This window comes from Marmota flaviventris, chromosome 11 (assembly GCF_047511675.1).
Source record: "Marmota flaviventris isolate mMarFla1 chromosome 11, mMarFla1.hap1, whole genome shotgun sequence".
Taxonomy (NCBI): Eukaryota; Metazoa; Chordata; class Mammalia; order Rodentia; family Sciuridae; genus Marmota; species Marmota flaviventris.
Genome location: NC_092508.1, coordinates 44,912,915 through 45,162,761, shown reverse-complemented (window position 1 = coordinate 45,162,761; position 249,847 = coordinate 44,912,915). Strand labels below are relative to the sequence as shown.

The following is a 249,847-nucleotide window of genomic DNA, read 5'->3' as shown; positions in this document are numbered from 1 at the left end:
AAATACCAGGTGCTTCTGGAGTATTATTTTGAAGTTTCCCTTGAAAACAAGCATTCACTTCATTTCTGTTGATTTTATAATTTTGGATTCTATACCTTTGTTTGAATTGCCCTGAATAAAATGCATTATTGCATTTCAATACAAGTCAGTTAAAGTTGGTTTAGGATGTTTATAGCTAAGAATCAAGACGAGGTCAGCAATTGGTAACTGCAGAGATAGCAGACAGTAGAAATGCAAGAAAATGAAAATATTTCAGGATCGACTATTTGTATTTGTTGGGGTAAAAGTAGAAAAATTTAGCTCATATCCAGGAGAGGGAATTTTGAAGTCCATAGAAAGAGGGCTAATCCTCTATGATCACACAAAGTGTTTTGCACTTTAAAGTCAAGTCTCAAGGAGACAAGGGTCTCCACTACACAATGGTACATTTGATTTTATGAGAAACTGCAGGACTGCATATGAGTATGGCTGTTTTTACTCAGTAATATAAAGACAGAAAATGACAAGTTCAAATCCTTAACTTCTTGGCTTAAGGCACAAAAGGAAATCTGCCCTTTCTCTGTGCTTAAATAGAAACATAAATATTGTTTAAAAGTTTCATCTCTTTGCCCAAGAGTTGCACTAATAAAAAGAAGGCCAAATGTAAATCTTTACTCTGCAGATCACCAGACTTCAACGTAAATCTAAATTTTCTAATTCTCTAGTTGATGATTGTTCCATGTCTGGGAAGTGGCAGGACCCTTGATGTTTGAATAAGGCTTATGGAAGAATTGTTTTGAAACATTTCTGTTTCACATTAAGTATCTTTAACTACAAGACCCCTATAAAATAGGACCTCTATTCCTTGCCTGGTAATATTTCTGCTATTTTTAAAATGCAAGATGTTCATAAGAAAGGATTAATTCTCTTCATGTCTCATTCCCAGCACTGCTTATTGTCTCAAGATTTACAACTAGAGTCAGATTCCAGAATGAACTTTGAATTCCAAAAAGCCAATCTCAGGAGGAGATTTTTATAAGTAAAAAAAAAAAAAAAGGTAGATGAATACTTTAGGCTTTGAAGAGGGAATGTAGGTAGAATACCATACTATCTACTATATGTTATTCCATGTTCAGTACTCTGCCAAACACTAGAGAAAAATATGCCACATAGTCACTTTCCTTTACAAATGTGTTGTCTAGAATAGGTAAGTTGAACCCATATGAAATGGCACAAAAGTATTCACAGTATACAATTAAGTGCTTCATTGTGCTGGGCTAACCATAAGAGATAAAGATGGTGGAACAGAAAAGGGATTATTGCTCAGTAATAATTATATTGTTTGGACAGTTATTTAAGAAGATAAAACTTATGATAAAATAGGAGTATTATTTAGTTAAATGGTAGGAAAAGGAAGGCCATTTCAGAATAAGACACACACAAAAAAAAATGAGGGGAATTAGAAGCAGCCATGATTTCTATGTCCATGGGACAGTGAAGAATTCAGGTTACCCAAATTCATTCAATTCAGCAACGTTATTGAGTAATTACTAAGGGCAAGGTTTATAAAAAATACACAAGAAGATTAAAGGAGAATGTGAAAGTATGAAATACAGCAAAATATGATGACATATACACTGTATGTCACAAGATTCAATATGTGTTATATTAGAAAGATGGAATGGTTTATAAAGGCACAAGGAAGAAACAATCACATCTACTTGGAGGCCCTCAAGAAAAACCCATGCAGTAGATGGTGCGTAAGCCAGACTTTAAGTGATAGAATGCTTTTGTTTAGGGAGGGAAACAAAATACCCCAGAAAATACTCTAGGGAAAGGGGTACAGAGTTGAGAGTTATATTTGGCAATAATCCCAGTTTCAGAGGAAGTATAGGTTTCGTGGGATGGTATCATGAGTGATAAGGCCAGAAATAGAGTATAGACCAGAGAGCCTAAAATGGCAAAGTGATTAAATTTTATTCCATCTGCTTCTCAATGTAGAGTCATGTAAAGATTTTGAATACCAACCAGAAGGCTGTTTGTTGTTTAAGGTGAGCACAAAGTCAAGGAAAATATGGGAGCCATGATCAGATTTACAGGCAATGAAGAGATACTGTCTATGTTTTCTGTTGCTAATAATACAGACTGCGTAGGTTATAAAGAACAGAGGTTTCTTTTCACTCACAGTTCTGATTCAAGGTCAAGGGGATGCATCTGATGGATGCAAAAACACAATGTGACACTGTGTTTTTGACACTGTTAGTGTCACATTGTGTTAGACAAGAACAAGACAGAAACTTAGCCAAACTGGCTTATATAGCAGATCCACTCTCAAAAAACAAAAAAACAACAACAACAACAACAACAAAAAAACACATTAATCTATTAATCACATGGATAGGGGGATAGGGGTAGGTCTTAGACCTTTCCCCTCTTAAAGATCCCACCTGGTCCCACTTCTTAACATCTCCTAATAGGGATTTAACATGAGTTTTGAAGAAGACAAAGCATATTCAAAACATAGCAGATAGTGACTATGGAAGAAAGAAACATGAATCTACATTTTGGAGAAGATGAAACTAAAGAACCTTAATCTTAACAAGTAGTAAATGTTAAAATGTAGTAAAGAACATCTTTTTTAAGGACTCGACTGAAGAGTCACACTGTAGAAAGATGTGCTGGGAAATTAGGTTAAAAAGGGAAAATGGGGACAGCTGAAGAAGGACTTCAAAAGTCATACAAGAGATGTTTCCTTTTAATAAGAACTAAGTGGACAAGTTACACAACTCCAGTATTTCTCACAGCTTCCTACGTGGCAGTTGGACCCGACAGTGATTCATTTGGAAGGATGGCTGAACATGATAAAATATGTGACTGATTAGAGAATACTAGGTCAGGGGCGGCTAAATAGATTTGGAAATCATCCTTCTACAGATGGCCGATGAAATCATCTGGCTCCAAAACGAAATCATTAGGGAGCAAAACTTTCAAAGGAAAGAGGAAAAGGACAGCATGGTGTGTACATGGTGGAAAGGAGGATGTGGTGAAAGCATCATCAAGAGTTTGATTTGAGAGCCTGGAGCGTTGAATGGATTAAGAAAAGGCGGATTTAATTTTCAGAGCCAACAAGGGCTTTGAGGCCAACGAGGAACTGTAGAGGAGGGCATCATTAATGGGATTAATAAAAATGATTTGGGCCTGATTTTCAAATTTTGTCTTGAATTAAACCCTCCTGGAAACTATGCTTGGTGGAGTCAGCAAAAACACAATTTAAAATAGGCAGTCACAGTCTCTAAGAGTCCTCAAAACAGCAATGTGCAAAGAAACATGTCAGATGTCTCAGGGAGGGGCTTGAACGTCAACATCCTCTTGAATCTTTAAGGCTCAACTTCTGACTGCAGATGTTTTCAATTTATGTTGCATTTTTCTCATTAAATTGACTAACGTTTGGGATCATTCTGTATCTCCAGCTGCCTTTCATTATAAGATCTATCTCCTAACAGTTTCAACTGAGGAAGGACTGGGAAAATTCTTCACATTACCATCACAGTTCTACTTCCCTCTATTTATTACCATTTCAATCTCCAGTTTTTATCTTACATTATGTGGATGGAGACCAATTCCTTGCAATATTAATGACATTAAACCATAATTGTTTGTATGCATATGTGTTTGGTATGTACCCCTTAAATTGTGATGAATTGTGTTCTCTGAAAACCATAAATACTATCTTCAGAGTTGTGTAATTTGTAAGAAAATCACATAAAATATTAATGAGAATTAGATATCATTTGAGTTTTGGGGTTATAGCTTCAAAATAAAACCCAGCAGGGATTTGCAAGCATAAATTATGTAGGATTGTGCTAAATTAGCACAATTTCATCTCTGGGATTCCCTATTATAACAGCCTCGTTACTGTTTTTGTCTAGTTCCATTTTCAACCAGAACTTTTATCCTCAACTCTATTTTCTTGAATTTAATCATGAAACTGTGAAAATGAGAATAAAAGATACATTATAGCCTCAGAAGTGACTTCAAACTTTCTTTTTCAAAGTTCCCAGTTACCTTTAACTACCAAGATTCAGGATTCTATGACTAAATGATAATGTTTCATCTCCTTTTACAAACACTATGAGTTTCCCATCCACATAAAAAACCCAACAACTACCCCATGGGATGGCACCCAGGTCTTTAAGTATAACCCTGACCAATCGCTTAGTGGATACTCCAACAAACACGGCATGTACATCCTCCACCTCCTTATCCATTCTCTCTCAGTAAATTCCATCACCTTCCTCCAGCTACCTAAACTAGAAACGTGAATTATTCTAAAATCCCTGCTTCCTTGACTCCTCACTCTTTCATCAGATTTTTTTGATTCTGTTTCTATATATCCCCCGAATGCAGCTCTTTCTCAGTCTGCAGTGACATTGACTTTTCATTCTCTGCTTCTTTTTCTCAAACATTGTTCTAATGAATCTCTTTGCTTTCATTCTCATTCAAATTAAAATTTCTTCCTGAGTATTTCTGTCAAGGTGATCTTTCTAACATACAAATCACAATGTGTCTTACTTGCTTAAAACAATTCAATATCTTTCAGTGAATGTTCTGCTGTTGATTCTTTTTTCTTTCTTTCCTTCCCCACCTCCCCTCCTGCCCCACGTGTGTGTGTGTGTGTGTGTGTGTGTGTGTGTGTGTGTGAGCATTTTGGATTTTGTTTTAAGGTATTGGCCTGCAGGCAACATATTCATCATCCTTGGCCTATCCATGAAATGTGTAAAATATTCCCCAATGACAGTTACAAACACCCTTCTCACCCTTTCTGAGGGCCCTCTACAGGATATGATTATACTCTCAATTGAGAATCCCAGTTTCCTACAACCATCTCCAGAATAATTTCCAGTATGTGCAGCTTTATTCACAAGTTTCTTTATGTTAACTCTCCCATTTTTGTGTCTCCCACCAATCCTTTGCATGCAATCAATTGCCTACCCAGCCCACTAGGGGCCTCCCTTTGCAAGTCAAGACTTTGAAGAACTCCATGCCTTCATTTATTTTTCCTGTCTGGCATACTTTATTTCTGAAGACTCCATCTTTATCCATCAGGATGCATTAAGAAAAAGCATCATTCAAGTAGACTTCTTTGCCTTCTCTCCTCTCCAAATACCAGCCTATTTTGGGTACCCAGGTCCTATGCTTCCCCTGTACATTTCCCATTAATATCAGTTACATCACTTATGTATTCAGATCAGCTGGTATGTTGGAAGATTTAAGCATATTTATCCCATAGCATCAGCTCGGTAATAGTTTCACATTCCATGACAAACACACCAATATCTGTCATGAAATTCACATGGAAAATGTATATCCACAACTTCTTCCCAAGCTGGAGTCTAAATCAATTTTCTGCCATTGTATAATTGCTTTTGTCATGTGAATTTTAAGTTCCACTCTATTTTAAACATTCATGTATATGTACACATAATTTTTACAAGTGATTATTTAAGTTATTTGAAGTTACAGGTAAAATTGATAGTCGTGAGGCCACTATTATCTACTGCTCTTTCTCCTACTCCCTACTGGCTTCCAGCCCCAGGGCCTTCTTACATTTATCAAATCTCTGGAAAAACAATTTGAGAAGATGATTTTATACTTTCCATGATTCAGTGGAAGAAACAGACAAAAATGTTGATGAATGTTTTGCTGCATCTTCTTTTATACCTAATTTTATTAGTCATTTTTGTGTTTATCAAATTCTGAAAATTGAATTTTATATCTTATGGCTTCTCTTGATTTTTTATTTCTCATGATATTGAATACATTTTACAGTTTAATTGACCTTTATATTATGGCTTTTGTGAATCACTTATATAGAACTTATATAGAACTTTTTACATTTTTTTCCTGTTTTCTCTGCAAATAAACTATATTTAGAATTTTCTGTCATCTAAGTTACAAAAAGGTTGCCTATTTCAATATGCTTTATGCATAATTGTTGAGAGTTTTACAACAGATTTAAAGTGTATTTTGGGAGCTGGGTGCAGTGGCATACACCTGTAATCCCAGCTGCTCGGGAGGCTCAGACAGGAGGATCATGAGTTCAAAGCCAGCCTCACCAACGGCGAGGTGCTAAGCAATTCAGTGAGACCCTGTCTCTAAATAAAGTACAAAAATAGGGCTGGGGATGTAGCTCAGTGGTCAAGTGCCCCTGAGTTCAATCCCCAGTACCAAAAAAAAAAAAAAACCACCTGTATTTGGAATCTGGTATTTCTGCATTTCATTTTAATATTAAATATTTGTTGTTATTCCACTCCAAGATTATTAAACTACTTGATAATTTTATACTTATTGTTAGTTAGCATCCACATATTAGAGAGAACGTTCAGCCTTTGGTTTGGGGGGATTGGCTTACTTTACTCCATTTACTGGCAAATACCATAATTTCATTTCTCTTTATGGCTGAGTAGATTTCCATGAATATGTACCCTACTTTCTTTATCCATTCATCTGTTGACAAGTACCTGGGTTGGTTCCATAGTTTAGCTATTGTGAATTGAGCCACTGTAAACATTGATGTGGTTGTGTCACTATAGCATGCTGATTTTAAGTCCTTTGATTATATGCAAAATAGTGAGATAACTGGGTCAAATTGTGGCTATTCCAAGTTTTCTGAGGAATCTCCATACTGCTTTCCAGAGTGGTTGCAACAATTTGCAGTCCCACCAGCAATGTAAGAGTATACCTTTCCCCCGCCACATACTCACCAGCATTTATTGTTACTTGTATTCTTGATAATTATTGCCCTTCTGACTGGAGTGAGATGGAATCTCTGTGTAGTTTCAATTTGCATTTCTCTAATCACTAGAGATCCTGAACATTTTTCCATATATTTGTTGACTATTTGTATCTCTTATTCTGTGAAATGCCTGTTCAGTTCCTTTGCCCATTTATTGATTGGGTTATTTGTTTTTTGGTGTTGTTTTTTGAGTTCTTTATATACCCTGGAGATTAATGCTGTATCTGAGAGGAAGGTGGCCAAGATTTTCTCCCATTCTGTAGGCTCTCTCTCTCTTTATGTTCTTGATTGTTTTCTTTGCTGTAATAAAGTTTTTAAGTTTGATACCATCCCTTTTATTAATTCTTGATTTTACTTCTCATGCATTAGGAGTCTTGTTGAGGAATTCTGTTCCTAAGCCAACATGGTGGAGACTTGGGCCTACTTTTTTTCTAGTAGGCACAAGGTCTGTGGTCTAATGCCTAGTTCTTTGATCCACTCTGATTTGAGTTTTGTGTAGGGTGAGAGAAAGAGGTTTAATTTCATTTTGCTATACATGGATTTCCACTTTTCCCAGCACCATTTGTTGAAGAAGCTATCTTTTCTCCTTTGTTGTTGTTTTGTGTGTTTTTTTTTTTTTTTTTTTTTGGCAATACCATGATGTTTTTGTTACTATAGCTCTGTAGTATAATCTAAGGTTTGATATTGTGATGCCTTCTGCTTCACATTTCTTGATAAAGACTCCTTTGGTTATTATGGGCCTCTTGTTTTTCCAAATGAATTTCATGACTGCTTTTTCTATTTCTATGAACATCATTGGAATTTTACTAGAAATTGCATTAAAAATGTATAGTGCTTTTGGTAATGTGGCCATTTTGACAATATTAATTCTGCCTATCCAAGAACATGGTAGACCTTACCATCTTCTAACATCTTCTTCAATTTCTTTCCTTAGTGTTCTGTACTTTTCTCTGTAGAGGTCTTTCATATCTTTTGTTAGATAAATTCCCAAATATTTTTTTAGGATATTGTGAATTGGATAGTTTTCCTAATTTCTGTTTCAGTTGCTTTAATACTGATATATAGGAACACAATTGATTTATGGGTGTTAATTTTATTTCATGCTACTTTGCTGAATTTATGAGTTCCAGAAGTTTTCTGTTGGAGTTTTTTTGGGTCTTCTAAATGTAGAATCATGTCATCAGCACATAGGGATAGTATGAGTTCTTCTTTTCCTACTTGTATCCCTTTAATTTCTTTCTTCTAATTGCTATGGCTAGAGTTTCAAGAACTATGTTGAATAGAAGTGGTAAAAGAGGGCATCCTTGTCCTGTTCCAGTTTTTAGACAGAATGTTTTCAATTTTTCTCCATTTAGAATGTGGTTGCCATTGAAGCTTTTTAAGATAAGTGTGTATGCTCATGTGTGTGCATTGTGTTGGTGGATGGGGAGAGTAACAAGTCACACATAAAGATTTGTATTTCAAATTGGTCATTCCATCTATCATGGGAAGAGTGGATCAGAAGAGGGCACAAGTGGGTATCTGGAAATCTGTTAGAAAGCTAATAAAAGAGCCCAGGCAAGAGATAGTAAATATGTGGAGTAGGATAGTGGCGATGGAAATGAAGAGAAGGATACGGCATTACAAAACATTTTGGAGTAATATTGAAAATACTTGGTAATACCATGACTATGGCTTGATCAGTGAGAAAGAAAGGCCATAAGGATGACTCACAGGTCCCTAGCCCTCCTAAATGGTGGATGAAGAAGCTGTTGCCTGAGAGAGAAAACACTGAACAAAATACTTCTTTAAGGTAGAAATATCACTAATTTGGTTTTGGATATATACAGATACATACCTCTAAAACCCAAATGAAGATGGTGAGTTCAACATTTAAATGTGCATTCTTAAGCTCCACAGGGATGTTTGTGCTAAATATACACTTTTAGAGCTTTTGACATGTATATATATATATATATATATATATATATATATATATATATATATGGTAATTAAAGTCATAGGCATAGGTAAGCATAGGTGAAAAGAGAATATAGAGTATGAAAATTAAAAAAAAAAGACTGACCTCTAAGGAAATACCAACATTAACATAACTGAATGAAATGATGCATTAACAAAGGCTAAAATAAAAAGTTGCTTTTGAATGAGCTGTCCATTTCAAGGCATGTCCCCTGTGCTATAGGTTTGGGGATTAGTGTTGCTGGATCATTACTTGGTTTGCCACTGTTGGAACTCAGCCCAAAATTAACTTTTAAGGGAGTTATTTTTGGTCTCCCCTGAAATTTTCATAATCTCACATTTAAAAAATAAAAAGTTGTCCTGAGGTGTTCTTATTTGTGGTAGGATAGGGACTCTGAGTGTGATATTTCCAATCATTGTTTTGTTGCCAGACATTTTGCACTTGTTTTTGGACATATAAAAGCATTTTCTTGAGGAGGGATACTTTATAATGCTTCCTTGAATACCTTTTCAATTTGAAACAAATCACCTTAAACCTGTCCAGAATTTATCAAACTTTGTGTTATGAGTTTGAGACTTTTTCAGCATAGTTTGTGTTCATCTTTCCTTTGTGTTTTCTTCCTTTCTGTTAATTTTTATTTGTATTTTAATAAATCAACAAGTAATTAATACCACCTTCTACTCAAATGTAAAGCATTTCACTTTTGATTGTGTAGTGTTTGAGGTGCCTACAGGACATGAAGGAGTTCAATAGTCTAACCGGACCAAGAGATCTACAAAGTAGGCAAGAAATCTGAAGGCTTTAGAATAGTCTGGACAACCTTTTATTTGTAAGATTCCTGGGCTTCAAATAAGAATGGATATTTCTGTAGTTGAGAACTCTTAGTGTTTTACTAAATAGAATCACCACATATTTCTGGCTCACCTATCTGAACTTGTGCAACCTGTAAAGGTTTTACCTACAAGAAATTCAACAAAACTTTCAAATTTTTTCAGCTATATAAATATCCACATTCAAGATACAGAGATCAAATACTAAACAACTTGGAAAAAATTATGTTGTGAAATAAATACTAAAAATAAAACTGAAAACATTTAGGTTAAATTTCTGTATGATACATATCGAGACTTGTTTTATTAGCAGTCCATTCAGCCATGCAAAATCCATTTCTTTCCTTTTTTAATCAATAGTGCTACTGTTACCAATGCCCAAGCAGGTGTCCCCAGGGGATCCTGCTAAATTTAGGTTTTTGTCCTGAACAAAGAATTGAGTGAGACCCAAGAAGTTGGCAAGCAAAACAAAGGTTTATTAAAAGCAAAAGAACACTCTGAGAGAACAGAGTGGGCTGAACTGAGAAGTGTACCTCAAGACCCTGTCTATACAGTGAAGCTGGCTTTTATTGGGCTGTGCTTTTCCCTGGGTGGACCTGGGTTTGATTAGTACCTTGATTGACAGCTGATTTTGACAAAATTTCTTCTCTACTGCCAGTCCATAGTTTCTTTCCCCCACCTACCTGCAAATGCACAGTGGGGGAGCAAGCCACAAAGCTAATGATATGCTAACTAGTACCAACTTAACTTTAGGTCAGTCCCTCCCAAGATAGGGGACTTTCCCTTTTGGGTCTTGAATTCTCCTTGTGGTGGACCAGCTTCCCTTTTTAAGGGAGTGTTAGGTGGGCTGCAGGCATGAGGCATTACCCTAACTTCCACCTTTTCTATCTCTCCTTTCCCCATACCCTGTCTTTTACCTAACACTATCCTGGCATTTTATAAGGACTGAACATTGATGATTAGTGCCCTGTTGCCTTTGTGGATAATGTCACAGATAGATTTTCATTTATAAGCCAGTACATACATGATGGAAGATATTTGTTGTATCTTTCAAACAAACAGAAAATGCAGAATACCACAACACCTTATTATTATTATTATTATTTACTATTGGAAATTATATCAATCTACTGTGTTGAAAGGAATTCCAAAAAACAAAAAAATGACTGACATGATGAAAGCGTGCATTTAATTTGATGCTTTGCAGAGATACATGACCACAGTTGTGTGCATGGCTTATCCTTTGGATGACTCTGGCTATTTATTTTTAAATAATAAAATAAAAATGGAGCCAACAAATGCAATTAAGAAAAAACAAGGGACCTACATGTCCTGATCTAAGAAACATGCAAATGTTACAAAGCATTCCAGATACAGTATGACAGAGGAACAATGAAAAGGCATTAGAACAATGCTCTTTCTTTCAGAAATGGGAAGTCTAACAGATACATTTTCACAAATGGCATTGATGAAACAATGTTGATTTTTAAAGAATTTTATAGAAAGAATTTTAGCACCATCATTAAAAGAAAAAATAATAATAATATTTTGTAGCCCTGCCTATCTCCAGTCTTGGAATAATAACAGAAGCATAGCACCTTTTGGTATCTAAAATATGAACAAGAATACTAAGTCCATCCCAGCTTCTAGAGATGAGGTAGCTCATGCTAAGAAATGTTGGATCTTTTTTCCTATGAAAGTTCAAATTTCAAATAGTTTAATTCCAATCATCACATTTGATTAGAGTCAGCTCCATAACTCTGGGTTTTTATATCTTTTTCTCATTATTTTCTTCAGGAAGATGAAATTATATTTATGTGGAAAAGCCTCAATCGTGGGTCCTGGAAATGTATTTATGAAGTTGTATGTGTAGTTATTTCACATTTAGTGTCTTCTTAAATAAGAAGGAAATGTATTAAGTAGTGTATCTGTGTAATTTCTATCAGTATTGATAAATTGCATCAAAAGGGAAAGGTACTTTTAAAATTGAATGGGAAATGAGTCTACATGTATCATATTTTGCAAAAATTTGAGAAATGGGAGAAATTTATTTTTTTCTCCTAAAATTGCACTGAATATGTTATTTAAAAATTCCATTTAATACAGTGATAAACTTGTATTTTTTTAAGCTTCTCTTTTAACACTAGTAATAGTACATCAAGACACACATGTGGGTTTCAATCAAAGATTTAAACATATTGATTCTTTTTTTCTTGATGATCTGGGAATAAGGGATCCCAAAAGGGAACTAATTTCTTAAAAATTTTTCAAACTGCAGCCAAGCAAAATAAACATGTGTTGTAGTTTTATATACCCCACTCTTTAAGCTACCTGCCAAGAAAAATTTCCTCATAAATACTAAGCAACCTTTTTATTACATTGAAATAAATTGAAGAAAACAGATATTTATTTATTTAATGAGTTTACTTTTTTTAAAAGGTGATCATTGTCATTGGTCATCATAATTCTAAACTTGTATTGAAAATTATTTTAAATCAATTAAAACTTGATGATTGTAAGTAAAATAAATATTCTGAAGGATAAGAAGGCCAGGCACTTAAGACCATATATACAGTGCTGATGCATGATCAGCCATATCTTCAAGAGTCTCAGGATCAACTTCAAACAGTCAAAGTTCTTGTGAATGGGGTAGTGATCATTGATGGTGATGCTCACTGTCACTGTCTGGGCTTGTGTTACATGAAACAGACTGGCCCAATTTCAATGCCAAATTCCTGGTCTGTGCCGCCAACATCCACAGGGGCAAGATCTATGATGGGCAAACGTGCCACATTCTGCGTTCTATATTCAAAGATGGTCTTGCCCACATTTCCATTTCGCTTCTAGAAATAAATGGTGCAGTGGATTAATAGTAGATACAATTTTTTTGAATGTTAGATATAAACCTCCCCAGGCAACTTTTATAACATAAAATCAATCATTTATAGAATACTACTTAAATGTCAGAGCACTGGTAACCTCAAGTGAGGTACCAGCACACCTGGCAAGCACTTCTTTCTAGGTAAATTTCCTTTTATCTTTTGCAGCTTCCCAAATAGCAGCAATATAAATTATAAAAGTAACTGGTTTTGTTTGTCACAAATAAAATTATAATTTATCTTATAATATCTTCCTTATTTTATATCTAGGTATGCCAGAGGGAGACAATCAGTGATTGACTATACATTTTAAAATCAAGGAACTTTACACATGGAACTGAGATTCAGAAAGTTAAATGACTTGCAGAAGAAACAAACAGAATTGAAAAGAATTGGATCCAATGTTAGGGCTCCAGCTCTTTTTTTTTTTTTTTTACTATTTTATATTGACACTTCCATCATGCTTCATGTGTTAATACACATTCAAGTTGATCCTAAAGAGTAACTATATACAAAATGCTGCTGAGCTTATATACAAGGCAAAACTGTCCCCACTTATAGTACTATGATAGTATGTTTTGAAAAAATAAGTTTGATCAGTGTAGATGAAAAGTACTTACAGAGCAAGTATCGTGAAGAACTGTGTATCTGAATCTCACATTCCCTTCTCCTTTGATTTCTAAATCATTTGCCCCTTTAAGAACCACAGCCTTCTTGAGGCTCTTGGCTTGCTCGTCCATGTATCCTATACTGTTTTTACAGAGGTAAGTGATGTTCTGGGAAGCTTCTTTCGATAACAGGCGCAGGAAGGTCATTTGAGTGATGGCTGTATTAGGTGACAGGTGGTCTCCGTATGCAAACTAGAAACAAAGTCTTTTATATTCAATACTGAAGAATTTCTTAATGTGTTACAGATAGATTAATTGATTTTAACAAATCTTTAATTATTATATAATATGGCTCTCTAGCTATACGTATAAAATGACCTGAAATTTCCAACATATTAACAAGTAATAATCTTTGTCCTTACTACCCTGAATGAGAGGTGATGAAACCAATAATAATTATAATTTTCCAGAGAAAGATTAGCTATTTTAAAATCTGCTTTGATCATCTATCAAAAAAACTCATTACTGTCATTATTATTAAATAAGAATTAGAAATTAGCTATTAGAATAAAATCTTTACTACCTAATTATCATAAACTTGAAGGAAATATGAATTTAAAATTTTTCCTCTAGACAAAAAATAATTGACCACAAGCTCTTTTTTATTCATCTTCTACTTTAAGTTTTCTTTTCAGTGCTCCCATTTGAGTTTTTTACATAACGTCATATAAGCTAAATTACATTTCAACTGTTTATATTTAAGTTTTAAAATTTCTTGTTTATTAAATAATGGTAGATTCTAGCATATCCTGCTAGACTCAGGGTTCCTGCATCATGTTGATTCTGAACATGAGTTCTGGGGAAAGGTTAGGAGCAGAAATGGAAGGAAAATTTCAGAGTTTGGCCATCATAAGGAGATCTGGGATGAAATATTAAAATGGAATTATCAAGGCCTGGTGAAAGTTGAATACTAGACCACGAAAGGAGCAGAGGGTAGATTGGAACTCAGGAAAATATTAATCAAATTTATATAATTACACATATGCTTTAAGATTTAATAATACTATAAAATTGACAACATGACTTCATTATTAAAGATTATCTAATATTTATATATCACTTAGTGTATTCTAGACATTATACTAAACACTTATATTCATATGGACACTCTGGGATCTGAATTATTAGCCTCACTATAAGCTGGTAAACCTGAGGTTGCAAAAGTTTTAGTCAGGTCATAAGGACAAACATCAGTAAAAGATCTAGCAAAGAGTTACCCAGGACTCCTCAAGACTGTCATTCAACTGTGGCAAGATCCCTTCAGGTCCATTCCATTGTCACTGTTGCGTCAATTAGAGTAACTAATCCTAGAAACAACTACTTCTCTACATTTCATCAATGGCAAAATTATAATTCAAAATTTACATCAAGCTGACTCATTATAAACTTGGTTTATGCCTTGGTATTGCAACTGTAACTAAGGAAAATATGTCACTTTAAAATAAACCTGGTCAAGAGCGAACAGCATTATTCTAAATAAACACAAAAATGTGATAAAATATATAATCTTGAATAGACTATTTAATTACCTGTGATCCTCTATTCATATCTAGACCATACCAAACAGGTTTATTGTCAGGAGATTTGCTGGCCCACCAGGTTTTACGAGGTATACTGGATGGATTTGCTGAAATGCATGTTTCTCCTGTTTCCATATTGCAGTAAACTTTGATTGCATCTTCAGCTGATCCCTGATTGGGATCAATCCAATATTCACCTGTTTTCCAAATGACAAATATTTGCTAAGTAAAAAATCCTCAAACATGTTTATGAATCTCCAAAATAATTAACACAGAAATTAGAAATATGAAATTATCAATGAAGGTCTCTTTTAACAGAGACTATGCTTTAAAGAAGAAAATAATTGTTATATATATGGGGATTTCCCAAATACTTGTCACTGCTCTAAGGCACTTTGCCCAGCTGTGTACCTAAGGCTCAAAACATACATGTGAAATAAATGTTATCCCATTTTACAGAAGAGAAAATATAGCAAAAAGAGATGATATATTGTAAGTGGCTTTGCCTATATAAGTGTATTCTCGTTAAATTCAAAAAGCCAAAGTCTTAAAGAAAATTATAATTGGAATGTAATGTGTATTATTTAAACTATGAATGAAATAAATAAATGAGTTGAATTATAATAGAATGTTATGAATCATCAGCCATTCTTGAAATCAATCTGCTCATATATAATAGGTTTTTGAAACAGGACATACTAAAGACAGTGCTTTATACTAGACATATGATCAAATAAATTAAAAAATGTGTATTTGTGCATATATGGGTGTGTATGTACATATATTTGCCTGTAAATATATGAAAATCAAGTTTTAAATAGAGTGAAAGGAGAGTGGTAGAATATAAATAATTTGATAATAAAATTGGCTACTCTGGAAAGATGATATTTTTAACACCATTGTCAATGTCATTTCATAGTTAACTGAAACTCTTGAATATTTCTCAGCTTATTCCTATGGTCTAGGATCTCTCTTCCCCGGATCTTATTAGAACAATCAAAATAATAGAATAAGGCAAAGTTTAAGCATAGTTCATAGTTCAAAATTCCAAAAAAGCCTTCCAATCTTACTATAACTTATTCCTGCCTGCAAAAAAATCCCAGAAGTATGACTCATAGAACATTAAACTACATGAAAGGAATTCAATATTCAAGCAAAACTTTAGTTGACTCTCAACAATCCAACAATATATGGTGACATATTAAAACTCTAAGAGGTCATACAGGTAAATAAATGTTTAATTTGGCTTCAGAAAGTATTGTGTTGTGTGTGTAGTTAGATAGATAAAGAGATAGATATATAGATATGAAATGTTTTCTATTCTCTGCAAATTACCACTGTTTAGGACTTCTGGATGGAAATGGAACTATTGTGAAATTAGATCATTTATAGAATATATGCTCTATTATAGTGCATATCATCTTGCCCTATAATTTTTCATGTCATTTACTTTCTCCACAACTAAACTGTAAGAGCTCTGTGGCATGTGTATTTCTTTTTCTCTGTGTCTATCACTAATTAGAAAATTAATAAAATATTTTTAAATGTAGGTGAGAGCAACATCAACAGAAACAACACCCTCTGCTCAAAAGGGCCACTGTCCACTTACCACTTTGTTTTGTGGAATGGCAAAGCTTTAAGTCATCACATGTCCGGGCTGGGTGCTTCTTGGAGCCATCAGGGCTGCGCATGGTTTCAATCTGACTACTGAGTGACTTCAGGGTTGCATGGACCCCTGGGTCAGTTTTGTTTTTGTCATCAGGAGCCGCCTGATCTTCAGTAAACTCAGGAAGTGGATCTGGCATGCTCTCATCATAGTGACCCATGATATCACCCAGGGCAGCTGTAAGGTGGCCAGGGGGACCTGGAGGGCCTGGTGGACCAGGCTCACCAGGAGGACCCTAATTAAAAAGAAATCAGAAAGACATTTAATATAATGCTTTTATTTTTATGTAGATGTGGTACACAGAGATATGATGTGACACTCCAATTTGACAGTTCTGGGAGATCTGTCACTCATGCCCTTTTGTAAGAAGATGGTGCTGGCCTGCTAAGTTATAGCTTTCCAAGGATATGTTTTTCAAGAAACATATCTGCAAGTCAGCATCTGAGATAAATAAAGATTAAAGCACAAAATATTTGCTTTGATGTCTATCTTGAAGATACAATATAATTTATATTGAAAACATGCAAATATGTACATCATTTCAAAATTATTTTGAGCAAGATACAACTCAAATTTTTTCAAAGCATTTATGGATGGAAGATGAAGAAAAGCTGCAGGGGCACAGGGTGCTGGTTCTATAAGGTGCATGTCAATACCAAGGAAATACCCACAAGAAACACCCACAAGAGAATTTCCCCTACATTCTAATCAAAGGGAAGCAAAGGAAATCTTTTTATATGTGTGAATTACCATGCACATAAAAATTCTCTGTACTAATAAAATGGAAGAAAATTCTCACTAGCATTTTTACAGACATAAAGAGCTCTCCTATACTTTTGTCAAATGAGAACTATTGGGTTAAAAGGAAGATAAGCACAAAAATGTGGCAGGGACTACAAAGGTCTTCTGTATTCATTTCCTTCAGCAATTCCCAAGGACAAACTCAACAGCTTGAAAGAAACAGGCAAAAACCTGAAGAGACACGTTCAAACCACACATAGAGCACAGCCCTGGGCATCAGAGGCTGGAGTTCTAACAATGGCTCTGCCACTTGTATTGTGGCATCAGGCAAGATGTGTTAGCCCCAGTGCCAATGCTCTCTCATTCTCAAAAGGGTCTTATAAATACATTTTCTAAGGTCATCATGAGTACATACATTCCTTTATGCTAACCTTGGGGAATAAGATTCGGGTTTTTGGGTTTTTTTTGTTTTTGTTTTTGTTTTTGTCTACCAAAGACCACTGAACCACAAAATAAAGTCAACCAAGAGCTGCATGAATCCAATGCATTCTAATTATATAACTGTTTTCTATTCGCAAAGAAATTAGTAGGAAACATTTTTCTTGACCATAGGAAACATAAGCCTATTTGACCCACACAACAAATAGTAAATATTTGGTTTAATGGCATTACCATTGAGGAGCAAAGACAAAATAAGGAGGAGAAGGTAAATTAGATTAAAGAAACACCCGGAGAGAAGCATAAATTTACATGCACACATGCGCATGTGCACACTAGTACATTTGCACATGGAGACCAAAGATGCTTTCCAAAGGTCTGAGAAGCTAAAGATTAGCTAATGCATTTTATAACTATATATATTCCTCAAGCCAAAACTATAAGAATTTTTAATGAAAGGTTTTAATTAAAATTCTCTCTGAATGTCATTTGCAATGTAGAAAAATCTCAGTCATATACTTCATTTTCCAGCATTTTCATGACATACAAACTATATCCCACAGATACTTAAAATATGTAATCTAAAGCAAAGCAACATAAATATAATCTTAACTTGCTATTTGCTTTCATAGTATCAGATGAAATCAAAGCCTGGTTATCTCTGTCAAAGCCTGGTTATAGTCTAAATGACCTATATTAAAATATTTGAAATAGTTACTTATATAAACAAGCTCTTGTGTGGCTTTGAAATTTTGTTTTCAGGGCCCCCTTAAGTCTCTTGTTCAACAGGCTGCATAGACATTATTTGATGGAATCTAAGCTGTTTTTCTCAACAGCATTTCCTGTGTGTAAACCCCTATGACTTTACCTCTGGTCCTGCTTCTCCTACACTGCCCCGAACACCAGGAGGTCCGATCGGCCCAAGTGGCCCAGGGTTTCCTTCTTTGCCTAAAGGACCAACTGGGCCTGGAGGACCCTGAAAGAAAACAATTACTCTGTTTTAGATTCTGTGGAAAAAAATTTTTTTTTTTTTTTACACTGCCCCTCTCTAATCCAAGAACTACTGTGCTGATGGAGCTATTACAATGATTTCTCAGATGCATTTTCTTAATGACTGATAAATGACCTTCTGGCACTTTTCAGCATTTACAATTTCATCAGACATGAATTTTCCTTCATCCATGCATTGTAAAAGATCAGTGTAAAGACTTTAATAGACTAATCATCTACTTTTATTGGCAACAATTGTTTCATCAAATCTCAAATAAACTTAGTTCGGAATTCAATTAATTCAGAATAAGAAAATGACTAAAGTTGGAGGGTTAGATATAAATTAATCTGGGGTGCTTATCCTGTAGAAACAGAGTAATTTTATACTATTATTTCAATTTTATCCATGATTTATTTACAATGTATTTAGACACAGTAAGATTCATTGTTAATTAATTTTTCTAAATTTTTTTCTAGACTCCTTTTTCTATTCACCTAAATAATTATTGTGTCAATTGTATTATTACATTAATAATTTATTACAGGAAGCATTAATATGAACATAGACTTTCTAAAAGCTTCAAATATTGGTTTCATTTTATGATTTGCTTCCAAATTAGCTGTGCACAAACCATTTCTAAGGAACTATCATAATACTATCATAATTACTTAAAGGACAAAATACATCCAGCTTCAAAATTTGTCTCCACTTCATGAGTAGGTCCAATTATATCACCTCAAAGAGTGCAAGCTTAATGGAAATTTAAATTAACATAAAGCAAGAAAATGAGTCGATGAATATCTACAAATCCTAGGTCAGAGATTCCAAAGTGGGTCCATATTATTAGCGGATATTCCTACTTATATTAATTGCTGGCTGGTTTGTCTCATATAATTGATGCCACCTTCAGAGAACATGAACCAACTCCAGTTTTAATATCGTGAAAATGAAACTGAAACATTTGTGTTATGTCACCAAAGGTGTTATTATTTGTACCTGCAATTTATTTACTTTTGCTACTTACTCTTGGGCCAAATGGACCAGGGATTCCAGCACTGCCTTGTTCACCATTTGGACCCTAAACAGGAATAAAATTGAAAATTTGTTCAAATATTTAGATCTTGCATTATGCCATTGTCAGTTTTAAAATATGTTGTCATTGACTTTAGCAGTATCAACTACTAAGTCATCTATCTCTACAATGTTTCCATGAGATGGTCACTATTAAAGACAACTATCCATAGGAGTAAAGATGCAAGTAACATTTTGTTTTATATCTACCCCACACAATTATAGCTTATATGAGGACAATTATATTGTATAATAGGTAATTTTGAAATTAAAATGAGATTTAAAAAAATTCATCTGTGTTAACAGCAGATAAACATAAATAATAACTTACAGGAGGGCCAGGGAGACCCTGAAGACCAGTAAAGCCTCTGTGGCCCTTCTGACCCCGGTCACCTCGGTCTCCACTATCACCTTTGTCACCACGGGGTCCTTGAGGTCCCTAGAAATACAGTTATGGCATGGATGTTATATCTTGAGACTACAATTTTCTGCAGTTTTACTTTTTTTAAAACATTTATATTTTAGTTGTAGGTTGACACAATACCTTTATTTTATTTTTTTAATGTGGTGCTGAGTACCGAACCCAGTACCTCACACATGCTAAGCAAGTGCCAAAAGCAAGTGCTCTAACTCTGAGCCACAACTCCATCCGGCAATTTTACTTTTGACAACTGCATTTACCATAACTTTTAATACTGTATTTTATATGAATGAACATATTTACTTATCTAAAGAGCCATAGGATTTTTGTCTATTATTTCCAAAGAATTGTAGGTGATCAGTTATGCTTTCCTAAAGATTCAGTTTTTAAATGTTTATCTTTTTTAAGCATAAAAATTAATTTATATTTAAATGAGATATTTTTAACTTTGATCTAACCTATTTGAAAGATTTTCAAAAAAATACATTTCACTTATTTATCAGATATCATAATGCAAAAATATTTCCCTGTAAATAGATTCTTTGAAACAAAAAACCTCAAAGTACTTTTTTTTTAATTTGCCATGCTACCTCTAAGAATGAAATGTTCATTAAATTTGCATACCCAGCCAGGCAATGGTGGCACACACCTGTAATCCCAGAGGCTTGGGAGGCTGAGGCAGGAGGACTGTGAGTTCAAAGCCAGCCTCAGCAAAAGCAAGGCACTAAGCAACTCAGTGAGACCCTGTCTTTAAATAAAAATACAAAATAGGGCTGGGGATGTGGCTCAAAGGTTGAGTGCCCCTGAGTTCAGTCCCTGGCTACCCACCACCCTCCCAAAAAAGAAAAAGAAATTTGCATATGCAAATAAACTAAATGTCAGCTGTGATTATATTGAGAAAGGGGTAAATATTTGAGCAAATAAAATCAAAGTATCATCAATAAACTACCCTTTTCTAAAGAAAATACAAAAAAATAATGTTATTCTCATTTTTAACTGTAATATCTGTACCCAGATCCTGAATTTCTGGTCCTAAAAAACAAAAGAAAAATGAGGAATCTTATTTTGTCATAGGAACTGCAACTGCCGAAGAGGTGAAAATTCTCTCATTGATTTGAGGTAGTCAGTTGTTGTTTTAGGTTCTAAGAAATAAAAACAATTCTAAGGGTTCAACGGTTCACAGTAAAGTGACAAGTGGCATGGTGTTCCCCACTATGAAGTCAGCTTCTGCTGTCTTTAGAGTTCTCCTAAAACAGAACTGGAACCCTGTTAATCTGCCTTTGGAAGATGGATGGAATCATCAAATCCACTGGTTCTCAGGTTAATGTTTTCCCTTATTGGTTTCTTTGGTTTTATTTTGCATTTGGTTGTTAATTTGGAATACCTAGTTGTCAGCCTTTTTATAATAAAATCAAAACAATTTTAATAGCTTTTACATATTTTACATACCAATGTAAAGGTGAACATCAAAATTAGTCTGAATGTTTTTATAATGTTATAAAGGTTCTTTTATTTTGAAGTTGCCCAAAAATTTCATAGTTGAGAATAAACTATAACAGAAAACATCAATTTAAATTAATTAAAATTCATTTTTTCATGAAAAATAAAGCTATAGTGTTTCTGTCACTGGTTAGAAAACCATTTATTTGACAAGTAGTGCTACTATGAAATCTTTTGCCAGTCAAGCTCAAATCAAAGTGGAGAGTCATAATATAAAAAATATGACCATGGTTTTATGGATATAATTGATTTTCATGATTATAGACATTGATGTATGAGTATAAGAAATATAATCTATTAGACCACCATAAGTATAAACATAAAACAATAGAACATCTGTATAATAATAATTAAAAATCAGCCAAAAGCAAACAGCATAAAGATTGGAAACCATCCAAGACAGTAAAGTTGAAAATAAAACATATTTAAATGGTGCTTTTCAAGAATACAAAGAGATTGCAGATTTGCTGTCCTATATGATTTTGAGAACATCTTGGAGAGCAATACACTATTGTACCTATTATTCTGGGAGAAAACTGTGATTCTAGTCTTCATTGATAATTGAAACAATTATTAATGAGGTACTAATGTGATGTTTTGATACATGCACATATGATGTAATGTCTAAATGAGGAAAAATATATCCATCTCCTCAAACACTTATATTTCTTTATGGTAAAAACTTTAAAATCCATTCTTCTATTTTGTGAAATGTGCAGTACATTATTTTAATCTACATTCAGCCCACTGTTCAACAGCACATCAGAACTTCTTGTTTCTTTCCAACTATAACTTAGTACCCATTGAATAGCATTTCTCCATCCCTCCCATTTCTGAATCTTAAATAATACTTCTTCTTTGGAAGCATATTTTGTGTAAGAAAACATGCATTTGTTAAGAGAACAGAGGACTTACATGTAATCCACGTTTTCCAGCTCTACCTGGTGGTCCTATAGGACCCCGAGAACCCTAGAAAAATATCACACAAGTTGGTATTTTAAAACATACATATATAGACACAGGATGTCAAAAAACATGTGTTTACAGTTCAGTGCCTGTATGTGTCTGTATGTACACTCTTATGGCTAATCCATTGAGTCTGGTGAACATCTGCAAGAATGTGCCAACACCAATAGTACTTTTAAAGGCAATTTTATTAACTGACTTCACTAAGTGAAGAATATCTTAGTTGATTACAAAAAGACATTACTTTCATAATCTGATGCATACTTATTTCATTTCCTATAAATCACAGACAGCATTTTCAGATAATTAAAACCAAGGTATTAGGATCTTTGAACCCATATTTGAAATCAAATGATCTTAAGGCTAATATATATATTAATTCATAATTGGCTCCTTATCATTCTTTGTTCAGAGTCCTGAACCAAATGCATACGCATCACTATTTTTGTGCATACATGAAGTTTATAATACAATGCTTAACTGACAGTGAAAAATTGACTGCCTTCTTACCGGATCTCCTCTTTGTCCTGCATCTCCTGGAGCACCAACAGGACCAGGAGTTCCAGGGGCACCCTGAGAGCCTGGAAGACCTGCAGGCCCAGGGTCTCCACGATCACCCTGATAAGAGTAGTCACAGTATTATTCTTTGAACACTTATTCTAAAACAATAGTATTTTATGTGTTTGAGCTCTTCACAATATGAAAATATATATATGCCTCTTAAAACACTTTTACTTATTACTATACTTGTATTTACTAATTAATAAATAAAATTGAAGAGAATACATTTCTTGTTATTTTTACCCACTCTCAGTTTTCATCTCTCCCTTCACCTCCGCCCTATTGCTCCCACAAGAGAAGATTATTGAAGTATAGGAGAGGTCACTTCCAGAATTTAACATCTTTTCTGAACAAGCAGTCTTAAAACTGGAGTGCTAGACACCTGAATACATACTCTTTCCAAAGAATGTGAAAATAGGAAAAATTTTAGGGAAACCACCTTCCATATTTGCAACACCATACTTCTTTCAGAAAATTGAATTTTGAGCATCCTTTCCCACTTCCTCTTTAATAGCCACACTTCTCCCATTTTATGAAAGAAAAGCAAATACCAAACCATCTGCAAACTTATGGTGCAATGTTTCAAAGAGTGAATACTTGGCACCAATCTAACGGATGTTTCCAGAATATACTGTTTATTTGAAAATAAAGCTAAGATGGATTTGGGAAGGAAGAGGCTGCTCCTTACTATACCCAGATGACCCAGTTATGACAAGGAACCCAATAATGCCTCCTAGAAGTCAGAGGTGAGATTATTTGGGTATGAACATATGTGAATATAATTATTTGACTTGAAAAACTGAGCTATACTTTATTTTCTGACAGAAATTAAGTCTTATTTGACTGATTAATTTAGCAACCAAAATAAACTTTGGCAATTAGGTTAAAGAACAGACATATAATGAATAGAAGAGGCTACATTGGAAACTACAAAAATTTCAAAGAAATACATTTAGAGCAAGTTTACATTTATAATTTACCAGAAATTATCTCCACTGAAACTATTTAAACTTGTGATTTAAAAATGGTTGGGGAGGGGGACAGCAACTTAAAATATACATAGGGGCTTATAGATTTTCAAAATTATTTTAATAAGTACAGCAGTAAGATCTTTAAAGGTTACTATACTACATGTATGTACTGACAAAGGGAGAAGCTACCGAAATGAAGAGAATATGCAGTTCTAGAAGTTATGATAGATAAAGGGAGTCTCAGCCCAAGCTTTCCCATAGCTCTATCTTCCCCATTTATTTCAACATGAGGACATTCTTGAGTGCTGATCCTGTGCAAGTTTTTTAAATGTGTTATTTAGCAAAAAAGTACCTAATGGACTAGATATTAATCATATTTAATATGCAGAAATTTTTCTCAAGATCACACAGATAATTACTTTCAGATTCAAGGCTCCATATTAGGTCTGCCTGGGTCCATAGTCCTTTCTGCTAATGAGGAGCCCTTGGGGTGATCATATCACCCCATATCACCTTGTGTTATATCATAACACACTTTGGGGTAAGGAGTGCTTTTTGCCTTCAGTAGCCCAATATTCTAAAACAACTATGCAACTTCCAAAAGGGACTGAGCTTCAGATAAAGTCAAGGAGATTTTCAGTTCAGCCAATGTCTAATTTTAAAATAAATCATGTAATAGATAATGCTTAGAAAGCTTATGTCCTCATAAGTCATTCACTTTAAGGGGTGAGTAGAGAAATCTAAATGTCACACAGCTCTATTTCAGCTTTTATACTTTACTGAATCAGTTTGATATTTAGAATACTCCATATGTCTCCTTGCCCAAAGTCTTTATGTTGCACCAAAGATGATAGTAATTTGTTTTCCTGCTTTGAATTAAATATGCCATGTTAATTTGCCATGCATGTAAGTGTCACTTCACTTACAAGATTTTCCAAAATTATAACCTTATAAAAAGGTTTCTACTATCAGAAAAATCACAGCTGCAATGGAGTTATGAGAATAAAGGGTGGTTTTTTTTTTTTTTTTTTTTTTTTTTAGTGTAATACTAAAATTTAAAGGATTTCAGGTTTATATGAGTCTTGATTGCTTTAATCAATGAATTGTTCTTACACGTTCTCCAACAGCACCATCCCGGCCTGGAGTACCATCATTACCTGCTGGACCCTATGAGCAATCACACACAAAAAACAATTAGCAGTAGTGAAAAAAAATCTCATTCTAATTGTCAGAAAAATGACAGCATGTCTTATACCTCTCTTCTTTAAACTATAAACCAGCATTTATGGAAATCTCAGTAGAAAAAAAAGGCTTCTACCAGTTTTCTCTAATACTTTGAATTGCTTGTAAAATTAACATAGTCTTACTTTATCTAAAATTGTCCATGCCGAGTTCTTATTTTTAAAAAGGAAAAGAAATTCTCAAACACCTTGAAATAAACAAACAATAACATTTTTCCTGTTGTATGTTTATTTGTGTTACCAATGAATGATTTTTCTTGTTACTTTTTGAGTTTATCCAAATAATAGTCTTAAGGTTTTAAAATCAAGTGACTTGTTTAGTTGATGCTACACTGCATTTAAAAACATCTAGTTTATTGTCCCTTATATATTTTGATTTTGTCAGGACCATAGTTTTGTTATTTGATTTTTTAAAATAGCTCAAAAAACTATTGATGATTTCTTTCAAGAAAATGTGACTGGCGAGTCACTCAGTAAAGTACTGAACAGATATTCCAACTTTAACTTCTCAAGTTGCCTGTCTGAAACTTATTTCATCTCAAAAGAGCCTAAGGAACATGACATCAATTGTGTCACTTTATAGTGATATTTAAGTAGAGTGGTCTCTACTTACTTTGCCCTTTTTACATGATGTAGAAGGTATATTAATCTTATCACCATAAAACTTGGCAATCCCATTATACAATGAAATAATAACAAGGGGAAAAATGAATAGCTGTGTCCTTTCACCTTGAAAACAATTTGGCAAAAGCTAAATCAACTAAAACACTCAGCTTCAGACTAGATGAAGGTCAGTACAGACATTGCTTTTGTTCCCTTCTTCTTTATCCAATCATTTAGCCAACTTTGTAGGGAAGTACTTCAAATAACATCACTGACAAGCTTCCTTAAGGTCCTGTGTGCAATCAATATCTAATAAAACAATTGCCCCATCACACCCAGAAAACAAAGGAGAGCTGTGTTCACTGTGACACTTACTTCTGGTCCAGGTTCACCTACGGGACCATTTGAGCCAGGGGGTCCCACAGGTCCAGGTGGACCTTTATCTCCTGTTGCACCAGTTGGTCCTACTTTTCCTGGTGTGCCCTGCAATTGTTGTATAAATATGTCAACCTCTAAAACCAGTGAAGAATTCCAATTCCTATAAAGACCACATTTATTGAAATGGTGCCATAGTCCCTCCTTCTACAGCAATAATTGTCTGTTAACCTATATAACCTGCATCACTATAATGCATGCCTAGATACATACCCACTTCTCACATTCCTCCTGACATACCAAAGGAACCAAAAGGCATTCTTTGCCCACCAGCTTAGGAGTGCATTTTGTGTTTGAATCACATGTAGTTAATTCTGGCTGCCCTTATAGAATCTGCATCACTAGTAACATAAACTCATTCTATTTCACTCCTGCCTTGTCTGCTCAATATAGTACTGTATTCTGGTATTTTAGTCTCACTACCAAGGAATTTTACTTTCAGATCCTTGGTTCAATTCTGGCAACAATAAGATATCCCTTAAATCCTAATTGACTGGTTTGAGATTTCTACCCAGATATGTCACAGTACCAAGATCCTGGGAGTTCACTTCTCTAGCCACATTCCATATAAAAACATTATTAACTTTTTTTCTCAAGTATTGTAAACTTTCAGTGGTGAAATTCACTCTCTTCAAAGCTAATATTGAATCAAATTTTCATCCATATTTCAAATAATATGAGATTCTTAAGCTCCCTCCAGGGAATAGGGGATTGTCTTCAGAGTCCTTCTTGATAATTCACTCACATCCACCTCTAATATTACTTCAGCTCAACTATTTCTTCTCTTTGGTAGTTTACTGTGAAATATGGATGTTTTGTTAAGCATGTTTATTTAAAAAGACGCTACCTACTCACCGGGAGATTATCCCCCTTCTCTAGCTCCATGGATCTCTTTTAATCTTTGAAGAAAGATTTAAGAGTCACCAAAAGTCCAATTCCTTATTGGCTACTTCTCTAGTCCCAGGATTAAACAAATACATTTTCAAAGACTTTGAAAGGTAGTTAAGCATTTGACATTTAAGATCAACTGGTTTTTAAGATAACTCAGAATTTATGTTGATTCAAGACTGTTTAACTCTATTCATTAAGAAAAAAATCAATTTTCTCTGCACAAATTAAATTGCATACATCAGATGAAATACTGTCGATTGCAGCGACTCACCGCTGGGCCGGGCAGGCCGGGCATGCCTCGTTCTCCACGTTGCCCAGGCATGCCGACAATCCCTCTTTGCCCAGTTGTCCCAGCTGGACCAGGAGGACCATCTGGACCCTAATGTTGAGAATAAATTCTAATTAAAAATTCTGCAAAGTAAAATCCATATCCAGGAAATTTACAATAGAGTGATTACAGATTTATAGGACTGGGGTATGAAAAAAGTTCTATCTCACAAAACCAGCCTATATAAGCGCAGTCATAAATTATAATTCACACTGAGCCTCCAACTCTATTTAAAGATGAAAATAGCACATCAATTGAAAGTGACCTTGAAAAATACTGTGAATATTGATTGAAAAAAAGAGAGAACTATTCAAAAAACATTTTTTCTCCTTTTAAAAAGACAAAAATAAATTTAAAAAGTAAAGAAAACACATTCATATTTAGAGCCAGTTGGCTATTAGAGCAATAATATGTGTATATGTATCTGTATTTAATTTAAATTAAAAATAATTTTTGATTTAGTTTTTGAAAACTATGCCCATTACTTTTTTATATTTATGCAGATACTTTCTTTTTGAGAAGAGGATTTTAAATTAAACATCTACAGACCTTAATGTCACTTAAATGTGTTCAGAATAATATTTAAGCAGTTTCTTTGTGACCATGATTATTATGGGTTTCTATTTGCAATATCTCAACAGGAGGGGGTCTGAAACAAAGATGCCAAACTTACAGGCTGCCCATCTTCTCCTGGGTCCCCTTTATCTCCTGGGCCACCGGGGGGGCCAGCTGGTCCTCGATCTCCCACTCGTCCATGAGAGCCAGGATCCCCTCGAAGACCTGGAGGTCCTTCCTTCCCTGGCTCCCCTATGGGCCCTGCAGGTCCTGGAGCTCCCTAGTATAATACAGAAAAGAACACCCAGGAGGGCAGAGGGAAGCCCAGTAAGAGGGATTGGTTCAGTGGGCTCTGCCTCAAATGCAGATGGCTGAGCCTTGTAGATTCATTTTTCCTGTTAATCACTGAGCATATTTAAATAAAACAAAGAAAACATAGCTGTACCTTCATTTCCCATGAGAAAATCTAAATATCATTTGCAGACAAGTCCCTTTGAATCATTATTAAAAGACTGGTAAAAATTTTTTTCCAAACTTAAGTCTCTGTTCTAATTATGAATATTTAATATTTTATTCTGTTTAACCTGATCTTATAGTGACAGAATAACATTTATTACAAAGTTTCATAGATGCTTCTGAACTAAAGAAAATGATGATAAGTACATAATACTATTAGTACTTAGTACTCGAATAATCATGAAACTTTAGGGCTGAAAATGACTCACAAATAAGTCCCTCCAAGAAATATTGTATTATTAAATATGAATTTATTTTGATGAAACACCAGTAGGAATTATTGCAGAAGGAGGCATTAAACTAGCAAACAAGCCAGTAAGGAATTAAATAGAAATAATATCTCAAATATATCAAGTGTCTATATGTAATTACTTAACTACCAATGACTTGAATCACTAAGTTAACTTACAGCAGGGCCTGGAGGTCCAACTCTGCCAGCAGAACCAGGAAATCCTGTAGCACCCTAAGAAATAATATTACATGATCAATTATTAAATAATATTAATTAGTTATATATATTTTCCTGAGATCTGTTTTTCAAGGAAGACTGCAGCCTTTAGATTCCCTTCCATGTTGTAATCATATATTTTTTCTTCTCATGCATTTTACATTTTTGATAAATAGACTAATTGGTAGGTAGGACCCTATTTTTTTCTTTCAACTTTTCATTTATCTTGAACTTACATAGGTAGGGAAACAAACATATAAATATTTTCTATATCAAATTTTATTAAGTGCTTTCACATTATTCATTTATCCCTTTACTTGGGTAATAAATTATTTATGTTTACACATGAAGCAGTTGGGTCTCCAAGATTACAAAATTTATTTTAATCTAGATCTCCATCTTAGTCAAATACCCTTTGCTCTACAAATTAGCTGATACATGAAATAACTTATTACAGTTTTTGATGGAGACTAACTTTTACATGGCCAAGTACTAGATGACTGAACTAGCTGTACATAATTCCTAGAATATCAAAATAACTTACAGGTGGACCCTGAGTTCCTCGTCCACCTTTTAGTCCAGGAACACCACTAGGACCCTAAATTGGAAAGAAAATAAAAAGTACTGCAGTAAAGCACAATTAGTTTAATATACATACCAAACATTGAGAATTGGACTCAAGTTATAAGTTTTTTGTTTGTTTGTTTTGTTTTGTTTTAACTCACATGAGGGCCAGGGGATCCTGCTAGCCCTTGTGGTCCAGGAGATCCAGCATCTCCTTTCTGTCCTGGCTCTCCAGGTTCACCTTTTACTCCAGGCTGCCCATCAGGACCCTATATGCAATTGTACAAAGGAGCAACAGATTTATAAGATTTATGGACAAAATATTTAATATTAATTGCTACTAACATTAGTTATATATTATGAAATAAAGCTTTGGCTACAATATTAAAGTACAGGACAAAAATCAAAACCCTGATGAGATCTTTGAAGACAGTTTTAAAAAAAACTATAAATTATTAAAATTATAGTTACATAAGCAAACTCAGATGTGACAACCTCAATTTTTGTGCCAGCTTATGAAAAGCTATATTGAAAATGGGAATCAATGTTAACAAAACCATATACTTCCCAGAACTTCAATATACTTTCAAAAATATGACAATGACATTTTAACTCATTGCTATAAACAGAGGAGTGTCAACTTATAAATTGAGGATATTTGAAAATTATACCTGGGGTCCAGCAAAACCAACAGCCCCAGTTGGGCCATTTTCACCACGCGAACCCTAAAAGAAGAAAAAGATTACTGAATCTCCACACATATTCTTAAAAAGTACAATATTTTTAAGTAGGGTGTATAAATTCAGTGTACTTTGAAGCATATATATAAAGAAATTATACATATTGCTAGAGGAAGATCCTTAAGGGTAATACAAAGACAGAGGTCATAGAACAAAATTCTGAACATAGAAGTCTCAAAGTTTCTTATTTAGTAAACAAACTGCCTACCTAGACTTACTAGATTGTGTAGCTCATAAATTTTTAAAGTTTAATTAGAAAAGTAAAGGTTGAAAATTAGGAAGTTATAAATAGCTTAAATCAGTAGGCATGGACATCACTATAAGCATATGTAGATGGTAGATGACTGATAGATAGATAGCAATTGATAAGTTGTTTTATTGCTCAATCATACACTAAAAAAAAACACCAAAATATTGTCACTTACAGGATTGCCACGGGAGCCAGGAGGGCCAACTAAACCTCGAGGTCCAGGTTCACCCTAAAAAGCAGATTTTAGACATTTATTGTCCAAAGTAAAACATAATACAATTGTAGAATATTGGGCAACATGAATGGGTAGATAGTGGGTGACAACTATGAGACCTTCTACCTCAAAATTTTATGAAAGAGCCAGCGTTCAGACATTTTAAAAAATTGATGCATAATGATTATTCAGAATAGTGGGCTTCACTGTGGCATATTTTCACATCTATATAACATAACTTGATCAATTTCACTCTTACATACCACCCCTTTCCCTCTCTTCCTCCATTCCTCTATCCTACTGGTTTCCCTTCTATTTACACAACATCCTTATTTCCCCCTTATGCTTTTAAGTGCACAAAATAACAGTTTGTGACTTACCTTTTCTCCAGTAGGACCTGCAGGACCTGGGGGGCCCAAGGGACCTGGAAGACCCTGTCAGTGAATAGAATATAGGCATACTGAGAATAAGAATGCACATAAATCTCCATATTTAAGTAAGGAAACAAAGAAATACTATTTTTATAGCTTGTTTTTTTTTTCAAATTATTATCTACAATACATGACATAATCTGTATATTTTCAAATTTTTTCTGTCTGCTCCATTACCATTTCCACCAGATTTTCCCAACAAAATGTTTCTCTTTCACCCAACTCAACACCTACCCACATAAACTGTCTTTAAACATTAGTTCTAAATTAATGTCATTTTCAATAATGTCTATGTTTCTTAGCCTCTTTCATTTTGCTAATATCTATTTTGAAAGTTGAATATAGATTGAAAAAAAGGCTTTTCTTCTTTTATAACATATTCCTAAATTATAATTATAAAAATGGTAAACATTTAATTTTCTACATGCTTCTGAAATGAAAAAGAGAGTCACCACCCAGCTACACTGAAGCTGATGTGGCATTTTACACTTGGAGTGTGGGAGTTCTTCCTAAAACAATGTCTCTACCAATATTTGTGGATTGTCTCTTCATATGCAGCCCAAATATTCTTTCATTATTTAATTTCTGTAAGTATTGACGAAGAAAGTTAGGTCACAAAAATGACTTTTAATTTCATATTTTGACATGAATATGAGAAAACCATGTTCTTATATTCTCTGTATCAATAATGAAATGATATTTTTCTGTTAATTTACTCAAGGTAATTCTTTAAAAGATCTGATTAAATACAAAGATCACTTTGGTACTTATAGTCACAGATGCTTTTTCCATACAGAGAGCACATACTATTGATTTTTCCTTTATTATATGATTCCAGCAGATGTTCTGTTCTCTCTCTTTCCTAAAACAATGTACTGCCTTCACTACAACTAAAGCAGCCATTGCTTAGTGCCGAGCCTACCACATTGGCAATTCACAGGCACAGTAGACATGTACTTTGTATTTAAACTCTCAATGTAACATTCCTTCAAATAGTCTTGTACTGTTACTATACATTCCATAACACTTTTGATGTAGAACACCAACAATATTCTAAATTTACTTAAATTGCTTTTGAAATATTAAATCAACTTTTAGATTTAACAAAAAGGGAAAAGACAGCAAGTGTTTGTGATGCGCTAAATTTTTTCATAAGGATAAAGGGACAATATCACCTAAGATAAAACTTTTCTCTATTTTACTCAATTTGAAGTACCAGAAAGTGGCTCAAGGTGATCTTTTTTTAATGATGAAATTGCTACTGCCAGGCACAACATGAAAATAACAGCAAACCATGTCTCACTGACACAGGAAAAATTCACAAAATATCGGGAATTGTAACAGAAAATGCCGAGCATTTGAACCACTGTGTTAACCATTCCTCCATGAGGAAATAATTCATGTCTGAAAATATATTTTCCTACTACCCTGATTACCCTTGGACCTGCAAATATATTCTAATTTTGAAGATCTAAAATTTGTTAAATGTCAATTTTTTTGACATGACATTAAACAATGCTTTGGTGTCAATCATTCTTTTTTTATTTTTTATTTTTTTAGTTGCAGATGGACAGGATACCTTTATTTCATTTATTTATTTTTATGTGGTGCTGAAGCTTGAACCCAGTGCCTCATGCATGCTAGGTAAGTGCTGAGCCAGAACCCCAGCCCCTCAACCATTCTTCTTAACATTCCACTTATCCAGACTGTTCATTGATGAAAGCATAAATGATGAGTCACTGTGCAGTAATTTTCTCACCTATAATACTCAGTATATTGAGGAACACTTAACACACTTTGGCTACTATAAAATTCTACTTGCCTGTACTGGAATGAGGTCTAGACTAGCTCTTTAGATCAACATTTCAACAGAAATAAACATTGCACATGAAATAAAAAGATGACAGAGAAAGACAAAGAGGCACCCCACTCCCTTAAACCCCATTCCACAGACATAATACATTTGTGTTTTATTTAATTTTTTCAACAATGACTACTTTTGGGCTTCCAGTAATTTGTGGTATGAAAATAAGTATCCATGACTGATTCACATAACATCTCAAATGCCATCATTCTCAAAATTCTGACTACCAATGAAACGTGATAAACTTTATTTTGAAAAATTAAGATATATTCATATACTACTTATAATGTTGGTTCCTCACCCTGCTACAAAAATATGCTCTCACTTACTCTTGCTCCATCGTTTCCAGCTGTGCCTTCAGCGCCTTTCTCTCCAATGCCGCCCTGGAAGAGCATACAAAATACTTTATCCATTCAATTATTTCTTTCCCACACCTGTGAGAAAGTTTCACGGGTCCAAAGGCTTAATTGACTTCATAGCTGTGTCCCCTTGAGCCTAGACAGTACCTGGCACTGTGCACTTTCTCAATAAATATTTATTAGAAGAATAAATGAATAGGTGATGTGAGACTCAGAATGGTAGAAGGAAAAGCCTACATAAGAAATCATTATTAGTAGAACATCTAAAGAAATTAAGTGGAATAAATAGATAAATAAAGAGACTTACTCGGTCACCCTTGGGGCCAGGAGTGCCAGCAATTCCTCTTTCTCCTGGCATACCCTGAAGACCTGGTGGGCCTGTGTCTCCAACAGTTCCAGTCGGACCTGGACTGCCCTAAAATGGACAAATAATAAGTGACCACGTTAAGACTAAACATGTGAAATTGCTACTTCAGTAGGGCAACGGTAGTTGAATGTCAGCAATTTCACATAGTTTAACCTAATGTTTACATTTTTATTTAGGAATTAAAACAAATTTGATTTTTGACTTTTGATTTATGCTTCCAACTTTTCTCTTTAGAGAAAATTAAATACCAATTAAAATAAAAATAATAGACTTGCCTTTTTCTTTTTTTCCTCTATTGGCAACATCTTAGACTCATAAAGATGAGATTACATTTAGAGGAAAGAAATGTTGATTCCATCCTCTCTTAAGAAAACCTGTGTTATTAAGTTCTTTTTTCAGATAATTAGTGGTTAGATTAAAGTCAATCTTATCCAATCACTCTGTTCCCTGAAGAGGATAAAAGCTGTCATGCTACATGATCATGGAAAATTGTACTTCAATTGTGCATACTGAAGCTGGCTGCATTATTTTCTTCCTACCAATGACACTTAAAAGGGAAGGGTGCTGATTTCTCCTTTATAATGTATTCTATCTTCAGGGTTCAAAAAGTACATATTTTCACATGTGTAGAAAGAATTGTGCAACCAGAGACAAGGAAAATGGAGCACGTGATTAAGAATAGCTTTAGTAAAAAATGTGATTTTCTATTTCTTGCTTCTGCTTACGCATGGAACCTATTAATAAAATGTATCTAAATAAGCATTAAGAATAAGCATGTGTGTGAATCATATCATCATGTCATCATATGCCTTAGGGCATTATCTACCTTGCAGAAAGTCTTCTTTTGAGCTCATTCTTTATTTGCCAGGAAAATGCCTAGTAGGCACTCATTAAATATTTGTTGAAAATTAAATGATAAAGTCAACTCGTCTTGCAAAAAAAAAAAAAAAAAGTGAAACACATTCTAATACCATCTGGAACCTGCTAGGCAGTAATTTTAGAGCTTTTTAAAGTATGGAGATCAATGTGGTACTTACTTTTGGACCATCAGGACCATGTCCTCCAGCCATGCCCTTCTCACCAGGGAGTCCAGTTATTCCGGGTTCTCCTCTCTCACCAGGATTTCCTCTTTCTCCCTATGATAATATTAGAATGTCAAATAATTTCAATACTTCATCTAAAAATGGTTTTAAAATGTTTCTGTAAATGGCATTGCTAGAGAAAAATTTAGAAGCAGCCTCGTTCATGATTCAAGTTTTTTAATTTGGTGCGTAAATCAAAACTCCTTTTAAGATATAAGATGCTGTTTTAAAATTGAAGCCAGTGGGAAGCAAAATTAATCACAAAACAGAAAATACTTACTCTAGGTCCTAATGGGCCAACTGCTCCAGGGTCTCCAGGAACACCCTACAAATAGAATTTTTAAAAACGGAAGAAAAACTTTAAGATAGCTCTAAGGCATTAGTAGAAATCTTTTTAGATCATATATCAAATTTATTTCTGAGTACCATTTGAAGGCTGAATAAGTCCATAATATTAAAGAAGGAAAATTATATATACTTTTAAAATAAAAGAATATCCATATATTGAATAGAAACATTTTTCCAGAAAACTTTAAATTATATCTGAATGTTTAATTTTTTGGCAATGAAAAAATGCAAAATATTCTGGCACAAAATTAGTATGGTATACTTTTTAGTGAAAGAATATATCCCAAAGCCTTTTATATCCCAATAGAACATAGAAAAGTTTACATAAAGAAAAATAATATAAAAAACAGTGAAGAGCTTATCTTCTAAATAGAACCAATTAAGTCCTACTTAATTTAGTAAATATTTTTTTTAGACATATGTTATGGACAAAACACTACGAGGAATTATGGGTTCTTCTGAAACAGCTCGTCCTCATTGCGACATGATATTCCTAAAACCCCAGTTTCATAGTATTATGAAAAGTCCTTCCATTCATTCTGACTATGCCATTGTTCATCCTTCAGATCTCATACAAGATACTACTTTCTCTCAGAAACTTTTCCTAGACCCTTATGTCTATCTGAATTAGGTGCATCTTTCATGTTTTCATACATATGTTATCTCCCCTATTATTGCTTTCAGAACATGCTGTATTATAACTCTCTTCTTATTTTCTCCATCTTCTACCATTCTTAATATGACAGCAATGCCCATATCCATCTGTTCCTCTCAGTAGAGCCAAGTATAAGAAATTTTCAGGAAATACTTGTTTTGAATGGTAAGCAACAAATGAATCACTCAAAGAAAAAATAGATTAACTTATGTTAAAATCATTATATGTGTTTATAACTGTGTATAAATCCTCCAGTGAAACTCTATGGCTATGGTAAGGTATATTTGCTAGTTAAGGGCACAGTCTTGGAAAACAGAAAACCTGGGCTCAAATACTATCAGCCGTGTGACTTTAGGAAAGACATCTAGTATCTCTGTGCCTCACTGTCCTCATCTGTAGAATGCAGATAACAATAATACATAGGATTCTTTTGAAGATTCAAAGAGATATATGGAAAAAAATCAGAACAGATCTTCACTCACAAAAAGTAATATCATGAGCCAGCAATTTTTATGGCGTTGTTATTATTTTAAATCTCACCTGATCACCTGGCTTTCCACCTTCCCCAGGAGGACCTGGAGGCCCAGGAAGCCCCTAAAATGAACATAAGGAAATAAAATTTTGAATCTATGAAAATACATAGACTACCAATGTTAACAATTCATCTCTTATAATTCATAGAACCTCCGTGATTATATACCCAGCAAAAGATATTATGTAGACACATTAAGCAAAACATGTATGTAGATAAATCATGAAAGTTTTTCCAAACAAATTTTAGTGACTATGCCCATAAAAATGATAAGACTTATAGTTTAATAGCCTTGTTCAGTTATCAGGAACATTTTATTATTTTTAATTTGTTGATAGCTTTGTGTTTGATCAGTTTTTCAGGGGAATTCCATTCCTTTGAACAAAAATGCTTGATTTTATCCAAATATCTATCCCATCTACTCAAAGGGGGATGACTTTTTTGAAAATGTGAGAATTTCACATCATTCAACCTTAACTTTTCGTATCTTAAAACCATTCAATGGAAGAACAGAAACCTGAATTAGTGCATACCTGAAAGCCAGTGGGGCCTGGAGGTCCCTGTTCTCCTCTTTCCCCAGCTAGACCCTAAGTCATGAAGGAAAGAAAATCATGAATACAGATAGATTTATGTCTGCTTCTTGTTTATGGAAACAGCTTACTTCCAGTATTTCTTTCAGCATGTTTATCATGTTGGCTAAATAACAGACTAGAATTAAAAAATCTATCAAATGGTATTATTTGAAGTTCCTGCTGGTGAGAAAATATCATCTAAAGCCAGTGAAGAGACTGATGTCATGTATTCCTTTTTTTTTGATCCAAAAAGAAAATGTCTGGAGTCAATTTTCAAATTATAAGAAAGTTGGGCAAATTGAGCACGGAAAAAAATCCATCATTTTCCCATATCTAATCTAAAAGGATGATATTTTCTCTTGTAGTTTATTTCTATGTGCCATAAGAATTATTAATCACAGCTTCAAAACCAGAATAACTAAAGAAAGCAAAGCTGACATTTTAGAAACACAATTAAGCTGTTCCACACCAAAACCAGCAAATATGCCCAAATATTTCTGATAAACAACTTCAAAATCCTAAAACAAAAAACTAATCTCAAAGAATATATATTATTTATTTTTATCTTTTCAAAAAAAGCCATCTTAAGTAAATTTTTATAAGATACATTATTGGAAGAAGATAGGTATAATTAGTATTTAAAATTTTAATAAAATATAAAATATTTGTCAAAGTCAATTGCAACTTATAAAGATAATAAGGTAGTCTTTGTCATCAGATTTTTAAAAATCTTTAAAATGAAAAGGCCAATCATTTTATTGTAAAAGGATGGAAATACCAGATCACAAGGAATCAGGTGATAAAATATAACTAAAATTTTTCTACCCCACACATTTGTATTCACTTCTCCTGAAACTTATTCAATAAGTATTCATAAATCCTGGACAAACATCACCAAGAAATGTGATTTAAAAATATAATCACTAAAAGGTCACATACCGGAGGGCCCACAGGACCGGAAGGACCAACTTCACCATCTTTTCCAGGAGCTCCCTAGTATCACACAGAGAATTCATAAGATGAGACAATGAGAATTTCGACAGTTTCATATTTGTTTTTTTAGCAGAAAATGGATAGTTACCCTTTGCCCAGGAACTCCAGCATTTCCTGCTTCTCCCGGTTTTCCAGGGTCACCCTAAAGAGTAAATTGAAGTAATTCTAAAACTCAAATCAGTTTTCTAAAAAATATACTTTGGTCTTCCAATGCAGATTCTGCTGAGGCGGCATATAGTATACACTGTACTCACACTGCTACCTTTCGGGCCTGGAAGACCCATACTCCCAGGCTGCCCTCTGATGCCTATGGAACCTGGAGGACCTGGTCGGCCATCCTCCCCTGGAGCACCCTATAGGATAGACAGGAAACATGTAAGTTCTCTCTTAATGTTCCATTCTAAATTTGCCATTTTCTTTTGCTTACTATAAAAGTTATATAAATTGTAAATTACCCCATGGCTTTTTTTAGTGACTCAGAAAAGTTGGATGGTTTTTAGAAAATCTCTTAAATATTTGGAGTAATTAGAGAACAGATTTTATTCTTACTGTATGCATAAGCCTTGTCCTCACATTTCCTGACATTCTCATATTGATAGGAAGAATCTTTCCTTCTTCTTTCATTTACTCTAGTTTGTGGTAATGAAAATTCAGGACTTTGTTTTACAATGAAATATAAGGTAAGGGCTCAAAATATATCACCTCTTAAGAGTCCTACCTCCTTATCTTTTAAATATATAAAATTGGAAAAATGAGAACATTGTTAGTAGACAAATTTCACTAATATCAAATAGCATCATTTCAACTCTCTTCAATTTTGGAATTTCAAACTCCAACATTTATTTCAATGAAATTTGATCTAGATTTTGTTCAATTTGAAAATATAAAAGATCTGAAGAATTTACTAGGTGAAGCATGAAAATATAACATCCATACAATTACAATATTAACTTCAAATTAGTGTCATTTAAATTGCATATCTATTTAAAAATATCAAGGTAATAGCTTTTTATTTAAATTACTTACCAAAGGTCCAAGTTTTCCTTCAGGACCTTGGACACCAGGATTGCCTGTCAGACCCTGAAAATGAAAAGCACCTGTCAATTTGTTGCTAAACTGACATTTAAGTAAAGATTCTAAACAGGAAAAATAGTGTTGCATTGTTAAAGATTGAATAGATGGCCAATTCCAGAGTTTAAATAATATTACCAATGATATTTTGTTAAAGTGAAATTTATCAGGAAATCTGTACCAAAGTCCAAACAAGCAGGGTTTTTTTTTTAGCAAGTAATGAAAACAAGATTTTTTTTCTCATGTCAAATGGCAAAGCTACTAGTATATACTTATTTGAGAAACGAAGACTATACGTTAACATGTTGTCTATAAGTGAAAATAATTTAAAAACAATATTTCAAACAATCAGATCAAAATCATAAAAACAAAATGCTCCAAGTTGTATAAACAAGCAAAAGCAAAAAAAAACCTTCAATGGATAAACTAGGATTTCTTTGGGGTTTATATACCAAATAACTCCAGGTTCTTACCCGAGCACCTGGAAGCCCAGGTTCCCCTGGACGTCCTGGGTCCCCTTGGCCTCCCTTAGGTCCTGAAGAACCTACAGGACCCCGTTCTCCTTGAGCACCCTGTTTCAAACCAAGAGATACTAGTTAGAAGAAGAAAGAAAGGAGTACAGGGAAACAAAAGCAGGGAGAGGTTAAATTCTTATTTTACAAATCTGCACTAATATACAACTATTTTGTCAAAGATGTTACAAAGACTTCTTCGAAACAATGTTATTAAACATTTTGTTGTAACTTGAATATCTTGTAAAAGAGTGGTTTTCCCATCATTGATTAATCAAAGTTGTGTTTAGAACCTCACTCCAATAATTCAAATAGAGTCTTGGAAGAGCTAAATTTCTGAGTAAAAGATATATATCAGCTAAAGTAAAAGTCTATTATTTTTTCATCTCTGGAATGTGCCTCAAAAGTCTGAAAACAAGTTCTCATAATATTTAAACCATCATCCTCCTGACTTAGTCCTCTTAAAAGAAAACCAGTTACATAGTTTAGGGACAGGCCTGATGTCTGCGTCCACCTCCTTTCTAGATCTGGATTCATGCCAGATTCATCACCATCCTGTACTTGGCCTCTTTTAAACACCACCCACGTGAGCATCAGCAATGTGGGGTGATCTCACCTTTGGTCCAGGCAAACCATCAGATCCTGGAAAACCACGGTTGCCAGGAGAACCCTACAAAGGATGAAAATATAATCTTTAAATTGCTATTGACAGTTTTGGAATATAGCGATTAATTTTTATTTTAATTATTATAAAGTTTTAGGAGCACTAGTATTGTTTTGTGTGAGAAGCCCTTGACAGCTCTGAGCTCTGTACAAATTTTGGATTATTGTTGCCCCTTTCAGATTTGTTTCTTCATACTGCAGTCACAGCAGCCTCTTCTGACCTTCACAATGACCAAATCCTTTCTGACCTTCTGGCTTAGGAGTTAGTTTTTCCTCTGCTAAGAATGTTCTTTCTTAGGTCTCAGGCAAAATTGTATCTTCTCAAAGGACCCTATTTCCTAAGCACCTAATCTAACATTATATCACTATCATATACTCTAGTTAAGTCTTCACCATGCCAGCCCATTAGATAATAAGTGAATGTGTAAATATGTTTTTATTTACTACTGGCTTCTAATTGTATCTCCCCACCAAAGTAAACTAACGTCCACACAAGGCTCAGACCATAGTAGACAGAAGTCTGCTAATGTATTCCAAGCACCAAAATCTCAAATTGGCATTTGGTAATGATTCAATCAATATGTGTCGCACAAATGAATGAGGAATGATTAGACAGTTGGCTCTTTTTATACACAACAACCATGTTAAACTGTTTTGAGGCCACTACAGTGGATCCCTTAAATGCTTTAGTTTTCCTTATTATCCCCAAACTTACTCACACAATTCCCCCATAACTATAAGAATGTATTTTATTATTCAAATTTACCCTTTCTCCCATTGGGCCTGGTGGTCCAACCGTTCCTGGATCACCTCGAGGGCCTCGTTTGCCTTCTTCACCAGGTGGGCCTATTGGGCCCTGAATACCATGTGGCCCCTGTTAAAAACATAAGGAAGTTACCAGAGGAGCTCTTTGACAAGTGGAATAGTTGGAAGACTCATTTAATGAAGCCAGTCACAAATCCTAAAGTATAATAAACAAAGTATTTTCATCCAAAGCTATTATTAGTCCCATTGTTTTTTAATCTCTTGAGCATTTTGAGATGTACACTTCCAAATGACATTTATGCTCTTCTAGTCTTTAAAAAAAAAATAAAAATAAAAGTGAAGGCTTACAGGTTCCCCTTTTGGGCCAGCTTCTCCTTTAAAACCTGGAACTCCTGGATCACCCTAAAATAAAATGTTAACTGTTATAGAAACCAGGACATTTAGCAAGTCCAATCTGCTCTAATCCATTAGCATGAATAGGCACGAATTTTTTTCAGTGTTTGAATCTATATCGAATTAGTAATGTGATTTTTAAACTTGGCAGATCTTATAGAATGTATGTGAATCTATGTGAACTTCAACAGTTTGATTTTTAATGTCATGTTTTTTCAAACATACTAAAATACTTAAAATTATTCCATTATTATTCAGATTTGATCCTTAAATTAGAATTAACAATGATGACTTCTATAGGTAATTTTACTTAGTGTTTACTTAAGATATAGATTTGTTTACTCAGAATCAAAACCATTTTGTTTCTCTTATTTCTTGAGAATTTTGCAACTCCAAGTAGGATATTTCATTTTTGAAATGCTCTGGGAGTTCTGTATTTGTGTCCTTAAATATTAATTGGTGTTTATATCAAAGGAATCAAATTGCCAAATTGAGAACATAGTAAAGTAAATTGTGACATATCAGCAATATTCATATTTTAATAAATCTATCCTTAGCAATTAAAAATAGTTTATCAACATGACCACATTTTTTTGTAACATAATCTAAAATATTTGTTTAAAGTGGTACTGGGAAAAAATTGTATTTTCCCCATCAAGATAAAAGCTATAAAAGCACAACTTCTCAATGTGTTTATTTCTTATGGACTCATCACAAATATATTTCTTAATAATTTCTGCAAACTATGGAAACTTGTTTAATAGAAACAGTATGTTGGAATCATTCTTCAAGAATAACCCTCAAGAAATATCTGTTCAACCTAATTTTAGCCAAATCATCTCATAAATCCCTATAAAATATTTTTGTAACATTTATTATTTAACTAACCATAAAATTCTATGAGGTGAACTATGAAGTTATCACTATATTAAGTTTTAAAAAACCTAAAATTTAACTTACGGCAATAATGTTCAATTTAGAATTTAAACAACTTGATTGCACATTAACATTTGGCTTTCAGAGATTTCAGATTCCAGACTTCATTTCCCTCACTTGGATAAGTCACATTGTCTGCGTCATTGTTTCATATTACCTGTTACTTCTCTAAGCACTCTTAGTTTGATAATACTACAGGATGATGGATGTTTCAAAAGACAGTACCGGTTGTCCTCGAATTCCCTGAGGTCCAGTGCTACCCTGAGGGCCAGGAGATCCAGGGGGTCCTGTCAAGCCAGGAGGACCTGAGGTACCTGGAGAGCCCTGTCAGGTAGCAAAAGTGGCATGATAAGTAGAGACCTAGGTAGTATTGTAGGGCCAATATCCAAAGGATTGAAACTATTAGAGTTTCACATGGTGTAAATGAAGTTACCTACCGTGGGGCCTTTGGCACCAGGTGTACCATCAGTTCCCATTGCACCCTAAAAGGCACATAAAAAGTTTTAAAATATTAAGCCATATCTGGACACATATGGGTAGCATTCAGAAGTCCAATCATCTTCCCAAAGGAGAGAGAAAAAAATGCAAAAATCACATTATTCACATCATAAGAATACTTTTATGACTGATTACCTTTTCCATAAATTGGGGAAAACACGCAGAGTTGATAAGGGAAATGTTGTTTGTTTTTTTTTTTTTTTCATGAGTTTTAAGCACTCATTCAGAATTCAAAGAGAATATATTAAGACAGGTTGCATTTGTTCTGATATTATAATAAGTGCCCATCTTTCAGAGCTAGTGCTTAGATACACTAGGAACTTACAGGAAGACCTTGAGAACCAATTGGACCTGGTGGTCCAGTTTCACCTCTCTGACCCTGAGGACCTTCAGGGCCTCGAGCTCCAGTAGGACCTGCTTCTCCCTAAAGGAGTGCAAAGGGATATGTTAATTTAAGAAAAATATAACAGTGTCATGGAACAAAGTTGATTACAAGTTTGTAGTTTTTCATTTTAAACCCAAATATTTACAGAGGCCAAGGGCACAAAGAGGTTTATCAAAGACATGGGCCTAACCCAGCTTAAGGAATGGACTTACTACCTTTCTACATGCCTTTTATGCAATTATGCTAGGGACCTCTTTCATGAGAATATTCTCCATATCCCAATTTCCAAATATAGAAATCCTACACATTCATCAGGGTCAACTTAAGTTTCCCTCCTCAGAACCTTCACAAAATTTGGTATTCTTCATACCAAATTATTGGATTTTTTAACTTATTATATTTAACATTTAATACAATCTAGATTCATAATCAAAAATTGGGAAGAATCCTATACAGGTAACACCAAACTCCAAGAATGAGAGTAAATATTCTAATTCCTACACATTTTGCTTTTAATTTGTTCTTAGATAAATATTCATACACTTCAAGTACACTTCTGTGTAAATAGCAGAAGCATATTCAGACTCTAACTCAAATCAAACAAAAAATAGAAAAATTGAACAGATCCATTATGTTTGTAGAAGTTGTTTCTGTTTAATGTAAACATGGACATTTCAAGCCCAACAAGGTACCACACAAGTAAAGTTTGATTGTTATCCAAGAATAAACCAAAGTATCTCTTTATATTTCTAAAACAACCCAAGATCAGCTAAAATGTGCTACAGGACCCAAACAATGGTTCTCCAATTGACTGAAACTCACGGTAAAAATTGAAAAAAAAAAGTCTATATCATCATTAGAGGGCAAAACATTGTTTTCTTGCTATATAAGTAATAAAGAAAAAAACGTGGTTATTAGTATAAATTTTACTCAATTTATAAAAATTCAATGCTATTGACCTTCAAGAAATCATTCATTCAGCAAAATGTAAAATATCAGGGCTACAAATATCTAATGAGCTTGACAACCTTTGGCATCACAAAACAAAACAACACTTATCAAACACACACACATACACACGCACACACACTTCTTTGATATAAATTAGATATTTTTTAAAAACAGCATTAAGAGCAGAACTAAGTGGTCAAGGTAACCTGATAATTACCTTTATTTAAATTCAACATAATGATCCAGATAGCAATAAAACTCAGAAAGCCTAGCTAGTTTTAATTCAGATAAACAAATAACTTTTAGTATAAGTTTTTCCCATGCAATATATGTGCAACATACCTATATTAAAAATTTATACTCTGTATCTGAAATTCAACTTAGTTCCTATATTTTATTATATATCTGTGTGGTCTAATCCTAGATTAGAAAACTGAAATTGTTTACGTGGCTCATCCTTATCAACTAAATACATTAAAACTCTATTACTCTTTATTGAAACGCAAAAAACTGGATGCAGAAAAACAAATACCCAAGAATTTTTATAGTGGCGTGGGTGAGAAGCAAATACAGGGAAATGATTTCTTAGAGAAACAGGTTTGCTAGCTGTTTGAGTTTTATTAAATAGCATTCCAGAGCTGACAACAAGTCTTAAAAAAATTTTTGGAGGACCGGGAAGTATCCAAAGTGATGGCTTATATAAAGTGCAATTGCTAGTGAACTTGAAACTGCTTCCATAGGAGCAAAAATCCCTTTCTACTAATTCATAGACTTTGGCTTTGTGAGTACTCTTTCTTTATTCCCAACCCAGAGCTCAATTTTGGGGTGGAGGGTCTCATATGAAGAATGAAGGAATTTGGGATGTTTTTATAGGGATATAGAGGAGGTGGGGCAAGAGTAAATTGTATTAAGATATAGATTTCAGGGCTGGAAAGAGCTCAGTAGTAGAGCTCATGCTTAGCATGTGTGTTGCCCTGCATATTAGCCCCAGAAACACAAAATGAAAACATTTAGACATCAGGAAGAAAATCAGAGTCACAGGGGCACAAAAAGTTGCCCAAGGAAAGCAGAAATGATAGTGAAATGACTTAGTATAATATCTGAAGGCAGCTCCATCCCGGTGGCACAGAGTTTAGAGAGAGCATTGGAGAGAGCCTGCAGAATCATTTGACCTGATGATTCTGGTATTTCAATTAGTGTTTGAAATTTCAGGTCTTTTTGTTCTAACTTGAAATCCCATTTAAATAGCACTATGCACTATTAATAAGAGACATGACACTATATTGGGGAGGGTCCAATATGGTAAAAATATAGAGATTATCTCAATTCTAGGCAAAATTCCATGAGAAAAGCAAGGCTTAAAGGGGGCTAGTTACCTGCATTTGCCATTGTCGTTTTTGTAAGACTAAATAAATCTTGTAAGTAAATCCATTCTTCAAGATGAAAGTCTTTGCCATGATTTCTTAGGGTGAGGGGCAATCAAATGTGTTGCTTAAAATTTGAAAATACTGTTCTGAATTTATTCACTAACTCAGCTAATATAATCTTAATACCCTCTGCTAGGTCTAACCAAATGGTAACAGGTCTGTGAGTTGAGAAGGATTTCAGAGTCCAAGCACAAAGCAAAGATGATTATTCACTTTCCAAGGCAGGAAAGGGGCCAGACACCACAGGCAGCATCAGCCCCAAGTGGTGAGGACAGGGGGCTTACCAACAGGTCTAACAACAGAACAGAGTCAGTTTGCTTTTATTCGTGTATTTTTCCCCACAGTTTTGGCTCTTGCCTGAGCCAGAAAAGTTCCTGGGGACTTTCTAGGTCCCCAGATAGAGAGAGCACTTGTGACTTTTCTCTGACTAGCTTTCAGGTAACTGAATTGCTGACCTGGAAGATAACACAAAAGGAGAAGGAGCATCACCTTCTACAGACAAGATGGAGTGAGATCCCAAAATGAAGTCACTTATGCCAAGGATCAAGTTTGATTTGAGCTTACACCCTCCTACTGTATTCCTTACATTTCTCCCAAAATACTGCAATTGTGACTCACTATGAATGTAAGTCATCCCAGCAAAATATTTTAATCCATTCCCACACTGAGAGCCAAATATCCTCCCTGCCCACGCCTTCAATGGCTGCAAGTGGGGTGGCAGGGTGATGGCTGGCATCGTGTGAAAGAACAGCCTTTTCTAACAAGGTCTGACTTATTTTAACTTTCTATTGTGCAGAGCATTCTTCTGTTTATGACTCCCTGGCACTCTATCCAAGAACTGAATTCTAATTCAGTTCAAAACTCTTTCTTATTCCTTATACCTGTTATGCTAGATCCCTGAAATGATATTCTTTGATATTGTAATTGTATGGTTATAAGTAATTATTCTTTGTTACATTTTATAGAGTTACTTTCATTTTAAAATTCTCTTTATTTTCCTATCATAATGGACAATTAACATACTACTCTAGGCTCTTCACTTAATTAAGAAGGACTTCCATACTCTTCAGTTAATGCAATATTATTCTTTAATTTGGGACTCAAATAGAGTTAAACATATCAATTATCTTACCTTCATTCCAGGATTTCCTGGAAAACCAGAAGAGCCAGGTATTCCAAGAGGACCCTATTAAAAGAAACCATAAAACTTATCAACTATGTCTCTAATACTGAATTAGGTCATTTTTTTCATTATCTGATAACAATCTTTATTTTAATTTTTAGTATATGTGCTGCCGAAGCGAGCACAACAATCTTTATTTTAACACATAATATAGGAATAATCTGTTTTGTGCTTTCAAACCACAAATATAATAATGTAGTTTTATTATAAGTATCTTCTAACACTGATCAAAAATAATTCTAGGAGACAAACCAAAAGTATTAAATATGATAACTGTATTTCCTTATTGTACCACATAAGTTTAAGTCAGTCTCAGTCACAAATAATTCTGAACAAATGCCTCTTGAGATTCACTTTCTCTGTGTTAGAAACTAAGTAGCAAAAATAGTTTTTAGAAAGTTATAATTTGTACCAAAATCTAGCATGTCACTCTATAAAATTGATGCTTAAAAACAACTTGGATATTTTAGAAGGATTTTTCAGAGCAATAATAAGTGGATATTTATCACTATCCTACATGCATAGAGTTTAAACCATTGATTTAAAAGCTAAATCTAAAGAAAATCAGAAGAATTCTATTCTACATTATCTTGGTTCTTCTTGAGGACTGCATTTTAATTCCATCAATGTTGAATTAATGAAATCCCTTTCAAAGTATACTTACAGAATAGTAGAATTCTGTTGTCCTTTTGGCATATGGAAAAACTAAAAACTTTACAAATTTTCTCTTTGAACATCTTTCAGTATTGGCTCATGTTGAGCAGAAACACCTTCCCCATCTCCATCCCCACCTCAACATACACACACACTTTCTCTCTCTAATTTTCTTTTTATGGAGTTGTATTAGTACAAGTTAACTTGTGGAACTTGACTCAACTTTTGCTGTTTCAAGAAGATAAAATTGTACAATTTGCACCACTATTTTCTAATTTGTTTTGAATAGCTTACATTTTTAAACATTTCTAATTTTTTTTTACTTTGTATTAGTGCATGTTAATTACACAGAATAGTGGATTTCATTATGCCATAGTCATACCTGCATATGACAGATTTTGATCATTTCTACTCCCTATCATCCACCCTTTCTTCCCCTCTCTCCTTCCCCCATCCCCACCACTATTAAAGTTATGTTATTTGGTGGGGAAAATACATGTATGAATCAATTGTTCTATGGTTCAGAAAAGAACTTTATATTTTTAGGCTATCTGAAAATATTAATTTAGTTTGGTTTTTCCTGTAAAATTATAATTTAAATTCCCTTAACAAAATAAAAGGAGAGACTTAGATCCACTACTACTACTACTACAATCTATTATATCCATAAGTCTCTTGAGACCCTTCATGATTCTGGGAACCCCAGCAGATAATGAGTAGCAACTGAGGCTATCTATACATTACAAGTAAGGAAAGGAATATTAAAAATGAGTAATATGCTAGAAATTTGTGAAATTACAAATTTTGCTTTTGTTTATATTTTACTAACCATAGTTAAATAAATGCTCAAATTTTCATCTTTAACTGTGAGTTAAAGGTTCATAATTTCAAAGGGCACCTATGAAATAGTGCAAGACTATCTAAAGCAAAATGCAATAGCATTATCAATACTGAGCATAAAAAACACTCTGTGTGAAATATTAGCATTCCCTGAAATCTTTTCATTTCTCATTCCATGTTATACTTTTACTCTCATGGCTTTACTTATTACCTATATGTTAAAAATTCCCAAATCTATATTTGCAATTCACATCTCTACCCTGAGTTCCACTCTTGCATATCCAATCACAAAATTAAACTAATTTCTTTTCATCCTAAACCAAAACCCACAAGCTGTATCCTGTTGCTCTTCCTGTATTTCAAGTCTCAGATAAATCGTACAAAATTCCTTAAACCAGAAAACCAATAAGCTGTGGCATTTAGATGTTTTAGCTCACAGATATGCAGCCTGCCTCCATTACCACTGTAATAGGTTTAGTCTATATCTTTATCATTTCTCTCTAGGATTGCATTTGTGATATTCAACTCAGACTTTCATCTCAGCCTTCGCCCTGTCATCTCTGACATTACCAGCAGGTGATCTTTCAGGTCATGACACCCCTGTGTTTAAGATTCTGCAATGATCTCTCAGTAACTACTTTAAGACAGACTTCAAAAACTCTTTAATAGAGAAAACGTAGCCTTTCATGATCTAGCTCCTACCTCTCACTCTAATTTTACCCTCTCAGCATTTTCCTGAGCTCACCATGTTTTTTCATCTATCTGTTGTTTGGAATGAACTGTATTCTTGTCTGTTTTATGTACTCATTTTTCAAGACTTTGCTTGAAAACTGCTTTTAAGTCTTCCTTTACTTTCTTCTTTTACTGTATGTTTAGGTAATTCCTCCACTATCTCCTATACTTCATGTGTATTCTTTATTATAAGCAGTTAGCAATAGTATTATGCAATTATATTTATTAATATATCCAGTTTTCAAGAACAAGAATTGTGTGTTTTTCATCTTTTATTCTAAGTATGTGGAATAGTGAATATTCTGTTAATGTTTAAATGTATAAGCAGAATAATTGATAGACAAAGAATGAATGAATGAATATGAAAGTACAACTACTCACCATTGGCCCAGGTTTCCCAGGCATACCATGTGCACCTCGTTGTCCCTAATTAAAATAAAAAGGCAAGGTAAGATTACACTTTTTTTTTACTTATAGTAATTTTTAATTTTTTCCACTTCTCATATAAGGTTACATTTTAAAGTATTTTATCATAATTCATTTGCTTTGTAAACAATTTCAAAATGTTAAAAGTTGAAGAATAAATATTAAAGTTAACAGATAACAACTGTCTCTGGGTGAGTATTAATAAAAATAACCAACTACGAAAAGCTGATAAGGTGGTAATAAAAATACCTATTCTTACAGCAATAAGAAATGAAAATCAAAACTAAGAAACAATGATACTGAATAAAATTTATTCTTTTTACTTTAATATATCCCATTCTATCATATAAACTTAGGAACAATGAGAATTTCAACTTCTATTCTTTTTAACAGACAGATTAACTTAAGGAAGGAATGTCCTCCTTACAAAAACAACAACTTAGAAACAACATGTGTACACACACAAATTAATTTATAATGGAGTCTGGTCTTCACCCAGATCCCCTTCAGGTCTGAAGTACAATTCCATCAGCTAAAAGTATTGAAGGTTGGTTCATGGTTACTCTTCCCAAGAACAGTCCTCAGTAAAGGGAGTCTCTCTCAAAATTTTGCCCTTTCTTTGGTCAATATAAGGGTACAAACAATTGACTTCCATTCAAGACAAGTCTGAAGAGCTCCATAATTCCCCTGAGATTACCAAGGTCTCTGTTGCAATTGCAACACAATTCAATTTCTCCCTCTCACAAACCGTTATTCTTTTATTTAATCATCCACAAGTATTAATTCTAAGAGCAATCCCCAGTGAATTTCCTGTCTACAATTGACTACTTTGAAGCTGCTTCATAGGAAACTTGACCTAACACTCTAAAGCCAGACAGAAGTGGTAAAATAAAGCTGACTCTAAATTAAATTTTTTAAGCTGGATTCCCCAGTGAACAGCTGGTGATAAATAGAGCTGGAATCAATCTTGGCGCACTGTGGGAGCACAGTAGAATATATTTTCTCCAAGAGTGAACTGAAATAGTACTGAAGTGTAAGGGAATAGACTAAAGATGTAATATCTCAGGCACCTGAGAAGGTTTAGAAGAAAAAGCAACCATAAATTTGATGGAATTTCATGGGTGGTGTTGAGCACTTTTATTGGAAAAAGATATTGTAAGGATGATGGTGATTGAACCTTGGTATGGGGTGAACGTTCTATCAGTTTTCTTCACAATTCTTGGAATGTCAGGCTATGGAGACTAATATTCAAACTTGGAGTTTATTCCAAATATTTTTAAAAATTATTCCAAAATAAAAAGAAAGAAAAAAAGCAGATGATCTACTGTGATTTCTCATTTAAAAGACAAATTCAGGGAAGCAAACCCAAAAAAAAGGGTTGAAATGCACATCTCAGCAGTACAGATAAAAGCAGGTATACTTACAGGAGCACCCTGGGGCCCAAGTCTCCCTCTTTCTCCTGGCATTCCTCTTGGACCCTATAGATGAGACAGAGAAAACATCTCTTAAAGAGTCTAAATTGAATTCTAGGCTGATTGAACTACCTATTCCATCCAATTGAGATTTAATATAATTAGTTGCCAAATAGCAATGTTTTCAGGAGTGTGACAACTACCTGTGGAGACACCTACCCCACCACCTCTTATATAAATAGATTTTATTTAACTTAGCTTTAAGAGGCCAAGTACATACTGTTTGGCCAAGTATAGTACTTGGTCAAATACTGATTTGATCAAATACTGATTTGATCATTGTGATTAGAAAAATATAAGGTCATTTAACACTCAAGAAAAAGGTGAAATCAGAAAGGGCCTTTTTTCCTTCCGAAGGGCCCAATTTCTTTTCTTTTTCTTTTTTTTCTTTTTTCTTTTTCTTGCTCGTCTGTCAGCAGTATTTCACTGACTAATGTACATTCTTCATGTGTTTTTATTTTTCTCTTAAACATTTTCTTAATGTAACCTTGAAAAGAAAAAATAACAAAACTGATACATACCAGAGGTCCCATGGCACCCATTGGACCAGTAGGGCCAGCTTCACCCTGAAGCAAAATTGAGATTGCACAATATGAGAAAACTAAGTCAACAATAACATTATGTTAGTCCATATATAAAAATTTTAAAGAGGACATTTATTTTCAGAACATATTTTATAATCTTTCAATGAAGGATCTCAAAAGTTTATATTATTGCTTTTCCATAAAATTAGGTGAAATTTTGATTTCACAGAAGTAAGTCTAAGATAAAATTGGGGATTTAAACAAGAAAGATGGAAACTATCACACCTACTAATAAAGTAACTACATGTCAATCTCTGGTATGTCTCAAGCATAATTTTATAAAATTAACTAATATTCTCTGAAGATGTATTATAGAAAATTTAGAAATATAAACTTTAAACCAGATGCTTTCTCATATATGTATCTCATGATGCCTCACAATAAAAATCCCTCAGTACTTTCTTGATATTTTCCCTCCCTATGGAAATAAATTTTTGGAATAAGCAAGGCTATATGGCCCTAGAATTAAAAGGGTAGTAAACAACAGAACACATGTTATTTACCTAACCATTCATTTATTTATACCCCCTTTTGCTTGAAGAATTAGTTGACGGGGTTCTGAAAAATACATAGGTACTCAAAGTAGGACTGAAGTACTGTAGTCCTGGTAAACTTTGGTTTTGTACAATTACCTTAGCACCAGTTGCTCCAACTTCACCTTTAGGGCCTTCAAGACCTTTGTGTCCCTGAGAATAAAAATATAAATATATATGTATATATATTTATGCTGGGTTTTGTTTTCAATTTTTAATACTTAGAAGAAGCATAAAAAATAAAAAGTGACTTATGAATCCCAGGGGCTCAGGAGGCTGAAGCAGGAGAATTGCAAGTTCAAAGCTAGCCTCAGCAGTTTAGCGGGACTCCATCTCAAAATAAAAAATAAAAACGGCTGAGGATGTGGTTCAGTGGCTAAGTGCCCTTGGGTTCAATCCCTGGTTACCCCCACACACACACACAAAAAGAAACTGCCTAATGAAAACAATTTCAAATTTTAAGTTATTGCTCAAAATATCTTCAAATTCTCAACCTTTTTTGAAAGTTTACTCAGAGAAAATTGAAGTAGGGTTTTATTATTTAAAAAATATTTTCAACATTTAGTGTTATCAATTGCCAAACATTCATGACTTTGTAAAAATTTAATCTATAGCTACAAATAAAAATTTATATGGGCTTAGAGGACACACAGAATTATAGAGTTCATAGTTACAAAATATGAGTTATATTCAGAAGTGATATGCAAAATACAATTGATCTTCTGTATACACGGATTCTACATTCATGGATTCAAACAACCAGGGATCAAAAATTTTCAGCCAGGTGCAGTGGTGCACACCTGTAATCCCATCAGCTCAGGAGACTGAGTCAGGAGGATCCTGAGTTCAAAGCCAGCCCAGCCTCAGCAAAACAGAGGCACTAAGCAACTCAGTGAGACCCTGTCTCTAAACAAAATACAAAATAGGGTTGGGGATGTGGCTCAGTGGTCAACTGCCCCTGAGTTCCTTCCCTGGTACCAAAAATTAAAAAAAAAAAAATAGAATAAAAATTCAAAGGAAAACCAAGTTCTCTTATTAATGACATGTACTCTGCAGTTAGCCCTACAATCAATGGTTGCAAATGTACTAAAAACATATAGATGTTTTCCTTATCATTTTTTCTAACCAATAAAATGCAACAACTATTTACATAGCATTTATATTGCATTGGATTATTTAGGTATTTTAGGTAATCTAGAGGTAAAGTATATGGGAGCACGGTATAGGTTATATGAAAACACTCTGCCACTGTATATAAAGGGTTTGAGCCTCTATGGATTTGGGTATCATGTGTGTGCGTGGGGGGGGGGCGGGGCACAGATGGTAGGGGGTGGCTGGAATTGATCTCCAGGGGATGTAGAGGTACAACTGTGCTTAATAACCAGACCAGCAACATCAAACATTTTAATTAGAAGCTCAGCTACTCAAAACAGAGACTAGTCAGTGTACAGTGATTGAATATTATCTTCCCTTTCAGATAGATAAATAGCTAGATAGATTATATATGTGTATACAACATATAATAGTTACACGTTAATTCTTTTGAGTTATAAAAGAAGCATTCTACTGCCTTCCAAATCTGGGTTGGCTGGCTTCTCTACTTGAATCTTGTCACTTATTCCATTATATAGTAATTGCTTATTTTCTTAACTATACCTCTTATGAGCTAAAGCTGCAAGCCAGAGACTTTTCTCATTTATCACTGTATGCTCTTTGGTATCACAGTACCAGGTACACAGTAAGAACACAAATGACATTTCTTTTTAGAATCAAATGAAATTTGAAGGAAATGTAAAAAAGAATTGTGATTTCAGTAACTGCAGATGAATGCTGCAATCATGGCTAGTTTAAAAAAAATTGACAAAGGGATTTGCACAGATTTAGAAGACAGTGTTCCCCACATCCTACTCATAACCCACAGTTTCAGAGAATTCAGATTGAACTTACTCGGTGACCCTTAAGGCCTGGAAGACCAGGAGCCCCAGGAAAGCCTCGTGCTCCCTGGGGAAAAATAGATAAGGTATTTCAGCATCATTAGTACAAATAGGAAATTGTTTAATATACTTTTTTTCCAGAAAAACAAAAATCTGAATCACAGTTTTCACTGACACACTAAACCAAAAAGAAAAGACCAGTATATTTTATCTGTCAATATATATCTAGGTGATCAAAAATTATCACAGCAAATGCACTGTTAGAAATGGAAACATGGCTTACACAGACATGGAGTAATGCCAAGTATTGATTTGATAACATTTTCAAAGTTTCAAATGATATCACTATATTGCAAGTAGTAGCAAGATAAAAGAACAACAAGAAGAAGAAAATACAAATGAACCAACCTGTTTAATGTCTGAATTGACTAGGCAAAAGAATAAGGAAAAAAATCAGGAGAGAAACTTAAGGGAAAATATGCTTTTCCTTTTTTATGTTGTGTTTTATATGTAATAGATAAACAAATGCATTTATAGTTAGTCAATGTTTTCTTTAAATTTTCTCTGAATTTGTGAACATTGCCAGCAGAATATGATAGGAAATATGGTATTATAGTGTGATTAGGAATTTTTAAGTGAAGTATTCCCTGTAAGCTTTGTGGATTTATGATTGTTTAAAAACTAAACAAGGAAATGAAATATTCAACAAAAAGAAAGATCAGGAAATGTGAGAATGGTTTGGTTTCTTTATGTAATAATTTATAAATTTCTACTAACTCTATGAATACTCAATTAAAGCACATTAAATTTAAAAAACAATAGAAATACAACAGAAAATCAAATCCAATGATAGGACTATTTTGAAATGATGCTTAAAACATTTTCCTCATTCTCTCTTAAAATTGATAATGACCCAGAGACTTTTCAACTTGTTCTTATTGTCTACATTAATTTGGTTTTGCATTGACTTGCCATTACCACTGCCATCAGCACATTTGCATCTTGATTGCATTAATTGATGAGATTAGTTTTAATTTTCTATTATTATTATTATTAATCTTCATATTCCAGCCTCATGCCTGGTTAGTTGGGATAATCATTGAATAAACAACTGGAGAAGTGGTTTAATATTTCAAATTCTCATAGCACTTTACCTAAACCTTTCCTAAGGAATTTCTCGTTTTAGCACAGTTTTCCACATGTAGTAAATCCTTCAGCTCTTTACACCATAGGCTTCCTTCGTTCACTATTATTAAGTGAATAAATAAGCAACTCAATAAATGAAATTCACATGATAAGATCAAAGCAATAATTCCTCTGTGACATCTTTCAGTGAAAATATTTCTTTAGTATTTGGAGGATATCACAGTAAGGGTGCATCAAATCATGCTCTCTGAACAAATGAAGTCTCACTAATTCTTCTGTTTACACAACCCTGCTTAGGAATTCTTTCACATCAAGAACTCCCTTTAAGTTTTTTTTTTTTTTATTAGAATCCTCCCTTTTACCAAGATTTGCCTCCCTTCCATGGGGAACAAGCAACTCAGTGCGCAGCCATTTGAGCCCAGAAGAGAATTACTGAGCAATGTTATTTCAAACAATTAGTTCACTTCAATTTTTATGGTCTGAGGAAAATCCTCATGTGATTACATATCCCAAATATAACAAGAAAGTGGACCAGATGTAGTAAATTCTCATAAAGAATTCTCATTCTGCTGACGCAGGCCTGTCATCACAGCCAGTCACACGTTGTTGCACTGAGCTTGCAGAGTGCATCTGTGGTGTGCTGGCAGGGTACCTTTCTTCCTCACAGAGGGTCCATGCTGTGAGTGTGTGCAAGAGTGCAGCAGGCCACAGGAGGGTCAAGCCTGGGATAGCGGAAAAGGACATCTGTGCTAATGACTAAATCTCATGCCTTTGTCTGCATTTACTTCCTGGGCAGATGGAGGGGCAAAGGAAAAACAACAGGGAGGTGGGGGATTGATTGCATATTTGAAACGAAATAATCCTTAGAGTCCTGTAAATTTCTGTTAAAGATCAGCATTTTTTTAAATAAAATCATAGCATTAAACTTCATCAAGAAAATAAACAGTAACAGAGTAATGCAGCACTGTTAGTTGCACTGAGTGATAGAAACATTAGCAAATTATAGAAAAGATAGTATATAGCTGACAGGATCTGTTTAGGGGATGTTGGGTGGGGAAAACCCACAAGAAGGATGTTCAAGGAGGATTTTTGCTTTCTTATCATTCTGTGATTTTCCTCTTTCCTGTGTAGCTCAGGAGGAGCTAGCAAAGCAATATGAGGGAGGACAGACAAGTGGGTTCAGATAATGTTCTAGTAGCCCATGTCCTGAAATCTGGTGGAGTGAATTGTCATGGACTGGCCACTTAGATGAGTCAAGGGACAAGAAAAGAACTTTGTTAGGAGGTCTGGCAATTGTATATCAACTTGTCATGAGATTTCAGGGTCCAGAATATTAATCAAGAATTTCAGCCAACATTAGGATTTGGGGAGCAGCCAAGGAAATATCCTGTCCATGATTTATTGCCCTAGCCAATTAAAAAAAAAAAAAAAAAAAACAGTCACTAAACTTTTTCAGGCTATTCTTTTAGACATATGGGCTAATATAAAATGAAAAGATTTTAAAAGATAAACAGGATTCAAGTATCATAACTGTAATTAGGTCAAGCCAGATTCCTCTGGGGGGGAAAAAAAAGTTCTCTTTTTCTGAAAATTTGATATTCAGTTTGGAGAGTATCCATGTGAGGTTATGACATAATTTTCTGGCTCCAGGAGAGTTATTCATATGGCTCCCATGCAAAGCTGGGGATTGGAATTAGTTGTAATTCTGGCTAAATGTCCTATGACATTTTACATTTAGACAGAAAAGAACATTGCTAGATTGTCTGCATTTACTTAGGGTCTAATGCATATGCATACAATGAATTGCAAGCCAATGTTCCTTATGTTTTCAAGTTTATCTGTATGTCTCTATATTGATAAGTGTGAACTTACCGGTGATCCTGTAAATCCCACTTCACCAGTATTTCCATTTCTACCAGGTTCACCCTTTATGGATGAAAAAAAAAAAGCAAGATATGGGGGAGTTGTAAAGGGATTAAAATGTTCTCTGAGACTAGATGACAAATTAAATTGCAGATAAAAAGTCTTCTTTAGAAAGTTCATGCTCTCAGCAGGGAAAAAAAAAGGAAATCTAGGCTCTATTTCTGATAGCAAGTCATTCTACAATTGATTTTGTAGAACTTTCATTAATTTACAGAAGAAATGAAGATGAATTATCATAGTCTGTTCTAACTCACAATTTTATGAACATCAGTTACTACATGCATGACCATACCTCACCGAATTAAAGCATTGCTTCTTCAAATACTATTAACCATTTCTTTCATTGTGACAAAAAGGAATTACCAGAGATGTTTTCTTTGTGGCCAAATTCAAGGTAATCTGCTTAAATGGATGTCACAGTTCACAAAGAGAAAATACTATACTTACTTAATTTTGTGTCAAATAGAAATTAATGGCCTGCCCTAATCTTATCCTCATCTTTATTACAACTAAGAAAAGAATCTTGCAAATCAAATTTGTTGTTGCACGATCTTCATTGATCACATACTATTAATGTTACAATTTATAGTTAAATTGCCTTTAATTAAAATTCCAATTCAAGAAATTACTTTTTAAGCTTTTAGGAGCCATATTGGCACTCTACTATTAACATAATTTGAAAATTTCACTTAATTAAGACTTCATAATATCTCATAGACAAATCTAAATGGAAATCCTGAGCAATATAGGAGACAGACAGTACCTAATAATATTATACTATCAAACTTAAAGAACTCTTTTACATTTTTGTAAAAGTTTATTCTGAGTTCTCAAGTTAGATTGAATATAATGGAGGATAAAACTATTGGGAAAATAAAATTAATTATTGCAGAGCACTCTTGTTAACATGCTAGCTCCTTCTTAGTCTCTTTAGAACTTTAAAGCAAAATGAAAAACAAAAGCTTACATCTTCACCAGGCTTGCCAGGAGGGCCTTCTGGTCCCCGAGCACCAATAGGACCCTAATGACAAAGCAAAACAGAAAGGAGGAAAAAAAGAATATTTACCCCTTCCTGCCAATAATATAATCTAAAATTTGTTGAAACAATAAAAATATATCAGAGAAAATAGTTTTATTACAATTTTAGCTTTTATCTTGTATCCTTCAGATCATGTGCTCAAAGGTTTATTGCACAAATACACATATCTCGGTAACTGTCTACTATACATATCCCTTTGAATTTAAATACTCCACCATAAGAAACATATGGTTTATCTACAGTCCATGATAAAGTTCTCTCAAACTAAATTTTCATTTTTTACTACTTTAGAGAGGACCTGGAAAAATAAATAACTACATCATTATCAGGGTGAACCAGCATGTAACTGAGTATACAGGCTTACTTGACATTTACCATTGGTCCAGGTTCACCAGGTTCACCAGGAGGTCCTGTTGGTCCTACACCACCCTAAAATTGAGAGGAAAAAATGATTAAATACAAACCAAAGGAAAATAGAACACCAAATCTCTATGTGGCTGTTCAGATGGCTGGCACTTTTCATTTTCATACTCTTTTGGGCAAGTCACTTATCTATCTATAACTCAATTTCCTAATTTGCAAAATGAGAATAGCAATAGAACCTACTCCATTAGGCTGTTTAGATCATTAATGCAGGTTAATGACCTTGAACAGTGCGAGCATAGGATCAGCTAACCTAGACTGAGCTAAAGATTTTTCCTTTCTTTCTTTTCAGAAATCTTTTCCTGATGGGTACAGTGTCACATGCGTTCAAGGCCAGTCAGGCAACTTAGTCCAACCTTGTCTCAAAATAAAAAGTAAAGCAGACTGGGGATATAGTTCAGTGATAGCCCACCTCTAGGTTCAATCCCATGCTCCCCAAAAAATAAAAGAAAAGAAAACACTTCCTAATTCTTGTTAAATCATTACAACAAATAAAATAGCTCTACATCACAGTTTTACTGCTATTTGCTAGGCATAGAAAGAAAACACATAGTACTATGTTCGTTTTAAATATTCTATAGAATGATCACCCTGACTTTTATTTATAATAATATCACATGGTAATGCCATGATATAATCTGTTTTCACAGACTTGAGATGGTACATAATCAATTATGAAAATTTTCATCACAAACTGAGAAAATGATTTGTTATCTCAGGGGCAAAGACACACAATTTCTGGTATTTGAGGGGAGTCACATAAAGAAATCAGATGATAAAAATTTAGTACAATGAAGAAACTTTGAAAAACTACTGCATATATTTTAAGTGAGTGAAAATTATTTGGTAGATCCCAAAGTGATCATTATAATTATGCAATGTAAAGGCCTGCCCAAAATAGTCATCTCACATAGAGCTTGCTTTCACATATTTCTTTACTGTAGTATACAATTTAATTAGAAAAAGACTTACTTGCTGTCCTTGTAAACCTTGAGGTCCCCTTGGGCCAACAGGACCCTTAAAAACAAATGAGAAGAAAAGTTGTATAGTATTATTCATAATGATTAATATTTTTTAAATGTTGGCTTGGCTTTTAGAATCTGGAAAAGTGAATCTTTGACAGGGGAATGATGACATTATCTATCTGCCCTCATCTGGAAGGCAGACAAATTCAGGGAGATTAAAGCTTGAACAACACTTGGGATGATTTCATATACACCCTCAGTGTCATAAAGAGAAATAAGCATTATGCCTGCACCCAGTGTCTTCAGGACAAGAATGTATAAACCAGAACATCTGAAGAGAAAAAGCTTAGCAGGCAGTTTTCAAACTGCCTGTTTAGTCCTTCAACTTCACAGAAAATAATTCTTATGATGTAAATGAACAAGTCAAATAAAAGTTTATCAGGTCAACAATATTGATAACATTATTTTCAATATCAGTTTAAAATTTTTCAGGGAACTGAGATTTCTGGATTATTTCTTTCCTTCACAACATACATTGAAAGGATCAGTATAGGTTTCTCTCATTTAAAATAAAATTATTACATTGAGGCACAGCAAAGGAAAGGAAAGTACAATTTAAGAAAATTTAAAACTGTATAAGACTATACAATTTTTAAAATGCCAGACTTTATAAAGTCAAATTGATTCAACTAAAATCAAATTTGTTCTTGTGGCCAAAAAACTGAAATTTCACTTTGCATTGATCAAACATTTTAGCTAGTAATAAAATAAAAGCCCCTTTAAAAAATAAACACATATGTAATTTAAACTTCCAAAGATAAAAATTCATACATATTGGGAAAAGAAATGAGGAAGATAATTCCATTCACAATAGCTACAAAAAATTAAAATATTTAAGAATATATCTAACCAAAGAGGTAAAAACCTCTACAAGGAAAATCACAAAATGCTGAAAAAAGAAATTGAAAAGAACACCAGAAGATGGTAAAAAGACACAAAGAAATGGCTCCATGTTCACTGATAGACAGATTTAATGTTAAAATGACTGTATTGCCAAAAGTGATCTACAAGTTCAAAGCAATCTCTATAAGTTACGAGTAGATTCTTCACAGAACAAATAAAAACAATCTTAAAATGCACATGAAAGAACAAATGATTGGGACAGCCAAAGCAATCCTGAGCAAAAAGAACAAATATAGAGGCATCACAATATTTCACATCAAAGTATACCACAGAGCCTTAGAAATAAAAACAGCATGGTACTGGCATAAAAAGACACATAGGCCAATGGAACAGAATAGAAGACAGAGGAACACAGCTATAGTCATTCTTCAAAAAGGTGCCAATAACATGTTCTAAAAAAGAGAACCTCTTTAACAAGTGATGCTGAAAAATCTGGATATCCAAAAGTAGAATAATGGAACTAGATTTCTTTCACACTGTACAAAAGTCAGCTCCAAATGAATCAAAGACCTAACTATAAAACCTGAAACTTTAAAACTGTTAGAAGAAAAAAAGGGGGGAACACTTCAACATACAGGCTCAGGCAAAGACTTCCCAAATAGGAAGGCCCATATAACTTAGGAAATAAGAGAAAGAATTAATAAATGGGACAGCAGGAAGTTTAAAAACCTGTACAACAAAGGAAACAATTACAGAATGAAGAAGCAACTACAGAATGGGAGCAAACCTTTGTTAGCTCATCTTCTCACAGAATATATATTAAAAATACTCAAAAGGTCAACATCAAGAAAACAAATAACCCAATCACTAAATGGACAAATGAACTGAACAGACACTTCTCAAAAGAAAAAAGAAAAATGGCCAACAATTATATGAAAAAAAATGTTCAACATCTTTAGCCACCAGCAGAATGCAAATTAAAACTACATTGAAATTTCATCTCACTTCAGTTAGAATGGCAAAATGGAAAAAAAATCACCAAGAATACAAAGAACAATAAATGCTGGTAAGGATGCAGAAGGGAAAGGCAAGTCTTGTACCACGTTGGTGGGAATGTAAATCAGTTCAGCCACTACGGAAATCTGTAGAAAGGCTCCCCAAAAAGCAAAAAGTAGACCTATTGTATGACCTAGCTCTACCATTTGTCAGTATGATCCCAAAACATTAACCAGCGTAATTTAGATACAAATATTTCCATGTTTAGTAGCAGCAACACAATTCACAATAGCCAGATTATGGAACCAACTAGGTGTCCACCAACAGATGAATGGACAAAGAAAATGTGGTGTATCTACACAATGGAATTCTAATCAACCACAGAGAAGAACAAAATTATGTCACTTGCAAAAAAATGGGTGAAACTGGAGTCTATGATTTTGAGTCAGACTCAGAAAAGTATCATATGTTTTCTCTTATATGTGTAAACTAGAGGGGGAAAACATTAGAAATGAAAAGAAAATGCACAAAAGTAGAGGGACACTATTAGGGTAGAGGAAGGGAATCAGAGGGACGGAGAAGGGGGAAAATGTTGGAGAGTTTAGGGAGTGAAATTAATCAAATTATATTTTTTTATGTATCTATAAATAAATAAATAAACTGCCATCAAAGGCAACATTCTATATAATTAGCATACACCAATAGAAGCAGAAAAAAAAAACCTAAATAACCATTGAATGCCACCATATATACTAGCAATTTAAAAAACATACAAGTAACATGTAAAGTATCTATAATGCTGGCCCTAGCAGTGTGATTATCTGTGAGGTCTGACTTTACACTTTACACTTCTTATTGCCTGAAATTCCACCAGTCTGAATTATGTTGTGATCAAAAAAGTACGGGACATTTGGTTTGAAAAGTGTTAACTCCATTCAATGACATTCCATTCCTTCAAATATCTGTGTTAAAGTACTTGCCCAGAAAACAAGGGAATCCTTTGTGCAGTTGACAAATTCCAAAGATAATAGAGATAATGAGAAAGCCCAGCTGGGGAACCATAGATTATTAGAGCAACCCAGAAAAAAAAAATATCAAAAAAAGTAGGAAATAAAAGAAATGGGAATGGCAAAATATCTCTGATTTCAAAATTGTGCCAAATCCATGTTTCTAACAACATCATAAAACAGTTTTTTTTTTTTGTTTAAATGATAAAGGAACTATTTTGTTGTGTGAGAGTGGTAGTTATATGTCTTAAAATCTGTTTGTTTTCTTCACGCATGAGTTGAAGTGTACAGACAGTTCTTCATTAATTTCCCAAGTGCTTTGCATGTTTATGAATGGAACACCACTGGGCTTTTAGCTGATATTTAGTAGCCTTTGATAAATAATTAAATGGAAAGATGGATGGATGGATGGATGGATGTGTTTCAGAAGACCCATACCACTTCTTGAGTAGTTAACTCAAGCCTCTGTTTTTATTTTTTCTGCAAGTACTTTGACAATCAGTAAAATGTATGCTTACCACAGAGCCAGGCATCAATCCTACTTGACTCCCAAGTCCAGATTTTTCATCCAACCCTGCCATCTGAGCTGAAAAAGGCTATAAAAACAACGTGTTGAAATTATTTCCACAGTAAAACATATACATCGACATTCTTTTTAAATTGAGAAAGGTACTCTCTATAATTCTTACAGAATGACACTTCTAAGAATCATTTTAAACTTTGACTTTACAGCATGGAAAAAGGTTCAGGCTGTTTTCTACTGTATGTGCTTTCATTGTCATTCTTCTCCAGATCATTTCATAGGTGCGTTGCTTCAGAGCAACTCTCACATACGTCAGGACACACGTTCCTTACCTGACAAATCATGGATCATGCTGGTTAGTACTTAGTCTAATTAATTTCAGGTTTAAACCTCTTTATCTGATTTCTTCCTGTGGGTTAGAGAATGCCAAATACCCAAACAAATAATAAAAGAGGACTTGAAAACATTTGTCCTAAAGATGCCAGAATCCACTTTAGACTATTTTATGCAGATGGCATTCTACTTTATTTGTTCATAGAAAGTAAACTTTTAATTGCATTTGTGTTTGAAAAAATATATAATACTTTTAGTGAACCTCAGAATATTCCAAAAACTAGGAACAGTTTTACCTATTGTCTTTCACATTTTAAAAAGCTCTGGCAATCAAATTGACCAAAATTGTTCCTCTATATTCTAGCAGTTATATTAATTCCAAGATTTAGTGGGAAAAAGTTGCATGTACTGTTTAAAAAAATTGGCAATCCCTTCTACAATCAGTTGAGAGCAGATGTATGAATTGTTAAAAAATAAAAATGGTTTTCAGACTCCATATGTTCTCTTGTTACGCTGTGCAGTCTACTGCTCATTCACTATGCTGGCCTCAGAGAATTCAAAGGCAGAGACACACATTTTATTTTACTTCAGGCAAAAAACTAAAATTTGAGAAACAATGAGGCAACAATTTTTAATATTAACTCAACAGCCTTATATAAGTCATCATAGATGGGTCTCCTCTCTTGGTGGAGGATATGGGGCAAATTTTGTCAGCCTTCTAACCTAGAGAATAGCAAGAGGATAAAGATAGAACCCGCCTTTAGTTCATAGGGGAAACAATGCTAGTGGTCCTTTAGAATCAGTGGAAACAACAAAGTTCACAGAGTCCAGAACTTACATTGAGTAAAATAATCTGAAGCAACACTTTAAAAGATGCTACTTTGAGTTTCCCAATTTCATGTTGTTCAGAGCAATGCTATATTCAATTAATAGCTGTCATGGTCCATCATCAATATCTGAACTGACACAATCTAAAATCATAATGATAAATTAGTAATTTAATATATTATCCAAATGTGACATTGACTCACCCTGCTCATGCCATCAGGTCCTGGGTGAGATGGATGTCCAGGGGGTCCCGGAGCACCAGGTTGACCAGGAACACCTGGCTCTCCATCAATTCCCTGAGGACCACGAGGACCCTGGAAACACAAACCAGTGGACATTAAAACCCACTGCCATATATTTACTTAGTATAAAGTTAAAGCCACAAATGCCTTGATGGCAATTATGTCAATTTTTTTTTTTTTAACGAATGGCAACCTAGCCATTTAGAGTAATTTCATCATCTATGTTAACACTGTTGAATTCAGTACTAGTCAGAGTTTCATCCACTGGGACATCGTTTGGGTAAGAATTTTACTTGATGTGTTAAACCCCAAGTAATCAGTCTTCTTGGAATAATCATAAAATTGCTTTCAGTTCAACAGTATTCTAGAATGAGTTTTTTTTTATCTGGTTGAGTTTCATTGCTCAAGGTTATTTAATCACCAATTCCTAAATTCATTCTTCTTAGATTACAGTTAAGTATGTATGTGTCTGCTAGACTTCTTTACTACTCCACCCTTCAAAAATGTAAGGGCCCCTTCATTGGAGTTTGTGGGTTTTTCCATCTAATTGTTTAATGCTTTACATAGTTTCCAGTGTATAGTAGACACTCGATACATGTGAAATACATTTTCATATGTCATTTTTCTTTAGCATTTCCATTCTGGCATATTTTATTTTCCTTCCTACTGCGAGAGGTAGACTAGACCAATGAGAAAACAGAGGCAAAGACACCATGATTGGGTCAAGTCCAGGCCTCAGAGAAGTGAGCAATGATTTCAAGCTGCCAAATTCCACCCTTCTAGCCCACATTCTGAAGGCAGCTTGGGGAACAGCCACGTCCTCAGCTCTGAAAAAGCTCCACCCCTAACCTCAGCAGTCTCAGCAGTCTTGTTAAGTATTTTCTGGTTTGTCATCTTAAGAGTCTTAACAAGCTTTAAAAGGAAAAGAAGGAGCAAAGAAGTTATGACAGTGTGCTTTTTATCATTAAAAGCAGGGGTTGAGAAAAATATGGAAAGCAAGTTAGAATTTAATAGGAAAAGAAGCTTCTCATACTTAACTGAGAGTAGCTACTGGCCCACAGGGAGCAGTTCACATATGAGGTGATAATGCAGTCAGAGGCAGTGCAGGACAAGCTGAGATGGTGGCCAAGGCAGTTCCCATATGATGACTTGGGGGAGGATGGTGTAATAGCTACTCATAAAGTAGTTTAAGCTATTTTAATGTGTCCAAGTATTCATATACACATGTTTATTTCTTGGAATAGTAAGATAAACAAACAAATTTATGTTTTCAAGTAGAAGTTGAAAAATAGTCTGAAAATTTTACGTTTTAAGAAATAATTTCTTGGAAAATTATTCTAATACTTTACAAATAAAATCCTTCTGACTCCTAAGCTGCTGATAATGCACTTCATTTTTTTCTTTACACATAATAGAGGCTGATTTTGATTGCTATCTAGGACTCCTTCACAATATGGATATGGAAACTCTTGAATGTGCATCCTCAACTCTTGAGTGTGACATACTCCTAGAGCCTGGTGTGGAAGACTATTACTGTGCTTTTGCAATATTTACTTGCTAAATGATAAAAAGCTATTAAAATATACAAAAAGTGACCTAAAACATAATCTCTGTTCCCAGTGACATTTCCAAAGGCAAAATGTAAAATTACATTTAGTGTCCATGTGACTATTCAGAAATTTGGGTAATATTAGTACTCAAAAAAAGCTGTGCATTTCTCTAATTTTTAATGATTGATACTGAAAATCTCATCTGAAAACAACCCACATTTTCATTGATGGCCCATCCGTCCTTCATGGAATTCACTTTAAATTGTATACATGTATTATTTGTATACAAACTGAGATAAAAGCTAATAAAAACCTAATGGTGAAATTTATCCAAAGTGAACATAAAGAAGGGCTGGGGATGTGGCTCAAGCAGTAGCGCGCTCGCCTGGCATGCGTGCGGCCTGGGTTTGATCCTCAGCACCACATACAAACAAAGATGTTGTGTCCGCCAAATACTAAAAAAGAAATATTAAAATTCTCTCTCTCCCTCTCTCACTCTCTCTTAAAAAAAAAAAAAAAAACAACAAAGTGAACATAAAAAAGATTGCATGTAAGAATAAGAAAAAAAAAATATTGAGCATTGTTCTGATAAATATTGCAAATAAATCACAAGTTGTGAATCTATTAAAACACATTTTATATTTTAGAATGAACTGAATTACATAATTCTTTTATGAAGGTAAATGTTCTAATTATAATTTTCTCCCATCCCCCAAGAGACTAATATCTCTGGCTGCAATCTGCAATAAAAATACTTGTAGATGGCCACTAGGTGGCGGCCTTTAAACGTTCACAAGGAGAAAAAAATACTAATGACCCAGAATCATCGATTTTATTTGCTGCTGGATAATAGTGCCACACACAGACATATGCATGTGCATGCTCACACATTCTCTCTCTCTCTCTCTCTCTCTCTCTCTCTCTCTCTCTCTCTCTCTCACACACACACACACACACACACACACACACACACACACACGAGAATGTTGATCTGGCAGTTAGTACATTTCCCATTTTACAGATGAGGAAACTGATACCTATGAGGTTAAGTATCTCCTGATAGGTTTGTTACTAGTTTTTCACTGTGAACTGACTTAGACAGTATACTTAAAACTAAGGGCTTGTGATGAGAGACACTCATGATGATGGTTGGTTAGTGCTAAAGGCTTCATCTGAGTGTCTCTATACCAGTAGTTCTCAACCCAGAGCAATTTTGCCTGAATTTGGCAACATCAAGAGACTTTTTATTGTTACATTTTGATGGGATTTGGGGGTTGCTACTGGTATCCAGTGGGTAAAGCTGCAAAATATCCTGCAATGAATAAGGAGTTACCTGGCCCAAAATATAAATAGTGTTGAGGTTGAGAAACTGTGCTGCACATCTTAAGCCTTCAAAACTGTTTGATGATAATGGAAGTAGGAGGAGAAAAATGGAATTCATGATTCTTTTTTTTTCCTTTTAACTAACTATTCTTGTTTATTGGTGCATTATAACTATAAACAATAGTGGAATTCATTGTGTCATATTTGTATGTGCACATAGTTTGATTTCTCTCATTACCTAGTACCTTCCTTTTCTCTCTATTCCTCCCTCCCCCTATTCACTTGCTCAACTCAATTGATCTCTCTTCTGTTATTGTGATTGCCATACTTAGCGCATTATAATTATATGGTTCATCATAGAATAGGCATACATAGACCTAACATAATTTGGTAGATGTCAGTCTCCAGTGCTTCCCCACACCCTCCCCTCCTCCTTCCGTCTACATCCCCTTCCTTAACTCTATTAGTCTCCCCTCGATTTTCATGAGGTTTTCTTCTTTTTTCCCCTCTTTTTCTCTCTAGCTTTTGCATGTGGGAGCAAACATTCAACCCATGATTTTCTGAGTCTGAGTGGTGTTCTCCAGTTCCATCCACTTTCCCACAAATGACATTCCATTCTTTTATGACTGAGTAAAATTACTCCATACTGTATACATACTATACTTTTGCTTATCCATTCATCTGTTGATGGGTGCTTAGGCTGGTTCTATAATTTGGCTATTGTGACTTGCACTGCTATAAACAGTGCAGGTATTGCTATAATATGCTGATTTTAGATCTTTCAGATAAATACCAAGGAGTGGAATAGTTGGGTCATATGGTGGATCCATTCCTAGTCCTTTAAGGAATCACTTTACTGCTTTCCAAAGTGGTTATACTAATTTGCATTCCCACTGACAATGTAAAAGTGTACCTTTTCCCCCAACAACCTCATTAGCAATTAAGGGGCTGGGAATGTAGCTCAGTAGAAGAGTCCTGCTGTATCCCCAATACTATTTTAAAAATTTGGGGTATTATGATGCTAATACCACTCTATTTTGTCACAGTGATAACTTCAGTCCAGTTAATCAGTTCCTAGAAGATTTAAAAACTGAAGCAAAACACTCTGCCTATGGGTATTTTGCGATATTCTGGTAGCTGGAAATCAGAGTAGTAAGAGTATTTATACTGGGGATATCAGCAAAAGTCACAAACAATTTTTTTTTTAAGTTTTAAAGACAACCAATGATTAAACCCTTGCCATCAAAACACTACCTGCTAGAATTAAAAGAGGAAGAAGTGCCCTGCTTGAGTATCTGTCAAGATTATCTTGCTTTCTCCTAAATAACTACTTTCCACTCTTTTCCCACTCACAAACTCATACACAACACACACGTGCGTGCGCACACACACACAAACACACACACACACACACTCATACCCAATTAGCATTGACTGTCTCAGGCCTAATTAAGAAAAGAAATGAACTACATCATATACTAAGGAGGGAAGAGAAGAAAAACAAGAAGGTTTAGGGGTAGACCCATTGGATACTAACAAGGAATTTTGGAAGTATGACCACTGTTCTCAGAGCAACTTCCACCTGCACTTGGACACATGTAGAACCATAAAACAGTAACAATATGAAGCCAGCAGCAAAAGTGCCCAGAGACATGATACAAATTTTGTCCTTATTCATATATTCAAAGTTGTCTGTTGCTTCCTTGCTTATTTCCTCCCATTTAGATACAGGTAAATACATATTTAAATGAATAGAAACACATTGAGATTTAAGTTCTAGTAGAGACCATCAGAGAGAAAATTAAGCAACCTACTTTTTTCTGATGGAAATGTGGGATAATAACAGCAATACATAAATTAATCCAGTTATTCAATTTGTGAAAGACATTATATATTTGGGGTAACATATAAGAAAGAGAAAGAATTGTACTCCTAAGACTTAGAATAATAAATATTCTGTACAGATTGCTAATGAGAGAAAAAAATTAATAATATAAAATACTCTCATGTTTTATCTCACTGGTATAGAAGTAATTATTTTAATTTAAAAGGTATCCCCATTTTCTGGTAATAGAACTGTTGATTTTTAAAATTATTCCTTGATATTCCTGTAGCAGCTACTCAATTAAAAATGCAAAGTGCTACCTGGGAAGCAATGTGCAACCACTTGAAGGTGCATTTTATTCTTTCCTAATTCTCCTCCTCTGTCCAGTTTCATTATTCTTACAGCAGCTATAGATCACAGAATTTGGATGTTTTATCTTGACAGTAAGTTATTAGCATTGTTTGTTCATGACTGACAACTTCTGAAAACAACATGATATGTTTAACGATGTTTCCTTAAATTTTATTTATTTTAATTTGATATCACAAAGGACATAAAAATATCATTCGGATTAATTAATAAGACAAAAAGTAATTAATACATAATAATTTCTTCTGAATTAAGAGAGCTACGCAATCACTTCATGACCTGAGCTTTTTGCAATTTTTAATGTATGTAGCAGAAGAACAGTGCCCTTGCCATCCTCACGGATCATGGCATATAGGGGCCTGCTTAGAACACTTTACGAAAAGGAAGCTCCTTGTCAACTTACAGGTCTTCCTTTGGGGCCTCGCTCTCCTCTTGGACCTTGGGATCCTGGAGGTCCCTGAAACAGAAATGATGATTAGGTATGTAAACATTTATCTTTGAATGTATTTGTTTTAAAGACTTTTTAAATGAGATTGGAAAATGGAAACCTCACATTTTTAACTCAGGGTGGTTGAAGACTGGCGAACAAAGCCATGTACCTATAGAAATTCTGTATACATAGAAAGACTGTTTATCTTAGCTGTGAAGTTGAAGGTCTTTAAAGAATTAATACCATATTATAGCATCAGGGAGCTCAATAAGCTAAATACATTAGCTTGATTGGTAATTACAAATTTTTAAAATTCATTTTTGCTATCATCTACCAGGTAAAGCTTTTGCCATTAAATTCTGGGCACAGAAAGTTACAGTTCAGATTTAGAAAAATTATCAATTATCTAGGTGAGTTTATAAATCCAAAATGGTATATTATACTCAAAATTGTCCATCACTGTTCAAGTTGCTGAAGAAAGCAAAACAAAGAACAGCCAGTTAGCCTGCTACTATTTTATATACATTGACATCATGCTTTCACTTAACTTTAAATATATCATTTCCATTGTTTATTTAAGACCTACTTCTAATTTTCCATATCAAAATTGCTGTCATCTCTCTCTTAAAATAATAAATGACTATTGTATTTCAAAAGTGGTCTTATTGTACTGATATCTTAAAACAGGTGGTTTTTTTTTTTTGGTTGATTGTTTTTGTTTCAGGGAAATGAAATTGCCAAGGGTTTTTATTTCTCTTTGAAGGATAATTTTAATAGATTTATGAAGATTAGATTCCACATTTACCCAGTTCACCAAATGGCATTGTTTGTTCTTGTTTTCATATATATTTATATGTACACACACATATATATGTGTATACACACACACATATATATACATATGTGTATATATAGGCACATATATACATATAATATATATACGTGTCTATATATATATATATATATATATATATATATATATATATATAAAATTTTAAAATTTTTAATTTGTATTTTTATTTTTTTGTGAGAGAGACAGGGTCTTGCTATGATGCCCAGCCTGGTTCCAAATGCCTACATTGAACCATCTATCCTCCTGCCTCAGCCTACAAAGTATCCAAAATTATAAGTGCATGCCACCATGCCCAATTTAACAGTATGTCTAGAAGCAAAAGCTTTTGAAGAATTACAGAGGGTATGTTAAAGTTGTACTAATATTTTACTTAAAATATATGTGGGGGGTTGTTATCCACCTGGTTAACTCTAAACGGAAATAGTCTTGAATGCAAAATAAAAATGTTACTTTGATATATAATTAGTCAAATTCTGCAGCAATATTAATATATGATTTAAGTAGGTAAAAGTAGTCCACTCTGATCATGGTTCAACAATAGACATGTATCATCTGGTTTTGATGAACAAAGTCAATCTAAAATTAATAATGTAATAGTAGATTGTTTTGTCTTTCGCATAACCGATAAGCAACACTAACACATGAGAAGACATCAACTTCAACAATTTTGTAATTAAGTTATATCCTATGTATCATTCCTCACTGAGAAGGAATGCCTAAACTTGAAGATGGCTCAAGGCAAATCATTTCAAGAAACCAAATATCATTTTTTTACACGTGGATATTATATCTGTAAAGATTTCCAGTATCTTGATGAAAAGATACTTTTGATCTTTTCTTGGGCTGGTGCTATATGGTATGATACCCTCTGATGATCCCGGACAGCAACAGTCAGCAACATGATCACAAGAGGAGCATCATATATCCCACTGCCGCAGTCTGGCTGGGCACAAATCACTAGCCACTGAAGCAGGAACAAACTTTATTTTTAAACTGTAGGAAAACACTTCACACAGCTCCCGGGGAATCGTCCTGAACGCCACGAGGCTTGTCCAGGAACCCCCAGCCGGAAATATCTCTCCCAGAAATCCCTCCTCCTGCACTTCCCCAACCAATGGGAACTCTCGGGGAATCCCCGGAAATCCCCACGAGAACTCCAAAATAGTGCGAGAACTCAAAAGTTGCGGCAGAGGCGGATAGTAATGCCTCGCCTGTCAATCAATACTGTTGGCAAAATGCCAGGGGCCATACAGACTCAGCCGTGGCTCTCAGCATCCCACAGCAAACTGCACCAAGCTGAGGTGTTCAGTAGGCCAATGTATTAAGTGCATTTTCAATTTATGATATTTTCTACATATGCATTATGCATTCATTGAGACATAATCCCTTGTACATTGATGAGCATCTGCACGGTAAAGACATTTAATAGTACTGTTGTTCACCAGGATATTGTCATTGTTACATCAAAAGATGATGATTATTTGTAGCTTGATTCCTTCTATATATGATGAGAGCTTGTGGGACACAGAAGCTTAATGATTACTAAAAATACTGTTTGAGGTGATGAGTATAACAAGATCTGTCATATTTACCTTTGAAAAATAATTTGAATGTTGATAAAGATTTTCAGTATCTTGGAAAGCACAATAGTATCATAAATACAGAAGGAAACTACTTACTGCAGGCCCAGGACGACCTCGTATGCCTGTTACCTAAACAATAAACAAGAAAATCTATAAATTTTATACCAAGATTCAGAAAAGTCAATAGTCACAGGAATAACTAAAACAGGGCAAAAGCACCATGAATTCTATTTAAACAACTTGATGCTATCAATTGATGCCATTTCCTCCTAGCTTTATCAGTTGAGATATTATCTCATTTAAATTCCAATATAGGGAGGTAGTACTGCTATAGTGATTAAGAGTTCCAGTGCCAGACCCATTTGCTGCATTCAAATCCTGACACAACTCCTTACCACCTGGTCTGATTTTAAATGATTACTTACCTTCTCAACACTTAAGTTTCCTTAAATGCATCTTTAACAAACATTTGTAGAACATTCAGAACCAAAAACAGTAAATACACATAAGTGCAAAAACGATTTAAATGATTATTTTTAGGCAATCTTTGTGAAGAATTATCAGATCTAAAAGAAAAGCAAAAATGCAAACACTGCCAAATAAATCAATGTGTATAATTTCATGTCCTGACATATTATAACACCTTTAAAATTAGTAAGAATGGTGATTAAAGAACTTTTATCCTACTTGATAATATATGTTTTGATCATCAATAAGTAAAGAAATGGTAAGAATTATTGCATAAAATGTGATTTCAATCAGGATCAAAACATCACATATTTCCCAAAGTGTGGAACTACAGTAATAATAATATTAAACTATTATAGTAATACTAATATTAACTATCAATGTATATCTATCTTCATGCAATATACTGAATTGTACAAAACTATATTTTTGTACCTTTTGTCATAGAATTATAAAAGGTAAATACAGATCATTAAATATTGCATTAATTCATCTCTTTGGGCTTGCTTGTGTAATACTAAAAGTTTAGTTATAAAACAATTTCCTTTTTGAGAGGAATAAATTATATACAACTATATTATAGTTATATTTGAAAACAATGTATATACGTATACTTACAACAGGCACTAATCCTGGTTCTCCTTTTTGACCCTAAGAAGTGGGGAGAAAAATTTCAGTCAGTACACTATAATGTCTTATTGGGTATGAGTATGTAATATCAGAATAAGCCATACGAACATTCTGGATTTCTAAGAAATGTAAAACATGACAAGAGAAAAGAAAATGAACAATCTATATTTTGGATATTTAGTCAGACATTATTCATGAAAATAATTACTACTCATCTGAAGGACATGAAAAAAAATTAATACAACATGTTTGAAAGATATAAAGTTGGTTCCCTTCAGTTTTTACCAGGATCAAATCCAAAGAATCAAAGAGAGCAAGAAATAACTGTGATGAAAAATGTTAAAAAAAAAAAAAAGGACCATTGAACAAACTACTCAAAAATTAAAGATTCACAGGAAAATACAGAAATGTTTGTATACTTGAATTTCACTCTCTTAGTGTATAACATATGTATGGTTTCCAGTAACTTGTGAGATGCTACTCCTGAGCCACTTGCTTTCCTTTTGTAGAACTCATGGAAAAATATTAAAAATAACAAGAGAAAAAGTGTACTAACTTGATAAAAATAAAAGTGCAAAAGTGCAGTTATGAAAACATCAATCAAATAAGAAAATAAAAATAATATGGGACTATCATAACTTGAACTACATAAAGTCAAGTCAGTTTATTTGCTCTCAGAACAAAGGTAGCAAAAATAACAGAGATGGAATTTCTTTTGATTCCTAGAACTTCAGAATTTCAAAATTTGTACACACATTGCATGATATCAGACACACAGGTCGAATAATATTGGATGAGTTATACTTTTATATTCAATTTTATCACATATTAAGTCATATTATTTATTTCAGGAGTTGTCTTCAAAGAGATTTTATAGCTGGGCACAGTGAAGCACACCTATAATCCCAGGGGCTCAGGAGACTGAGGCAGGAGGATCACAAGTTCAAAGTCATCCTCAGCAAAAGCAAGGTACTAAGCAACTCAGTGAGACCCTGTCTCTAAATAAAATACACAATAGGACTGAGGATGTGGCTCAATGGTCGAGTGCCCATGAGTTCAATCTCCCATAACCCACTCCCCACAAAAAAAGAGATTTTATTCTCCTGAAGGCCAGTATTTTGTCTTAGTTTATTCTAAATTTTCAGTCTGGCACATAGAAGTTCTCTATGAAATAATTTCTTTCATCGAACAATTGGGGAGAGTGCATGCATATGAATTAAACAATTACACATCCAAAATGTAGTGAATGAGCTCTAGTGTGTTTAATTTCTTCCTTTCACATGTTATTCTTTTGTCTAATTAAAATTTATATGTGTTCATAAAAGGGAATTTTTGAAAGTAGAGAAAATATATAGTAAAAACTATCCTCCTCAATACCCAGGAGATAACGACTGTTAACATCCTGGCATTCCATATATATAGCAAGAGATTTATTTGAAATGATGAATCATTTTGGTTTGCTTAGAAAGGGTACATATAATTTGTATTCACTGAATGAAGAACTTCATGAGAACAATTTTGAAAAAAAAAATGTTCCTTCTAGAACAAGTCTAGAAAAACAACTACAAAGAGGGGGAGAAAAATGATTTCACCAAAGTGAGAGAAGTGGAATAGCCTGAGAAGATAGTGGTAAAATTTCCATTCTAAGAAACCCAAAAGCAAATTACAGATTTTACTCTTGCTTTGTATTTAGGTTATGAAATTTTCTGATACATGTTTTAAGTAAACAGTAGGCTTTTTGATATATTACATAAGCATTCCATTGTTCCATAATAACATTAAGTTCTCAATTACCAATTTTTGATAATAAACTTCCCAATGATTGCATGAACTTCTTGTTTTGGATATAAGCCACAAGATATAAATATTAATTTTCACTGTTTTTATTAATATGGGTTTTGAATACATTATTTTATTTGAAATGAGGATTTGTCTAAAGTTTTACAGAATTTAATTTTCAGATTCACTGAGAAACAAAAAGTTTACTCAGATTTCAGATGAGAATTATATTTACTGATCAACTAATAACATGGAGATATATTTCATAATTGTCATAGGATGTCTTCACCACAGAGGCAGAAACGGTGTTTTTCTTCCCACTGTTACTTCATCTGTATTATTTGCCTCATAAAAAGACATTTTAAAAGGCTCGGTAATTGGGATTAACTTGAATGAGTGAATAAGAATCATAAGTAAAAAATCAATATGGATATAAACCAAGAACACACTGAATTTTTATAGCATTGCTCAGCTTTGCTGTTTCTGATCACACCTGATAAATGGAATCAGGCAAGCCAAATAGTGGCACATATTGTGAGTACGGTGAATGACAGCTACTTTGAGCATATCCTTCACCCAGCTGTCCCACACTGCTTTTAGAGAAGGGTGTGGATGACATAGCCTACCAGATGTCTCTCAGTAAGTTGGGTAATTTCTAACCAAACAGTTAGTAATTACAGGCAGTTCTTACTTTGTTATTATTTTCTTTTTGCTATTTCATAGATCAATCTATCTACGTGTCATTTATCTTTCCATCTATCTTTCATCTATCTATTTAGTTTGCTTAAATCCCATGTCAATCTTTTAAGTTTCAATTTATTCTAGCTTTCATATATAAAATAGAGTAAGTATAGGTATTCTCTCTTCTATGATAAATATTCAAATAAGTATAACTTAATTGTATTTACTTTACTTGTAATATACTTTTATGGTATTTCTCTCTGAACTAAAAAGTGCCAAGTTGTCTGGCCTATGCCCCAGACAATATCATTCTCATTTATCATGAAGCTATAGCATTACTTTATCTGATTATCTGATAAAGCACTTTAAGTTCCATTCTGTGCAAAAGTAAATAAGATGTAAATCAGCTTGTCATCTGTCTGATATCTGCCATGAAAATTGGAGTCATTGCTCATTTATACATTCTTGATCTCGGGGGCAATCATATTTGGATAAGACTGAAGCAAATACCACAACTTTTTAAGAAAACTAGGGAGCTAAGAGCAGAGACAAGGGAAAAGGAACTTGATGAGATTGTGTCCTGATGACCAGTAACCATGCTGGTCCGCTGTACCAGGGTCATGAGTGTCTCCCACCTTGGTCTTCATGACCATGAAGCTCCTCTCCAGGATTAGAGTTTAACCTCCCTGAAGGCAGCAAAGGCAGAAGAGAGTAAACTATGTATTTTGGTAAATTTTTCATCTTCTTAAACATTTTTTTTTCAACTTCTCAAAATTTTTCAAACTTCTCAAATTTTTCAGCTTCTCAACTTTTCAAACCATGAAAAAGGAGCCACAACTCCACCAAAGTTGAACTAACATTCTTTATTCCTTCCTTTCTCTCGTCCTCCTGTTCTTCCTTCCTCTCTTCCATCAAATGTGTATTGGGCTTCTCATGTGTGTAAAACATACACTAAGAAAAGTGATAAGTACAAGAAGTACAAAGCTTGATAAAACACGTTCTCAGTGCCTGTGGAGTTCACAACTTTCTGGCAGAAACAGATATAAGAACAAAAACTAACTATAACAGAATCATTTGTAGCCTATAAGCATAGTAGCTGGACTGTGCTCATTTATTTTTCACAATGAATTTGCATGGTTCTTTGTACTTTACAAAAGGTTTTCACCCATTTCTGAGCACAGTTCTATGTGGATAGTAGTAGAAAGAATTCTGCTTATAAAAAAGAAACATGCAGAGTAGAACTTACCTTTCTTCCTCTGCCTATAAAAAGAAAAGAATAAACACATTATTTTGTGGAGAAACAATCGTTGAGAACATGCTAAATATTTAATAGGATTTTTGTGCACTCACAATTTAATGTAAACAAATTGTCCTATTACCAGGAAGCAGAACTCAAAAATTGTTATGAATTAGTATTTCCATCAAAAGCAAAATAATGCATCCTCTTTCTGACATGATGTTGATATTCTTCACATCATTTATATGACATTTAAAGTTAATTGCATTAGAAAATTCTTTATAAGGTTATTAGGAATTATTTATAATCAATGTTCTCTATTGTTTTCAGCCTATTTAATGAATAAAGTTTTTCATTCATGTTTTAAACACAAACATGTATTAAAAGTGTCCAGTTACACAATGAAAAACCATCTGTTCCATCATCTCTATTTCTCTTTTGCCCTCCATTAGAAGTCACTTTTTTAGCATATTGTTTTCAAGTTTCTTCTCACATATATAAAAATTTCTTCTTCCTATTTTTCAATACTGTCTTTCACTTGTTTGTATATCTCATAGCTATTTAAATATTAGAGAACTCTGCAGATAAATAAATGGTTTCCTTGTTTTTTATCAAAAATATTTCAGGGTTCCATTGTGTAAACATAATAGAATCTATTAAACTGACATTCCCTTGATATGTCATGTTGGATATGTGTGTTGTTTCTAGTCTTTTGATAATTTATTACTTAACTAGGACAGTTTGAAGTGTGAAGGTGAGAGTTATTATTTACTATTTACTATGCCAGTAATGTTGGTGCAATCTGGGGTTTTCACAGGCAAGCTTGGATAGACAGTCTTTCTATTATAAATAATGCTATAACAAATAATGGTTATATACATGGCTACATGCAAGTATATTTGTAGGATAAACTCCCTAATGCCCTTTTGAGTCCAAGAGTATAAGCCTTTATAATTAGATATATTACCAATATTCCTTTCATAGAGGTTGACCACTTTGTACTCCCACAATGAATGCACATATTTTCCCACAGGCATTATGTAATGTGCAAGCAAACATACTGATTTTGGTTAATCTGATATGTGAAATATGATAACTCAGTACATTTTTAATTTACAATTATTTGATTATAAGAAATTTTGAATGTTGTTATATTGAAGGACCATTGCATAAAATTGTTAGTTATTTTCCTGACCTATGTTTATGGGTTTTTTTTTTCTTTTTTTAATTTGAGTGTTGGGGATCAAACCCAAGGCCTCACATATTCTAAGCAAGTTCTTCCCCAATGCTAAGCTACATCCCCAAGCCCCTCTTGTTCTACTTTTAAAACACCCTGAGGCTGAAGATGTATCCAGGGGAAAATATCATTGATATTTTAATTATTTATATCTAGAATTTCTTTATATGTAAAGTACATTCTTCAGCTTGTCTATGGTATCACATTTACCAGTGTGTTCTTGTTCTCATAGATTTAACTGAACTCAATTTCCTTTTTACTCATAGTTTATTTATATAAAACTGTTTTCAGGAGTTTTTCATCATTTATCTTAGAACTCATTACACTTTTCCAGACCAGTTATTCTTAGGAAGTTGTATCTTTTCTGACTTCTGATGTTTCCCACCATCATCCTCACTAGTAAGAGGGGACTTATCACTTACCCCACAGGTTTACTTCATTTATGGGCTTGTTTGAAGTCTGTATATGCTTCAGGTAGCCCATATATGTCTTTTTTAAAATTCTTCTATGATTTATTTTATCACAGTGCTGAAAACTGAATTTAGGTATTTGTTCGAGGTACATTGTTACTATTGAATGATAACCAAGAGGAGAAGAGATAAATGTAATATCAATCTTACCTAGTTCATGAAAAGACAAATATGAACTTATTTTCCTTATGTGCAAATCTTCTTAACATATGCATTGTTAATCAAATACATACTATCTGCTAGACACATATACTTTTTCTTCAAAAATGTTTTTAAAACCAGCAATTTATATTGTTCTTTTCTTTTAGAAATCCATTCCATTCTCTTGGCAACATAAAAAAAGCAGGTTCATTTATGAGTCAATATAACAGAAGTACTCTGGCAAAAATTCATTATCATACAACAGTAACAATGTACCTTGAACAAACACCTAAATTATATTAGGAATAATTATTCTATGTCCTATAGAAGCACACTGGTACCTAGGAAGATAAATGTGTTTTTTTAGATCTCTTTTTGGGCACTAAAAGATTTTGCAGAAAACCAAACACTTGCCAAGTGCAGTGGCACATGGCTCTTGGTAATCCCAGCCTCTTAGAAGGCTGAGGCAGGAGGATCATGAGTTAAAGCCAGCCTCAGCAATTTAGCAAGGCCCTAAGCAACTTAGCAAGATCCTGTCTCTAAATAAAATATTAAAAAAGGCTTAGTGGTTGAGCACCCTGTGTTCAATTCCCACCTCCAAAAAAAAAAAAAAGAAAGAAAGAAAACACTTTCTTGGAGGCATCCATTGTGGATATAGTAACAAATGTCCATCTTAAGAGGTACAAGGAATTCTTAATTTGGACATAATCACTCAAAATTCAGTAAAAGAATTCGTCTGCATATTTACAAAGACAGGAAATTACTGTCTGCTTCTACATAATATGAAGGTAAGCAGGTAGGCAAGAAAAATCATAAACCCCAGGGTTACTGTATAAATTACTTTATTCTCTTGGATTGTTGAACCCTGAGAGCAAAGAACATTGAAACTAGAAAGATGACTCATGGATCCGATGCTTAGCTGGCCCTGAGAATTCTTACCAATATTGGTGTTTCCACCTCCAGATACCCCTGGACAGATAGGACAGCACTCCCCAGGGGGAGTCACAGCATCAGCACAAGGGAGATCTTCCTCACACTCTATCTTGTCACAGAGAATGGCTCCTCTGTCACAGACACAGATATCACAAGGAGCAGGCTTCCAAATGTCCTTGTTTAAGTATATATGGCCATTTTGATTGCAGGTCTCTTCATAACCACCTTCATCATCTAAAGTAAAAAGAAAAAAAAAAGGAGGTTAGTAATCTGAAATTTGGGAATTTGGGAAATGTTTTTGATTGATGAGTCATTTGGGGAATTCTAAAAAATTCTGAGCTAAGAAGTAACCTCCCAAGGAGAGAAAACTTATTCTACCTAGCAGTTACATCCAATAGTATAATTCATCATCTAATAATGATAATACTTACATCCTCTGATGATAGGGGAAGAAAAAAAATAATCCAAACAAGTTATACTTCTTAACCACATAATGCTTCCTACAAGATTGTATTTTTAATGATTTAAATGATAAATATTAGATTAATGAAGAGAGATAAAAGCAAACCACTTGAAAAGGGAGATAAAAAATAATATTTCAAAAGAGAATATAAAATTTTCTTTTCTGGTGAACTCTATATGATCTTCAACTTACTAGAAATTTTAGATTAGTAAACTCTATATCAAGAGACAGTATGTATGCATGGACCAAGGAGGAAAATTCCAAGAAAGATGTATAGGCTTATTGATATTATTTCAAACATAAAGTGAAAAAAAAGATAATCACTTCCTATTTCATGGACTAGATTTCCATTAATCTGCCTAAACAAAAGGTACTTACTAAATTGTAACAGAAATGCAAAATTTATACAGATAATGAATCAATAATCTTTGCATTGAAATTAACTAAGAAAAGTTATAACCAAAACAACATAGGGTGTTATTACATAATATCTGCCAAATACTTTTCCATATTGAAATAAAAGTTAAAGAAAGATTAGGAAATATATATATATATATATATATATACATGTGCATTCATAGTAGTAATAGTTCTGTTATACATTTAATATCCAGTAAACATATACTTTATATCTTTAACTTTGTGATTTTTAAAAGAAACCAAATAGTAGTATTTTAACACATAAAGTTGATCATATCATCCTTGCTTACATCATTCAGGAGCTTCCCATCTACTTAAATTCAAAAATCTTCTATTAAGGCAAAGGTTTTCCTTTCCTGCCCTTGCACAAATTGATCTGTTGCCTAGTACTATTTATTTCTTTTATCCAAGGCTCTCATGGCCAGCTGTCATGCCTTGCTTATCACCTTTCCCCAAAATACTTCCTGACTACCCAATAAGAATTTCTTTACTGCATCAATATGCTTCCTCCTAACTCTTTAATGCATTCATTCAGCTACTCATTGGTTTCTTACAATTAGAATGATCTAAATTATTTTCACTTTATTTCCTTATGTCCTCCACTAGATAATAAACACCATACAGTTGTGGACCAGGAGTACCTTGTTCCTCATAGCATTTCCAATGCTTAGCACTACATCTTTAGAAGAACCTCCACTCAACATTTCTCAAATGGAAATGGAGGGAGGGAATCTAAATAATGGCTCTATAACTTTTTTATAATCAGGCTTTTGTTTTATTTTTGTGTTTTTTTAACTTATTGGTTCTTTTTAGTTATGTATGACAATAGAATCAATTTTAATATGATTATACAAGTATGGAATATATCTTATCTAGTTAGAATTCCATTCTTATGGATGTACATGATGGTGGGATTCAATGTGTAAGTTTTTATATATGTACATAGGAAAATTGTGGCAGTGGAATGAACCTGACATAATGGTTTGCTAACTTAATCTCACAGTATTAACTTTGGACTGTGAAAAAATAAAATTTAAATGTATATTCATAATTAATTTTTGAAAGGTATCATTTGGAATATAAATATACTCAAATGATAATGCAGAACTAAATGAAAATTACTTAAGGTTAAGATAGCCATGTTAACCCAAGAACATACCTATACAATTTGTATTTATCAATTATATTTATCAACAAAACCAGTAAAACATTTTTCTCAGTGCTTTATGGAATACTTCGCTTCATATATTTGTTCTATCATGAGAGATATTTGGCAAATGAAAATCATTTCAAAGCACTACATATTTACAGTTTGTAAGCTATTTTATAAGAAGGATGTTCTTTCTAATATGTTTCATCATTACCAGAAGACTTTTACCACGTGGTAAACAGTTAAAAAACAAAATATTCACAATGCTATCAGAAGCATCAAAACCAAGAGGAAAAGAGGACTCATGTTTTTATGTGCTTTTCTGTAAGGTTATTGTGAAAATCAGTGAGGAATGTAAATATCAAATAAGTAGCATGATGATTAGATGAATAATCATTTTAAAACAATGTAGCTCTGTGACAAATATTTCCAAAAACTTGACCTGCATTAAAAAAAAAAGCGGGCAGGATGGCAGGGCTACATCCATAGTTCTTTGAACAGTTATAATTAAGCAAATAAGAAATAAATTAAAATAACTTTGCTCATTCAGCTTTATGATTGAGAAAGACATATTGATTTACAAGTGTTAAATACCACAGTCTGAAAAATGTGAAACACTGTAAGCACAGTTAGCTTGTTCCTCCCTTCCACACCCTGGGTGGCAACAGGTGTGGGAAAAGGGAATTAACATTCACACACATTTATGGAAAGATAAGTGGGTAAGTGTCTAGAAGTGAACATGCAAAATATTGAAAGCATATGCATTATGTCCTCAAAAATATGTATTACCATTGTGGAATGTAATGTGTGTAATATATATATAAAATAGTAATATATGCCATGTATAATTTTGTGGAGTGTTACTTTTATTTATGTAATAAATAAAAATAATATAGAAATTATAATCTATTAATATTAATTGAGCAGAATTAACATATTTTTAAAATTATAATATAAAAATTTGTTATTATAATAAAATGTAAGATCATTGGAGACATATGTAGACATATGCTATATCACTGATGAAATACATATTGGGGATAGCGAATATACAAAACAAAAACAATATGGCATGCAATAAGGTTGACAAGTAGATATCATTAAAGTGTGTGAGACACCTTTCAGGGAGTGGCTCAATGCTGTTCTTCTTGGCTCCTTCCAGGTTGAATTAAAAAGATACACTTTCTCAGTCCTGTGCTAACACATAGAAGGGCAGGTTCTTCCGGGAAATTTAGGACAAGGTGACCTCAACCCAAGGGGCAAAGAAATGGGTCACTATATTGCTTTCTTTAAATGGAAATGTTAAAATGTAGTTTTATAGTCTGATTCATCTCTTGTCTCTCTCCCCTGAGAATTTATAATTAAATTTAAGATAATGTGGAAATTTAGTTGGAATGCTTTTAAATGGCAAGGAGATGAAAAACCACATTCACTGCCTTCTCTTGACCCACACAAGAATCCACACACATCACAGAGGGCTTGAAAACTCATTGAACTCTCACTGTTCATGTCTGAATGAAAGACACATGCAGAGAAACAGTGGGTAGAAAATATAGGGTGTCCAGCAGTTTTCACAATTCCACATGGTAGTTTGTACCATATGATTAGATCATCCCCCTTTTGTTTTGTACATAGATGTTTATTTAAATGAAAAGTAAAATAGAAAACAAAATTGTAGCCAATTTGTTGAAAAAAATTGCAGTGAAGTTGTAGTGACATAATAATTCACATATTACTATTTCACAGTAAAATAAAAATAACTAAGAAAATTTTCACATAATTTTCTAAGAAATTCTGTCTTCTTGAGTCCTCTAACCAAATCATAAAATTAACCCAAGCTGACATCTGAAGCCTTGATCTGAGGCTGAAGTAAAAAATACACATGTATTTACTTAAAGTATTTGTGTAAACAAGTATTTCATACAGTATGAAAAAGAGCTCCAACATTGCAGTTTTTTCCTATTTGTATTTTTTGCTATTTCTGGCTAACTTTTTCAAAATTTAGAAGGATAGGTAGAAATCTGATAGTAGTTTCTCTATTTTGTAGATTCTAGGTTTGTGTACTTGCAAATTTTATCTTTCAAGCTACAAGATTCTTTCCCCCTAACTGAACATTTCAACAAATTGAATCTATGATGACTTCATCTCTATGAAAGTCCTGGCACTGATACCCTAGAAGAGATATATTTCATCTGACTTCATTTTATTTGAAATCAACCCAATTGTCCTGTATGTTTCATATTCTCATAGATTTATCTTTCGTAAATCTTATGTGCTTTTAAATTTAATTAAAATTCAGTTCTTAATCACTAGATGGCAGACCAAATCCACCACCTTATTATAATAGACAATTGGAAAGTTCTCCAAATGGCTGTTTGCCAGCTATAGGCTACACCCTGCCTCTCCATGCCTTCCTATACAGTACTTTTTTGTGTGCAGAAAAGCCTGTATAGACATGGCCACATTGAAACCTTTGGACTGACCCAGAGATAGGCAATTCTAAATCACATGGCTAAAGTTCTCACTTGCAGAAACTAAAGAAAATATTTGTACAGCTCTGATCATAGCACAATTATGCATTATGACTAAAACATGGAAGCATCCCAAGTGCTATTAGCTTTTAAAAGTTAACTAAAATTCTTCCTTGCACACGTAACGTAAAGGGCTTGTGTGTTACAAGAATGTTAAATCTCTTACACATATGAGTGTGTATCCAAATTGTTTGCCCCTACTGGACTGTGAATTGCTTGGCATCCAGAGCAGTGCTAATCTCAGCAAGCTTTACACTTAGTGTCTTTGATAAATGCATTTGTATCTTCGATGAATGCATAAGGGAATGAAGGAAGAAAAATAACTAGTTCATCCATATGCTTATTTAAAAGATAGCACTTTTAGCTGTCTTCCCTGAACTTCCTACAGAGGATTGCATTTAGGGCTCTCACTTAGAATGAAAAGGAAATGGGTCGCATGGTCTTTCTTGCCAAGGGTGTCTCTGATGTCCAGACCTCTGGGCAGCCAGAAAAGAGGAAGACTGTGTCAGTCATAACAGCTCATATTTTAAACAATCACCTTCCTGAGCCAGCTGACCTATGTCCCTTCTGGGGTTGTGAAGGTTTGGACTGACATTATTTAAAGCTTCCCTGACTGTGAAAGTCTTTGAACTGTCACAAAGGAGGTAGCAACAAAGCATCTCATGTATGACTCTGGACCAAGCCACAGTCCGCCTTCAACAATGCACAGGAAAACTCCAGCTGATGGGTGGGTTCCAGAGACTCCAAAGAAATCTCTCCCTTCCTTCAGCTCTGGAGCAGTATTGAGCTCCATAAGGGAAAAGCAATGAGGGAGAGGATTCATTTCTTCCTTTACAACCTAATGAACAAATGCCAATGATCCTGCCTCCATTATTTCTTTATGTAATCCTCAAAGTTTTAAAAGTTAGGAACATATGAAGCAACCAGTTGAAGGGTTCAGCTACATACTTTGATAATTTCTTTCCTCCTGAACCTCAAGGTCTGTGGGATGGTAGGTGGGTAGTTGGATAGGGGGAAGGCCTAGGGAGGTTTTTGTTTTGTTTTGTTTAATCTCATGTTCTTCAATCTACTTGACAGTTTTACTTTCTAATGACCACCTCCATATGTAAGTCTATTTCCAAGCTACTTATCCAAATTATTACTTTTTTATGTTCTCCTTCTTTCATTGTACCAACTGAGTAAGAACAGGCATTCAATGATTATTTGAGTTGAAATAAATTTCTGCTCCAATAATGGCAATCATATTACATTATAAAACAATTATAATAATTAACTTTTTGTTTGTTTGTTTATTTGTTTGTTTGTTTGAGTGGTACTAGAAACTGAACCACAGAGCTGCATCCTAGCCCTTTTATTTTTTGTTTTGAAACAAGGTCTCTATGTTACTCAGGATGGCCTCAAACTTGCTATCCTCCCACCTCAGCCTCCAAAATTGCTGGGATTATAGGCATGAGCTATAAAGTTAGAAAATAACTTTTAAACATTTTCTTGAAATCCAAGAAAGTGAAAAGAAGACAAGTCACAATATTTCAGTGCAGCATTCACATAAAGCATGTTTAAATAAATTGTGAAGATGGTGGCTTCTTCAATGAAGCCATTAAATGCATTTCAATCTCATGTGCAAAGGCTTTTCAGTTAACCAGTAAAACTGCTGTTTTTACTTTACTTAAAATGGAAAATATAAAAAGGAAAAACTCATATTAGGGACTACCTCGGTTTCTTTCCATGTACCACTGGGAAATCTAAATGTGGCCAAAATGTGAAACTAGAACTACAGATATTACACATGCAATGCTCGTCTACAATTCTATCTTGAAGATTGAATTTCAAGCAGCTAATGCATTTGACATAGTTGTTTTTTTTTTCCGAACACATGGCTCAAACTCCTGCATAGCTGCAAAAACACCACAAAGAAAACTGAGTCCACCTTCTATTCTATACACTAGAAATTTAAGTAGTAACAACTATAGCAAATCCTAGTCTCATCCTTAAATTTAATCCTCAAAGTCTAAGTTAGTGCATGTGCTATGACAAAGGCTGTGCCCCCCCTTAATACATAAACGATTTTGAGTTGTTTTGAATGAAGTTTGTCTATTTCATCTCTCTCCACCATGATATTCCTTGATATAAAAGGGAGAGCCAAAAACATGTCTAACTATTTCTCTTTTGAAGCATAGTTTCAAGGCTTCCATGGAGTCCAGAGATTATGTAAGTAACATATCATTATATAATATCTACTTTATAGATTTTCTTCATCTCCTGTAAGTCTTAGCTGCAATGCTAGTCTCTCCATAGAGCTTACTTTGACAATCTTAGAAAAGGCAGCAAATTACTCCCCCCCCACCCACCCACACACACACAAAAAAAACATAACACTCTCAATCCAACAATTCTTAGTCTTTCCCCACCCTTCTCTTTTTTCTTGGTACAGGGATTGAACCCTGGAAAAGGGGTACTCAATCACTGAGCCACATTCTCAGCCCTTTTTATGTTTTATTTAGAGACAGGGTCTTGCTGAGTTATTGAGACCGGCTTTGAATTCATAATCCTCCTGCCTCAGCCTTCAGGACCACTGGGATTACAGGTATGTACCACCACTCCCAGCTGTCTTTTTCTCCTTTTTTTCTTTTTATGTAGTAGTTATCACTTTCAAACATACCATATCATTTGATGTAGTATATTTATTGTTTGTCTCTTCATGAAGGAATCCTAACTCTGTAAGGGCAGATATAATTTACTGTTTTATTTCATTCATGTCCTGATATCCTAGAATAGTGTCAGAACTATAGTAGATACTCAAAAAATAGTTATTGAATTAATTTAGTGAATATTAGTTGTAGTTCAAGACATTTTAGGTGATACAGTTATTTTGTAAAGCTCTTTGGTGAATTAAAAAGGGACTTCTATATCCAAAGCAAATTGTAATAATAAGGAAATGATTTGGACAAAATTGGATGCAAAATGATTTGCTTCAGACCTGAACTATTACATGGTTTTTAAAGAAAATCTTCCTTTTAGTTGCTTATTTGGATGAGAGTCATAACTACAGGAATATAAAATACATTGAATTGTGAGATTATGTATTAATATCACAGATATTTTATCCTAAGATGAACATATAGTTTTACTCATTTTTATAACTTAGAAGTACTACTGTGTTTTAAGATACTATTCAGTATGAAATACACACATCTCTATAAAATTAAACGGTTTTAAAGACAAGACATCATCAACTCTGTATCTTGTTATTTCTTCACAGTTTCATTTGCCTTCCCTTCTCATATTCCTTGTCAGAGAAAACTGGGCCTCTAGGGAATAACTAGATATTGTAGTCAGCTTATTTCTTCCAATTTTCATTCTTTATTCACTTATTCTTTAATCACTGCCCTTACCCTTTAACAAATTGAAATTTCTTTTGCAATCAACTAAACATTCTACAGTTCTTAAAGGCTTTTTGATCCAATTCATTTCACTACTGAGGGTTCTGAAATATTTTCAAGGAAATTCCTAAAGAGAATTCAAAGGGCTGCCTCTTTCTTCACTATCTATCTGAAAATGCATGCTGGTAGTGGGGGATGGTGGTGGATATAGGGAGAGCAGGACTAGTATTTCCATCCAGAAGGTGTATTTGCTAATTTTATCCACCTGGATATATCTAGTGACTTCAACTAATACACAATTTTGTTCTGATCTACATAGATACAATTTAAATCTACTTTGTAATTATTAAAACTTAGGTGGTATCAGTGAAGAATTGTTTTAGTCAGCTTTTTCACTGCTGAGACTAAACTGAACTGACAAGAACAATTTTGGACATAAGGAAAAGTTTATTTGGCACTCACAGTGTCAGAGGTCTCATCCACAGATGGCCAACTCCATTGCTGTGGACCCAAGGTGAGGAGAACATCATGGCGGAAGGGTATGGTGAATGAAAGTATCTCAGAACATGGCATCAGGAAGCAGAGACAAAATATAAACCCCAAAGGCACGCCTCTAGTGACCCACCTCATCCAGTCACACCCTAGCTGCTCATAGTCACCACCCAGTTAATCCATTCAAGTGGATTAATTCACTGATAGGTTAAGGTTCTCATAACCCAATCATTTCACATCTTAACTTTCTTGCCTTGTTTCATACAATGAGCTTTTGGAGGATATCTCATATCTAAACCTTAACAAGAATGGAAAATAAAAATGGATTTGACCCTTCTTTCTGGCATTCCCATGTCACTTCCACAGAAGATTTCAGACTCAAAGTGAGACTATAATCATTCTAGAACCTAAGTCTATCTATCAATCTTCATATTCAATTTGTCCTTTATAAGGAATATTTATGATTCATACAATCCAACTTATGACTTGTAGGTTTAAGACTTAATGTGTATCAATCTCAAAGTCGGCTGGATGTCATAGCAAAATTTGGTAAGAGAAAGAGAAATTGTTGCCTTCACTGGAAAATTATGTTAATAACTTTCTAGATGTACAGCAAAGTTCTTCATTGGGAAACTTCTGGGCTTATAGGGTGAACAAAAGACAAGAAAAGCAAAGGGGGAAGGGGAGGGGGAAGAGAGAGAGGGACAAGGGAAGGAGACTAGAAGACCAACAACTATGACATTTTCTTCCTTTATAATTCCACTTCATGGATGAAGATTTAGAAGTCTCTTTAGCAAACAACAGAATTAAACTAGAGATATTTTCTTATCCTATTATTTGATAGGAAAAATACAAATACTGAAATCCAAAGTTTTGACTATAATTTCATGTTCTTCTGAAGAGTTCTGTTTTCCTTAATAAATAAATGGAGACAAAATTAGAACTATTACAAAGATGAAATGTGAATATGCATAAATCTCATTAGAATTTCAAAAGCATCAGGTTATTAATAATTAATGTTATTCCTTTTAGGTTTTTTTAAATTTTGAATTTAGTCATTATCATTCAATTCATATTTTAATTTTGTAACTTTCTTTACATATGTATGGGATGATTTAGAGTTTACAAAACTTGTGATAATTTGTTTTATTCCGACTAGCTATAGAATGCTTACTTGTACTAACACAGTGGTTAGCAAGTAGTGACATCAGGAAAAAATACAGAATACTTGTTAAACTGAGGACAGAATAAAAGGACATATTAATTAGATTGTTTGCCAGTTAACTACTTATTACTAAATTAATAAAACAAAATTAATAAAGCAAAAGTATGGCTCAATTCTCTACTTATTAACATATAGGAAAAGGCAAAATTCATGAGCCTTCATTTCTTGGGAAAAAGAAATGTTCAGGGATGTCACAAATAAATTTGCCATAAAGTCTTACTGCAAGTTAATTCCCCAAAATTGTCAATCTGCAAAAAGAAGTAGAAGCTTTGCTCAATTTATTTCGTCAATATTTATTTCTCCATCAGATTTTAGTATATACTTGTCTACTAAAAGAGCAAACTTTGGATCAGGCAATGAGCCATTAGGAGTCCATCTGTCTTGTCAGAAACAAACAATATACACAAAAGCTGCAAAGGTAATGAACCATTCTGATAAAAGAATAATTTTGTACACATGTATATTTCAGTAGTACATTCTGGAAATTTTACATACACATTGCTATTCATAAACTCAATTCTTTCTTTTTCTTTTAAGCTGAACAAAAACAAATTTATTTTTTTTACCATTCTGGAGACTGGAAATTCTAAGATTAGGCCAGATTGAGGGTCTAGTGTATTCAGGTATTCTGGCTTATAGACAACAACTTCTTGCTGTATCCCCATATGGTAGAAAGTGTAAACAAGTTTCTTTGCACATATTATATAAGGTAACTAATCTCATCCATAAGGACTGTGACTTCATGACCTGATCACCTCCCCAAAGGCCCTGTTTTCCAATGCCATCACCTTGGGGATTGAGATTTCGTCATATGAATTTTTCCCCCCTTTTAAATTTGTTCTTTTTAGTTATACATGACAGTAGAATGTATTTTGACATATTTTACACACATGGAGTTTAAGTTCCCATTCTTGTAGTTGTACATAATGTGGAGTTACAGTGGTCATGTATTCATACATGAACATAGGACAGTAATGTCCGATTCATTCTATCTTTCCTATTCACATCCCTCCTCCCTTCCCTTAATTCCCCTTTGTCTAATTCAGAGTGCTTCTATTCTTCCCTTATCACCACCCCCTGCCCCCACTTTATTGTGAGTTAGCATCTGCATATCAGAGAACATCCAGCCTTTGGTTTTAGGGGGATTGGCTTATTTCACTCATCATGAAAGTCTACAGTTCCATCCATTTACCAGCAAATGCCATAATTTCATTTCTCTTTATGGCTGAGTAATATTCCATTGTGTGTGTGTGTGTGTGTGTGTGTATCACATTTTCTTTATCCATTTATCTGTGGAAGGGCACCTAGTTGGTTCCATAACTTAGCTATTGTGAGATAAGCTACTATAAACATTGATGTAGCCCCATCACTGTAGTATGATGATTCATAAATTCAATGGTATTTTCTCATTAACCTCTATGTCTGTTGGAGATTTTTGAATTACTGATCCTTATCCTGAAAATCTTTCTTTGTGTTTTGAGAACTCTTTACTTATGGCTATTTATTTTCAGTAATTGCAACTAAGTCTTAAGAACACCAGTCTGGTGGGGAGGGTGCATGGAGTAGGAAAGATGGTGAAATTAGATGGATATTATCCTAGGTATATGTATGACTGCAGGTATGGTGTGATGCTACATAGTGTACAACCACTGAAATGAAAAGTTGTGCTGCAATTGTGTACAATGAATCAAAATGCATTCTGCTCATATATACCTAAAAAAATAATTAATTTTTAAAAAAGAACACCAGTCTGAAGATTTCCTAAACTCCAAACAAAACAATCTTCAATCATTTGGGGAATAAAGTTTTTTCATAAAAACAGATGTCAAATAAGTTAGGAGTGAAAGGAATACAGACTTCTGAATGACATTAAATTTTATTAAGACCTTGTCAGCGACTTAACTGTCCTTCAGTGTCCTTTTCATAATGGAACATATTTTCAAACCCTTAGGATCTGGACAGTCTGAGTACACAGCAGGGAGAAAGGAGAAATCTCCAAATGTACATCATCCAATGAACCCTCAGGATATAGCAGCTAGAATGTCTAAAACCACAGTACTGAGATTCCCTCTGTGGGTTTAGTTCTCTTTGGATGCTTTAGTCTTCCAATGCCTTCAGCATTAAGAATGTTTCCAAATTATAAAATAAATGCATTGACTTTTGAAACAGACATCAAAATAATATAATGCATGCATTTTGATGTCATTTTTTATTCAACAAATCCTTATTATCTGTTACCTTGCCAAGCACTGAGAACACAGAGCTAAGGTAATGAATTCCTTCCTACCTTTAGGAAGCTTAAAGACTGGCAAGGACTCCAGGGCAGTAGTTAGAACACTATTCTTCACATATAAAACTGGAGGTAAACCCAGGGTATTACAGAACTTAGGACAGGCATCTCCTCTGGCAAGAGTTGTGTGACTCAAGTTCTGTCATTTCCTTATTTTCTTTCTTTAATTTATTATTTTGAGTGTTACTCTTTTTTAACTGAGAAAATTAAAATCCAAAGTGATTTTTTCCAAAAACTCACTTCCAAGCTGTATAATATTGCTATCCTTGGCTCACTCCTAGTAACTGGCAATGGATTCCTTTTCACTGCCAAATAAGAAACAGGGTACTTCCTCAAACCTATGACTCCTATTTCAATTTCTTTACCATTTTTCCCCTTGCCTAAGGGAAAAACAACAGCACTTTTGTTTCTAAATCAACCAGTGTGTCCAGAGTAGGTGCTTTGGAAGTAGAGCAGTGTAGCCCGTCAGTCAGAGGACCAGCCAGCCTTACAGAAGCCAGGACAGCCATGCATAGCAAGAAAGGGAAGAATCATTTGTTGCTGATGACTAACTCTGGCTACACTAGGATAAACTATAAACGTATTTTTCCAAGTCCTGCTCCACTGCCATTTTTCAAGTTGAGGTACAGAATTCTGGATCATACTGTGTTGACATTTTATTTATTTAGACAAAAAAATAATAATAATGTATAATGTCTTGTTTGAAAGAATCTGAGTTTCTTCCTTGGATGCTAGTTTATAATTTAGTAAATACTACTAATAATAAGGATATCAAATACCTACTTTTATATTTAGAAAATCCATTTATACCCATTTAGATACTACTTAAGTACTTATGAAGAGTCTACTTACTGTAGACTTGATTGTGTCCCATGCCTGAGAGATTCTAAAGTAAAAGATGCGCAATGTACTCCAGAAGGGGTTTTATTGAGAAAATAAATGGGAAGTACTTAAATATTAGGCTTTTGACAAATATTCACTAATTTTTCCAAGTGTATTTTCTTTCCAGTTATTTCCCTAATGACTACAATTAGTAAAGGCAGAAAATAGTTTGTATAAAATACTAGGTTTGAGGATATAATAAATCTGAAAAGAGGAGATCACTATAAGCTGAAATTGTCCGCAGAGGGGTGAATGGAAGGAAGTGGGTTCTTGAGCAGGCCTTGGAAAAGATGAGGAATTTGAGATGAAGATGAGGAGACAGGGAAACCACATAAAAGAGGCAGGAGAGGATGGGAAACAGGTCATATAGGTAGGATTAGGAGGGGATGGTTTAACTTCAAGAAAAAGAGGCTATAGAATTCTTGTTTAAAATGATACCTCAGCCCATAGTAAGGTTTTTATGACTTGCCACCTGAAATTTGACTATTCTTTTGTCTGTGCCCTGATCTCATTTTTTCCATACACTTAACAAAGTGCCTGTGACATTCTGTGACTCTTGTTTATTTACATGCAAACTCTACTGGGCTATACATTTATTCAAACAGAGAACATGCAAATTCTCTGTATATCATGTGTAGAATAATGCCAGATTCACTGGATGTAGAAGTCAACCGATAAATGTTTGTTGAATTGATGAATAAAGTTAATTAATATAATAATGTGTAAGTGGCTTTCTGAGACATAAAAAATGAAATTAATGACAGATTGGAAGCAAATGACACAAAGACCACTAGTTGAAATGGTATACTGGATTTAAGACAAATAGTAATTCTAGGAATGAAGAGAAAGGGTAAACTCATGAAAAGATACGTAGAAAATATACAGAAATTGATTAACAATGCAAGGGATAAGGTACTAGAAATTTTTTAAAATAATTTTGGAGTTTCAGGAATTAATGGGGGAAGTAATATTTATGTATTGAAGTGTGTTCCTCTAAAAAGATACGTTGAACCTAAATCTCAGTATCTCTGAATGTGACCTCATCTGGAAATAAGGTCCTTAAAGATAAAATTAGTCTAGATGAGTTTATACTGAAGGCCCTTAATCCAATAAAGCTGGTGTGCTTATAGGCAAGGAAAGAAGAGACCCAGAAACCTATGTATACATTTTTGCCATTTTAAGCCACACAGTTTGTGACGTTTATTATAGAAGAGCCCTAGAAGCCAATACAGATATCTAGAGCATAGGAGTATGGTCTGGAAATTAAATAAAATAAAAAGTTTTGGAAAATAAATAAATTTGTAAAAATTCTAAATACTATTTGAGACATTTCAGGTTGTACCTTAAGGAAAAAAATTAATTAGAAATATTCATTGCTGCAATTTACTGTGTTCTGAGTTATATTGAATGCCTTCCAAAAATTTTAATCCTAATAACCACTCTGGGAAGACTGGGGGTCAACCAAGATCACAAAGCACATGATTGGCAGAGCCAATAGTTGAGCAGTCACACCCTCTTAACCCTTACACTCTTATCTTTGACAACCAGACATCTGCTTCAGGGAGAGATTAAAGGAAAAAATGATCTTGCATAGATAAAATTTTAAAGTCACATACTGTGTAGATTTGAATAAGTAAATGTGATAAATTGACTAAAAGAGCCCACATGAAAGATAAAGAGCAACAGTCTATATTGATTCCAAAGAGGGGGAGGGGACAGGTAAAACATGGCTTACTTTAGAAATAAGAAAAGGGATAGATTAAGATGAATTTTGCAAAAATGAATTCATAATCAAAGAGAAGCAACTGAAACTTGAAATTAAGAATATGAATTCCATTCTTTCTATTCAGCTCCCAACTCTTAATGGTCAATATTTCATTTCCTGGTGCTTTGCTTGTGTAGCCACCAAATGTTACCATCCTAATATCCGGTAAAAATTCCCCTAGCTTTCCTGAGGCCTTGCAGGATATTGATGGAGGAAAACCATCTCCATGACTTGAATAAACTTCCAGGCATTTTAATGAGAATGGGTAGTAAGTGATTGCATACCAACTATTATTTTGTTCTTTTTTAGATTAGTTTATAGGGCACAGGAAATGAAATTTTCCCCAGAATATTTAGTTTACACTCTAATAAACATGACTTCCTTCATAGCAAACAATATATGTTATGTTCTCTATTTTATTTTAACTAAGCAGGTGATGCTGACAGCATCATTAAAGAAAATATTTTTTAAAATTGAACATTGAAAAATAGAATTTTTTTTTAAATTTTTTATTGTTGGTTGTTCAAAACATTACAAATTTCTTGACATATCATATTCCACACTTTGATTCAAGTGGGTTATGAACTCCCACCTTCCCCCCATACACAGATTGCAGAATCACATCAGTTACACATCCATTGATTTACATATTGCCATACTAGTGTCTGTTGTGCTCCGCTGCCTTTCCCATCCTCATAAATCGTTGAAAGTACATCACATTCAAGTCTCCATTTTCTTTCATTTTTCTGAAGTCTGAACTAGTCTACAAAGTTCCCAACTGAATTTCCTTTGTTTTGTTTTTCAATTTAATCTTTACTACGAGATTTGAAAATAGAAACATTCTCCAAGGACCAAGCTACAGTTTTAGGGTTTTTTGTTTGTTTGTTTGTTTAATAACTGTCAGGTTAATCATAATCTAATTGACTGGTTATAAGGATTAGAAATAAAAAGAAAAATGGAATAAGTGTAATTGCACATTTTGTTTTATAATATTAAAAGATGGCATGTGATCTAATAAAAATCTTAATCTGATAATTTGAATATTGATATAATAGAAGATAATTGGGCAAATTTAAATGTTTTATGGTACCAGTGACTGAGTTCTCTAATGGGATTTTCTGGTTCACTGCCATATATAAATGCTGATGGGATTTATTATGAGCTCAACCAAATTCATAACTATATATCTTATCAAATGATATGAAAAAAATGTGCTGGACACAAAGAAAAACTTATGTCACCAGCAGTATCCATCTAATGTTGTGGAGGTTCAACCATACCAGAATAAGATCTTTTGCATCATCTGGGATTGCCAACAGAGCAGTAGATTTAAAGATTATTATACCAGCAATATCTCTGGGAGTTAGAAATTCTAAGAAATAGAATCGTTCTTCACATTCATATCAAATTGGTATAGTGCTATGCATATTTATTCAACATTATTCTAACTTGTCTCATAAAATCAGGAGAAAAATTATTTGTCCTTTTTGAACCCTGGACTTTAGATTCCTTGGACTCTTTATTGAGTGAGTGAAGACGCAAACCAGAACCTAAAGGAATGTGAAATATGCACTAGATAGGGGCCCTGAAAGGCTTTGACAGAGTTTGGGGTCTCCAAAGAATAATCCACAGGAATGCACCAAGGAATTCTAAGGCCATGAGCAAAGAGACTAGATGGTCTTTATCCTTCCAACAAGTATTGGACACCTACTAAGATCATAACTTTATGCCAGCCTATGTATGATGAATTATAAACTCCATTATATATAGTTATCTTAAAAGTCATTAACTTAAAAATTGATTCTTTTATAAGAACTAGTTTAGACTTGAATGTATTCTGGTTTGCTTAAACTAACAATCATTGAGTTTATCTATCTTTAAAGCAAGTTCAAAGCCAGACTAAGCAACTTAGCAAGACCTTAATCAATTTAGTGAGACCTGTCTCAAAAAATAAAATGATCTGAAGGTCTAGGGATGTGGCTCAGGGATTAAGTGGCTCTAGGTTCAATACCCAGTAAAAAAAAAAAAAAAAAAAAAAACTAATATTAGTAAAAAAAAAAAGTCAGGGCATTGATAAGTTAGCAAAATGTATGTTATCTAAGTCAGTATATGTGTACATGGGGTATTAGGGTATTTACAATGGTAGTATTTCACATAATGGGAAGAGAACATAGAAAATTTATAGCATATATGATTATTAACACCAAATTCATGTTTTGTATTTAAAAATATCATTAAGATTTTATTAAAACTTTATTCCTCTTCCTTAAAATTAAAAGTTGTAAAATTTTATTGCTTTCCATGTTGCTAAACAAGAGTGGATTTCAAGAAAATATTGTAGCAATTAGAGGACATCAAGTAGCATATCCTGCAGAATGTCTTAAGAAGAAAGAGGAAATTAGATCTTTGGCTTCTGACACTTAAGAGAAAAAATTGTTTCCTAGAATGACAGTCAAATCTAATATCCATTAGAGAAGTAGCATTAAAGTAAGATAATTTTTTAAACTAAGGGACTAATAACACCAATAACAAAAATGGTCACATTTAACAAATGATAATTACATAATCTAGTGTGCTATGTAGAGGCTATGCCCTTGGCAGAATCAGGGAACAGATCAGGGTCTCCAAAGAACTATCCTCAGGAATACTCCAAGGAATGCTAAAACCAGGAGCAGAAAGAGTAGAAGGTCTTTATTCATTTGAGCACCTACTATATGCCATCTCTCTAGTAGGTACTAAAGATGAATAACAACAACAAAAAAGACATCATTCTAATTCCATGTAGCCATAGTCTAAAGAGGAAGACAAGCAATTTAAGTACATAGTGACAAGTATATAATTAAATACAGGATGCTAAGGGAGCATGCCAACATTGTTTAAGGCGTTTTGTGGGACAGTGAGGTTAGCCTTTCTAGTAGAAGTGATGTGTCAACCGAGATTTGAGAAAGAAGTTACATTTATCCAGCAACCATGTGTATTTCACTATATGTAATTCTATATTTAATTCACTATGGTTAGAAGGAAGATAGAGAAATAAAAAAGAAAGAAGAGAAAAAAAAGACATTGAGTGGTGGGGAATAGGGCAGGCTTGCAGAAAATGTCAGCCTCAGGTATGTGCACCATAGATTTTGAATGCACTTTGGTGTTCTTTCTTCAACTCCATCTTCAGTGTGAGTAGGACTTTGCCAATCCATACCAAGAGAATCAAGAATGGAGAAAGAGAAAATTTGCAATAAGCCTTCCAGATATATTTCTGACTATGAAACTAATCATTGGGAAATCCCAAAGAGGTAAAGTGAGGTAGGGGAAATGGAAATTAAGGAGTTGAGGAAATCTAGCTTTTTGTGTTATTTTGCTTTTTTCACCCTGGCACTGAAAATTGCTTGCTATGTAAGCTTTGGCAAATGACCTCTTTGATCATCAAATTTTTATATCTTCTCTGAAGATTGTTCTCAAAATCAAATAGATGTGAAAGTTGTTTGAAAAAATGAATATGTATTACTCAAACAAAAAATGTTATTACTTTGCACAAAGTTTCCCAGAGTGTCTTGCCTGCCTCAACCTCATTTATCTGTAGACATATCAAGTGCAGATTCATGTTCACCTCACTCCCTCCCATAGGGTCCTATAAGAATCTGGAATAGAACAAGGATGAAGAAAGAAATCATGCATTACATTATATTTGGTGGAAATCCATTCACATAGGACTATGATCACAATAGAAACCTTCAAGTCTGCCCATATAAATAATATCACAAAACAGAAGACTTTAACAACAACAGTAATTAGAATAGGGAAGAAATTAAATGTTTTCTGTAGGGCAAGAGGATTTTTTCTGATTTAGCATATGATACCCAGCAAGTCACTGTAGCAATTAATTGATCCTGTTAATGCCACAAAACCTTGAGTACCTGCCAGAAGCAATACACCTGTGTTTAATTTAATCACAGGTGGAGTTTTGAAGCCAATTGCATGGCATCTTGACAAGAGGCTTTTAAGTCAAGGAAGAACATTTTGTGATTTCTGCCAACATAACCCATATTTTGTCAGTTATAATTTTAAAAAGTAGGTGGTATTGTGCTTGCAGGATTGAGAGGCAAATCCCAGTATTATCTTTCGGAGCCATTTAAAGTTTCAGGTTATTTTTAAAACTATATATTTATGATCTTTCAGTTCTTCTTTAATTCAAAGATTTTACCCCAAATCCGTCCCATAAAAATGATGTGTTTTGTGATTTTAAATACTGTGTGTCACTCAAATTGAGGGTTTTAAATCTCAGCCTTGATTTTGTTTTAAGTTGATGCTTCTGAAACCTAACTTTGCACTCAGAGGATTTTTTTTTTAATGCTGATTCCTAAACTCTACCTCTAGGGATTTTGATTTTGCTTTGAAACTGAAAATCAATATTTCTTGGAAATTTCTCCAGTAATTTGCTGCCACAGTTGGGAGAAATTACTCTTGTCCTTACAACAGCGCTTCCAATAATGCACTACCTTCTTTAAATGGAAGACACAAGAAAACCATTATTCCTTATGTACAGTTGGTACCTTTCCTTCCTTATGTCCAGTTGTTAGAGAAAAATGTATTTTCTGCCTGCTCTTCATAACACAAAGCTAACTGGTATTTTCCTTCATAGGAAACTTTCCCTCTGAGATCTACCATAAACCTGAACTCTCAATAATCATCTATTTTAAGGTGCAAACAGGTCTCAATTAAAATCATTTTAATTATTAATATCCTTTGGTATATTGGGAATGAATCTCCCTGGATAGAAAAAGATCCAGTTTAGAACAGTGAGGTTTGAATGTGAATATAAGAAGTTGCAAAGCACTCCCAGAATCCAGTTGTGCTTTTATGGCCCCATGGTGTGTTTTATCACTGGGAAGAATTCACAGACCAAAAAAAAGAAAAGAAAAGAAATCTCAAGAAAAACACTTCACAGAGAGACTTTAACAAGAAAAAACAACTACCTTATAGAAAACAGATGGCTATAGTTACTAAAACTGAAAGGTTATCAACTAAGTCCTCAACCTGTTTTCCTATGCCTTTATAAACTGGCAGGAAAAACAGAAATCCTTTATGTTTTACCAAAAAGATCTCATCCCATACCTAGACTGTTAAAGCTTAAAAAAGTGTTTTAAGTATGAAATATGTATGATGATTGAAGGATATTTTTGTTCCCTTTGTTCCATTTCGTAATGGACAACTTATAGTACATAGTCTAGGAAGTTATTTTCAAATTAGGAATCAAAGAGAAAATTAACTGTATTATACATTTATTCAGACTTCATTTCTGCTAAGATTTAGAGGAAGACGTTGGATTGTGATTTCAATGTTTACAAAAAAACATTATTAAAAGAAGAAATGTCATCTTTAAGTATTGTCACTGTAAAAGTAATTTCAAATGTTTTTTTGTTTTTGTTTTTGTTTTTTTGTTTTTTTTTGAGGGGGGGAATGACTTTGACAGCTAAATTAACTGTAAAGTTCACATAAAGGGGCAATGATCTGTTTTGCCTATGAGATTTTTCATCAAATAACACCAAAAAAAAGGTATTAAAAAGCATTCCTTTTTGCCCTTTAAAAAATTTTCCCTTCAAACAATTTAAAATTTTTTCACAAAAATAAGGCAATTCAGTGAGAAATTTTCACTTTTGCTTAAAAAGTTCTTAGCTATACAAAAAAAATAATAATAATGAATTATATTGTATTAAGACAACAAGTTAGACAATCTTGGGATACTTTATTGAACAAAAGGTTTAGGATCAAAGATGGATTTTTGAGCTGCTATTAGATACTGAGGGTTTCTGTTGAGCAAAACCAGCAACAAGACCTGGAGCTCTAAACAAGACAATCTATGCACCAGACCACCAGGAGAGAGAATGTCTATGGTGATTTTTCATGCAATTATCCTCCAAGAAACACACTTTTATCCAAAAACATGCAAATCCAGAAACCAGCAACTTTAATGGTAAAAAGTACATTAAGGAATTGAATTGTAACAACAATTCTCTGGTGTGATTCAGTTTTTTAATTAAATTTACCTCTTACACTTGGTAAAACAAATTAGAGAAAAATGGAGAAATTCTATGTGTGATTCAATAATTATTGATTTCTCATAATATCAAATATTTGAAATGAATTAATACTTTGTGTAATTTTAAAAAAATAAATACAAATACTGAACTTTGGGTGAATTCCAGGGGAAATAAATTTGGATCATAAGGTATCCATTCATTCATAGAGTTTCAGATTTTGATTGTCAAATATTAAAATGTCTGTTATTAGAAAAAGAAATAAGTCATGGAGATGTACAGACTTGTGATTAAACATGCTCATAGCAAAGTTATCTGACCTCAAGAGGCCAGAATAGCCACGTTTCGCATCTATTTTTATGATATGTAATCATGGCCTAGTTTCTAGAGACATAAGTAGAAGTTTCCTACCACATCAACATTCCAAAATAACAGTATCATCTTGATACAGACAACTTCATAAAAATCAGAGGAGAAAAAGAGAACTTGTTTTTGAAAGATTATAAACCTAAGTACATATTTTTTTAAAACCCATATTTCTATTAATTAATTTTGTGCCCTTAAAGAAATTGAAAAACAACCTTACTAGCCATGGCTTCAAATATTAAGTAATAATTGATACTTTTATTGAAGCCAAATACCATTAATACTTTTATAAGAATAATAGTGAAAATCAAATAATATAATGCACAGGAATAAAAATGCATTTCATATAATTTCTAACCATCCACCTAATTTATTGCCAAAATCAATAGAACAACGTTAATTGAGTGCTCATTGCCCATGAATCCCTCGTTGGGGTTTTGGAAAGAACAATTGAAAAGATACTTCAGCAACTACTCCAAGATAAAGAAATTAAAGATGTACAGTGTAGAGCTTAGTCTGCCTCATACTGAGTATGCTATTTAGGGAAACAAGTGGAAGAAATGCCAGAAAGTGTTGGCAGCCTCTAATCATAGAAACCCTGGGCACCAACTAATAGTGTTTCATTTGACTTGGTTGATGGTGATGTGATGTCACTGAAGTCTTTTCCTTTGTGGAGCTACAAAATTATTGAAGAATGAATCTCCTGAGATTCAAGAGTGAACTGAACCAGAGAGGTAGGAGAAATTCCAAGAAGCAAAACAGGTAGGTAACTTTATATGAATTGAAGAGGGTCTAGCCTAGGGACAGAGGGGGAAAAGGGAAAGTAGATAAAAAAGAAGATAGAAAAATCATATTACCATCCAACCATTGGTGACAGAATCACAGAAGTTCAAGAACTGTTTCATAAAAAGACAAGTTTTTGGAGTACCTATCCTGCCTTGAAGACTGGAGTTACTATTTCTCTGTTTTCTTTCAGGTGTCTCTTTCTGAGCAAGGAAGTAGAGAAAGATAAATGCATTCACTGCCCCTCCTCCATCTTAGTCTATCAAGGTCACAACCATACAGAATCACTTCACCTTTCCCAAAAGTTCTTCTTTTAATAATTAAAAAAAAATACCAAAATTACATATTGTCCAATGTTCTCTGGAATCCAGATGGGTTGCTGTACCTGGCATCTCATTCGTAGCATTCTGAGAGTTATTAATACTGCTTGGTTAATACCACATCCTCTCACCCTCCAGTAGCCTTCACAGAAGTGACAGCAACTACAACTTAAGTCTGAAAATTCCTGGTAGTTGACAATGTAAATATAACTTCTTAGCAATTTCTATACTGTATTAGAGTACATAATTTTCAACAGTTTTGCATGAAGCAAATGCACATTTGATGAAAAGATTTTTTAAAAAACCTCTTCTCTGGGAATTTCAAAGTTGCCAAACACCAAGTCAAATTCTGGGAAAATGAAGCAAATTATATCATAAATCACAAGCAAACTGTTCTAAGGACATCTCTTAAAGTTGACCAAAAAAAAAAAAAAAAAAAAAAATGGAGAGATGGAGTGGATAATCAGGTCGAAGACTTACAAAATGAAATCCTCCTAATCCCAATTAATTTATTAGTAATAACACTAACTCCTGCATACCTCATTAACCTCCTGAAATGAATAGACTGAGAAGTTATGAGAATCATTTAGTTGCAAAGCTTTGGAAAGTTCTTGGCGTGTAAAGACAGTGTCTATACCTTCTGCCCCACAAACTTGGGTTAACTGGGATATTTATAATGTACATAATAAAGCTTCAGTTCAAGACATAGTTTTTCATAGTGTTATCTTTCTATTTCTATTTTGGGATTTCAGTTTATAATTATGGTTACCAGCAATGAATAAAGAACTGACTTAATTTAAAAAACACCTCAGTTCTAATTCAGACCAACCAAAAGAAAAAACAAAAAAACAGAACCTACTGTGGATGGTCATGATTTAGTATACTATTACCTCAATCCCTTCAGCAATTTGTTTTCTTCCCTGACCAGAATATTTAAGTAATATATCATTTATGATGGAAATAGTTCATGACAAAATCTTACTGCACGGGCAAGATTTTGTAACAGTAACACAGGGCTTTGAATGCTCCAAGAAGCTGCAAGGTACCTACGTGGTAAGAGAAATACACTTAAGCTTGCAAATGAGGTACTGCGATGACTTTTGACAAATCCTATCCTTTTGTGTAACACATGTTGGTTACAGTGAAGTGAAAAGCAAAAGCTAGTGCTCTACTTGGTGATTTATTGTTAACAATAGGTAGGTTAATGTCTTTCAATTGTTTCAGCTCCAGTTGAAAAGACTATGGGCATATCTATACATTTGGGAAATCTCCAGATTAAGAATTTGTGATTTAAGATGCTGCTGTTTTTTATTCTATTTTATAAAAGATATTAAAAGATAACTCAGTTCAAAAGGACTGTGTTTACAGTGGTGGTAGCATAGTGGTAATTGTTGAGGTAGCAATTAGAAGGTTGTTGAATACTTAATAGTATAAATGCTAAGTATTGTACTGTAACATTCTTGATCCACTTAATCTTCAACATACACAATATCATCCCTGTAAGGTAAATGACACAAGCTCACAGTAATTCCTATAGCTTTGAAGTGATAGACCCTGGACAGGAAACCAGATGGTATTAGTAAAGGTGAAAGCTTTTTCTTCAGTAATGAAGACTAGCAGAGGGACAGGTTCGTCAGACATATTCATTTCCTGGATGCGCCTTACTCGAGTTATGGTTTCTCAGCTCTGAAAGTACAGATTCTATTTTACCTATATTTATCAGATTTATTTTTTCAAATGCTAATCTACTGCTGCATATGTTCCTAGAGAATTAATTTGTATTTAAAAATCCAACATATTGTTCTATACAACAGAATTCGTCCAAGTGTTAATGTATATCTTCTAACGTAAAAATATTTGATTAAAAATACATATAAATTTGTATATTTATGTGTGTATATACATGTAAACATCATTTTCTATGTGTATTATGGCTGTAAATATTTTATATGGTACTCATATTGGGAAGTTGTAGATTTTTTTTCTTTTTTCTATAAATAAATATATGTACAAAAAAATACCATACTCATATAAATCTGGTGAAAGCTTATGCTTGTATATTTTCATATATGGACAAATACACACAAACACTATGGAATCCTATGATGCACTGATATGGGGCATTCAGAAGTCGGAGGAGTCAAGTTTCCAAAGCTGATTTATTCTTCATACTTTTCAATGTTATTTTATATAATATTTATTGATTTTACATCATACTATATTAATTTTTATATTTGGAATTTGAACTAAATTTGCTTTTATTAAGGTAATTATAATTCATTTCTTCTGCCTACTTGCCACCAGTCCATTGTCTTGCCAAATATATTTGATTTGGTTCAGTCAGTAAAATACAGAAAGCAGAAAGCTTGCTTCATTCCCAGCAGCTTACAATCTGGATTTTATTTTCATTTTAACTTGTGATCTAAACTTTTTATTGTCTAATAATATTCTTCATTTTGAAAAACAGAAGTCAAATGTCAAATAAAATGCTGGATTTATATTTCATATCTTAGCTTATGGGAAATCTTTATTCTATAATTAATGAAACTTTTCTTTATTCTGTCCCTTCTGAATAAATTAATTGGACTGACCTCCACAAGTAAAAACACACGCACAGTGCTTCAAATATAGAAGTAGAATGTGTACTACATATCATGACTAAATTATTTATCATTGGCCTTTAACCAAAAAAAAAAAATGGTTCAAGATGCATGAAAATTGCCTGAGGAAAAAAATCATATTCTTCCATTGTAGATGTCTTCTAAAATTTTAAAATCTAGGCTATACAGTAACAGCCTATTCATCAAAATCCAAAATTTCTATTGCTTCATATTTTTAATGAAGTCATTTTGTAGAAGTGGCAAGAAGGCTGATTTATGTTCCGATCACCATTGGAAAACCAAGGACTAGGGAACACGTCCAAATTTAGTGGGCTGGGTTTATTTTTCCCTGGAATTTTAAGTAGTATTATTTTAATGTAGTCATAGTTTGTGTATTAAACAAATAGGGTTATTTTTTCATTTATGCATAGGAAAATGCTCTATCTCATTTTCCAAATTTGTTAGCCATGGGTTCAAGAAATGTTTTCCTTCCTTCTTTACTAGAGGAAAAACAGCAGTCCATGTGGGATGGGGATGGCTCCCCAGTGTCCAGAAGACAGTGAGGCTGGGATGGGGATGAGTAAATGGGCTGGGGAACTGGAGCTTATGCAATCCTTGCCAAGATTTGCACCACCATTTGGTATAAGAACACTGGTGCATAAATAACATGGGCTCAGACCTGACAAATTTTCAAATGAATCTAGAAATCAATATTTGTATTTGTCATCTCTCAATTTTTTCACATTAGTGAAAGAGTTTTAAAAGTCCTTTGGGAGCCAGATAGAATACATGTGCAGACATAATTCAACCTGAGGACTTCAGGGACCTCTGGTTTAGAATATATTTTAAAGATATTATTTCCAATCTCTACCTGGCTCTACCCTTATTCTATTATTTAATATATCTTGATTGTCCTCTAGTTTGTATGATATTCCATATACAGAAAGTATGGGGGGAAACCAAGGCTATTCTCCTGTGCCTGCTTCCAAAATGTAAATAATCAGATACTTCATTGAAATATTCATAGACATGTATATATACACCTTTTGCATATACATGTGTTTCCTTGCTATCAGCTGAGAGGGTGAGGAAGCAATGACTCCTCAGGACTTACAAAAATACCTCTGTTTCACATTGTGGTTTCTGATATCATTGTCTAATAAAGGTTCCTCAGAGAAATGGTTGATTCTAAGACTAGAGTAGGAAATATATCAGATAAGCCTGGAGCATCTTTTTGTAGTGTCTGAAAGTAAGAAAATGTTAAAAACAAAAGAAAAATAAAACATAATGGCATATCAAAGGGATACAGGAGTCAATTTAAAGAGCTTCCAATGGTCAAAACAATTAGAACAATCTAACCAACTAAATAAGCAAAGCCATATTAGATTATGACCAAAAGTATAAATAAATATATCTGAGAGTCCATACTGATATGAATAAATAAGTAAGACAGACAAATCTCCTGTGCAACATTACAAATAATTTGTGTAGATACTCCAGCCTCAAAAAGATAGAGCATAACTCCCCATAGTGACTTTCTTCTAAGAGTATAGTACAGAAAGGGAGAGCAGTACTATAGCAAAGATACCTGTCACACACTGCTTCAGTGAGGGGATCAAGTTTAGTATCACTGGTAATAAATCATGTTGACAATTGGGAATGGCACTTCCATTAAGAGCTGCCTTCTAAACACCCATAACCCCATTCTAAATCATGAAACACACACACACACACACACACACACACACACACACACACGTTCTAATTAAGGGACATTCTATAAAATACCTGACCACTATTCCTCAAAACCATCAAGATCATGAAAAGCAAAGAAATTCTGGGGAAAGGATCTCGAGGAGAGTGACACCTAAGTGTAATACGGTATTACCTATAAGATCCTGGAAGAGAAAAAGGTTGCCAGGTGAAAGCCAAGGAAATTAGAAAAAGATTGAACTTTAATTAGGAATAAAGTATCAATACAAATTCATCAACTGGGAGTGAAAGAAGTTGATAAGAGGGAGAACTGGCTCTGGAGTATATGAGAACTCGTGTACTATCTTTATATTTTTACTATCAATATGAAACTTCAAAATTAAAAAATCATATTTTTCAAAATTGAGCAGATGTTAAAACATGGTCAAAGTACAATTGGTTAGGATTTCAGTATTGCCCAGCTATTAAACAGTAAGGTAAAAAATAAGCATCAAAGATTAAAAATTCATTTATACCAAAGGATATCTCAGACTTTAACATATACATACTCCATAAAACACCATAGAAGCAGGGAAAAAAACCCAGCTGGACCTGGTGGGGCAGGTCTGTAATTCCAATGGCTCTGGAGGCCTGAGGCAGGAGGATCACAAGTTTAAAGACAGCCTCAGCAACATCAAGGTGTTAAGCTACTCAGTGAGACCCTGTCTCTAAATAAAATACAAAAAGGGGCTAGGGATGTGGCTCAGTGTTTGAGTGCCCCTGAGTTCAATCCCCGGTACTCCCTTAAAAAAAAAAAAAGAAAGAATTTCCAGTACTTTTAAAAACATAGCGGACGTTTCCAGGCTAAACAGAACCCTTTGATTCCTAACCCAGAGCCCTTTCCTGAAGGATATGGTGCCTTTTTTTTCCCTTTGCCTATCTTAAATGGATTAGAGAACTTTTCTGAACATTAATACATTTTAAGCCTAAAGGCACATTTGGTACTTTATTATGAAACAAAATGTTTATAGAACAGCTAAACACAGAGATACCACTCTGCCTCAACAAAGTTAATGATAAGGATACAGAAAATATGTAGATATATACAGAAAACAAGAACAAATGAGAAAGTTTATATTTGCTCAAAATGTATAATGACATAGTCAGAGCTTTAAATTGCAAGCTACCCTCCTTTTAAGCTTTTTATCTTTGGTCCCTCCCCTTCTTTTTTACTAAGTACATTTCTCATTGACATACACAAGGAGCAACTGTTTCTGGCATTAGAAAACCCAGCTCTAGTACCTACCATCAGGGAAACACTGAGTAAGTCATTCATTTTTCTAAGACTCACTTCTTCCAATTTAAAAAGAAAAAAATTCTTATGTTACATGAAATGCAATAAATTACATGAAAAAAATCATTTCAAACTATTAAACACTATAGTTCTTGTTAGTTGAACTGAACTCAAATATTCTGTTTTAAAAAGTACTAAAAATTATACCTTTCCCCTTTCAAATTTAAGAGTATTTTAAAGATAAATCATCATTATTTTATTAAAAAGAACTATAACAGAGACATAGGTATTTCCTTTAAGAGACATGTACTGGCAAGTGAGTTTTTCTGGAAAGTAAAACCAAGACTTTGACAGGCGGAGGTGGGAGATGGGTAACACTGATTCCAAATAATCTGGTATGGAGGAAATGAGCTGGAAATTTACACACAGCAGACCAATGAAATAAACATGCAGCAGAACACTAGTGAGTCCAGATGAACTAGGTCATCTGTAATAATAAGAAGAAACATTTATTAAATGTTTACTTTATATAAGGCAGTTTTCAGATGTCATCTGGTTATCTATGAACATTCAAAGAAGAAATTATGTTCCTATATTTTTTTTAGGAGGGAAAAAGCCTTTATTTAACATTAGTCAAAGAAACAATTAGTTGAATTGTCTTGGTTTGTCTAATCTTGCATTTGTGCATATATTTAAAAATATTTTTTTTAAATCCTATAAGTTAAGGTCTGGATTTTCTTTTCTTTTTTTTATAGAGGGTATTCTTATTGTAGTAAAGTGTATTTTAAATTTCCAAGGGTGATCTGCAGTTCTCTAGGTATTGGTGAACACATTGTCTCACACTGTTTATACTTATCAAGATCACAAAATCTCTATTTTGCTATTTTAAGTTAAAGTGATTGAGATTCACAGAGGTAAACTGATTTTGCCAAGTTGATGAAGAGTCAGTTTTCATTCTTTTATGTGACCACCAAACAACTATCTATGTGAGAATAATATAAACTATTCCATCTATGTGATAGTTGTTTCTATCATTTTAAACGAAGACTATGTTATTGATTTATAATAAAGTATCCATATAACTGGGATGATTTTTTTGTGTCTATATTTAAAGATTCCCCTCTCACTCAAAACAGTCGTTAGGGTCATATGATAAAAGCAAACTTTAAATTTATCATACTCCCATATTTCCCCTCAATTCTTAGAACTTAGTAGTACTACATCAGAAGAGTGAAAGGCACTTTAAATTTCCTCTTGATTTTTCAGGTGTATTCTGACCTATAAATAAAGTTAACTGTCTAGTTGATGAGGTCAAAGAGATTATAGAGTTCAGTGGTGTAGTCATCTCTCTTACACTTAAAGAAATCCAGTTGTCCAATATATTTCACTTGCTTAATTACATAATGAAGTTTATATCAAAGATAAAAGGCCAAAAGTTAAGCTTCATCAAACTAAGGAAAAACTATTGAGATGTTTTATGGATCAAATCTTATAGATACTTTCAAACTCTTTTCCGGAATCTCTTACATCAATGCTGAGATAATACAAATTTGATATAATTAAGATAGATTTTTTAATTCTATCTAAATATTGCAAATACTACATACAAATGATAAGCCATATTTGGGTGGTGTACAGACTATTCTAAAATATTTAAGCTAAACCTATACATTTTGATGTTATGATTGACATAATGTTAAAAATTCTTTAAAATAGTAAAATCCTTTCTAGTTTGAAAGTTTTCTCTTCAAACTAGATATCTCTAATCATCCATAATTCCTCCCCAAAATTTTTTGCTTTATGACAAATTCTTAACACTTATGATATATGTATACTGTGTATTAGTATTTCTATACTGCACTCAACTAGCAAACTGTAATTATAAACTTTTCATATCCATGAACATCACTTACCATTATTTATGTGCATTTTCATTAAAATTATTTTAAGTTTCCTCCTTCATTTTTTATTCCTCAGTTCTAATTTCATATTTGAAAAGCTATATAGTGTTCCCTAATTAAATAGATAATTTGCAAATATAAATTGATGTGTGCCAACTGAAATTATTTCATGTGCCAAAAGTGACTAATGTCCTATACTTTGGGAAACACTCTCTTAATTCACAGAATTTCTGACTGGGTAAGTTTTAAAATTGGCTTATGCCGTAAAATTCATAGGTAGATTGTGAATTGAGAAAATCAATTTAGCCTAAAAATTATTGTTAATGCCACCTTAACAATGTATACATGCTTCATAAGAATGTATAGTACATTGGTTTAATAACTAAATGTGCTTAGAACTCAATATATGGTAATAATAAAATAAAAATATTTTGGATTGAATATCAGCTTCCACTGTCCCCTTCAGTGGGAGATTTTGTGATGTGTATAAACTGCAAAGAATGCACCAGATGCCTACAAATAGTGATACATAAAAATATTATTTTTAAATTAATGCACATCTCTGAAAGACTAATAATTTAAAATATCAACTATTCCATCTCCTTATCTTCCAGAGCACACTTCTCCATATTTTATGTCTCTATGGAGTAAAAAAAAAAAAAAAATCTATGCTTATTTTACCTCAATCATTCCCCTTTCTTTCTCTTCAACACCAAGGCATCCAGATTTCCTTCTCCTGTTATTGCCCTGCAACCCATTTTAAATGCAGCAACTAAAACTGTATATATGTATTCTTTTTTTTTTTTTTTTAAATATTCATTTATTTATTTTAGTTATTGGTGGACACAACATCTTTGTTTGTATGTGGTGCTGAGGATCGAACCCTGGCCGCACGAATGCCAGGCGAGCATGCTAACGCTTGAGCCACATCCCCAGTCCCTGTATATATGTATTCTGAAGTGGCACTTCAACCATGTCACTTTCCTTAATTCTCAGCTTGTACTCAGGTGCACTCTGTCCCAATAAGAAATTCAATCCTTGTCCATGAAAAATGTGTCATTTTCTTCACTCTGATTGGCATTCAGGCCTCACAAGTCTCATCTATTCCTTCCTTGCCTACCTGGCCATTCTCTGATCTATTCATTCTCTTTCATATCTTCTTGTGCCAATTAAATGCCTCTATACACCTCAGTCATAATACTCACATCTACCTCCCATGTGTTTCACATAGAAACCCTGGATGCTTAGCCTGTAGCTCCATGTCACATCTCCTAACTACCAAGCCTCCTTACTCGCATGCACTATCTGTATTACTATTTGGAGAAATCTGTTACTTTCTCTGCAGTTTATACACATCACAAAATCTCTTGCTGAAGGGGACAGTGGAAGCTGATACTCAATCCAAGTTGTCCTTTGTGCTTCCTACTCTGGGGCTGCACTGGAGGAAAGGATGCCTGTTTGGTTTTTGTTTTGGGGGAGTGGGGGACAAGGGTCTTGTCCACTTGTCTAGAATCACCCAAGGCATTAAAAATCCTACTCTTGTCTTATAATTGAGGTTAATATTTTCTACTGAAGAATTTTTCTTGACTAAATCCCATCCAAATATAGTCTTTCCCACAGTGTCTAATAGAGTCTTCTTAAAAAGCATTATGCTAGTATTTATTTAGCAATTAAGTCCTGAATATCAACTGAATCCCTGATACTGGGACTACAAAACAAAGCACAGAGGATTCTGTTATCAGACACTGACATTCTGATTGGAAAACCAAACACATATGTGGAATATTTCAACAAGTATACACCTTGATGTGGTGTAAAGGCAGTGTTCTAGATAATGGAAGAGATGCGTGAAGCTTAGACTAACTAGAAAAAAACTTCATGGAAGAAGCAAATATTAAACTGAACTTTGAAAAGGAATAAGACAGAGCTAGACTTCATGAAAGAATGAAGACATTATAGCCTCATGGAAAATGTCCTACAGGCTGTTATCATAGGTGTTGTATATTCCTTCTTTAAAAAATAGATGCAGAACCAAATTCTTGAATAACTTGACAAAGTTATGAAGATTAATATACTAGGATCACTGTAGTAGAACTTTAAGTCCAAACTGTTTCTCAGATCTTTAAGGGAGGAAAAACAACCTAAAGGCTTTGTCATCTGCAAACCAGATGGTTATGGAAAGGGGTGTGGACACTCAAAGACATTCTTCTCCTTCAAGAAACCATGTTGCTATGATGCAAGATTCCAGCCTCTAAAAACAGTGAGGACAAAAGCACTTGAGAGTTTTCCTGACAGTTCAAGAAATCAAAAGATAGATAAATAAAATAGAAAAAGATACAGTTTGACACACACTAGGAATGAAAATCAGAGTTTGTTTAGTTTTATCTAGTTATGAGAGAAAAAGTTTTGAGTAAGAATCTTCTCAAAGGAAAGAGTAGAAAAACAAATAATCAGGGCTTATTTATTACAAATTTCAAATTAGAAAACCAGACAAATGGTTTTGTTATAAAGATATATTTTGGCATCACGAGGATACAGCAGTAGGCTGCAATATACTTTTTGTAACCACATAATACTCAAAGAGTAGAGTCAAACAAAAGTAAGTGTGCATAATACATATATGCATGTCACATGTGCATGTTAATATGATAACCTCTTCAAGTGTTTTCAAATAATCTGACAAAAAAATCAACTATCCATCATGCTAAGTTTATACACACACATTTTATCAGCTTTTTAAAATCCCAATGAAAATGGGGAAATGGTGGGTGCTTATAATTCTAACAAATTCTAACTAGTCTGTGTGAGTAGAATGTAAGCAGAACGTGGAGCCTGAGGTATAAGAGGCCTGACTTACTAGTGTAGATGAAGCATTCTCCATTTGGTTCTGAGTGGGAACAGATGCCTCATATCTTTTAGAAAGGAAATTACATTCTGCAAAAGGGGAACTCAGCACTGCCAAATTAATAAGATAAGAGATTTCATCATCCTCTGGAATATATTAGAATGCAATTTTCCTCTTATTAGAATGATCCTTGCTGACTAGCCCTTCTTTGAGTTTGGAACCTCTTGGAAAACTGAGTTTACCTAGTCCATAACCAGATTGCTTTCAGAGCATCATGAGGTATTTGCTTAATTCCTACATGTGTGGAAGAGTGGAAGTATGACTGATTCCATGTTATCATGAAAACTTCCTTACCTCTGGCTCTAAATAAGTAAAATGTAAGGAGGACCTATGGATTCTTTTTTTTTAAATATTTTTATTAGTTGTTGATGGACCTTATTTTTTATTTACACATGGTGCTGAGAATTGAACCCAGTACCTCACACATGTGAGGCAAGCACTTTACCACTAAGCCACAACCCCAGCTGACCTATGGATTCTTGCATTCAGAAAGAGTCAGTAATCTGACATGACGACTATAAATCTAATAGAAATCTTAGTACATGGGTAAAAGAGTGTGAGAACTTACTTATATCAAGAATTTAGAACAACTTATTTCTTGAGCACCTTTTCCATGTTTATTTTTTATACGGATTCAGGCTGCGTTTATTGAATTTCCTAATTTAAAAGTGAAATACAGTAATATAAGTATATTAGAGTTCACTAAAATAATAAAATTAAGTTGAGCTTATAAAAGATTCATTCACACAACCCTAAATATCTTTTGAATATCTATTACAGCTGAACATAATATGTGCAGGTGCTGTATTTAAGGAAATAAGACAATGTCCCTCTGAGAATTTACAGAGTAGGAGAGAAAACTCACAAATAATAAATTATAATTATGTATGGTTATGTGTGGGAATAAAAGTATGTACTGGAAGTTATGGTGATATATAGCAATGACATCCATATCTAACTGGGAATCCAAATCAAATAATTTATGTGTTGCTCCTTGTATCACACACTAAATCAGAAATTTCATGAATGCAAAAAAACTTATCTGCAATTTCCCACTATAAACTTGGTGTCTATTGTGTTGCCTGCATCTTTATGAGCACTTAAAATATTATTGTCAGGAAAAGAAAGAGCTGAAGATTTTATCCAAAGGAAAGAATATACTTTAACAACTGCTTAAAATATATAGGGAAGCCTATATGAAAGGTGATCAGACTACAGAAGCGTAAGACATAAGGAAAGATGTTTTCCTCTGAAAGGAAAGTGAAGGGAGGTGGGTGGATGGGCAGGGAGGAAAGATAGAGAAAGAAAAAACTGAAATCTTAGTTCTTAATACCAGGACTCTTCTTTAGAACTCTATATTTTCAGCGAAATAAATTCCTAAAGAGTTGGTATGTGTAGACTTCGCTGTGTACACGAGCAAGGTAGACTCTCACATCTAGACTCACAGAGCAAGACATTAGAAATACACAGAAGCCAAGGACCATGGATTTGGGGGAAGTTACTTTAACTGAGGAATGTCCTATAGTTAACATCTTGATCACAATAAAGACATCTGGATGACATTTGAATGGATGAACAATGAAGCTATGGAAGCATATTCCAAAAAGAACTACAAAAAGGTATAGACTCATGAAATGATATCATTTATAAGAACTATGCTGCAAAAGAACTGAAACAGTTGTGGATAAAGTAAGTGAAGATAAGGTAATTGAGAATCAAATGATGAAAGGGCTTGGTTATTAAACTAAAGAATAAAAATATTTTTCATACTACAGGGAACCTTTTAAAGCAAAATCATTTGAATAGCATACAACAATTAAGAAAGTGAAAACATCTCATAAAGTAATAAGGTGTATTTTATTGTCATTCACTCATAGGCAGATAGAATGCACATTCAAATGCAAAAATAAAGATGATCACAGACATCTATTTGCTAAAATTGGAATTCAGAGTCTAGACAGATTTGAGAAGGGATTGATGCAGGCTATATCATGGGTACCCATTTCTGCCTATTCACTGTTCTCACAACAATTAAGCCAAACATTTGGCAGAAGGAAGAATGTCATATAAAATAATTTAATTTTAGGAATGAAAGCTTAGGAAAATGTGGCCATTATTTTTTAAAAAGTAAAAAGGAATAGTTTAAAATAAAATAAACCACAGATGGTCTGGAGTCTATTTTAAAATGCACCATTAGAAGCCCAAGATGAATTTTTTGTCATGAATCATAAAAACAAGCCAGATGCAAAAAAAAAAAAAAAAAAATGCTTTCACAGCAAATGGTTACAGTAAAAGCTGCCTTCATGGAGAGAAATAAGCATAACATAGAAAGCTTGCCAAATCAAGGGGGGGAAGAGGGAAGCTTCTAAAACGTGACAGATCAGATACAACTGGAAACTAAACAGACCAGAAAAATATTTGTGAAACTATCTTACAAGGAACTTCAAAGCCAATAATGAGAAGACCCTTAAAATTTTTTTAAAGAGGAAGGAATCCAACCACAAAATCCAAAGGAATCCTAAATATAAAATGGTGTATTTGGAGAATACTCAAAAATGGTTAGTTCTTTCCTGTTTTGATATGTTTCCTTGACGATTTCAGCACTCAAACTATATATTGAAGTAGGCCTGTCAGAAAACTAGGCAAATTATCAAAAACACATTGTTTTACTTATTGGAAAATTTAACACAGATAAATACCTGAGACAATAAAACATACACAAAAATGATAAAGCATTTAAGGGTGAAATGTCAAACAGTGAGCTAATATGCATACCTGTCACACATGAACAAATTAACGGAGTCGGAAAGACAAATTGCCCACATGATCCTCATTCATAAACACAGAATCCAGTGAAGAAACTGGAAATCTGAGACTTAATTCCACCCAGGCAATTTCATGGGATTTGTTACAAAGGGAAAGATAACCATGTACTTAATACAACAGAACTTGTAGAAGAAGGGGAAGGTGATATGTGATAACTTATTAGAGTTGTCACACTAAGTGGACATTTGGACAGAAGTAAAACCAATGGATGCAGTTTATTTATATTTTCAGAAGGAATAGGAGAAGAGTCATTCCAAGTCTACTTGAATATTGAGTCACCATGGGATTTAGAAAGATGTTTTGACATTTGTTAAGAAGCTCCTTAGAGTCAGTCAAACAAGAAGCAAGGCCCAAAAGACTGTTTCTTAAAGTAGTGAGTTTCAAATACTGGGACTTCCAAGAACTGGTATGCTATAATTGAAAAACAAAAACAGTGTTCCAAGCTCTGAGAGTTCTCTGGCCTTATAAGTAATACCAACTTATATCTATCTATCTATCTATCTATATATATATATATATATATATATATATATATAGAGAGAGAGAGAGAGAGAGAGAGAGATATCTATATCTATATCTATATATATGTATATAGATAGATAGATATAGATATAGATATAGGATATAGATATTTATATAGATATATATCTGTACTATAATATCTATATTATATCTATATAGAAATATAGATATAAGTATAGATATTTTACCTTGGAATCCATCTACATGCAGGATAATGATGATGAGAAGAGGGCAAAAAAAGAAAGTTTATCTTACATCTGACATTCCTCTGATATTCTTTTAGTTTCTATTAAATGAGTTGGTGATGAATTTCTTCAAAATTTTATCCAAATCCTTAGAACCACATCTGGATAATCCTAAACTATACTGGGATTAAAACACTAAATTGTGACTGATTGTCATTAGAAAACCCTATGATGCTCCTAGTAGATAGATAAAGGACTAGTGAATTTCTTGGTGGAAAATATATATTTGCATTGGCAGACAAATATGGTTCTATTCACTGGTGAAGGAAAATCCAAATTAAACCTAGATGACAAACTATATTATGATAAGAAAGACCTGAAGAAATAATCTGAGTTTTGCACAGTCCTCCCTGATGATAGTCCAACAAGATGATCATTTTAAAAGTCAACATATTTTTTTAGGAGAAAAAAATATACAAATAAGGAAGTATCTGTTCTTAGACCTAGCCATGAGGCTAGGTCTGGAATATGTCATCTGGCACAGGTTGTCACATTTAAAGAAGGATACAGAGAGGTAGAAAGAGTCCAGCAAAAGGAAGCACAGACCTGAGAGAAGGAAGATACTGATGAGCTCATGCAGAAGACATGGGGCTTCCAGAATGCGAACATATAGAAGCAAAGTAGAATGTGGTAGGCCCATGAAGAGTTTGATATGTGACTTGAAAGGTGTAAATACAGGATTAAGAAGAAAAGAACACTATAAAGTTTCAAACAAATGTAAAATCCATATTTCTATTATGCTGTCAGAAAATTATAAAACATGGCAACAATTCAATTATTAAGTTAACGCATAAATATTTGACCAATAACTGAAAGTTTTAGCCTTCCATAATCTAAAAGAAATATTAGCAAATAAGTTTAATATTGGATATGAATTCCACTAATTTCTGAATATCTATAATTCTTTTAATAATAATTTAAAATTCAATCTCATTTGCAGAGATCTTGTGATTACATTATATTAACAAAAAACAATACCACATTATTAAGCCCCCAAGATCACATATGACAAAAGTTAGCTATAAAAGTAAATTGAACTTGCAAAATGAAGAAATTATATGTGCATTAAAAATGGCTGATATTTTCAGTTGGTTGAGGCCCAAATTCTATATTTCCACTTTCTTTCCTAATTATTTAGTGACTTCAAGATAGTTTGGAAACCTGGAATTAGAAATTTTTATTATCATGTCATCAACCTCCACAATAAACTCATGGCCTTCCATATTTACATTCCTCTTAGCCAAATTTTTTCTAGATAAAAATTCCATGGCAGTGTTTGTTAAAATAGAAACTTTTATTTAGTGTTCTTTGTGCAGTCTTAGTAGGAACTTGAAAGATACACTTTTCAAAAATGATATATGTGCTATATGACTGTGTAATTTCAAGCTTAGCACAATGTAAGGGCTTTAAAGTTTTATGTGTACTCTCAGTTGTTATGCTTTGCTTTAATTTATGTAATTATGTATGAGGTCAATATGGAAAACTAGCCCTCACTCATTACTGGTAAACATTCCTGAACAATGTGTGTGCCTTCAGGAGTCAAACTAACAGGCTCACAGTCCACAAGGTCCAATGAAAGCAACCAATTGTTCAGCCACAAAACAGTTGTGATTGTTTCCTATATTACAATTATACTTTGGAGATGGCTTAATAGGCAATAAATTATACACAGAATGCTCTCAGATGATAAGAAGCTGAGCACAGGAAACGAATAGAGTTCACACTACTTGTTACATATCAGAGCATAAACATAACTCTTGTTCTGTCACATCCATATAAAAACCCTTGGGACACAGTGCTTAGAAATAATTTCTACTTGAAATTCAATCAATTAGCATTCTTGCGGACACAAATTGTTTTTCAAGATGTAAAATGTACTTAAAGACTAAAATATCAATATGAATTGGAAGTGTCTCTGTGGGTTACCATTATTTTTTAATCTTATAAGAAAATTAGTCTGAATCAGTCTTGGATTTGTTCACCCACATTTTTTTTTAGATCCTTAAAAAATACAAGGTTTTCTGTGTACAATAAATATTCTCTTATACTCATTGGAACCTCTATTCTTCTCAGGCCCTTGTCCTGAAATGAACTTGGGGAGCTTATCTTTGGTTCTTTGAACACTGAATTCATTTACACAGAGCATAACAAGAGAACAAGAAGTATTTATTCCAATTTCTCAGGAAATTCTTCTATATCATCCGTAAGTGGCTATAAAGCTTCTACATGGCTATTTCCAGAGATGGAGAATTTATCACCTCAAAGGGAGTCCACCATATTTTCAGTTAGGTCAAATTTACAAAGATCTTCCACAGACAATCTCATGTGACACATTAAAATGTGTTTCAATGTATAAATATGGGATGAAGTGGCAAAGCAGTCTTTAATGCAATTCAATGAAAATATCATGGATTACCTAGCAGCTCAAAATTAAGCACTTGTGCTTTCTAACATAAAGCACTACCTTAGCCTATTGGTGTTAAGGAAAATAAATCTCATTTATTCTCCATTTATTCATCACCACTTGCACACAGATAATCCTTTCAACATTTTAAGACACTAAGTAACACCTCCCACTTTATTCTAGTCTTTGATGAGATTAACTCAATGCCTCTACCCTTTCCATTACAACAGAATTACCATATTCTTCCCTGAACATACTTACAGAAATGTACCTTCTTTAAAGTACGGTAATCTCCAAATATGTTATCGTTGGTTGCAAAGTACTTTTACATTTGTATTTAGTAAGTACGTAATGTCAAGTGATCATCATAATGAAGACCCTTATAACCTAGATAACAGATTTTTTTTTTTTCAAGAAAATCAATAGAGCAAATAACTGGGTTTTGACTGTCCTATTTTCTATTGTTTTCAGACTAGAAACATGAATGCATGTTAAATTCTTAAAGAGAATGATAGTCTAGGTAATATGCAAATTAAATAAATATTTGGCATATAGCTATAGCTTCTGAAAGATTCCATTTCAGTTCACTTCCTCACCTTTGATGATGGGTCACCAAAGTTTGTTTAAATTAAAATCTAAGCCATACCATAAAAACATTTCTCTGTAGTCCTTTTTCTCACTTCTTAACTACAAAAACTATCAGAGTACCTTCTCTAATTTACTTATCTATAATTATTTAATTATTTTTAAAGAACAAATTAAAAAATTAATAACAAAAAAAGAGTAAGGACAGTTAATATGGAAAGCTGAAGTGCCAGAAAAGTCAACACACAATTTAATTTTTTAATTTGTTCTTTTTATATGTATATGACAGCACAGTGTATTCTGACATATTATACATACATGGAGTACAACTTCCCATTCCTGTGGTTGTACACGATGTGGAGTTTCACTAGTTGCATATTCATATATGACTTTAAATGTTTCCCCTGCAAATTCATCGTGGAACACAGCCTGGTGTCCAGGTGTGGACGGAACTAGCTCCCCACAGGGATCTCTTCCTGTTATCCTGGCTCCTGTTGCTCTACCCCTTGGGAAAATAACTGGAACAGGAATTGAGTTTTTAGGTTCCAACTTTTGTAGAGGCTGGATTTTTGGAAGAGCCTGGCTTTTTTCTGGCCCACAACCAGGCTGAGCACGGAGATTGGAAAAAATTTCTACTTCAGAAAGGAGACAAGATGGAGAGCTTTGTAGAGGGAAGGGGGAAATCAAAACAATTTGGAAATGAAGGTCCAAGATTTTACCAAGATGTGGAGGCAGATGAGGAATTGTATCTATCTTGAACTGCTTGGAACTGGTTAACTTCTCTGAGATAGCAATTAATAATCTACATTTGTAAATCAACACATAGGTTTTTAAATGTTGAAGGCAAAGAGGCACTATAGTATTCTGTATGTGAAAGGAATATTTAAAGGAGTATGGATTTTTGTTTTGGTATTTTCTTCACCTTTTAGGAAACAATTCCAAGAGAGTACTTGATTTGTAGACAGAATAATTAGTTGTCTGTGGAATTCTATTCTAAAACTTTTCAGAAAGTCAACCTGACCAAAAGCATCTATAATCTATGATTCTAACAACATTCCATTAAAGTCTCAGATATCTTCTCTTTCTTTACTGGACAGAAACATAAAGTTAATTCTGGATATTGGTTGTAGGTGGTCACATGAAAAAAGAAACTCATCCATGCACATATGTCACAGACTTTGTTTCATGTGGTTGTCACAACAGCCTTTCAGCAATGATGTTATAACCTCCACTCTGTAAACGAAGAAACTGAATTGTCCAGAGGTTAAGCAACTCAATACTACCTTGGTCATAAATAATGAATTCAGGATTTGAAGACAAATCCATTTAACTCAAGCATGTTTCTCTAACCTTATAACATCTAACAAACATATTAGCCAGGAAGAATTTATCTGATCAACATATTGACATCAATTGTTACAGGGAAGATGATAAAGGTGTTACAGGAAATTGTGAGTGAGGTGCACAGCAATAAGCTCGAGTGTGTATCCTTAATACAGAGACACAGCTGTTCTCACTGCATGCAATTACTGGGGCTCCAAATTTTGCTTTCTTGGCTCAATTGTCTCCCCACTGTATCTATACTCTGAGGATTCTGCTTGCCCTGTTTCCTGTGTGCCTGATTCCGCTTAGATCCATGCTTCACATCACTTTTGGTTGTTCTGGCAACAAATGTTTCAGTTTTCTGTAGCAGTTGCCAAAACAAGCATTTGAACATCTGGAAAGCATCCTCCATCACTTTCACTGGTAAGATGCATTTGCCTTAAAAGGTAGTTCCCATAGAGACCCCTGAGATTCCACATTACCTTTGAGTAACAGTTTTCCAATATTCCCTGGCTATGGAAAATTGCAATTCACTGACTGCAAAATCTGGCACTTTCCACCATGTTAATAATAACATATTGTATGAGTCAATGTTGTAGTATACTGAAGTTATACTGAAGTAATATATTTTAAAAAGGAAAAATTAATCCAAATGATCAAACAAAGAAACACACACACACACACACACACACACACACCATTGAATTCCTCCTCCAGGAGATAATTATATCAGAATCTCTATTTTTTAGATGTGATAGATGAAATCTGATATCATTAGCATAAACTGAAAAACACAAAAAATGAATGTATAGCAGCAACAACAACAAAAATACATTATGAAGACAAAGTTTCAAGTTCAAGACTTAACAGCTAAAGAACTTAAAAGTTTAATAAGATGCTGCTCATTTGCTATGGGAGACATTATTCATGACTCCCACTGTGCTTCTTCCACCAATATGATGTGCATTGATGCCAGGGTTGAATCTGTTCCAAAGAATGATCAGGAAAATGTTCTTGCTACTAGACAATTGGGAAGTCTTGAGTGTAACAGAACATTGCCAGTTTCTCTCTTCCCTCATCCCCCCTAGCATCATGCAATATTGCAGATTAACTCTCCACCTAGAGAATTAATGGTCTCTGAAGTCATTATAGTGAACCATCAGGTTTTCAAAGAGAATACTACCAGGCTGTGAGTTCCATGAGTTTAGAATCTCTGTTATATTTCTATGTATATCAGGCATAAAACTCAATATAAAATTAGGCTGTCCGTAAATGCTTGATGAATGAATAAAAAAGTAGTTATATTCATCTTAAAATAAAACAATAACCATGACCCTAAAGCAGTCTACGGGACTTCAAAGTGCTCTACATCCCATCTACCTCTTTCTTCTATTTTATAATACATATAGCTCCATGGCTTGCTCCTTCAACGTGGTGTGCCTTTCCCTTGGCCTTTCACATGCCAGAGTTGTTCTTCTTAGTCAGATCTTCATTCCCACTGAATCTTTCACATGTATATTTGGGCCTGTCTTCAGAACAGCACTACCAAGACAGCTTTCATGATAGAAGTGTTCTGCTCTCTGTACTGTGCAGTGCAGTTCGGAGCTATACCAGTAGCAGTTTAGGTTTTAATTTATTTAAATTTAAGTAGCAGCATGTGGCTAGTGGATGTTATATTGAAGAGCACAGTTTCAGAATCTTAACCTTCAATTCTTTTATGGCACTAAATCTGAAAACATCTCTTCTTTAAATATATATATATTGTTCCTTTTATTGTCTTATCTCTCTGTGTTGTTTCCTGATTGCTAAAATTACAAAATACCATAAAATTTATTAACTCAAAACATCAAAATTTATTTTTAGGGAAATAATTTTTGACTATGTATATTGAGGATTTGGGAATTTTAAAAAGATCTTATATTCATATTATATTTGAGAATAAACTAAAATATCATTTTTTATATGTTATCCTTTCATAAGGCCTTTTCAGGACTTCAAAATTTCAAATATGCTCAGTTTTCTGTTGTATATTAATGATCTTATCCTCACATATTCATGTAAAAAGAGTCTGATTATCCTGTTCTGTTGGAGAGAATGCCCCAATGAAACATAGGCTTACATAGAAATAATGTTGCCACAAATCGATGCTTTAATAGTTAAAAATTATCTATTTTTGCCTATTGATGTATTTCAACTACATTTTTATGTTTAATATTTATCTAAGACTAACTCTCATTAAATTCATGATGTAAAATCATATTATCTTCTGAAACTTCTAAAATAGCCAGCAGAAAATCCAGTATGATTCACACTGGGGAATACAATAAACATATCTCTATTAAGTTACTATAATAATTTGCAATAAAATAATGGAAGTATGATTGAAGATTAGTTGCCATGGTAGCTGAAAAATAATGTTTTGCAACAAAATAAAAAACTCAGCTTAGACAACTGATAATGTGACAAGGTAATAGTTCTTCTAAATACCTGTCTGCATTCTTTACCTGTCTCCTGAGTGAACAGGCTATACTGAAACAAGTAAACATTTCGCAGTGTAATGAAACTGTCCATTGTGTTTGTGTGTGTACACTTATTACTGTATATTAAAGTTAATTAGCAGCCATATGCCATCTACAAAATAAAAACTTAATTGTCCTTTTCTATCTATATAAGACAATATATCCACAGCTTACAGAGATTTCAGCATGGAGATACGTACGTATATTCTAAGTAAGCTTTGTGAGATAGAAGAAGCTCCAAAGAAAGCTAATGATAAAACTAGTGGATCATATCAAAAGTGAAAGTTGTATACATTCACTATTTCTAAATAGTGTACTAAAACATGTACAAGTAATAACACATATGAAAGTTTAGTACCCCCTCAAAAAAAAAAAGATCAAAAGTGAAAAACAAAACAGTGATACAGAAGAATCTAAAATATTCATTGAATTAACAGGACATGTTAAGAACATTTAAGAGATCTAAAAAGAACAAGAATATAATTTCATCATATATCTTCAGCGATAATCACAAACACACAATTCTGCCATCTCCTAGAGGTGGACATACTTGTAGTGACTGGCCTACATGGAATCCCAACCCAGACTACTGTCTACTGTAGAGTATTTTTACACATACCAGGAAAAGAATGCAATGTGCTTTGGATAAAAAGAAAAAAAAATGTGAGCTGATTTTTCAGTGGAACTAAATGTTTTGTGGTATTCTTATTTGAAGTAGAACTTTGCCAAGGGTTTGGTCAAAATGCCCTACTCCCTCTGGTATGTCCTGGTTTGATGAAACAACTTCATATTTTTACCATCAATGAAATCACTGGAATAATAAACCATTTTAAATGTGATATTACTCATACATATATCATTTTTTTTCTTGACCTAAATAGGAAAAAAATGGCAACTATTTTTTTTAAATCATTACCATTTTATATATTTGTTTCTCTTTCTCTTAAAATTACAAGTTGAATGAAGGTAGGAACTGTCTTATGCACTATGATATCCATTTAGCTTAGCACAATATCTGAATCATAGAACATGTCCAATAAATATTTGCTGAATTTTATTATAAAGTCAAAGTTTTAAGATTATTATTCAATAATTAGTAGATGAGTTACTAAAAATCATCACAGAAATACCTGAAGATAAGTTCAATGACTAATACCATAATAATAACTTTATTAATACATGGAAATATGTTTTATGATAACAAAATATTATTACATATTGATTAAATATTGTCAAGCCAAGGATTTTATTCACATTTTATTAAATCCACTCCACACAGTATCTCTACTTTTTATCTTACTCTCACTACAAACATTTCCTAACACTAAAACATATTTACACAATGCAAACACCCATAGATCACATTCATCATTTCATTACAATTCAAGAAATACTCAGAATGAAAAAACAAGAGACAACCAAAGGTAATTAGCTGAGTAGACTTTTCGTCAAATATGTGAATTTAAATGCCATTTTAAGAAATTAGTCCCCAAATCAGTATATTACAATAAATAAGAAATCTAACTTCTGAAAATGTAGATAGGTTCTTGCTTTTACAGACACTATTTCCTCATCAGAAAACTCCACACTGCCAGATCCAGTACTTTCCCACCATCCTTCTTCCCTTGGATCGTTATGGTATAGGTGCCACCCATCTCTTCTTAGGAAACCTTCTGATGCCTTCCACCACACTATATTTTCCTGCCTACTTCCTCTCTGAAGACTTCACACACTTCCTAACAACTCCAGCTGGACTCCCTGTTTTCTCAGCTGACTCTAGGATTATTCCCAAAAGTTTAACATCCTTTTTGTTCAGTGCTTGTATTAGTCCATTTTCACCACTATTACCAAAAAAAAAAAAAAAAAAAAAAAAAAATACTAACAACTACAAAACTAATGTAGACAAACTTTTTAAAGAAAAGAAGTTTATTTAGCTCACAATTTTAAATGTTGAAAGTCCAAACAGCATGGCACAGCTCCTAGCAAGGGGCCTCTTTGACTGTGTCACTTCATGGCAGATGGTAGTGACAGAAGTACATGTGTGAATGAAAGATGACATCTCAAACCAAGCCCAAGAGAGAATCGGGAGTTGAGCTTGCTTTCATAACAACTCACTCTCAGGAGAACTACCTTAATCCCTTCCAAGGGCAGTCTTTTCAGCAGTAAGGACCTCCTAACAGACCACACTCCTTAAAGGTCCCACCACCTACCAATACTACCTTCCTGGGGTCCAACTCTGCAATAAATGTCCTTTGTGGGTAGGACATATTTAAATTTTATCCAAACCATAGTGGTGCTTATATAGCCAATTTCTTAGCCTCTTCCTAAGGTCAGGAACCAAGGATTCTACTTCATATTTATCAATAAATATAGAGATTGAGGGCACCATAGCACTTAGATAACAAATCAAATATTTGTTATCAACAGAGTGATTATAAATAAGCATGGTTCACACAAATTATTAAAACACTGCTGCTGGATAAATTTTTAACTCATTTGGAACTCCCTTCATGGAAACTTGAACAAATGTGTTGATCAAAAATGTCACCACAGCAGAAAGAAAAATATTTTCTTAGCAAATACACAGTTTCATTAGAGGTCATTCTACTAAAAACATTTGGTTCAGATGTCTGGTTTCTGCTTAAGCTATTCTGTATCGATGCTGTTATATACCTATCAGAAGTTCTCTTTACAAAAATCTTCAGCTAGCTGTATTTCATATTGGCATCATTTCTATTTTTTTCTGTTTTCGGTGTCTAAACTGGCACTTATAAAGTAGGGATATTTGGCCAATTATGTCACTGAATGTTAAACAAGCATTATTTTTTTTCCTTCCAAAAGTCATTTTTGGTTCTTGCCCTGTCACATAGCACACAGCCTGGAATTACATTTGTTTTCATCTCTGCACTGATTCCAGCTTACAGGGTTACCAATTTCTTTGCAAGTAAATTTTTAGTTGGGTAAACAAAAAAGCTCTTCATGCTTATCTGCAACTTTCAAGAATAAAAAATACGTAAAAATAAACTCTAAACTTCTACACCATTGAATTATACTTTCCCCGATTACTGCCTGCCATGGGATGGTCTTACTGAAGTTTCTAAGAACAAAACACCAAACACAAATGACTTTCATATAGTGTAGAGTATTCATGGTAAAAACTGTCCTCCTCCTTTCACTTTCTCCTGTCTATACTTTACAATTAAAGACTCTGACTGAATGCTGAAAAATGTAGGTTCTCTAACACCCTCTGCATTATTTGACATTTTTTCCATCTGTAATCTAAAGTTCTTAGAATATGTACATCAAGTGTACATATTCCAGCCAGGCGCAGTGGTGCACACTTATAATCCCAGAAGCTCAGGAGGCTGAGGCAGGAGGATCCTGAGTTCAAAGCCAGCCTCAGCAAAAGTGAGGCACTAAGCAACTTCATGAGACCCTGTCTCTAAATAAAAATAGGGCTGGGGGTGTGGCTTAATGGTTGAGTAGCCCTGAATTCAATCCCCAGTACCACAAAAAAAAAAAAAAAAAAAGAAAAAGAAAAAAGAAAGAAAGGAAGAACAAAAGAAAGAAAGTGTACATATTCCACAAATTATATAACCTTACATATAGTGTAATACTACTATTTACAAAGTCAGAAAACTAAATATTAATATTAACAGAGTATAGACCATTGGTCAGCACAAAAAAAACCTCTAGTCTTACCACTATAAGTAAATCTCTTTATTGTTGTGATTTGGTAACACTTGAATTTTTAACAGTCAATTAAGGACGGGTACAAGGGTAAAGCTGATGTCATCCAAAAGAACGGCACATTGTCTAGTTAGGAAAGGAGACATTATATATTTTCATCGTTATGGTTTAGATCTGGAATATCCCCCAAAAAGCTCATGTTGAAAGCTTGGTTCACAGTGTAGCAAGGTTCAAAGGTGGGACTTTTAGGCAAAGATAGGGACATGAGAGCTTTGTCCATTAGTGGACTAACCCATTTGATGGAGTAATCCTTTGATAGCTGAATGGAGTACTGAGATGGGGGACATAGTTGGAGAAGGTAGGTCATAGGGTCAGGGATATGCTCTGGAAGGGTTTGTCTTCTGGTACTCATGCTTGCTTGCTTCCTCTTTCTCTCTCTTCTCCCTCTTTCTACCTCTCTACATGCCAAAATACATCTTTCCTCTTCTAAGTTGTTCTTGTTAGGTATTTTGGTCACAGTGATGAAAACCTGACCATTCCCAATTTATAAAAATGATACCGATAATTTTCATGCAATATTAGAACAAAAAGAAATAGGGTAGAACAGTTGCTCATAAAAGGTATCCCAGTATATGTAATTTAATATAATTGATGGATTAAAATAATTAAGGCAATAAAAATAGTTTATGTATGTAGACATGAATTATCATAACTGCCCATCTTATAACATAAATATATTACCTTCATCTGAGACTATAACAACCTCTTTGTTTCTTTGTTCTAGTATCAAATACATAATATCTAATCTCCTTAAGGCTAACCCCACTACCTTTCCACCAAACATGTGCCCTGCTATAAAATGGTCAACTCCCATCCTCCTTTGTCTCTCCTCAACATATTCCTCTGCATGGTGCTCTTTCCTGAAGCCTATAAACATCTCACTGTACCACCTGATAACAAATTTAAACAAAAATCCTTACTTGACTCTAAATCCTATTCCAACTATGATTTAATATCTCTTCTTCCTTTCACACCTCACTTTCTTTATTAATAGGGAAAGAAAAAAAATGCCTATACTTTCCACCTCCACTACTAATACATACTGAGTTTTTAATCAATGGATAAATTATCAAAACTATAATAACTAATATCATTATACATTCCATCCCATGCCCCAAGGCATTAGAGCAGTTGTACTTCCTCACAAAACAATGCTAACTAAAGTTTCTGAGAACTTCTTCATGTATTTTTTTTCTATCTACATGTCATCCACTTGCTCTTCTCTTGTCTCATTTCTGCTGATGGCTACACATCCATCATTTATGTTCTGGGTTCATCTCCTGCAGGAAACCAAGCTATGTTCCCATGGGTGAGTGAGATCCTCCTCCTAAGCCATCCCTTTCATTATATTTATTGTACTGTGGTACAGCCATTGTTCATATCTTATCCCTCTCACATAGATTCTTTTAATATGGGATAGTGTGTTAATCATTTTTGTGTTCTTATGTCTTGAATAAAATCACAGTAAATAAAATGTGGCAGAGGAAGTGATGACCAACAGGTACTAAGCTGTACTTAGACGGGAGTAAGAAGCTCTGATGTTCTCTTGCACGGTAGAGTGAATATAGATGGCAAAAAGTTATAAATCAGGTGCAGTGATGCACATAAGTAACCCAGCTACTGGGGAGGGTGAGGCAGGAAGATCACAAGGTTGAGGTCAGCCTAAGTAACTAAGCAAAATATATTTCTTTTGATCTGGATGGTCCAAAATCCAGGTACTTCTCTTGGTTAATTGTCAGTTCATTGCCTAATTACATTACTCAGCCTTGCCTAAATTGTTATGTATGTAGCAATAAACTAAAAAATATGGAACCAACTTTCATATAGATACTAGTGTCTTTTTTGACTAAAGCTGTATCAAAATAAAAATAAATAGAACTTAGAGTATAGATCAGCAGTAGAGGTTAGCATGTGGGAAGTCCTTGGTTCCAATCCCAGTACCACCACCACCCCTCACCAACAAAAAGAAAAGAAAGACAAAAGAAATTATTTTGAATGTTTTTTTGCCACAAAAAAAGCGGTACATGTTTACTCTGATTACATAATATATGCATGCATCATGATACTCCATTAATATGTACTATTCTGTGACTTTATGTATCAGTTAAAAATAAATTTAATTTAAAATAGGAAAATTATAAAATTAACTTTTCCTCTCAATTAGTAATGAATTAAATACTTCCAAGTGGTTTTTTTTTTTTTTTTTTTTTTTTTTTTTTGTGGTGCTTAGTTAAAAACAAAGACACTAAATATAATTAATCTATATGAAAGTCGGTTCCATATTTTTTAGTTTATTGCTATGTATATAAAAATTTAGGCACTGGGATTGTGGCTCAGTGGTAGAGTGCTCGCCTAGCATATGTAAGGCACTGGGTTCAATCCTCAGCACTACATAAAAAATGTAAATAAACAAAATAAAAGTATTGTTTCCATCTACAACTAAAACGAATTTTAAAAAAAAATTAGGCAAGGCTGAGTGATATAATTAGGCAATGAACTGACAATTAACAAAGAGAAGCAGCTAGATTTTGGACAATCAAGATCAAAAGAAATATATTTTTCTTGAACTATTATTCATAAACATGGATTAGTCATTGATATGCTTAGTACTGGATCTGGATCTAACTTTCTCAGTTTGAGAGTCTTTGTCCTCAATTGTCACATGATATAACTAAAGTCAATGGTATTTGTTACATAAGTGAAACCACAACAATGGACAATGCCTAGAAGGATCTATTAAACACTAAATGTACTGGAAGAAGAGGTGTTATTTATTATTTAATGAAAAAAGAGCAAAGGTATATAGGATATTTCAAAAGATTTCAAAGCATATGCACATTAGTCTTGGAAGAATTGAAGGATTTCCATGTAAAGGAGAGAATGGAATAAGATAAGGGAAATAATAGAGTTAATGCACAGAAATGATTCCACTCAGCTGTCCCCTCTACGAGCCTTCCCTGAGCTCCCAGCCCAGCCCTTCACCTCTGAGGCAGTATGTGACAGGGACATCTTCCAGGGCCCCATCTCCATCACAGCACAGACCACAAAGTCTTGTGCTGGTCTTAATTGTCTCACCTTTACTAGATGATTAACTCCTGGGAGGAAAGGGTTAAATATTTTTTTGCATCTTTCAGAACAGTGCTTAATAAACAGTACATGTTTGTGGAATTATGAATAAATGAAAGTAATCATCCATAGGTTGCAGGGCAGGGTGGGGGGAAATACTTCTCTGTAGGAAGTCACAGAAGTTGAAGTCATTATCATTTGAGATACAGCATCATTTCTTTGAATAAAATGCCAAATTCTTAAGAATAATTCAAAGAAATTCTAATGTACTGACATAATTTTATAAGGAATTGTGATGACAGAATGGGATTTATATTCCCCAAAGAAATAAATTTCTGTCAAGTGCATTAAAGTGACCAAATACATCTCACTTGGTGAAGTATACATTCAGCCAGAACCTGGTAGTTTTTGCCCATTGGAATCTCTCATTTCATGTGGATGTGCACATTTTAGTTGTATGCTTTGTTTTTAATATCATCAGGCTTTTAATCCAAATACTTCATGCACTTGAATTAGACACACACACTACTTATAAAGACCTTTTTAAGAGAGAGGAATAGGGAGTCTTGTTTTCTGCTCAGAATGCTAAGAAGTGAAATTCTAGAAGGACTTGGGAACATAGATGTTTACACGAATCATTCAATATTGGTGAGGGAAGGAAATGGGAGAAAGAAACACAGAAATGGAGTCGCACCTTCCCTGAAGGAAAGGGAGGGCAAGCAGCATACTCCCAAAGTTTTGTGCTCAAGAAATGTCAGTGGAATAAATCAAACCTTATAAATAGTCATGTTACATACAAATCCCTCAATAGACTTCACTGTAATGAAAAATAAGAGAAAAATACAAAATAAGGAATCAAGAGAGTGTGAGAAAACCCATGACCACTTATTTATAACATTTCTTCCTCTGTTCCTCCTCCTTCTCTTGCTCTTGTATAATTATTATTATTTATTGATGATAGTGAAATAAAGGTTAGTGGGTTCACCTTCAGGAATAGACAGAAGAGGTAAAATCAAGGGAAAGTGTAAGTTACAAGAACTTAAGAGAACTCTATAGAGTAAAGGAAGTGTCAAGTGCTTTGATTTTGATGGTCTTTACCAGCCTATACTGATTTATCAAGATCTGTAGGACCACACATCTAAAAATGAGGTTTTAATAAGTGCAAAGTATACCTCAATAAACATCACTTTAAAAATGAAAAAAAGAAGAAGAAAATAACAACATTTAACGGGTTCATTAGGATGTTTGGAAAAATAAGCAGTGTTTCTACCACAAAGACAAATTTATTATCTATAAAGAAAAGCATGCATATATTGAACTTTAACATAGTACCACTCTAAAGAACATTTAGGGAACTTTAGTTTTATTGTTATGATAGTGTAATACATGATATGTTTACATATTTTCTTTCTAATTTGAAAATTCCAACTTAACCTGAAACCTATAAAACATATTATCAGATTATTTTAGATTTTTTTCCCATAATCATTTCCTATTTTACCTAGAAACATTGTGTGGAGCCCTTTGCTGAAAAGCAGCTCATTTTATAAGGTTATAAATTGGGAGTTATGTTTCTTAAGTAAACTATATTTAGGGAAATAACTATAAACCTGGATCCAAATTTTAAATCCTAACTGAAAGGTGAACAAATCTATTACCCACAGATATTATGAATGATTCCTCCAACTATTATACAATGTACTTGAGATTCTCCATAGTATTCTTTTATTTGTTTTAATTAGTTACACATGACAGTACCATGATCTTGACATATCATACATTTGAATCAGATGGGGTATAATTTCTCATTTTTCTGAGTGTACAAGTTGCAGAATCACATTGGTCATACAGTCACATATATACATACAGCAATAATAATGTCTATTTTATTCTGCTGTCCTTCCTATCCCCCCTTCTCCTCCCCTCCCCTCCCATCTCTTCTCTCTACCCAATCTAATGTGACACACTTCTTTTTTTTTTTAATAACACAAATCTGACCTATGTAAATTTATGTAAATATTCCATAGTCATAGACTTTCAGGGCCTAAAGTGGCCCTGGATAATATATCCCAAGTTTTACAAAGGAAGAAACTGAGGCCCAGAGAATTTAAGTCACTTCCCCCAAATCACCAAGTTAGTCCATGACAGAGCTGCAATTAGAATGCAGATTTCCTGTGTTCTGGTCCAGTTTTAATTTAGAAGCTTTTCATTAAAATTATTTCAACAATTCATTCATGAAAGAAAGTAACAGTATATTTACTTGAAGCCCTCATCTCTTTAACTGCATGTTTCTCTCTGCCCAAGTAAAGAGTCTTAAAATATACCAGAAAGTAGACAGGCCTGAGAGAAGACGGGCCCTTTGTCTAAACACCTGGCTCAGATTGCTGGGGACATTTGTCACCAGTTTAAACTTCTTGCTCCAAGTCACCTTCTGACCCAAGGAAAAGAGATACAATGCCACAAACAGGCCCTGAGTGCTGGACTTGGATTTTGAGACTGGCTTCCTGAGGAGAGATGAATTAGGGAAAAGTAATAACAATAGTGGATTCAGCCTTCCGCCAGGAAGCTACATTTTTGCTCATAGAAAGACTGTGTCCATCTGCTTTGTTTATCCTCAAGTCAAAGCCTCTATTCTTTTTTTTTTTCCTATTAAATCCTGATTGGGGACTTTGGGAGGTGTTCTAGGTTGTTATATAAAAAGGCCATTTTACTTTATTCAAGGTTTTAAACTTTTAAAAAATGAACAGCTTTACTTTCCTTAACTTCTATGAAGAATCTTGTGTTCTTTTGAATTATTCATATGACTATTTACTTCAAAGAACAAATTTATTTTGCATCTAGCTGAGTGTTCATCCTAGCAGTGAATGCTAAAATAACAACAGTGTTCTTATGCAGGAATTTACATCTGACAAATGAAACTATTTGAACTTATAAGATAGAAAATTATAAAGAATTATAAGTGAGAGAATTAAGGCTATAGTACTTACAAGCAGTTTATAAGGGAAGAATCAGGACTTCATTCCAGTCATCTGACTCAGGTTTAGGCTACTGGAGTCTCTTGCCAGATTGAGTTAGTTTAGGCCAAGTGAACTCACATAGCTGCCTACTCCCCACTGGCCTCTCAGGGAAGGTGCACGCCATCCCTCACAAAGCATTGCCTGCAGGGTCAAATAAGTCTAGCATGACATCCTTAAAAAGCTCAGAAAAGTAAACAGAGGTTTTATGTATTGGGCATAGCTCCACCTTTTTCAAACAACTGAGCCAAAGTGCAAACAATTGATGAAAAAAATCTTTATATCAGAAAAAAATAATTAAATTAAATGGGTATACATAATGTCAAGTGTGTGAAATGCATCCCAATATCAAAGTGTAACTTTCAGGGATTTTGCAGGTTTGCTTTTCCTGACTTGCTTTGTGAATAATCAAGAGTTTAGCACAAGCTTATCTCAAAGGAAAAAAACAGGAGATTAACAAAAATTCATTATTACCATTTCAAATTTCCTAGTTATACTCCTTGCACACACTCCCCCCTCCCTGGTTTTGCCCCAGGTACCTGGGATTCACTGCACCCCTATCCTTCCTCCTATCAAGCCTAGTAATTGGTCTTATAGAAATTATTTCAGTTATGGAAGAAACTATCAGTAATGGCTCAATCAGGGAACCCATCCTTAAAGTACTAACAACGTCAACATTTCCTAGTGCCAATAAAGTAGGAAGCATTTAAAGTATCAAGCATGTTAAATTGTTAAATTGTTCAATATGAAGAAGAAGAAACTGTATCTCAAAGAAGATTAATAACTTGCTCAAGGTCACAAATTTAGCAAAGGACAAACTCCAGGAGGCAACTGTGAGACTCCAAAGACACTGGCTTTGTTAACTGCTTTTAGAAAGTAGATGGAAAGGGAGTTCTAAAATGAAGGAATTGCAAATTATTAAAAAAAAAAAAAAAAGTGAATGTTTTTTGAAATGGTAATGGTTGGGAACTCAAGGAATTTCCCAGGGTCAAAAGAAATTGAAATGGCACTGGTTGGGAACTCAAGGAATTCCCCAGGGTCAAAAGAAATCTCACTGCTGAGTCAACATCCTACTCCCACTGTCTGTAGACCTAATTGATAGTATCTTTGCCATTGGCCCAAAAGAATAAAGATGTATCATTTTGGCACCTTTTATTTAATCTGAATTCATTATCTTTCAGATATGTAGAATTTAAAAAATAGAAGTCAAAGGGTAAAAATTGAGAGATACCAAATTCCTTGAAATTCTCTGAAAAATCTTACAAGACATCATAAAGGTATAGTCATAAGGAATTAGCAGGAAGCCTCACAGATGCTATGGGAGCCAACTGTCAGCTGGAATTGTCTGCATACTGCCACTTAATGCTTTTCATGCCCTCTTTCCTATCCTCCACATCCTGTTGATTGCCACAGAGGCATGAGGTTTTACTCAAGTATAACTTGAAACTTGCTGTAAAAAGCCCTTAGAAAGAACATACAGATTTAAATTTTTTTAAGTTACCTAAGCAGAAAAGGGAAGGCATTGACCTTGCAGACAGGGAGAGAAGGAAAGAGATGGAATGGAAGTATCAATTCTGAAATGGTTCCAGGGAATTTGTCACTTGGGAACAACTCCTTAAAGTTCAGTTGGCCGTGATAGGTGACTTTGGACATATATGATGTGGCAATTTAGGATTCTATTCCAAAGAAACTCAAAAGTCCTTTTCAGAAACAGTGGGAATCTGATGAGCAAATTTCAATTCTGAATATACTAGGCAGCTTTCAGTTCCTATTAGAAATAGAATTGAAGGGATTATAATGTTTCTATTGTGGAACCCTCCAGGAATAAGTGCTCAGCATCTATGACCATGGAATTTTATCCTCTTATAGGTGAGCAGAGCACTTCTGGGATACTGGAGTTTCTATCCAGAACCAGGTCAGCTGATGCTGATGCCAGAGAATATTGAGGAAAACATCCTAAAAGACAAATTACCATATAATGCGCTCACATTTCAAGGAAGTAATGTTATTAAAACTGTGCACTGGAGCAATAACTACAGAGGGCATGTGGAGTGCCTTAGTTACCTATGGAGTAGGAAAGAAGTGGATACCCAAGAAGTGTGTTTTCACAGAAGGTTAAGGAGAAGTCTGTAATCTAAGGCAAAATTTGAGAAAGTGACATCCAGATGGAGCTGCCACAGTGTGTGACCCTAGAAAGGGAAAGATGACCTCAGAATCCTGAATGCCTTTCCCTCCAATAGAAATGAGGTTGAGAGTATATTTATCTAAAATAATTAATTAATTAGTTAATTAAAATAAGCCATCTATTTCTAGATTACTTCCCTAGAACTGGTCATCAGCACGAGGCAGCTCAAGTGAGCAAGTTTATGAAACATACTATTTATATATTAAATATATTACGATATTATAAAATGTGCTATTTAATTTTAGTTTGTCATCCTCCAGATACTCAAACCCAAACACCCTCAGGGGCCCTTGAAGTATATTTATTGATTTAGCATTCTAGAACTAATTGTTTCAGTTGGTCTCATGTAAATGAAAATTCTTACATTAGAATCTCTCACTTGCCTTGAAATGTTTAGTGCCCTTCTGTCCTCTCAAAGCAAGCAAAAGTCTTCTTTGCTGAAATATCAGAAGTTCTGTGTTTACAACCAAAGACTGAGAAAACTTCTGTGCAGTTTATCTTTCCATGGTAGATGCTTAGCCTCACCTCCACCAATCCAGCCTACCAGAATTCTAGCTAAAAATTTAGTCCTAACATGAGAAAGACGATTTAATAATAGCATAAGAAACTTGATGCTCTGAATTAAACTATAACTTGTCGTTTCTTCAATATAAAGCTCTAAAAAGAATGAAAAAGAAAAAGCTTAAAAATACTTTCAAATTAGCATAAATGAATCTGATATGTTCTTTCTTCTCAGTAAAAAAAAAAATAGCAGATATTAGTTCTTGAGATAAATGAAAATACTAAATCTCTATAAATAAGTTTTATTTGCTATGGAAACTGTCCATAAATTCAGAATTCCATAATGAGAAAATGTAAGGATGATGACCACACAATGACCATATTGAATATCAAAGATTTAATTTAAAATGGCATGGTTACAAGTACCTGGTAAAATTATCTCTGCATCTCTCCTCCCATGTTAAACTCATCCTTGTTTTTTAAGTTGCAAATCTATAAAGAAAGCAAAGTGCTCCAAAGTAAGGAAAGTGTATAAATCATGTGGCTACATGCTACACCATTTTCTGCTTTCTGGAGTCAATTCACAAGAATCTCCTGGGAGTAGAGGGAGTGAAATAAATTAACAGCCTTTGGAAAATGAAGCGATTTGCTGCAGAGCCTGGGAAAAGATGGTCACCCCCACTACTGTATCCAAATAGTCCTGGGAGCTGCCTTGTAAATCCCTGTGCAGTGAAGCAATTCCTCTCATTTCGCATGCAGCCCAGAGCAAGCAGAGTGGAAAATAAGCCTCCAATTTTTAATAGAGACTTTTATGATTATCACACTTTCATAAAATAAACTCTGAAGCAAAGTTGGTAGACAGGTGTGAGGTAGCACTGGGACATGGAATGGGTCATGCTTGGTTTGCACACACTTTGGGAACAGTCACAGGGAACTAAAGGCATGTGGGGTGTGAAATAGGAGAGACTATGATGCTTCAAAGCACAGGGACATTAGAAGTGTCCAGGAGGAAGAGGGCTTTGCTTTTACTTTCTTTTTTTCTTTTCAGTAGTAAACCAACATAAGAAGACAATACAATATATCCCTTCTATCCAAGTAGCAAAAATTTTAAGAAAATTTAAAAGAATCATTAACACAAAAAGTATTGATATACTTTCAAAATAAATAGTAGATAAAATTTGAATTTGAGTTCTACACTAAACTTTAATCTCTTTGAGAACAAAAGTTATTGCTTTACTTCTATATTATTTAACATGTTGGTTCTCCTAATCAACCCAACAAGCATTTGTTATGTTTGCTATTATTATTAAGTAGTAATGTAATAATATGAAATACATTGACTAAGCCCATTCTTTTGTGGGGAGCCACACTAACATGAAGGTAGTTTATACACAAAACTATCTCCATAATAACATTTGAGGTAAATATTGTTAATCCAGTTTTATGGATGAAGAAATTAAGACATGGTGAAGTCAAGAAAAATGTCCAAGAATATGCGAATATACTTTGCAAAACCTGAAACTGAATTCTGTTCACTCATACTTGAATGATAGGAATTGTGGAGAAAATTTTTCTCAGATTTTCACAAATAGTCATCAGTTGGCATTTATGCAGAAAACAGCTAAACAAAATGAATTTATGGAATTGGCCTTATCTCCCAAGAAAAATAGCATCTGTTAACATCAGCACACATTAAGCCTTTTGAGAACACACACTGAAAGGAAAGGGGATACTTACTGTAGACTAGAACCCTCTAATTTATTAGGGAATAGAAGATTTGAAATACCACTTGAAGGAAAAATGCCAATAGGCAGAAAGAAGCTGAAATTAGAAGGATGGGAGTACCCAATTGCAAAAATTAGATGTGGGAACAGTAAAAAAAATAGCTCTGGTCTGAGAAAGGATACTACACAGTGTGCAACCATTAACAGTGCTAAGTAACAATAAGAGCTATAATAATGGTTATTTGGTTAGAGGGGAGATGATCACAAATAGCCTTGAAAGTCAGCTGGATGATTCTGGCATTCTAGGTTTAACAAAAAGTAGACATGCAAGGATTTCGTGTCAACATGGTGTGCTAAGTATGATGCAATAGAAAAGTCTGATTAAATTATTAAACTGGGGATTGACCTGAGAAAAATAGGTCTTAGAAAGACAAATCTGGCAGGAACATGTAAAATGAATCCATGGAAAGAAAGCATTCTCAACAGAATATGGTTTATGTAGTGAGGAAGTGTACTGAGTTTTGCAAGATGGTAAAGGAGGAACAATTAGATCAAAACTAATGAGAAGTGTTAGCTCTGAGTGGGATCTGGACAGAGATTTTTTTAAAAAGCAAAAGTGTGTGTGTGTGTGTGTGTGTGTGTGAGTGTGTGTGTGTTGGGAGGTGAGCACTATAAAAATTCTGTACTTGGAGGCAAAGAATAACAACCAATGTAACTAAAATTCTAGAAATGGGCCACATCAAGGACAGTCATTTATGCCAAGCTAAGATGCTTGAACATTATTGTTTGGTAAAGTTTCAGGAGCCAGAGAAGGGTTTAAGGAAGGTCAGACTTTAGTTATATATCACACTAGCTGCAGATGGAATGTGCAGATGGGAAGGGGGTCACATAAGAGGCAAGGAGGTCAACTCCTATGCTACTGTGGTAATCCAGCGATTGATGAAGATGGCCTGAACCACATTGTAGAAGAGATGAAGTAGAGGTGTTTCATAAATGTTTATCATGTAAAATTGTAGAGCTTAGGGACTGCTTAGAATTTTACTGATTGAATGTCCAGATTGGATGATGTTGCCATTATCTGATATAGATCTACATAAGAAAAATGACCCAGCCTTACAGAGAAGATTATTAATGGAGTTTTGGATACATTAAACTTGAAATGGTTCGGATTATTTAATATATTCTTGTGAAGTTCATGCCAAAGATCAGAACTGAAGAGATTTGATATTTATCTGCATTTAGCTGTGAAGCAAGACTGACAGTGTGTGAGATTCCTGGAGAGCTTAGGAAGAGCCCATCCAGAGAGAACCAACAAACCTACGAACATATGAATAGCAAAGTGCTAAGGGAGGAAAGAGGGTAAGGAACCCATGGATGAAGCTAAGAGGGAAGGGTCAGAGAGGTGGGGAAGAATCTCTGGCATACAGGATTTCCCAAGAAAGCTGGACCAGTCGATGCTACCAAATAAAGGAGAAAGGCCTGATGAGATACCGAGAAAGCAGCCCCCTGGAAGAGCACAATGCTAACCCTCGTCCTACCAGATCAACTTAGGTGGAATGGAGGGTCCAGAGTCAAGAGTACAAGAGTCAGAGTGAGGCCATGGGAAACAGGGACAGATGGCTATAACGGTCCTTTAAAGCAGGTGGACTAAGGAAAAAGATAAGTGAGAGCTAGACATGGGCCCTGGCAGAGAGCAGCACTTGTTTGCAGATGAAATGGAGGTAGACGAAGGAAAGAGAGTATTTCAATTTATAGAAATGAGAGCTCAATTGGGACAGCAAGATCCTCAATGAGATGAGCACAAACAAAACATTGGAGAACAAATTCAGAAGGTACTTCAGAACAATTCAAAGAGTTAGTGAAAATTTTTATAAAAATATGTACTAGGGTTTTTATCTATGATGATTGAAATAGATTGCCCTATCAATTTCTGTGTCTCGGTTACTCTCAAATTACCTTTGGGTAAATTTCCCAAGCGATCCTCATAAAAGTCCCATCAGATTGACACAAGTGAGTACTATTTCCTTAATTTCAATGGAAGCCAGGTGCAGTGGCACAGGCCTATAATCCCAGAGACTCAGGAGGCTGAGGCAGGAGGATCACAAGTGCAAAGCCAGCCTCAGCAACTTAACTATTGAGGCAATTTAGCAAGGCCCTGTCTCAAACTACAAAACAAAAGGGCTGGGGATTTGGCTCCATGATTTAGTGCCCATGGGGTACCAAAAAAAATTTTTTTTCAACGTGAGGATGTGAAGGCCCAGTGAAGCTAAAGGACTCTGCAGGTTGCAGAGCTGCTAAAGAGAACGATGACCAGGACCCAGGTGTTTTCTTCTGTGAGGTTTGGACAAGGCTTTCTGTACCCGTGAAACTACGTAGACTACTACAAGGCTGTGGTCCTATGTTGAAAGTCGAGTTTCCACCAACAATGTAGTTTATTGTTACCTTAAAACTGAATTCATGCTGGTACAGTGGCTCATGCGAGTAATCCCAGTGGTTCCAGAGGCTGAGGCAGGAGGATTGCAAATTCAAAGCCATCCTCAGAAAGCGTGAAGCACTAAGCAACTCAATGAGACCCTTTCTCTAAATAAAATATAAAATAGGGCTGGGGGGGGCTGGAGTTGTGGCTCAGTGGCAGAGAACTTGCCTCACACATGTGAGGCACTGAGTTTGATCCTCAGCATCACATAAAAATAAATAAACAAAATAAAAATTTAAAAAAATAGGGCTGGGGATGTGACTGAGTGGTTAAGCGCCTCTAGGTTCAATTCCCGGTAATTAAAAAAAAAAAAAAAAAGCTGAATTCACAATTCTGATTAAATAGACATCCCAAATAGAGAAAGAAAAAAAGAAAGAAAATAATGAGACTCTTTCTCCTTTCCAAACCTAAACTTTAAAAGAAAGTTTAATATTATATCAGAATGTTATGGGGACCAAGTTCCATTCATTTATTAATGTTAATAATTAATTTATTAATGTTGCTAACATTACTGCTTTCTCTGTAGAAGGCAAGACATGGATAAGGGAAACAATGTTTTACTGGAATTTCTCTGACACACTATTCCTTAGACAATTCATTCAATATAAGATGGAACCATCTTGATTTCTTTTGAAGATTTAGTTGTGAGTGTATCAATAAAATTAAATTAAAAACCTAAGGCTGCCAATATGGGTCATACCTTTAAAGCAAAAATTCCCACAGAATTGACTGTCCCTACCCTATACAAATATCAAGAATAGATTGCCTTGTAAATATAGAATATGACCATTCATCCATCTAACATGAAATTTAGATGAGTGCATGAAATTTATATAGAAAGAAACATAAAGGAAAACTAACTTGTCAGTATCTTCTTAACAATTCCATTTGAGCCCAGAAAACTTTTTCAAGCTGTAAATTTTATAGTTAAAAAAAAATCAAATACCTCACATTTATTAGTAAATTGAGAATGTCTCATGTCACATCTTTGAGGAAGTTTCCAGTTTCAGGGATATAGACCATATAGAATATTATGCCAAAGAATTAATCATGTCATTAACTCTTAGATAGACTTGTTTTGTATAACCTTGTGCAACTTACCCAAATGTATATCTTACATTAATTATTCACAATTCTAATATTTTCCCCTACCATTACTAGCTCTCTCAAATGTAAGCCTAAACTTTTCAATTTTGTGATCTCAGAGCTCCATAAGTTGGTAGTCCCTGTTCCAACATCTTTCAAAGGCCACACAAGGCCAGTGATGACACATGAATTATCCTTCAACCTGGGCCAGGCTGAATGCTTAAAAGAGATTTCATTCTCTGACCACAGATACATGATTCCAAACTTGTAAGTCCCAGCTTCTCAAACCAAATCTTCCTCCTGTTTTTGCACACACACACACACACACACACACACACACACCATCCTGCATTGTGTGCATGTCTAGAATGATCAGCACCATGAATGTCAGGCCTATGGTGACAGTGCTGAAGGTGTGAAGAGCAGGAAGAGACAGGGAAGGTTGAAGACAAAAAGTATACATTCACCTAGAAACACATTTGCTAATGTACCTCCTTTGCAGAGTAGAATGGTAGACCTAACCCACCTTGAGGGGCCTTTGGGTCTTGGCTGTTTCTCCAGAAATTATGGTGAATTTGCAATGGTTTACCTACACACTTCAGTCACCATTATGAGTAAAGGGAATGACTAGTAAGTGAGACATCACCAAAATCTCAGAGTGTAGTTTCGGAACATAGAAGCCAAGGGGACTACATCCAGAGCAAAAGAAGGTTAGTCAGAGATTTAATATAGTGGTTCCCAGTGTGAGTCAGAGCTCTCTGTAGAGCTTTGAAAATATAAAGATTCTTAGCCCACATATGTACCTACTAAATCAGGATATTTAGACAGAACCTATATAGGTAACAAGATCCCCAGTTATGCAGTCAACTCAACACTGATCTGTGGATTACTTACCAACCAACCTGAATCATGGTTAAAGCATACACTGCATTGTTCAATATAAAAAATTCCACTAAATCTATCGGTCTACCAGTCAACATATGTATACTCTTCAGAATAAAGCTTCACTTTCATTTGGACGAAAGTTCTAAATACATCTAAATTTACCTGAAGAGAAGTAGGAAGCAGAAAAAAAAAATGCAGCCTATTATTTAAGTGCCAGTGACTCTGGCTGGCTCTGTAGTCTGCTCAATAATAACTAATAACCAGAGTGCATCTGGCCACTCAAGGATATTCTGTTCATTCAAACTACAAGATCCTTTCCAATTAAAGTGGGCAACACATATGCTCATGGCCAGAACTAGAGTTGCCTCCTAATAAATATTCTTCCTCATAGCCTACATAGCAAAATTCTATTTAGTGGCATACATTGCCAGTTCTGCCCAGCTAGAAGGCTTTATTTCCTAGACTACCTTAAAATTTTGTGTGACCATAGATTAAATTCTGGCCAATTATAAGTTTTAAAAGACTTAAAAGTCTCAATTGTTTAAAAGGATGGGGTCACAGCCTTTAGCTCCTCTCTCCTATTCCTCTTTTCACAAGCCTGGAAAGTACATGTAATGGCTGGAGCTCTAGCAGCCATCTAGGGGAATAAAATCAAAAACTATACCCTAGGGACAGAAGATGAGAAAGAGAAAAAAATTGAGTTCCTGAAGATTTTGTGGAATATGCCAGCATTTTACTAATTATTTAAAAGCTTCTTTTACATAAGGAAAAAAACCCCTCATATATACATACATATTTTGGAGGGGTTTAAACTACTACATTCTGATAAATACAGCTGGACTCAAATTAAAACAACCTTTATACAAGTCTGCATGTCCCATATGATCTACAATATCTATTTCAAGATTAATGAGTTTAAAATAATTTATGAGTAAACAAGTATGTTAAACTATGTATTCATATATTATACCTCTTTGAAATGATACCATTCAAGTACTAATGAATTTTAAGTCTCTGCTTCTTCATAGTGGGATAAATGACAGTTATAACACCATAAAATGCAAGAGATCATAATATAGAAAGGTCTGTGAGCCCCTCTTAGTGATGAAATTGACTTGGGGATAGAAGACCAGTGCAGGGTTGCAGTTTGGGTGTTGGGAATTTATGATCCATGAGCCAAATTTGGCACTCAGATGTATTTTATTTGGCTTATGTAATACTTTCTGAAAATATTAATTTTGAATGCTTAAAATGGACATGCATCTTCAGTTCTTCACAAGCTCTATCATCCCCTATTAATGTACAAATACTCACTTGCTTCACTTGTTTATATTACCTGCCTGGCCCCTGGAAGCACTGAAGTTTACAATATTGGAAATAAAATTATATCTCTGCACCATTCCTTCTCTCCATACCTCACTCAATGTTGAATGCAATGATCTAAGATTATTTTCTAAGATTAAGTGTGCCTACTTCTAATAATAAGAATGTATATAGTTCCCTAGATGTTAGACTTTTATTTTCACTATAAAAACTCTGGTATTTGCTCTTACAAAAAAACAAGTGTGGAACCTTCCAAAACCTCCCTACACACACACACACACACACACACACACACACACACACTTGAAAAGTTGACTTGGTCATCTTGACCCATTTATTTTTGCTATTTAATAGTTACAACTGAAGTTAGCCCAACTCCTAAACTTTTTCTTCTCAGTTTTTATGAATTAAACAAAAATCAAATCAGCTCTTAAATTTTATGGAAAAGTAGTACCATTTGGGCCTAAAATGCTTAAAATTTTTTTATTTACTTTGATGTTATTCATATGTATTTCCATCAGGCAGACATTGTGTTTATGTTTTACATTTCTAGAAAATAACCCCAGTAAAATATACCTTTAAGTCATAAAAATAAAAACTCATAAACATGCACTTACATACAATGACAGTTCTCTACATTTCCAAGGAAACATATTTGTATACAAAGTTAATACTATGGCTTAGTTATACCAAAAATTTGAAAAAAAAAAACATACTTTTTAAACATGCAGACCTTAGACATTTATTTTATTTATTTATCTAATTTTCTCTTCCTCAAATTCAAAAATCACATAGAGTTTCTAAATTCTGACAATTTTACTAATCTTGTAACATGCCTAGAGAGGAAAAATAAAGTATAGAAAGTATCCATAAAACATCAATAGACATCAAAATATTCATGGTAAGTACATACAATATGTAAATAGCTTGGAACTCACTGTACTCTGGACATTTTTCTGTATTATCCTTAATTAAGACCATAAGTACTCTTTTTGCTATTGAATTTTTATCACATGTATTAACGCAGGTCGATTAATAAAATAGAGGCATTTGTTCTCTATAAAATTTGATGTTTGGAATTCCAGTTTCTGTGCTATTTGATTATGTGGGGGAGAGGGGTTGGTTCAGGGTGGGGACTTCACTGCACCAAGCATCACATTCTTAACACCTATGCAAATCAGTAGTGAGGAAAAATAAGTTCTACCTATTTTTCAGAAACACCTACAGAGTAATTACAACTATTTAGAAAGTTTGTTTTTTTCTTTGTTTGTTTTTAACATATGGCCTCTCCTATATGCCTTTTGAAACATTTATTTATTCACATTCTCAATTATTTCTATGCCTTACAAATGTGACTAATTTTAAAATAAATTAAGGATGAAAGTTTAAAATTAAAGTTGGTCACTTTGGTGAGGGATTTCACAATCAGATTTTCTATTTCTATTAATTTTTCTATGTTTGTTCTCCTTTATCCTAACTTCTACTTTCTGTTCAATTACCTCCCCCATGCCTGCAAACAACACGTTTTTCATGCCTTTACAAAGAAACTCAAGCGTTTTTACTTTTTTACAAGTTGCCTCATTTTTTTTGAATCATAAAAAAGCAACATAAAAAATTCTAAGATTTTAGAAAAGTGCCCCCTCTATGGGACTCCTGACAGATTGTTGAATCTTCAACTTCAGATTTTTATTTTCTCTCTAAAAGTTTTCAGAACTTATGGTCTCTGCTACTTTTTACAAACATCTTTAGAGCAAAAGTACACAGGGGAGAGGAGCAAAAAAGAATATATAACACACACACACACATACAAGTATACACACACATATATATACAAATGAATACGGAGATTATGAAAGACTGTAACAAGAAAGGATAATGCATGTGCTGTTTTAAAAGTTTGATGTTTATGGTCATGAAACTCTGTAAGGGCCTATTAGAAGAGTACTGCATGTATTTGAAACTTCCACCCTCAAGAGTCAGGATTTAATAATTAATGAAACCAATTTAAAAATATTCTTATCTTCTCCTTTAGCCATGCAGTTTTGCTTAACCGTATATCCCAATCCTAACATATGCAAATCACATGGGGGGGGGGGGGATTCAGTAACCAGGCAAGCAAGATTTGTCTTTAAAAGAAAAAACGAAAAGCAAAACAGAACAAAAGCTTGTGTCTGTGGGGGAAAATGCCCATAAAAGTACTCCATGCCAAATAAGCTATATGTAAGGCATGCTGATTTCCTGCCTTCCGCCCTCCAACCGGCAACCACCACTGTCCTGATAATCAAGTCAGTGGGGTGGGAAAATACCACTGTTTAAGAAATCTGGCTTCTATCAGCCTCTATCTTGGAGAAATAAAGGAGACTCCCTTTCAGTATGCAGAAATAACTGTAAGATCACAAACAGAACTGGGAAAAAGAAGTTAAGTTTCTGTAAAGAGAAAAGAATGGGGAGCCAAAGACAAAGAAATATCAGAGCTATCGGAGTTCCCGCAGGGGTTTTTCTAAACAAAGAATTTTATGAAGCAGCTGAAGTTCCGTACAAGAAAGACTCCACCCTACCCAGCTTCTGCTGAGACTTTTCCCCGCTCGGAAAGCTCCAGCCCACAGAACAGACCTCTCTGCAAACTCAAGTGCCCTTCGCGCTCCGATTGAAGAAGAGTCTTTTAAACTGCCCACTCCCACACTCAAGCTAAGGAACCGATTCTGGGCTTTTCCCCCTCGAAGTAGTTAGCAGTGTCCCCTCCAAGGGCAGGTAGAGGCGCTCCCGATATACAAACATCCCCTTTCCCAGGTGCAAATCCTTCAGCCCCCTTCTCAAACTTCAAACCGAGCCTCCTCTTCATGCTCTTCCTGAGGCTTAACATTCCACCTCTGTTCCCAAACCGAGCAATAAACACCGCAAGCAAAGCAAAAGGCAAACTCACCATCCTGGCCTCCTTGCTGGGCTTTTATTGAGACAAATTGCCCTAATAAAACAGTAAGAATGAGGAGAGATCTTGCTTCCACCCAGTTTGCCATCATATCTAAATATTAGACATGTGGATCCTCCTGGGAGTGAAAAGTAGATTCTGGGATTATTGTAGCACCATGAAGGCAGCTGTGGGCTCTTCTTTCAGCACCAGCACCAGGGCAGCCTCAGCAATCCCCCTTTTTCAGCACCAGCTCCAGCACAGTCTGTGAAAACTTTTTTCAAGCGATGCAGCTTTAAATAGGAAGAATGCTGCCTCCACTTCTTTTCCTGCCCCCTTTCAGCTTGTTCAGGCTCATAACCATCCAGTGTCTGCCAAGCAACCGTCTGATTGATGGTAAACAACCGAATCAGAACACGCCTCTTGGTGCCTGAAACTGTCCCAATTTCATGTATGCTTTAAACACAGATGGAGCGAAATAACAGACACAAAACTTTTATTTCTCTTTCCTTTTATTTTTAAAGAAAGCCTGTTAGAGGAAAAGAATCCTATTCTCCCCTCCCTAAACCCTTTCTCCAGACTCACACCCCTTATTTTTTCCACTATAGGCTGAAAAAGAACATACAGAGGAAATGCCTAATTTTTGGCATTTGGGTAATTCAGGACTCTCTTCTCCACCTTAAACCTTTGAAGAGTCACATTTTAACCCTTTCTTTTGACTACACAGAAAGGATTCTTGTCTCCTTCTTAGATTGTGTTTCTTATCCCATACTCTGGAAGGGGAGTATTAGACTGAAGTCCAAGTAAAATCAGGTGAAAAAAAAAAAACAATTTTAGGCAAATGAATTTGAAATACATCATACTTCAAATTAAGTTCTTTCCATTTCTCTTAAGGGGCCACATCTGCAGGTTCCTCTTTCCCAGACAGTTTTATTGTGTAGAAAAATAATCTACTGAGCTCTTGCAGAGGAATGGGAAGAACGCTGCCTTTGGATGCAGAAAAGCTCAGTTCAAACACCAGATCTGCCACTCACCAATTTTGTAAACGTACACATAGTCCTTTATCTCTGTGCACTCCAATTTTCTTGTTTGAAAAAAGGGCTTTGCCCTGACGAGTGCTCAGGATTTGGTGACACTAAAATGAGTAATATATTATTAACTAAGTTCCAAATTGCAAAGAGCTGCATAAAAGTAGATGGTAGTGTTATCAACCCTGGACCAGCTTTTCAGGAAATATGGCAGAACCAGTTGCACGTGCCTTTTAAGACCAATATCTGTAAACTTATGAAAACCTCAGGCCTGTCAAGATCTTAGTGACCCTCGGTGTGTTCTTTATAATTGAACAAAAAGAAAGAATCAGAATGGATGCCCCACACACTATAGCGTAGTCAGCTACTGAGTAATGGTCAGACCCCCCCACCCAGGACAAGGCCAAGTAGTGGAGGGAGAGGATGACACAAAGGAAATAAAAAGCATGCCCATCACCTTCAAGGAACAAATGTAGATGCTGAGAAAATAAATTTGCATAAAACAAATAAATATGAGCCAGAGCATATACATATATGCAGAATGCATTAAGCACAATAGAAATATTGAGAAAAGAGAGTTTATAAAATGAGATTAGACAAGTTAGGAATTACTATATTTAAAAAAAAAATTTCCTCTATCAGCAACATGGAGGATTCTTTTTAAAATATTTTTAGTTGTAGGTGAACACAGTATCTTTATTTTGTTTATTTGGGTTTTTTTATGTGGTGCTAAGGATGGAACCCAGTGCCTCATACATGCTAGGCAAGCGCTCTACCACTGACCCACAACCCCAGCACCAACTAGCATTTTTTCTTAACAAAAGAAATCCAAGAATCTTGCAGTTTAACTTTGAAGTATAATCTCTAAAGAAGTATTCCAGAGAAGGTCAACTTCCCAAGCACATCTAACTTTCTAACCCTGTACATATCAGTACAACTTGTCACTTGAGTCATGTCTCATTTCAACGACTGCTATCACCAGCATATAGCTCCCAAGGGTGCAGCCCTGCTCCCATTGAATGAATGGCTGAACCAAGACCAAAAACCACTCTTTTGCTAATTCTTTGTACAATACCTGAGAGAGGGAAAGACTTAAAAATTGTCTTGCTCGATATTGAAGAGAGAGACAGGAAAGACTTAAAAATTGTCTTGCTCTATATTGAAGAGAGAGACAGGAAAATAAAGAAATGCAGAAGGAAAATAGCTACACTCAGAACTTGCCAGTTCTATTCAACTATGAGACCATTTTAGACATCAATATCATTCTTCTACCAAAGGGTTAGCACAGTTTCCAAGTATCTCATGTGGATTCCTTAATGAAGTGCACAGATAACAGACTTGTATAGAGAATCTTTAACTTTCAGAAACTATTCTCCATGCTGAGTGTACAAGATGATAATATTGCACAGTCTGTACTAGTCAGTGTACATAACAGTGTCTGCTCAGATGAGTATCCTACAATCTGTTATTTAAAGTTATTATTGTCTTATTAATCCAGTTATTTTAAACTTAACTGAAATCACATTTCATAATGTTTCATAATAAAGGAAACATTAAAACACAATGCAACCTCTCATTAAAACACAACCTCAACCTCCCCCCAGTTTCTGCCACCTCTTTCCATTATGGTATGATAAGGGTATAGCAAATATTTTCATGAAAGCTGAGATAAATTAGCATTCTATAATGTCCTTTTGACATCTATTGCAGTCAAGGCATAAGTAGTAAAATATTTTGCTACTTGGGTTTTCCTTCCATGCTTGATTTTAGGATTCTATATTACAATTTGGAAAAGACTAAAATGTACACAGGTGTTGACCAGGTGTGCATACTTAGTAGATAGAGGATGATGATATTTTTTAGTACTTGAAGAACTGATTCTAGCCCTCAGTGCTAGAACAAGGAGCTCAGAATTCTATCCCAATTCCAATAAACCATCGCAACAGTTCACAAATTATTATATGTTGAAGTTAATATTTTTACCAATTCTTACAATGACCCTAAAAGGTAGTTTTTTTTCAGATTATATGTAAAGACTTTTGAATCAAAAAGCTTAAAAGCTAAATTTTTCTCAGCTAGTAAGTGGTGAATTAACAATTCTATTTCAGTGTTGTCCCATTCCAAAGTCAATGTTCTCATCTGCTTCCTTAAACTACCAGACCTCATACTTCCAGACTCAGGAGAAGGGAAGGCTCAGCATTCTCTCACAGTGGATCTCTCACTCTCAATTCTTTATTCCATCCCTTCAATCCCCTCAGAACATTACTTTCTCAGGGTCCTTTCTCTTCTCTACCTTCCACCTCTCTTCCTCTACTAGTCCACTTCCTGAAGCTATAAACCTGCTCCCTTCCTGTAGCTTAACTTTCTTTGAAGAGGGGGTTGGGGCTGGGAGGGAAGAAAGGAGATTTCACTCAACCTCACATCTTTCTCTGTCTAATTTCTCCTCACACTTCTTCACCTCCTAGTCATCTTCCACGCTCTGTATCACCAGCACTGCCAGAGACATCAACAACTCTTTGCTAATAAGACCAAAGATTATTCTTCTTTCCTCCCCATAGTGTTTGATGTCTGACTACTCACTCTTACTGAAACCCTTTCCTCCCTTGGCTTCCCTGGTCCCATGTATTCCTCTATGCTAATTCCTCTCAGAAAGTTATTTATGCTTGCCAGTGACTACCAACTGTTTTTCCCCCTGATCACACATTGTCCTGGGCTATATAACTATTAGATCCCTTAATTTCATTTCCATTTCTGAGGGTTTCATTTGAATATCTTCCTCTAAACAGATCCATGAGACTCAAGTCCAAAATAGAATCATTATCTCCCATTGTTCTTTATGCCAATTAACACTATCACTGTTCTCCTTATCCCATGAGAGGAGACCTTTCTTTCTCCATCAATCCACCTTCAATTGGTCACCAAGTCCTATCAATTTTGTCATGCAGTCCTTCTCTCAATTATATTCATTTCCTAAAAAATTGAATTCCAAGTGCTTACAGGATATAACATGATATTTTAAAATAATATCAAATGCCTGCTTCTTGATTCCCACCTCCTTCTTCTTTCCTCTTGTCTCATCCATAAGAACAGATCTTCCTGAGTCTCACAAAGCAGTTTCACACCATAGAATTTTACTTCATCTGAAATAACCACCTCCCTGGTCTAATTAATTCCTTCATTTAATAAATGTTTATTGAGTATCTATTATCTGCCAGGTTCTATTCAAGGACACTGAGAATATAGCTCTGAAAAACACAATGTCCCTGATGTTGTGGACTTTACAATTTTGGAAAAACAACAAGTAAGAAAATATGTGAACATGGTAATTTCAGACAATATGTCATAAAGGAAAGAGACATTCTGTTGTTTTAGATTTCTCAATGACAGGATGAATGCAGCAGAGGAGGTTATGAGGAAACACTCATTTAAGGAGGTAGCAATGAAACTGAGACCTAAAATATGAAAAAGATTTGTCATTGAAGAAGTGGCGATGGGGAGGTATTCCTGATAATGGAAACCATAAGTGTAAATGTATATTAGTTTTCTGTTGTTGCCATAAAAATTACTATTGATTTTATGGCATAAACAACACATATGGATTATCTTATTGTTCTATAGGGCCAAAATCTGACATGGATGTTATTGGGTTGAAACCAGTGTCAGCAGGGCTATGATGCTTTTAAGAGACACAGAGGGAGAATCTGTGTCCCTAATTTTTGAGTTTCTAGAGGTCATCCTCATGCGGCCTTTCCTACATCTTCAAGCCAGAGACAAGGCATCCCCCTGATACAACTTTTATTCTCTAACCACAACCTGGAAAGGTCCTCTGCTTTTAAGGATCCATGTGACTATACCAAGCCCACTTGGATAATCCAAGATAATTTCCCCAATTGCAAGACCTTTAATCACATTTTCAAAATCATTTTTGGTATGTTAATATAACTGAATTCACAGGTTCCAGGGATTATGACTTGGGCATCTTTGGGAGCCATTATTCTTCCTACTCAAAACAGAAATAAGCTTTGACTATACAAAAGTAGAGAGAAAACCAGATGACTAGTATGGTATAAGGTTGAACACAAAGCTTATAATTAAAACATTATAGATAATAGGGAGAAGATTGAATTTTTTCTAACTTCAATAAGAAATCATCAATGGGTTTTAAACAGAAAAATCACATGCTCCAATTTACTGATTTATAGAAAGTGAATTGCATGTGAGAAATGTGTCACAACAAGGTAAAAAATGGAAGTGGAAGCACCCATTAGGTAGGAATTTTAGTTCAGTAAGATGAAGATGGTTTGCACTAGGGAAGTATGGTAAAAATAGAAATGAAGGAGTCAGGATAAATTTTGAAAGTAAATATGCTGATGAATACAAGTGTTAGAAAGAGGAGAAAACTAAAGATGATATTTCTGCCAACTGAGTGAATGATAAAGCCAACAAATCTCAGGCATCACCTCACCTAGTGAACCCCTTTGCTTCTTCAGGAACTGACCAACACGGTCTGTGTAGACCTCCCATCAAGATAGATGTTCATATCTGCTTCTACCATGCTTAAAGCTCCTTGATATTAGGGACATTGATTACTTATGCCTAGTAGTTCCATGTTGAATGCATATTGTTTGGGAATCAGAACACGATGATTATATGGCCATGAGAGAAATGGCAATTAGCACATATAACGATGACCCCAAGATGTCAACCCTAGAAGTTGAGGAAAGTGATAGTCCTAGTGGAAGAAATATCTATTCAAGGAAGATGAACTGGTAATAGAGCAGAAGGAGACCACATAACTGGTTAAGAGCATCTGTGCATGTATATGCTTTGAAATTGCAAACTAAAATTCTTGACCAGAAAAAGCCTGCACATTGTGATTATGCTCTCTTTCTGGCTAAAAGCCACAGTGAGAATAATAATGATAACAGTAACATAGCTAGAATGTGCAAAATACTTCATGTGTCCAATCCTGTGTAAGCACTTCATATATTTCAACTAAATCTTTAAATCAAATTGCTGTTATATTCCTTTTTTTACAGGTGAGGAAGGAAATTGAGATTCATAAACAGTAAATAACTTGCATCAAGTTACATATGAAGGAATGACTAGATCTAGGGTTGAAATTCTGGCTGCAGAGTTTTTTCTCTTCATAAGGAATTAGGTTCAAAGATATTATATAATGTTTATTTTCTTAGATTAAATTCTGTCACTAATTTAAAAAAAACAAGTAGAAGAGTCACTCAAAATGTCTTTGGCACAGTGTCTTTTCAAGTAAATAAATATATGCACCAATTGATTTAATTATAAATTCTGTCTATACCCAAACTTCATAAATAAGTTCTCTATCTGAATGTTTCTACTGAAAATATATTTTTAGATATTTAAGCATAAGTAGAGATATTTTTCATTTTGTATTAGAAATATCAACTTCATTCTAACATTTTTAAAATGTGAATTTTAAATATAATCTGAATAATTATACTTTAGCTATGTCACACTTTTAAAAACATTTTGCAGCTTTATATTTTAAAAGATGTGTTATCTCTTAAGACAATAGACAGTCATATTTAGGAGTTATGAACAGTTTTGTAAACCAAGATCATACTTAAATTGAATTGTAGCATCTGACTCTTTATATACTACCCAATTCCACACATACTCTTTGAGGCTTGCAATAACCCAGTGGACTAATATGGGATCAATGATTATTCTCATTTTATAATTGGGATTCAGAGAAATTAAATGAATTGTCAAAAGTCACACAATACAAAAAAAAAGGGTCTCAAATATAGGTTTCCAAGTTCTAGCACTCTATTTTCTGTACTTGATTTTAAAGTATAATTCAAATTAAAATATAATTCAAATTTTAGGAAGGTAACTGCAAAATACTGGTCTACCACCTACCAGCTGGATGATCCCGGAAAAATTACATATCTTTTATTTGGCTCCAATTTCCTCATCTGCAAAATGAGGATAATATCATCTACCTTGTTGAGTTGTTATGAGTATTAAATGAGTTAAAATTTGTAAAGTTCTTAAAAAACTCTTTGGCATAGAGGCAATATTTTATTGCTGATTAAGTAAAAATAAGTGTGTTCATGCTTGTTTTCAAAAATTCAAATTTTGTCATCAGTCTAACATTTAGTTACTAAAATCTACTTGAGGATCAAAAACTAGATATCAAGAGGGAAGTTTAGCCAGGCTTAGTGGTGCATGCCTGTAATCCCAGAGGCTCAAGAGGCTAAGACAGGAGAATCACAAGTTCAAAGGCAGCCTCAGCAACAGTGAGGGTAAAGCAGCTCATTGAGACCGGGTCTCTAAATAAAATACAAAATAGGGCTGGGGGTGTGGCTCAGTGGCCAAGTGCCCCTGAGTTCAATCCCTGGCACCCCCCACCAAAAAAGAAGAAAGTTTAATCACCAACCATATATGCTCCATCACTCTCTTGTTCTGTTTTTTTTTTAATAACATTATGTATATTATGTATATGGTTGACACAGCAAAATTCATGTAGTTAGGGGTATAGTTCTTTGAGTTTTGAGGAATGTGGACAATCATAAGATCACCATCACAATCTAGGATATTATCTTTACCTCCAAAAGGTTTCTCCATTTGGAGTCAACCTTTTCCTCCCATCCCAACCCTGGCACCCTTAATCTGATTTCCATTCCTATAGTTTGCGGTTCCAGAGTATTAGATAAGAATCACACTGCACACCATCTTCTGTGTCTGCTTCCAAGATTCATCCATGCTGTTCTATGTATAAGAAGTTGGTATTTTTTAACTTTTATGTTTGTATTTTTAAATGTTTACCTTTATTCTTAGTCATTAATCTATTATTTAGTTTAAAGCCTAATAAGCCTTCAAGCTTGGGTGATTATTTGTATTGGAATAGATCATTCTCTGTAGCTAAAATGAGAGTCCATGAGTCAGGGCTTCCCCTGAGGGAAACTTTTTAGATGGCAGGACTAGATACAGACTACAAAGAAGAACTTGTCCAGAAGCTCACTGACACCAAAGGCATTTATACAAATAAGTTGTGTATAAATTTGTGCTATGCTCCACATCTGCTTAGAAGAAATTAAAGTATCAAAAGTCTTGAGTTGTTTCTGAGCAAAATATGGAGTCATTCAGCCTATCAGGCTCTGAGCTCTCACATTGTTCAATTGACAATTGTGTGGATGCTAGAGGTCTGGGGAATGTCGCTTTTCTTTTTTTTTAATTTTTAATATTTATTTTTCAGTTTTCGGCAGACATAACATCTTTGTTTGTATGTGGTGCTGAGAATGGAACCTGGGCTGCACGCATGCCAGGCGAGCGCGCTACCGCTTGAGCCACATCCCCAGCCCAGAATGTGGCTTTTCTTGGTAGGGAGAGGGCAGTCTAGGGCAGCACAACCATATGGCGCATTTATCACATCTCGTAAGTCCATTGGCACTTTGTTGAATATTTTAGTATTTCCTGGATATATTGAGGGAAACTTGTCTTTCATCCTCTTTAGTAACTTTAGTTCTGTTTTGAAAATCTATGGAATTCCCTGCTCTGACAAGATCCAAGGAGTTTTTGTAAAGTGACCCCTGAGAAAGATAGAATTTTTGACAAATCTGACATTTTAAATGTGATTTAATTTGTACTTTTTTATTTTTACATTTTGTATTTGTGTCTAGTGTTTGGATAAAAATAATTGTATAAGCTGTTAATATATCACGAGGAATTAACATTTAACTTTTTGAAAATACTGTTAGACAATCTGAGTAATACAAAAGTTACCCCATCTCTCTCTCCAGTGATGATGTATCAGATGGGAAATGATCAACAATGGTCAAATCTTGATTAATGCCAAAAAGCAGAAATTTCTGCCCAGAATCCCTACCAACACAATTCTTTGTAGTATGTACAAACTTTAATAATCATGAAGAAGCTAAAATGGCATTACTGATCTAAAATATAAGATTCATTTGAATTATAATTTCTATGAAATATCTTCAGGTTATCAAGTGAACTCAACTTGATATAAATATACAACCATGCATTGAAATAGGCTTCATAGTAATTGAACTCCAATTTATGTATTAACATGTATTCACTATGTGTCCAAATTTTTCAATATTCTAAACATCATGAGGAGAATGGTTCATTGATTATACTATTCAGAAATCAAGGACATTCTGTATATTTAGCCCTAATTACTATTTAATTAAGACACTTACATATCCATACACAAAAAATATGCACATATACAAAAAGGTTTGGTGAAGAGCAATTCATAAACTTGATTCAAAGCATGTTCTTAAATTATTGTTGCCTCCTACATCTGAATCCTCCTTGACACCTAAGTGTAAAATAAAGTCCCATGGGATTGCTTAAAACAAAAAGACATGTGTTACTACTAATATGTCGGAAATGCTAACACAGTTTTCACTTAAGTTGGACAACATAGTATTTAATTATTTTGTATGTGAGTGAGACCTCATGAGATTTGAAGGAACACATGAATCTCATTTTGCTGTTTTACAGAGACTTACCTTTGTTTTCTCTGGAATAACTGCAATCATAAGATATTATTATATGAGTGAGATTTTATAAGTGTTCCTTGTCTTCTCTATCAGCATCATCTCTGCTTCCATGATTGTGGAATGAGAGGAATCTTGAAAATTGTTCCTGGAACAACTGAAATCTCTTTTTTATAAATATAATGCAAAGCTAAAACAATCAAGGTATTCTTAGAACATTTGACAATATCTCTTCTTGAAAGTCTACTAAAGCTAAGTTTACATCTATTGATTGGTAAGAAGAGAACTTTTAATGGTTCATGCTTTACAGTCAGTCTTTGGAGCTGGTTCCCAAAGACAAAACATGCTAATTTCCTACATTAATTCTAGCTTCCACAAATTTTTAGGAATCTGTTAAAATCTCTAGTGTACTTCAGTTATTTGGAATAGGAAATTATTAGTAGCTGGAAGAATTAAAAAGTTACTGTCTCCTAAGGCATTAACATCAGTCACCACACCCTTGTTTCAAATGTGCTTTGCTCATCCTAATGTGTTCATCATACTTAAGTCAGAAGGGGGTTCTGGTTTCAAAAGTTGTATGTAATTCAATGTAATGCACATTCATTGAGAGATTAATTATGCAAATATGCATAGTACATAGTTCTAGTCTACTAATGGCTTACTGGGTTTGGTAATAATAGACACAAGCACTGATTCCTACACTATAAAAAATAAAAGGATGAGTTCTATTATAGAAATACAAAGAGCAGTGAAAAAATGGGGTAGGGTGAAAAGGTTCAGAGGCACAATTAACCTGGAAAGAGCTACTGAATGCAACAGAATTTAAATGGAACTTCAGAAAATGGACTATAATGCAACCAATATCAGTTGAAGAGAGGTTAGGGAACCTAAAAAGGAAAACAGTTGCTCTAAGAAATTTTTAATGCCTAGCAGAGTTAAATCATAGGCTACTCCACATAATAAAATGCAGGAACAAAAAATCTAATATTTGGGGGCTGCCGTTGCAGCTCAAAGGTAGAGTGCTTACCTAGCATGTGTGAGGCACTGGGTTCAATTCTCAGCACCATATATAAATAAATACATACATACATACATACATACAAAGGTATTGTGTCCATCTATAACTAAAAAAGTATCTAATATTTTAAGTCTAAAAGCATAGAGATAGAAAGAATAACCAGGAAAACAATTAATAGTCCACTTCAATAAATCCCAATATTAACAGTGTTTTCATCTTTTAATGGTCTAACCAATGTTTCAAGATAATTTCTATCTTATTATGTTTCAGAGTGCTGTTATTTTATTATTTCAGTAAGTTAATAGGTTATTGCACTAGAGTCTCTGGAACGCTTTTATATCAGGGAGGCACAGGAAGACATCAATAACATCCTACATCTTTACTTCTGCATGGTTTTGTTTCTTATAGAGCCACACCCATAATTTTGCTTCCAAAAGATGACATAACTCAAAAAAAAATGTGATTGGATCAGCAACCATACATAAACTTAAATTCTGTTTTTCACATAGTAACCTCACTTCATCTTTCAGACTTGCTCCAAAGTGGTCATCTTTGTTATCAGCTTGAGTCAACATCACAAAGAGAGAAAAAAAGTGCATGTGTAGGTCCTTCTCCTAAGTCTGAGAGAATTACTAGCACTTTAAAATATTTAGATAAACTATAGTTCTTAATTACAAATCTTAAAGAAGGCAAATGAATACCTCATATAATCAAAGTAGTTTTAAGTGGAAAAAAAATAAAATGAAGACTTGTGTCATTAAGAACTTAAAGCGTGCTAACTCAAAATGGATTATTCTGCAGAATGTTATCCCTGGCAGTAGGGCCATGGGAAACATGAGATTTGGTCCCAGGACAGCTTCTCAGTAACTACTTTACACGATGAATGTCCTATATATCTGCAGAGCCAATTTTTTATTTGTAATATGGGATGGTGAAAGCCCCTTTATATTTCTAAATATTGTGGCAGGAGCCATAAAATGAGGTTTTTCAGACTCTAATAATCAATTTAAAAAAAAAAAACTACAAACTATCATTCTTTGCTGAGAGCCATAGCCAAGTAGGAATGACGCATGGCAATTTCCTTGTCAGCCTACCCAATGTTGCTTAGAGGGAGGACTCTCCATTGTGGAAATGGGCTTGCCTTGGACCCAGGTCATTTGCAGTGACATTGCATGAATGTTTGAGAGTTTTGGCTGAAAGGTGACCCTGCTCAGGGATTAGGGTGGATCCGGGTTTAGGGTGGATCCTGCTGGGAATAGGGCGTATCCTGCTGCCTTAGGCGCCTGCTCCTGGAGTTCCCATCCTGCTGCCTCAGGAGCTGCTCCTGGAGTTCCTGTGGAGTTCTCCCGGGGTTCTGAGAGTATTTGGTAGGCAGAGCCCGGTGGAGGGTGAATTTTCCCAGAACGTGCATGTAGAGTGCCGGTGAGGGTTGGGAATAAAGAGTTGCTGTTTGAATATACAAGGCGGTGTGGTGGCTCGGTTATTTTGTGCCCAGCCAGACTGTGGCAATTCTTATTGTTCTTTTTTTACTAATATATAGTACAACTAGTTTGAGAAGAACTTTATTCAATTCTTTGCTTAACAATTGACAATGTGGGGTTCTGAAGTTATTTTTAGCCATTAAAAGTGCAATCTCACTGGGTAAAAGGACAAGAGCAGTGAGCAATGCAATTTTCCTTGGTTTGGCAGAGCTCTCTTCAAACTGCCTAAACTCAGAAAGAACTGCCAAAGTGAGCTCTGGGATCTAACAGGATGAGCAAAAAAGGGAGCTAGAATTTGGAGGGAATGGGTGAGAGAGAATAATAGTCTGACATAGTGCTGGGAAGAAAAAAAAACTTTCCAATTGCTTAAAAGTAATACATGGAATCAAAATAGAATTCCTATACCATTTATGAAATAAGACCTTCAAGTGTAACTAACTAGTATAAAAATATCCTTTCGATTAAATGTGGAAAATGCAAAAATGACCGCTGTCTCTCAAGTCTGCTTAGGCACTGAAACTTTCACAACACCCCACTTAACATTCTCAACCACCCAGAGAGACATGAACCTCCTTCTACAGCCAATTAAAATTTGATGTGGATGGACAAGACTTACACAACTCATGAGTAAATCACTCAGGACTCAAACTCAAATCTGACATCCAGTTCCTCTTCTCCACAGAAGGGTCTGAGCAGTCTTGGTTGCCCTCAAAGCTTTCTTTTGGGGGGACAGGATAAGTGGAGGGGGCTAGGGTAAGAAGTCTATAAAGTTTTCCCTTTTCCAACTTATGTTTATGTATGAAGCCAGATTTTTTCATATACTTTAACCATAACAACATATGGCAACAAATTGAAATCAGATGCAAATATAAGAATTCTGCTGTATGCTATTAAGCCAGACTTTAAAGAGATTTTCAAAAAATGTAAAGTAATGCTACTCTTCTCATTATTATTATTATTTTTTTGGTTTGGTGAATACATTTATTTTCATAAAAATGCATTATTTATGTTGACACATACTGGTCTTATTACTGTTATTTAAAATTAATAGCTTTTTAAAAGCTTACAATATTTATTTAAGAACAGCAAATATTAATAGATAAAGTATATAAAGATGTATTTGGAGTTTTTAATAATTATATGAGTACAAAGAGTTCCTGAGATCAAACAAAAAGTTTGACAAATACATCATGGTCCAAGAATGACCATTTCTTATCTGCATTTTTAATATAGCATTTAGTTTTTCAAGTTTATGAAAGTACTACATGCTTTTGTCTTCACCCCTAGAGAAAGGAAAATGTAGAAAGCAATTTCATTGGTAAGTAATCGTTGCTTAACAAAATTTATCTTCAAGGATTTTTTTAAATTTCAGAATATATTTTACATGCAATGTCTAACTTGATGTACTTTTCCTCCAATTAACACTATTAAATATATGTTGCCACAAATTCTATGTAATGGTACTATAATAATCTATCACTAATTTATGATATATCTAATCTGTAACTTAATCTATGTCTAATCTGTAACTTAATGATTCCCTTTTGTTAAATTCTTTTTATGTTTCTATACCCTAAAAGACAGAACATCATAGGTCTTATCAATAGACAACCTGTCCTATGGCCAACAGAAAGCACAGTAGGAAATGAGAAGGATAAAAGACAATGTATTCAGGATATTTATTCCCCTTGCACTACCCAACCAGACTATAAGAGTTGCTGAATTCCAGTGGAGTAGTTTTTTTTTGTTTTGTTTTGTTTTTTCCTACAGGTATATCACCCTACATTCTAATAATTGTTCTCCTCCTTTGTTCCTTCAAGCCTAGGTATCTTAAAGTGAGGCCCTTGGTGCTTCACCATTTGTTGATCCTACTTTGATGACATAAATAATTAATTGGTAGTATAAATAGTACATTATCTAAATAATTCAAATTAAGGAGTTTAAGAAGAGAATAGAAAAAAAATAAAATGTACCTTTTCACACCTTTCATGGCTCAAAGTCATTAGATACTATTTTAATATTATTATAGAATTAGAGGGCTCTACATTTCTGATTGAAAGTTGAAAAATGTGGCAAGCTCATTGCTCTCACTCTAATAATAATCCAAAAGTCAAATAATTTTCAAGATCATATTTTTTAACCTAGCACAAAAATGAAGTTCCAGGACAGTTAAGTAACAATATGAAAAGCTAGAGTTGTAACTCAAATGAAAGGAGAATAGGACAGAAGAAATATTTGAAAAGATAAGGGTCAACAGTTTCCCCCAAATAATAAAATATATCACAGACACTAATTCAAGTAGCTCAGAAAATTCCAAACAGTATAAATATCAAAGGCAAAATACCTGACACATCATCTATAAACTCTTGAAACTCTAAAACAAAATAAAAAGGAAAAAAAAATCTTTAAGGTAATCAGAATGAAAATACATAATGAAGGACAAAAAATAACACCAGATTTCTCATCAGAAACACTGCAAGACAGAAGACAAATGGAATGCCATTATTGAAGTGCTGGGGGCGGGGGGAAATGCCAACCAAGACTTCTTTACTCAGAAAAAAAAACACCTTTGAAATAAAGACACACTTTTCTCAGAAACAATAACTGAAATTATTCACTACTGGAAACCTGCACTGCAGTAAATGTTGAAGGAAGTTCTTCAGCCAAAAGGAATATGACAGAAAACAAAATCTACACAAAGAAATGCAATCCCTGGAAATCATTAAAATGAAGGTAGATATTTTACTTTAAAAACAAAATGAACTTTACTTGATAGTTTTACTCTAAAGTATAATTGAATATCTAAGGCAACACTAATAACAATCATGGCACGTTAAAAAGTAAATTATGTGGTAAAAGTAGCAAAATGATATGAAAGAAGAACTGGAAAAATACTTTTGTAAAATTTAACAATACATATCATAAATCCTACAGAACTACTAATAAAATACCAATAAGTCCATAATGAGGATAAAATATAACCATACAAAGTAGTTAATCCAAAAGCAAGCATACTAGACAAAGTGAAAGAGAGAATTGGTAAACTGAAAGACGGAACTTTAGAAAACATCCAGAATACAACACAGAAAATAAGAAGTAAGAAAAGGACATGAAATGCTCATCATCTCTAGCAATCAGAGAAATGCAAATTAAAACTACTCTAAGATACCATCTCACTCCAGTAAGAATGGAAGCCACGAGGAAGACAAACAACCACAAGTGCTGGAGAGGATGCGGGGTGGGGTGGGGGAGGTACACTCATACACTGCTGGTGGGACTGCAAATTGGTGCAGCCAATTTGGAAAACAGTATGGAGATTCCTTGGAAAGCTGGGAATGGAACCGCCATTTGACCCAGCTATTCCTCTTCTTGGACTATACCCAAAAGACCTAAAAACAGCATACTACAGGGACACAGCCACATCAATGTTTATAGCAGCACAATTCACAATAGCTAGACTGGGGAACCAACTAGATGCCCTTCAATGGATGAATGGATAAAAAAAAATGTGGCATATATACAAAATGGTATATTACTCAGCAATAAAATATAATAAGATCATGACATTTGCAGGGAAATGGATGGCATTAGAGCAGATTATGCTAAGTGAAGTTAGCCAATCCCAAAAAAACAAATGCGGAATGTCTTCTCTGATATAAGGGGGGTGACTCAAAATGGGGAAGAGAGGAAAAGCATGGGAAGAAGATTACCTCTACATAGGGAAGAGGGGTGGGAAGGAAAGGGAAAGAGAAAGAGAATTGCATGAATGGTGGAAGGAGACCCTCCTTGTTATACAAAATACATGTATGAAGATGTGAGAAAAAAAAAAGAATAGTGTTACCCTAGATTAGGTAGAGAAAAGTGATGGGAGGGGAGGGAAGGGGTTGGGGAGATAGGAAGGATAGTAGAATGAAACAGACATTATTGTTACTGTGTGTATATATGTGACTGCATGACCAATGTGATTCTGCAACCTGTATACTCAGAAAAATGAGAAATTATATCCCATCTGATTCAAATGTATGATATGTCAAGGTCATTGTACTGTCATGTGTAATTAATTAAAACAAATTTTAAAAAAAGAAATATAGAGATCAGAGTGAGAAGTCCTGTCATACATCTAGTTACAGTTTCAGAAGGGAGTGATTGAGAGTATTGGAAAGAGGCAATAATAATAGATTATGGCTAATATTTTTTCAAAGTTGAAAATTATCCTAATTCCTTTTAATTAGAAAAATATGGAAAGCCTAAGAAGGATATTGTTTAGTTCATTAATAAGCACATTGTATTTAAACTACAACACATCAAAGACAAAATATTATAAAAGCAGCAGGAAGAAAAAAGACAAATTGCTTTAAAAGGAAGACAAATAAAATAAGAGTTAATTTCTCAACAATAACAGAAATCAGAATACTGACATTTTCAAGGAATAGACTTTAGGAAGAAAGCAAGTCACCTTACAAAAAATATATGAGCTAGAAAAAGGAAAACAGATACAAGGAAAAATGTTATACATATGGGTAAATCTAAATAAAAGCCAATGTTAATAAAATATATAAAATAAAATTATATGTAATAAATATCAGTTTATATTAGACATGTTATGTGATATGTAACACATAGACGTATAATAAATACATAGTATATATAACATACATGTATAGGATTTGAAGAATTAAACATTTTAAACTACTATTTCAGTTGATATCGGGTTAAATATACTAATTTTAGATTGTTGATTTTACTACATGTTAACATATCTTTTAATAATTAAAATAGTGGAAATTACATGCAATGCAATGATCACTTAAGAGGAGTAGAAATGTGAACAGAAACCAAAACATACTAAAACCCTCACTGAAAAGGTTATTGAAAACAAAAATGGCAGAATAAATCAAGAGAATAAAACACAATGTTAAAAAGTTAGTTTCCACTGAACATAAATATACTGAATTGTGCAGTCAAAATCCAAAAATTATCAGACCATATCTTGAGAAAATGTAGAATTTGAATGACCAGAAGACAAAGATAGGAAGAACAAGTGTGAAGGATGGAATAACCTTGACTTACTGAAAAGCGATAGTAAACTGGACAGGTGAGGCAAAGGATTCAAATTCTGAAGCAGTGGGAATTAATCTCTGCAGGTTTAGAATTCATGTGGTAGAAAACTGAGTGCTACTGAGCAAAAGAAAGACAAGGCAGAGCTAGTACTGAAGCATGTAGGATGAACTGACAGAGAAAGCTTCAAGTATCAGATTCCACAACTCACTGTAAGGAAGGTGACATACACTCACTGTGTGCATTGTGAATTCGAGAATCATCATTAAAATAATTTTCTTTATTGGAGATTTGGCCAGACCATAGGTATGGAGACATGGGGACAGGAAAGCAGGACCAGAGACAAAACTCTATCACTAACCTTTTCTATGCACCACTTTCAATCACTCATATTTCACTACTTGTTAACTTAAACTTACCAATCTTAAAGTGAAATTCTTTATAAAGAGTTTGTCTTGCCCAATTTTCCAGAAAAATATTATCACTAATACACTTAAAACCTTTCATCTGCTGGATGTTTTTTTTTTTCTCTAGAAGCATAGAAATGCATTAAAATACTAAAAATAAAATGCAATTTTGGTAACTTCCCACTGCTTCACATAAAATATAAATCTATAATAGAGTTTTTTTTTAATGCATAATTTGGAAATAAGAGAAAGGGTAAGTACTTCAAACATAGATATAGGTCAAAGAAATATAATGAGGATATATCATGACTATAATATAATCATCCTGTCTTATTTCTTTGCACCCTCCCTAATCTAAAAGTGGCATTGCTTTCAAGTTCTTACCAAAAAGACATAGAATGAACTTAAGTACAATGTAGTCAAGAACCAAACAACAGAACTCTAGCTTATAATCAACACACCCATCCCATAAATACAGGAGAAACTCTGGTGGATGGTAGAATTACAGGGAGCAGACCAGTATTTGCTTTGGCAGATGTAGAGTCTGTGCAAGTGGGAACACAGCTGTATGCAGAATATTTTAGTATTTCTAAAACTGCTGAATTAGACATAAAGGAATATCCAAAGTTGCAATGTATCAGCAAATTTAGAGAACAGGGTGCCATTCTAATATTTTTTAAAAAAATTATGGAGCAAGTGATCTGTATGAAGCATGTTTGTCACTTGTCACTTATAATACTTCAGCTTCATTATCCAGGCTATATATTTCTTACATGACTACTATTCTTTTCTCAACTTTGGATATTTATTATTTTCCACAAGCTCCTGGAGCCGGTTACCTTTTAGCCTTAAAAGAGTGAATTAAACATATAATTAGTTACATATGTGTGGGAACCTTAATAAAACAAAAATATTCCACACTTAAGTTTAGGAAAGTAATGCTAGAAAATTATAGAGAATAAAATTAAAGAACTTAGTCCATGACTTTTCCTATAAGTGAAGAATTTTCACATAAAGCTCTTTAATTTCCCAGTTTAGTAAAATATGTTACTTAATGGAGAAATTTAGGTCCCTTGAGCATTTCAAAAATGAAATGAAATGAAACAGAAGCACCATGATATTCACCAAGAGGGCTTTGCCCAAAGATGTTTATTGAATGAATAATGACTGAATACCTGTTAGTGTTTTACTTCTCCCATTCTTAGAAATGTTAGGACTTCTCTCTGGGTTAAGTAATCACAAACTGCTGCAACATACCCTGTTTCTAAATTATGAGCTCACATCTTTTGAACTTCCCCACTGATTCAATGTCTTTGACCTACTTGTATTTCAATAATTGTTTAATTGACTTACTTTCAAACTTTCAAATCTGTTTCATCTTTAAACTTAACTTTCTACACACTGAAATACCTTTCTAAGTCATTTTCCATTTTGATTTCTATCTCAAAACTGTGATAACAAGTGAATATCAAATCAAAGAGTATATATAGATTCCATCCTGCAGACTAACTCCTGATGATTCATGGGGACTGTATGGAGCACTGAACTGGGAAGAGCATGAGCTTATGTCTGCCTTGATTTGGATTAGTTAGGTCTCCTATAGACTTAGCATGGTGGAAGGAAGCGTGGTGGAATGCTTGCCATGAATCTGTGACCCCCAGATCTCAGGATCTTAATGTTTTACCTCATAGAATTCTAAACTGATTAACACTAGCACACAAATTTCTGTAATATTGTCTGTTTGCTGCAGTTTTTTATATCATGAAACATGGAAAAAGAATTCTCACACTGTAGTCCTAGCCACAGTGACTCCATCTTGCTTGGCTTGTGGATTTTACCAATGGTCATTTCCACCTCCCACCTTCATGTTGAGGCATCTATAAAGAAATGAGGAAATGTAATTCCTTCTCACAGAAATAAGTAAGCTTTTTGCCTTAAAAACATAGCTTGTTATAATTCCTATTTTGTTAGCTAAAAGGAAAAAAAGTTATTTTTTAAGGAAAAATGTCTGAATTAATGAAAGAAAAATGATTTTCTGTTTGCTATTGGTGCTAAGTGCTTCACATGGGTTATCTCAGCATAGATGCTGAATCTTGCTGATGTTAAATAACATCTTCAGGGCCCAGTGCTGGTTAGTAGCCATAGCAGAGAAGGGATATGAGCCCAGGACATCAAATTTCAAGTCATGTTCTTAATTACAGTGTCAGGTTGTTTCTTTAAATGGGATAATGGCTCCCTAGTAAAATAATTGAACTGAATGTTAATGTTCAGAAACAGCAAAGTTTGGCCTTGGGATTAACTCCTGTGCTCATGTCAGCTAATGGCCTTTCCATGAGCCATTTTCCCCTTGAATGTAAAATGGAGATAATGATGAAAATACGAGAATTAGTAAAATAATTGCTTATAGAACACCTTACCAATTGTTGGTTATTTATAGCCATAATTTTATAGTTTATGAGTTCTATAAGTAATCAGATCTTTAGGTTTTTCTTAAAGCTGTAAGTCACTAGAGAAACAAAAGTAATGAACACTTATAAAGTAAAAACTTTTATAACCTGGAAGAATCATTATATCACATTTACCAGAAAGATTGGGTGGAAGTTTTAAGTAATTACAGGGCAATTTTCTTACTACTTCAGCAAAATCCTTTTTTTTTTTTTTCCCTAAAATGAACTGTTTTAAGTAGAAGGGCAATTAACCCCCTCCCCACACAACAAACTGCTCCTAGCATCTGTTGAGTTTACAGTAACCTTTTTAATGATTACTAGGTGTGTACATCACATCATAACCTTGGAGTGGAGAAGCTGAGTAGGAAACAGGAAACTGCAGAGAAACAGCTAATTTAAGTGAGTTCAAGCTTATTGGTGGACTCCAGAGAGTCCCCAACTGTAACCACATAAACAAATGGCAAGAGAAAGAGCATTTAACCAAGCAAATGCTGAAAGAAGTTTTGTAGGCAAGAGGGATTCAACAAAGAAGTACAAACACAATGATCCAGACCAAATTCCACATCATCTGTTACAACACTCTCAGACTTCTAAGGGCCCTACACACAGAGTAAACAGAGGGCTCATGTGCTTTCATGTTAAATGTGCATGCCTTCTAGACGAGTGGCCTGCAAAAATAAAAATGGTAGCTACCTACATAATGGGATTATGTATGGAAGAAGTTATTTCTCTAAAACCTGTCCTGCGATGAATAAAAGTCCTTCAAACTGAGTAAGGAGTAGGTCTCTGTTAAAAACCAGGAAGTGCTTGAGCTAAGCCACTCTTCCAGGAACTCATAAGTGAAATTCCCCAGTTGGAGAAAGCCCAGATCATGCTGGCACCCTGACCTGGCTCACAGATCCAAGTTCAAACACAACTGCTAGAGATGGGCATAACCTGCCAAGTACAAACAACCTGTTTATCTTCACTCTTATTCTGTTCCCCCTAAAGGAGATCTAAAGGAGATCCCTCGTGATCCCCTTTTGATCTGTACCACCACAAATAAAAGCAAGCGCCAGCTTTTTCTTGGTTAGAAGTCAGACCCTTCTGGTCGGCTCAACTGGTCACACACCTGCTTTGAAAATATATAATTCTTGCCTTTTTTGTCTTTATTTCTGATATATTACTCTCATAGCTTTTTCTTTTGCAGCCAGCTCATCTCTTGCCCAAGCAGGACCTGGGCAGGAAGGCACATACTAAACGTTGGAAAGCACAACCCAAGAACTGCAAAGCAAAGGGCCTGGAGCATCAGAGTCAGGAAGTTAGGAGGCAAAGTGGGGGCAATGATAAGGGAACAGGGGGAGAATTGGAGAGAAAATCTGAAAAAAAAAAAAAAGAGATTTTTTACCAGAGTTTGAAGAAACTGAACTTCATCTCTTAGGAATGAAGAACCATTTGATGTTTCCTAGTGGAGAAAGAGCATGGACATTTTAAAACACATGTGGTTTTAAATAAATAAATAAATAGTGGCTTTAGAAAGCAAGTTGTATTGGTTATTTCATTTCCTATCCATTCTCTTATACTCTGTTCTGGGGTGCTGCAAATTGCTTTCTTTGATCAGCTGGCTCTCTGTCTGATATGGCCAATAGTGGACTATAAAGGGAAAATGCAAGAATGGCAGAGGGAAGAGAGACTCCCTCTTGCTGTCTGTTCCATGTCTTTGTTGACATCACTCTATGGTAGCATTTGAGCTTCTTTTGGCCCTCCCATAATTATCGTCATCTGGGCCCCTGGAAGTATCAATAGCATCTAGAAATGCCTCTTCCTCTAAATTCTAGTCCTGCCACATGGGCTTTTATTTAAACCTTCTAATTTCTGAAACCCCAGACTCCTGCTGCCATCCCCTCTGTTCTGGAGGTGGGTGAGGCTTCTACAATTATTTCTCTGGTTTTTGTTTTTTTTTTTTCAGTTCTATAAGAACTGAGTATCAATACACCATCAATTCTGTATATTGAAATACCCAGCATGGCTTCTGCTGTTCTGACAGTACCCTGATTGGCATAAGTACTTTGTTGTGGATTAGAAATGGGATGACAAGAATTGATATTAGAAGACCAGTTAAAATCTTTACCAATATAGATATAAAGAAAGGCAGATATAAAGAAAGGCAGATATAAAGAAAGTCAGTGCTAGGGGGTAAAAGTAAAAATGGTAAATAATAGCAGCTAACACTTATACCAGCACTGTTCCAAGTCCACAATCCCTATAAGATAGGTACTATATTAGTTCCATTTTACAGACAAGGAAACTGAGCCTAGAGAGGTTCAAGTAATGGGTCCCCAACCACATAGATAGTAATGACAGATAACTTCATCTTCTGGTTCCAAAGCCCTCCCTTTGGCCAATTTAAAAGGGGTTGATTTCTTGAGTTATTTCTGAAAAAGAAGCAATAGCGTTTGGCCACTAATTCAACAGAAAGAATCAGGGGGGAAAAAAAAGAAGTAAAAAAATAAAAAATAAATAAAAAAACCTCCTGGACACATTTAGTTTTGATGATAATAAATGATTATTTTTAATTACAATGGGAAAAAATATCAGATTTGTGTATCTGAAGGAATAGTTAAACTTTCTTTTTTTGAATATTTTTTATTCAAATGATTATAGGGCATGTAAGGAGTGATGTTAGTTGAACGTTGAATTTTAGCAGGGCATTCAAACAGGTTGACCTTAGAGATAAAGATTCAGGCCTCCAGAATAATAAGCTAAATAAAACCATGAAAGAACATGGTGACTCCTGCCCTCAGAACGAGGCTGAAGCAAGCAGAGTTTTCAAGTTGTTAAATATAATTCTTTGTGGGTTTTTTCCCCCATAAAGAATAGCAAACAGTGTTCAGAAAAATATATATATATATATATTAAGCAGGGAATGGAGACATGAGGGATTAAAAGAAATGTATGTGGTATGACGCATAAGAAAAATATGAAACTATCCAAGAGCTTCTTTTTTTTTTTAATGGAAGGAAACAAAAAGAGGAGGAAAAGACAGATAAAAAGAGTTCAGAACAAAATGCCTTAGTTCCTAACTGAAGGCAGGATTGCCTAGATTGATTATACTCCTTAGAAGTGTTTGGCTGCAAAGACTGGGATGACATCAGCAAGCCAATCCCTAGCTGAGAAGAATGAGTCACATTTTCGTCTATTTTCACTTGATTAAAATATTTTACATTTGTTGGGCTTGGAAAAAAAAAAAAGACAGAGGAAGCCATTGAAAGTGGAAAGCTGAAACTCCAAAGATGGTGAATTTCTGAATCACTAGAATTGCAGCATCATAGATGCTTAATAACTTTGATTAAAAGTTAAAAAAAAAAATCCTGTTCAAGAAATAATTCACCAAGTTGCATAGGACTTTAGGACTTACTTAAACTTTTAATACCAAACAGAGGTCATTTTTAAAAAGTGTCATCTTGTATCACATCTTTTAAAATATAAAGACCTGTCAGCTGTAAGAAAAATGGGTAAGATTTTAACAATATCTAGTGTTTATGACTTGCTTTGTTCAGGTCAGTATGAACTGCTTATTTTGATGGTTCAAATGTATCTAAATATTTGCCTCTTTGGAGCAGAGCAGGCAGGAAAAGCAGAATGAAGGGGTGGGAACTGAGGTTTGCTTCTTTATAGAATCTATGTCAAGTAATCTGCAAAGAATCCATTTCCTGGCAAATGCCTGCTAACTGATTTGTCCATAATGGGGTTTTTTTGTTTTGTTTTTAACTGTGACTCCTAACACTGACCTTCACGTCCCTTAGCAATGAGAGAGATTTATAATTAGGCAATCTCACTTGGAAAAGAAATCCATGGCTGCTGCCTTCCGCAGTTATTTTTCTAAGTTTGTGAATTACCATGAGGCTCAAATCATATAAATGAAAGGAATCTGTAAACGTTAGGCCCTGAATAAACCTTAGATACTGTTGTTTTAATGGGCTGGAGATACAGAGATCAACTACAAATAGGACTGACAGCATTTAGCTCATTTCAATTCAAGAAAACATGCTGCTTTCCAAGATTTCATTGTTTCTTTTATCCTGTCATGATGTTAACTAAATATTGTTCATTGCTGAAACTTACCAAACCCTTCAACAATGACTAGGTGGGTCTCTCTAAATATAACCCAAAACATTCAGAAAAAAAAGGATTAAAATTTATTCACTTAAAGTTTAAAACTATGAAATGACAAAAATAAATTTGGATGGAAAATGCTACATTGTCAAAAATCATTATCATTATTATTGCTATAATGCATAGACAAACTAAATTTTTATGCCTATATAAATAATAATTCTTATATATCATAAAGAACAAGGTTAAGACTTCAATAGAAAAAAATATGCAAAATTAAGAACAGGTCATATATAAAAGTAAAAAAACAAATGACTGAAAATAAATAAATAGAAACAAATAGATAAAAAGTCAAGTCATGGGCTGGGAATGTGGCTCAAAAAGCGCGTTCGCCTGGCATGCGTGCGGCCCAGGTTCGATCCTCAGCACCACAAACAAAGATGTTGTGTCTGCCAAAAACTAAGAAATAAATATTTTAAAAAATTCTCTCTCTCTCTCTCTCTCTCTCTCTCTCTCTCTCTCTCTCTCTCTCTCTCTCTCCTCTTCTCTTCTCTCTCTCTCTCCTCTCTCTCTCTCAAAAAAAAAAAAAGTCAAGTCATGAAAATTTAAAAACAACAATATACCATTTCTTACATTTCAGATTGACAAAGATTCAAAAAGGAAAATACCTGGGGCAGGTGAGGTCAGGGGTACTCCTGGTAAAATAGATTAGCTGTGTAATTAGCAAAAGGAAATTTGAAGTTATCCCTTTTTAAATAAAAAATGCAGGGTAGTGCAGGACAAGGCAGTGGGCCAAGGGACCCCTGGTGATCTCAAAGCCTAAGGAGCCATTGAGAAAGCCACTGCCTACAGGTACATGTTGTTGGCATGATTCCCCTAAGATCTCTGGTAAAGTTTCTGGTCTTAATCCTAGGTGTTGGCTCCCTTCTGAGTTGACTTTGGTGCAGGAGAGATAGGAATCTAGCTTTAATCTTTTACATATGGATATTCAGTTTTCCCAGCACTCTTCAAGAATCTGTCTTTTCTCCAGGGTAGGTTCTTGGCACCTTTGTCAAGAGTCTACTGTAGCTGTATGGGTTTTCCTCAGTGTCTTGCCTTCTATTCCATTGGTCTGCACTTCTATTTGTACTCCAAGCTGCTGTTACTGAGGGTCTATACAATAATTTGAAGCCAGGTATGCTGAGGCCTCCAGCTTTACTTTTTTAGCTCAGAATTACTCAATCTCTTGTTTTTACATATGATTTTAGTATTGTTTTTCTAGTTCTGAGAAGAATATCATTGGTATTTTGATAGGGATTTCACTGGATATGTAAATCACTTTCAGTAATATGGGCATTTTAACAAACTGTTGGGGAGCATAGAAATTAGTACAGTCATTAAGGAAATACCCTCAAAAAACTAAAAATGATCCAGCTACACCACTCCTCAAGTCTATCCATGAGAGTTAAAGACAGCATCCTTTAGAATACTTGCAGTCCCACGTTTATAGCAGCACAACTGACAAAAGCAAAATTATGCAACCAGCCTAGTGTCCATCAAGAGATGAATGAATAAAGAAAATTCAGTCTATATACACAATAGAATTTTATCAGCCATACTGAAAAATGAAATTATGTCATTTGCAGGAAAAAAAGGATGAAACTGAGGAACAAGAAAGACAAATGCCATAGATTTTCTTTCATATGTGGAAGGTAAAAAAAAAAAAAAAAAAAAAAAAACAAGGCAGATGGGAAGGGAAATCTCATGAAAATAGAAGGGAGATCATTAGGATAGAGAAGTGGACTGGGAGAGGGAACAAGAGAAAGCCAGGGGAGGTACTGGGAAATGAAACTGATCCAATTATTGTATATGCATTATAAATGTGCCACAGTAAAACACACCATTCTATATGACTAATATGCACTAATTAATTTTTTTTTAATCTTTACTAACCAATTAGCTTATCTCAGAAATGAATGCATAGATTCCTTGGAATTTTGTGAAAGGTGCTTTTCCTATTATATGCTTAATATAAAGAGCTCCTTTAGATAATCTTATGCTTGACATCTATGTTACTTAACACCTATTATTATCACCTTTTGCCAGGACAAGATATTGGTATGTTTTCCTATGCAATTTTATCATAACCCTCAAAGTTCAAAGTTCTTAAACTTTCTGTGAGCTAGATACTATTATCTTCACTTTAACATTGTGACATAAACTCAGGCTCAGAAAACCTAAGGCAATTTCTTATTGACACATAGCTCATAAACAGCAGATCTTGGATCTATACCTAAGTCTTCTGACTCAATCACAATTGAGCATTTCAAGCTGCAGGAAAACAAAATAAATATATAGCTATGAAGATTCCCTGAGGAATTCTCATCTCCTCCAACTCAAGAGAATACCTGAAATTCAAATGCTACTCCAGTATAACTGGCATAGCAATGAAGCTTGAGAATTTGTACTTTTCTTCTTTCCTCTATCCTTCTCACTTGCTCACATAGCTCACCTGAGCAGCAATAAATAAAACATGGAATTGGACTTTGAGAGAATCTCATTCCTCCAACAAAATATAAAACAGTGATTTTAATGGTGTTCAAATCTTATAACAAGCACTTTTTTTGGCCATATTTTTAGCAAATAGAAAAAGCAAGTCAAACTAATTGTAATAGCACTAATATTATCATTTGCAAAATGAAAACAAACTTTTTTCTTTTCCTAACTTGTACTACACAAATACAGAGCTGTGTAAGGTGATTTGAGGCATCACCCTGGTTTCCCAAGGCTCCATCTGCCTCCAGTTTTAGTCTGGAATATCTACATAGAAATCCATCCCTTTTTGTCTAGTCACTAATTTCTGCTGGCTACCATTAGATTCATTTGACAACTCACTAACTCATTCACTTATTAATATTCTTTTCTCTAGAAGCTGGAGGATGGGAATTCAAAGATGAAAATTTTAAGTATCTGCTGCCTTAATATCTTGAGATTTAGTCTTTAAGTTTTAGGATATGTCCTAGCAATATGTTCACATAATCATAATTTTTTATAAAATCTTAAAAATAAGATATTTTAACTGTAATAAATTAAAATCACCAAAACTTCCTTTGTTACACTTTTGGTGTGGCAACAGGCATTTCAAGGACCCAGCAAAGAAACTGAGTTAGGGGTACACTTATCTTGACTTAGTGGGATTTGGGGACATAGATTCACATCCATTTCATATATAGTTGAATTACTGCTAGTACACCAAGTGTAGAAATAGTTTCTAGAAATACTCCTACCTATTATAGTACTAACCCTGCATTGTACTAAAAAATCCAGGGCTAGAATTTATATATTAATGTGAACATATCCTGTGGCACCTTGCAATGAAAATATGTGAGTAGTGGAGAAAACACAAGGTTTAATACATAAAATACATGCATCTGGTGTGTGGAAAAGTCTTCCAATTATCATCTATAAACAACTGAATTTGAGCATTGAGTTCTCTCTGATGCCTAGTCAACATGGAAATCCTCTTCTGATAGCAATATATTTGATAATTCAGTGTTTACACCTGTAAATGTACCCTACATTCTTATGGGTCTTTCTTGGTGGGGGTACAGAAATGGAATTTATTACAAATCTCTATTTGTAGGATACAAACACAAAGAAGTAGTAATTTATTTATTTATTTATTTATTTACTTACTTACTTATTTTTGACATACTGGGGATTGAACTCAGGGGCACTTAACCACTGAGCCACATTTCAGTCCTATTTTGTATTTTATTTAGAGACAGGGTCTCACTGAATTGCTCAGCACCTCACTATTGCTGGCTTCGAACTTGATATCCTCTTGTCTCAACCTCCCTATTCACTGTGATTACAGGCATGTGCCACTGGGCTTGGCCAGAAGTAGTATTTTAGTCAGCTCTTTTGCTGCTGTGACTAAAATATCTAAACAGAAAAATTTAAAAGGAAGAAAAGTTTATTTGGGGGCTCATGGTTTCAGAGGTCTTAGGAGGCTGGCTCCATTTCTCTGGCCTCGAGGTGTGAGAGAGTGTAGCAGAGGGAAACCACTTACATCATGATCAGAAAGTAGAAAGAGACTCCACTAGCCACAGACAAAATATATACTCCAAAGCCACACCCTACCACTTCAGTTACCACTCAGTTAACCCCTCTCAGGGGATTTAATCACTGATTGGGTTAAGACTCTTACAACCCAATAATTTTTCCTCTGAACCTTCTTGCACTGTCTCACACATGAGCTTTTAGGGAACACCTCACATCCAAACCCTAACCAGTAGTAATAACAGAAAGTATCTCAGTGCAAGAAAATTCTTGCATTATTTTTGTATCAGATTATATTAGATATTTTGCATTATATCTGATTTACTTTATCCTAACAAAATCTGGTGCAAAAACTGAAAAGAGCCAACAATGTACAAAATTGCCACTTATGTAACATATTTCTTTAAAAAGCTTGTGATCAAATAATGAAACTACTGCACAAACACATAAGTGATATACAATATAAAAGAGCAGCCATATAAAAGTTCATTTAAATTTTCTTGTTTATACCTTAATTTTAGGTTAATTTTGTATATTTTCACATTTATTGATTATACTAAATTCAAATACAATAGGAAGTATTCTAGTAGACACCAAAAATTTAACATAAGAAAAATTATTTAAAACTAAGTTTAAAAAATTCTTCTTCAATATTTATGGTATTTGTCAGAATTTTACAATCAAACTCAATGTCTTCTCATTCTAAATAAATATTCACTTATAACAAATGTACTTTGTAATTTCATAGTCTTTTTCTTATGTAGACCTTCTCAAATTAAGTTCTAGGACTCAAAAAAAAATCTAGAATCTGTAGGGGCAAAAAGTAAATAGGTGGATAAAATTATCACATTTATTATGATGTAGGTGAGCAGCTGGAGATATACTGTAAAACATTTGTATATAACTTAGAAACAGTGATAGATACCAAGAGTTCTTCATGTCATGGCACTGAAAACTCTAAGTGAATCTGAAAAGTATGTAGTTTAACTTTTTATTGTAAAATATTTGAAATTTAGAGAAAGTAAGCTTCTTGCTTGGGGTATACAAAAGAGTAAGAGAAAGTAGGCTTAGAAACCAGGTTGAAGTGCAATGTAAGCCTGGCAAATAGAATCTTGGGACTTTGGAGCCAAGGCAGCTTCACAGACATCCTATCTGTGCAGTCAGAGCCCAGCTCTTAGAAGCACTCCATGCTGGGTTAACAATCTACTGTCACCTTCTTGAAATTCTTAATAAAATTTAGAACAAAAGGATCCATATTTTCATTTTACACTGAGCCCTACAAATTATGTTGCCAGTTTTTATGGAACACATAGTAGCCCATTACAATGTTCCTTGTTAAACTGGAATGAGGGCCTTTTGCCACCTGGCTGTCACCAGATACAGTGTCCACAAAAGGGCCATGAATTCAGGTAAAGAGAAACTCTGCAGCTGAGGCCCATCCTGCAGGAGCTGACAATTGGACAATCAGGCTTTTCATGGAGGGTCCTGAGCAGCATATTGCCATGTACACCACAGGTTTAATGCTCATGTGTGTTAAGTCTATCCAAGTACTTTAATGATAATTTTAGTTGCCTGAGTATCTCCTTATTCATAGTAAGTATGTAAATACTCCTGAAGTTTAAATCATTTTTTATCAATTCCTTAGTAAGAAAGTTCTTTAGAAAATTCAAATTAGCTTGAAAATTACCTCTTCAAAATTATTTTAATTACGATAAATCGACAGCTTTAATAAGTTCACCACATTAAAATACCGGCAATTTTTTTTTCTACATAGGTTCTAATATGCCAATCACTCTCAGGCTAACCAATACAAATACAAAAATTTTGGTCTCTGATTTTTTAAATCAAATATTGCTTAGATATACTTTCCAAATACACTATTTCAAATATAGGCATATATTAGAAAGATCTTGAATTTAGGGGAAACTAGAAACACATTGGTAGTGTTGGTTATATATTAGGAAATAAACCATTATCAGTAGCAATACATAAAGTGAAAGGACGAAAACAAACAGTATTTTAGTATCCCAGTCTAAAACAGGATGACTATAAGGCAGCCCTCCCCACCCCTCTTGCCATGATCATTTTATTTCCATAGCACTTATTTATTTCTAACTTACCAATTTCACTTGTTATTTTCATTGTCTAGTTCCTCCCTGCCCAACATAAGCCCTTTGAGGTAAGGGCTTTTAGTCGGCTTTGTTTATTGTCCTATCACCAATACATAGAGAAGTAGCTGGCCTATAATGAGAGCTCAAAAATGAGTTATTGAATAAATGAGTAAATCTAAAGAAATTTATTAAAACTTTCTTAGAATTGTGACTAAAAATATGCACATTTGCATAATTAGCAAAGGCCAAGAGCTGTTAAAACTATGTCTGAACAGAATTCAAAATGGAGCCACAAAAGCAATGCTCATACTTTCAAGCACTCTAAATAATGAAAAATAGTTACAGCGAAAACTAATCTGTACTCTGGCTTCTCTTTGTGATGATTCAATATTTTTATATTCATGTTTTTATTACAGTTTAAAGGCTATCTTACAAATCTGAGGCAAGCATAGAAAAGGTATTTGAATTTATAAGACTTAAGTTTCTATGTCTCAGAGACTGATAGCACCTTTTTAAAAAACATTTTCTTTTTTTTTTGTTCTTTTGAGATATACATGACAGTAGAGTATATTTTGACATATTCTAAATACACAGAGTATAATTTATTCTAATTAGGATCCCATTCTTGTGGTTGTACATGATGTGGAGTTTCACTGGTCGTGTATTCATATATGAACATAGAAAAGTTATGTCCAGTTCATTTCACTGTCTTTCCTTTTCCTATTCCTTCTCCTTCCCTTAATTCCCCTTTGTCTAATCCACTAAACTTCCACTCTTCTCCTTGCCCGCCTTATTGTGTGTTAGCATCCGCATATTAGAGAGAACATGTGACCTTTGGATTTTTTTGAATAGGCTTATTTCACTTAGCATGATAGTCTCTAGTTCCATCCATTTACCGGCAAATGCCATAATTTCATTTTTCTTTATGGCTGAGTAATATTCCATTATATATATATATATATATATATATATATATATATATATATATATATATATATATACATACACATATATATATATATCACATTTTCTTCTTCCATTCATCTGTTGAAGGGCAACTAGATTGGATCCATAGCTTAGATATGGTAGAGTGTGCTGCTATAAATACTGATGTAGCTGCATCACGGTAGTATGTTGATTTTAAATTCTTTGATATATACTAAGGAGCGGGATAACTGGGTCAAATGGTGGTTCCATTCCAGTCTTTAGAGGAATCTCCACACTGTTTTCCATAGTGGTTGTACCAATGTGCAGTCACACCAGCAACATATGAGTGTACCTATTCCCCCAAATCCTTGACAACAATTTGTTGCTGCTTGTATTCTTAATAATTGGAAAAATAAGAGGCCCAGTATAGTCAAAGCAATCCTCAGCAAAAAAAAAGTAAAGCAGGAGGCATCACAACACCAGACCTTAGATGGAAAAGAATCTAGAGAATAATACCATGCTGATAATAAAACCTGGTTTCTATTTTACTGCTTTGGATATGATTAAATGCTATCAGGCAGCGTGTGGCATGTTTGGGCATAGAGAAATCAGAGATCAAAGACACTGCTGGACTAGCCTGAAAGGCATGCTCTATACTGTCCTTGTGAAGTTCAGGGGCCACGTCTCTCCTGGATGCCTGTGGACAGAGAAAGGAGCCATTTTTGCAGCTGCACTGCAGGGGTCAGAAGGTATGGGAGCTGATGCTTGGTAAACTCAAGTTGGGCCCAAAGTGTGGGCCTGGCAAACCCATACTGCAAAACAGATAATTCCTAAATAAGCAGAAGAGGGTCAGATGTGGAAAGAGGTTTACACAGGAGAATGCAAGTCATCGAAAGCCCCCCACCTAGTCCAGGCACTGGAAGGACCTGCTGGTAGGGCTATGCCCACACTGGAATTTGAGAGATTGAGTTTGGAGAATAAACCCTAGAGACCAGGAAATGTGGAGTCCATGGATGCAAAGGGGACAGAGAATTGGCTCCTCCACCAAAGGGTCTGCCAGCATGGACTGGCAATTTCTAGGCCTTAGAAGAACTTATAAAAAGAAAAAATAGTCATATTAACATTAACACTAAAAGCACATGTTTGGATGAAGTCTATATCCAAACATTGCACCTTCTTTACAAAAATGTATTTATTTGAGAAATGCAATCTAGACAAGTGTACATTTTAAAGAAAAAGAAAAAGGCACATAGAACTTAGATAGGAGTTGTTGGCTCCCAGTGATTGGTAATGTACCTAAGAAAAATTCATTCTCTTTTTTTCCAGGCTGTTTTCTCCTAATCTGCCCCTCATTGGCAGCAAGGGTGAAAGATAGTGCATGACAATGTGGTAAAAGTTGGACTAAAGTTCAAGAAACTAACGTTGCACTCTGTGCAGAATAGAATTTTGTGTAATGTGGGTTTATTCAAAACTCAAAGTTAAGGACATTTATCTTCTGAAACATGAATGTGTTCATGAGATAGTTCCACTATCTCCTAAATCCTTTCTATGATCCATAGACCTTGAGGCCTTGCAAAAAATTTCTAGAGTATTACTAGCATGGATCACATATCAAGTAATGCTTAACTTTATTTCAACTAATCAAGATAATTCACTATCATTTTAGTGCTAAATTTCCTCTTGTTCTTGCTTTTGTTTTCTTTTTTCAGGGCTGAGGACAAAACTCAGGAACTTGCCTATGCTAGGGAAGTGCTCTGCCACTGAACTAAACCCCGAACCCCTTTTTTTCTCAAATGGATGCTAACTAATAAGTTTAACAAAGTGGGCCCTAAGCCAGATGTTCATAAGTATTAGTGTACCTCAGAGTCATCTGAAATGACTGACAGTATTGAAAAATTTTAGGCCCCTTCCCCCGAAATTCAGATTCAATAGGACTAAGGTGTGGTCCCCACGTTTAAAACTTTTGTTAATATTAGAAATATTATTAGAAATAATGTTATGTAGCACAGATAAGAAACATTTAATAATAAAACTATTATCAAGTATAATTTTTTCATAACATAGTCTCCAACCTCTGTAGGCCAATGAAAAGTATTTTCTCTCTTTTTGTAGTTGTCTTCTATTCAGGAAAGGGGTCAGTTCAAATTCATTCTCTTGCAGAACTGAAAGAAACAGTTGTGTACTCATAAATGCCAGAACAGAAATGACTGGATGATTTCCTTCTTAGGCTACCAAGGATGGATCCTCAGAGGAACTAGTCTGGACACTTGAAAAAGCACTTAAGGGCTTGACTCTGGTCCACTGGACTTTGGCCAAGGCAAACCTGACTGCTTTCCTCTTCAGAAGGGGCAGTTGTGTTTGTAGTTTAGGAAAGGAAATCACTTATGCCCAGTAGAAAGCCTCCCAGAATCCCAAAACTACAATTCTGTTACAGGCCAAATATAGAACATCACTGAGCATATGAAAAATAGATCTCAATGACTTCACATGACGTTGGTCTAGACTCCTAGGCTGACAAATTTCCATTTACCCACTACAAGTATTTCTAGGATATATGTCAGAATAATTCATGGATAATGTTCAGGAACTATAAATAAATAAATTATAAATTTCTTCTATAAAGGCCAAGTATCTGGCTTTTGTCTAAGTCAACCCATTTAAAAATATATTCTTATATAAATTAATTATATACCAAAATATCTTATTATGTTGTATTTATTATATAATACATTTCTCCAAATGACTTAATACACAAGAAACTTCTACCAAAATAATTACTAAGTGAAGTCATCATGGAAAATGTATTTTTCCCATTCAAATTTACAGTTGTTTTCCAAATTATCTCACTCACAAGATTTAGTATAACAAAAACATATGCTTGGATGGTATTTTATGCAAGTAAGCAGTCTATCTATATTCATCTAATCCATAATTCATTGCTGTTTTTCAAAATTCAGATAATTTTCTCCATTTATTGAGTCTCTGAATACCAGACCAAGCTAAACAACTGGTCTCCTATACTCCTATAAACTCCTATAAACCATAAAGGAGCTGGGGTTGTGGCTCAGTGGAGAGCACTTGCCTAGTACATGTGAGGCACTGGGTTTAATCTTCAGCACCACATAAAAATAAATAAATAAATAAATATTGTGTCCATCTACAACTAATAATAAAATAAAATAAATAAAAAATAATAAACCAGGAAATTTAGGAAAAAGTGAATCGGATCATAAAGAATCTTTGTGTGTGTTCATGAGAAGTCATGCAAGAAAATTCATAGCACAACTATAAAAGCCCCAAACCAGCAACCATCCAAATGTGTATCAAAACATAATGATAAATAAAGTTGTGGTTCTATTCATACAGCAATTACAATAAATGATCCATAATTATCCTCAATTATGCAAAAATCCTTCAACTACAATATTGAGTACATAGCCAATACTATGTTGTTGTTCTGTACTGTATATTTCTATTCATATACAGTGAAAAATTAATCTTTAGTGCTATAAATCAGAATAATGATTAAAAGTTATGAGATAGTAGTGCTTGGAGATGAATATGCAGGGAGACATATAAGATTCTGTTTATCTGGGTCCTAGATCACGGCTCTGTTCACACTGAGAAAAGTTTTTACATATATTATGCACAAGTGATATGCACTTTTCTTTATGTACATTGCACATCAATAAATAGTTAATTTTAAAATATTCTGTCACATACCTGTAAGAAAAATAATATGAACATGGGTAAATGAGAACATGAGAGACAACAGCAGGGAAAGGGAGTAGTGGTGCCAGGGAGAAACCAAGACAAAAAAATAGATCAAAGAAATTTCTTATGAAATGACTGCCTGTTTCTTCATGGAGGAAAGAAAGGAAACTAAGGATAAAATCTAAACCAAAATCCTTGGATAATATGAAAGATCAAAGCAAAACAGAAAACATCACCAAAAATTTTCTCCCCTAATGTGAAGCTGTCAAAAATCAATGCAACTTAAAAAGAATAGATGGCTTCTGGATCCTTGATTACTGTTAAAAAAATAAAATTAGTTCCCTATCTCACACTATATAATCTCGCCAGATATCACTTGCTCTTCCAACTTCAAAAAGATAGGTGAAATATAAAGGAGGATATAGATAAAATATAAAAGAGGAATCCATTCTTAAAAAATCAAAAAGTATAATTTTGAAAAATGCATAGTAATTCTAACAGTTTTTTCAACATGAAAAAAGTTCTACGTATTCAATGAGCAATAAATCAAAGTGAGAACAATTAAAAGAGACTTGGAAAAACATTTGTAACTTACATGAAAGGCAAATAGTTCATATACTTGATCAGCTAAGATTGTTTTTTAAACCAACAAAAATATTTTAACAGAAAAGCAGACATATCACAAAAGAAAGTAAGTAAAAAATGAATCAACCTCAATGCATATCAAAATGAGACAATTTTGAGATTATAAAATTTCTAAGGACTATATTAACAATCAGTGTTGAATAATACAGAACATAATAGAGGTACAAATATTAAAACTATCTTGAAGGACAACTGGTCCTACTGATCAAAACACTTCATAGTGTACATACCATAGGGCATTAAGCTCAGCCATCCATAATCTTCATAAACACTAAGGAAGAAGCAATTGTATGGAGCCAGTGATAACAGCAACTCCAGAACCCCAAAACTTGCAAGGGCTGCTGCTGGGGACAGCATAGATGAGGGAGCACATGTTTGGACTTCTGAGGACCTTTGATATAACTGGAGTTTATCCACGATGAAGCCAAAAATAAAGAAAAATGCTTATAACATACTGACCCAGATGGACTAGCTTACAAAATGGCAATCACCTTGCTAATCTTGAAAACAGTGCCTACTATTATTTTGTGCCCAGAAAACTCCTGCCACATGTAAATTATCAAAGTCAGGCTCTGAGAATCTTGCATTCAAATTTGGCAAAATGTCAATTTTGTTAAAAGAAAATTTGGGTATTTTGTTTTTTTCCAGTTACAACAAAAGGAATATTGCCCATGTTTTGGGGGGAAAATTAAGCAAAAAAAAGAATATTTTCAACTATTAAAAAAAAGAAGTAACTCCTCAAAACCACCCCCCCCCCCCAAAAAAAATAATAATGCCACTTCACATGTTCTCAATTGGACACTGACCTTAGGAGATTTTTTTTTTTAATTTTTAAAAATTGTATGTGGTTGTGCCATTGTGTTAGTTTTTTCCTATACTTTTTTTTATTAGAGCTATATAGTTACACATGTTAGTTGGGTTCATCCTGACAAACCCATACATGCGTAGAAATCAATGTCAGTTCATAATCTCCACTTTTTCCTCCCACTTTTTTCTTCCATCCTCCCTCCTCTACTCTACTGGACTTCCTTTTGCTCATCTATTAATTTACATTTGATTGGTTTTTTTTAAATGTTATCCTTCCCTCCCCCTTTCCTTTATTTTACTCCAGCTTCCACATATGAGAAAAGACATTCTACCTGTGAGTTTCTAAGTTCAGCTAATTTTACTTGGCATGATATTCTCCATTTCTATCCATCTACTGGCAAATGCCATAATTTCATTATTTTTTATGGCTGAGTAGAGCTCCATTGTATATTTATATATACAACAATTTCTTAACACATTCATCTATTAACAGCACCTAGGTTGATTCCATAATTTAGCTATTGTCATCATGCTGCTATAAAAACTGATGTGGTTTTGTTGCTGTAGCATGACAATTTTAGATTGTTTGGGAAAATATCAAGCAGTGGGATAGGTGGGAGATAAGATGGTTCCACCTGAGTTTTTTGAGGAATTTCTGTACTAGTCTACAGACCCACTAACAATGTACCTTTGTCCTCACAACCATACCAGCATTTATTGTTATTCTTATTCTTGATCATCACTATTATGACTGGAGTGAAATTACATCTTAGTGTAGTTTTGATTAGTGTTTCTCTGATTACTAGAGACATTGAACATTTTTTCCATATATTTATTGGCCTTTTGTGTTTCTTCTTTTGAGAAGTTTCTGTTTAGTTCTTTTGCCCATTTTTTGATTAGGTTATTGGCGGTGGAGGGGGGGGTGTTGTGTTTTTTGAATCCTTTGCATATTCTGGATATTAATCCCCTATCAGACTAGTAGCTGGACAAGCATTTCTTCCATACTGGAGGCTCTCTCTTCATGCTCTTAAACATGTCCTTTGCTGTACAGAAGCTTTTTAGTTTGATGGAATCCCAGTTATTGATGCTTGGTTTTATTTCTTGTGCTTTGGGATCTTGTTAAGGAAGCCAGTGCCAGCACTATACAATGGAGTATGGAGCCTATGATTTCTTCTAGCTGTTGTAAAACTTCTGGTCTAATTCCTAACTCTTTGATCCATTTTAATTTGATTTTTGTGTAGGGTGAGAGAGAGTGGTCTAATTTAAGTTTTTCACATCTAACTATCCAGTTTATTGTTAATGGGATGGTTTTCCTGATTTCTTCTTCAGCTGAATCAGTATCAGAATAAAGGAAAGTTATTGTTTTGTAAGTGTTGATCTTATATCCTGCTACTTCACTAAACTCATAAGCTTTAGAAGTCTTCTGGTAGAGGTTTTTGTTTGTTTGTTTGTTTTGTTTGTTTTGTTTTTTGTTTTTTGTTGTGTGTGTGTGTCTTCTAGATATAGGATCATATTATCAACAGAGATAGTTTGATTTCTTCTTGTCCTATTTGCATCCCTTTTATTTCCTTTTCTTGCCTGCTCATCTGGCTAATGTTTTGAGAACTATATTGAATAGAAGTGAATAGCCTTGTCTTGGTCCTGATTTTAGAGGAAATGCTTTTAGTTTTTCTTCATTTAGTATGATTTTGGCTTTGAGTTTTTCATTAATGGCCTTTACAATGTTGATGTAAGTTCCATCAATCCCTAGCTTCTCCAACATTTATAACATAAATGGGTGTTGGATTTTATCAAAGGCCTTTTCTTCATCTATTTAGATGATTATGTGATTTTTATTTTTAATTCTGTTCAAGTGGTGAATTACATTTATTGATTTGCATATGTCGAACCAAACTTGCATCCCTTTAATGAAACCAATTTGATTTATGGTGTATTATCTTTTTTATGTGTTTTTGAATGTGGTTTGATAATATTTTATTAAATATTTTTGCATCTATCAGAGATATTGGTTTATAGTTTTAGTTCCTTGGTGTATCTTTGTCTGGTTTTAGTATCAGGGTTACACTGACTTCTTTTCCTTTACAGTTTTTACTTTCAGAATAACCACTGAGTTAAATTATGTGGCACAAGGGTTACTGTGTACACTTTCGGGCTCTTGTGCACAGGCCCTGGAGTTAAACGTCTGGATTTAATTCCTAGCTTTATTAATAAGCTGCACAATGTTGGGCAAATTACATATTCTTCCTGTGCTTTAGTTTTCTCCTCTAAAAAAAAAATAAAAGAAATATACTGCGGGAAGCCATCCATGAAATACATGAAGATCTTCTCTCAGCATGAAGCCAGGGAGATTTAGGTTTGGCCTTGAGAACTATCCTGGCTCTCCCATGGAAATAGATTGCCCAATGCACGTAACCTTTATCTCCACTCTGCTAAGAAGATTCCCCCATAGTAGCTACAGAGATGGGCGTAACTGATTAGGAACTGAACAGCCCACCTTTAACCTTTTTTGGTGAAGAACATTCTATGAAAAGCCTTTGATGTTCCCTGATAATAAATAAAGCAGGCACAGGCTCCATTTGCCAGAGTCTAGAAGCTCCATCGGTCTGATCGGCTTGCCAGTCCTGCTCCTGCTTTTGAAACTACTATCTGTGTTCTGTAGCTTTTTGCCATTCTATTTTTCTTAGCTTTTATTTCTCAGCCAGCCCATTCCATCAAGAGAACCCCCATTTCCATCACCCACGTGGAACGCAAGCGAGAATATACCAAAAATGTTTTTATAAAAATTAATTACTATGGATGAATGCAAGTAGTTAATAAATGGTATCTGTAATTATATCTGTATCTAACTATTTTCTCTACTACAGATACCATTCATAGAACATGATATGTTGGTGATCACACTCCCAAGAACTCAGAACACAAAATCATATGTAAGTAGCAAGACCTAATAATAAATCGAAGAATGATAGGAGAGTGATATATCAGGATGAAAGAAGAGGAAGCCAAGACCCTCCTTCCTCCCAGAGAAACACCAATTCAACAACAATTCATGGACAATTCCCTTTATGAGAAATTAAAAAACCCAGATAAGAGCTACCTGCATTCCATATCATAGTGGGTACTAAAATTTGTGGTACCCTTTCACTAAAGTCCATCATCCTAGAATAGCTCATGTGATTGGAAGGAAATTTCCAGCTCCCTATTTCTCCATGGAGAAGGAAAGGTAAGTCTGGATCACATATCACATGTTCTGATTTCTCAGAGAGGCTAGGACCACTGATACTCTGCCTGCCTTGGACCACTGATACTCTGATTAATAAGAAGTGTTGTATAATACAGAGGCATAGTGGAAGTATAATCACTAAAACTATCTTGGAGGACAAATGGCCCGGTTGAATCAAAACACTTTATATATCACAGACATACTCTGATTCCTGTGAACTACTGAGGGTACAGAAGAGCTGGACTGTGTGCTATTGTTCCAAAGGGCCCATGGTACCAGACAGAGGCTAGTATACTCTTTAGGGAGGGGAAGAGAAAAATGGAACTTATGTCCAATAGTCCCACTTTTTAGGGGGTACCCAAGTGATTAATTTCTGTCTTGAATTTCTAGTAGTGTAGATGGAATCCAGTATACTTTACATGCCTGAGAACCAGTGAAAGCAAGAAGATCTGAATGGCTTTTTGCTGCTTCAGAGGACTTAGCTTATCAGAGAGTGAAAGACTATAAGCTCCTGAAAAAAAAAAAATACAAAAAAGAAACAAGCAAATCCCTGTAATTAGGAATCTATATACATAAGCCCAGAGAAGATACATACACTGATAGAGCTTGAAAAGCCCTACAGAATCTCTACCTGGGCTGACTGGTAAAGGTCTTTCCAATTGTACAAAGCTAGTTTATGCCAGGCAGAGTCAGGTACACCTGTAATCCCAGCAACTTGGAAAGCTGAGGCAGGAACTCAATAGGTTATAACCACCACCTATTATTCAGATATATTATTTAGAATAAACAGGGTTTGGATACATGCCTATAATTTTACCAACTTAGGAGGCTAGAGCCAAAGCATCACAAATTCAAGGGAATATAAAATAGAAAAAGAGCTGGAGATGTGGCTCAGCATTAGCACACCCCTAGGCTCCCATGGAGCCTAGGAGCTGGAGATGTGGCTCAGCATTAGCACACCCCTAACCCCACTACCATGAGAAAAAAACCAATAGCTAATTTATAAGGACTGGGAGAAGTGGTTGTTTCTTTAAACGTTAAGACACTAACCCAAAGTTATGAGTGACATTAAGAATCGGGGGAAAAAACGTCCAATCAAAAGAACAAAATAAATCTCCAGAAACCAACATGAAAAAACATGGACACATACACGAATTACCTGACCCCCCCAAAAAATAAAAATTAAAAATAATCCTCATAAAGAAGCTCAGTAGGGGCTGGGGTTGTGGGTCGGAGGTAGAGTACTTGCATTGCACGTGTGAGGCCCTGGGTTCGATCTTCAGCATCACATAAAGAATAAATAAATAAAGGTATTGTGTCCAACTACAACTAAAAATAAATAGATATTTTTAAAAAAGGAAGCTCAATAGTGTCAGGAAACTGGTGCATAAACATAACAAAATGACAATAGTAATTACTGATAGAGAATGCTGAATAGATTAAAATATAAACAAGATCCAACTCTGCATGGTCTAAAAAAGACTGGCTTTTGAATTAAGGACACACATAGGTTAAAAGAGAGAGGATAAAAAAAAAAAGATATTTCATGCAAATTGCAACCAAAAAAAAAAAAGAGGAATGGCCATACTGATTCCCAAAAATATTAAGTCAAAAACTGTAACAAAGGGCAAAAAAAAAAAAATGAAAGAAAATGGCATTTAATAATTAAGATTTAAATCACTGGGAAAAGATAAAAATTATGAATATATATGCAAGCAAAATCAGAGCACCTAATTATATAATAAGCAAACAGAAATGTCGGTGGTACTTCAAGATAAAGGACCAATGGGGAAATAAAAGATATGAACAATACTATAGACCAAACAGAAGTAAAGACATGTCTTGGACTGGATTCCTGGAAGCTACTGAGAACAAACAGGAGCTGGAATTCACGCTTCTGTGCTGAAGAATCCATGGTATGACAGAAAGAGTCTGAGACACCATAATACATGTTCTTCTCACACACAGAGAACACTCCATAGGATAGATCACATATTAACTCACAACCACAAGTCAAAAAATTTAATAAGATAGAAATCATATAAAGTTTCTAAGCACAAGAGAATGAAACTAGAAATCAACAACAGAAAGAAAAAAATCACTAAACAACACACTCTTGAAGAAGCAATGAGCCAAATAAGAAATCAAAAGGGAAAATAAAAGGTACTTTGAATCAAATAAAAATGAAAACATACCTAGTTATGGGATGTAGGTAAAGAAGAAATTTTAAAAAATAAATGCCTACATTATAAAAGATCTCAAATAAGCAGCACAGTTCTATATGTCAAAGAACTAGGAGAAAGAAAGAAGGCTAAGCCCAAAGTTAGCAGAAAGAATAAAATAAATGACAAAGATTTGAACAGAAATAAAAGAAAACAATAGAAAAAATAGAATAGAAAAACAATTTTAAAAACAAGAAAATGAATTAGTGTTTTGAAAAGATCCTTGAACTTCACAAACCTTTAATTAAACTAAAGAAAAATGAGAGAAAGCTCAAAAAATAAAACCAAAAATAAAGGAGAAGATTATACAATTTATGCCACAGGAGAATTAGGAGAGACTACTATGAACCACTATAAGCCAATGAATTGGATAACCTAGAAGAAATGGATGAAATTCCAAGAGTAAATGATGAAAAAATAAAAAATCTGAACCGACATGTAACTAGTTAAGAAGATTAAATGAGTAATCAAAAATTTCCCCAAAAAAGTAAATCCCAGGACCGGATGGCTGCAGTGGTGAAATCTCTGAAATATTTAAAGAATTAGTACCAGTCCTTTTCGAAATCTTCCAAAAAATTTGAAGAGGAGTAAACATTTTTAAACTCATTTTTCTGAGGTCAGCATACCCTGATACTAGAGCCAGACAGTGACAAGAAAACTATAGGCCAATATCCCCCTGATAATTATAAATGCAAAAACCCTCATAAAAATGAGCAAGTCGCATTCACCAGCACATTAGTTTTTCAACATTGAGAATGATGTTAGCTGTGGGATTTTCATATATGGCTTTGCTTATAAGGAGGATCATACATAGTAACCAAGTGCATTTATCCCTAGGATGCAAGGGTATAAATATCAATCAATATAATTCACCATATTAACACAAAAAGGGTTATAAATCACAGGATAATTATATTTTACACATAAAAAGCATTTGACAAAATTCAACACCCTGTCATGAAAAAGCATTCAACCAACTAGTAACAAAAAAAAGTTACCTCAACATAAGCAAGACCAGTTATTAAAAAGCCCACAGCTACCATCATACTTAATACTCAAAAATTGTTTTTTCCTCTCAGATCAGAATTAGAGTCACTTATATTCAACATACTGCTGGAAGTCCTAGCTAGAGCAATTAAGCAGAGATGAAACAGAGAGGGGGTGGGGAGGAGAAGGGAGGAAAGTAAGAGGGAGGAAGCAGAGAAAGAAAGAGAGGAAGGAGGAGGGGGAGGAAGGAAGGGAAGGAAAGAGGAAAGAGAAAAATCAAAGAAAAGGCATTCAAATCATAGTGAAAAAAGGAAGTATTGAGTTTGGTAGCTATCACGTGGCATGATTTATATACAGAAACACCTAAATCTTTACACACAAAAAAGTATCATTAGAATAAACAAATTCAGTAAAGTTCCAGATACAAAATCAACATACAAAGACCAGTTGTGTTTCTGGACACTAGCAATAAATAATTCTAAAGAAAATTAGGCAAGCAAGCCCCTTCAAAACAGCATCAATAACAACAGCATCCTTAGGAATAAATTTAACAAAGGAGGCAAAAGATTTTTATCCTAAAAGCAAAACACACACACACACACACACACACACACACATATTAATGAAGAAAATTAAATAAGACACAAATAAGTGGAAAGACATTCTGTGTTCATGGATTGAAAGAATTAAAACCACAAAATGTTCATATTTTACCTAAAGTAAAGTACAGATTCATCGCAACTTCCCATCAAAATCTCAACTGCAAAAATCCTGCAATTTATATAGAACCACAGAGGACCCCAAAGAGCCAAAAAAGATATGGAGAAAGAACATAACTAAAGAGTCCGTGCTTTCTTATTTCAAAACACTACAAATCCACAGTAATCAAAACTGTATAGTACTGCCATGAAGATAGATCTGTAGATCAATGGAAGGCAATAAGGAGACTTAACACCAAATTGGGTACATATGATCAAGTCATCCTTCAAGAAAACTGCCAAGAACACACAACTGGATGCAGCTAGTGCTTTCAACAGGGTGTTGGGAAAACTGGGTATCATATGCAGAGAAAAAACAATCAACAAAGCTGAAATAAAGATTTAAACATAGACTAGGAATCGGACCCTCACCAAATACTAAATCCAGCCTCAAAAAATATTAGAAATAAACCTCTGTTTTCTATAAGCTACTCAGTGTATGATACTTTTATTACAGTAGTCTGAATGAACTTAGACACTTTATTTAAAATTCAAATTTAACTGAAGGCTCTATATTTATTTGGCAGCACTAACTACTCTCCCTTAAGGAAGAGGTGATCTACAATGGAGGTGTTAGTTAAAGGGACAGAGTTTGGTTCAAGGATAAGGCTTTTAACTGAAGAAAGAATTGGTTTTGTGTATCATAGTGCCTATCCAAACATGTCCTCAAAGACAACAACCTGCATCTAAATACAGTGAGTTGCAGCAGAAGGCTATAAGCCACCACAGGGCATTGGAAATTCAAGTCATTAGCAGTATTGGTGCCAAAAGTAGTGACGGGAGATGGAACCACTGGCTTTCATAGTAGTAAGAAATGGGTGACTCAGATATCAGTGTCCTCAACATTAGACATCAGCAATCCTTTGCAAGCAGACTGCAACAAAACCAGTAGCTAAGTCCATAATGTAGCCATAAACAGTCAACTCCAGAAAGTAACTACAAACATCTTCCACACATATCCACAGCAATATCTTGAGTTATCATCAGTAACAAACTTCTTTGTTTGAAAGACAGGATATATTATCACAATGAGGTAAAGCAAGAGAGAAAAGAATAGCTGATATCTGGCAGTTGATAGTGGGATTTGGGCATGGAATAAGAGAAAAAATTCCTACTGCGAACAGGAGTGTAAGGTGGAGGAGTATTGGCAGTCCTGGAGAGTGTGTGGGATCACACCTGAGCAAAAGGCTTTCTGTTGTAACTAATATGGAGACATAGTTTATGCCCAAAGTTATTCTAGCTTCAGAATACTAATATATCAATAAAATTTAAGAGAATAAATGGATTTCTGGCACACTGAGTTTTCTATTTCAGATTTGTCTCAAAACATAAGGAGAAAATTTCAGTCAAAAGCATGTAGTAATAATAGTCTCAGCCCAGGAATACATATGGTTATTATACTGAGTGTACAAATCACTGTTTTCTTGTTGACATCTGGACCTCTATCTGACTGCTTTCATTTTGCTTCTAGGTAATTGGAGACTGAGATTCAGGAAAGATAAACAATGTTTTAAATACTTCCATTAAAGAATAAAGTTATTATTGCTTTCTAAAGCAAAGCTACATGTAGCCACAAGTTGGGATAAACAGGGATAATTAAAAATGAAACAGCATTTGTAATTCATGTGGCTACTTGTCAATGGCTATAAACATTTTAAATAGACACTAGGACCTGAGACCTTACTAAGAACTTAAAAAAAAACCCAGAAAAGCATATGGAATTAGATATACGTGATCATTAAATCCAACTTGGCTAGCGCAGATTTATTTTTTTATTTAGAAAGTAGAGTCAAATGGAAAATGTGTCTATTTATTTTTCTACTCAATATATTTTCTTCAAACTCATTTTATTATCTTACCTCCTTTAATCTTCCAATTTTAAAGTTTTCTGTTTTATTTCTGTTTCTTGGCTGTTTTCTTTGTTTTCTCTCTTTATTTTATATTTTCTATAATATCTATTGCAAGTATGTTGTAAAGCACATGTTGTGTTTGTAATTCCACTAGTGTTTACATTAGTATCTTTTAATGGCATCAGTTAAGCACGTGGTTGTCACTTTATCAAGTTCAAGAGTGAAACATCCATTAACTTCCTCCTAAGAATTACAAAGTGTATAGTAAACTACACACTTCCTCAACCTAGTCCCATACTCCCACAAACACCCTAGTTTTTATCATATGCTCTACAATTTTGTTGTTATTTTCATTCCTGACTTTAAAGAAATACTGATGTTTCTTCTATAATTCTTATGACTAAATTCTATGTTTGTATAAACTCAAAGCTCATCAACAGCTCTTTCATACCATGAAATCCCCATTCAAGGATACTTTAGTTTTCTCATAAATTGGTTGAATCACATATTTAAATAGAAATTGTGATAGGGTAGTTTACAGAAATAATGTTTTCCCAAAATCTATGGATGCATAAGAAAGTTTTTCTGTTTACTTTGCATGAGGTTGGGAACTTGATTAGATAGAATTGATGGCTCAAACTAATTCTCTGAAAATAAAGTAGATGATGTTATTTTGTCTTCTGAAAGTTAGAGGAGGAGATGAAAAGCACAGGACCTAATGTCATATATATTTTTAACTTCAGCTTTGCTAATTACTTGCTAGGAGACCTTTGAAAATTACATAATACCTGCCTTCTCCTTATTTTCTAAATCTCAGTGTCTTTATCTATACAATGGGTCTAATAGCTCTGCAGTTTGACATAAGGAATTAACAATATGATCTACATTAGTGTAGCTGGAAACATAAGCCACATATAAACTTTAATTTTCTTTCTGTCATATGAAGAAGTAAAAGTTTAAATACCATATTTCACTTAATACATTGAAAAACGTGATATTCCAACATGTAAAATTAAACCAATACTGAGATATTCTTTTTTAACACTAAGTATTCTAAGTCTGGTGTATACTTTACACTTATAGCATATAGCTATAGCATAGTTATAGCATACACATATAGAATATAACAATGTGGAGCTGCCACATTTCAAGTGCTTAATAGTCACACATGTGCAGTGGCTCCTATACTGTACTGAGCAATATAATATTAGTCAGTTGAGTTCTGTCATAAATATTCACTAAATTGACCATATTTTATTGTTTTATTTTAATGATATAGAACTGCCAGAAAAATCTCTGCTTTATTTTCTTTCCAAATAATTAGTTTCTTCTGCCTAACTATAAGCCAGAGTCTTGATTGTTTTTTTCCAGGTTAAAAAACTTACAATAAGCTTTTATTAAAATATAAAACAGAAAAGAGCACAAATAATAAGTATTTGGCCCCCAAAATATTTACAGACTGAATATGAAATCAATGCTCAGATCCAATAAACTCCCCAATTAACTTCAAACACTATTTTAAATTTTAAATATGTTTGAACTTACTACAAACAAAAATATAAAGTGTGAATTTTTACATCTTGCATCTTAGGTCAGCATTATATTTCATCTATATTGTTGCATATGAATTTTGAACTATAACATTACTCTTGTTTCGAACCTATTGTACAAGCATATCCTAATTTATTTACCAATTCTTCCATTATACTGTTGATAGGCTTGAATAACAGTCATTTATTACCTAAGAATGAATATACAATCTGAGGAATATATCACTAGGCAATTTTGCTATTGAGTGTACTCACGCAAGTCTAGATGGTGTGGATCGACCACAGGAAGTGGCCTTTTGGTGCAATCAAAAGACACAGTAAATGTGAGTTGTATGAGGCTGCTGGAATAATATAGCATTCTATTTTACAGTGGATGTTTTTAATAAGTAGAAGTAGTAAACTCTAAAATAATGATTAAAATATAGCATAATAAATACATAAGCCAGTGATGTAGTTGTTTATCATTAACAAGCATTATTTACTGTACATAATTGAAATGGATGTGCAATACTTTTATATGACTGGCAGGACAGTAGGTTTGTTTACATCAGTAACAGAAAACCTGTGAGTAGTTTGTGGCAATAGGACATTAGGACACCCATGATATCACTGGGCAATAGGAACTTTTCAGCTCCATTATAATCTTATGGAATCACCATCATAGGTATAGTCTGTCATTGACTAAAAACATCATTATGCTGTTCATGACTGCAATTCCAGTTAGGAGCTTGTGCAGAAAAGATTTACTAACAGCAGGCCAGGGCACTGACTTTACAGGCCTGCATATACTGTTGGCCCTTGGATGACATGTGGAAACTTGGGTTTCATAGTAACCAACTGGTAAAAGTGGTTCCTACTTGTAAAAATAATATGGTTTATACTGAACACCTGCTTTCCTTCTTGGAGTCTGGAATTTCAGGACGTGCCAGACATACTGCATACTTGACCTTTGCCTACTAAAAACTTTGAGCACTGAATCTCTAGCAAGTTTCCCTGGTAGACAGCATTTCCCACGTGTTGTCACAACTTGATGCTGGGGGAATTATGTCCTGTGTGATTCCACTGGGAAACTGCTCTGGGAAATTATACCAGTTTTCTTCTGGACTTTGGCCCCTTGAGCCTTTTCCCTATGCTGACTTTGCTTTGTGCACTTCCACTGTAATAGATCATACTCATGAACATGACTCATGTCATGTTGAGTCCTGAGAATTCTTCTGTGAATCATCAAACTTCGGGTCCTTGCAATCCCTGACACAGAGCTATTGCAGATAGGGTGGATGTTTTTGTACATGCTTGTTGGAAAACATGGTGAATATACACTGAGGAGTGGACTTGTTGGTCATAGGCTATGAATATGTTCAACACTACTAATTATTGACAAATATCCAACGTGGTTGTACAAATTTACAACTCAACACTTGTCATTGTCATCTGAGCCAATCTGGCAGATATAGAGTGACATTTCATTTGAGATTTAGTTTATAATTTCCCTAATGACTAAAGTTTAGATCTGTTTTGTTGTTCACAAGTTATTTGAATATTTTTATGAAGTGACTATTCAAGTTATTTGTCAATTTTTTACTGGGCTATCAATTTTTTTCTTTTTGATCTATTGGTATTTTGTATGTATTATGGATATAAAACATATGGGTCTCCTTACATATGGGTCAGCTGGTATTTGTGTGTGTGTGTGTGTGTGTGTGTGTAACAAATATATTCTCTCCTCTTAATGTTAACCTGTGATAAGCTACAGTTCTTAATTTTAATGTAATCCAATTTATCAATTTTTCATTTAAAACTTAGAGTTGGTATCTCTTACTTGAATAATATTTACTATCCCAAAACCATAAAGATATTCTCTCGGGTCGGGAAGATGGCGGCGAGGGGAGTGCATTGCCCCCGTGTGCTGCGTCACTGTGTGGGAGTATGACAAGACAGGACGGCTAAAGGCTATCTTGTTAGGAATTTCCAGCAATAGTGGGGTGCTCCGGAACCTGAAGGAAGGATTTCCATCGCACAAGGATCGGCTACGGGGACTCAAACGCGAGAGATTTGTCGCACGGAGGGTAACACTGCTTATTCAGCAAATCGCCCCGCGGCTAGAGTCTGCAGCGTGCGCTGGGAAACGAGGAGATAGCGACACAGGGATACAGCGCTGCAGTTTCTGCCAGCCGTGCAAGCATCGTACTCAGGGCTGAATTCTGGGTTCAAGACGGGAGAAGGAAGCGGTCCATCTCGGTTCTCCACAACGGTCAGACCACAGAGGAGGCCAGCGGCCACCATGTTGGAGAGCTGACATCACCATCCCCGTTTTCGACTGACCGCAGCTCATTCAGCCATAGAACAGGTAATTTCAGGCTGCCATTCGCCTGCGGCTTGTGGACAGATTGCTCGGGCTCAGTGCCTGAGTGCTTCTTAGAGCCTGCTCTTATCGGAGCGAGCACCGAGCGCAGGGCGGCTGAGTTCCGGCTCCTGGAACTGCCCTAGCCCAGGGCTGGGGAGCCTGCGGAGGCTGCTTCTTGGAGCCTGCTCTTATCAGAGCATACACCGAGCACAGAGCGGCCGAGTTCCGGCCCTCGGAACTGCCCTGGCCCAGGGCTAGGAGCCCGCGGAAACTGCTTCTCGGTCCAGGTCCTGCTGAGGGCCGGTCAGGACTCACCCATTGCTTTGGTTGCCCGGCAAAGGGAACGAAATGCTGCCATTCGCATAGGATACCAACATGGCAGAGATCTGATGTCATCAGAAAGCGGCAGAGGAGAGAACTTCATCAATACCAGTGGCGACAGAAACAGTTGGTCTCCTGGTAGGGGGGGTGAGACACAGACACCCGAGTCTCTCTCGATTTGTCGTCGAGCCAGAGGGGAGGAGCCGGGCCGCCGCCAGCGCCCGGAGCAGGCCCAGCAGCTCGCCGGTGTGGTGATCGCGTGACCCCAATTGGAGAGGGGGCGGAGAGGAGCCGCCACCCGCGCCCGCAAGGTGGGCAGACCCGCGACCCAGTGGTACACGGGCGTGGTAGGAGGGGCAGGGCAGAGCCGCCGCTAGCGCCGGCAAGGTAAGCAGACCTGTGACAGACTGGCGGGTCAGGCCCAGCGGCCTGCCAGCGTGGTACACACGTCACCCCAACTGGAGTAGGGGCAGAGCAGATCCTTTGCCCACGCCCGGATCAGGCCCTGCCGGTGTGGTGGTCACGTGACCCCAATTGGAGTGGGGGCGGAGCGGAACCGCCACCCTTGCCCGCAGGGTGAGCAGACCTGTGACCAACCTGCAGATCAGGCCCAGCGGTCTGCAAGCGTGGTAGGAGGGGCAGGGCATAGCCGCCGCCCGCGCCTGCAAGGTAGGCAGACCTGCGACAGACCGGAGGATCAGGCCCAGGAGCCTGCCGGCGTGGTACACACATCACCCTAATTGGAGTTGGGGGAGAGCAGAGTCGCCACCCGTGCCAGGAACAGGCCCAGCGACCTGCCGGCAGGGTAGTCACGACACCCCAATTGGAGTAGGGGCAGAGCAGAGCCACCACCCGTGCCCGAAATGTGGGCAGACCTGCGACCGACCAGCGGGACAGGCCCAGTGGCCTGCCGGTACGACAGACACGTCACCCCATTTGGAGTAGGGGCAGAGCAGAGCCGCCGCCCGTGCCTGCAGGGTAGGAAAACCTGCAACCGACCGGCGGATCAGGCCCGGTGGCCTGCCGGCGTGGTACACTCGTCACCCCAATTGGAGTAGGGGCAGAACAGAGCCGCCGCCAGCGCCCAGAACAGGCCCAGTGACCTGCTGGCGTGGTAGTCACGACACCCCAATTGGAATAAGGAGAGAACAGAGCCGCCGCCCGCGCCTGCAGGAAAGAAACGCAAGCAGTATGAAAAGACAAGGAAAGAAAGGACCACAAGCAATGCAGGTCAACGCAACTTTAGAAGAGGTAACAGCTGCATCAGATAGAATGTCAGATAAAGAATTCAGGATATACATGCTTCAGATGATCTGGAGTATCAAGGAAGACATTAGACAGCAAAATCAGACAATGAAAGATCACTTCAACAATGAATTACGCAAACAAATCCAGGAAGCAAAGGATCAACTATACAGGGAGATAGAGGTTATAAAAAACAAACAAACAGAAATCCTAGAAATGCAGGAAGCAATAAACCAACTTAAAAACTCAATGGAGAATACTACCAGCAGAGTAGAACACTTAGAAGATAGAACATCAGACAATGAAGACAAAGTATTTCAACTGGAAAAGAACATAGACAGCTCAGCAAGACTGTTAAGAAACCATGAGCAGAACATCCAAGAAATATGGGATAACATTAAGAGACCAAACTTAAGAGTCATTGGGATACAGGAAGGTATAGAACTCCAAACCAAAGGAATGAGCAGTCTATTCAATGAAATAATACGAGAAAACTTCCCAGACTTGAAGAATGAGACAGAATCCCAAATCCTAGAAGCCTACAGGACGCCGAATGTGCAAAATCATAAGAGATCCACACCTAGACACATTATAATGAAGATGCCCAACATACAGAATAAGGAGAGAATTTTAAAAGCTACAAGAGAAAGGAAGCAGATTACATTTAGGGGTAAGCCAATCAGGATAACAGCTGATCTTTCAACACAGACTCTGAAAGCTAGAAGATCCTGGAATAACATATTTCAAACACTGAAAGAAAATGGGTTCCAACCAAGAATTGTGTATCCAGCGAAATTAAGCTTCAGGATGGAAGATGAAATTAAAACCCTCCACGATAAACAAAAGTTTAAAGAATTCGCAGCTAGAAAACTATCTCTTCAAAACATCCTCGGCAAAACATTACAGGAAGAGGAAATGGAAAATAACAATGAAAACCAACAGTGGGAGGTAGGACAGTAAAGGGGGGGGGGAAATAATCAAAGAGGAAAACAAACCATGTTTAGTAACAGAAATAAACAAATATGGCTGGAAGAACAACCCATATCTCAATAATAACCCTAAATGTTAATGGCTTAAACTCACCAATTAAGAGACACAGGCTAGTAGAATGGATCACAAAACAAGACCCAACAATATGCTGCCTACAGGAGACGCATTTGATAGGAAAAGACATACATAGGCTGAAGGTGAAAGGTTGGGAAAAATCATATCACTCATATGGACTTCGGAAACAGGCAGGAGTGTCCATACTCATATCAAATAAAATAGATTTCAAGCCAAGTTAATCAAAAGGGATAAAGAGGGACACTACATACTGCTTAAGGGAACCATACACCAACAAGACATAACAATCATAAATATTTATGCCCCAAACAATGGTGCAGCTATGTTCATCAAACAAACTCTTCTCAAGTTCAAAAGTCTAATAGACCACCATACAATAATCATGGGAGACTTCAACACACCTCTCTCGCCACTGGACAGATCTTCCAAACAAAAGTTGAATAAGGAAACTATAGAACTCAATAACACAATTAATAACCTAGACTTAATTGACATATATAGAATATACCACCCAACATCAAGCAGTTACACTTTTTTCTCAGCAGCACATGGATCCTTCTCAAAAATTGATCATATATTATGTCACAGGGCAAATCTTAGACAATATAAAGGAGTAGAGATAATACCATGCATCTTATCTGATCATAATGGAATGAAACTGAAAATCAACGATAAAAGAAGGAAGGAAAAAGCATACATCACTTGGAGAATGAACAATAGGTTACTGAATGATCAATGGGTTATAGAAGACATCAAGGAGGAAATTAAAAAATTCTTAGAGATAAATGAAAACACAGACACAACGTATCGGAATCTATGGGACACATTGAAAGCAGTTCTAAGAGGAAAATTCATTGCTTGGAGTTCATTCCTTAAAAAAAGAAAAAACCAACAAATAAATGATCTCATAATTCATCTCAAAATCCTAGAAAAAGAAGAGCAAAACAATAGCAAAAGAAGTAGAAGGCAAGAAATAATTAAAATCAGAGCTGAAATTAATGAAATCGAAACAAAAGAAACAATTGAAAAAATTGACAAAACTAAAAGTTGGTTCTTTGAAAAAATAAACAAAATCGACAGACCCTTAGCCATGCTAGCGAAGAGAAGAAGAGAGAGAACTCAAATTACTAGCATATGGGATGAAAAAAGGCAATATCACAACAGACACTTCAGAAATACAGAAGATAATCAAAAACTATTTTGAATCCTTATACTCCAATAAATTAGAAGACAGTGAAGGCATCGATAAATTTCTTAAGTCATATGATCTACCCCGATTGAGTCAGGAGGATATAGACAACCTAAACAGACCAATATCAATTGAGGAAATAGAAGAAACCATCAAAAGACTACCAACTAAGAAAAGCCCAGGACCGGATGGGTATACAGCAGAGTTTTACAAAACCTTTAAAGAGGAACTAATACCAATACTTTTCAAGCTACTTCAGGAAATAGAAAAAGAGGGAGAACTTCCAAATTCATTCTATGAGGCCAACATCACCCTGATACCTAAACCAGACAAAGACACTTCAAAGAAAGAAAACTACAGACCAATATTTCTAATGAACCTAGATGCAAAAATCCTCAATAAAATTCTGGCGAATCAGATACAAAAACATATCAAAAAAATTGTGCACCATGATCAAGTAGGATTCATCCCTGGGATGCAAGGCTGGTTCAATATATGGAAATCAATAAATGTTATTCACCACATCAATAGACTTAAAAATAAGAACCATATGATCATCTCGATAGATGCGGAAAAAGCATTCGAGAAAGTACAGCATCCCTTTATGTTAAAAACTCTAGAAAAACTAGGGATAACAGGAACATACCTCAATATTGTAAAAGCAATCTATGCTAAGCCTCAGGCTAGCATCATTCTGAATGGAGAAAAACTGAAGGCATTCCCTCTAAAATCTGGAACAAGACAGGGATGCCCTCTCTCTCCACTTCTGTTCAACATAGTTCTCGAAACACTGGCCAGAGCAATTAGACAGACGAAAGAAATTAAAGGCATAAAAATAGGAAAAGAAGAACTTAAATTATCACTATTTGCAGGTGACATGATTCTATACCTAGCAGACCCAAAAGGGTCTACAAAGAAACTATTAGAGCTAATAAATGAATTCAGCAAAGTGGCAGGATATAAAATCAACACGCATAAATCAAAGGCATTCCTGTATATCAGCGACAAATCCTCTGAAATGGAAATGAGGACAACCACTCCATTCACAATATCTTCAAAAAAAATAAAATACTTGGGAATCAACCTAACAAAAGAGGTGAAAGACTTATACAATGAAAACTACAGAACCCTAAAGAGAGAAATAGAAGAAGATCTTAGAAGATGGAAAAATATACCCTGTTCATGGATAGGCAGAACTAACATCATCAAAATGGCGATATTACCAAAAGTTCTCTATAGGTTTAATGCAATGCCAATCAAAATCCCAACGGCATTTCTTGTAGAAATAGAGAAAGCAATCATGAAATTCATATGGAAAAATAAAAGACCCAGAATAGCAAAAACAATGCTAAGCAGGAAGTGTGAATCAGGCGGTATAGCGATACCAGACTTCAAACTATACTACAGAGCAATAGTAACAAAAACAGCATGGTACTGGTACCAAAACAGGCGGGTGGACCAATGGTACAGAATAGAGGACACAGAAACCAATCCACAAAACTACAACTATCTTATATTTGATAAAGGGGCTAAAAGCATGCAATGGAGGAAGGATAGCATCTTCAACAAATGGTGCTGGGAAAACTGGAAATCCATATGCAACAAAATGAAACTGAATCCCTTTCTCTCGCCATGCACAAAAGTGAATTCAAAATGGATCAAGGAGCTTGATATTAAATCAGAGACACGCCGTCTGATAGAAGAAAAAGTTGGCTACGATCTACATTCGGTGGGGTCAGGCTCCAAATTCCTCAATAGGACATCCATAGCACAAAAGTTAATAACTAGAATCAACAAATGGGACTTACTCAAACTAAAAAGTTTTTTCTCAGCAAAAGAAACAATAAGAGAGGTAAATAGGGAGCCTACACCCTGGGAACAAATCTTTACTCCTCACACTTCAGATAGAGCCCTAATATCCAGAGTATACAAAGAACTCAAAGAATTAGACAATAAGAGAACAAACAACCCAGTCAACAAATGGGCCAAGGACCTGAACAGACACTTCTCAGAGGAGGACATACAGTCAATCAACAAGTACATGAAAAAATGCTCACCATCTCTAGCAGTCAGAGAAATGCAAATTAAAACCACCCTAAGATACCATCTCACTCCAGTAAGATTGGCAGCCATTATGAAGTCAAACAACAACAAGTGCTGGCGAGGATGTGGGGAAAAGGGTACACTTGTACATTGCTGGTGGGACTGCAAATTGGTGCAGCCAATTTGGAAAGCAGTATGGAGATTTCTTGGAAAGTTGGGAATGGAGCCACCATTTGACCCAGCTATTCCCCTTCTTGGTCTATTCCCTAAAGACCTAAAAAGAGCATGCTACAGGGACACTGCTACATCGATGTTCATAGCAGCACAATTCACAATAGCAAGACTGTGGAACCAACCTAGATGCCCTTCAATAGATGAATGGATAAAAAAAATGTGGCATTTATACACAATGGAGTATTACTCTGCATTAAAAAATGACAAAATCATAGAATTTGCAGGGAAATGGATGGCATTAGAACAGATTATGCTAAGTGAAGCTAGCCAATCCCTAAAAAACAAATGCCAAATGTCTTCTTTGATATAAGGAGAGTAACTAAGAACAGAGTAGGGACGAAGAGCATGAGAAGAAGATTAACATTTAACAGGGATGAGAGGTGGGAGGGAAGGGGAGAGAGAAGGGAAATTGCATGGAAATGGAAGGAGACCCTCAGGGTTATACAGTGGAGGGGGTAGAGAGAGAGGATGGGAGGGGAGGGGAGAGGAAGGGAGGGGGGATGGTGGAGGATGGGAAAGGCAGCGGAGCACAACAGACACTAGTATGGCAATATGTAAATCAATGGATGTGTAACTGATGTGATTCTGCAATCTGTGTATGGGGTGAAGGTGGGAGTTCATAACCCACTTGAATCAAAGTGTGGAATATGATATGTCAAGAAATTTGTAATGTTTTGAACAACCAACAATAAAAAATTTATAAAAAAAGATATTCTGTCATGTTTTACTCCTTTTCCTTTTATTTATTTATTTTGTTTTCGGCATTTTTGTTGTGTGTTAAGTGTTTTTTTCCTTGTTAATGTAATGCATACTCATTGTAGAAAATCTGAAAAATGAACACTAGAAAGAGAAAAAATAATCATGAAATTCATTTGGAAAAATAAGATACCCAGAACAGACAAAGCAATTCTTAATGAGAAAAGTGAAGCAGGAGGCATCACAATACCAGACCTTAAATTATACTACAGAATGATAGTAACAAAACAGCATGGTATTGGCACCAAACAGACATGAAGACCAATGGAACAGAATAGAAGGCACAAAGACAAACCCACTTAAACACAGTTTCTCATACTAGACAAAGGAGCCGTAAACAAACATTGGAGAAAAGATAGCCTCTTCAATTAATGTTACTGGAAAACTGGAAATCCATATGTAGCAGAATGAAATTTAACCCTTATCTCTTATCCTGCACAAAACTCAACTCAAAGTGGATGAAAGACCTAGGCATTAGACCAGAATCCCTGCCTTTTAAATCCTTTTAAATTTATATCTACAGTCCTCTGACAACAACATTTTTATTATTGTGAAGTCTTTCATTTTAATTGAAGTCAAATAACTTCATCAGGATACAATTCACAATTGATCATTACCATTAACTTTAAAAAAAAAAAATTCAGTGTACCCTTCCAGTGTACACATTTACTGTTCACATCAGTTCAAGAAAATTTTTTCTTCTTAATGACGTACCTCAATATTTTCCTATTCTACTTGCTCTGTTTTTCACTTCAGAATAACTTTTCCTACTCTATATATGTTCTACTTGTGAACTTGTGAACATTTCTTTAGAATTTTTTTCATATTTAATTCTTTTTTATTATTCTCTCAGTTTTATCTCTTATTTTATAGAGTTCACAAAAGAGAATGAGAATAAGATCACAGAAATAACCATTGCAAGATAGTAACAACACACAAAGAAAAACTAGGCTCAAGATAATGAATATGTCAATATTGCTAATAAGAAAGATTTTGTTAAATTGTATATAAAATAATACACTTACTAAATTGGCTTGGAATTCAAAGGAATAAGTAATCACATTGATCTAGGGTTAGAAAGGAATACATCTCAAGAAGTTGATAAATTTGATGTTATCATGAGAACATATTGTCATAAAAATGTAAATATGCACAATTGATGGTATTTTACTTACATGGCAATGTATCTAATCATTATGGACCAAACAAATTTGCAGTGACAGACTGTAGATGTGTAGTCAAATATATACTCTTATTTGGCACAAATTTTCCATTGCTCATGGAAATTTATAAAGTAAAAAAATAAATTAATTAAATGTGAAAAGTAGCTATAATTCTATAATTGATAGACTTTGGATTTCACTGAAATTGAGTACATCAAGGTCCAGTGTTAAATCAAATAAATTTCAACATTACCATGTTACTCAAGGTTACATAAATCCATCATTCTAAAGCTTTCATATACTAAGTGGGAAAAAAAATTAGTCTGGATCAGACTTTTGTATAACAAAATATTTCTATCATTACTGAAATTATCAGTGGGATTCAGGAACAAAATAGACTTCCTTTATAAGATATTCCCATTCAAAATCAAGTATATATGCATATAATAAAAATATATTCTAATTTTTCAGAACATTTCCAGTTACATTTCTCCTCTTCCTGTTTAAGAATTTCACATTGTTCTAATCAGATTCCTTCAGCTTCCCCATTATAAATTTGATAACGTTAGGTTTTTTCTTTTAATGATGGTGTTTCAAAATGCAAATGAGAATATCAGCAAGACCTCACCAAAGAGGTCTCCCTGAATATCATCATTTTGACAACATGATATCAGGACAGGAACTAAGCCTTCATTTTGTGGATTCAGAGACATATATTCTTTTTCTTTTTCTCCTGTACATTGAAAATGGATCTTATACCTAAATTATAAATTCAAACTTCAAATGGATAAAAATGTCAGTAAGAAATAAGATTCTATATATCACATTTTCTTTATCCATTCATTCTACTGAAGGACATCTAGGTTGGCTCCACAGTTTAGCTGCTGTGAATTGTGCTGCTATAAACACTGATGTCCCTGTGTCCCTGTAGTATGCTGTTTTTAACCCTTTGGATATAGACTGAGGAGTGGGATAGCTGGGTCAAATGGTGGTTCCATTCCCAGTTTTCCAAGGAATCTCCATACTGCTTTCCATATTGGCTGCACCAATTTGCAGTCCCACCAGCAATGTAGGAGTGTGCCTTTTTCCTCACATCCTCATCAACACTTATTGTCATTTGTATTCTTAATAGCTGCCATTCTGACTGGAGTAACATGAAATCTTAGAGTAATTTTGATTTGCATTTCTCTAGTTGCTAGAGATATTGAACATTTTTTCATATATTTGTTGATTTATTGTATATCTTCTGAGAAGTGTCTTTTCAGTTCCTTGGCCCATTTATTGATTGGGTTATTATTTTTTTTTTGGTGTTAAAGATTTTTGAGTTCTTTATTCTAGAGATTAGTGCTCTATCTGACAAAGAAAATGTGGTATATATACACAATGAAATATTATTCAGCATTAAAAGAGAATAAAATCATGGCATTTGTAAGTAAGTGGATGGAGCTGGAGAATATAATGCTAAGTGAAATTAGCCAATCCCGAAAACCAAATGCCAAATGATTTCTCTGATTTAAGAATGCTGATCCAAAATATGCTGTGGGGGTGGGGTGTGATTAAATGAACTCTAAATAGGGCAAAGGGGAAAAGGGGAGGGAATGGTAAGGATGGGGCATAGGTATAGGAAAGAAGGTGGAATGCAATGGTCATCATTACCCTAAGTACATGTATGAAGATATAATGGATGTGACTCTACTTCATGTACAACCAGAGATATGAAAAATGTGTTCTATATGTGTAATATGAATTGTAATGCATTCTCTTGCTATATATAACAAATTAAAATTAAAAATATACAAAATTTAAAAAATACACAAAATTAAATGCATCACATTTTCCACAGTCTCCCTTCTGAAACTCCCCAATTTCTGTCTGTGATTAGTACAACTCTTCAAGGCTGAAAATAAGAAACAACTTAAACCTAAAAAAAAAGAAAGAAGATTCTAAGCAAAAATAAAATCTCTCCACACCCCTGTTCCTCTTTAAATCTACCATTTCATCTTTATCCTTGCTATGTTTAAGGAATAATGACTAATATGGAGTTAAATCAATCATCCTATTTTAATCAAAGACCAAAAAGAATCCTGATGTGAATTCTTCAATCAGTGTGTTCTAAATAGAATAGGACTTTGAGACTAGAAGTACAATCTGCTTACTAGTATAAATGCTCAACACTAACTACATGCACATAGGGAGTCATAATGCCTATCTCAGTGGGTTCCCATGAGAATTACTTGAGATCAAGTGAGAGTAAATATCCCCTACAAACTGATATTGTAACAATAAAAAGATAGAAAATAATAATGAAATTATAAAAGAAAAAATATCCTTTAATAATGAATGAGGACCATTTGACAGTTGAGGGCTCTCTATAAAACAGTCTTTCTTAATGTCCACAAATCAGTGGAGACATACACACCTTAACAGACACATGTTACCATTGCCACATACCCGATTCTGTCTCCAAAAGAAGCCATGTGGTTAAACAGGACTGTGAAACATGCGCCCATAGCCTCCCTTTAAGACTTGCACACATATTAGAGTCTGAAAAGCTCCAAATAGAGAACTCCAGTCCTATGGGACACTTTTATATACAAAAAAAATATTGTCACACTAGGAGCAGAATACATAGCATACCACATTAGGAGTAATTTTTCAAATCTTTTTTTGAGTTTTTAAACTGCCACAACACAGCAAAAAACTCACTGTATGGAGCCAGGATAGATTCTGAAGAAATATTTAAAGCTTTATTTCAAAGCATTAAAATCTATTTGTAGTCTAATTTTTCTAGGAGTAAAATTAATTATTTTAATTCATTTGGAAATATCCTACTCCCCAAAATAAGAAACACTTTGAAAAACATAGTTCTTGCTACTAGCTCTAAAATACTATAAAAAGGCAATGTAGGGGCTGGGGTTGTGGCTCAGTGGTAGAACACTTGCCTGGCATGTGTGAGGCATTGGGTTCAATTTTCAGCACCACATAAATAAATAAATAGATAGATGTGTTGTATCCATTAAAAAAAGCAATGTAAATATTCAAGCTACAAAATGTCAGTTACTATTGCAATAGTATGTACTTTTTTCAATGTCACAAATTAGTAGTTTTCATTCTCCAGATATAGTTGTGTATGTCATAATTTATATTTGTATAACAATGTTTAGCATTTTAGAGAAGTTTCCCTTATCTACAGCTATTTCCATGTTTTAAAAAATCAGAAAAGAAACAGATGTTGAATGATGAAATATATTTTACACTATTTCAAAAATATTTGGCAGCAGTTACAGGAGTGTTGGTAGAAGAAATGCTCTGTCAAAAAGGCAAGTTTATTTTTATGTACTTTCTTGAAATAAAAATAATTTAAAATGAGATTAAGGAATATTATTGAATGTGTATTACATACACATTTATTAATATGAAAGCAACTTTTAGTGAACATTATACTTCATCATGATTTTGTGTTCATAAAACTCTATATACCTACTCATAGAGTATATTGAAAATTTCGAGTTTATTCTGCTTTTTATAATCTATGACTTTTAAATTAGTTTTGATAATTTCTAACCTTTGGCTACCTTTTTATGTCTATCACAACTTTCAAATTAACTTACACTTGAGAAAAGAGATTAATTCATGGCCCACTATTCTTCTACAATAATTTCTAAAAGATTCTTGTCATTTGAGTAACAATGATAGTTTGGGTACATATCTCATCATTTTGCAGAATATGTTCATTTTATTCTTGGTCAAGATATGATTCTACATCATTAAAATAACTTTAAAGTATCTTTACAGTTATTTGGGTGTACAACAGAAGAGACTATTTCAATTAAAAACAGGTTGTTATAATATTTCAAAAGATTTAGAAAAAATTACTAGTTGGCTTAACTCAAACTTATACTTTTTATTTTTTTTACCATTTGTAACAAGGATAGCCAATTCTAAAATTTTCTTTGGCAAACTTAAAAAGGTTTTATTAAAGCAAACTTTCAGGAAATGAAGTTGGCAATATATGGTAGGAATTATTATCTCAGGATTATATTTTCTTTGCTAAAATTCTCTAAGATGTCTACTGAAATTTCAACTAGTAATTCAAACAACACGGGCATCACTCAATCACAAATTGTCAACAGGATTGTATCCCGTGTAGTTATTTTTGTGTCACACCATGAAAATGGATATGATTGAAAAAAGTAGGAAAGAATACTGTGTTTCACTTCTGATGCCCAGGTAAGCCAAATCTTCCAATAAAAATATATAGTATAAGAAATGGATGAACAATATTTAAAATAATTAAGGTGCTGGGAACTGGAATACATCCAGTAGCAGCTCCCATTTGTACAGGCTTTCTGTGTACACAGTAGCATTTCTAGAGCTTTGGATATATTAATGCATTTAATTTGCATCACAAATCTCTGAAGCTGGTACGGTATTACCCCATTAATGGATGAGGACTAAAGCACTAAGGGCTTAAATAGAGGTGACAGAATTAGGACCCAGACAATTTGACTTTATAATCCATTCTCTTAACCAAGTAACAAAGTTTAACCATATTCTTTTGCTTCTCCAGAGAGTAATACCTAGCCACCACACCACATTTTTTATGACCAAACAATTTGTAGTCACTTTATCTAGAAACTTTAACAGTTATTTTCTGCAACTATCATCCCTCCTCTATTATTTCCTTTACTTTCTTCTTGCCTTGAGTGATTAGTATCTCTTTTCCATTCCAAGGCTAACAAAAGCTTTAGTTTATCAATTAATTCCATCTCCTACCAGATCCTTCCCATAATCTTGACTCATAACAGTCCTCAAACTCCTGCATAGTATTTCTTCCTTAGCCCAGATATATTTCCAGGTCTACATCCTTCAAGAAAATAAATCCCTCCATAACCTGTTCCCCTTAGAGCTAAGGTCCCATCTTTAACTTCTTTACTCTTCCTATTTTTAAGGAATGGTGACTACCATGGAGACAGAATAGTCCCCAAGTTTTAGCCAGAGATCAAAAAAGGAATTATGATGTGAATACATCAACTGGTGTGTTATAAAGAAAACAGAACTTTGGGACCAGAAGTCCACCCTGCTTATTGACATGAATTCTGGGCACTAATCACCTGCAAATTAGAAGTAATGATGCCTATTTCACTGGGTTGCTGAGGATTACATGCCATCAAGTGTGAGTAAACCCTCAAAACTGATCTTACAAAAATAAATATGAAAATATTTGTTGAGTATGAATTCTAATAATTACAACATAAAAGAAAAAATATCCTTTAATAACCAATGAGACAAGAGGTCAAAAATAAATGAAAAAGAAAGTTTCCATATATGAGAGAGAAAGAGAAATGGAGATCAAAATGGAGAGAAAAGAACTTGATGTAAACACAAATCTCTAAAGGTATTCTAGAACCCATTCACTCAGGAAATATTTACATATGTAAATATGCAGTGTTTATGGCACCTAGGATTCATAGTGAAGTAAGCAGACAGAATCTCTCTGCCATTTTACTTTGCTCACTACAACAGAATATTCAAATAACTCACCATGATGGGGGTTCTCCTTATTCAAAAGTCTTCAAAAGTTCTTCCATGACTACTTAATACATTTCAATTCCACTAGCCAGTCATTCAATGTCATTTTCATTTTTTCAAACTCCAATCTATGTTTTTCAGCTGAATTCTTTACTATTTCAACTTGTTCTTTACATGAACTCTCAAGAAGTATTTTAAAAGGTGACATTTTAAAGAAACTCTAGAACTCCTCTGCAGTTTTTGAATTGTATATTTGAGTAGAGCTGGGACATCTAGGAGCCTTGAGGAGAAAGGAGTGTTATAGAAGACAGGGCTATGAAGGATAGTGGGACTGCAGTTAGATTATAAAAGACAATACATGTCACACTAAGAAGGTTAGATCTATTACTAAAGGTAATAAGACATTCTGTTTTAATAAGAAAGACTAGAGACCAAATCTGTGTTTTTTAAAAAGTAATTCAGGAAGCACTTGTGTGGTGGTTTTGAAGAGAAAATGTCTGGTGACATGAAAGGTAATTGAGAGAATATTGCCATAATGACAAGACACATCACAACTAAATGAATAATGTAAGGGAGCTGATGAAGTAAAGGATCTCATCCCTAACAAATATTTCAGAGTTATTACAATAAAATCAAGGACAGATTGACACAATGATTTCATGGTTATATGACTCCGAAATCATGTCATTTTTCTTTTTTCTCCTTCCTTCCTTCCTTCCTTTGTTTCTTTATTTCTTCTTTTTTCTCTCGAGCCCAGGGCCTCACAAGCGCTGGGCAAATGCTCTATCACTGAGGTACATCCCTAGACCTAGTGGTTCTAAAATCAGACTGCCCTTGTCTCAAATCTGTATTCCCCACTTACTAGCTTAGAACCTAAGTTATCAAACCTACTCTGTCAAGGTACCATAACTTCCCTGAATTTATATATTCTCATCTGAAAAGTAGGGATAACCATCCTACCGACCTCCACAGAGTTACAATTAAAGTCAATAATCCCTACCAAGTGCTTGGCACCAATGCTGGCTTATGAAGTGCTCTACAAATGTTAGGTATACACTGAATCCCTAACAAGTAGAGTCAGACACATTGTTCACACTTGAAGCCTCCCTCAAGACTTTGTGTGTGTCCTCTGATTTGTTAGTGTTCCTTACACTCTACACCTTCTACATTTTCACCTCTTTTGGATCACTTTTCATGCCATCTCTTTCGAGTTTCCGTCTGTCAAAATCCATCATAACTGCACAGTCCCCAGGTTAATCACATGTGAATTTTCAGCACTTAGCACATTTTAGATATTAGTCAAATTTGATCAATGTTTTCTGAAAACTTTACCAAACATAATTTTTTTCTGCTTCCGAACTCACAGGACTTTGTATCAACCTTTTTTTTTCTTTTTTTAATCACTTTTGTATCACCTTAGCATCTTGTGTTGCATGTGAAGTTTTCGTGTATGTAACCAGATTCCACTTATTTCACCTGAGTCATTTCCCCATTGAAAGTATTCTGGTGCTTTATTCTTGATCAAACTTGGATCTTGAAAGAGAAAATTCAATGCCTAGCTATCTGACAATTCACTCTCTCACTCACTGACAAATATAATTCAAAGAAAAGCCAACAACAATAAACATCTTATTGCCATAAACCAAACATCCTTGACGTCAATACTCACTTCTAATGTTTCATCATCCTGGAACCTCTTTCCTGGGTAGCAGTCTGAAAGGTGCTCATCAAATACTCTTAAATTTACACAATTTGCCCCTCTGTTGATTGCTATGTACTACTTTATTTTATTCTCACAAAATTTTTCCAAAAATATAACTCAAAATGTCCTCAATTAATATAATTTGAACTTTTAAGAACATGTTCTGCTATAATTTAACAGAGATGATAATTGTTTATCCTGTTTGAGTTGTATTAAACTTTATGTATGGACAGGTATCCGAATGTTCCATGAAGGGAAATTATGAAAGGTATAAATAACTAAGTTTACAAACCTAAGGCAGTTTGGCCAATGACCTCAGCAACACATGGCTCCACTAGGTGATCTTGGGCAGGACATTAAAATGTCTTGGAAGGGCAGCCAGAAAAAGGCATGAGCCAAACAGATTCTCAATACTTGATGGAAGTGAGGAGGGAATGACAGGGGAACCCTTTCTGAGCATGCTGTGGGCTGACAGCAGCCAGATAGATGGCCACTTCTCCTGTGCTCCATCCTGGTGTGGTACTCCTTCCTGCCTACCCACTGGTTGGCAACTGTACCATACTAACTTCAGCCATTCCAGGCCCTATGGCACAGAACAGTCACTCTGACATTATACGAGAACCTGGCTGCCTCTGCCTGTCACTAGGAGCCAAAAGACAGGAGTTTTCTCTAAGGGATTCCAGGAAATCTGTGAAACTGAGACCAATTAAGGAAGTAAACCACTTCACAGATTCTGACTTAACCTAAGAACAAAATTTCTATCATTTGAAGGCATCAGTACACATCTCTTTCATTGCAAAGACACTAGAATCACTCTATTTCATAATACCAGAACTGCTGCTCACAATTATTTCATTCATTTATCATTTACACATAAATAGTATCTGCACATGCTATCCTACAAGCCTTCCCAAGGCATATGACTGATGGGTCAGAGAGGACAAAAGCAATGAATGAGTCTTCTTCCACCAAACAGAAAACAGGCAAGCCAGGGTCTTTCCCCTTATTAGAAACATGTCTCTGATCCAAAGATTTTGAGTTGATGTGAACCTCAGAATTCAAACATAAATTCCAAATGTTGATTCACAGAATGTGTGATTAAGTTAATTTAAAAACAGTTAAAATCCAAACACATTAAAACTCTTGTTCCAGAAAGACAACCATAGCACATTCTGCAAAGAGGAAGGTCACTGGAGAGGAAAATGTCCCTGATGCTTCAAAAGGAAGCCACACATAGTTAGTAAGACCCTGACCCCTCTGGCAAATGACACAACTGGTACAGGGCTAAAGAAGCCAAGAGACTTCTCATAAGTTACCAAAGGTGATCTCTGAGGACTCTCAGCTGACTCTAAGAGTACATAAGAACAAGGTCAATTTTGACCAAATTGGTCTTAAACCCCTGGCAAGAGAGTATATCCAAAGCTCAGTCGTGCATAGACATTTCAAAGAAAAGACAATGGTTTCTTTAATGTAACTTAAGATGTACACTTGTGTCAGCCCTACCAAAAATAAGTAAAGTTGGAAGCAGAAAAGGAAGGGTTCTTGTGTGCGAGTACCTAAAATAACTGTCAGAAAGGATTATAGAGTCACAAGCTTGTCCTAAGTCAATTTGAGCCCGATCTAGTGGATCTGCAAATCTTCCTAATCTCCTATATAGATAAATTTGATCTGTTTTTCACTGGTATGATTATCTAGCCCTGATATTTAGCCCTCAGATTGGTCTACAAGATGCAATGTGGCACACAAATGTCCTAACTTTACCAAGAGATCCCTAAATGATACAGCTAACGGGTTCTCTCTGTTAAACACACACAGAGATGATAATTGCTTATCCTGTTTGAGTTGCATTAAACTTTATTGAGGTAATGCTAATGAGAAAGCTATTTTATAGAAATTAGTTGACATTAGACACCTTAACTACAGCTCAAGGGGATACCTGTTCCATTATAAAAACTAAATATTTGTATGTGTTTTTAATTATTCTGCTAATGTTTCTAAAGCCTTAAATTGCCCCCACTCATAAATCAATAGCATATTGGATCCCACCTTAAGCTTTAATGAGTAACTGACCTCACAGTTTTCAGAGATTGACTAAAATACTAATTACCTTTGTGCTGTTTACAAAAAAAGTAAAGCTCTGCTGTTTTGTTTATTGTTGTCCTATCATCATCCCTGTCCTATGTATACCTTGTTCAATCACCTGCCAACTGCCACCATGGACCCCTGGACTGCCCTGATGCTAAGTACCCTTAACTGTCCATGCTCCCCCGGATAGAGGACAAAGAATTCAGTTCATTTCCCCCAACTTCACCCTCCCTCAACAGGAAAGAGTGGTTGTTGCCCATTTTTTCATAGGAATGCAATGCAGAAATTGACAGTGGGTAAATGTAACAGTGGTCTACTTTACACTTTGAATATAGTCCTTGTTGCTCTTTCATTACAACTGATTTTTTTTTAAATGCACGTGTTTCTTTCTCTTCCTGTCTCCTTAGCCCTTCCTAATCTTTCCCCCTTTTTCCCACCTTAGGTAGAGGTATTTGTTCTTGAGCACACATCCATAACAGGAAGGGAATAATTTGAACCTGGGGATGGTACCAGAAGACCTAAGAAATCTCCCAATTTAACAAGGGAATTACAACTCTAGACAGAGAACACATGAAATGCAGCCTTTGAATCATCTATTGAAAAAGCTTTTTCTCAGCAAAAGAAACAATCAGTGAGGTGAATAGAGAGCCTTCTAATTGTGAACAAACACACACATCAGATAGAACACTAATCTCTAGTATATATAAAGAACTCAAAAATCTTAACATCAAAAAATGAATAACCCAATCAATAAATAGGCCAAGGAACTGAACAGCCACTTCTCAGAAGATGATAATCAATCAACAAATAGATGAAAAAATGTTCATCATCTCTAGCAATTAGAGAAATGCAAATCAAAATTACTCTAAGATTTCATGTTACTCCAGTCAGAATGGCAGCTATTAAGAATAAAAATGACAATAAGTATTGATGAGGATGTGGGGAAAAAGGCACACTTCTACATTGCTGATGGGACTGCAAATTGGTGCAGCCAATATGGAAAGCAGTATGGAGATTCCTTGGAAAACTGGGAATAGAACCACCATTTGACCCAGCTGTCCCACTCCTCAGTCTATATCCAAAGGACTTAAAAACAGCATACTACAGTGATGCAGCCACATCAGTGTTTATAGCAGCATAATTCACAATAGCTAAATTGTGGAACCAACCTAGATGCCCTTCAGTAGATGAATGAGTAAAGAAACTCTGATATATATAACAACAGAATATTACTCAGCATTAAAAGAGAAAAATCATGGCATTTGCAGGTAAATGCAAATTCCATTGCAGATTCCAATAAAAATTAAAAATTTCACTCACCAACTCATCATTACAACAATAAAACATGTGTAGTCATTCAATGTTCTTTCCAATGTACAGTAAAATTTATAGGGTAATCTTAAGATAGCATCTCTACCATCCAAATGGATATTTGTCTTCCCCAAACCCAATGACCAAAATCTCTTTTGATGGAAATTTTTCTGAAACCCACTATCATTTGGACAACTGTTTGGAAAATGGTAATATTCTCACAAAATAAACTAAAGTTATATTGCTCATGATAAGATATCTGTGCAGCCAAAGATTCACTGCCACTCAATAAATATTTTTTTAAAATTTGGGCACAATTCAATTTTATAAACATTTATTGATTCTTACAACAGCTCCTTCTCTAAGAGGCTTCTTTATTTCACACCTATTAGAAGCATATCTCTGGCAAGTAGCCTAATGGGTAAAAGACACATGAAAATAACTTTAGTATAAGGGGGGATAATGTTAAGAGGCAGAGAGAATCAGTAACAGGCTTTGAAGGTAAAGTGGGAGAACTACACATCTTCATAGCAGGAAGAGAATGTTTCATAAAGGAAGTGGCACTCGAGTATTCTGAAAGATGAGCAAGATTGTGACAGGAAAGAGAGAGGAGAGCACTACTGGAACATCTCAACTTAAAAGTACAGAGAGGATGCAATGGCTGACAAACAGCAAAAAATGCTGAGTACATGGAAGGCAGGAGAGAGGGCGGGACTCAAAAGCCACTGGGGGAATTATTATGACCTACAGCATTGGTATGTCACTTATTAACTGTATATGTGGGTGAATCTGTGTGCCTGTTACATCCCAGGAAGAGGATGTCCTACTGAAGATTTAATAAGGATTGAGATTCAGTCTTGCCTTCCAGTCTAGAAAGTTCAGAAGGCAAATTTAACATTTTTTCATTTCATTTTTGCAGGCATCAAGAAGGTTCTTGTGGAAAGAAATGAGATGAATGAGCCTGTATTTTCACTGTTTTTGACACATTAAACAGATTGGAGGTACAAAATGGTTAGAACTAGGAAGACAGATGGGGTATGCCTTGAAGGGCACTCATCCTGCCCCCTTCCCCATGCTGTTTCCTTCCTGACAGAATGAGGACCACTAGCAGTACTATCCATAGCTTCTCTTCTCAGTGTGAGGTAGAAAAATGACTACCAAGAGCCAAATTCCAAGGAGAAACCAGGCATGTAGAGCCCTACTCTTCCTGGTCTACTGGGAGAACACCTGACCTTGGAGATTGTCCATTCTCCTCAGCTTCTTCAGGCTAGAAGTTTTCTGCAGCTGTCTATAACTGGGTGGATAAGACTGGCTCATTCAAGAGTTAATCCTAGGTAGAATTTTGAGATCTTTGCAAATCAAAAACCAATGCCCTATAATCTTTGGCTGCACAGATATCTTATCATGAGCAATATAACCAAAAAAAGATAATCAGGACACCTGATTATTTTACTGGAACAGGATATGATAACTTTTTGTGGAAGCAACATTATTTATTTAAATATACTATTATTTTTTGGAAATATAAGTTATTTTCAAACTCCTGTATTATAATTTATATATAATTATAATTTACATAGTATAATATAATTATTATAATTTATGTATGTTAATTTTCTATTAAAAACAATGCTGCAATTAGTGTCTTATATGTACCTCATTTCATAATATATCCCCTCATCCATAGATTAACAACCTAGAATAAAAGGAGGTATATAGGCTCCGGCAAGGTAGAGGGAACTGTGACCACCCACAGAGCAGGCCCAGTGGCCTGCTGAGGGGTAGAGCCGCCCTCCACCCCCTGCGCCTGCCAGGTAGGCAGAACTGTGACCACTGTCAGAAAAGGCCCAGTGGCCCGCGGCGGGACAGAGCTTCCAATCACTCCTGCAAGGTAGGCGGGCCTGCAACCCACAGGAAGAAGAGGAGCACCGGCCTGCTGAGAGGCAGAGCCGCCCCCCACCTCCCGCGCCTGCCAGGTAGGCGGAACTGTGACCACCAACAGAAAAGGCCCAGTGGCCCGCGGCGAGACAGAGCTTCCAATCACTCCTGCAGGTAGGCGGGCCTGCGACCCACCTGCAGAAGAGGAGCAGCGGCCTGCTGAGAGGCATAGCCGCCCCCTCCCCCTACACCGGCAAGGTAGAGGGAACTGTGACCACCCACAGAGCAGGCCCAGCGGCCTGCTGAGGGGCAGAGCCGCCCCCCACCCCCCGCGCCTGCCAGGTAGGCGGAACTGTGACCACCAACAGAAAAGGCCCAGTGGCCCGCGGCGGGACAGAGCTTCCAATCACTCCTGCAAGGTAGGCGGGCCTGCGACCCACTGGCAGAAGAGGAGCAGCGGCCTGCTGAGAGGCAGAGCCGCCCCCTCCCCCCGCGCCTGCAAGGTAGATGGAACTATGACCACCATCAGAACAGGTCAGACCTGCAACCGACAGACAAAACAGGCCCAGTGGCCTGAGGAAGGGTAGAGCCGCCCCGCCCCCCAAGCAGGTGTGTCCATACTCATATCAAATAAAATAGATTTCAAGCCAAAGTTAATCAAAAGGGATAAAGAGGGACACTACATACTGCTTAAGGGAACCATACACCAACAAGACATAACAATCATAAATATTTATGCCCCAAACAATGGTGCAGCTATGTTCATCAAACAAACTCTTCTCAAGTTCAAGAGTCTAATAGACCACCATACAATAATCATGGGAGACTTCAACACACCTCTCTCGCCACTGGACAGATCTTCCAAACAAAAGTTGAATAAGGAAACTATAGAACTCAATAACACAATTAATAACCTAGACTTAATTGACATATATAGAATATACCACCCAACATCAAGCAGTTACACTTTTTTCTCAGCAGCACATGGATCCTTCTCAAAAATTGATCATATATTATGTCACAGGGAAACTCTTAGACAATACAAAGGAGTAGAGATAATACCATGCATCCTATCTGATCATAATGGAATGGAACTGAAAATCAACGATAAAAGAAGGAAGGAAAAAGAATACATCACTTGGAGAATGAACAATAGGTTACTGAATGATCAATGGGTTATAGAAGACATCAAGGAGGAAATTAAAAAATTCTTAGAGATTAATGAAAACACTGACACAACATATCGGAATCTATGGGACACATTGAAAGCAGTTCTAAGAGGAAAATTCATTGCTTGGAGTTCATTCCTTAAAAAAAGAAAAAACCAACAAATAAATGATCTCATACTTCATCTCAAAATCCTAGAAAAAGAAGAGCAAAACAACAGCAAAAGAAGTAGAAGGCAAGAAATAATTAAAATCAGAGCTGAAATTAATGAAATCAAAATAAAAGAAACAATTGAAAAAATTGACAAAACTAAAAGTTGGTTCTTTGAAAAATAAACAAAATCGACAGACCCTTAGCCATGCTAGCGAAGAGAAGAAGAGAGAGAACTCAAATTACTAGCATACGGGATTAAAAAGGCAATATCACAACAGACACTTCAGAAATACAGAAGATAATCAAAAATTATTTTGAATCCTTATACTCCAATAAATTAGAAGATAGTGAAGGCATAGATAAATTTCTTAAGTCATATGATCTGCCCAGATTGAGTCAGGAGGATATAGACAACCTAAACAGACCAATATCAATTGAGGAAATAGAAGAAACCATCAAAAGACTACCAACTAAGAAAAGCCCAGGACCGGATGGGTATACAGCAGAGTTTTACAAAACCTTTAAAGAGGAACTAATACCAATACTTTTCAAGCTACTTCAGGAAATAGAAAAAGAGGGAGAACTTCCATATTCATTCTACGAGGCCAACATCACCCTGATACCTAAACCAGACAAAGACACTTCAAAGAAAGAAAACTACAGACCAATATCTCTAATGAACCTAGATGAAAAAATCCTCAATAAAATTCTGGTGAATCGGATACAAAAACATATCCAAAAAATTGTACACCATGATCAAGTAGGATTCATCCCTGGGATGCAAGGCTGGTTCAATATATGGAAATCAATAAATGTTATTCACCACATCAATAGACTTAAAAATAAGAACCATATGATCATCTCGATAGATGCGGAAAAAGCATTCGAGAAAGTACAGCATCCCTTTATGTTCAAAACTCTAGAAAAACTAGGGATAACAGGAACATACCTCAATATTGTAAAAGCAATCTATGCTAAGCCTCAGGCTAGCATCATTCTGAATGAAGAAAAACTGAAGGCATTCCCTCTAAAATCTGGAACAAGACAGGGATGCCCTCTCTCTCCACTTCTGTTCAACATAGTTCTCGAAACACTGGCCAGAGCAATTAGACAGACGAAAGAAATTAAAGGCATAAAAATAGGAAAAGAAGAACTTAAATTATCACTATTTGCAGGTGACATGATTCTATACCTAGCAGACCCAAAAGGGTCTACAAAGAAACTATTAGAGCTAATAAATGAATTCAGCAAAGTGGCAGGATATAAAATCAACACGCATAAATCAAAGGCATTCCTGTATATCAGCGACAAATCCTCTGAAATGGAAATGAGGACAACCACTCCATTCACAATATCTTCAAAAAAAATAAAATACTTGGGAATCAACCTAACAAAAGAGGTGAAAGACTTATACAATGAAAACTACAGAACCCTAAAGAGAGAAATAGAAGAAGATCTTAGAAGATGGAAAAATATACCCTGTTCATGTATAGGCAGAACTAACATCATCAAAATGGCAATATTACCAAAAGTTCTCTATAGGTTTAATGCAATGCCAATCAAAATCCCAACGGCATTTCTTGTAGAAATAGAGAAAGCCATCATGAAATTCATATGGAAAAATAAAAGACCCAGAATAGCAAAAACAATGCTAAGCAGGAAGTGTGAATCAGGCAGTATAGCGATACCAGACTTCAAACTATACTACAGAGCAATAGTAACAAAAACAGCATGGTACTGGTGCCAAAACAGGTGGGTGGACCAATGGTACAGAATAGAGGACACAGAAACCAATCCACAAAACTACAACTACCTTATATTTGATAAAGGGGCTAAAAGCATGCAATGGAGGAAGGATAGCATCTTCAACAAATGGTGCTGGGAAAACTGGAAATCCATATGCAACAAAATGAAACTGAATCCCTTTCTCTCGCCATGCACAAAAGTGAATTCAAAATGGATCAAGGAGCTTGATATCAAATCAGAGACACGCCGTCTGATAGAAGAAAAAGTTGGCTACGATCTACATACTGTGGGGTCGGGCTCCAAATTCCTCAATAGGACACCCATAGCACAAAAGTTAATAACTAGAATCAACAAATGGGACTTACTCAAACTAAAAAGTTTTTTCTCAGCAAAAGAAACAATAAGAGAGGTAAATAGAGAGCCTACATCCTGGGAACAAATCTTTACTCCTCACACTTCAGATAGAGCCCTAATATCCAGAGTATACAAAGAACTCAAAAAATTAGACAATAAGAGAACAAACAACCCAATCAACAAATGGGCCAAGGACCTGAACAGACACTTCTCAGAGGAGGACATACAATCAATCAACAAGTACATGAAAAAATGCTCACCATCTCTAGCAGTCAGAGAAATGCAAATCAAAACCACCCTAAGATACCATCTCACTCCAGTTAGATTGGCAGCCATTATGAAGTCAAACAACAACAAGTGCTGGCGAGGATGTGGGGAAAAGGGTACACTTGTACATTGCTGGTGGGACTGCAAATTGGTGCAGCCAATTTGGAAAGCAGTATGGAGATTTCTTGGAAAGTTGGGAATGGAGCCACCATTTGACCCAGCTATTCCCCTTCTCAGTCTATTCCCTAAAGACCTAAAAAGAGCATGCTACAGGGACACTGCTACATTGATGTTCATAGCAGCACAATTCACAATAGCAAGACTGTGGAACCAACCTAGATGCCCTTCAATAGATGAATGGATAAAAAAAATGTGGCATTTATACACAATGGAGTATTACTCTGCATTAAAAAATGACAAAATCATAGAATTTGCAGGGAAATGGATGGCATTAGAGCAGATTATGCTAAGTGAAGCTAGCCAATCCCTAAAAAACAAATGCCAAATGTCTTCTTTGATATAAGGAGAGTAACTAAGAACAGAGTAGGGTCGAAGAGCATGAGAAGAAGATTAACATTAAACAGGGATGAGAGGTGGGAGGGAAAGGGAGAGAGAAGGGAAATTGCATGGAAATGGAAGGAGACCCTCAGAGTTATACAAAAGTACATACAATAGGAAGTGAGTGGAAAGGGAAAAATAATACAAGGGGGACAAATGAATGCCAGTAGAGGGGGCAGAGAGAGAAGAGGGGAGGGGAGGGGAGGGGAGGGGGGATAGTAGAGGATAGGAAAGGCAGCAGAACACAACAGACACTAGTATGGCAATATGTAAATCAATGGATGTGTAACTGATGTGATTCTGCAATCTGTATATGGGGTAAAAATGGGAGCTCATAACCCACTTGAATCAAAGTGTGAAATATGATATATCAAGAACTATGTAATGTTTTGAACAGCCAACAATAAAAAATTAAATAAAAAAAAGAGTTACTCTAAATAGTCAATAGAACATGAGAGATGTTTAAACAAAGTACAAGTTGAAGTGGGAATGAAGATCTCTCTTTTGAACTATTAACAAGAGTTGGTATGATTGGTATGAAAATGCCTTCTGTTGATGGAGATACAGGCAAAAGGAAATTCTTATACATTGAAGTGGTAAAGTTTTACAATTTTTGAAGGAAGCACTTTCCTTACATCTTTTAAAACCAAAAATTCATATGCCCTTTGGCCCAGCAATCCCATTCTGGAGAAACGATGTTATAGAAATGAAAGCAACAGTAGGTAAGAATAGGAGTACAAGATGGGCACTGTGGCATTTCTATGGTGACAAAAAAACTAAAAACAAACTAGATGTCTAGCAATAAGGAAATGGATAAACAATTCAGAGTCCATTCATACTGTGGAATATCGTATAGCCAGTAGAAAGAATGAAAACAATTGACGTGCGACTGGGAACTGAAACCCCTGAAATCCTGAGTCCAAATAAACCTTTTCCTTTAATTAAATAAAAAAATTCTAACACATGAAATATAAACCTCTATGGGTAAAAGGATGTTTATATTTATATATAAGTTCTGTACTTCAAGTTCGTTAAATTAAGTTAATAAATAAATAAATAAATAAAGCAAATTCCAAAACCCAAAAAAAGGAGATATATATATATATATATATATATATATATATATATATATATATATATATTCATAATTGTAGTATATATTGCTAACTTGTCCATCATAGGGTTTTATTATTTAAGCATAGCCACAAATTAGAGGGGCCATTTTCCCTCATAGTGGTCAATTCTGTGTTTAGATTTTTATGCAGGTTTCCTTATTTTTAGAACAATTCTTTCATTGGGTGTTTCCTAATCCTGAGACATTTTGAAATTCGACTAATTATTATGTGATTACATTCTTAAATAATTCATGAGGTTCTGAAAAATAACAGTTTTCTAAACATCAGGGTATATTCCCTATTTGATTATAATAGTTTACCCTAAAATATATTGTATATTTCAGTATATAGAAAACATGACCTAAGGCCCCAAACAGTCAAATGTATCCTTAGTACAAAGCTATTAAATGGATTTTGCCATTCTAATTTGGAATTTGAAATGCAAATACATATAGAGAGATATATATATTTGCAATTATATATATATATTTGTGTGTATATACATATACACACATATACATATATATACACATACACACATAAATAATGTAAACATAATATATAAATATACATTCTATATAAATATATGTATAAAACACTTAGATATAATATTCATTACAACAGATGCAGTAACAAATGTCATCATTGTCAATTAAATACCTTCAATATGAGTGACACACAAAGAAATGGACCAGATCCTTGGGATAGAAAAACATTGTAAGTTATCCTTTCCCTCAAAGAAATTATGATACATTTGTAGTTGCCATAAAATATATTATAAAAGTAAAATTTCCAAGTATAATATAACCCCAAATGGATGTGTCTGCATTTTACCTTACCCAATGGAAAATTTTTTAGCTATATATTATCTCTTATTAAAATAATCTAATTTCCTTTTATGTAAAATAAGTATACTTAAGTTTCTTGTGAAAGTATGTTTAACTGAGGCAATTCCTGTTACTTTTATTGGGAAGTTAATTTCTGTCAGTGTAAAACTATGGTTTCAGATTATTAAATTGATAATGCCACAAACTTTCATAAAGCAATCTTCTGCCTCAAATTTTCTTCCACTGGTCCACAAAAACTAAAATATGTGGGCTGAAAATCACCCCATGGTATCCAGTTTTATATTCAAAATAATAAATGTCCATCTTTGCCTTTCTTTATATTTAAGTGATTATTCTTTTCCAAGCATATATCTTAGCCAAGGACACCTGATTATTTTACTGGAACAGGATATGATAACTAACTGAGCACAACTTTAAAAAGTATATATACTTCCTTAATATAATAAATTCTGGTTCAGTATGCTGAAAAGTACAATATGCAGTTTCATAACTAAACCCTACCCTCAAAATGAGAGGTTATAAGGAATGTGATATGTGTTTGAATCTGTGTATAAAAAGAAAAATTTGCAATGTTAGGTTTTCTTTTCATTCACATTTGAGACTTTGTTCTTCTTTTTTCTGAAAGAAGAATTCAGAGTCAAACCTGCCCAGGAAAAAGCCAACTGGCCAAGGAGTGATGAAGTGAAAGAGTAAGAACATGCATTCAGAAACTAGGAGAACTGGGTATCACCTTCAGCTCTGAAAGCCAAATGACCAGGAAAACCACCTCCCAAACCCTTGACCCATTTCCTCAGTTGAAAAGCTTGACCAGATGGTCCTAAGACTCCTTCAAGGTCCAGTATCGTTGAATATATTCTGAAAATAGATATATTGTATCTTATCTTGTATCTTTTCTTTCCAACATCCCAACAGAGAATATCAGAGAAGTAAATTGCATCTGAGTAGAATGGAGTAATTTGTGACTTTCAGTCCCTCTTTGCAAACCCTAGCCAAGTAATCTATAAAGAAATCTTGGTGAGTGTGCTGGGTCTGTGGCTCAGCGGTAGTGCACTTGCCTGGCATGTATGAAGCACTGGGTTTGATTCTCAGCACCACATATAAATAAATAAAATAAAAGTCTATCAACAACTAAAAAAAATTCTTTAAAAAAAACAAACCTTGGTACACTCTAGCCCATAATTACTTTTGATGACAGAACAGTTGCTATTCAAAGAAAACAGCACAGTCAGAGAAAAAACATTAAAAAATATATTAGTTTCTTTCTGAATATGTGACTGAGTTCTTTATGATATTCTAAGAGTTTCCATTTATAGACATTTGTAGTAATACTCATTCAAGTTCTAATTTTCCAAAGTTATTTTTAACCCCATACAGTATGATTGAATTCTTCACCATGGTAACCATATGTCATTAATTTTCCAAGACAACCTCAATTCCAATTGTTTTGTCCCAAATTTAGAACCAGTGTCAGACTTGATCTTTCTTTAGGGAATATGATTTACCATATATTCAGTTATTCTCTGTCTTTCTTCGATGATTCCAATAACAAATTTTACATGAAAAGAAAATTCTAAAGAGAAACCCAAGTTTTCAAAGTTCAAATGGTCTCATAAGCTCTCATAGTGACAGAAGAAGCTGGAACCTGACATATGATTTACACGTTAAGTAGACATAGGTACCAGGAGATATTTGCTCCTATAACTGGCTACACAGAATTTAGAAAACCTGGAAAACAAAGTCAGGATGGCTCTATTGTTAATGTCGTTTTCAAGTGAAGATTAGCGTTCCTACCGAAGGACAGGAGCAAACCAATTCTAGGAAGCCATGCAGAACATACAAGAGTCTGAAGTCCCAACTGCTAGCTGGGAATCCACATGGGAAAGAGTCAGAATAGGGCCCATCAGGTTCCAGTATGGGACACGAGAACATAGAGATGGAAGCAATGCAAGTGTTTATTTTTTAATTTTATTTTATATTGGCCATAGACTGCATAACACTGTACGCCTAAATCCTTCAATATACATCTCTAAAATATAAGCTGTTTTAAGCTTGGTTGTGTTAGATTCCTCTTTGAGAAACTGTTGAAAGCTATATTGTCTCTGAGGAAAAAAAAACCCTCATATACACACTATATTTTATTATTGTATTCAGGGGAATTACATCTTCCCAGAAAATCACAGACATCAATTCAAACCGTTTAGCAAAGAGAGATAATGTCTTTATAGGGTAACCTAGTGGTGCAGAGGTCAGAAAATTCCAAGTTTGGTTGGCCTTTATAACAATTTGGATAGCCCAGTGATCAGAGGAGGCACCAGTTTCTAGAATTGAGAGGATAATACATAGAGTTAGCTTGTTTGGGGAACCAAGGATGTTTACTATGAACTTCTGAGTGTCCCCTTTCACCTAGATAGTGACTCAGAGCTTAGACTTGTAGCATAAAAATCAATAGGCCTAGCTAGCTCTTGGGATTTAAATCTACTGAAGGCCAGATAATGATGTATGCAATGAGACTGAGGAAAACAAAGAATCCACTGCTTGTGCACTATGCCCTAAAACACAAACCAAAATAAAGTGGGACTTTTTTAAGGGTCAGACTTGAATAGTAAAGGTCAGAGGAGAAGGTTCTGCTAATGGCATTTGGCAAAAGGTAAAAGAAAAAAAAGATGGGGAACAGATGTGCTCTCTTCAGAATTTGTAAAAGGGAAATTACATTACAGTAGTAGGAATTCAGGTTATATAAAAGAAAAATCTTCCATCCAATGAACTTTGTAAAGCTAGAGACCTGGTTACTGATTAACATTATATTCTCCTTCCATGAAATATTTTAAAATAGAACAGATATCTGTGTATTTTCCATGATATGAATATGTTTGTTAGAAACAAGAGTTCAGATTAGACATAGAGGAGAAATTCAAATTCTTTGAAAGATTGACATATCTATGTACTTGAGCTTTATTTCATTATAAGAATTTTATAATTATTTTTAAGCCTACTGAATTCCTGTAATCTGATGCTTCACCCAGACTTTGCTATACAAAATCACTGAGGATAAAAATATGCTTGATAAAATTCACAACATAATCACACATAATCCATTCAGCATTTTATATACTCATATTAATTTCTAATAATAAGCATTAATATCTTTATATGTGCCTAATTAAAATTATAGTTTTAAGCAAAATGATTCTAGTATCCACATATACATATTGAAAATATTATCTGAAGTACATTCTGGAAAACTATAAAGAAAATAAGGGAAAAGTAAACATAAAAGAAGTTCTGGAAAGACTGTTAAAAAAGTAATGAGATTTACAGATTGGCTAAAAACACCAGGAAACCTCCAAAGGATATTTGACATTTGGTCAGTCAGTCAGAAAAGAGCTGGCAGATGATCAGGAGAAAATATGACTAATAAGAGCCTCTCTCCCCTCTCATACAATGCATACGAATCAGATGTCTGCTGGTTATTTCTTGGTCTCAGTTCTAAGAGTCAGGAACTACTTTGTATATTTGGCTTCAGGACCCGGCTTAGATTTCCTTTTCTTTCATCTTGTAATGTGTGTAGCTCAAACTCACACAGAATTTGGGAAGACTGTTATGATCTTCCCATCCACTCACATCATCCTTTACTTTGGCCAGTTACTGGGGCAAAATTGCCATGTCTATCACCTACAGCGGAAGTTTGACCTTGCAGCCAAATATTAGGAAGCACAGTAGTGACTGCTATAGCAACAGACTAAACAGACTATCTAAAAGGCAGAGTTAGAAGAAGAAAGCAATTCCAAATACAGGAAGGGATAAAGTCAAAACTTTCCAACATGACCACAAAGCATGAAAACCAAGAGCATACACATCCTAGTTAATGGTAATCTTAACATAAACATAAATCATTGTTTTGTGTCATTTTTTACCAATGTTACTTTTATTAAAGTATTTGTTAAATTATTGAACTTAATTTGCAGTAAACAACAAATCAAAGAACATCAAAATGAGAATCCTCATCCAAAGTTTTTGTATATTGACTCCTTAAATAATATGAATAATTTGAAACTATTCCATTCCTATAAAGATGTTTCCATTTAGCCTCCTAGTTAGCAGCACCAGTGTAAACCATAAAGGAAAAAAAGTCAGCACCTGTCCAAACCCTGCCTTCAGGTTTTTAGATTTTCTCTGAAAGTTTTTCATTTCTTTAATCCTTCCACTAAACCTTCTTCTCAGTCTCTCTCTCTCTCTCTCTCTCTCTCTCTCTCTCTCTCTCACACACACACACACACACACACACACACACACACACACATCTTGTCATCTTGTCATCCTCTTATCTGGAAATCATCTTTTTAAAAATTCATTTTGTACAAAAAAAATAAGATCATTGCCAATCTTAGCCCACTGTATTTGTGAAATCAAGTAAAACTTTAAAACTAGAGAAGTGCCATTTATGTTTCAGCAAATATTTATCTATTTTAGATTCTAAACCATTCTAACTCAGTGTCTTCTTTTATTAAAAAAAAAAAACTTTTAAACCTTGTACTACACATCTGATTTTAGTAAATCAATACAATGTCCTAATTGCAACACAAACAAGAAATTTAAAAGGGATTTTTAAAATACATATTTCACTATGTAAATATTTCACCTAGAAAATAATAAGATTTTTATCTACTTAAACTAATATGAATTTAATAAAAGTAAGAAAATATTCATCTGACTATTGCAGATACTTTTTATGTTCAACATCTATATATACAGATTGAATAGTCAGACTGAATGAACTTGGCGGTTACATGTCAGAGAAATTTTTGATGTATAAAACTACCAAAAATAGTTTGCTTTTGCATATATTATAAAGTTGTATCTAGGATCAAATAATTAAAATGGATTTTTCAATTACATGAATGACTGAAAAGACTGCTAAGACCTTTATCAAATCATGTAGGACATGATAACAATTCTTCTTTGTATTCTGGGATAGGTAATGTCCCCAGTTCCAGCCATTAAATGGCAGTTTCAATTATTATAACAAAATATTCACTTAAAAATATTCAAAATTACTCCATTAATTGTCAACTGACATAATTTCAATCAAAATCTCACAAGAGTATTCTCTGTAAAATGAAAAAGCTTATAAAATATGTACAAAGTAATAAAAAAAAGTTGTGATCTTAGTTCAGGAAAGAACAAATGAAGCAATGGAAGACAATGAAGAATTCAATAACAAATTGATCCATTATAAAATCTTTAAAGAAGGCACACTGCAGAGCAGTCAGTAAAAAAATTAAATTGAGAATTTAAATGAGAAAAACAAAATTTTAATTCTAGAAAAATTAACAGTGTATTTCTCTCTTCACTGTACTTACTTAAACCAAACATAAACTATAAAATTAATTATGATGAAAATCATCTAAATTAATAAATAAAAAGCAAGCCATACTTGCAGAATATGCTTGAAAATCATGTAACATAAAAGATCTGCATATTCTAACATGTGTCCACCAACAAGATATATATTCGAGAATATTGTCAAGAAGCAAAAATTCAGTAAAGTTCAGAAACATCAAAATTCCCATAGTAGTAAAAATAAATAAATAAATAGTGCACTTATATAATATACAGAGATGAAAGTGAATAAACTACAGCTATTTGAAGCAACATAGATAAATCTTGACGACATCATTCTGATAGAAAAAAGGCAGACCCAAAGGCATATTTACTATATGATTATATATATGTACATGTATATAATAAATTCAAAACCATGAAAAACTAAACTGTATTTATTTAGAAATGTGCACATGGTGATAAAACTATAAAAAATCAAATATAGAGAGAATATATATTCATAATAGTGATTAACTACAGAGTAGCAGTTGTAATAAGGGTTTCAATATGAGACAAACACATACACATTTCAATACAAAATAGGCAAAAGATATGAATTCTCAGGCTCAAGAAAAAAAACTGAAATTTTGACTAAGAATCTCATAGTAATACTGAAAAGAAAAACAATATTTAAAGCAACAAGAGGTAAAAGAAATATCAGAAATTGTCCAGGTATAAAATTAATCATTTGCATAAGTAATCATAGTGATAGATAGGAATATGTTGGGTTGGTACCAGTGCCTGGGGCACAGTAATAGAGCAAGCAAACCAGGAAGATGCTCTGGAGTAGTGGAAAAGGCCAAATGTTACAAAAATCCCTTTGGAAACTGAGATCAGACACAAGATGTAATTCAAAATGAATTATTCACTTAGAAGAAACAGAAGTCATAGTCTCCTTAGATTTGGCAACAGTTTCTTATATGATGCCAAAAGAACAATCAACTAAAGTAAAGTAGATTAACCAAATTCCCATAAGCTCAGCATCTTGAAACCACAGATATTTATTCTTTCACAGTTCTGGAGGCTAGAAGCTCAAACCCAAGGTGTCAGCAGAGCCATGTTTTATATCCATACAATGGAATATTATTCAAGCATAAAAAGAAATGAACTATTGATACATGCTACTATGTGGATGAACCTGGAAAAATCTATACTAATCAAAAAAATCAAGAAGGCATAAAAGGCCAAATAGTATATGGTTCCATCTACATGAAATATCCAGAATAAGCAAAAACACAGAGACAGAAAGTAGAGTTATGTTTGCCAAGGAGCAGGAATGAGGGTGAAACAGAGAGTGACTGCTAATGGGCATGAAATATCTTTTGGGGTGATAAAAATATTCTAAAATTACAAAGTGATAATATTGAATTCTGCAAATATCCTAAAAAACACTGCATTATAAATTTTAAAAGGATGAACTTATGGTATGTGAGTCATACCTCAATAAAACTGTATAAAAAGATATTTTAAAATATTGCATGAAAAGCCTTTTATCAAGCATACAGATAATGTATGACCAGCCTTTTTATTCATAGGTTATAAATCCAAAACTTCTTGGACATTTACATAATGACATCTCTGAAAGTGTCTATAATAGTGAATATGTTCTACTAACAAGTTGGAAGCAATCTTGGTCTCTATCATGTTTATTAAAAATATGTGCACGAAATATTCATTTCCAAAAAACATAAAAATGAAAAGATACACACTGAGTACATTTAAATGATTTTCTAAGACATGAGGAAGAAAATGGGAACAGTGAAGACAGAACAAAAGAGATTAATTAATTTCTATGTTATTTAGCCATTATTTTAAGTGAACAATAAAATTAGAATGCCAGAGAAATGAGAAGCCAGTATACTAAATTCAGAGCAGGATGGGAGTTGATGCCTAAGTCTGGATTTTTATATGATTCTAGAAGTATGATTCAAGGGCAGGATGACTTCATTTAATGGACCAGGGATAGAGAACAAACAGACATGTGTCTTGTGTTGTATTTATATTTATAGAAATGCTTTCAGGGTCAAAATAAGTAGTTTACTGAAAGTCACTGGCCAACTACAAAATGACTCCATCAAATCCAGTTGGCCAACAAAACCCATCACCACAAGAATCTTGTCATTACATATATATTTGTATTGGTTTCATAATGCAATGCTCTGAATAATGTATTTGTGCTTTAAAAAACAGTCTTGGCCTATGACTTCTTCTATAGTGTCTTTGTTTAACTAGTTAGTTCAAAGTTGCATTCCTACCTATTTGAACTTTATATGTCTCTTTATCCAAAACTAGCATTAAAAATTATATTATCCATCCAGGCACAGTGGTGCATACTTGTAATCCCAGAGGCTCAGGAAGCTGAGGCAGGAGGATCACATGTTCACTGCCAGCCTCAACAACTTAGCAAGGCCCTGTCTCAAAACAAAAAAAAATTTAAAAAATTAAAAAAGAACTGGGGATGTTGCTCAGTGGTAAAGCGGGTTCAATCCCTGATACCAAAAGAAAAAAAAATTTTACTATTCACTACTTTTTTCATTGGTAAATATTATTTCAGTTTTGTTTTATTCCTACAGCTTGTGGTCACAATATTTTAAAATAAACTTTAATAATAAGCTCTTCATTCTATGATCTCTTTCTTTAGTCAGAATTATAATTGCCAAACTAAGAATTCTAAGGAAACTGGTATTATTTCCACATACACAAAAAAGAAAATGGCATCATTTTATTTATAAGGTATAACATTCTCTTCTGTTTGGACTAAACTTCATTTCGTTGCCTAAAGTTGTCAGTAGTTCCAGCACCATTTCTCTGACTGACTGAATATGTGGCAGAGGTTTAAATCGTTTCCAGACCTTGTGCTATTTTTACATTAGTCATCTGACCAAATTCTATTCAGCATACTCTTCACTTAGAAACAATTTTTCAGACAAACATCTTACCTCCAACAAGCAAGAAGTACTCTGAATTGGTATGTCTAAGGTTCAGAGGGAATTCATGTGTTTGACAAGTGTCAGATTTGCTCTTAATAAATTGTTATAAATAAACAAGATTTCTTCACTTGAACATATAGAAATAATATGCTATTTCTAGGAACAAACTATGAGGAAAGCACTAGAAGGACTTTATCAGTTAGTCAAAAGATGTATTATCTCTTTTTAGCAAATCATATTTAGGGGAAAAGGCCACTGTTAGTAGCTATTTTGTATAAATGTAATTCTGAATTAAAACATATCCACACACATTAGAGAAGCTGGAGACATTGTGTAGCTTTTGGTCAAGAAAATTTATACGAATCAGACTTTGGTGTTAGATCCAGTTTTGCTATTCAGCGGTTACTTAACCTTTCAAAGCTTTGCAAAGTAAAGATGTTTTTTTAAATAAGATGACCATTTGTGTCCCCAAATTTTATGAGACTCTAAAGCCAAAGTCTAACCTTATCTTAATGGAATGCAATGAGAGATTCCATAGATTTGGTTCAGGACCAACTCTAATACCTAACCATTTCACAGTAAGGAAATTCTTCTTGGCTAACCTAAATCTTAAACCTTTCCAATATTTCTTTTTATAATGTGGTTAGAAAGCAGATAATTACTTTCCCTGGGATGGAAAAAATTAATTCCATACTTGAATAAAGCCAATAAATAAATCACACCTCACATTTTCTTCTCCAGACTGAATAGTCACAAACTTTCCTTTAAAATCTCAGTTTTCAACAATTTAACCATGTAGAGGCTTTCCTGGGATCCTACTTCAATTTTTCTAGATTTTGACTCCGGAGTTCAAAACCAGACAAGGAATTCATGGAGGATATGAGGAGAGTGAAGCACATGGACAAAGAGCATATATATTTCAGGAACTAAAAAAATTCTTAGTCCTTGTGTATCAGGACCACCAATTTTGCAAAATGATTATAACCTTCTCTTTGACCAGAATGTCATGTAAATGACTGGGTGGTTCTTCTCTACCATCCACAAACCAAAAGAAGGCACAAGAAATTCTTCTTCATAGTCTTTTAAGGAAGGATGGATTTCAAACTAGGTGGATCAAAACACTGGTTATTTTCTGATCTCCCACAATAGCAGTGTATATATGCTAGTCTTTTGTGCCTGAAGCAGTTGATAAAATTATATTGACATAATGGAAGGCATGATGATGACATAAAACAGGAAGTTTTGAATGTGATGAGGTGTGACTTAAAATTTCTCACTCTCTCCCATGGCAATACATGTGCCTTCCATGGGTTAATAATTTCTGTGGGCATTACTTTTCTCAGGTGCAATTACAAATAATAATCTATCATTTCACATCTATTAGAATGGCTATTATCAAATGGACTGAGGATCTCAACTGTTGTCAAGGATGTGGAGAAGTAGAGTCCTAGTACATTATTAGTAGGAATGTAAAACAGTTCTGCTATTATGGAAAAAAATATGGAGCTTCCCCAAAAAATTAAAAATAGAATTACCATATGATACAGGAATCCCATTATTGGGTATGTATCCACAGGAAACAAAATCATTATGTTGAAAAGATACCTACATTCTCATATTCATCGAAGCATTAATCACAATAGCCAAGATATTCATACAACTGAATGTCCATCAGCAGATACACAGATAAAGAAAATGCAGTCTATATGCACAAAAAGAGGAAATTCTGTCATGTGTGACAACATGGATGGACATTTTGCTAAGTAAAATAAGTCAGGAACAGAGAACCAAGTCCGACATGAATCTCATTTATATACATGGAATCTAAAAAGGTCAAAGGCATAGAAGTAGAAAGGTGATTACCTGGGATAGGATGGGAAAGTTCAGATATTTTGGTCAAAGAATACAAAATTTCATTTAAAAGAACTAAATTCAGGAGATCTATTATAAAATCTGGAGACTGGTTAATAACAATGTACTGTATGTTTGAAAATTGCTGAGAGTAGATTTTAAGTATTCTCAACACACACAAAAAGATATGTCAGATAATGCTTATGTTAAATAGCTTGTAGCTGATCCACCATACAGAAATATTTTTAAGCAATTTGCTATACATCTCAAATATATACAAATTTTGTCAGTAAAAAATGGGATTGTTGTGAGACTCTAAAAAAAAGATAATTAAAGCACAACCCAGGTGTGCATTACTCTCTATTCTAGCTAACTCTGGAACAATGCTAATACAAAATTAGACTCCTTCACAAGCATCCACAAGAAATCCACTTATAGCAGCATATTATGATTTGGATATTTTTACTAAAGATTTACAAGGTCTCAGGGGGTCACAGCAACAGCACATAGCACTTCACTTATATTTCAAAGAGAAAGCCTTCAAATTATTGGTAATCTACAAAATTTTGTTTCTAAATTATGGAATTTTAGAAGTAAGTGTTCTCTTTTAGAAGCAAAATTTTGTAGATTACCAATAATTTGAAGGCTTTCTCTTTGAAATATTATCAATTAATCCATTAACTGAAATCTGATTATATACAAAGTTTTTTTTGTTTCTAATTACTAATATTCTTGATTATTTGTAATAAGCCAACATGACAGACGAGTTAATTGTTTGTATTAGGGTAAACATTATAAAATTGTCACTTTTTAGGTCCAAATTGGCTAAATACCAACACCTTCATATAAGTCAAACTAATAAGTATCTGTCCATCCCGAAGAAAATTTTAACACATATTCTTTCCCATCAGTTACTCATAAAGTTGCTAGGGAATTGTGGTAATCTGTCTCATATAACCTACACAGATTGCTTATAATTTCAAATTTTTATCTCAGCCAAAACCAACTTCTACATTTTTTTCCTCCAAATTAGGCAGTCTGTGCTCTGAGGGCAGAGTTGGGGTTAGTTGAGTGCTGGAACTTTTATTCACCAACTGTAATGACCACCACATACTATTTACTGGATTGCATGTCTGGTGAATGTCATACCCCCTGTCGCTTATTTATGGTAAATTACCTCCTCTGTGGTTAAAGACATAGAAAAACCTGGGATTTTTTTTCTGGTTTTATGAATGACATCATATTTCTAAAAGGCAGCTAAATGGGTACTGGAGTTTTAAAGTGAATGCTTACCATATCGAATACAACTATTATCCAATTGCCATAGTTAAATTTCCTTAGGAATTGCTCATGTATGACTCATATTACACAACTTTGACTCACTTAAGGCTCTTAAAGTAGGAAACTACTTCAAAAAAGATATTAAACAGAAGTTGGTATATTTTCACACTGTTTCTAGAAAATAGAATCAAAACTTAGATTTAATACTTTTTAAAAATAGTTTGCTTCAAAAATGAAGTGTTTTATTTCATACTGACTAGCAGTTTACAAACTTTTTGAATTTTCATCCCATTTCTATTGCATTCATTACTTGAACTTTGTTTAATTTCCATAAATTATGCCCCCAAATTAAATTCTTAACTTATTAGCATTTAAATTTCTTATTTTTCTTTCATAAAAAGGCATATTCAGTGAATGTTCACCATTATAATTTAAATTGATTTTTGAAGTAGAACAGATCTGTATGAATCTCAGCTTTGCTATACACCAAGTTTAAAATTTAGGACACTGTTTTACCTCACTAGCAATTTTAATTTTCTCATTTGTAAAATAATGATAATTATTATTAATATAGAGGAATAAAAATAAGTTACAAGTACAAAATACATTACTTAATGACTGGTCTATATTAACCAAGAATAAAAGTACTAGATCTTAGTAGTATTAATATTATTTACTCAATAAACTCAAACAAGAAGCCCTGTAATTGTAGACCTTTTAATTATCCAAAGGTTATCTACATATATGAATTAGTCAATCAAAATGTTCTTACTGAAGCATATTACAGATTTTAAGGTGAATCAAGCTAGTAAGAACAAGTATGACTTACTTAGCTAAATTTAGCAGATTGAAAATACATGGGCTGGGTTAATATTACCTGTGAGTTCAGATCAATCATAGAAAATCCTTACCCCTCTGTGTATTCCTTAAGAACAAAACATCACAGACATTATGAAGGTCTATTTAGCCATTTTTCTTAGGTTTAAGACTCAACAAGGCTTGGGGACTTTTCAGGCTGTAGCATGGGTTGGGAAGACACTAGAATTCAGAAACAAGAAGAGCCTTGCTAACCACAAAGTACAAAGAGATTCTGTGGAAACACAAATATATTTTAAAATAAAACCAATATATATTGTTCCATATTGTCATGAATGTACTTATAGATCCAGTATCTTCTTCATCATAGACTCATTTAAAATATTCTAGAGGAATAGCTAGTTGTTGTCATCTATAAATGTCTTCTTCAAATACATTTGACAAAATAGTAGTGATCCATCAGTTCCCAATAGCAATATCTGAATCTGGTTTTGGCAGTAAGGAACTTTCTTTTTCCTTCTGGAAGAATCGAAGTCTGCTTTGATAGGGACAAAAGGTTAAATAATGTTCCTAGAAGCATTATCTTTATTACTAAAAAATAAGGAGTTTTCAGGAAAATAAATAGCCCTACTCCCAGAATGTCAGTAGCAGACCCCTGAGAAAAGTTCAAACAAGAACAAGAAATCATAGAAACTATAGAGATGCAATGTGGTGTGGGCAATACTGGCCATAAAGCCAGAATAGACAGGATGTGGCTAGCAGATGAAACTGCACTGACCAAAGTGGCCCTGGCAACTCTAGTCAATGTATCCAAGATGGTCAGTATGAAACTAACCTATGCAAAAAAATGAGGTAATTAAGTCTGTGGTCATGGGATTAAAGCAGGATCTCCTCCAGAAATAAGATACTACACTCCCATTCTCAGTAGTTCAATATTGAGAATGAACTACAGATCAATATTGAGAATGAAATACAGTTCAAAACACAAAGAAATTAAACTTTATGGGAAATTGAGCTTAATGCATCAGCTTCAATAATGCCGTGTAGCAAATAAAACCTGGGCCCAAAATTAGGCCCTGGAGCCAGCTAATTCATCTTTGTTTGAAATTTTTGACAGGAACAGAATGACTCAAGAGTAATGGATAAACAAAAGGTGAATTAGAACCTTGACAACTATGCCTAGATAGAGGTAAATTCGTAGGAAAGATAATGTAAAGAGTGATATTTATATTTAAGTTAATGTTGGATGGAATTTACCTTAAATATTTTATAAATGAATTCTTTTTTTCCAATTCAAGTTATCATTCAAGTATTATCATCTGACAATCCAGAGATAAAGGAGCTTAAAATCTGTACATCAAACAACTGACCAAAAAATGTTATGTGGTTATGAATAACTAAGAAATAATGAGAGCTATATAGCCTGACTCTTATAAAATTTCAATGAATAGACCTGCTTATATAAGTAAAAACCTTGAATTTACTCAGTCAAAAGTATCTCAAAAAATCAGACTCCAAACAGTGAATAAAGACTAATAAAAAGACAATTATCATCAACTCATCTTTCTGTTTGCTACATGGAACAAAGAATCTCAGTTCCCATATTAACATTGTAATTATCAACTGCACCCTATTATTAGACTGTTTACCACTAACATATCCATTAAAACAATAAGTTCAAATGTCTACAAAGATTAATTTATTCAACAAATACCTACTGATTATATACTACATACAAGACTTTTCTAAGGGTATATAAAAATGTATAAAACAAAGTCCCTGGTCTTTTAGGATTTTACTATTGAATATATATATATATATATATATATGAAAGAAACTAATGGTTTTTTATGTGTTAAACAGTTGTTTATAACTAAAAGAAGTTACACTCCATTTACGTATCATGTGTCAAAATGCATTCTACTGTCATATATAATCAATCAAAACAAATTTTTAAAAAAGATTATTTAGAATTCAAAAAGCAATGACTAAAGGACAGGGGGTTCCCAGAAATACTCTTTGATGAGGTGATCTGAGCAGAGACCTGAAGGAAGTGAAAGAATGAGGCAAATGAATAACTGTGGGGGAAAAAAAAAACATTGTAAGTAGAATATCAGAAACTGCAAAGCCCGTTAGACAAGAGCAAGCTGGGCATATAAAAATTAAAATCCTTCTCTCAGCAGACCAACTAAGGCAATGGGACAGGGCTGAATATGTAGAGGGAAGAAATGAGAGAGAGTTGATTGGAGCATCTGGAAAAAACCTACATGATAGTTTCATAAGCTGCCTAAGGATCAAAATGGAACAAATTCTAAAAAACAGACCATCACAGCCAATCACAGAAATCTAAGTACAGTCAAAGCATAGACTGTTGAAACTGGTAAGAAGAGGTTTCTGTGTGACCCTTTTAATATTCTCATTTCATCCACACACCACTAGCTGAACCCCAGGAAGCTGCCAAGTGTGGACTGCCTGCTGCCACCATTATCACCACCAAAGGAAAGCACATGTGTTGGAATTATATTTAGATAAGTGATTCAAAAATCCAGTTATAATGACTTATCAGGAAAAGAAATGTGGTTTTTCTAATTTTCAAGTTTAAAAGTGTGCCATCTTACACTGGTACAGCAAGAATACAGCATCATCAGCATGTTCATGTCACAAGACGGCTGCTTCACATCTAGTTCCCTATCTTGAGAAAGCTAAATTCTCCTGAATTCCTCAGTTAAACCTACACAACATACCTACTAATCTCCCATTTTTCTTCTCAGTGGTCATACCTGTATTAGCCTTGAAGAACCTGGAAGTTTTCTCTCAATAAAAATGAATTAATCAGCAGTAAGGAATTATGATACAAGGAAAGGAAAGGAAAAATCCAGATTCCAGTTCATCAGCAAGCACCAGTGGTGGATAAGGTGTTCTTTGATCTAAGAATTCTTTATACAGCAGAGACAGAAATTGGAACCCTACATGCTGAAGTATATTAACATTTCCATTATTAATAATAAAAACTTGAAAATACAATAAAGGTTTAAAAAATGCAATGACATATAATTATCATGCCCTTAAGCTCTTATTAATCTCTTGAAATATATAGCATATGGTTATGTATTTTGAATACTTAAGTTGCTTCCCAATGTCTAGAAAGTTACTACAAAGATAAAATACTACTAAGCAGTTCAAAGGAAGCAAATTGTATTAAATAAATACAAATGTTAGAAAAAAGAATCAGTAATTCCACTTCTATCTCTTCTTCCAGTTTATTGTCTGATGCAGTCACCAGCTGCACTTGTATTGTACAAGTGTACTTGTACACTTGTAATGGCAAAAATAATAAAACTATGATCAGAATAGAGAAACTACTGCCAGAGAGGCTAGCACTAACAGATGTCATGTAATAGGACATTTAAAATCTTTTTTCACCTGTAATATATGTAAACAAAATGTATTTGTTTCTAGCACAAGCTTATACAAATGTTGCCTTCCATTCTTGATTTATGTGTCTCTCTATGAATGCCTGAATTCATTTTTTCTAGGTCATTAATTCTGTTTTATTAGGAGGCTATTGAATAAAGATGCTAGTACGTGTGGGTGGGATTAAAGCAAATTACTAGACTTAATACAACTTTATTGTCATGATATTTGAACACTGTAAAAATATCTAGATTCTAGAATAATACAAATTGTTTATTTTAGTTATTACAAATAACATACATCATATTGTATATTGAAATCAATTGCTAGAGCAATAATGACTATAAAGTATGTAAAAATTGTTATGTCATTTGGAAGATTTGGTTAAAAATAAGAAAAATCTGAGAATCTATCACAGTACAGAGGGACCCTAAGGATACAAGCTAACTACCTAAAATGTGATATCCCAAAGGAGATCCTGGAACAGAAAAATTATATTCAGTTAAAAAACAACAGCAACATAACAACTAAGGAACTCTAAATAAAGTATGGACTTTTCTTAATTGAAGTGCCTCAATACTGGTTCATACATTGGAACACATGTGCCAGCTAATGTAAGGCATTAACAATGGAGGAACTTGAGTGTGAGTATATAGAAACTCTCTGTATTATCTTCACAAATGTTGTCAATAAAACAGAATCATTCTGAACTTTATTTTTTAAATATAGGGCTAAAATTCACTATAGTAACTTCAAAAAATTCCACTAGTCTAGAGTCAGTCTCTAATCTGAACCACATTCACCATTAATCTAAAAAAAGTACTAAAATTATATGTTACAAAAAATAATGCTGCTCAGTGTAATTGGTCAGAACCAGAATCAAAATCCTTGTAGTAAACAGTACCTATCAGTCCCCTCAGGATTGACATCTTGAGCCAACAGTTTGGCATTTTTTCATCAAGCTCTTCTTCTCATAAATAGAAGAATGTAATGTGTCATGCTTCACATAGGAAATATATAAATCTTCATCTTGATATCTCTCATGTTAAATTAGAACACTGATCATTATGGACATTTTTAACAGTGAGGCATGACTATAGTTGCTACCTATGGTAGTAAATGCATCTGACCCTACCACTCACTGTACTTGTTCCCTTAAAGAAATCATTTAAACTTCCTCATTTTTCTAGTTTTAAAATGAACATGGTAATAACTCATATATATGCTTTACATAAAAGATTACATATAAATCATTTAATGTAGGACTTGATATACAGTTATCTCTCAGAAGTATTAGCCAGATTTTAATTTCTATAAAAGCTTATCTTCTCTTATAGTCATTAGATCTATGTACCAAATACTTCTGTCCTTATCCCCTTCCATTCAGGTACAAAGTAAATTCTACTTCTGATACTCTTCTGGTTAGGGAGGGAGTATGATTTATTCTGGCCAAAAGATTGTGAACCAAATCAGTTCACATCACTTCCAAGTCAATAGAAGATCATGCAGAAATCCTTCCTTCTGACAAGGGACCATACAGATTCAGGGAGATGGCTTGCCATTCAGTCAACCTCAGTCCCCGACTAACATTAATAAATGATGTTGACATACAACATAGAGCATAAGTAGGAAGTAAGCCTTTCGGGTACTAAGCCACTGGGACTTGATAAGCATGACCTAGCCCATCCTATCTCATATATAGAGTTATCAACATTAAGAGCAAGCTTTGACAACAGAATTCAAATGAATATGAATGAATATTGAAGCAGACTTTTATACAGATTGTTTCTGTTAACAGAACAGCTAAAAATGCTAAGAATTCCTGGTTCAAGTACAAGAGATAAAGAAAATTGACTAATTTTATATGAAAATATCAAAAATCTTCAAATGCCATAAAAGAAATGTTTATCCAATCAGATATTCCATTATACAACACAGTTTTCTCTACCCCTAAGGATATTATTAAACTTAACCATATCCATAGATTTTTTGAAGCACAAAAAGTAATCAATTATTTAGAGTATGAAAGTCTTTTAACCCTGTTTCTTTTTTAATATATGAATATTCCTAGTCAATGGCCACTGTGTTTTAATATGGCAGCCAAACATAGCCAATTCATACAAATCCAAGGTCTGAACCTTTATAAGGTAACCGTGATTAACAAGAACTTTTCAAAGTACATTATTGTTTGGGAAGCATTTGAAGAATTTGATATTTTTATATAAACACACTGCTTGAAATGTCACAACTCTGTCTAATGAAGTCCTAGACCCATAAATACCTACACACAGCTTGCAATTCCAGGGCCTTCACCTCCAGAGAAAGTTAAGATAATGGGAAAATATTCACTGAGTTATGAAAAATAATAATAACTAACATCCACAGGACAATTTCTCATCAGAATTATTTCATTTGGTGCTCACAAAAATCCCATAAGATAAGCATGGCAAGAAATGCTATCTTTATTTTATAGAGAATAAAAAACTGAAGTCGAAATGGAATAACTGATTTCCAGAAGGTCACATACCACAACTACCATGGCAGGATTAACAAGATCCTGAGTCATCTGCTCCGTATCGTCCATTAGCTATGCTGCTTCTGATCAGGAATGGTGTCAAAAGCATACTTTCTGAGTTACTGGCAAAGTGGAATGTTAAAGTAAAAGGGAGCAGATTTTTTTTAAGATATGTGTCCCTAAGGAAATGCCTTTGATAAAATAGAATATTCTTTAGAGCTTAATTTCTCTGGCTTCTATAATATTTTTGCATATTTCCCTCATATAAATTATAACCAGAGAATCTGTCCAAGAAGCAAATGAGTGATCAACTGAGGCATGAACAAATCATTTAATTAGGATATTGCCTATTTCCTCAAGTTACCCAATGAACACATTTTATATCAGTATCATAATATCCCATTAGCATATGTTTCCAACACTATCTTATTCTGCTGGGAAGCTATTTATTTACTTTTTAAACTTTTTAGTAGAGCCCTTTTACTTTGAAATTTATTTACTTTTACTTTGAAATTAAGTGCCCGGATTTCTTGGGTGGCCAAAGGGTGCCTCAGCAGAAACTCACATATGATAAAAACAAATGACTGAAGACAAAAGAGAGCACTAAATGGCACAGGCAGGTCAGATTGCACAGTTTGGCATCACATTTAGTAAATTATAGCCAAGTAGCTTATAGTTGCATCCTAACTGTCCATTTTCTGATGGTACTTCTGCCAAACATCAGATCACTAGGGCTCTACTAAAAAGTTTAAAAAGCAATTTGAACTTTTTGTATTTTCAAATTTGAAAATACAGGTCTTCTTTATTTCTAGTTTTTCAGCTGGTTAACATGAAAAGCACTTTTGAGCAGTAAAAGAAGATGAAGAAATAGTACAGTGAATGGAAAATGTTAGGAAAGCAAAGGCTAGACAATTCTGAGTCACTACTGAGATAGCTAAAGGAAGAGGGATTCCAATCCACTCATTAAAGTGTGGGCTGAAACATTGCTTTATTTTTCAAGAATTTCCATGGGAGGCACTTGGAAGGAAAAACAGGAGGTGGCCACATTTGACAATGGCCAGAAAATTCCTATCTTGAGAGTAGTGAAATACTGACACAATGAGAAGACACTCCACAGCACAGATGAGATTCCAGTCTCCAATGATTTTTAAAAGACTTTATGTCACTATTTTAAAAGTGAACAGAGTCCTTCAAAAATATTCTAAACGAAAAAAAAATGTAGCTTTTAAATTACTTTTAATTTACTTCTGGGTTCATAAATGCAGCATGGAGTTAGTTTTGCCTATGATTTAAAAATCTTAGAATGTCTATTTTTAGTAAGGGAGAAAACTATTCTAAGATAAGAAACAATTATAGATTCACAATTTTCTTTGTAGAAAGAAATTATTGTGTTATTCTTCAAAAAGAAAAACAGAAATAAAGTGAACTTAAAAATGAAGATTTACTTTACAGATATTAATTTAGAGTAATACCAAAATATACATTACTGTTTCCTAGGAAAAAGATGTTTATGCTTTTGAGACAATCTACCCAAATTAGGGAAGTATTAATTGCCTCCCTGAGAGAACATACAATGCAAAGAATACAGAACAAATCCTGGTTCTGTCACTTACTAGCTCAAAGCTTCAATGTGCTCTATAAAAATGAGAAAAATAGTAGTACCTAATGCACAAACTTATTGAAAGTTTTAAATAAAATAATATTTATAAGGTGTTTAGCACTTAATAAATGATAGTCATTAAAATTTTGAAAAAATATCCATGAAAATTCTAAAGAATGACAGAATATTGTTATTTGCTTCCACATTTTTGTTACTGACCAATGAGATTTGGCATAGATGTTGCACAAGCACATGAACATAACATAGGGCCAGTGTCTCACAAGGTGGGGAGTTTTCAGGGAGATGTAATGTAGAGTAATTGGAAAAGCTCCCACTGTCAGACTCCTTCTCTGTTCAGGTCAACAAGCATTTGATGGGTCCCACCATGCCCCAGTCATCTCAAAAGATACCTCATCCTGGCCTTCAAGAAGCTACTCCTGATGATGTGACAAGACTGGTAAGACTTGCACAGATGAAATGAGAAAATATGTGATGAAGTATAAAACTTTGGGTATTTTAAGGATTATGCAATGAATAATACAACTCAGGTTTAATTACAAGATTTAGAATCATGCACATAGAAGACCAACTGCAAACATTCAGATTAATCTTCTTAATGTATCTGAAAATGCCATATTCTACTAGTCTGACTGAAAATGTGTAAAATCCTGACTATTCTTGGTCACCTTACTTCAGCCATCTATTATACTCGTGCTTCCCACGTTAAACAAGAAATCCACTAACTTGAGTTTTATCTATCCAAATTTTAAATGTAACAGTTATCTAATAATTTCTCAATCATTTCAAAGATATAAAATTAGGCTCTACTTCACTTTTATGGGTCCAAACTATTTGATATTGTCCAAAATTGTGCATTACATATGAACATGCAAAAGACAATAAGCAATAGCACTGTGGAGTTCCACAGATGTCAAGAATAGCCTCCCAAAGAAAAAGATCTGAAAAGAAAGCATGCCCCCTGCTGTTTATGAAGTGAACAAAGTCCAACATTAAGTATCTGAACATATGAGTCCTAAGCCTAAAAAACAGCTTGGGTTTCTTCCCTCTAATTTCCTAGATTCTGATTCCAGCATGTTGGAACAAGTTTATGACCTTGTGTATCTGACTAAAGTTATTACAGACGAGTCTAGTCTTTGTCTTTCTTCTCTGCACAGTATAGAGGTGTGGGGTTATTTATCTCATATTTGATCTTTTAAGCACCTGAAGGAAAAGGATGATGTATGCTGCTAACTATGAATGTGTAGTTATTAAAAATCACTACATGCCACATCAGGCCGTCAATAATACAACTGCCTGGAGGTAAAACAAAAAGAATCATAGGAAGCATTCTCATTCCTCCTTCCTTTAACTCCAAACAGAAACCAATATAAATCACAGGAATTCCAGAGCTTAAAAACTGCCTAATGGCCTGATTGTTTCATGTAATTCTACAAACAAATAATTACATTAATTACTATAGCCAGTTTTATGTGCTATCTTATAGATTCAGGGTATAATTATAGTTTAAATTGAAACAATTTAAATATATTAAAGCACCCAGCAATAGTCAAGAAATAAATATTTATGGAAGAAAATAACATTTTGCAGGGCTGGGGTTGTGGCTCAGTGGTAGACCACTCGCTTACCATGCGTGAGGCACTGGGTTCAATCCTCAGCACTGCATAAAAATAAAATAAAGATATTGTGTCCACCTATAACTAAAAAATAAGTGTTAAAAAAAGAAAATAACATTTTTGCTGAAATGAAATCTTACAGAAATCAAGAAAGTTATGCCATGTTGCTTAATATGATAAAAAATATTACAATGATGATGCAATATTGGTATAGGTACTTAAAAAGTAATGATAAAACTCAAGATGGCTTTAAAACCTAAAGGAAATTTGTTGACTTACCTAACTTCCAGAGATTTCAGTTAAATTTGGATCCAGTAGTCTAGTGATGCCACAAACTGTCTGACTTGATTCTAGCTCATTTTCTGGCTAGTCCTTAATTTTAAATCTAAAAGCAAAGACATCATTTCTCAGCATCCAGGAGTTTTGAGACTCCTTATAAGTGAGTCAATTTAAGTCACTTAACCCTCATCTCTGACATAAGTAATGGGATGTATTGATTGGCTTTACTTCCCTGAAAACACCTGTATCCCTGTTATGGTTTAGATATGAGATGTTCCCCAGAAGCTCATGTGTGAGACAATGCAAGCATTTTCAGAGATGGAAATGGTTAGATTATAAGAACCGTAAATTTATTCGTGGATTAATCTACTGATATGGATTAACTGTATGGTAACTGTGGCAAGTAGGGTAGGGCTGAAGGAAGTAGGTCACTAGGGGTTTGATTTGGGGTTTTATATTTTGTCATTGGTGAGTGGGTCCCTATCTCTGTGCTTCCTGTTTACCATATCTTGAGCCACTTTCCTTCTCCACACCCTTCCACCATGTCTGCCTTACCTCAGGCCCAGAGCAATTAAGTTGGCTATCTAGGGACTGAGACCTCTGAAACCATGAGCCCCCAAAAAATATTTTCTCCTCTAAGTTGTTCTTATTGAGTATTTTGGTCACAGTGAAGAAAATCTACTTAAAACAGTCCCCAAATGAGAGAAAGCTCTGATGGGAATGAAATAGGGAGGATACATATTTTCAGAAGACATACAAAATATTTATTCATCCAAAATTAATTTGTAAGTAAGTGGAATTCAATCCAAATTTTAATGTGGTTTTTGGAGAGTCATTGCATAATATAATCATGAAGACGTTTAGAAAACTATACATAAAGAAAAACTAACTAGAGAAGGAGAAAAAAATAAGAGCATATTGGGAATGGCAATTCAATGTGCCAAATAAAATATAAAATCATGGTAATTAAAATAGTGGCATAAAGTGTAAAAGTAGGCCAATAGATCAATCCATAAATAATACGATACAGAAAAAACTGAATAACCACTTGGAAAAATTAAATTTAGATCTTCAATTCTGAGTTCATGTCATAATAATTCTAAGTGGATACAGAGTTAAATTTAAGAAATTAGCTGACTAAACATTGGATATTTATTAGTAAATATGGTTTCTCTGAATTAGGGAGAACTTCCTTCATACATGGACAAAATTAAATATAAAATTAAATATAAAAAGGTTATTAACTATGACTAACTATAAGAAAAAAATGATTACTTAAAAGAAAACAAGAAATAAATTGACCTAAAACAAATTTTATAATTAAACCTAAGGACAAGCAATATCCCCCCCCAAAAAAAATTGTTCCAAATTTAAGAAGAACTCAAAATAAAGAATTATAAAAGATCAATTAATTAAAATAACAAAAATATACAATAAAATTGATAAATAACAAACTACTACATTATAAAAGAACTGTGAATGATTACTAAAATGAAAAAATTAATCTCAGGGGCTGGGGTTGTGGCTCAGTGGTAGAGCACTTGCCTAGCACGTGTGAGGCCTGGGTTCAATTCTCAGCACCATATATAAATAAATAAAATAAAGCTCTAAAAAAAAGCATAAATTGCTATTTTTTAAAAAAAGTTAACTTCATTAGTAACAAATATTAAAGCAATTAAATAAATATTTCATCATCAAAGAACAGAAATTAATATATATAATGTTAATATAAGTTTACAATAAGTATTTTAATATTCACCTTAAATTAAAATTATAATATTATTAGTTACTAACAGATGCAAATGAAAAAATTTTTTGTAAAGAAGTATTTACAAATGCATGGAAATCAAACAAGCTCCTGCACCACCAATAGGTCAATCAAGAAATTTAAATAGAAATTAAAAAACATCTTGAGATAAATGAAAATGAAAACATAGCACACACAAATGTAAAATGTAGTAAAAAGCAGTTCTGGAAAGGATGTTTGTAGCAATTATAGCCTGCATTAAGAAAAAAGTCCTCAAATGTACAACCTAACTTCAAAATATTCAAGGAAGTAGATGGGGGGGGGGGGGCCGCGGGGAGAATAAACTAAGCTCAAATTTTGCCAAAGAATGGAAATAATAAAGATCAGAACAGAAATAACTAAGAGTCTAGAAAAACAATTCTAAAAAAAAAATAAAATTGAGAGTTGATTTTTTAAAAAAGATAAACAAAATTGATGAACTTTTATCTAGAATAAGAAAAAGAAGACTCAAACAAATAAAAATAATAAATAAAAAGATGGCATTATAACTGATACCACAGCATTAAAAAAGGGTTATGAGAGAATACTGTGAATAGTTATAAATCAATGAACTGAATAACTGAGAAGAAATAGATAAATTCCTAGACTTCTATAATCTACCAAGACTGAATCATGAAAAAAATAGAAAATCTGACTAGACCAACAAAGAGCAAGAAGATTGGATCTAGCATTAAAGAAAATTTCAGGACCTGATGGCTTCATTAGTGAGTTTTACCAAATATTGAAGGAAGAATTAATAGCAATATATTTCAAACTGCTCCGAAACAGAAAACAAATGAAGAGGAGGGAATACTTCCACATGAATTTCATGAGGCCAGCTTTATCCTAACACCAAGGACAAAGACATCTCAAGAAAATTACAAGCCAGTATTCCTGATGAATGTAGATGCAAAAAATACCCAACAAAATTGCTAGCAAACTATACTGAACAGAATATTAAAAGGACCATTCACCATAATCAAATGGGATATATTTATGGGAAGCAATGAAGCCTCAACATATCAAGTCAATAACTGATACACCACATCAAAAGACTGAAGGGCAAAAAACATGATTGCCTCAATAGAAGCAGAAAAAAAAATTGGAAAAAATTCAGCATTCATTCATGACAAAAACAAATTAGATATAAAAGAGACGTACCTCAATACAATAAAGGCCACATATAATGAACCCAGAGCTATTTACTCAATGATGAAAACTTGAAAGCTATTCCTCCACTATCAGTAACAGGAGTTTATGTCTGTTCTTGTCACTTCTATCCTGTGGTACTAGAAGTCCTAGCCAGAACAATTAGGCAAAATATAGAGATAAAAGTAAATGAAGAAGTTAAATAATCCCTATTTACAAACTACATGATCTTATATGTAAAAAAAAAAAAAAAACCCTAACCAAAGAACCCTAACAAAAAATACTGTTAGAACTAATAAATGAATTCAGTAAAGTTGCATGATAAAAAACAACACATATAAATCACTATATTCCTAGACACTTACAGCAAATTCCCGAAAAAGAAGTCAAGAACACAATTCTATATATAATAGTTACCAGATAATAACATCCTTAGGAATAAACTTAGCCAGAGAGGTAAAAGACCTATACCCTAAAATATATAAAAAAATTGATGAAAAAACTGAAGAAGATACAAAAGTGGAAAGATATTCTGTGTTTATGGATGAAAAGAATTAATGGTGTTACAATATGCATCTTACCCCGAGCAATCTACAGATTCAGTATGAACTCTACTGTAAAACTGTAATCAAAATTCCAATGACTTTTTTGTAGAAATAGAAAAAAATCCTAAGATTTATATGAAATCTCAAAAGACCCCCTAATAGCCAAAGCAATCTTAAGTAAAAAGGACAAAACTGGAGGCTTACACCACTTGATTTGAAAAATACTCCACAAAGTTATGATAATCAACACAGCATAGCACTGACATAGAAACATACACATAGACCATCATCAGAACATAACAGAGAGCTCAGAAATAAATCCACACATTATGGTCAATTTATTTTTAATAAAGATGCCAAGAACACACAATGGGTAAAAACAGACCATGCAATAAATACTGTTGTAAAAACTGGATATCTACATGCAGAAGAATGAAATAAGACCCTGTCTCACATTATACACAAACAGCAACTCAAAATGAAGAAGAAAAAAAAGCTTAAATGTAAGACCTGAAATCTTAAAACTACTAGAACAAAACAGGAAAAAGAATTTCATGCATTGGTCTGGGAAACAATATTTTTTAATATGAACCCAAAATACACAGATAACAAACTAAAATGCTTCTGCACAGTCAAGGAAACAATTGACAGAGTGAAGGTACAATCTACAAAATGGGAGAAAAGATTTGCTACTATACATCTAATAAAATGTCAATATCCAAAGCATATAGGGCAAAAGCAACAAAATAATCCAAGTAAAAACTGGGCAAAGAATCTAAATAGACATTTCTCAAAAGCAAACATACAAATGTCCAGCAGATATATGAAAACATGCTCAAAATTACTAATCATCAGAGAAATGTGAACTAAACCCACAATGAGGCATCACTTCACATGTCTTAGAATGGCTTCTATCAAAGACAAAACCGGTGTTGGAGATGATGTAGAGAAAAGTGAGCACTTGCACTCTGTTGGATGGAATGTAAATTAGGATAGTCATTATAAAATATAATAATATGGAGATTTCCTTAAGAAAAAAAGTAAAAATGGAACTCCATTGATGTAGCAAACCCATTACTAGGTACACATTCAAAGGAAATTCATTCCGTATATCAAAGAGACATCTGCACACCCATGTTCATTGCACTTATTATTCAACAATAGCCAAGGTAAGGAATCAAATTAAGTGACCATCTGCACAGGAATGGATAAATTCTCATGCACCACAATGGAATACTATTCATTCTTTAAAAAGAAGGAAATTATCAGGGATCTCATGAAAATCAAAGGGAGATCAGAAGAGGAAAGGGACCGGGGGATGGGAGGCGGGGAGAGAAGGAGGAATTGTTGGGGAGCAATATTGGCCAAATTATACTGTTATACTGTGTGCATGTATGAATATATTACAACAAATTCCATCATTATGTACAACTATAATGCACCAATAAAAAAATGTGGAAAGAAAAAACATTTTTTAAAAAGAGAGGAGGATTTAAAAAACAGTGAGGTAAAATACCTATACCCTAAAATACATAAAATAATTTGTCTGTCTTGTAAAATATGGATTATGTTAAGTGAACTGAGTCAGGCACCTGAAGATTGATCTCACTCATTTGGAATCTAAAACAGTTGACCTCATAGAAATAGATAGCAGAATGCTTATCAGGGATGTGGGTTAGGGCGAAGATAATGTTTCAAAGGCTACAAATTTTCAGTTAGAAAGGAGTCCAAGAGATCTATTGTATAACAGATGACTATAGTTAATAACAATATATGTTGTTATTAGAAAATAGATCTAAAGTGTTCTCAACACACATACACACAAAAAAACATTACGTATATAAGGTCAATACATACATTAAATAGCTTCAGTTAGCTATTCCACAATATATACATATCTTATAACATACAATAAACTTCTACAACTTTTGTTAATCTTAGAAATTAAAAAAGGAGCCGAAAGGAGTCGGCGGCACAAAATGGCGGCGGCGGCGGCGGCGGCCGGAGCTCCGGGGTCGGCGGTCCCCGGGACGGCGGCCGGCACCCCGAGCTCGGGGGGCGCCGCCCCCGGGTCGCAGGGAGTGCTGATCGGGGACAGGCTGTACTCTGGCGTGCTCATCACCTTGGAGAACTGCCTGCTGCCAGACGACAAGCTCCGCTTCACGCCGTCCATGTCGAGCGGCCTCGACACCGACACGGAGACCGGTCTCCGCGTGGTGGGCTGCGAGCTCATCCAGGCGGCCGGCATCCTGCTCCGCCTGCCGCAGGTGGCCATGGCTACGGGACAGGTGCTGTTCCAGCGGTTCTTTTACACCAAGTCCTTCGTGAAGCATTCCATGGAGCATGTGTCTATGGCCTGTGTGCACCTGGCCTCCAAAATAGAAGAGGCTCCCAGACGAATTAGGGACGTCATCAATGTGTTTCATCGCCTTCGACACCTGAGAGAAAAAAAGAAGCCTGTGCCTCTTCTTTTGGATCAAGATTATGTCAACTTGAAGAACCAGATCATAAAGGCAGAAAGGCGAGTCCTCAAGGAGCTGGGCTTCTGTGTCCACGTGAAGCACCCTCACAAGATAATCGTTATGTACCTTCAGGTGTTAGAGTGTGAGCGTAACCAACACCTGGTCCAGACCGCATGGGTAGCCTCTGAGGGTAAGTGACTAAGACTTCTCCTCTGCTGTCCAAGCGCTTTGGTGCAGGGACAGCGGCCGTCTCCAGCCAACCCAGTGCAGGCTCTCCACCGAAGGCTGGCTCTAGACTGGTGGTATGCGTACGATAGTATAGTCATGGCCGACTGCTGCTTGTGGTTCTCTGACGATTGTGCTTCTTGTTGATCCTGTCGTGCTTTGGTAATTGTATCGATTAGAGTTGGTAATGTCTTGACTTGGGCTTTGTCCCCTTAAAACTGCTGTACCTGTACAATAAAGATGCAGTACCTTTCTCTAAATCATCTGTGGGAAGCTGTAAGAGCTGAAATGACAATTGGCCGATGGGAATTGAGGCTGTTGGTGTGGGACTGTACCATTACTTCTCCAGGCCCTGATGTTGCTCTTTGCAGCAGCTCAGCTGGGCTCCCTTCAGTAAAGGTGTGCATCTTTAAATTACTCCTTGGACTCTTTACAAAAATGTTGT

General features: G+C 34.5%; 2 protein-coding genes across 2 annotated transcripts in view; one reads left to right on the top strand and one right to left on the bottom strand.

The window, feature by feature from the left end:
* Positions 1-10,728: 10,728 nt before the first annotated feature.
* Col5a2 (collagen type V alpha 2 chain) lies at positions 10,729-145,920 on the bottom strand. The gene is made up of 54 exons (XM_071618996.1): positions 145,591-145,920; positions 79,749-79,976; positions 76,971-76,984; positions 73,253-73,285; positions 72,263-72,295; positions 69,704-69,757; positions 64,195-64,305; positions 62,826-62,903; positions 59,409-59,453; positions 58,389-58,442; positions 57,942-57,995; positions 56,924-56,977; positions 53,919-53,972; positions 52,071-52,124; positions 51,376-51,420; positions 50,807-50,860; positions 49,338-49,382; positions 46,680-46,733; positions 43,110-43,208; positions 42,724-42,768; positions 42,512-42,610; positions 41,306-41,359; positions 40,959-41,066; positions 40,146-40,199; positions 39,491-39,589; positions 38,973-39,026; positions 38,201-38,299; positions 38,035-38,088; positions 37,893-37,946; positions 36,915-36,968; positions 36,390-36,443; positions 35,127-35,171; positions 34,802-34,900; positions 33,705-33,812; positions 33,368-33,421; positions 31,124-31,177; positions 30,705-30,758; positions 30,211-30,264; positions 29,701-29,808; positions 29,520-29,573; positions 28,937-28,990; positions 28,130-28,291; positions 27,400-27,507; positions 26,178-26,285; positions 25,072-25,125; positions 22,937-23,044; positions 22,376-22,429; positions 19,871-19,978; positions 19,493-19,546; positions 18,346-18,453; positions 16,242-16,533; positions 14,642-14,829; positions 13,065-13,304; positions 10,729-12,408 (listed from the first exon to the last, which is right to left on the bottom strand). The coding sequence occupies exons 1-54, from the start codon at positions 145,685-145,687 to the stop codon at positions 12,262-12,264; spliced, it is 4,503 nt and encodes a 1,500-aa protein (XP_071475097.1). The 5' UTR covers positions 145,688-145,920; the 3' UTR covers positions 10,729-12,261.
* A 102,768-nt stretch (positions 145,921-248,688) lies between these two features.
* The window catches only part of LOC139707643 (cyclin-L2-like), a 2,158-nt gene continuing 999 nt past the window's right edge, over positions 248,689-249,847 (top strand). Inside the window, exon 1 of the mRNA XM_071618995.1 lies at positions 248,689-249,367. Within this exon, the coding sequence (XP_071475096.1) occupies positions 248,695-249,367 (673 nt within the window). The 5' untranslated portion in view covers positions 248,689-248,694. The remainder of the gene's footprint in view (positions 249,368-249,847) is intronic.

Coding starts and splice junctions, on each gene's coding strand:
- Col5a2 (XM_071618996.1), bottom strand. CDS start 145,687: ATGATGGCAAACTGGGTGGAAGCAAGATCTCTCCTCATTCTTACTGTT. Junction 53,973..56,923: donor TGGGATTTACAGGATCACCG/GTAAGTTCACAC, acceptor ATTTTTCCCCAG/GGAGCACGAGGCTTTCCTGG. Junction 52,125..53,918: donor CAGGCCTTAAGGGTCACCGA/GTAAGTTCAATC, acceptor TTTTATTCTCAG/GGACACAAAGGTCTTGAAGG.